The sequence below is a fragment of the Pogoniulus pusillus genome, chromosome 10 (genome assembly GCF_015220805.1).
Source record: "Pogoniulus pusillus isolate bPogPus1 chromosome 10, bPogPus1.pri, whole genome shotgun sequence".
Classification (NCBI taxonomy): Eukaryota; Metazoa; Chordata; class Aves; order Piciformes; family Lybiidae; genus Pogoniulus; species Pogoniulus pusillus.
The window spans coordinates 39,101,496-39,382,545 of record NC_087273.1 but is presented as its reverse complement, the minus strand read 5'-3'; the positions used below and the strand labels follow the sequence as shown (position 1 = coordinate 39,382,545).

General features: G+C 51.8%; 3 protein-coding genes and 3 long non-coding RNA genes across 11 annotated transcripts; 3 read left to right on the top strand and 3 right to left on the bottom strand.

Moving 5' to 3' along the window:
- Window positions 1-18,964: 18,964 nt before the first annotated feature.
- Window positions 18,965-42,775, bottom strand: SOCS6 (suppressor of cytokine signaling 6). 2 transcript variants are annotated; one of them, XM_064150430.1, is made up of 2 exons: window positions 42,712-42,775; window positions 18,965-21,005 (listed from the first exon to the last, which is right to left on the bottom strand). In XM_064150430.1, exon 2 carries the CDS (start codon window positions 20,878-20,880, stop codon window positions 19,276-19,278), a length of 1,605 nt encoding a protein of 534 aa, XP_064006500.1. In that variant the 5' UTR covers window positions 20,881-21,005; window positions 42,712-42,775; the 3' UTR covers window positions 18,965-19,275. The 2 variants fall into 2 exon arrangements, with proteins under 2 accessions (XP_064006500.1, XP_064006499.1); XM_064150429.1 differs by lacking the exon at window positions 42,712-42,775 and adding an exon at window positions 42,582-42,680.
- An 18,517-nt stretch (window positions 42,776-61,292) lies between these two features.
- RTTN (rotatin) lies at window positions 61,293-135,865 on the top strand. Its single transcript, XM_064150305.1, has 49 exons — window positions 61,293-61,333; window positions 62,776-62,963; window positions 64,783-64,966; window positions 66,556-66,645; window positions 67,181-67,259; window positions 69,003-69,117; window positions 70,999-71,149; window positions 73,566-73,731; window positions 74,561-74,742; window positions 76,071-76,186; window positions 77,018-77,188; window positions 79,085-79,297; window positions 80,897-81,009; window positions 81,903-82,029; window positions 82,820-82,945; window positions 84,039-84,155; window positions 85,553-85,692; window positions 86,407-86,578; window positions 87,030-87,129; window positions 87,794-87,882; window positions 89,066-89,183; window positions 90,107-90,203; window positions 92,293-92,361; window positions 92,750-92,938; window positions 93,825-94,064; window positions 94,927-95,071; window positions 95,921-96,075; window positions 97,000-97,219; window positions 98,850-98,978; window positions 99,856-99,963; window positions 100,284-100,442; window positions 101,459-101,530; window positions 102,312-102,504; window positions 103,765-103,847; window positions 108,833-108,944; window positions 109,760-109,958; window positions 110,809-110,899; window positions 120,908-121,061; window positions 121,873-122,010; window positions 122,737-122,945; window positions 123,717-123,822; window positions 125,371-125,465; window positions 126,265-126,342; window positions 127,940-128,066; window positions 128,511-128,710; window positions 130,171-130,435; window positions 133,868-133,971; window positions 134,733-134,802; window positions 135,393-135,865. Exons 1-49 carry the CDS (start codon window positions 61,303-61,305, stop codon window positions 135,473-135,475), a joined length of 6,678 nt encoding a protein of 2,225 aa, XP_064006375.1. The 5' UTR covers window positions 61,293-61,302; the 3' UTR covers window positions 135,476-135,865.
- Window positions 135,866-144,057: 8,192 nt separating this feature from the next.
- On the bottom strand, window positions 144,058-146,196 carry LOC135179049 (uncharacterized). The gene is made up of 2 exons (XR_010303889.1): window positions 144,311-146,196; window positions 144,058-144,232 (listed from the first exon to the last, which is right to left on the bottom strand). It is a non-coding gene; the product is annotated as an uncharacterized LOC135179049 (long non-coding RNA).
- Window positions 146,197-154,979: 8,783 nt separating this feature from the next.
- Window positions 154,980-272,809, bottom strand: DOK6 (docking protein 6). Of its 4 annotated transcripts, none has more exons than XM_064150303.1 (8): window positions 272,474-272,809; window positions 212,781-212,888; window positions 192,991-193,105; window positions 187,360-187,479; window positions 180,983-181,172; window positions 178,227-178,365; window positions 172,342-172,459; window positions 155,307-155,573 (listed from the first exon to the last, which is right to left on the bottom strand). In XM_064150303.1, exons 1-8 carry the CDS (start codon window positions 272,537-272,539, stop codon window positions 155,407-155,409), a joined length of 1,023 nt encoding a protein of 340 aa, XP_064006373.1. In that variant the 5' UTR covers window positions 272,540-272,809; the 3' UTR covers window positions 155,307-155,406. The 4 variants fall into 4 exon arrangements, with proteins under 4 accessions (XP_064006371.1, XP_064006372.1, XP_064006373.1 ...); XM_064150304.1 differs by having other exon boundaries at window positions 155,307-155,570; window positions 272,474-272,808; XM_064150301.1 differs by lacking the exon at window positions 172,342-172,459 and having other exon boundaries at window positions 154,980-155,573; window positions 272,474-272,806.
- On the top strand, window positions 167,449-170,984 carry LOC135178911 (uncharacterized). The gene is made up of 5 exons (XR_010303791.1): window positions 167,449-167,463; window positions 168,094-168,253; window positions 168,595-169,023; window positions 169,225-169,404; window positions 169,749-170,984. It is a non-coding gene; the product is annotated as an uncharacterized LOC135178911 (long non-coding RNA).
- On the top strand, window positions 202,399-204,696 carry LOC135178910 (uncharacterized). 2 transcript variants are annotated; one of them, XR_010303789.1, is made up of 3 exons: window positions 202,399-202,711; window positions 202,913-203,173; window positions 203,473-204,696. It is a non-coding gene; the product is annotated as an uncharacterized LOC135178910 (long non-coding RNA). The 2 variants fall into 2 exon arrangements; XR_010303790.1 differs by having other exon boundaries at window positions 202,436-202,711; window positions 203,075-203,173.
- Window positions 272,810-281,050: the final 8,241 nt, after the last annotated feature.

The window sequence follows — 281,050 nt, the reverse complement described above, 5'->3', positions numbered from 1 at the left end:
GGCTGGGCTGGGTGAGCTTGGAGCTCTCTGCCAGCCTGCTTGATTCTATAACATGTGAAGGGATCCTATGGAGAGGCTCCAGAAGGACTTTTCATCAGGGTGTTTATCAGCAGGACAGGTGGAATGGTTTGAATCTCAGAGAGACTGGAGCTGAGGAAGAGGTTCTTCAGGAGGAGGGTGGAACAGGCTGCTGTACCCTAAGAGCACAGGCTGGGAGAGTTGGGGCTCTGCAGCCTGGAGAAGAGAAGGCTTCCAGGAGACCTTGGAGTGGCTTTCCAGGATCTGAAGGGGGATACAGGAGAGCTAGGGAGGGACTATTGACAAGGTCTGGTAATGAGAGGATGAGGAGGAATGGGTTTGAAGTGGCAGAGGGGAGATTGCAACTGGATGTTAGGAAGAAGTTGCTTGCAGTGAGGGTGGTGAGAGACTGGCACAGGTTTGAGGGTGGTGAGAGACTGGCACAGACTTTGCAGGGTGGTTGTGGAGAACAGAAGCACAGAATGGGATCTTTGATCCCATTCTGTGCTTCTGTCCTCCACAACCTCCCTGGAGGTGTTCAGGACCAGGCTGGATGAGTCCTTGGGCAACCTGTTCTAGGGAGGTGTCCCTGCCTATGGCAAAGGGTTGGCACTGGCTGAGCTTTGAGCTCCCTTCCATCCTAACTCATTCCATGCTTCTGTGTTTCTGACCCTCTATAGTTCTGTGTTTCTCAGCTATTTGTACACTTAAAGATCCCCAAATCCTCATGGTTGTCCCCTCTGGGTGATCCTGCTCTGCACCTGGGGAGGGATGGAGCAGAGGCTCTTCGGAGGCCCCTTCCAGCTGCTTTGTCTCCATCTCTTAAAAGAGGAAGCTTGGAAGCTTCCCTGCAGACCTTGTGCTGGCTGCAGAGGATGTATTAAATGAGGAGAGGCCAAGTGAAACAAACCCAGCAGAGCCTGATTACTGCTTCATATTCCGTGCAATTGGAAGTGATGGTTCTGTGCAGTGGAGAAGGACACAGAGCTTCTGACCTTTGCTCTTAGGGCCATAAACCTCCTCTAGTTATCATGACAAATGCCCCAGAGGCTGTTCTGCCTGGGACAAACACTGCCTTCAAGGTGATTTGAGCCATCTCTTCCTGATGCCTGCTAGAGATGCCCTGCAGATGGGAACAGCATGATTAGGAAGCTCTCCCCTCAGCAGCAGGCAGGCTGGCAAAAATAAAAGTGCCTTAACAATAAGCCACTTAAGTTGCACCTCTGAGCCCATCAAACACCGCAGGGACCAGCCTCTGGGAAGGGTTTGCAGGGGAGAGAGAGAGGGGGAGAGGGAGGAGAGAGGAAGAGGGTTTCAATCCATCCTGACTGTTTAAAGCAGCTGCAGCAGCTTGGCAGCTTGGCAGAGAGCAATTCTTCCTCTGCTGCACTGAGTGCACTCGAACCTGTTGGAGCTGCTCTGGGTGAGGCAACTATCAAGCACAGTCGATGGAGCTGTCACCTTCCAGGGGTGGCTACAGAGATGTATTCCACAGCTTGGCTTTGTGATCCTTGCAGCAGCAAACCCACTTTGCCCTTGGCAGTTGAGCCATGCTCTTTTCACAGCACCAAGCCATACTTGCCGGGTGTCCCTGCAGAGCTCTGCTGCAGAGGTGGGCACAGGCCAAGCTCAGGAGCTTCAACAAGACCAAGGGCAAGGTCCTGCAGCTGGGTCGAGGCAATGCCAAGTACCAATCCAGGCTGGGCAGGGAGTGGCTGGAGAGCAGCCCTGAGGAGAGGAACACAGGTCACAGAGGAACAGTGGAAGATGTTGGGCCAGGGCAGGACAGTCTAGCTCAGGTCACAGAGGAAGGTGTGGAGCCAGGGCAGGATGATCTAGCTCAGGTCACAGAAGGAGATGTGGAGCCAGGGCAGGACAGTCTAGCTCAGGTCACAGAGGCAGATGTGGAGCCAGGGCAGGACAGTCTAGCTCAGGTCACAGAGGCAGATGTGGAGCCTCATGCCTGGAAATGCCGAGGGGCTTTGAGCAAGCTGACAGAGTGAGAAGCGTGGCTGGGAGGGAGGTTGGAACTGGGTGGTCTCTGAGCTTCTCTCCCAACCCAACCCATGCTATGATGCTGTGATCCTGATTGAGCCAGTGAAACCACAGTGGCAGTGTCAAACGTCTCTTCCTCCTGCACTGCAGAGGCAAACACTGCCCTGGAGCTCAGCAAGGGCTGTGCAGGGCAGCAGATACCATCCGAGGCAACTTTGGGCACACTGCTCCCAAAGCGGTGGAGGAGGACTGCAGGTGCCCTGAATGCTAAGGGCAGATTGCTTCCCCCCAGGCAGACAAAGGGCACCCACGAGGTTCTCCTCCTATTGCTGTGTCTGGGGGCACTTCAGCCCACGGCAAACACTCAGGCAGTGAGAGCAAACACCAATAGCAGTAAGCCCAGCCTTGTCTTCCCCCTCTCCTCCCAGGTCGATGGAGTCTGTCTGCCCTGATTTACTTGCCCACTTCAGCAGGTGAAACGCTCCCAGGGCTGGAACAGTTCTGTTTGCTGGGCACATTTCACAGCTGTTTCCCAGGCTGCCAGTGCCATCATCCATCTCCTGCCCTCACAAGTGTTGCCTTGCCCACGGCTGCTTGCCCAGCACACCTGGCCTGGCCGCACGGCAGCGCTCGGGGAGCTCCTCCGTGCCGGTGCTGCACAGGCTGCACGGTGGCTTGGGTGGCATCAGGAGCAGCCTTGCATGGCTGAGGTCAGCCCCCAGGGATGAACAACCTGCAAGCCTCATCTTCCCTGCACCACTGTTCTTGCCACTTACTCATCCCAGAGATGGTTTCTCCAGCTTAGCTGCATGCCACAGGATGCCACAGGATGGCAGGGGCTGGAAGGGACCTCCAAAGCTCAGCCAGTCCCAGCCCTGCCAGAGCAGCATCTCCTGCACCAGATCACACAGGAGCACAGCCAGGCAGGGGTTGAACATCTCCACAGAGGGAGGCTCCACAACCCCCCTGGGCAAATGATTAGCTAAATGTTCATAGAGTCATAGGATGGGTTGGCAGAGAGCTCCAAGCTCACCCAGCCCAGCCTAGCACCCTGCCCTGTCCACTCAACCAGACCATGGCACTCAGTGCCCCAGCCAGGCTTGGCTGCAACACCTCCAGCCACGGCCACTCCACCACCTCCCTGGGCAGCCCATTCCAATGGCATCACCCAGCCCTGCCCAATCAACCAGACCATGGCACTGAGTGCTTCATGCTTGGTGTTGAGCAGGGCACTGCACTAACTTCCACACAACCTGCATGTGCAGTGAGCCTCACAACCTCTCCTGCCAGGCAGCTGCAGCTGAATTCTTCACTGCCATTTAGCTGCAGCATTTAATAGACAGCTCCTGCCCTTTGCTGGTGTACCCACAACAGACTCCACGTGTGGGCAGGTCCTGCTTTCACCCTCTTCATGTCACAGCTGGGAACGAGCTGGTTGCAGTTCTCACTCCATCCTTGCTTGTAAGCTGCTCTGTAGGCTTTACTCCCTGTTTCCTGAAGCCCCAGAGGTTGGCAGACACCTTCCAAAGAGGCACACAAAGGATTGGACTGGAGCCTGCCTTCTGCCACAGTTCAGTGTTTGCTTCTCCTCTCCCCCTGCACTGGTTTCATAGTCTATTATAAATTGAAATGTCAATACCTTGTGTGACATTTACCTTGCTCCAGCAGGGGCTCAGGGACAAAACCATAGCAGGGCTCTCTCCCATTTCAGCCAGGCTCTGCTCGATTGAGCTTTTTTCTCTGCCCACCCCAAATCTGATCTTGCTTACTGTTTTCAAGTGCTCTGTTTGTGTAGCTTTTGCCACTGTCCCCTGGACCCAGAAGCAGCAGCTGCAGAGGCGTTGGTGCTGAGATACTTCTGGAAGCATCTGCAGCAATTCATCTGTGCTGCAAGGAAGGGCAGAGGGAGATGAGGCTGTTCAGCCTGGCTGACAGCAGGCTCAGAGGACACCTTATCCATGCACAGAAACACCTGAGGGGATGGTGTGCAGAGGGCCACAGGCTCACAGGATGCCAGGGCTTGGAAGGGACACAAAGAGCTCATCCAGTCCAAGCCCCTTGCCAGAGCAGCACCACACAACCCAGCTCAGGGCACACAGGAACACATCCAGACAGGCCTGGAAAGGCTCCACAGAAGGAGACTCCACAACCTCTCTGGGCAGCCTGTGCCAGGCTCTGGGACCCTTCCAGGCAAGAAATAGATAGGCATAGGTGTAGATATAGATTGGAGATAGATGTACATAGAGAGAGAGAAATAGATAGGCATAGGTATAGATTAGATACATAGAATCACAGAGTCAACCAGGTTGGCAGAGAGCTCCAAGCTCAGCCAGCCCAACCTAGCACCCAGCCCTGCCCAACCAACCAGACCATGGCACTCAGTGCCCCAGCCAGGCTTGGCAAGAACACCTCCAGCCACAGCCACTCCACCACCTCCCTGGGCAGCCCATTCCAGTGCCAATCACTCTCTCTGCCAGCAACTTCCTCCTCACATCCAGCCTAGACCTGCCCTGGCACAGCTCCAGGCTGTGTCCCCTTCTTCTGCTGCTGGCTGCCTGGCAGCAGAGCCCAACCCCACCTGGCTACAGCCTCCCTGCAGGCAGCTGCAGGCAGCAATGAGCTCTGCCCTGAGCCTCCTCTGCTGCAGGCTGCACCCCCCCAGCTCCCTCAGCCTCTCTTCATAGGGTTTGTGTTCCAGGCCCTTCACCAGCCTTCGTGCCCTGCTCTGGGCACCTTCCAGCACGTATAGAAAGAGAAATAGATATAGGTATAGATTATATATATATATATATATAGAGAGAGAGAGAGAGAGAGAGAAATAGATAGGTATAGATATAGATTTTATATATATATATATATATATAGAGAGAGAGAGAGAGAGAGAGAGATTAGATATATATATATAGAGAGAGATAGGTATAGATTAGATACATATGTATATATATAGAGAGAGAAATAGATAGGTATAGATTAGATAGATATATATATATAGAGAGAGAGAGAAATAGGTATAGGTATAGATTAGATATAGATATATATATATAGAGAGAGAAATAGATTGGTATAGGTATAGATTAGATATAGATAGATAGATAGATAGAGAGAGAGAGAGAGAGAAATAGATAGGTACAGATTAGATATATGTATATTTAGAGAGGGAAATAGGTATAGATTAGATACATACTTATATAGAGATAGATATATTTAGAGAGGGAAATAGATAGGTATAGATTAGATACATACTTATATAGAGATAGATATATATTTAGAGAGGGAAATAGATAGGTATAGATTAGATACATACTTATATAGAGAGAGGGAGGGAGGGAGGTGGGTATGTGGCAAACTGCTGCTAGTTGCAGTGTGAAGGCAGAGCAGCTTTGCAGGGCTGGATCCTCACCCAGCTTTCCGAGCTCCGAGTGTGTCAGTGTGCAGTGCCCTCTGCTGAGCTGCAGAGAAGCAATCCTCTCTTCCAGGCTGGGTGCTTCACAGCACCACAGGCTGTTAGGGCTTGGAAGGCACCTCTGGGGAGCTTCCAGGCCAACCCCCCTGCTACAGCAGGAGCAGAGAATCCAGCGCGGGTGGCACAGGAACACATCCAGGCAGGGATGGAAAGGCTCCAGAGAAGGAGGCTCCACAACCTCTCTGGGGAGCTGTGGCCACAGAGGCACCCACCCGAGGAGCAGGCAGCAGTGGGGTCCTGCCTGCCGCAGCCCTGGCAGCATATAATGGCACAGAGGCAGTGGGGCTCGGAGCCGTTGCAAGCACTGCAGCTTGATGGCCTTTGTCATCACCAGCTCATCAGGAACTCCAGCACACGACTGACCCTCCTCTGGCTGCCAGTGAGCCAAATGCCAGCCCTTCATCTGCCCCCAGAGCCACGACCTGCCTGCCCCTGGCACGCCAGCTGCTGCCAGCTGCTCGGAAGAAGCAGATGTGCAGTGCCCACTGAGCATCACCCTGTGGCCATTGCCATTCCTGCAGCACCCCTCCAGTGGCTGCTGAAGTGCCTGCTGGGTGATTGCAGGGGCCTGGTGCATGCAGACCAAGTATTGACTAAGGTAATTTTAAGCCTGGCTGGGGCACTGAGTGCCATGGTCTGGTTGGTTGGGCAGGGCTGGGTGCTAGGCTGGGCTGGGTGAGCTTGGAGCTCTCTGCCAACCTGCTTGGTTCTACGGTTCTATGAGAGTCCATCTCTGATGTCATGACTCCTGGGTGTGCTGTGGGAGCACAGATGTGGATGCAAAGCCTCACAGGGGCACCCAAACCCCAAAGCTGCTTCTGCAGCCCATTCCCTGCAGGCTTTCTATGAGAGTCCATCTCTGATGCCATGACTCCTGGGTGTGCTGTGGGAGCACAGATGTGGATGCAAAGCCTCACAGGAGCACCCAAACCCCAAAGCTGCTTCTGCAGCCCATTCCCTGCAAGCTTTCTATGAGAGTCCATCTCTGATGCCATGACTCCTGGGTGTGCTGTGGGAGCACAGATGTGGATGCAAAGCCTCACAGGAGCACCCAAACCCCAAAGCTGCTTCTGCAGCTCATTCCCTGCAAGCTTTCTATGAGAGTCCATCTCTGATGCCATGACTCCTGGGTGTGCTGTGGGAACACAGATGTGGATGCAAAGCCTCACAGGAGCACCCAAACCCCAAAGCTGCTTCTCCAGCCCATTCCCCACAGGCTTTTCTGCCCTGTGGCTAAGAGAGGAGGGCTGCAAGATCTGCAAGCACATCACTTGGCAGCAGCAGTTACCATCTAAAGCTCAGTTAAGGAGGAAGAAAAAGGCAGAATAAAGTTCTTCAGGGTTCTGAGAATTCCTTTTCAGCAGCTACTTCCTCGCTGAGATTTGCTGCTGCTTTGAAGTCTCACTGACCCTGGGAAAGGTCTTGGATTCAGCTCCTGATTATGAGGCAGCAAGCTCCTAGCATGCACTTCATCATTTAATTAGCAGAGGGTTTTTTTTCCTGCACACTGCCACTCTAAACACAAAAGGGAGGCTTCTGTTGCTGAGCTGTGAGCTAAGGGGGCAGGTGTCTATCCTGGCAGCTTAAAAGCATTTAGCAATTTGACTGCTCCTTCGCCCTGTGCATTCAAGATGTTGTTCCTAGGAGCCTGCTTTGACATCTACCACTGCTGAAACTGTTTAAAGAGGGAAACTAAACTTTGTGAAAGGTTTCATGGTGTATGGATTTGGGTTTTTTTTCCCCCCTTTTGCCTTTCATTAAGCTGATACCAAGAACCAGCCAGCTCAGGCCAGCCCTGACGAAAGTGCTTGTGATTGGAAGAGGAAGCAAGGAGCAAACCTAATTAACACTGTGCAGGTTGTGAGCTCACAATCAGAGTTTTAAAATGCATAGATGCATGGAATGGGTTGGGTTGGAAGGGACCCTGGAGGTCATCAGCCAGTTCCTACCATCGTGGCATTGCCAGGGACACCTCCTACCCAGCCCATCTTGCTCAAGGTCTCAGCCAACCTGGTCCTGAACACCTCCAGGGATCCCCTTCTGTGCTTCTGTCCTCCACAACCACCCTGGAAAGTCTGTGCCAGTGTCTCACCACCCTCAACCTGTGCCAGTCTCTCACCACACCCAACCTGTGCCAGTGTCTCAGCACCCTTAACCTGTGCCAGTGTCTCACCACCCTCAGCCTGTGCCAGAGTCTCACCACCCTCAACCTGTGCCAGTGTCTCACCACCCTCAACCTGTGCCAGTCTCTCACCACACCCAACCTGTGCCAGTGTCTCAGCACCCTTAACCTGTGCCAGTGTCTCACCACCCTCAGCCTGTGCCAGAGTCTCACCACCCTCAACCTGTGCCAGTGTCTCACCACCCTCAGCCTGTGCCAATGTCTCACCACCCTCACTGCCAAGTGGTTCCTCTCAGCCAGCAAGCTTTGGAATGCAGAGGAGTGTGGAGAGCAATTCTAGGTGGAAATATGACTGGAGGTATCTGCTCTGGTTCACTTTTGTAGTGCAGGGATCATGGGATCATGGAATCACAGGATCTTGGAAGCATGGGATCATGGAATCATAGGATCACAGGATCATGGAATCACAGGATCTTGGAAGCATGGGATTGTGGAATCACAAGATCATGGAATCATGGGATCACAGGAGCATGGAATCATGGAATCACAGGATCATGGAATCACAGGATCACATAGTATCATAGGATCACAGGAGCATGGAATCACAGGATCATGGAAGCATGGGATCATGGAATCACATGTTCAGGAAATCTTAGGATCACAGAATTACAGAATCATTGAGTCATTAGATTACAGAATCAGTCAGGGCTGGAAGGGAGCACAAGGATCAGCCAGTTCCAACCCCCCTGCCATACCCAGGGACACCCTACCCTAGAGCAGGCTGCACACAGCCTCAGCCAGCCTGGCCTCAAACACCTCCAGCCATGGGGCCTCAACCACCTCCCTGGGCAACCCATTCCAGCCTCTCACCACTCTCCTGCTCAACAACTTCTTCCTCACCTCCAGCTTTGCTCCATTCCCCCCACTCCTGCCACTCCCTTGCAGCCTCAGAAGTCCCTCCCCAGCTTCCCTGTATCCCTGTATCCCCCTTCAGATGCTGGAAGGCCACAGGGAGGTCAGCAAGCATCAGTAAGCTCATTGGGAGCTTTTTCTTTCCCCTTTTGGAGCAGGCATATTCCACTGCACCTCTTTTTAAGCCCCAGCAGGAGCTGTAGGGGACCTTGGCCAGGCAACCAGACCACACTAAGCTGACCCTGAGGACAGAGTCCCTTGTTCCCAGCCGTGCACGAAGCAGGCTGCCCAATTGCAGGGCTGTCCAATCATCCCTTGGGGTTTGCCTTTTCAGCCCAGCATGAGCTCGGAGCTGAGCCTCAGTTGAGTAAATAGCAGCCTGAAAGAGCAGCTGAGGGAGAAACCTTCATTAAAACTCCACTGCAGAGGCTCTGAGTGCTTGGGCCAGGAGGAGAAACAATCAAAAGCAGGAGGATGGGAAGGCAAATGAGGAGCTGAGACTAAGAGCTGCCTTTCATCTAGCCAATGGAGCACAAATCCTTTCTAGGGTGCGTTGGAAGATGTAAATTGGGCTCAAGTTGATGTCCACCTGTCTTGAGCCAGCAGGGGGTTCTTCCTCCCCCTATCAAAGCCTCTCTCTGCCAATTACTGCTGCCTCTGGCAGTTGGAGGCTTTTCATCTGCGTGCAGGCTCCTCACAAATACAAACTCATTAAAAGCAGCTCTTCTGCCTGCTGACCCCGGGAGAAGCCCCCAGGGATCGAGTGATCTGCGCTGCTCAGCTCTGGATCCTTAGCCGAGAGAAGTTTGCTGGTCTTGGCGAGGCTTTGTCTGTGTTTTCCTCCTTTGTTCATTACTGCTTTTAAGAGTAGAAACCATTCTGCTGCCCGGGCAAGGAGGGGGCTGGATGGTGGCAGGCAGAGAGTGGTCACCAAGGGCACAATGGCCACCTGCAGAGCAGTGCCAAGTGGCTCCCTCAGGGGTCAGAGCTGGCACCAGTGCTGTGGAACATCTTTGGCAGTGCCATGGGCAGAGCAATCAGTGCAGCCTCAGCAAGTGTGCAGATGGCACCAAGCTGTGTGGCACAGGAGACTTGCTAGAGGGCAGGGATCCACCCAGAGGGAGCTGGGCAGGCTGCAGAGGTGTGCCCAGGCCAACCTCATGGCATTGAACCAGGCCAAGTGGAAGGTCCTGCACCTGGCTGCCTGCTCTCAGCCACTCTGGCCCCAGCCTGCAGTGCTGCTTGGGGTTGTTGTGGCCAAAGTGCAGAACTTGCCCTTGGCCTTGTTCAGTCTCATCCCCTTGGCCTCTGCCCACCCATGCAGCCTGGCCAGGTCCCTCTGCAGGCCTCTGCTCCCCTCCAACAGCTCCACAGCTGCTCCTAGCTTGGTGTCATCTGCAAACTCACTGCTGCTGGACCCCATCCGCTGGTCCAGATGTGCTGTCCATAGCGTGAAGCACTCTGAAGCATCCTCAGTGCCTGCTGTTGACCCTTCTCTGTACTTACATGGATGGGATCTTTAACGGTGCAGGAGATGAGGCCCTGGAGAGCTCCACTTAATTAGAAGGTGTAAATGTGATTGAGTTGTGCTATCAGGGCTGTGTTAGGAGAAAGCTCCTCCTCCCCCCAGCTCGGAGCACCGCAGCAGCCTGCCTTAAACACAGCAGACAGCACTTCAGAACAGAGCCTTTCCTTGCTGCTGCTGAGGCTGCTGCTGGGCTCTGCTCACAGGGAGTTGGAGGCAGAAGAAGGGGGAATGGCCTCAAGCTGAGGCTGGGGAGGGTTAGATTGGATGTTAGGGAAAGGTTTTTTCCTGGAGAGAGTGGTCAGGGACTGGCATGAGCTGCCCAGGGATGTGCTGGAGTCCCCCAGCCTGGAGGTGTCCTTGGGATGTGGTGCTTAGGGAGATGGTTCAAGGTGAGTCTTGCAGAGCAGGGCTCTAGGTTGGGCTTGGTGCTCCTGAGGGGCTCTGCAGCCTGCATGGTGCTGTGGTTCTGTGACTTCTGGCTTTAGTGCTGAGCTCGTTTGGATGTGGTGCTTAGGGAGATGGTTCAAGGTGAATCTTGCAGAGCAGGGCTCTAGGTTGGGCTTGGTGCTCCTGAGGGGCTCTGCAGCCTGCATGGTGCTGTGGTTCTGTGACTTCTGGCTTTAGTGCTGAGCTCGTTTGGATGTGGTGCTTAGGGAGATGGTTTAAGGTGAATCTTGCAGAGCAGGGCTCTAGGTTGGGCTCTGCAGCCTGCGTGATGCTGTGGTTCTGGGATTCTTTCAGCTACCATCAATCACAAGAAGTCAAGGAGTGACAAGTGGCATATTTTGGAATGCCCTTCTCCCTTAGAATCTCTGTGTGCTGCCTCTGCCAGCGTGGCCCACTCCTGCCCAGCCACACCTGCCAGGGAGTTCTCTGTTCCTGGACAGTTTGGTGGTTTCATTTCTCTTGCTGGGCTACTGCAGCTCTGACACCTGAAGGCTGGGAGTGAGTCCCTGTGCTTTGCACCATCCAGAAGGGAAGTGGCTGTGGGAAATCCACTCCCTGTGGCAGCAGGTCCCAGAGTTTTCAGGCAGCTTGGGTGCAGTGGCTCAGCACATCTCATCCCACTTCTCCCCCCTTTTCCCCTATTTATCCCACTTCCCCTCCTTACCCCCCTTTCCCCCTCTTTTCTCCCCTTTTTTCCCCTCTCTTCTCCCCTTCCCCCCCTCTTTTTCCCCCTTCCTCCCCTTTTCTCCCCTTTCCTCCTATTTTTCCCCCTTCTCCCACCTTGTTTTCCCTTTCCCCGCCCCTTTTGCCCCCCTTTTCCCCCTATTTATCCTTTTTTCCTCCCTCTTTGCCCCCTTTTTCCCCCTTTCCCCCATCTTCCTCTCCTTATTCCCCCTTCCCCCCTTTTCCTCACTTCTCCCCCTTTTCCCCCTTTCACTTCTCCCCCTTTTCCCCCTTTGTCCCTCCTTATTTTCTCCCTTTTCCCACCCTTTTCCCCCTTTTCTCCCCTTCCCCCTTCTTTTCCCTTCCCCCCCTTTTGCCTCCTTTTTTCCCCTATTTATCCCCCCTTCCTCCCTCTTTCCCCCACCTTTTCCCCCCTTTCTCCCCCCTCCTTTTCCCCCTCTTCCCACCCATTTTTCCCCCTCCCTCTCCCTTTTTTTCCCCTCCCTCCCCCCCTTTTTTAACGCATCACCAAATCCTTGACCCTTTCCTGAGTCCGAGTCCATCTCCCCAACCCCCTCTGTGTGTCTGCTGAGGAGCCCTAAAGCATCACCACTAGAGGATGCTGAGAGCAAAGCAACAGAAGGGTCTTTACCTCCTGTCTCTCCTCTCTGCCTGACAGCTCCGGGAGGGTGTTCTGTGCGTGTCAAGACTTCAGCTTCAGCATCCAACTTACCCCCAGAAGACAGCAGGCCCAGGGGAACTGGGCCAAGCTCTGCCAGTGGAGTGCTGAAGACAAATGCTTCAGGGAAGCAGAGGAGGGAGGTTTGTGGTGAAGCAGAATGTGCTCAGCAGTGTGGCTCAGAGAGCCAAACTCCTATCTGGGAATGAACTAAACCCCTCAGCTGAAAGCCTTCTGCCAGCTCTGCATCGTGCAGGCTGCCCAGAGAGGTTGTGGAGTCTCCTTCCCTGCAGACTTTCCAACCCCCACATGGATGTGTTCCTGTTTGGACTCCCCTGAGGGATGCTGCTGTGGCAGGGAGGGGTTGGCTACTCCCTGGAGGGCCCTTCCAGCCTCTAACCTTCTGTGTTCCTGTGATGAGTGGAGCTCGTTCCCAGCAGCCAGGAGCAGGGAATATCAGCCCAAACCTTTTCTTCATCCTCTTGCTTGGTGCCTCTCTGCAGGGGCAAGCAGAAAGCACAGAGCTACCTCCAGTATGGCACAGAGCTTCCTTCTGTGAAGGCAGCTCCCCACAGCAGCTGATACCCTTGAACCTGCTCACTTAATTAAATGTATTTATTACTTTAATTTCCAGAGCAGAGGCTGGCAAGGGATGATTGCATTTATGCTCTCTGGGCTGCACACCCACGCACAGCTCTGCTGCAAGACGTTCAGATGCCGCAGCTGGAACCTGAGATCGTTTTGATTGCAGAGGGTCAGGAATATTCTCCCCCCCCCCCCCCCCCCCCCCCCCCCTCCCCCCGGTTTCAGCTGGCTCCTGCCGTCAGAGAAGCGCCGAGGGAAGCGGCTGGGGCTGGGAACCTCTCAGGAGAGGCAAAGCAGTGCTGAGGAGCTGCACTAAATGTACGACTCGGAGTGGTTCAGGGGTAAGAGAGACCTTGCCTAGGAAGCTGCATCCTCTCCAAGCTTGCACACAGAGAATGCTTTGGGCTTGGAAGGGACCTCTAAAGCTCATCCAGTCCCAACCCTCCTGCACTCAGCAGCGACATCCTGCCCTGGAGCAGGTTGCTCACAGCCTTGTCCAGCCTCACTTTCAGTAGCAGTGAGGAGAGGCTGAGGGAGCTGGGGGTGTGCAGCCTGCAGCAGAGGAGGCTCAGGGCTGAGCTCATTGCTGTCTGCAGCTGCCTGCAGGGAGGCTGTAGCCAGCTGGGGTTGGGCTCTGCTGCCAGGCAGCCAGCAATAGAAGAAGGGGACACAGCCTGAAGCTGTGCCAGGGCAGGTCTAGGCTGGATGTGAGGAGGAAGTTGTTGGCAGAGAGAGTGATTGGCACTGGAATGGGCTGCCCAGGGAGGTGGTGGAGTCCTGTCCCTTGAAGCCAAGCCTGGCTGGGGCACTTAGTGCCATGGTCTGGTTGACTGTCCAGGGCTGGATGAGCTTGGAGGCCACAGAATCCAGCAGGTTGGCAGAGAGCTCCAAGCTCACCCAGCCCAACCTAGCACCCAGCCCTGCCCAACCAACCAGACCATGGCACTAAGTGCCCCAGCCAGGCTTGGCAAGAACACCTCCAGCCACAGCCACTCCACCACCTCCCTGGGCAGCCCATTCCAGTGCCAATCACTCTCTCTGCCAACAACTTCCTCCTCACATCCAGCCTAGACCTGCCCTGGCACAGCTTCAGGCTGTGTCCCCTTCTTCTGCTGATGGCTGCCTGGCAGCAGAGCCCAACCCCACCTGGCTACAGCCTCCCTGCAGGCAGCTGCAGGCAGCAATGAGCTCTGCCCTGAGCCTCCTCTGCTGCAGGCTGCACCCCCCCAGCTCCCTCAGCCTCTCCTCACAGGGCTCTGCTCCAGGCCCCTCAGCTTTGTCGCCCTCTTGTGGACACCTTCCAGCACTTCAGTATCGCTCTTGAGGAGCCCAGAACTGGACACAGCACTCCAGGGGTGGCCTGAGCAGTGCTGAGCACAGGGGCACAAGAACCTCCCTTGTCCTGCTGCCCACACTGCTCCTGAGCCAGCCCAGGATGCCATTGGCTCTGCTGCCCACCTGGGCACTGCTGCCTCCTCTGCAGCTCCTCTCTGCCAGCACCCCAAGGGCCCTCCCTGCCTGCCTGCTCTCAGCCACTCTGGCCCCAGCCTGCAGTGCTGCTTGGGGTTGTTGTGGCCAAAGTGCAGGACCTGACACTTGGACTTGTTCAAACACCTGGCACTGGACTGTGCCCACCTGTGCAGCCTGCCCAGGTCCCTCTGCAGAGCCCTCCTGCCCTCTAACACATCCACACTTGCTCCCAGATCTGCAAACTCACTGATGGAGGACTCAGTCCCCTGGTGCAGATGATCAATGAACATATTCATCAGGACTCAAATGGTTTTAGAGATATATTTAAGACCTTCAAGCCAACCACACAATCCCTTTTCCCCCAGGCAGCCTGGGTTGTGCCACTGATGTGCCAGCAGGTACCACAGACAGAGGAGCTCCCAGAACCAACCAAGAGCCTAACTCTGAGGGTTAAGATCTGTTTGGGCTGGATTGAAACTGCGAAGGACAAAGAACTGAGCAGAGATTCAATCAGGATTAGCAGTGAGATGTGTGGAAGATCAAAGGGGCGTGGGAAGAGACTCAAGTGTCTGGGGACCACGAGGATGGCTTTCACTCCCAGTGTGCACTGAAAAGGAGCGAGGAGTCAGCTGAGAGCAAGGAAATAAATTCCCATCTTCTTATTGTTGCTGCATATTGGAGTGGGAATCAAGGAGGTAAGGCTGTCTCGACCCCCCCCACCCCCATTTTGTATCAGAGACAGAGGAATTAAAGGCTTGCCCTTGAATAAATCCCCTCCTCTGCAGGCACAGAAATGCTGCAGAGGTTTCTGCCTCTCTCATTATCTCTCCCAACCATTCTTCACCAGAGCCACAAATCCGTGGCTAAATGGTTGGTGCCCTCCACGAGTAATTAAGTTTAAGTGCCAGGGAAGCTACCATGCCCTGGAATCCAGTGTGTGCTGGGGTGACTCCTTCCACCTCACACTCAGATGGGGCTGCTAGAAAGGGCTGAGACCACAGCTGGCTTTTTTGGTTCAAGTGCCAAAGCCTTCCCTGTGCAGCAGCAGCAGGATGCTGAGCAGAAAGACATTATCCTTTATGAACTGTTTCACTGCCACACCATCAATCACCCTGCTAAAGGATTTCTCCCTGAAAGGCCCAACCTATCAATCCCTCCTGCTTTATGAGCCTCAGGACAGCAGAGAGGCCTCCAAGCTGCAGGAGGATGCATTAATCCTCCTGAAAAATCCAGACTCAGCTAATGCAAAGGAGCAGCTCTGCCTGACATGGGTGATTGGAACACCACAACGTGCACAAGGCACAGGAGGAGGAAGGAATCTGTGCTGCTTTGAGGCTCATGGGAGTATATTCATGAGAGAATCATGGAATCAAGCAGGTTGGAAGAGACCTCCAAGCTCATCCTTCCTTCATGCTGGAAGGTGTTGAGAGAAGGGCAGCAAGGCTGGGGAGGGGCCTGGAGCAGAGCCCTGTGAGGAGAGGCTGAGGGAGCTGGGGGGGTGCAGCCTGCAGCAGAGGAGGCTCAGGGCAGAGCTCATTGCTGCCTGCAGCTGCCTGCAGGGAGGCTGTAGCCAGGTGGGGTTGGGCTCTGCTGCCAGGCAGCCAGCAGCAGAAGAAGGGGACAGAGGCTGAAGCTGTGCCAGGGCAGGTCTAGGCTGGATGTTTTTAGGAAGTTGTTGGCAGAGAGAGTGATTGGCACTGGAATGGGCTGCCCAGGGAGGTGGTGGAGTGGCCGTGGCTGGAGGTGTTCTTGCCAAGCCTGGCTGGGGCACTGAGTGCCATGGTCTGGTTGGTTGGGCAGGGCTGGGTGCTAGGCTGGGCTGGCTGAGCTTGGAGCTCTCTGCCAACCTGCCTGATTCTCTGATCCTTCTCATACCCTGTTAGAGTTAGGAAATCAATTATTCTGTGCTCACTTCTTTTAATTACTTCCCAGCATTAAAATGGTCCAAATCTTTCCTGGTTTTCAGTTCCTCTCCTAGAGGAAAAAAACCCAGAAGCCCTTACAGTATCTGACATGCCCTTCAGCACCAGTGCTGCTGGAACAGAATACATCTTCCCTTTGCTCCTTACCAACATCTATTTATATATTTCCACTGGGAAATAGCTGAGGCTCATAAAGCAAGGAGGAATGGGGGGAAAAAAAGCACTAATCCATTCATTAGCTGAGTATTTGATCTCTTCCAAGACTATCCAGGACAGGAAAATGAGGCTTTGCTCTCTTTTCCTACAGCAATTTCATGTTTAAGGGAAAAGTAAGAGCAACAACACCACCACCACAACCAAAAAGTTGTTTTCTGCCTGATCTTTAGAAACAGAATCTCTGGACCATAGAATCAGAGGGAATTGGAAGGGACCTCAAAGCTCATTCCAGTTCCAGCACCATGGGATAGGTTATTGTGCCTTTGTGAGTCAAGTTAGTGATCCTCATTCAAGGGGGAGGAGGGGAGAGGGATGGAAGGGTTACAGAATGGCTTAGGTTGGAAGGGACCTCAAAGCTCAGCCAGCTCCAGTACCATAGGATAGGTTACTGTGCCTTTGTCAGTCATAGAACCAGAGAGTCAGAGAGACATAGAACCAGAGAGTCAGAGAGCCATAGAATCAGAGTCATAGAATCATAGAACCAGAGAGTCATAGAGTCACAGAATCATAGAACCATAGTCATAGAACTGCAGACAGAGAGTCATAGAATCAGGGTCAGAGAGTCACAGAATCAGGGTCAGAGAGTCACAGAACCATAGAGTCAGAGAGTCATAGAATCAGGGTCAGAGGGTCACAGAACCATAGAGTCAGAGAGTCATAGAATCAGGGTCAGAGAGTCATAGAATCAGGGTCAGAGGGTCACAGAATCACAGAAGCATAGAGTCAGAGAGTCATAGAATCACAGGACCACAGAGTCATAGAATCAGAGTCATAGAATCACAGAACCATAGAGTCATAGAACCATAGAAGCACAGAGTCACAGAATCATAGAACAATAGACTCAACCAGGTCAGAAGAGACCTCCAAGACCCTCCAGTATAACCAGCCCCTAAATGAAGGAGAAATTCCAAAGGGCATGAGTGTATTCCTCTGTTTCAGAACGAGAAGGCAAAACAGCAATGGAGGAAATGGAAAGCTTTAAATACCTACCTTGTAGAAATGGCCCCAGTAGAACTTTTACCCCACCCTTAAAACGGCTGATTTCTGTTCCCAGAATAACCATCCCTAAATTTTCCTACCAAGCCAGGAAATTCCCACCCCTCAAGTGGAAGGAGGAGGGGAAAGGATAGAAATAAAGGCCCTTGGTAGATTTTCATTGCCTAACTGGTGGCATGATTCGAAAAGGTAACATTTGACAAGCCCCCAGCAGCACAATTGCCTTGGAGGTGCCAGACATTGACTTGCCCAAACCTCTCCTTTGTTATCAAGGCCATTTTTGGAAGGGGAAAATAGAGAAGAAGAAGGCTGACCCCAACCTTCTCAAACACAAGGCAACAGGAAGCTTAGGAGAAAGGGGGATATTTCCCCCCCCCCCCCCCCCCCCCCCCCAAAGATACTCTGCATAACCACAACCTTATCACACAGCTCTGTCTAGAGGCTCTAGCTTAGAGCACCTCTCTATGGGAACTTCCTAGTTGGGACACTGGGAAATTGGTTTTAAACCAGATGTCAATTCCATCCTTTAGAATAGCAACAGGCTTTGGCCATGATCATTTCCTTCCAACAGGCTGCTTTAAAGAGGGAGGGGGGGAAGTAATAGCAATGATCCATTCAAGGAGTTTCATTTGACTTTTACTTATGGTTGAATACACATGAAATGTGCTTTCAATGCATAAAAATCACAGTGGATAGCAGCAAAAGGACTTGGGGGGCAGGGAGGGAGGGAAATTAAGGAGAATTTGATCATTCACATTGTGATTAATCTGCACATTGATGAAAGATAGCTAGTTCACACTTCCAGAAAAGAAACTTGAGATCATTCTTTCCAAGAAATAAAGCAAAAGTAAGGGAAAAAAAAAGAAAGGAAAAAAGAAAAAATAGACAAAAAGACAATAGAAAAGAATTTAGAAAGAAGAAAAAGAAAAAAAAAAGGAAAAAATAGAGAAAAAGACAATAAAAAAGAATTAAAAAATAAGAAAAACAGGAAAAAAGAAAATAAAAAAGAAAGAAGGAAAGGAAAAGAAAAAAGAAAGAAAAATGATAAATAAGAAAGGAGGAAAAGAGAAAAAAGTAAAAGAAAAAAGAAAAAAGAGGAAAAGAAAAAAGAAATAAAAACAAAAAATAAGAAAGGAGGAAAAGAGAAAATAAAAAAGAAGAAAGAGGGAAAAGAAAAAAGAAATAAGAAAGAAGAAAAAAGAAAGAAGAAATAAATAAGAATAAAAGAAGAAAGAACAAAGAAATAAAAGGAAGAAAGAAGAAAGAAATATAAAGAAAAAAGAAAGAAGAAGGAAATAGAAAGAAGAAGGAAATAAAAAGAAAAAAGAAAAATAAAAGGAAAGAAAAAGAAAAAAAAAAGAAAGATGAAAGAAATAAAAAGAAAGAAGAATAAATAAGAAAGCAAAGAAGGAAATAAAAAGAAAAAGAAGAAAGAATAAAAAGAAAAAAGAAGAAGAAATAAGAAAGAAGAAATAAAAAGAGAAGAAATAAAAAAAGAAGAAAGAAAGAAAAAGAAAAAGAAAAAAGAAGAAATTAAAAAAGAAAGAAATAAAAGGACGAAAGAAATAAAAGGAAGAAAGAAGAAATACAAAGAAAAAAGAAGAAAGAAATAAAAAGAAGAAGAAATAAAAAGAAAAAATAAGAAATAAGAAAGAAATAAAAAAGAGAAGAAATAAAAAGAAGAAAGAAATAAAAAGAAGAAGAAATAAAAAGAAGAAAGAATAAAAAGAAGAAAGAAGAAATAAAAAGAAATATGAAGAAAAAAGAAAGAATAAAAAGAAAAAAAGAAATAAAAAGAAAAAAGAAGAAATAAAAAGAAAAAAGAAGAAATAAAAAGAAAAAAGAAGAAATAAAAAGATAAAGAAGGTAAAATAAAAAGGAAAAATAAGAAATAAATAAATAAGAAAGATAAAAAAAAAGAAAGGAAAAAAAAAAGAAAAAAGGACAAAAAGAAAGAAGAAAAAAAGGGGAAAAAAAAAAAAAGACAAAGAAAAAAGAAACCAAAAAGCCCTCCCCAAATACACCGAGAAAAAAACCCCAACCCCCAACCAAAGAGAAAGGCAAATGCAGTACTTTTACACACACACACACACAAAAGAAAAGGAAAGGGAACCCAACTCAACCCCCAGAACTATTGTTATGGCAGCAAAAGGTTTCTGATGCTAAGGAGAAGTCTGTAAACTGTAATCCAATCTCTTCCGTCTCTTCCCTTCGGCGCCGTCGTCCCCAAAGTGCAAGATGCAAGGTTGCCGTGAGCTTTCAGTAGTGCTTTTCCTGTAGGTAATCCTTCATTTTGTTTGGCAAAGGCAGTTTCTGAATCAGGTCTATCCTGGTGTACTGGCGGATGACAAACCGGCAGAGGTACTGCAAGGAGCGCACCTGCATGAAGCGGGACACGGGGTTTGTCAGCCGCACCGGGTAGGTGGCGGAGCCGGGCAGCCGCGACCGCGAGTAGCAGAAGGCTCCGTTCTCAGAGTCCCTGATGGAGTGCTCGATTAAGTCGACTATGGAGGTGTGTCCCTCCACGTCCGGCTGTTCGTAAAAGCTAAACCTACCGTTCGAGTGCTCGATTCTCGTGTGGAGGGTCTTGCCGTGGGAGCGGAAACTCAAGCTCAGAAGGTAGCGGTCGTCGGAGCTGTCTCGGACGAGGAAGGAGCCGTCAGGCACGTTAGCTAATTTGCCCTCCGCCTCCCAGCGGGTGATGGGGCCCCAGTACCAGCCTTGCTTGGCAAGCTTTTTCAGTTCCTCCGTGAGACTCGTCACGACCATAGGACCACTGTTCTGTACGGAATCATAAACCCTCCCGACTCCAGGGGCACTGTTGGGATCGAAATTCAAATGGCAGCGCATGCTGTCGGCCACGTGGGCGTCGGTGCCGCTCAGGCCGCTGAAGTTCCTTTGGATTTGATTATTCTGCATCGGAGGTAGCAAAGGTGAGAGCGGAGGGACGTCGCCGTGGTTGACTCTTGGGCTCTGCAACATGACTCCCGTGGTACCAATCAACAAACCGTTCACCGTCTGGTCCACGAAGATGTCCGGCGCGACGACGACATCCTGGTCCACCTGGCTCTCTTCTTCGTGGAAAGCGCTGCCCCCCACTTGAGAAGAAACAGTTGATACCTCCATGGGGGAGGAACCGTCCAGACAGTAACTACGTGATCCTTCCAAAGGATACATTCCCTCATCTAAAGGCACAGTATACTGAATGTAGTCCTGAGGCATTAATCCAATAACTACAGGCACATGTTCATCGAGATGAAGATGCAAGTCCCCGTTCTGAGATTCCGTGGGCTTGAACGCGCTGCTCTGCTCCTGGAACACGCTGTCCGGCTGCAAGTCGTGGAAGTCCTTTCGAACGCCATTCAGTGCTGGGCTTGGGTTGGAGGAATGGACCAAGGCCTTGACTTTCACTTCCATTTTGATGCAAGTCTCCTCCGAATTTGTCGGTCGCAGGGGCCACGGCGTCGGACTGTAATGGTGGTTGCGGAGGGAAGTGGATCTCAGAGGTCTCTGGGCTCGCACATCCTTGAAGGTGATTGGCGCGGAGGAGGAAGAGAAGGTGTCCTCATCTGCAGAGCTCACCGAGGGCGTGCTGCCTTTGCCCTTCTGCTTCTGCTTCGCAGAAAGCCTCCTTTTCAGCGTACCCATTAAGCTCTCGCTTTTTGATCTGTTCTTGCCTCCTTTCTCATCTTCGCTGTTGACCTCGCAGCTCGCCAGATCTTTGCCGTAGCAGCTGCCGAACAAGGAGTCGTCTTTACCAAAATCACTCAGGGCTGGCTGCTGAACCACCACGAAGTCGCTCTCATCTTTGCTCTTATTCAAGTTAAAGGACTTGCGGATTGTTTTGAGACTGATTTTCTTCATTCTGACGAGTTCCCACGTCTGGCTGATCAGCAGTGCTCGCGGCGACGTAGCCCTAACACATGCAGAGCAGCTTCTGCTTCATTTATGCCTTTTAGCCAGCCTCATTTAACTTCAAGAGCCATTTCCTGGAAACAAACAGAAAAAACCCAATTAATATCACAGAAGGATTTAAATTTAACCATCGTGGTCGGGTAGGGAGGTGGATTGAGATGTCAGAGCTGTGGTCAGTGGGACGCAGTCAGGTTGGAGGCCTCTATCTAGTGGAGGCCCTCAGCGGTTGGTACTGGGCCCAGTGCTAATCAATGTACTCTTCAGCGACCTGGCCAAGGGCACAGAGGGCACTGTCAGCAAGTTTGGTGATGGCACAGAACTGGGAGCAGTGGGAGACACCCCCCCCAGGCTGTTCTACTGCTCAACCAGACCTGGACAGGCTGGAGAGGTGGGTGGGGAGAAATTGAATGCAATCCAGCAAGGACAAGGTTAGAGCCTTGAACAATCCCATGGGCACAGATAGAAAGGTTTAGGTTGGAAGGGGCCTCAAAGTTCATCCAGTTCCAACCCCCTGCAATAGGCAGGGACACCTCCCTCTAGAACAAGTCACTCAAAGAACAATCCCACGTTCATAGAATGGTTTAAGGTTGGAAGGGACCTCAAAGTTCATCCAGTTCCAACCCCATACCATAGGCAGAGACACCTCCCACTAGAACAGGTCAGTCAAAGAACAATGCCATGTTCATAGAATGGTTTAAGGTTGGAAGGAACCTCAAAGATCATCCAGTTCCAATCCCCTGCAATAGGCAGGGACACCTCCCACTACAACAGGTCACTCAAAGAACAATCCCACGTTCATAGAATGGTTTAAGGTTGGAAGGGACCTCAAAGTTCATCCAGTCCCAACCCCATGCCATAGGCAGAGACACCTCCCACTAGAACAGGTCAGTCAAAGAACAATGCCACGTTCATAGAATGGTTTAAGGTTGGAAAGAACCTCAAAGATCATCCAGTTCCAATCCCCTGCAATAGGCAGGGACACCTCCCACTACAACAGGTCACTCAAGGTCTCATCCAACCTGGCCTTGAACACCTCCAGGAAGGTGTCCTCCACAGCCTCCCTGGGCAACCTGCTGAGGGTAACCCTGCTTTGGCAGGGGGGGTGGATGATCTCCAGAAGTCACTTCCAACCCCTCCCATTCTGTGATTCTCCTAATATCAGCAATCCTACCTCGCATGCCAGCGTGTCCCAGAGCGCTGCAGGAGCAGCCCTCAGCACACAACGCGCTCACACGCTTGCAAGTGTCAAAGTTTCCACTGTCTTCTCGCCAGCAACAGGAAGAGCTGGAGCAGAAGTGCCCAGCATGCCACCCCTTCCTGATACACACTGAAGTGAGCTGCACAGCTCCTCACAGCCCTTGGCACTGCAACGGCTCTGCTACTACGAATGATGGCACTGCTGAAGCCTGCCACTGCTGTGCTCTCCCAGTGCCATCTGCTGTACAGGGAAGGCATCCATGAGATCCCTTCTCAGCCTTCTCTTCTCCAGACTCAACAGCCTCAGGTCTCTCAGTCTCTAGTCACAGCAGAGATGTTCCAAGTTCCTTCACCATCTTCACAGATCTCTGATGGATTCTCTCCAGCAGATCCCTGCCCCTCTTGAATTGGAGAGCCCAAAAGTGGACACAGTATTGCAGCTGTGGTCTCACCAGGGCAGAGCAGTGGGGGAAGAGATCCTCCCCAGACCTGTAACTTCAGAAATGCTGTTCCTCAACTTGAAGCACAGGCCAGGACAGAAACCATAACCCAGGGCACTTTCTCACGGTGGTTTTTGGGATCACCTTTTCATATTCATGACTAAAGAACATCATTGTGAGAAAGAGTTGTGCAGCCCTTCCCCAGAAAGGAAAGAAAACCCTTGGCAGGCTTGTGACAGCTGAATAGCACCACTTGAAACTGACCTCTACTGATGCTGGTTTCGTTTTCAGAGAGGAAGGAAGAAAACAGAGGAAAAGTATCAGAAGAGAAGCCTTGTGGCACATTTCTGCTGGAAATGACAGAAGTTGACACAAGATCTCCACATATGTCACTAATTCTTGTGACACAAACCCCTTTTGGATGCTGCTCTTCCCCCCAAGTGACAAGCTGCTAATTTGTTGTCATTACAAGGAGAGAGACTCTTCTCTTCAGGAGCAGAAATGGAAAACATAAGCAACACAGCAGGAGAGCTGTAAAGTCACATTCACAGGACAGAGAAAAAAGGAGTTAAACCTACCTGCTGCTTTAACCCCCTCACTAGCTACACCCCAGCCATCGGGAGGCTCTACCTGAGCAGCACCACCTAGAGCAGGTCACAGAGGAACTCATCCAGTGGCTTTGAAATGTCTCCAGGGAAGGAGACTCCACAACCTCTCTGGGCAGCCTGTGCCAGGGCTCTGGCACCCTCACACTGAGTTTTTCCTTCTGTTCCCATGGCACCTCCTCTGCTCCAGCTGGCACCCAGTGCCCCTTGTCCTGTCGCTGAACATCGCAGAGCAGAGCCTGGCTCTCTCTCCCTGACACTGCCCTGCACATCTCTATCAGCGTGAGTGAGGTCACTCCTCAGGCTCCTCTGCTCCAAGCTCCATCTTCCTCAGCCTCTCCTCACGGAGAGAGATGTTCCACTGCCTGCAGCAGCTTCATGGCTCTGTGCTGGACTCTTTCAAGCAGCTCCCTGAGCTCCTTCTTGAACTGAGGAGCCCAGACCTGGACACCGTATTCCAGATGTGGCCTCACTTCCATTGATGCTCGTCTGACAGACAACCAGCAATATGTCATTGGCTTCTGCCCCTAAAAAACCCAACATTCACCTGCTACCAAAGATGCCCAACCCCCCAAAAAGATCCAAGATCACATTCTGTACTTCTGCCCTCCACAACCTCCCTGGAGCTGTTCAAGGCCAGGCTGGATGAGGTCTTGAGCAACATGGGCTGGTGGAAGGCGTCCTTGCCCATGGCAGAGGGTAAGAAGCATCCTACCATCTACCTCCAACCATCAAGGTATGACCTACGTCTACTGAAGTCAATCTGGTTCATTACTGTGACTTGGTTGTAATTTGTGCTTTGGTTTTAATCTCTGGTTTGATTTTAATCTGATTGTTTTTTAGCTTGTGATTTGGTTTTAATCTCTGATTGGGTTTTAATTTGTGATTTGGTTTCAATTTCTGATTTGGTTTTATTTGTGATTTGTTTTTTATTTGAGTTGGTTTCAATTTGTGATTTGGTTTTAATTTGTGATTTGGTTTCAATTTGTGATTTGGTTTTTATTTGTGATTTGGTTTTAATCTCTGATTTGGTTTTAATTTGTGATTTGGTTTCAATTTGTGATTTGGTTTTTATTTGAGTTGGTTTTATTTGTGATTTGTTTTTTATTTGAGTTGGTTTCGATTTGTGATTTGGTTTTAATTTGTGATTTGGTTTCAATTAATTTGTGATTTGGTTTTTATTTGAGTTGGTTTCAATTTGTGATTTGGTTTTAATTTGTGATTTGGTTTCAATTTGTGATTTGGTTTTTACTTGAGTTGGTTTTAATTTGTGATTTGGTTTTAATTTGTGATTTGGATTCAATTTGTGATTTGGTTTTTATTTGAGTTGGGTTTAGTTTGTAATTTGGTTTCAATTTGTGCTTTGGTTTTAATCTCTGATTTGGTTTTAATCTCTGATTGAGTTTTAATCTCTGATTTGGTTTTAAGTTCTGACTAAGAATTAAAAAAAGAAAGGTTTAGGTGATACTTTTTTTTTAATCACTGTCTTAAGATATCACTGGCAAAAAAAAAACCCAAACCATAAGGCATCTCCTCTTTGTCTCCTACTAATTCACAGTTAGAGTCTTCATCTCAGAAATGCTCACGAAGTTCCAGCAGCAGCTTTGCTTTCTTGAACATGTAAAACATAACCTCCAAGATAATCACAGACAACTTCTTTCACTGAGCACAAAACCCTTTCTTTTCCCTCTTGGAGAACAACACGCTGAGAAAAATGATTTGATGACCTTTATCTGAACTATTTATATAGGAAACACAGTAGACAACTTTATGAAGGTTCAAAGTTCAAGAGCTCCAAAGTTGAGACAAGCCAGAAGAGCTGCCTGAGCAATTCTCTTCTCTTTCTTGCTTCACATATGGGACAGAAATGTTTACATTAATTCTGCTCTCCACTACCCATTAGAATGTATGGTCCCATCATTTCCTTACAGCACACTAATTAAACCACAAATTCCAGAGCTCACAGACAGAATTATTGGCTTCATTAAGGCTATTTTTTGCTGTCTGTACCTCTGACCCTGAAATGTTACTGCGCAGGCATTGGGCGCTTCTTATTCAACGCTTTGCCAGCTCAGCTCGGTGAGCTCAACTCTTCCTTAGCTGGGTTCATACACTAAATAAAAGGCACCACCAGGCCAAAGTGAGACCTGTTTGTTCTGAGCCCTCCAATCTGGATGTTCATGATGTGGATCTCAGGTTGGATGAGGCCTTGAGCAACCTGCTCTAGTGGGGGGTGTCCCTGTCTACAGCGGGAGGTTGGAGCTGGGTGATCCTTGAGGTCTCTTCCAACCTAGACTGGGTGCTAGGTTGGACTGGATGATCTTGGAGGTCTCTTCCAGCCTGGTTGATTCTATGATCTATGATTGTATGGACTGGTGGGAGGGCAGGGGTGTGACCCTTTGGGGTGTTGAGTAAATGCCTGCCTGCTTACACCCGACACAGCCTCAACTCTCCACCAAGGTGTAAGATGGCAATGAGGTGACTGCGACTGCAAATTGTCACCCACTGAAGGGATGGCCACAAATCAAAGCTTCTGGTCCCTTTCAGAGGTTTGCTGACAGTCACAGAATCATAGAATCAGTCAGAGTTGGAAGGGACCACAAGCATCAGCCAGTTCCAAGCCCCCTGCCATGGCCAGGGATACCCTACCCTAGAGCAGGCTGCACACAGCCTCAGCCAGCCTGGCCTCAAACACCTCCAGCCATGGGGCCTCAACCACCTCCCTGGGCAACCCATTCCAGCCTCTCACCACTCTCCTGCTCAACAACTTCCTCCTCACCTCCAGCCTCACTCTCCCCACCTCCAGCTTTGATCCATTCGCCCCAGTCCTGCCACTCCCTCACAGCCTCAAAAGTCCCTCCCCAGCTTTTTTGGAGCCCACTTCAGATGCTGGAAGGCCACAAGAAGGTCCCCTGGGAGCCTCCTCTGCTCCAGCCTGCACAGCCCCAACTCTTTCAGTAAAGGAATAAAGCAGAACAAACCCTTGGGTTTCACTGTCCTGCAAAGGCATCCCCAGGGGTTCAGGGTACCTTCTCCCACTGTTCTTCCTCATGACTCAGCTTTCTGAGTGCCTTTAAAGCGTTCCAATTCAGCAGGCATGTTGCAAAGCCTTTTCACTTCTCAAAGCAGTGAGACAATCAACCACCCTACAACACAAAGAACTACCAAGTAGCTGGATGAGAAGCAGAAGAACTCCACCTGAGTTAAAAAGACAGAGGAGGGAGAAGAGACCAAAATATGAGAAGGGTAATAAACCAAAACCAACTCCCACCCTCAAAACAGAAAAAAACCCAAACCCCAAAACCCCAAACTCACTGCAAGGTTGGTTCTAAACCACTAATGAAAGCACGAGATGCAAAGAGAGTCAACTCAGAGCAACAACCAGGCCAACACGACTTCTGCCCAGAGTTTGCCATACAAAACTAATCTCTGAGTCTGCTGAAGTGGTGCCTGTAGGGAGGCACAAAGTGTCCCCACAACCCCTACCACATTCTGCCTGCAACACAGCAGAGCTGAGGCTGATGGCCTGCTTTCCAAAAATACAATTCAAAGCAAAGCACACTCTGCCAGGCTGCAAAGGTCAGAAGTGCATCCAGCCTGACCTAAAATAGATAAAACATTTTGGTCTAACCTTTCCCCCCCCCCCCTCCAGTACCTAAGCACAAGCATCTCCTCTAAAAATTAACAGGAATCACAAGTACTTAGGACATACAGCAAGAGACAGGTCCCTAAGGACTCCTTTATGGAGAAATGAGGAGTTTAAACTCAGTGTTCATCAAAGCCTTCCTCCCTCTCATATTTTCAGGAGTGGTTTATCTGGAAACTCTCAATATTCAGCTCTTTTCTAAATGAAAACCTCCTCAGCAGGCCTTAGCCTTCTATTTTCACATTCAGAAGCAAAGGCATTCAGCATTAAAAGAGCATCAGTGCCTACCCCATGGCTATGCCTTCACCTGCCTCCTTAGGCACCTTCTAAAGCTCTCTGCCCACTGTCACAGCACAGAGCCATGCAGCAAGTGGCAACCACTTCTTTCTATCAACATCATGAGAAATGGAACAATCATCTAATCAAGCAGGCTGGCAGAGAGCTCCAAGCTCACCCAGCCCAACCTAGCACCCAGCCCTGCCCAACCAACCAGACCATGGCACTAAGTGCCCCAGCCAGGCTTGGCAAGAACACCTCCAGCCATGGCCACTCCACCACCTCCCTGGGCAGCCCATTCCAGTGCCAATCACTCTCTCTGCCAACAACTTCCTCCTCCTCACATCCAGCCTAGACCTGCCCTGGCACAGCTTGATGGACACATTTTATCCATCACAGAGACTGGCCAGGGCTGGGTGCTAGGTTGGACTGGATGAGCTGGGAGCTCTCTGCCAACCTGCCTGATTCTATGAAGTCAAGCCTGGCTGGGGCACTTAGTGCCATGGTCTGGTTGGTTGGCCAGGGCTGGGTGCTAAGCTGGGCTGGATGAGCTTGGAAGTCTCTTCCACCCTTCTTGATTCCGTGATTCCTACTGGAGAGCCCCAAATTTGACACAGTATTGCAGGTAAAGCAAACCTGCAACATCTGAAGTTCCACTACTGACTCTGAAATCCATTTCAGGACCTTCAGAATCAGAAAATGTGCCTCACACAAGAGTGCTGCAGAACAGTCAGGGACTATCAGGTTTCTTAGGAGCACAGCACACAAGAACAAGACTGAAGAAGCTTCACAGTTCTGTTATTTTTTTTCCACTCTTACAAACTCCAAATAATGTTTTATTGCAATCCTTATTTCAGGGTATTCTGCTTCCCTACCTCCAGCATTTTGTTTCCTCCCTTGGACTCTGTGTGATTCATAAGCTTGTCCATCAAAGGCTAAATAAAGTTAAGACAGTTTTAAAGCTTTCAGAGGGGATAAATCCTTAAGAATGAGGCACTTGGAAACAATCCTTCTGAACTGCTGTGGTTCTTGAAAGTGAATGTTCTTCACTTGGTTGCTGCATCAAACCAGGCAGGGGAAGATTCGGTTAGGATCCCTGTCAATCTCAAATCCAAGCATTTTATACATGGAATATCAATCAGCACTAACTGCAGATGAGTCTTTCATAGTCAGTAAACCAGATCCAATCAGTGAAACCAAAAGTAGCATTTATTTTACAACACAACAAAGAAAGAAAACCCAGACTTGCTGCCTCTCTGTTTAGAGACTGGAGGATCTTCAATCACATGCATGCCCAAGGGGAAATCCTCTTCTTCCTCACAGACTATCTCTTGTAATTAAGCATCCCCCCTGCCCAGGACACACTCCAGCAGCAGAACCTGGACCAGTGGAGCAGACATCACACCTGGAGCCCCGGGGACAAGAGGGTTGTGGAGATGCTGGAGAGTGTCCAGAGCAGGGCCAGGAGGATGCTGAGGCTGCAGCAGCTCTGCTGTGAGCACAGCCTGAAAGAGTTGGGGCTGTGCAGGCTGCAGCAGAGGAGGCTCCCAGGGGACCTTTTTGTGGCCTTCCAAGGTCTGAAGGAGGCTCCAAAAAAGCTGGGAAGGGACTCTTGAGGCTGCTAGGGAGTGCCAGGAGTGGGGGAATGGAGCAAAGGTGGAGGTGGGGAGAGTGAGGCTGGAGGTGAGGAGGAAGTTGTTGAGCAGGAGAGTGGTGAGAGGCTGGAATGGGTTGCCCAGGGAGGTGGTTGAGGCCCCATGGCTGGAGGTGTTTGAGGCCAGGCTGGCTGAGGCTGTGTGCAGCCTGCTCTAGGGTAAGGTGTCCCTGGGCATGGCAGGGGGCTTGGAACTGTCTGATCCTTGTGGTCCCTTCCAGCCCTGACTGATTCTATGATCCTGTGTGCTGCTGGTCCCCCATGCCTCGAGCCATGCATCTGAGCCCCCCATGCCTCTGAGCTCTTCGGATCCACTGCAGAGAGCAATCCGAGCTCTGCACTTGGGCAAATGAGAATGTAAAGCAGAGCTTATTTCAAATTCTTCCCCTTTCCACTGGCAAGAGGCCCAATAAGAATAGAGAGCAAATCAATTCTCCTCGTGGTACAGAGCCGACCCATATTTGGGAAAGAGGAGCCACGGCTGCGCTCAAAGCACTGTCAGATCCAGGGGGTAAACACACCTGGCCAGAGAGGACAAGCTCTGGCTCATCTCACCAGATGATGTTTCCCTTCAGACAGAGGGTGAAAGATCAAAAATAGGTTTTCCATGTTGCCAGTCCTTTGGAATCCAAGGGGTGCTTTAAAGAGGGTCCATATATTATCCCTGCACAGTTAGCAGTGTGCTGCCCCGAGTGGGAACAGCATTTTGACTGCATGGGCAAAGCTTCTCAATCATCTTTCTTATCAAGCCCAAAGCTCCCAGAATAAAACCTTGGTTGTACAGGACCACACCAGTGCTGACAAAGCTTACTCTGAATGCAAATTCATTAAGTTTTGGGTCAAAACTAGACAGACTCTTAATTATTCATGATTAAGATTGGGAAGTTCTTTCTTTTCCCCTCCTACACACACACTAATCACCTGCAGACAGAAATGTCTCAGTATCCCAACCTGCCAATCTGAGGGAGAATACCTGGATGTGAGGAGGAAGTTGTTGGCAGAGAGAGTGATTGGCACTGGAATGGGCTGCCCAGGGAGGTGGTGGAGTGGCTGTGGCTGGAGCTGTTCTTGCCAAGGCTGGCTGGGGCACTTAGTGCCATGGTCTGGTTGGTTGGGCAGGGCTGGGTGCTGGGTTGGGCTGGGTGAGCTTGGAGCTCTCTGCCAGCCTGCCTGATTCTATGATTCTATGGCATTAAAGTATTTAACCAAACACTGTTTTGTCCTGATGCACACTGGAAGGTCTTTGGTTTGGTGGTTTTTGTTGATTTTTTTTGGTAACATGGCACAGAAGCAGAAAATATTTTCCCATGCAGCCCTAAACAATCTCAATTTGCCAATATTCAGTCCACACCCAGCAAAGATCAATTAACTGTGAGCAGACATTTAAATGGATGGGACTGATCACTGTATATTAGGTGTAAGTAGAACAGGAAGGATTCATAGAATCAAATCACACAGTCTGTGTTTGAAACCTTTAATATCATAAAATCACAGAATCAGCCAGGTTGGCAGAGAGCTCCAAGCTCAGCCAGCCCAACCTAGCACCCAGCCCTGCCCAACCAACCAGACCATGGCACTAAGTGCCCCAGTCAGGCTTGGCAAGAACACCTCCAGCCACGGCCACTCCACCACCTCCCTGGGCAGCCCATTCCAGTGCCAATCACTCTCTCTGCCAACAACTTCCTCCTCACATCCAGCCTAGACCTGCCCTGGCACAGCTCCAGGCTGTGTCCCCTTGTTCTACTGCTGGCTGCCTGGCAGCAGAGCCCAACCCCATCTGGCTACAGCCTCCCTGCAGGCAGCTGCAGGCAGCAATGAGCTCTGCCCTGAGCCTCCTCTGCTGCAGGCTGCACACTCCCAGCTCCCCCTCCTCATAAATAAATGGTTTGGTTGGAAGAGACTTTGCACATCACCTAGATCCAGTCCCTCGCTGTCATGGGCAGGGGACACCTTCCACTAAACCAGGCTGCTCAAAAAGTCTCATCCAACCTAGCCCTAACCACCTCCAGGGAAGGAGTGTGTGGGGGGGATGTGCTTACACTGAGCAACTCCACATCAGTGTAGAAATTCTTACTTGCAGGATCAGAGATGAAATTTTCACTGTGTCTATGAAGTAATCTGCTTTATGAGATTCAACCAAACTCACAGCTCTTCAGATGGCTATCTCCAGAGCAAGGTGAGAGTTCTGCAGAGGCAGCAGCACAGAAGCTTAGCTGCAAAAGCTGTAACTAAGCTTCAAAGTTCAAGCATGAGTGACATAATAAAGAAAATATATATATCTATGCACACAAAGTGTTTTTTTCCTCCTGATCTCTCAGATAGACATTTAAATTTCCATGCTCTATAGATAAAATGAGTATTAGCCCCAGTTCAAAATAATGAAGAGGCAATTGACATCTTAAAAAAGAGGATGCATACTTTGTAATGCTGACACACAACATTTCTGTTCCTGTTTTCCCTGTCAAACAACATCTAAAGCACTGCAGGTTCCAAAAAGCACTTCTTTTTTAATATACAGGAGATGTGAGTCAGTGCTGATGTAACAACTTCCCCTCATGGTATTCTTCTGACCAGCCTGCAATTAGACCAGCACATGGGGCAGAGGAGGCTCCTTTACCCCTTCAGACTGCAAAACATTACCAGTCACAGGTAAGCATTAGCCCAGGTAACTGCATGCTTGGTACTAAATCATGCCAAAGACCTACAGGGAAGCAGGTGAGGCTCTGTCCCTAGAGGTGTTTCAGGCCAGGCTGGAGTAGGCTGTGGGCAGCCTGATCTAGGGTAGGGTGTCCCTGGGCATGGCAGGGGGGTTAGAACTGGCTGATCCTTGTGGTCCCTTCCAACCCTGACTGATTCCATGATACAGCTAATCCTTTATTACTTCTTTATTACAGCAGTGTGCCCAGGTGGGCAGCAGAGCCAGTGGCATCCTGGGCTGGCTCAGGAGCAGTGTGGGCAGCAGGACAAGGGAGGTTCTTGTGCCCCTGTGCTCAGCACTGCTCAGGACACCCCTGGAGTGCTGTGTCCAGTTGTGGGCTCCTGAATTGCAGAGAGCTGTTGAGGTGCTGGAAGGTGTTGAGAGCAGGGCAGCAAGGCTGGGGAGGGGCCTGGAGCACAGCCCTGTGAGGAGAGGCTGAGGGAGCTGGGGGGGTGCAGCCTGCAGCAGAGGAGGCTCAGGGCAGAGCTCATTGCTCTCTAGAATTACCTGCAGGGAGGCTGTAGCCAGGTGGGGATGGGCTCTGCTGCCAGGCACCCAGCAACAGAACAGCCTCAAGCTGTGCCAGGGCAGGTCTAGGCTGGATGTGAGGAGGAAGCTCCTGGCAGAGAGAGTGACTGGCACTGGAATGGGCTGCCCAGGGAGGTGGTGGAGTGGCCGTGGCTGGAGGTGTTCTTGCCAAGCCTGGCTGGGGCACTTAGTGCCATGGTCTGGTTGGTTGGTGAGGGCTGGGTGCTAGGCTGGGCTGGGTGAGCTTGGAGCTCTCTGCCAACCTGCTTGATTCATATTCTCAGCAATATTTACTACTAATCAACAGCTCTCCTCCTTGCAAAAGCCAAGAGAAGGGAGAAGTCAATGTTTTAGGGTGCTGGAGGGATCAGTGTTGGGTTTAGCCTCTGGTTTCCACTGAAGAAAGGACAAGGAGAGGAAGGAAAAAAGCAGCCACCAGGTATCTACCTTACACTAACTCAGACTCAGGATGCTACACATACCTTAGTGACTCGTACCTTTGAGCTCACAAACCATCTATTCTGCAATCAGCTGCCTTGGGGCTGACCACAATTCCAGTCCAGAAAACCTCTCCAGTGCTGGTTTCACTCAAACCAATATGCCTGCACAAACAGCTTCTGTTCAGTGCTTCCAGGGAAAATTCCTCACTTGCCCAGTTTCCACCAGCTCCTGAACAGAGTGGACCTGCAAAGTGCCTACCCTGCTTTTGGAGTAGCTCTTCTTAAAAGGCACACTTGAAATCAAACCCCCTTTGCCTTGATGCCATTCATCTCCATTTCATTAAAGCTCTTAATTGAACACCTGACTCCCAACCAAAACAAGTTGCAAGGGTACTAAAAAACAACCACTCCACATAGCTTGTAGCTGCCCAGTCTTGTAGCAGTGAGGCAAAGGCTGGAGAGATTAGATTCCTTAAATCAGAAGGCACAAGCAAGCTTACCCACTGCATCAGAGATCCTGGGATCAAAAAAACAGCCATGCTTTGGAAATGTTTGGAGTAGCCTACTAATTTGTTCTCAACTTATTTGAGGAATGCAGACTGCTTTGGAGAAGGAAAAACAGTCACCTACTCGAGACTCCTACCAACTGCTGCTTTAGCACATTTAGCAGAGAACGTCAGATTAATTAAGAGTAAGACTACTCACCCAGCCCAGAAATCACATGCTGGAAAAGCCAGGCCTGACTGAACCCCCTTGCCAACAATGTTACCAGCAAGAGTAGCACTCTCTGAGCTGTTTCAGCTAGCGTGGAATAACCTTGAGGAACAGTATCAAAGTGGAAGTCTTCAATCTCCAATCCTGGAATTAGTTCATCTCCAGCTGCATTCATCACTGTTACCTTGAATCGTAGAATCAGGCAGGTTGGCAGAGAGCTCCAAGCTCACCCAGCCCAACCTAGCACCCAGCCCTGCCCAACCAACCAGACCATGGCACTAAGTGCCCCAGCCAGGCTTGGCAAGAACACCTCCAGCCACAGCCACTCCACCACCTCCCTGGGCAGCCCATTCCAATGCCAACCCCACCTGGCTACCCTGAGCCTCCTCTGCTGCAGGCTGCACCCCCCAGCTCCCTCAGCCTCTCCTCACAGGGCTCTGCTCCAGGCCCCTCCCCAGCCTTGCTGCCCTTCTCTCAACACCTTCCAGCACCTCAACAGCTCTCTGCAATTCAGGAGCCCAGAACTGGACACAACACTCCAGGGGTGGCCTGAGCAGTGCTCAGCACAGGGGCACAAGAACCTCCCTTGTCCTGCTGCCCACACTGCTCCTGAGCCAGCCCAGGATGCCATTGGCTCTGCTGCCCACCTGGGCACACTGCTGGCTTATGTTCAGCTCCTCTCTACCAGCACCCCCAGGTCCGTCCCTCCCTTCCTTCCTTCCTTCCTTCCTTCCTTCCTTCCTTCCTTCCTTCCTTCCTTCCTTCCTTCCTTCCTTCCTTCCTTCCTTCCTTCCTTCCTTCCTTCCTTCCTTCCTTCCTTCCTTCCTTCCTTCCTTCCTTCTTTCCTTCCTTCCTTCCTCTTTATTTCTCTACCTTTCTCTTTCCCACCAAAGCCTTACACACCAAAGCCTCTTACAGATCAGCATCTCACACTATCCGAGTTAAATACCACAAGTAAGAGTGGCTGATGACACCAGCAGAAGAAAACCACAACACCACATGTCTGTGTGATTTACCTAACCATACAAACAGATTCATTTTCCTGCTTCAGGTTTTTCTAACTAGAGACCACTTAAGGGACTCTGAACAAGACTTCTGCTGTCGACTGTTTCTACCTTCCCTGCCAGAGAAAATGGCTCTCATCCAGAAGTGCTTTACAGCAGTTTACAGCAACGTTATTTTGTGTTTGTAACAAAAACCCTCCATACTTTACAAACATCAGAGGCTTTTAAAACTGCCAACACAGTGCCCTTGGCAGATTACAGAAGAAAAGAATGTTTCACAGAGGACAAGAAGCTTCTCGTGTTCCATGTGCCCTATATATAGAGGAAGAAAGGGTTGGAGAGCAGTGCCTGCACAGCAATGTGTCCTTCAGGCCAAGAGGGCAAAATGGGATCCTGGGGTGCACCAAAAGTGTGTTTTCAGCAGGTCAAGGTTCTCCTGCACCCCTGCTGAGACCATACCTGCAATACTGTATTCACTTTTGAGTCCCGCGGTTCAAGAGAGACGGGGATCAGAGAGTCCAATGGAGAGCTACAAGGATGCTGAAGGGACTGGAACATCTCTGCTGGGAAGAAAGGCTGAGAGCCCTGGGGCTGGTTAGTCTGGAGAGGAGAAGGCTGGGAGGGGATCTGAGCCATGGCTCTGAGTTCCTGAGGGGTGGGTGTCAAGACGAAGGTGCCAGGCTCTGTGTGGTGGTGCCCAGTGACAGGACAAAGAACAGGAACAAGCTGGAACTCAGAAAGTTTCACCTCAGCTTCAGGAGAAACTTCTTTTCTGTGTGGGTGCTGGAGGCCTGCAGCAGGCTGCCCAGAGAGGTTGTGGAATCTCCTCCTCTGGAGACTTTCCAACCCCGCCTGGATGTGTTCCTGTGTGGCCTGCCCTGGCTGATCCTGCTTTGGCAGGGGTTCTTGCACTGGATGATCTCTGGAGGTCCCTTCTAACCCCTAACATTCTGTGCTCCCATGCTGAACAAAGGAAAGCTTGCATTTAACTCGCATAGTTCTCTTGGTCATGCCACAAGCAAGGCAGGCAGGATTTTTTTAGGTAACATGTGGCTTACATCCTTGTCACAAACAGAGCTGAGCTCCTCGGAGGCCAAAGTGTTACACTTGTGGATGCAGAAAAGGACCAATGATTTCCAGAGGATTTTATCTCCATCTTTTCCAGAAGGAAATTTCGTGAGAGATAGGAGTTTAATTAATTCTCCTTAGTTAAAACTAAAAAAAAACAGTTACAGATAGGTCCTGAAATCCACGTTACAGACTCTAACCAAGAGCTCTGCAAAGCCACGCACCTGGCAAGGCGCTGAGCGCTCTGGAAATGCAGATGCTTGCTGTTTGCATGCCTGGACATGACAGAAGCAGGAGGCAGATCACAAAAACTGGGAGGAAAAAAAAACAATTGGAGCAACTTTTATGGCAGTAAGATTAAGAAATTAGAAAGCTACATTTCTAAGACTTTGATCTGAGAGGTTTAACGCTCCTAAGAAGCAGACTAAGTCAGATTCTGCTTCAAGCTGCCTGTGCACATGCAGCCTGTATAGACTAGCAAAGGCTGTGTAACCTTTCTACAGCTGAAGTAACCAGATAATATTTTACCTATGGCCAATTTCCACCTGCATCCAGGGCAATCATTGCTTTGCTTCTGGTTGTAACCCCCAGGAGAGGTTGAAGTAGGAGAGTCAGCAGTGTGCACTTGCAGCCCAGAGAGCCAAGCAGAGCCTGGGCTGCAGCAGCAGCAGTGTGGGCAGGAGGGCCAGGGAGGGGATTCTCCCCCTCTGCTCTGCTCTGCTGAGACCCCACCTGGAGTCCTGCATCCAGCTCTGGAGCCCCTGGGACAAGAGGGCTGTGGAGATGCTGGAGAGTGTCCAGAGCAGGGCCAGGAGGATGCTCAGAGGCTGCAGCAGCTCTGCTGGGAGCACAGACTGAAAGAGTTGGGGCTGTGCAGGCTGGAGCAGAGGAGGCTCCCAGGTGACCTTCTTGTGGCCTGCCAGCATCTGAAGGGGGCTCCAAAAAAGCTGGGGAGGGACTTTTGAGGCTGTGAGGGAGTGCCAGGAGTGGGGGGAATGGAGCAAAGCTGGAGATGGGGAGAGTGAGGCTGGAGGTGAGGAGGAAGTTGCTGAGCAGGAGAGTGGTGAGAGGCTGGAATGGGTTGCCCAGGGAGGTGGTTGAGGCCCCATGGCTGGAGGTGTTTGAGGCCAGGCTGGCTGAGTCTGTGTGCAGCCTCCTCTAGGGTAGGGTGTCCCTGGGCATGGCAGGGGGTTGGGACTGACTGATCCTTGTGGTCCCTTCCAACCCTGACTGGTTCTATGATTCTATGTTTTTTGCTTCAATAGCTTATGATCATTCAGCTACAGGGGGGCAAAAAGCACAACTGCAACAGAAAAGGCAAAGCTAGAGGGTCTTAAATATTTGTTTAAACCTACTGTAACTACTCTTAAGACATAAATCTGTGAAACATAAAACAGGGAGTTAACTCAGAAAACCTCCCTATGGCAGGGGCTTGGAACTGGATGATCCTTGAGGTCCCTCCCAACCTAAACCACTCTCTGATATCAATTATTTCTAGAGGAGAAAGAAAAAAATATGACTGAAAGAAGGAAACTACTCCTTGTTATAAATCTTTAACTCGTGCTGTTTCAGAAGCATATTTGAGTGGTATGAAGCAGCTTTTTAAACATGGACAATAAATATTCTATTACAACCACACTGCTATATGTAAGTTGCCATCTGCAACTGCCAAGGAAGAATTTCAGTACTGCTTTTTTTTGTCTTTTTTCCAAGTGTTACCTCCTTATCTACTACTACAAATGGGCTGGGAAGCACTGGGGCAGAGGCTGTCCCCTTGGCACCACATCTCCCCTCTTCTGTGCCAGAATGAGTGTACACTACAGTAGAGTGGAATTAAATCACAGAATCATAGAATCAAGCAGGCTGGCAGAGAGCTCCAAGCTCACCCAGCCCAACCTAGCACCCAGCCCTGCCCAACCAACCAGACCATGGCACTAAGTGCCCCAGCCAGGCTTGGCAAGAACACCTCCAGCCACAGCCACTCCACCACCTCCCTGGGCAGCCCATTCCAATGCCAATCACTCTCTCTGCCAACAACTTCCTCCTCACATCCAGCCTAGACCTGCCCTGGCACAGCTTGAGGCTGTGTCCCCTTCTTCTGCTGCAGGCTGAACCCCCCCAGCTCCCTCAGCCTTTCCTCACAGGGCTCTGCTCCAGGCCCCTCCCCAGCCTTGCTGCCCTTCTCTCAACACCTTCCAGCACCTCAGCAACTCTCTGCAATTCAGGAGCCCACAACTGGACACAGCACTCCAGGGGTGGCCTGAGCAGTGCTGAGCACAGGGGCACAAGAACCTCCCTTGTCCTGCTGCCCACACTGCTCCTGAGCCAGCCCAGGATGCCATTGGCCCTGCTGCCCTCCTGGGCACACTGCTCCCGAGCCAGCCCAGGATGCCACTGGCCCTGCTGCCCACTTGGGCACACTAACCTGGCCACCTTGCCACAAACATAAGAGAAAATCTGCAGATATTGTCCACTTTCTTTGAGCAAAAAGAAGTAACTCACAGTCCTGTGTTTCTTTTTAGCTTGCTACTTCATGTTACCAAGATACACTCTTGAACTGGGTAAGGAAGCACTATTCTGCTTTCCCATCCAAATCCTCTTCAGTTTGTTCTCAGTACCTAAATTAATTACACTTACTTTTACACTACTTTTGTACTCTATTTTCCTCCTCAGAGCATCTCAACCCTTGAACTACCCCCTCTAATTTGCCACTAAAAGAAGGATTAAAACACTGCCAAGAAAGCGCTGAGATACACAACAGAAAAGTCTCTTTTCTGTCTCATTTGTGTTATCACTACAACACATTGTACTACCCAAACACTACCAAAATAGTGCTGTGTAGGCCCAGGAAGGCTGTAAAGCATCAGCAAATAAGGCACTCGAGTGCACTTGATTACCCTGGACTGTGCCCTCAGTTTTGCCAGCAACAGTGAAGCAAAATGCAGTGAACTCAGGGACCTGGCCAGGCTGGATGGGTGGGCAGAGGCCAAGGGGGTGAGATTGAACATGGCTAAGTGCAGGGTTCTACACTTTGGCCACAACAACCCCAAGCAGCACTGCAGGCTGGGGCCAGAGTGGCTGAGAGCAGGCAGGCAGAGAGGGCCCTGGGGGTGCTGGAGGGGCCCAGGTGGGCAGCAGAGCCAATGGCATCCTGGGCTGGCTCAGGAGCAGTGTGGGCAGCAGGACAAGAGAGGTTCTTGTGCCCCTGTGCTCAGCACTGCTCAGGCCACCCCTGGAGTGCTGTGTCCAGTTCTGGGCTCCTGAATTGCAGAGAGCTGTTGAGGTGCTGGAAGGTGTTGAGAGAAGGGCAGCAAGGCTGGAGAGGGGCCTGGAACACAACCTCCTTAGGCAACCTGTGCCAGTGTCTCACCACCCTCAGTGCAAACAAATTCTTCCTAACATCCAGTTTCAATCTCCTCTCTGCCACTTTCAACCCATTCCTCCTCATCCTCTCAGTACAAGACCTTGTCCACAGTCCCTCCCCAGCCCTTCTGTAGCCCACTTCAGATCCTGGAAGGCCACTCCAAGGTCTCCTGGAAGCTTTCTCTTCTCCAGGTTGCAGAGCCCCAACTCTCTCAGCCTGTCCTCAGAGCAGAGCTGCTGCAGCCCTCTCAGCATCTTGGTGACCTCCTCTGGACTGGCTCCAGCAGTTCTACATCCTTCTTGTGTTGGATCCAAGAAGTTAACAGCATGGCAGAAATTAACACACATCTTTGTTACATTTCTGTTATGTCAACTTCCCAAGCAGTTTAAAACAACCCAGCACATCTTCTGAATTCACACACACACACACTCTGATGCTGCACACATGCAGCATGGCAAAGTGACACTCACAAAAGTTCTGGAAACCTCATAGTGGTTCTTCCTTTCTATTCCATAACCTTGCAGCTTCCTAGGGAGTTTGGAAATGCAGGCACTTCTGTGAAGCACTACACTGTCATCAGCCTTGCTTTTATTTAATAAGGCTTCATGTCATCAACCTGTAACTTACAGAACAAAATGATACAGGGAATCTCTGTCTCACTACAGGTGAAAGCTCAGCTCCAAACTCACAGGATCACAGGATGTCAGGGGTTGGAAGGTGTGATGGTTTGGGTGCTCCCTGCCCCACCACTCTTATGAAATCACCCAGCTGGCTGGAAGTTAAGGAATGAAGCTTTATATTCACAGCTTAGCACAGTATATGAGGAGGTAGTTCCAATATTTACAGCTCGATACAGAAATATCCAAGTTGAAAGTAATACAGAAACACAACAGCCCCCCCAGAAACCAGAGGCCCCACGAGAGGCTCCCAGCCACCCTTCCACTTTCTTTCCACCCCTCTACCTTATCCCAGAGTTTGCCTACATGCAAGGTGAGGTTGGAGAATGGGCAAGGGCAGCTAGAAAGCAGAAGGGTTAGTTACACAGAAGCAGCCCCAGGAGAAGAGCGCAGGCACCAAGTGAGACAGAGACCCACACACTCTGACTCTCCTGCTCTGGCTTATCTGTGCTTTGTGTTCTTGTTTTTACACACCTCAGCAAGCCCAGGAGTGAAGCAGACATCACCACTGCTTTCTCCCCACAGCCTATAATCTATTTTTTTTCTCACTAAAATATTCCAGTTAGCCTCAAAATAGCACAGCAGGGACCCAAAGATCACAGGATGATAAGGGTTGGAAGGGACCCAAAGAGATCACAGGCTTGCAGGATTTTAGGGGCTGGAAAGACCCACAGAGATCACAGGATGTTAGGGGCTGGAAGGGACCCACAGAGATCACAGGATGTTAGGGGCTGTAAGGGATCCAAAGGGATCACAGGATGTTAGGGGCTGGAAGGGACCCACAGAGATCACAGGATGTTAGGGGCTGTAAGGGATCCAAAGAGATCACAGGATGTTAGGGGCTGTAAGGGACCCACAGAGATCACAGGATGTTAGGGGCTGTAAGGGATCCAAAGGGATCACAGGATGTTAGGGGCTGTAAGGGATCCAAAGAGATCACAGGATGTTAGGGGCTGTAAGGGGACCCACAGAGATCACAGGATGTTAGGGGCTGTAAGGGATCCAAAGAGATCACAGGATGTTAGGGGCTGGAAGGGACCCACAGAGATCACAGGATGTTAGGGGCTGGAAGGGACCCACAGAGATCACAGGATGTTAGGGGCTGTAAGGGATCCAAAGAGGTGATCCAGTCCAACTCCCCTGCCAGAGCAGGACCACACAATCTAGCTCAGGGCACACAGGAGCACATCCAGACAGGCCTGGAAAGGCTCCAGAGAACTCCACAACCTCTCTGGGCAGCCTGTGCCAGGGCTCTGGGACCCTTCTAGGCAAGAAGTTCCCCCTTGTGTTTGTTGAGCTGGAAGCTCCTGTGCTGCAGCTTTCATACATCGCTGCTTGTCCTGTCCCAAGGAGCAAGTGCAGTGCCACCAAGCCAAGAAGCAGAGCACAGCAAAGGAAGACTCCGTTCCAGTACTGCTTAACACTTCATGAAAAGGAGCATTTTGAACCAGCTGAAATTTGCCTTTCATAAGACACACACAGAACCGTGGAGCTACAATTACTGCCTTACTGCAGAAGGCTCCAAAAATACCTACACATTCTCCAGTGGTTTGAAGTCTTCCAGCCAAGCTAAGTAATTTATTTCATCACTATCACAAAGCTTCCACATTTTCTACAACCCGAGGATGTGTTTATTAACATGAAACAAAAACTGTGGTTCTTTTTGTTGTTGTTGTTGTTGTTTCCCACCCAGAGCAGAAACGAAGCTGTGTTATTCGTCAAGCAGCTAAGGCAGGAGCCCCTGCAGCAGGCATTTTTGTAACTACAGGCTTGCCAAGAGGTTGGACATGGTGTAAAATGTCCCTGGCAGGTAGGATAGATGGGTTGGGACTCAACAGTGAAAGGACACAAGAACTGGAAGAGAAGTGGAATCACAGAATCACAGAATCAAGCAGGTTGGAAGAGACCTCGAAGATCATCCAGTCCAACCTAGCACCCAGCCCTGCCCAACCAACCAGACCATGGCACTAAGTGCCCCAGCCAGGCTTGGCAAGAACACCTCCAGCCACAGCCACTCCACCACCTCCCTGGGCAGCCCATTCCAATGGGAAATCACTCACTCTGGAACTAAGAACTAAGTTGAAGAGAAGCTTTCCCTGACTGAAATGTATCCTTCAACCAACATCTTTAACAGAGCAGCCTACTCCATCAAAAAACCTGTTCCAAACTAAGGTGATTCTGAGAACACAGCAAGACAAAGGAATAAAGGAGACAGAAAGACACAGCCAAAGGACCTCACATCACAGAAGCTTCATTCTCTTGCACCTTATAAAATCTCAGTGTTTTCCAAAGCCCTTTTTCTTCCTCAAGCAACTGGGGCTGGACCAGTTCTTCCCTGAGAAAGTAACTAACATCATCGTAGAACCACAGAAGCAGTCAGGGTTGGAAGGGACCACAAGGATCAGGCAGTTCCAACTCCCCTGCCATGCCCAGGGACACCTCACACTAGATCAGGCTGGTCACAGCCTCATCCAGCCTGGCCTGAAACACCTCCAGGGATGAGGCTTCCATCACCTCCCTGGACAACCCCTTCCAGGCTCTCGCCACCCTCATGCTGAACAACTTCTTCCTGACATCCAGCCTGGATCTGCCCATTTCTAACGCTGTTCCATCCCCCCAGCCCTGTCACTCCCTGACAGCCTGAACAGTCCCTCCACTCGGGAGAGAGAATTTCCGCGGCGGCCTGAAGCACGGTGAAAGCCGCTGAAGTTGGTGGGGCTGGCGCAGTGTTTTCGCTCCAGCGAAGTTTCGGAGCGCCGCCGGTCCCGAGCGCAGCCCCTCCGGGAGCCCTGGGCGCAGCCTCGCCTCGCTCCGCACCCGGCGCTCCGCCACCCAGATCGCCACCTCCGGACCCCCGCCCGGCTGGAGACGGGACACCCCCAAAGCCCCACACCGAGAGCGGCTTCCCGGGCGGGGTGCAGGGAAGATCAGCCCCAACGGGCTGCCCCGGGAGGAGCGGGGTGCCCTTGGGCAGCGGCCCAGGGGAGGTGCGGCACAGGCCAGCGGGCCCCGCTGCCGCGGCGGGCGGGGGCGAGAGGCCGGTCCCGGCCCCCTCCTGTCACAGTGTGGGGGCTGGGCAGCGCTCCGGGGCCCGGGCCCGGCGCTGCTACCCCGCCTGCCCGCCCGCCCGCCTCTGCAGGCCGCGCCGCGGCCCCGGTGGCTCGGCAGGGCCTGGAGCCAGGCTGGCGGAGCCGAGCGAACAAAGGGAGAGGAGGCCGGGGCCGCGGCGCGGAGCAGGGCGCCGAGCGAGCCGCAGATCGCGCCTTCCCTCCGCCCCGCCGGCCCTCCGCGGGCACCGTGCGGGGATGGGCCGCGGCCCCTTGCCCCGGGGACGCTCACCCAGCTGAGGCCGCCGTGTCCCGCTCCCGGCGCCGGCCTCTCCCCGGGCACCTCGGCAGCGCGGCCCGGCCTGCGCCGGCATCCAGGCTCGGCGACGAGCAGCCTCCCGGAACAGCGGAGCGGGACTCACCGAGGAGGAGGAGGAGCTGGCGCTGCTGTTGCTCTTGCGGGGCCCGGCCCGGCTTCGGCTCCAGCTCCCTCCCTCGCCGTGCCGCCGCCTCCCTGTTCCTGGCGCCGCCGCCGCTTCCTCCGCCTCCTCTGCCCCCACCCCTCCGTCCTCGGAGGGGCGCACGGGGGTGGCGAGCCCGCGATGGCCGCCGCCTGCCGCAGGCAGGGCTGCGGAGCCCGGCGGGGGCAGCAGGGCGCGGGGCACCCCCGCTCCGTCCGCTCGCCTCCCGTCCCGACCCGTCCCCGGCAGCCGTCACCAGCCCTCCGCGGCCCGCCTGGCCCGCAGCACCTAGGCGCAGTGATGGGGCTCCTTCCCCCGCTTAGATCGCGGCGTCTTGCCCCGGCTCGTCCCTGCTCCACGGCCGCGGGACACCCGGCAGCCGCGCCGGGAGGGACGGAGGTGGCCGGGCTTTGTTAGCCCAGACTCCTGCCTGCCTCCCTCCCTCACCCCGCTTCGGTTTTTGGCCGCTCCCCTTGGCATTCACAGGGACCTGCTTCCCTCCCCATTCCTTTCGGCGAAGGACATCGCCTCCCCGGTGTCGCCTTAGCGAGGGGCTCTCCCCGAGCCGCCCCCGCCGTGCCCCCTCGGGGGCTGCTCCCAGGGCCGGGGCTCCCTTCCACTCTCTGCGTCCTCTTCCTTCTTCCCCCTGAGCGAACTCGATGCGCCGGGGAAAAAAAAGAGAAATGTACGGTCCGAAGTAGGAGGATTTGGAGAGCCTGAGCAGAGCAGGCGAGGCATGATATTTGCGTTCGGCTTCGCTGCGCACTCCGCCGCGGACAGCACCGAAGCGCCGCTGAACTTGAGCTGCATCGGCTGTGCTGCGGCGCCTTCAGCCAGCCAGCCTGTTCGCTCCCTCCTTTGCCGGTCCCTATGCTTGTGTTTTCTCTTTCTTTCTTTTTTTAACAAGGGCGACGAAACAATTCTTCATTTAGAAGGTGCGAGACTGACTGGAAGCCACCTGCAGGGTGGTGAAGAATTAGGATCCGCGGACAATGTGGGTCTCGAAAGTTGCCACCGGGGCTCCTCATTGCCAGAGCTTTGATGCTCCCTTGGCTTTGAGGTGCAGAAGGGATGCACATCAAGAGCCTGATGTGAGCAGATAGGCATCGTTTGCTTACCTGTGTCGCGGCAAGGGAGTCGCTGAGATTCCGTCTGTGGCTTCATAGAACCAGGCAGGTTGGGAGAGAGCTCCAGGCTCATCCAGTCCAGCCTCGCACCCAGCCCTGGCCAGTCAACCAGACCACTTCAGTGGTTCCAAGGTTAAGGAGGGATGGGTGAAGCTCACGAGATGCGGGAGAGTGAGTGCTCATCAGCACTCTGCCTGAGCTCCTCTGCTGAGATCAAAGGGATCTGTGGGTTGAGGTCAGTGGATTGCTTAATTGGCAAAAAGTTCTTTGAGGTCACAATGTGTCCTGGCTGCAGTTACATTTTTATGTCTCGGGCATCTGTGGAGAGGGAAAGGATTTCCTTGAGGCTCATCCAAGGGTCGTAGGCTTTCTGTGCCTGGCTGAGCAACCTCACTTGCCAGCAAGCCAAGACCCTTTCAAGAGAGTCATAGATTCGAGGATGGCATCGGTTTGGAAGGGACCCTCCAAGGGCATCTTGGCCAACGCCCCTGCACTCAGCAGGGACACCTCCAGCTAGAGCAGGCTGCCCAGGGACACAGCAAGGCTGAGCTTGAATGTCTCCAGGGACATGGCCCTGGGCAGCCTGTGTCACCACTCTCATTGTGCAGAGCTTCCTCCTGATGTCCAACCTAAAACTCCCCTCCAGTTTCAAACCTTCACCCCTTGTCCTGTCACTCCAAGCCCTTCTAAACAGTCCTCCCCAGCCTGCCTGTAGGTCCCTTTCAGCTTTCTCCAGGCTCTCATGCTCTGCCCTGGTGAAACTACACCTGCAGTACTGTTCCTATTTTTGGGCTCCCCAGTTCAGGAGAGACAGAGATCTGCTGGAGAGAATCCAACCAAGATCTGCGAGGATGACTAAGGGACTTGGACATCTCTCCTGTGAAAAAAGGACTGAGAGCCTTGGGGCTGTTTAGTCTGGAGAGGAGAAGGCTGAGAGGGGATCTGATCAATGTCCATCAATATCTGAGGGGTGATGATCTCAGGAGGTCCCTTCCAAGAGAAGGCTGAAAGGGGATCTGGAGCCTTCTCCTCTCCAGGCTGCACACCCCAGCTCCCTCAGCCTGTCCTCACAGCAGCCTTTGGATCATCTGTGCCACTCCTCTTTGCTTTTTGTGTAGCAACTAACTGCTCCTCTTGGCTTGCAGCACCACAGAGCATTCCCTTGCGGAAAGGAAGGTCACACAGGTTCTTCTCAGCCTTCCTCTTCAGAACATACCTCTAATAACATGCATAAAAGCATTAAAACCCATTCAGTTTATGGGCAGAAGCATCTTAAAAATACCCTTCCCACACTGCTCCCTAAGATGGAGCTAAGGTTGCAGGATGTCAGCAGATTTCACAGTGCCAGCTGAGCAGTTCTTGCCCGGCCTTGATCGTCCTTTCCTTCCAGCTCACAGAGGAGACCCACGTTTACTTCAGCACTGTAAGGCTGTGCCTGGAATGCCACAAGCAATTTCTCTTGATTTCTGAACTCCCACTGACTCCAGCTAGATCCAGGCCTGCTCCAGGAGTTTAGTTTCTCTGGGGCTTAGAGTTATGCAATGTACTTGCAGCTAGATCAGCAGTCACCCAACGCTCTTGGCTCTCAAGAGGGTCCACCTCCAGCTGCTCGGTTTAATTGAACATGGTCTGTAAATAATTTAAACTCATTATCTCTAGAAAGCACAGATTTAGAAGTAGCAAACAACCCAAACCAAAAAAGGCACAGAATCACAGCATCTTTGTGGTTGGAGAAGACCTCTAAGGTCATTGAGTCCAACCATCCACCTCACACCACCGTGGCCCTTAAAGCATGTCCCCACCTGCCGTGGCCACGCTGCTTTTGAACACCTCCAGGCATGGGCACTCCACCACCACCACCTCCCTGGGCAGCCTGTGCCAATTCCCTGACCACTCTTGCAGCAAAGAAAGGTTTTCCTGCTCTCCAGCCTCACCCTCCCCTGGCACAATTGCAGAGCATTTCCTCTCACCCTAACGCCTGATGCCAGGGAGAAGAGACCAATCCTCACCTCACTGCAGCCTCTTTTCAGGCAGTCCTAGGGAGCAACCAGGTCTTTAGTCTCCTTTGCTCAAGGCTAAACAATGCCAGTTCCTTCAGCTGCTCCTCCCCAGCCCTGTTCTCCAGATCCTTCCCCAGCTTTGTTGCCCTCCTCTGGACAGGCTTCAGCCCCTCAGTGTCCTTGTAGTGAAGGGCACAACACAGAACCCACTAACTGAGGTGGAGCTGAGTGCAGGGGCAAGACCATCTCCCAACTCCTGCTGGCCACACTTACTGCTGATCCAGTCCAGGGTGCTGCTGACCTTCTTGGCCACCTGAGCACACTGCTGGCTCCTGTTCAGACAGCTGTCAACCAACACTCCCAGGTCCTTTTCTGGCAGGCAGGTTTTCAGCCACTCTGCCCCACACCTTCGGTGTTGCACAGGGTTGTTGTGACTCAAGTGCAGGACCTGGCACTCAGCTTCGTTAAACCTCGGCTCACTGACCCAGCCTGGCCAGACCTCTTTGCAGAGCCTTCCTAGCCTCAGTGGGACTGCATCAGTCCAGCTTTCTGCTATAAAATGTCCTGCTGTTGAAGAGACAGCATTTAAATCTAGCTGGCTCACAGGAGTACATATGGAGCAGCTCACATTCAGGTCACGAGTTCAAACGTGCTCCTTGTTACCTGCAAATGAGAGCTCCCAAGGACTGACTGCTGGTGCATGGCCAGCAGACAAGGATCAGCTCTCTCAAGTGGCTAGCACAGAGGATGCATCATGGAATGGTTCAGGTTGGCAGGGACCTCAAGGATCAGCCAGTTCCAACCCCCCTGCCATAGGCAGGGACACTTCTCACTAGAACAGGTTGCTCAAGGACTCTTCCAACTTGGCCTTGAACACCTCCAGGGAGGTTGTGGAGGACAGAAGCACAGAATGGGATCTTGGATCACTTTGTGTGCTCCACAGGCTCCCATGGCAACCTCTGCCAGTGGCTCAAGGACTCATCCAACCTGGTTTTGAACACCTCCATGGAGGTTGTGGAGGACAGAAGCACAGAATGTGATCTTTGATCTTTGAGCTATGAGATCCCTAAGATCCCTTCCAACCTGAGCCATTCTGTGATTCTATAACCCTGGAAGGGGTTGCCCAGGGAGGTGGTGGAAGCCTCATCCCTGGAGGTGTTTAAGGCCAGGCTGGATGAGGCTGTGTGCAGCCTGCTGTAGTGTGAGATGCCCCTGGGCATGGCAGTGGAGCTGGAACTGGCTGCTCCTTGTGGTCCCTTCCAACCCTGCCTGATTCTGTCATTCTGTGATGGAGTGATTCTGAGCTGTGTACTGTCTTGTTCCAAAGCTGGAAAGTATCAGTGCTGTAAAACAACACTGCAGCATCTTCTTCCCACTGCAAAGGCAGAGTGGATTTTGATGTGCTCCTCAAGGCACCCTTTGAACCTGCATCAGTAAAGGCAGGATAGAATCTTAAGGCCCAGGACTAAAGACTTTCAGCTGAAGCTGATGACTAAGGCTGTGCTTTTAGGGAAAGGAGAGGGTTAAGTTTGCCAAATGTGCTTATGTAGAGGATCCACAACCACAGTCCCTTTTGTGGGTAAAAATCAGTCTTGATCTGGATATCAAATTATGCTCCAGAAAAGAAAATGCTTCCTCTGCTGGAAGCAATGTCATCCCCTCAGGTGGCAGAAAGGACACTTCCAGACATCACTGATTCTATGGAGGTGCTGGAAGGTGTCCAGAGCAGGGCCAGGAGGATGCTCAGAGGGCTGGAGCTGCTCTGCTGTGAAGAGAGACTGAGGCAGTTGGGGCTGTGCAGTCTGGAGAGGAGAAGACTCCAGGAAAGGGCACCAAACAGCACTCCAGGGGTGGCCTGAGCAGTGCTGAGCACAGGGGCACAAGAACCTCCCTTGTCCTGCTGCCCACACTGCTCCTCAGCCAGCCCAGGATGCCATTGGCTCTGCTGCCCACCTGGGCACTGCTGCCTCCTCTGCAGCTCCTCTCTGCCAGCACCCCCAGGGCCCTCTCTGCCTGCCTGCTCTCAGCCACTCTGGCCCCAGCCTGCAGTGCTGCTTGGGGTTGTTGTGGCCAAAGTGCAGAACCTGCCCTTGGCCTTGTTCAGTCTCATCCCAAGTCTTTTTCTTGAGGGCTGCTCTCAACCCACTCTGCACCCAGCCTGGATTCGTGCCTGGGGCTGACCCGACCCAGAGGCAGGACCTTGCCCTGTGACTGGTCTGTGCATTAAACAGAGGAATGAGGGCAGTTATCAGTGTCTTGGGAGCCACCAGACTGCCCCACACCACCCTGTGACCATTTATCTGCAGACAGTTCCCACTGACTCTCCCAGGGCCTCCTTCCCATCACAGTTTAATTCGTGTCTGGTTAATTTGCTGTTAGCTTTCTGGGTGAGATTGCCCTGAGCAAACAGGGGAAGCATCTCAAAAGGGTCATTTCCCTCCAAGAATAAAACTTCACAGAGCATTACTTAGACTTCAGCCTTCATCTAATCATCTTCATTCTTCTTCCTTTTAGAGCTCACCAATCCACGGGGGAGAAAACTTCGCTGCCTTTCCACTCTGTGACGCTCTGATGCAGATTGCAGAGACAAAAGCTGGCTTGTCTGCTTCTAAGGAAGCACTGCTGGAGGCACTTCTTTTGTGTTTCTAATGAGCACCAGATGAAAACAGGCTCGGAACAACTATTTACCTACACACAGCTGCCTGCTAGGGTCTCACACACATCCTCTGCCGTGATGCTCAACATACTACCTTAGGCAGCCTCTTTGCAAGGCTCTTCCTTGCCTTCCTCTTTTGCAGTGCAACAAAGTCTGTGTTACTGTGACCTGAGCTTCTAATGCTGGTGCTCTGTGTGAGGGTGAAAAGGATGCTGAAGAGGAAGGCTGGATGGGTGGGCAGAGGCCAAGGGGATGAGGTTGAACAAGGCCAAGAGCAGAGTTCTGCACTTGGGCCACAACAACCCCAAGCAGCACTGCCGGCTGGGGCCAGAGTGGCTGAGAGCAGCCAGAAAGAAAGAGCCCTGGGGGTGCTGGCAGAGAGGAGCTGCAGAGGAGGCAGCAGTGCCCAGGTGGGCAGCAGAGCCAATGGCATCCTGGGCTGGCTCAGGAGCAGTGTGGGCAGCAGGACAAGGGAGGTTCTTGTGCCCCTGTGCTCAGCACTGCTCAGGCCACCCCTGGAGTGCTGTGTCCAGTTCTGGGCTCCCCTATTCAAGAGAGATGCTGAAGTGCTGGAAGGTGTCCACAAGAGGGCGACAAAGCTGAGGGGCCTGGAGCAGAGCCCTGTGAGGAGAGGCTGAGGGAGCTGGGGGGGTGCAGCCTGCAGCAGAGGAGGCTCAGGGCAGAGCTCATTGCTGCCTGCAGCTGCCTGCAGGGAGGCTGTAGCCAGGTGGGGTTGGGCTCTGCTGCCAGGCAGCCAGCAGCAGAAGAAGGGGGCACAGCCTCAAGCTGTGCCAGGGCAGGTCTAGGCTGGATGTGAGGAGGAAGTTGTTGGCAGAGAGAGTGATTGGCACTGGAATGGGCTGCCCAGGGAGGTGGTGGAGTGGCCGTGGCTGGAGGTGTTCTTGCCAAGCCTGGCTGGGGCACTGAGTGCCATGGTCTGGTTGGTTGGGCAGGGCTGGGTGCTAGGCTGGGCTGGCTGAGCTTGGAGCTCTCTGCCAGCCTGCTGCATTGTATGATTAACACCACAGCTTGCACAGCAGGAATTGCTGGAGGTTTCTTCCACTTAGCTAGAAACTGAGTTCCACACTGAATTTCTGTTGGGTATTAAGATTCACCTGGCACTGTGAGAGCAGAAACTCTGCTTGTGGTGTTGGGAGAGTATTGGCAGGAAAAACATTGCAGGAAGAGTTATTTTAAGTCTTGCTTCTCTTTCCTCACACCTATTCTGTCTCAGACTGTGACTAACAGGGTGACATCTGGCAACCACACTACCTCAGGCTGTGACCCTGTCAGTTCTTGGGAAACTGTGGGACAAGCTGAGCAGTGCAAGCATCACATTTGGATTTGTTTGAACTGTCTAGAAGCACAGAAACAGGTACAGGTAGCAGCTACTCAGCTGGTCTGTCTCTACATAGCTGAAGCTGCTTTCCTCACCACACCTTTCTTCCAAGGATTGCAGTTAAGGCTTCTGAAGGCAAAGCAATGAAGTGGTTGAGGGCTTTTGGTGGGGAGCTTTTGCTTCCTCGAGCTTCCAAGAAGTCTGTTTTATTTCCCCCATTATAAATGTCACCCAGCTCGAGGAAATGCACAGCAGAAGAAAGCTGAGGCTGCAGAATTGTGAAGCTTATTGCCAGGTAACCTTCTGCAAGGCCATGCCTCTTCGTGGGCTCTTTGAGAAGGCTGCTGGCTTCCCTGCAGGAGCCTGCAGTGGGAGTGCAGCCCAGACACAACCCTGTGCTGGGCTGCAGCAAGAGCAGTGTGGGCAGCAGGGCAAGGGAGGGGATTCTGCCCCTTGGCTCTGCTCTCCTCACACCCCACCTGCAGCCCTGGGGGCAGTTCTGGAGCCCCCAGCACAAGCAGCACATGGAAGTGTTGGAGGCAGTGCAGAGGAGGCCACCAAGATGCTGAGAGGGCTGCAGCAGCTCTGCTGTGAGCACAGGCTGAGAGGGTTGGGGCTGTGCAGCCTGGAGAGGAGAAGGCTTGGGGGAGACCTTGGAGTGGCCTTCCAGGATCTGAAGGGGACTCCAGGAGGGCTGGGGAGGGACTATTGACAAGGTCTTGCATGACAGGATGAGAAGTAATGGATTTAAAGTGGTGGAGAGGAGATTGAAACTGGATGTTAGCAAAGGGTTGTTTGCAGTGAGGGTGGTGAGAGACTGGCACAGGTTGCCCAGGGAGGTTGTGGAGGACAGAAGCACAGAATGGGATCACAAAAGTGACTCTCAGCCTGCTTTGGTGCTAACTAAGGTTAGCTTTATGGCACTTAGAAGTGACTCTCAGCCAGCTTTGGTGCTAACTACCTTATAGGTAGCTTTATGGCACTTAGAAGTGACTCTCAGCCAGCTTTGGTACTAGCTAAGGTTAGCTTTATGGCACTTAGAAGTGACTCTCAGACAGCTTTGGTGCTAACTAAGGTTAGCTTTATGGCACTTAGAAGTGACTCTGAGCCAGCTTTGGTGCTAACTACCTTATAGGTAGCTTTATGGCACTTAGAAGATTTGTCTTGTCCTCAGTCTTGATCCACTTTGCTAACTGTAGTTATTCCACTCTCCATAACACCCTCTGATGTCTAACCCCACGTTTTTATCAGCAGCAACCTTTGGTGATGCTTTGATTCCATGGTGGCCATTGCCATCTACATTCTGGACTCCTTTTAGCTTGTGAAGAAAGAAAAGATTCTGGCTCCTCTTTGTGTTATTGTTTTCCTCTGAGCAGAGCCAGAGCTTCCAAGTTAGCCCAGGTCTGGGCTGCAGTTTGCACCAACAGCAAGCATGTTTTGAGAGAAAAGCCTTGCAGAATAAACAAGGGAAGAAAGCCTCAAGTGTTCTGCATGCAGCTCTGCCCTGACAATAGTTTCACTTTCTGTGTGGAGCTTTTGTTTCTGGAGCTGGGAACAGCATATGGGCAATTCCCCCTCGCCTCAAAGGTCAGATTCCATTAGAGCTGACCTCCACGTTACAAATTAGCAAACAAAGCCATTTGTGAGCTTTCACTGCCTGCCATTGTTGGGCATGCAAATCTGCTGCCCTCTGCCCTTTGGGACAGTCCTTGTTGTGAGGCAGCTACATGACAATGGATGCAAATGCCCAGCAGGCTGGCATGGGAAAGAGAGAAACAACAACTTGGCTTCCACAGCTGTTGTCACTAAGGGCAGGGAGAGCCAACAATGAAGGAGCAGGTTTGAGGTGGAGGAAGAAGAGTCTTGCACCCAAGAAACAGTGGAGGGAAGCCTGTAGAGAAAAGGGAAGAGAGGAAAAGAGGAGAAAAGGGAAGAGAGGAAAAGAGGAGAAAAGGGAAGAGAGGAGAAGAGGAGAAAAGGGAAGAGAGGAAAAGAGGAGAAAAGGGAAGAGAGGAGAAGAGGAGAAAAGGGAAGAGAGAAAAAGAGAAGAAAAAAGGAAAGGGAAAGGAGAAGAAAAAAAGAACAAAAATGAAAAGAAAAAGAAGGCAGAAAATTGGGAAGAAATTCATGACAGTGAGGGTGCTGAGAGACTGGCACAGGTTGAGGGTGGTGAGAGACTGGCACAGGTTGAGGGTGGTGAGAGATTGGCACAGGTGGAGGGTGCTGAGAGACTGGCACAGGTTGAGGGTGCTGAGACACTGGCACAGGTTGAGGGTGGTGAGAGACTGGCACAGGTTGAGGGTGGTGAGAGATTGGCACAGGTGGAGGGTGCTGAGAGACTGGCACAGGTTGAGGGTGCTGAGACACTGGCACAGATTTCCCAGGGAGGTTGTGGAGGACAGAAGCACAGAATGGGATCAAAGATCCCATTCTGTGCTTCTGTCCTCCACAACCTCCCTGGAGGTGCTCAGGACCAGGCTGGATGAGTCCTTGAGCAACTTGTTCTAGTGGGAAGTGTCCCTGCCTATGGCAGGAGGTTGGAACTGGCTGAGCTTTGAGGTCCTTCCCAACCTCACCCACTCTATGATTCTATCTCTAGTTTCAATCTGCCTTCAATCCATTCCCTCTCATCCCATCACTACAAGCCCTTGTATAAAGTCCCTTCCTGGAGGGAAAGGTCTCTTTCAGGCACTGCAAGGCTGCTGTAAGGTCTCTCTGAAGTCAACCTGGAGAACATGGAGGTGGTGGGGCAGAAGTCCAGGAGTCAGCCCTGCTGACTGTGGGTTCAAGCAGAGTGCTGTGCATTTAGGGAAGCTCCAGGGACTCAGATTAGGAAGTAGCTGCATCTCCTGAGCTCTCAACAGCATGACACAGCTCTCTTGGTGTGTGAGGGAGTAGCAAGACTTCCTCTTTAGATAAAGCATCCCACACTGGGCAGAGCATTCAACAGACGAGCAGGTTGAGCTAGGATGTCAAATCAGGTATGCTAAACCCTGCCTTTGTAGCTCTCCAGGACACAAATGAAACTCATGCTTTACTCTCTCTGTTAGTTTGTTTGTTTAATCTGTAGCTTTCTCCTTGCTAAATTTGACTTGGAAGGGTTCTGAAGGAGGTTTGAAGTCGCAGGCTGCAGTTGCAGAGCTCTCTCAAGGCGACACTCATTCTTTTGATAAGAGATGAGTCAGGGAAGAATTGAAGGCAGAGGCTCCTTAGCCTGTAAACTTATATTAATAGAACTTCCTTGCTGGAGAGAATTGCTCCTAACTTCAAAAGAAGATGCTGGCCCAGCTGAGGTAAACACTTGTGAGTGCCCGGATACGACTGCTTTGGGGCAGAAAAGGCTTTAACATCAGAGAGCTCAGCTCAGCAGGGTGTCACAGCAGCTGCAGTGGAGGCTGCAGCATTCCAGGATGCTGAAGTGCACTTCAGTGCTGGCTCCTGGCACATAGAATCATGGAATGGGTTAGGTTAGGAGGGGACCTCCTACCCACCTGCCATAGGCAGGGCCATCTCCCACTAGAACAGGTTGCTCAAGGACTCATCCAGCCTGACCTTGAACACCTCCAGGGAGGTTGAGGAGGACAGAAGCACAGAATATGATCTTTGATCACATTCTGTGCTTCTATCCTCCACAACCACCCTGGAAAATCTGTGCCAGTGTCTCACCACCCTTAACCTCCCACTAGAACGAGTTTGCTCAAGGAAACTGAAAGGCCACTCCAAGGTCTCCTCCAAGCCTTCTCCAGGCTGCACAGCCCCAACTCTCTCAGCCTGTGCTCAGAGCAGAGCTGCTGCAGCCCTCTCAGCATCTTGGTGGCCTCCTCTGCACTGGCTCCAACACTTCCATGTGCTGCTTGTGCTGGAGGCTCCAGACCTGCAGGGGGTCTGAGGAGAGCAGAGATGAGGAAGAAATTCTTTGCAGTGAGGGTGGGGAGAGACTGGCACAGGTCGAGGGTGGTGAGACACTGGCACAGACTTTCCAGGGAGGTTGTGGAGGAGAGAAGCACAGAATGGGATCTTTGATCCCATTCTGTGCTTCTCTCCTCCACAACCTCCCTGGAGGTGTTCAAGGGCAGGCTGGATGAGTCCTTGAGCAACCTGTTCTAGCTGGGAACTGGCTGAGCTTTGGGGTCCCTTCCAACCTAAACCATTCTATGATTGACCCCCAGGCTGTTTTCCTTCACCAACTCAAGGCTTTGGGAACATTTAGCTACTGCTTGTAAGGAGAAGGACTTCTGGGTGCAAATACAGGAGAGTAAAATATCATTTTGTCACTTTTTGTCTTGAAATACTCAACATTTTGGATGAAATTTGCTACTAGTTAGATGAACACAAATGTGTGAACCGAGATGGTAAAGAATTCAGTGCCGAATAAACATATTTTTAGCCCAGCATCTTTCTGTATCTTTAGGAGGCTATTCATAGAGATTTCCTCTATGAAATCAGAAAGAGGCACTGGCAGGCATTGCCAAAATGTAAGCTTTCTTGTCATTTGCACTTTGAAAACCAATTAAAAGTGACTCACTGATAATGGCAGAAAGCTTTCCGTAGTTTCGTGCTTAGGAGTGCTTCAGGCTGGTAACAGCCCTTAAAGGGGAAAGGGAATCATCACATCATGCATGGCAGCAGGTAAGTCACTGCTTGCAATCATGGAATCAGAGAGTCAAGCAGGTTGGCAGAGAGCTTCAAGCTCACCCAGCCCTGCCCAACCAACCAGACCATGGCACTAAATGCCTCAGCCAGGCTTGGCAACAACACCTCCAGCCACAGCCACTCCACCACCTCCCTGGGCAGCCCATTCCAATGCCAATCACTCTCTCTGCCAGCAACTTCCTCCTCACATCCAGCCTAGACCTGCCCTGGTACAGCTCCAGGCTGTGTCCCCTTCTGCTGCTGGCTGCCTGGCAGCAGAGCCCAACCCCACCTGGCTACAGCCTCCCTGCAGGCAGCTGCAGACAGCAATGAGCTCTGCCCTGAGCCTCCTCTGCTGCAGGCTGCACCCCCCCAGCTCCCTCAGCCTCTCCTCACAGGGCTCTGCTCCAGGCCCCTCCCCAGCCTCGCTGCCCTTCTCCAAACACCTTCCAGCACCTCAACAGCTCTCTGCAATGGAGGAGCCCAGAACTGGACACAGCACTCCAGGGGTGGCCTGAGCAGTGCTGAGCACAGGGGCACAAGAACCTCCCTTGTCCTGCTGCCCACACTGCTCCTGAGCCAGCCCAGGATGCCAGTGGCTCTGCTGCCCACCTGGGCACTGCTGCCTCCTCTGCAGCTCCTCTCTGCCAGCACCCCCAGGGCCCTCTCTGCCTGCCTGCTCTCAGCCACTCTGGCCCCAGCCTGCAGTGCTGCTTGGGGTTGTTGTGGCCAAAGTGCAGAACCTGCCCTTGGCCTTGTTCAGTCTCATCCCCTTTGGCCTCTGCCCACCCATGCAGCCTGGCCAGGTCCCTCTGCAGGTCTCTGCTCCCCTCCAACAGCTCCACAGCTGCTCCTAGCTTGGTGTCCTCTGCAAACTCACTGCTGCTGGACTCAAGCTCCTGCTCTTGCTAATCGTCAGCCCTGTGGTGGATTCTGGAGGCAGAGTCTGGTCCATCCAGCTCGCTGCTTGGCAGCTTGCTCTGCCTGAGCAGGGTGACATTAGCTGGGGTTTATTTCTGTCAGCTCACTGGGGAGGATGCCTGGGTGAAGCATGCATATGGTTGCATTCTCAAGCTGACTTCTGAAAAAATGTTCTCTGGGTGTTTGGAGAAATGCCTGGGTTTGGGAGGCAGAGCTGAAGGCTTGGTCAGAAAATAGGCTTCCCTCATGCACAGCATCTCTGGCAAGTGCTACAGGTGGGCCTGAGCATGGTGCTCTCCACTAAACAAAGGCAAATGCTGCCATTCAGAACATGCTGGGTGGCAGCCTTCAATTTTTTGGGGGGTTTTAGTCTTTTTCTGGGGTGCTTTCAAGTCTATTTACTCTGTAGTGTTGTGACAAGGGGCAGTGGTTGGAAAGAGGAGCAGAGCAGATTGAGATTGGATGGAAGGAATAAGTTCTGCACCAGGAGGGTGCTGGAAGAGGTTGCTCAGGGAGGTTACTGAGGCCTCATCCCTGGAGATAGTCAAGGTCAGGCTAGGTTGGACAAGGCTCTGAGCACCCTGCTCTAGGGGAGGATGCCCTTGCTGAGCCCAGGGGTTTGGACTGGATGCCTTTTGGAGCTCCCTTCCAACACAAACCATTTAATGATTCTATGATTCTTTTAGACTGAGTTTAGCAATTGAGAGGGAGATAAGAAGCTGAGTAGGAAAACACAAAGAATCCATAGAGTGAGTATAAGGTAAAATAGTTTGGAGCAACTTACAGGTCAGAGCAGCAGGCCAACTTAGAACCATCAGTGCAAGAGAGGTGCTGAGGTGCTGGAAGGTGTTTGGAGAAGGGCAGCAAGGCTGGGGAGGGGCCTGGAGCAGAGCCCTGTGAGGAGAGGCTGAGGGAGCTGGGGGGGTGCAGCCTGCAGCAGAGGAGGCTCAGGGCAGAGCTCATTGCTGCCTGCAGCTGCCTGCAGGGAGGCTGCAGCCAGGTGGGGTTGGGCTCTGCTGCCAGGCAGCCAGCACCAGAAGAAGGGGACACAGCCTGGAGCTGTGCCAGGGCAGGTCTAGGCTGGATATGAGGAGGAAGTTGTTGGCAGAGAGAGTGATTGGCACTGGAATGGGCTGCCCAGGGAGGTGGTGGAGTGGCTGTGGCTGGAGGTGTTCTTGCCAAGCCTGGCTGGGGCACTTAGTGCCATGGTCTGGTTGGTTGGGCAGGGCTGGGTGCTAGGTTGGGCTGGGTGAGCTTGGAGCTCTCTGCCAACCTGCTTGATTCTATGACCTTTCTGTCCTGTTCTCTTTCCTTTCCTGGGCTGTAAATTCCCACATCAGAGAGAGTCAGAACTGCCTTAACAGAGTTAAGGCTTAACAGAGGCAGGGCAGGCTGCTGGAGCTGCCCCCAGATGATGACTGGAGACACTGATGGGGGAGAGCTGCTTTGCCCAGGCTGCCTGCCCCCAGCCTCTCTCTTGGGAGGTCAGTGGGCACCCCTCTGCCTGTGCCTCTGGTGCCTGTGGCCCATTCTCTGTGCATGCTACTGCCTCAACCTCCTGTGCCAGTGAATTCAGTTAAGTTCATTAAATCTGCTTTTGTGTTTTAAACTTCACAGAAGAAAGATTTCCTCTTAGGCTTTCCAGAAGTCCTTTCTTTTTGCCTGGCAGCTCCATGCTAGACATTTCTATTGCTATGGACTGACTCAGCCAACACAATAATCTGTACAAAATTCAATTGTCTGGCAGTTATGGAGATGCAAGAGGGATAGTTCCACCCCCCTCCCCTTGCACCACCCTAACTGAAGTACAGATCTGCACAAGCAATTTTGCATGAGAGGCTCAGATAAATGGAAACCAGGATGAAAAAAAAGGGAAAGAGAGGATTTAGAAAGTCTCACCAGAGGAAGGAAAGGTAAGCAAAGACATTAATAACATCATAAATGAGCTTCCAGATTTGCATCTCTGCACTGCTGCAGACACAAGCATTTGTAAGGTGTGCTCTGGTTGGGCATTTTTGCACCTGAGTTGGAAGCAGTAAAATGCAGGAGTTAGCATTAAAGCAGCTGCTGAGGTCTTGCAGCCAGCCCTTAAAGTAATACATCCTGAACGTGGTGCTGCTGGCTGCAGAGAGTGCAAAGGAAAGAGGCTGCAGACTGCTCCAGGGTGCTTCAAATTCCTTTCTTCTCCCCCCACTCCCCTGGGTTTGAAGGGGGAGAAGAAGGCATGAAAACTGCTTTCCCTCTCTCCACCCTGCAGGTTTGAAAGGGGAAGAGCAAAAGGCTCCTTTTTGCACCTGTGCTGACCTGTGTGCATGCCCACGCTGGAGTCAGGCTGCTGCTGGGGCACCCAGCTTGAGAGAGCTCCTGCCTTGAGAGAGCTCCTGCCTTGACAGGGCTCCCACCAGGACAGAGCTCCCACCAGGACAAGAGGTAATGGGTTTAAAGTGGCAGAGGGGAGATTGAAACTGGATGTTAGGAAAGGGTTCTTTGGAGTGAGGGTGGTGAGAGACTGGCACAGGTTGAGGGAGGTGAGAGACTGGCACAGGTTGAGGGAGGTGAGAGATTGACACAGGTTGAGGAAGGTGAGACACTGGCACAGGTTGAGGGTGGTGAGACACTGGCACAGGTTGAGGGTGGTGAGACACTGGCACAGGTTTCCCAGGGAGGTTGTGGAGGACAGAAGCACAGAATGGGATCAAAGATCCCATTCTGTGCTTCTGTCCTCCACAACCTCCCTGGAGGTGTTCAAGGCCAGGCTGGATGAGCCCTTGAGTGTGTCCCACTAGAACCCACTGAGGCTGGAACTGGCTGAGCTTCGAGGTTCCTTCCAACCTAAACCATTCCATGATTCTCTGATCAGCCTTGCTGTGCCCCTGGGCACCCTGCTCTAGTTGGAGGTGTCCCTGCTGAGTGCAGGGACACCTTCAGGGTCCCTTCCAGCCTGGTGCAATGTGTGAATGGTTACTGTTGGCACCGTGAGACAACCTGAGGAGGAGAAGATGAGGCTCTCCTTCCTGGGACTGCTGTGGCTGTCTCCTGCTCCCACTCTCACTCATGCCTTCAATTTCCCTGTGGCCTGCTCCTTCTCACTAGCTTGCAGGTTACTGCAACTGCTTCTGAAGCCAGTGTGACATTTTCCCTTCCCTTCATGGTCCCTTCTGCCATGTGTGTTCTTACTGCTCTGCAGTCAAACTGTGTGGGAGTTACACCACTGGGGAAATTAGTCACCGAATCTCATTTACATTGTCCCTTGTTGCTTCCTTGCTGCACTCTCTGCAAGATGCACTTTGAAGAGCTGCCTACTCCTGTCTCCTCACAAGCTTGGTTTCTTTAAGGCCAAGAACTTTGCTCTCTTCTGAATCACTTGGAGCTATCTAAATGGACAGGTAGTGGCCATGGCTGTGTGCCTGTGCCCATGAAGTGTAACTGCAGCTGCACAAATCATAGAATCAGGCAGGTTGGCAGAGAGCTCCAAGCTCACCCAGCCCAACCTAGCACCCAGCCCTGCCCAACCAACCAGACCATGGCACTAAGTGCCCCAGCCAGGCTTGGCAAGAACACCTCCAGCCACGGCCACTCCACCACCTCCCTGGGCAGCCCATTCCAGTGCCAATCACTCTCTCTGCCAGGAACTGTTTCCTTACAGGAGCATACTGTGCACAGCTAAAGGGAGTTTTCACTCAGCCAGTGATGCTGTAACTGCTCTTGAGAGGCACTGAGAGATCCGAGCGAGTTCAGCCTCTTGTGGAAACCTCCTCTCACTGCAGCAATCACAGCACATTGATAATGAGCTTAATAAAGTCCCTTTGGTTTATTGCTCCACAGATAGAAAGAGGAGCTAGCAAAAACGACAGCCAGTTCTGAGCTGCAGTTAAGGCCTGAGCACAACCTTGCTGCAGCAGAGGGGAGGACATCGGTGCTGGATTGCTGTGACAGAAGAGCAGAGTGATGGGGAAAGCAGGCTGGGAAAACAACGAGACCCAAACAAAGGGCAGGGACACAGCTCCTCCTGCAAGCCACCTGCGTGTGTGTCCTGCTGCACTTCTCCCACACTTGGGCTGGGTGCTGAGAAAAATGCAGCACATGGGAGGGATAAAAAGGATTATTCCATGGCTGTTTCCTTTGGGTGCACCTGCAGCTGTGTGTAGGAGCCTCATGAGCACAGACAGACAATATCCATCACTCAGCACAGAGCCACAGAATGGTTTGGGTGGGAAGGGACCTCAGAGATTAGCCAGTTCCAACCTCACCCCTGCCATAGGCAGGGACACCTCCCACTAGAACAGGTTGCTCAAGGGCTCATCCAGCCTGGCCTTGGACACCTCCAGGGAGGTTGTGGAGGACAGAAGCACAGAATGGGATCAAAGATCCCATTCTGTGCTTCTGTCCTCCACAACCACCCTGGAAAGTCTGTGCCAGTGTCTCACCACCCTCAACCTGTGCCAGTGTCTCACCACCCTCAACCTGTGCCAGTGTTCTAGGGAGTCCTGTGTCCAGTCCCCCAGCTCAAGAGGGACACAGAAGTGCTGCAGAGAGCCCAGCCCAGAGCCACAAAGCTGCTGGAGGGGATGGCACAGCTCTGTTAGGAGCAGAGCCTGAGGCAGCTGGGGCTGTGCTGCTGGCAGAGGAGGAGCTGAGAGGGGACCTCAGCAGTGGTGATCAATGTGTGCAGGTGAGTGGCAGCAGGCTGCAGCCAGGCTCTGCTGGGGGATGCCAGTGCCAGCACAAGGGGCACTGGGTGGCAGCTGAGGCAGAGGCAGTGCCATGGAAGCAGGAGGAGGAATTTTTCCCCTGTGAGGGTGCCAGAGCCCTGGCAGAGGCTGCCCAGGGGGGCTGTGGAGTCTCCCTCTGTGGAGATATTCAGCCCCTGCCTGGCTGTGCTCCTGTGGGATCTGGTGCAGGAGATGCTGCTCTGGCAGGGGTGGGACTGGCTGAGCTTTGGAGGTCCCTTCCAGCCCCTGGCATCCTGTGGCATCCTGTGGCATGCAGCTAAGCTGGAGAAACCATCTCTGGGATGAGTAAGTGGCAAGAACAGTGGTGCAGGGAAGATGAGGCTTGCAGGTTGTTCATGCCTGGGGGCTGACCTCAGCCATGCAAGGCTGCTCCTGATGCCACCCAAGCCACCGTGCAGCCTGTGCAGCACCGGCACGGAGGAGCTCCCCGAGCGCTGCCGTGCGGCCAGGCCAGGTGTGCTGGGCAAGCAGCCGTGGGCAAGGCAACACTTGTGAGGGCAGGAGATGGATGATGGCACTGGCAGCCTGGGAAACGGCTGTGAAATGTGCCCAGCAAACAGAACTGTTCCAGCAGGCTGTGCTCCTGTGTGGTCTGCTCAGGGTGCTCCTGCTCTGGCAAGGGGGGGACTGGCTGAGCTTTGGAGGTCCCCTCCAGCGCCTGGCACCCTGCGGGGCTGAGCCACAGGGCTGAGAGCAGCAGCACTGCAAACCCGAAAGCTGCCTGACGACAGCCGCCCGCGGGCCGCGACTGGCACCGAGCACAGCTCCCTGCGGGCCCCAGCGGCGTCCGCGCCCCGCCGGGCTCCCCTGCGCCCCGCCGGGCTCCCCTGCGCCCCGCCGGGCTCCCCTGCGCCCCGCCGGGCTCCCCTGCGCCCCGCCGGGCTCCCCTCCGCCCCGCCGGGCGGCTCCGCCGGGCTCCCGTGCGCGCTGCCGTGCCCGGCGGCTGCCGTACGGTGCGGCGGGCCCGGCGCGGGGCTCCATGGGGGCTGTAGTCCTGCCCGTGCGGGAGCGGCAGCGGCGGGCCGGGGCCGCCGGACTACGCTGCCCGGGGTGCACCGCGGGCGGGCGGGCGGCGCTGGCCGGGCGGGGCGCGGCGGCGGCGGCCCCGGCGCGGCGGTTGAATGCCGGCGGGGAAAGCGGCGCGATGGAGGTGTCGGCGCTCGTCAGGAAGCTGGGTAAGAGCTCAGCTCCCCTCTCCTTCCCCGGGCCGCGGCGGCCGTCCCCATCCCTCCGCGGGGCGGGGTGCGGGTGCGGGTCGCCGAGGGGTCTGTGCCCAGCCTGCGGGGGCTTTACTGCCGATGGGGCCCGGCGGTTCGTGCGGCGGAGAGGCTGCTGGCCGGGAAGCGAGGGAGGGAGCCGGGGATGCCTTGCTTGGCACTCCCGCAGCGCCGCTGCCCCTGCCCGGCCTCCAGCGTTCTGCCTTCTGGAGCCCCTGGGACAAGAGGGCTGTGGAGGTGCTGGAGAGTGTCCAGAGCAGGGCCAGGAGGGTGCTGAGAGGCTGCAGCAGCTCTGCTGTGAGCACAGCCTGAAAGAGTTGGGGCTGTGCAGGCTGGAGCAGAGGAGGCTCCCAGGTGACCTTCTTGTGGCCTTCCAGGATCTGCAGGGGGCTCCAAAAAAGCTGGGGAGGGACTCTTGAGGCTGTGAGGGAGTAGCAGGAGTGGGGGGAATGGAGCAAAGGTGGAGGTGGGGAGAGTGAGGCTGGAGGTGAGGAGGAAGTTGTTGAGCAGGAGAGTGGTGAGAGGCTGGAATGGGTTGCCCAGGGAGGTGGTTGAGGCCCCATGGCTGGAGGTGTTTGAGGCCAGGCTGGCTGAGGCTGTGGGCAGCCTGCTCTAGGGTAGGGTGTCCCTGGGCATGGCAGGGGGGTTGGAACTGGCTGATGCTTGTGGTCCCTTCCAACCCTGCCTGGTTCTGTGATTCTGCTTTCCTACACTTTTCTTGCTGCAGCCTTGGAGGGTACAGGGGCACAGGGTGGTGCTTTCCTCGGAAGGACCCAAAGTTTGCCCCTGACAACCAACCCAACCCCCCTGCCAGAGCAGGACCATACAGGGCACACATCCAGACAGGCCTGGAAAGGCTCCAAAGAAGGAGACTCCACAACCTCTCTGGGCAGCCTGTGCCAGGCTCTGGGACCCTTCCAGGCAAGAAGTTTCCCCTTGTGCTGAGCTGGAGCCTCCTGTGCTGCAGCTTCCATCCATTGCTGCTTGTCCTGTGCCAGGGAGCAGTGAGCAGAGCCTGTCCCCCACTCCTGACCCCCAGCCCTCAAATGTTTATAAACATTGATTCAATCCCCTCTCAGTCTTTTCTCCAGCCTAAGCAGCCCCAGGGCCCTCAGTCCAATGTAGTGTGTAGTATTTCACCACTTCAGAATCACAGAACCAAGCAGGTTGGCAGAGAGCTCCAAGCTCACCCAGTCCAACCTAGCACCCAGCCCTGGCCAGTTAACTGCACCACACAAACACAGCTCATTGTGGGAAGCAAAGTCAGGTTTGTTTTCCTGGTAAGCATAGCACTGACAGCATAAAAGCCAGTCCTGTTCCCAGGCCTTTGGCAGCATTCTGTTCATCCAAACAAGAAACAAGGAAATGTGATGGTTTGGTTTTTGGCTTCCATCTGGCAGGTCATGAGCTGGCAGAGATAAGAGAACGCTCTCTGAAGACTCTTCTGTTTAAGCTGGAGCACGACTTGATTTCCTATGCTGACCTGGTCCATGAGAAAATGCTCTGCTGCAGTCTCCTGGAGTGGTTCAATTTCCCAGTGGTGCCAATAAAAGAGGAGGTACTCAGTTTCGTGCACAGCCTGATCAAGGTATGGCATGCTGACATTTCTGTGTACTTGGATGTGTTCAGAATGCTGAGGCTGAATCACAGAAACACAGAAACACAGAATCACAGAATCATAGAATCAAGCATCACAGACCCACAGACTGCCAGGGGCTGGAAGGGACCTCCAAAGCTCAGCCAGTCCCACCCCTGCCAGAGCAGCATCTCCTACACCAGATCACACAGGAGCACAGCCAGGCAGGGGCTGAATATCTCCACAGAGGGAGACTCCACACCCCCCTGGGCAGCCTCTGCCAGGGCTCTGGCACCCTCACACGGGGAAAAATTCCTCCTCCTGTTTCCATGGCACTGCCTCTGCCTCAGCTGCCACCCAGTGCCCCTTGTGCTGGCACTGGCATCCCCCAGCAGAGCCTGGCTGCAGCCTGCTGCCACTCACCTGCACACATTGATCACCACTGCTGAGGTCCCCTCTCAGCTCCTCCTCTGCCAGCCGTACAGCCCCAGCTGCCTCAGGCTCTGCTCCTAACAGAGCTGTGCCATCCCCTCCAGCAGCTTTGTGGCTCTGGGCTGGGCTCTCTGCAGCACTTCTGTGTCCCTCTTGAGCTGGGGGCCCCAGCACTGGACACAGGACTGCAGCTGTGGCCTCAGCAGGGCAGAGCAGAGCAGAAGGGCAGGAGAACCTCTCTCCACCTACTCACCACAGCCCTTCTGCTGCACCCCAGATGGCATTGCCCCTCCTGGCCCCAGAGCACACTGCTGGCTCATGCTCACCCTCCCACCCACCAGCACCCCCAGAGCCTTTCCCCTTTGCTGCCTTCCAACAGCTCAGTCCCCAACCTCTCCTGCTCCCTGGGGTTGTTCTCTCCCAGGTGCCAGACTCTGCCCTTGCCCCTGTTGAACTTCATTGCATTTCTCCCTGCCCACCCCTCAGCCTGTGCCAGTCTGGCTGGATGGCAGCACAGCCTCCTGGGGTGGCAGCCACTGCACCCAGCTTGGTACCAGCAGAAAACCTGCTGCCAGTGCCCTCTGTGCCCTCGCCCAGGTCACTGCTGAATATACTGAACAGAGTTGGACAATGTTTGGTTTTGTAGCTTGCAGTAATGAGGTTTGAGAGTGTTGTACAAAAGGCAGGAGTGGTTTATGAAAGACAGGAGTAATAAAGCCACAGCTTGTAGAGAGCAATTAACATTGTTTGGGTGACTTGAACTGAGTTGCAGGGATAGCTGAAAGAGAATTGTCTTCTGAGCTTCTACTTCAGTTTCCTCTGCTTCAGCTTCTTGTTTAGTGCTTTAATTTCTACCCTGAGGCTTGATGTGCAGCCTGATGCTTGTGCTGCCCCTGCAAAGTGCAGATTTGAACTTCATTTTCAAGGCAGTTGAGAGAACACTGAAGAAATTTCAGCTCTCTCTGAATTGTTTGGGGTTTAATCACTGAACAGCAGCCATGCAGAGGAAAAACACCAAACAAATCCCATCCTTGATGCTGATGCCTGAAGAATTAAAGGCAAAATACAACTGAGGTTTAATTCCCAGACTGTTTAAGGTCCAAGTCCTCAGAATCTGTGGGACATGAATCACTTTCCTTGTGCTTTTAGACCTGTGCTCACAAGGGAGTGTAGCTGTGGCACCCCTTGGTGCAGGTACTCCAGGAGTTAGTGCCATGTGGGCAGATAGTGAGAGCCAAGTCTTTGGGCAAAGCAGTCTGAGATTAAGCTTCAGCTCTTACTGGTGAGGACAGAGGTTTAATTAACATTGTTTTCCTTCCCTTCCCTTGTGTCTCCTTCCCCACAAGAGACTCTGGAGGTTCTTCAGGCTAACTCTGTCAGCTCTCTGTCCCTGCTCTAGCATCCACCTGCTGCCCAGAGAATGGTTGAGATTGGTGCAGTGGAATTTTTCTCTCAGCTTCGCCCCAATGTGGACCCAAACTTGCAGGCCATCATCGATGGGATTGTGGATGGACTCTTCTACCTTCCTTCTGGACTTCCTTCTGACTCTCTGCCAGCAGGTTATCACACTCAGCCTTCAGCAGGTAAACCACAGAGTTTGGAGTGTGCCCTGTTCCAGTGGGAGGTGTCCCTGCCTGTGGCAGGGGGTTGGAAGTGGATGATCCTTGAGGGCTCTTCCAACCTAACCCATTCTGTGATTCCTTTAAAGTGATGGTCAAGTAAATGAAAAGCTTCTGGGCTGTGAAAAGGGCTTGTCCTCAGGCATGGAAGGTGAATCATTCCTGAGAGGTCAGTGGAGTTTGTGCTGAGCCTATTCGGAACCAGAATTCATCAGGTTGGAAAAGACCTTCAGGATCATTGAGTTTGTCTCCTGCCCCTCTGCTCTGTCCTGCTGAGACCTCATCTTGAGCACTGCCTTCGGTTTGGGGCTCCCCAGTTGCAGAGGGACAGGGATCTGCTGAAGGGGGTCCAAGGGAGGGCTGTGAGGATGATGAGGGGACTGGAGCAGTGCCTGGTGAGGAAAGGCTGAGGGCCCTGGGGCTGCTTAGTCTGGAGAAGAGAAGATTGAGAGGGGATTGAATCAATGTCTTTAACTGAGGGCTGGGGGTCAGGAGGGGGGGACAGGCTCTGCTCACTGCTCCCTGGCACAGGACAAGCAGCAGTGGATGGAAGCTGCAGCACAGGAGGTTCCAGCTCAGCACAAGGGGAACTTCTTGCCTGGAAGGGGGTCCCAGAGCCCTGGCACAGGCTGCCCAGAGAGGTTGTGGAGTCTCCTTCTGTGGAGCCTTTCCAGCCCTGTCTGGATATGTTCCTGTGTGCCCTGAGCTGGGTTGTGTGGTCCTGCTCTGGCAGGGAGGTTGGACTGGATGATCTCTTTGGGTCGCTTCCAACCCTTAGTATCCTGTGAGCCTGTGATCCTGTGTGATCCTGTGAGTCCAACCCATCACCTAACACCTTCTAATGAACTAAACCATGCACTAAGTCCCTCCTTTAGCCTCCTCTTTCAAACACCTCCAGGGATGGAGGCTCCAGCACTCTGCCTGAGCAAGTGTGGCCTTGTTTAAATCAGCTGGTGCCATTTCTGCAAGGGAATTCCCTGCACAAGAAATCATCCTGCCTGTAACCAGCCCTTCTGTGTCCATCTCTTCAGTGCAGCAGTGCTTCCTATAGTGTAAAATACTCTTTCATTTAATGCTTTGGTTTGGAAGGGACCTTAAAAGAGCATTTAGTTGCTGACCTGAGAAGACAGCAGGTTTAGTAGAGAAAGGTAAGCAGCAAATTAAAGAAGTTAATTAAGTTGCTAGATAGGTAGGTTAGAGGGAACTGTTTTGCTGCCAGTTCCCCATGAGGCAGCACATTTCTGGTAGCTGTTTTTGCTGTTGCTACAAGTGTGAGGCTGTGAGGTAGTGTTAGGAAATGGCCAAAACCCTTCACAGCTGCAGAATATGAGTATCAAAAACTAAACAGCAGCAGAGGCTTTTTATAACTCCACTTTCTTGGTCATCTGAGACTGCTTTAAATTGGTTTCCTTAATAGGTTTGTACTCGAGGGCAAAAGGAGAGCAGCTCAAGAAAGGCATGAGAATATTTTATTTTGCTTCCAGCTGTTTTGGTTTGGGGTTGGGTTGGTTTAGTTTGACATCTTTTTCAGCTTCCTCTTTATTTGTTTTCAGTTCTGCCTCAAGAGGAGTTACTCACTGGCTATTTTTATCAAGGTAGAAGTCAGCTGCCACAGTTAGAAGCACCTCCCAAAAGGACAGTTGGTATGTGTGGTCCTAAATGAAGAATATTGGAACTCCAGAAACTGCTTATTGATTGGTCTTTGTCCTGGTGTTATTCCCTAGAATCCAGTGTCACAGAAACTCCAGTTATAGAGCTTATAAACATAGAATCAAGCAGGTTGGCAGAGAGCTCCAAGCTCATCCAGCCCAACCTAACATAGAATCAAGCAGGTTGGAAGAGAGCTCCAAGCTCATCCAGTCCAACCTATCATAGAATCATAGAATCAAGCAGGTTGGCAGAGAGCTCCAAGCTCATGCAGCCCAACCTAGCACCCAGCCCTGGCCAATCAACCTGCTGTGGCAGGGAGGCTTGGACTGGATGAGCTTTGCAGGTCCCTTCCAGCCCCTGAGACTCTCTGACTTTAGTTTCTGCAGGTCTGTGTTTGCTAGAAGTATTTCTGTTTCTGGTGGTACAGAATTCAGAGGGTTTAGGCTTTGCCATGGAAATATCCAGGGAAATACTTGTATGAACTCAACTCAAAGAGTCCTTTTTTTTTCTCTTCTCTTTTTTTTACAGTGAAATGCTTGAAGTTTTCCACATTTCCTTGGCTAACTCTGACTTCAACAGACAGACATGTTCTTTCCTCAAATGAAAGGTACAGCAGCAGAAACGTTGCACTGAGCTCACAGCTTTCACCTAAGAGTGGTTCTAAAGTTCCACCCTTCTCTCTCATTAAACTCTTCCTGTGAATAGCCTAGAATCATAGAACCAGAGCACCACAGAACCATGGGGGGTGGGCAGAGGCCAAGGGGATGAGACTGAACAAGGCCAAGGGCAGGTTCTGCACTTTGGCCACAACAACCCCAAGCAGCACTGCAGGCTGGGGCCAGAGTGGCTGAGAGCAGGCAGGCAGAAAGGGCCCTGGGGGTGCTGGCAGAGAGGATCTGAGGAGGAGGCAGCAGTGCCCAGGTGGGCAGCAGAGCCAATGGCATCCTGGGCTGGCTCAGGAGCAGTGTGGGCAGCAGGACCAGGGAGGTTCTTGTGCCCCTGTGCTCAGCACTGCTCAGGCCACCCCTGGAGTGCTGTGTCCAGTTCTGGGCTCCTCTATTCAAGAGAGATGTTGCAGTGCTGGAAGGTGTCCACAAGAGGGCGACAAAGCTGAGGGGCCTGGAGCAGAGCCCTGTGAGGAGAGGCTGAGGGAGCTGGGGGGGTGCAGCCTGCAGCAGAGGAGGCTCAGGGCAGAGCTCATTGCTGCCTGCAGCTGCCTGCAGGGAGGCTGTAGCCAGGTGGGGTTGGGCTCTGCTGCCAGGCAGCCAGCAGCAGCAGAAGGGGACAGAGGCTGAAGCTGTGCCAGGGCAGGTCTAGGCTGGATGTGAGGAGGAAGCTGTTGGCAGAGAGAGAGTGATTGGCACTGGAATGGGCTGCCCAGGGAGGTGGTGGAGTGGCCGTGGCTGGAGGTGTTGGAGCCAAGCCTGGCTGGGGCACTTAGTGCCATGGTCTGGTTGGTTGGGCAGGGCTGGGTGCTAGGCTGGGCTGGATGAGCTTGGAGCTCTCTGCCAACCTGCTGGATTCCATGATTCATAAAACTACAGAACCTTAGAATCATAGAATCACAGAGCCACACAATCATAGAACAATAGAACCAGGTCTTGGTAACTTCAGTGTGCTGTGAAGTTTCTTCTGGCTTAGACACCACCGAATAATAGAACCATAGAACCTTGGAATAATTGAATCCTGGAACCTCAGAACCACAGAATCACAGAATCAGCCAGAGTCAGAAGGGACCACAAGGATCATCTAGTCCCAACCCCTCTGCCATGGGCAGGGACTCCTCACACTGGAGGTGTTTTCAAGCTGTTAATACTTAACAACTTAGTGAATACAAATAGAAGGGGAAGAGAAGGGAAGGGAAAGGGAACAGCCAAACCATTGTAATTATTAACTAATATCAGAGAATATCTACTGACTTTGTGGAACTTCTCACCCCTGTAATTCCCTTTTGTTTTAACCTATATATGAACTTTAGCAGTGAAAGAAACTCCTTTTTAACTGAGATTAGTTGCTGGCTGCCACTGAGATGCTCCCCAGCCTGACAGGGAATTGCCAGGCTTTCTTATCTTCATTTCAACTTCAGGATCAAGAGAGTGAATTTTGGTTTTGTTCTGAGAGCTGAATTTTTCCCTGTGGTTTGCTAACAGCTGGCATTGAGTTTGTGCTTCATTGTGAGCAGAGTTAGCATAGCTAAGGAATGATTCAAGCTGAAAAGTGGAATCACAGCATTCTTTTCTTTGTCCATGTGGTTCCTCAGTGGTGTGAGGGCTTGCAAAGACTTGTTGGACGTTTTAGGCTTTAATACATACTGAAATCTTAACTGCATGTTGGGCTTCTTTTCCCCCAGCTCTTTGAGAAGTAATAACCCAAGTCTAATCTGGAGCACATGTGAGCTTCTTCAGGATGTGATTATGCAAGATTTTCCTGCTGAGATCTTCCTCCAAAGACCAAAGATTGTACAGGCAAGGATAAGATGCATCATGTTGAAGGTTGTGGTTGTGCTGTGGTGCAAGTTGTGCTAAGCAAGACTTGGTGTAAAGGATAAAATGGGCTCTGAGCTCAAGAGAAGTGCTTTTATGTGCACCCTAGGGCTGCACAGAAGTGGGCATTAGCTACATGTTGTGTGTAGAAAGTCATCTGGCTGTGATGTTTTGGTGATGATGATTTGGTTCTCAGTGATATTTAGTCCTCAATGATATTTGGTCCTCAGTGATATTTGGTCATCAATGATTTTTGGTCCTCAGTAATATTTGGTCACCAATGATTTTTGGTCCTCAATGATATTTGGTCATCAATGATTTTTGGTCCTCAGTAATATTTGGTCACCAATGATTTTTGGTCCTCAATGATATTTGGTCACCAATGATTTTTGGTCCTCAGTGATATTTGGTCACCAATGATTTTTGGTCTTCAGTGATATTTGATCACCAATGATTTTTGGTCCTCAATGATATTTGGTCATCAATGATTTTTGGTCCTCAGTAATATTTGGTCACCAATGATTTTTGGTCCTCAATGATATTTGGTCATCAATGATTTTTGGTCCTCAGTAATATTTGGTCACCAATGATTTTTGGTCCTCAATGATATTTGGTCACCAATGATTTTTGGTCCTCAGTGATATTTGGTCACCAATGATTTTTGGTCTTCATTGATATTTGATCACCTATGATTTTTGGTCCTCAGTGATATTTGGTCATCAATGATTTTTGTTCCTCAGTGATATTTGGTCATCAATGATTTTTGGTCCTCAATGATATTTGGTCACCAATGATTTTTGGTCCTCAGTGATATTTGGTTGCAAAATGATTTTTGGTCCTCAATGATTTGGTCCTGAATGATTTTTGGTGCTCAAGGATTTTTGGTCCTCAGTGATGTGTATTTGATCCTCAATGGTTTGGTCCTCAGTGAATGGGTCCTGAATGATATTTGGTCCTTAATGATATTTGGACTTCAGTGATTTTTGGTACTGAATGATATTTGGTCCTCAGTGATATTTCATCCTCAGTGATATTTCATCCTCAGTGATATTTTGTCCTCAATGATTTTTGGTCCTCAGTGACTTGATCCTGAATGATTTTTGGTGCTCAATGATTCTTGATCCTCAATGGTGTTTTGGTCCTCAGTGATTTTTTGTCCTCAATGATTTTTGATTCTCAGTGATACTTAGTCCTCAATGATTTTTGGTGCTCAATGATTTTTGGTCCTCAGTGATTCTTGGTCCTCAGTGGTGTTTTGATCCTGGATGATTTTTGGTCCTCAGTGATTCTTGGTCCTCAATGGTGTTTTGATCCTGAATGATTTTTGGTCCTCAGTGATTTTTGGTCCTCAGTGATTCTTGGTCCTCAGTGATTTTTGATCCTCAGTGATATTTGGTCCTCAGTGATATTTGGTCCTCAGTGATTTTTGATCCTCAGTGATTTTTGATCCTCAGTGATTTTTGATCCTCAGTGATTTTTGATCCTCAGTGATTTTTGATCCTCAGTGATATTTGGTCCTCAGTGATATTTGGTCCTCAGTAATTTTTGGTCTTGATAACTTCAGGATGCTGTGAGCTTTCTTCTGGCTCAGACAAAACTGAGTCCCTGCCACATGCACACTCTCTAAGGGGCTCCCCCAGCCAAAGCAGTGACTGAGCTGGCACTGGACTGTAGAGCTCAGCTATTTTCAGGCTGTCTTGCAGCCAGTAAGAAATGAGTAGCTAAGCCTGTTTGTTCCTCCCTCTGATTCTCCAGCACTTAGAAACGTTTGTGTGCTGCATCTGGTGCGAGGCTGTTGCTGGCAGGGTTGCAGGTGAAGGTGCATTCATACTCAAGCAGTGGGGTGATGTTTTGTGTTGGCAGAGCCTCTTGTCCCTGCTGAGCCTGGCTTTCGGCGGAGGGGGGAGGCATCGATTGGCCTTGCAGGCTGTAGCCTGCCTGCAGCAGCTGTGCCTTTTCCTGAGGAGGAGACTCAACTTCCACAGGGATCCAAGTTTTAGTTCAGCAGAGCAAGGTGAGTGTTGGGAAATACTTGAAGTGCTGTTGTGGGGTTTTGCCACAGGCAGGATGGGCTGAAGTGGGGTTTAAAAAGGCCTTCCTAACAGATGTGATCTTTTGCTAAATGCTGCTGTTCAGCACAATTCCTCTCAGTAGATATTTCTGGAGTGCTTTTGGTTCATCTTCACAGTTTCTTGTGGTCCCCTGTTCTTTTCCTGCTATCAGGGAGTCAGAATGGTTTGGATTGGAGGAGACCTCCTAAGGGCATCCAGTCCAATCCCTCTACAGTCAGCAGGGACATCCTCCTGTGAGCAGGTTGCTCACAGCCTTGTCCAGCCTCACTTTGAATATTTCCAGGAATGGAGCCTCAGCTACCTCCTTGAGCAACCTTTTGCAGTGTTGCAACATCCTCCTGGTGCAGAACTTGTTCCTCACATCCAATATCAATCTGCTCTCATTCCAAACCATTGCCCCTGGTCCTGTCCCTGCAGGCCTTTGGGCACAGTCCCTCTGCAGCCTGCTTGGAGCCCCTTCGCCTACTGGCAGGCTGCTGCTAGGTCTGCCTGGAGCCTTCTCTTCTCCAGGCTGAACACCCCCAGCTCCCTCAGCCTGTCCTCACAGCAGAGCTGCTCCATTCCATGGCCGTTTTTGTGCCCCTCCTCTGGACCTGCTCCATCAGATCCAATTCCTTCTAGTGTTGATGACTCCAGAGCTGGGCACAGTGCTCCAGGTGAGGTCTCAGCAGAGCCAAGTAGCAGAATCAGCTCTCTCCATCTGCTGTCCAGGCTGCTTTTCACAGAATCACAGGTTGGCAGAGCTCCAAGCTCACCCAGCCCAACCTAGCACCCAGCCCTGCCCAACCAACCAGACCATGGCACTAAGTGCCCCAGCCAGGCTTGGCAAGAACACCTCCAGCCACAGCCACTCCACCACCTCCCTGGGCAGCCCATTCCAGTGCCAATCACTCTCTCTGCCAGGAACTTCCTCATCACACCCAGCCTAGACCTGCCCTGGCACAGCTCCAGGCTGTGTCCCCTTCTTCTGTTGCTGTTTTGCTGCAGCCTAGGCTGGGATTTACCTTCTAGGCTGCAAGCACTCACTGTTGGCTCATCCTTTGAGTGTCAGCAGAAGAGGTCTTTGTAACTACAGTGCAAATGAGTAGAGCTCCAGAACTTCAAGCTGTTAGTGCTGACCAATTGAGTTACTAATTCCATCAGCTATCTTCATGTGCTTTGTTTTCTTCTGATGGCTGCAAATAGTTGACTCATGGGTTTGGATTTCCCAACGTTCTTAATGCTTAGATTTTGTGGATTTAATAATGCAGATGAGTTGTTCTGAGCTTCCTGTTTCCTTTTGTCAGCTGGATTGTAATCAACTTTGCTCCTCTTAATTGGCAGTCTGCTTCTCCTCAGAAGATTGCCACTCCATTTGGTCTCCTAATACATCCTATTGGCTGTTTCTTTGCTAGTTCACTTGCAACATCAACAAAGCCAACAGCCAACAGCCTTAGCCATACAAATATGCATGTTTAGAGCTCCAGATTCAAGATTCAGCTGTAATTTTCACTGCTTTTGCCTTGGAATTCAGTCCAAACTCTGCTGCTTGGCCAGTGGTAGGTTGTCTAAGCTCACCAGTAGTTCCTTGGTGTTGATGGATCCATAGAATGGTTTGGATTGGAAGGGACCTTAAAGATCATCCAATTCCAAGCCCCTGCCATGGGCAGGGATACCTCCCTCTATCCCAGGTTGCTAAAGGCTTCATTCAGCCTGGCCTTGAGAACCTCCAGGGAGGTTGTGGAGGACAGAAGCACAGAATGTGATCTCTGATCACATTCTGTGCTTCTGTCCTCCACAACCACCCTGGAAAATCTGTGCCAGTGTCTCACCTCCCTTAACCTGTGCCAGTGTCTCACCTCCCTTAACCTGTGCCAGTGTCTCACCACCCTCACTGTCATGAATTTCTTCCTAATCTCCTGCCTAAATCAACCTCTCCAAGCTTCAGTCCATTCCCTCTCATCCTACCAGCACAAACCTTTGTCAGAAGTTCAACAGTACCTTCCCAGCTTTCTTGTAGCTCCCTTCAGGCACTGGAAAGCTTCTCTAAGGTCTCCTTGGAGCCTTCTCTAAGCTGTACATCCCCAACTCTCTCAGCCTGTCTCCATAGGGGAGGTTCTCCAGCCCTCTGAGCATCTTGGTGGCCTCTGGACTGGTTCCAGCAGTTCTGTGTCCTTCTGCTGGGGACACCAGAAGTGTAGGCAGTACTCCAGGTGGTTCTTCATCTCCTACCTTAGTTCCTTTTCTCTCTACTTCACTGTGTTGTACCTTTCAGGATCGTGGATTCCGCTAAGGGGAAGTGGCATTGAGTTTTGTTACAGGCAATAGAATGGGAATGATTTAGTTGTACATTAAGAGATGATTTTTGTCTACATGCAGCAGCAGCTTCCCAGAATTCATCTCTGACTTACTGCCAAGAAGCAAGAGGTCCTCCTCCTTCTCAGAACCCATCCCCTGGAAGCAGCAGCCCTCGGCCCTCGGTGATCGGGCGAACAGTTCAGCGACCTCGAGGGGATGGGCAAGACTGGGATGCAGCATCTTCCAGGTGAGGGGAATGGGGAAGGACTTCCCCTTCAGCTAAAATAGACTTAGTGCAGATTTTATCCTCAGCTCCTTGTCAGTGTGGGGGATGATCTGAGAGTTCTGCTAACCTAAGCTCGTAGAATGCGTTGGGTTGGAACGAACCTTCAAGATCGTTCAGCTCCAAACCCCTGCTTATGGGCAGGGACAGCTCTCAACTAGCCCAGGTTGCTCAAGGCCTCATCCAGCCTGGCCTTGAACACCTTTGGGGAGGTTGTGGAGGACAGAAGCACAGAATGTCATCTTGGAGGTCTCTTCCAGCCTGGTCGATTCTGTTCTATGCTATGTTATTCTATCCAGTTCCAACCCCCTGCCAGAGGCAGGGACACCTCCCACTAGAGCAGGTTGCTCAAGGACTGATCCAAGCTGGCCTTGAACACCTCCAGGGAGGTTGTGGAGGACAGAAGCACAGAATGGGATCTTTGATCACATTCTGTGCTTCTGTCCTCCACAACCACCCTGGAAAGTCTGTGCCAGTCTCTCACCACCCTCAACCTGTGCCAGTCTCTCACCACCCTCAACCTTTGCCAGTGTCTCCCTACCCTCCCTGCCAAGAATTTCTCCCTACTCTCAATTTGCCCTCCCCAAGCTTCAATCCATTCCCTCTCATCCTACCACTGCAAGCCCTTGTAAAATATCCCTCCCCAGCTTTTTTTAAGGCCCCCTTCAGGCTGCTCTGAGATCTTCCCAGAGCCTTCTCAAGCTGTCTGTAGGCATCAATACGTGCTTGAGTTTTCTCTTTGCCAGACTTAACTTTGCCTCTTTGTTCCTTGTGTTTTGCCTGTCGTTGCAAGTGGAAACAGCACTCAAGCAAATGCAAACTCCAGAGTCTCTCTGCACTCCCCACTTGATGTAGGACATTTGGACCTCTCAGCTCTTGAAAATGAGGACCCTTTGGAATTACAGATGAAGCAGCTTAGCCTGCCTCAGTTCTGTGTTGCCATCTTGGAGAGTGCAATACCTCTTCTAAGAACAGGTGAGAAAGCTCTGAATGAAGTCATTTCTCCCCTGCATCCTTCCCACCTTCAGCACAAAGCTCTGGAGAAGTTGGTAATGTCAAGTGAGTGCCTCAAATAAATCAGCTACAAATGATGCTTCCAACCTGGTTGATTCTATGCTGCTGTGGTCATTGTCACTACAGACACAGGCAGCTACACAGGCAGATATTTTTCTTCCACAGGGCTTCTAGAGCATGAAAAATCTGCCAAGGGATAGGAAAATGGCAAAGAAATTCCTGCCCAGACTTAAGTAGCAGCAGACTTTGCTTTTTCCAGACAGATTTCTGAGGGTGCAGAATTGTGATGCTAAAAAGCAAACTGGAAACTCAGCAGTGTTGTGTGAAATTCATCCCTGGTTGGAAATAGAAACAGAGCAGCAACAAGTAACTCAGCCAAGAGCTGCACTAAATGAAGTCTCTGGGGGGAAACTGTCACCATATGGTTCTCTGGCATGCCAGACAGCTTTGGCATTCTCTGTTGTATGAGGTTGGAAATATCTGGCTTGGCTCCAGGTGTTCTGCCTTGTTCAGTGTCTTTATTGATGATCTGGAGCAGGGCATTGAGTTCAGCACCAGTGAGTTTGCAGATGACTCCAAGCTAGGAGCAGCTGTGGAGCTGCTGGAGGGTAGGAGAGCCCTGCAGAGGGACCCATTCCTCCTCCTCCTCTCATTCCCAGACCTTGTCAGTAGTCCCTCCCCAGCCTTCCTCTAGCCCACTTCAGATCCTGGAAGGCCACTCCAAGGTCTCCCCCAAGCCTTCTCCCCTCCAGGCTGCACAGCCCCAACTCTCTCAGCCTGTGCTCAGAGCAGAGCTGCTGCAGCCCTCTCAGCATCTTGGTGACCTCCTCTGCACTGGCTCCAACACTTCCATGTGCTGCTTGTGCTGGGGGCTGCAGAACTGCCCCCAGGGCTGCAGGTGGGGTGTGAGGAGAGCAGAGCCAAGGGGCAGAATCCCCTCCCTTGCCCTGTGCCCACACTGCTCTTGCTGCAGCCCAGCACAGGGTTGTGTCTGGGCTGCACTCACAGTGCCAGCAGAGATGTTCAAATCCTTTAATGATCCCAGAATCACAGAACATGAGAGGCTGGAAGGGACCTCCAGAGATCATTGAGTCCTGGTAGCTCTCTTGGACTCTCTCTGTAGATCCCTGTCTGCCTGTTGGTTGTTGGGAGTCATTAGCCTGAGTTTGGTCAAAGCACTTCGAACAGCCCAGTTCAGAGCTGGACTAATCCTGTGTTCCAAATGATGTTTTCTGAATCTCACAATATTTTGGCTGCTTCTGATTTTCTGCTCTCATTTGTGTCCCCAGGCAGTAGGAGGGTGACAATGGAAGCTCTGGAGTTGCTGGTGGAAGACATGCTGCTTCTTGGGGATGCTGTTTCTGACAGTGTTTGGGAAGAGGAGAGCCTCTTTGCCTTGGAACTGGTGAGATTCTCCGGGCTTTGCCCAGCCATATTGGGCAGGCTGCTTTTGAGAGCCCCTGGCATGTTCTGCAGGGATTCATCTCCAGCTCTGCTCTTCTGCTGAGCCTACCCTTTGGGGAAGCTGCAAGTGTTGACTGCTGGCTCTAGCAGTGGCAGACCACTGGGAATTGCATTCTGGCAGATGATGTGGCCAGCAGGAGCAGGGCTATGGTGGTGAACCTCTGCTGGGCCCTGGGGAGGCCTCAGCTTGAGTGTTGCTCAAGAAGAACCTCCCTTGTCCTGCTGCCCACACTGCTCCTGAGCCAGCCCAGGATGCCACTGGCTCTGCTGCCCACCTGGGCACTGCTGCCTCCTCTGCAGCTCCTCTCTGCCAGCACCCCCAGGGCCCTCTCTGCCTGCCTGCTCTCAGCCACTCTGGCCCCAGCCTGCAGTGCTGCTTGGGGTTGTTGTGGCCAAAGTGCAGAACCTGCCCTTGGCCTTGTTCAGTCTCATCCCCTTGGCCTCTGCCCACCCATGCAGCCTGGCCAGGTCCCTCTGCAGGGCTCTGCTCCCCTCCCACAGCTCCACAGCTGCTCCTAGTTTGGTGTCATCTGCAAACTCACTGCTGCTGGTCTCAGTCCCCTCCTCCAGCTCATCAATATCAATAAGCATTGATGAGCTCCCCCTCAGCCTTCTGTTTTCCAGGCCAAAAAGAGCCATCCTGGGCATTCTGTGCCCTTCCTGCATTTGGGAGCTGTTTGGTGGTGTTGTCTGCTGCTCTGTCCAAGCCCTGTGGCCATGCAGTGAGCTTTCAGTGCTTGCCAATGGTTGTCCTCCTGATGTGTGTTTGCAGAAGGAGAAGCTGCTGCTGGTCTTGGGTCTGCTGGGAGAAACCATTCTGTATCACAGGAGCAACATGAGTGCAGAGCAGCCCGAGGTGATGTTGGTACACCACAGGATGGCATTTAACAGCATTTCACTCTTCACTGTCAGACTGCTGCAGACCCTGCTGCCTGTGGAAAAGGTAAGCCAGCACCAGTGGGAAGTGCTTTAGCTTGGGCTGGGCAGCTCTGATTAACAAAGGAGAACAGCCACCAGAGAGGGAAATTCGTCTGATGTACATGGGTGGGCTCACAGATTGCACTGGGTTAGAAGGGACCCCCCAAGGGCCTCTTGTCTACCCTCCCTGCAGGCAGCTGGGACACCTCCAACTCGAGCAGGCTGCCCAGGGGCACAGCAAGTCTCATCCTGAATGCCTCCAGGCACAGGGCCTCAAGCAGCTCCTGGGCAGCCTGTTCTGGTGTCTCACCACTCTCATTGTGCAGAACTTCCTCCTGATGTCCAGCTTGAGTCTCCCCTGTTCCAGTTCAAGCCATTGTCCCTTGTCCTGTCACCACAGGCCCTTCTAAGCAGTCCCTTCCTCAGCCTCTCTGGAGGTTCCCTTCAGATACTGAAATGCAGCCCTCAGGTCCCTCCAGAGCCTTCTCTCCCTCTGCAGGCTGCACAACCCCAGTTCTCTCAGCCTGTCCCCATAGCAGAAGTTCTCCAGCCCTCTGATCACCTTTGTGGCCCTCCTCTGGTCCCACTCCAGCAGATTTATGTCTCTCTTGTGTCCAACCATGGGAAGTCCTCTCTGTCCATCCTGCTAGCAGTGCATTCTGCAGACTCTGCTGCAGATTTCAAGTCTCATCCTCCTCCCTCTCAGCAGTTTTAATCCTTTCTCTTCAATCAGTGGTTGAAATTCAGTGTTCTCTTTGCCTCTTTAGTCTGTTTTCTGCTGTGCTGCCTGGTTTGCAAGGCTTTGCTGCCCCCTGCTCCTTCCCAGCATGTGTGCAAGGCAGACTGGAGTGATGTTTATGTTATATAATGCTTAAAAGCACCACTTTGAACCTGCTGGAACACAGGAAGCAATTCGTGTTTCATACATCCCTGTGACTGGAATTCTCCTGTCCTTAAAGAGCTCTTGGAAAGAACTTCTGGTAGAAGCTCTTGAGTTCAGAGACTCACAGAATGGTTTGGATTGGAAGGGAACTTCAAGGTCAACCAGTTCCAACCACCCTGCCATAGGCAGGGACACCTCCCACCAGCCCAGGTTGCTCATCCAGGCTGGCCTTGAACACCTCCAGGGAGACTGTGGAGGACAGAGGCACAGAATGGCCCTGAGCCTCCTCTGCTGCAGGCTGCACCCCCCCAGCTCCCTCAGCCTCTCCTCACAGGGCTCTGCTCCAGGCCCCTCCCCAGCCTTGCTGCCCTTCTCTCAACACCTTCCAGCACCTCAACATCTCTCTTGAATTGAGGGACCCAGAGCTGGACACAGCACTCCAGGGGTGGCCTGAGCAGAGCTGAGCACAGGGGCACAAGAACCTCCCTTGTCCTGCTGCCCACACTGCTCCTGAGCCAGCCCAGGATGCCATTGGCTCTGCTGCCCACCTGGGCACTGCTGCCTCCTCTGCAGCTCCTCTCTGCCAGCACCCCCAGGGCCCTCTCTGCCTGCCTGCTCTCAGCCACTCTGGCCCCAGCCTGCAGTGCTGCTTGGGGTTGTTGTGGCCAAAGTGCAGAACCTGCCCTTGGCCTTGTTCAGTCTCATCCCTTTGGCTCTGCCCACCCATGCAGCCTGGCCAGGTCCCTCTGCAGGGCTCTGCTACCCTCCAGCAGCTCCACAGCTGCTCCTAGCTTGGTGTCATCTGCAAACTCACTGCTGGTGGACTCAATGCCCTGCTCCAGATCATCAGTAAAGACACTGAACAGGACTGTGCCCAGCACTGGTCCCTGGGGCACACCACCAGTGCCAGCTGCCAGCTGGATGTGGCACCATTCACCACCACTCTCTGGGCCCATGTGTAAGGACATTGAAGAATGCTGCTGTTGGGTTTGTTGTGTTTTCAGGATGCTCTCCTCACAGCTCTTTTCTCTTCCCAAGGCAAGTAAAGTCCCACAGAAGAGTTTGCTGAGTGCTTTATTCCTTCTGTCCCTGGACCTGCCCTTCTCTGTGGAGTACCCAAGCGTTCAGGAGTCCGTCGCAGCCTACCTGGAGCAGATGAGCACTGAGGACTACAGGCTTTACAAGCAAGCCTCAGAAGCTGCCTGTTCAATGGAATGCACCTGCAGCTTCATGGCTGAAGTCCAGAAGAAGGTCTGTGGTGGGCTTATGTAAGATGTTTTCTGCTGGCAAATCGCATCCCTCCCTTTTCTCTGTGCTGCAACCTACGGTGTAGCGTAGCTGAAGAGAGTCCACACCTCTGAGTGCTCCACATGCTGCACGATGTGCTGCATTTGGATCTGCTCGTGCCAGTGCTGCTCATGAGGTTTGTGGGGGCAAAGTAAACCCCCATTTATCCTGAGTTGAAACAAAGAATTCAGCCTGGAGAAGGGAAGGCTTCAGGGAGACCTTAGAGCAGCCTTCCAGTACCTGAAGGGGGCTGCAAGAAAGCTGGGGTGGGATTGTTCAACTTTTAGCAAGGGCTTGTGGTGGTAGGATGAGAGGGAATGGATTGGAGCTTGGGGAGGTTGATTTGGGCAGGAGATTAGGAAGAAATTCTTGACAGTGAGGGTGGTGAGAGACTGGCACAGGTTGCCCAGGGAGTTTGTGGAGCACAGAAGCACAGAATGTGATCAAAGCACCTGGAGTGCTGTGTCCAGTTGTGGGCTCCTGAATTGCAGAGAGCTGTTGAGGTGCTGGAAGGTGTTGAGAGAAGGGCAGCAAGGCTGGGGAGGGGCCTGGAGCAGAGCCCTGTGAGGAGAGGCTGAGGGAGCTGGGGGTGTGCAGCCTGCAGCAGAGGAGGCTCAGGGCAGAGCTCATTGCTGCCTGCAGCTGCCTGCAGGGAGGCTGTAGCCAGGTGGGGTTGGGCTCTGCTGCCAGGCAGCCAGCATCAGAAGAAGGGGACACAGCCTCAAGCTGTGCCAGGGCAGGTCTAGGCTGGATGTGAGGAGGAAGTTCCTGGCAGAGAGAGTGATTGGCATTGGAATGGGCTGCCCAGGGAGGTGGTGGAGTGGCTGTGGCTGGAGGTGTTCTTGCCAAGCCTGGCTGGGGCACTTAGTGCCATGGTCTGGTTGGTTGGGCAGGGCTGGGTGCTAGGTTGGGCTGGATGAGCTTGGAGCTCTCTGCCAACCTGCTTGGTTCTGTGATTCACACCTTGAGTGCTGTGTCCAGTTCTAGGCCCTTCAGTTCAAGAGAGATGTTGAGATACTGAAAGGTGTCCAGAGAAGGGCAGCAAGGCTGAGAGGGATCTGATCAATGCCTGTAAATCTCTGAGGGGTGGGGGGCAAGGTGAAGGTGCCAGGCTCTGTGTGGTGCTGCCCAGGGTTAGGATGAGCAGCAATGGGCATAAATTGAAGCACAAAAGGCTCCACTCCACCATGAGAAGATGCTTCTTTGTCGTGAAGGTGCTGGAGGCCTGAAGCAGGCTGCCCAGAGAGGTTGTGGAGTCTCCTCTGGAGGCTTTTCCAGCCTACCTGGATGTGTTCTTAGAGTCATGGAACCAAGCAGGTTGGCAGAGAGCTCCAAGCTCAGCCAGCCCAACCTAGCACCCAGCCCTGCCCAACCAACCAGCCCATGGCACTCAGTGCCCCATCTAAGTTCCTGTGTGGCCTGCCCTGCATGATCCTGCTCTGGCAGGGGGATCGGGCTGAATACTCTCTAGAGGTTCCCTCTGACCCCCCACAGTCTCTGATTCTACTTTTAATAGCACTGATTAACATTGCTGGTTTCTTTTCCTTCATTTTTTCTTCTCAGGGGCAGAAGAATCTTTCTGAATTGGTGGAGTTGGCAGAGGAGGCTTTGAGCAGCCTCCCCTACCATCAGCACATGCCTTTGCTTCAGGAAAGCATCCACCTCTGCTCCAATCTGTGAGTCTCTTGCTATGCGGACCTGAAACTTGAGCAAATAGCATCTGTGTTGGGGGAGAAGCTTCTCCAGGTGAAGCATGAAGGTGTTTTTCCTTCATGCCTTTGAAATTATTTTGGGTCATCCTGTAGTGGATTTCTCCCAGATGGAATTTCAGCTGCTCAGACTCCTGGGGTGCAGCAAGAAAAGTGTGGCCAGCAGGTGTAGGGAGGTTCTCCTTCCCCTCTGCTCCTGCCCTGCTGAGACCACAGCTGCAATACTGTGTCCAGTTTGGGCTCCCCGGTTTAAGAGAGACAGGAACCTGCTGGAGAGAGTCCAAGAGAGCTATGAGGATGATGAAGGGGCTTGAACTGCTGTGAAGAAAGGCTGAGGGCCCTGGGGCTGTTCAGGCTGGAGAAGGGAAGGCTGAGAGGGGATGTGAATATCTGAGAGTTGGGTGTCAAGCTGAAGGAGCCAGGCTCTGTGTGCTGCTGCCCAAGAGCAGGACAAGGGCCAGCAGGGACAGGCTGGAGCAGAGCAGGTTCCACCTCAGCATGAGGAGAATCTTCTTTCTCGTGAGGCTGCAGGAGCAGGCTGCCAGAGAGGTTGTGGAGCCTCCTTCTCTGCAGACTTTGCAACCCCACCTGCCTGTGTTCCTGCATGACCTGTCCCAGCTGCTCCTGCTCTGGCAGGGAATTGGACTGAGTGCTCTCTGCAGCTCCCTCCCTACCCCTGCCTCCTGTCATTCTTAGTATGATTTGGGACAGTATGTTTTGACCTCTGGGCTTTGGTCTATCAGATAAGTATTCAGGATGTTTACCTTCTCAGGAAGTGCTTTCCAGAGATGATCCTAACATTTAGGAGGCAGATGTTTGTGGAACCACTAAACCCAAGATTTCTTTGCCTTGTTTTTCAGCTGGAGGTCTGCTGAGGCTAACTCATTGCTCCAGGCTGAAGGTCAGAAGCTGCTTCTCCATCTACTGTCTCATCCTTTGCCAAATATAAAAGCTGAAGCCTATAACTGCTGTTTGGAAGTGGTTAAGGTTAGAGCTGATGTTTACTGAACCCTTGGGGTGTTGCACTAAGGAATGCAGGAGCAGGTCCTGAGGGCTGCAGAACCTCCCCTGTGGGATCAGGCTGGGAGAGTTGGAGATGTTGAGCCTGGAGAAGGCACCAGGCAGACACTGCAGCAGCATTCCAGTACCTAAAGTGGGCTGCAAGAAAGCTGGGGGGGGGGGGACCTTTTACCAGAGCTTGTTGTGGTAGGATGAGAGGGAATGGATTGAAGCTTGGGGAGGGCAGAGTGAGACTGGAGATGAGGAAGAAGATCTTTGCAGTGATGGTGGTGAGACACTGGCAGAGGTTGAGGGTGGTGAGAGACTGGCACAGACTTTCCAGGGTGGTTGTGGAGGACAGAAGCACAGAATGTGATCAAAGATCCCATTCTGTGCTTCTGTCCTCCACAACCTCCCTGGAGGTGTTCAAGGCCAGGCTGGATAAGACCTTGAGCAACCTGTTTTAGTGAGAGGTGTCCCTGTCCATGACAGGAAGGTTGGAGTAGATGATCTTAAAGGTCCTTTCCAAGCCCACTCATTATTTGAACCTATGACTGTTTTCTCACCAAAGTCATTCTTGAAGCAAGTCTGGTTTTGACTGTGTCAAACTAAAGCAAGCTGCCTGGAGCCACCAGTCTGCCTGGCTGCATTTCTCTGTGACCTTGCTCTGGTAGGGGGTAGAGTGGAGTGGGTGATTTCTAGAGGTCCCTTCCAACCCTTAACATCCTCTCTTTCTGTGACCTGTGAAACTAAAGAGCTGCTTTGCTTTCTGCTGAAGGACTGTTTAGGTGTTCATAATGTTGCCAAGCCTGGGTGTTCAGCCTGCCACGGAGTGCATTTCCTTCTCCAGCCACAAGTGTTGTATGAGGTCTGTGCCTTTGGCCTTCAGGAAGAGAAGAATGAGGTACTGTGTCTCACAGCTTCGTTTATGAGTTGTTGTTGTGCAGATAAAGTAGGTGTTGATTGTTCTCCGTGGTGGTCTGAGCTTTACCTGGCTTCTTGTGCCTAGGAACCTGTGGAAAGAGTGAGGCTGTGGTCAGCTGAAAGGCTTTTAGAGAGGGGCTGAGGGAAAACAGTGTTCTCAGTGTTGGAGGCTGTTAAATGTAACAAAGAGCAATGCCAATGGGAGAGCCCTGCAGAGGGACCTGGCCAGGCTGGATGGGTGGGCAGAGGCCAATGGGATGAGACTGAACAAGGCCAAGGGCAGGTTCTGCACTTTGGCCACAACAACCCCAAGCAGCACTGCAGGCTGGGGCCAGAGTGGCTGAGAGCAGGCAGGCAGAGAGGGCCCTGGGGGTGCTGGCAGAGAGGAGCTGCAGAGGAGGCAGCAGTGCCCAGGTGGGCAGCAGAGCCACTGGCATCCTGGGCTGGCTCAGGAGCAGTGTGGGCAGCAGGACAAGGGAGGTTCTTGTGCCCCTGTGCTCAGCACTGCTCAGGCCACCCCTGGAGTGCTGTGTCCAGTTCTGGGCTCCTCTATTCAAGAGAGATGTTGCAGTACTGGAAGGTGTCCACAGGAGGGCGACAAAGCTGAGGGGCCTGGAGCAGAGCCCTGTGAGGAGAGGCTGAGGGAGCTGGGGGGGTGCAGCCTGCAGCAGAGGAGGCTCAGGGCAGAGCTCATTGCTGCCTGCAGCTGCCTGCAGGGAGGCTGTAGCCAGGTGGGGTTGGGCTCTGCTGCCAGGCAGCCAGGGACAGAAGAAGGGGACAGAGGCTGAAGCTGTGCCAGGGCAGGTCTAGGCTGGATGTGAGGAGGAAGTTCCTGGCAGAGAGAGTGATTGGCACTGGAATGGGCTGCCCAGGGAGGTGGTGATCTCTGAGGTCCCCTCTGCCCTGAGCCATTTGGTGCTTCTGTGCATTTCCAAGTGCCATGCTGCAGTGACAATACTGTGTCTGTAGATGCTGTCTGTTGGAGATGCTTTTGTCTAACCTGTCCAGTCAGAGCCCTGGCAAAGTGACCTGGACACAGCCATGGCTGCATTCATTTCTCTGGTTTTGGGCAGGTGAACTCCACAGCCAAGGCCATTCTGCTGCACCTGCTGCAGGGACGATTGGTGATGGAAGGGTTGACTTGGACCAAGTTTGTTGAGGCCCTCTGCCCTGTCCTGCCTGTTTTGCAGGTACTCCTAACTGCTTCAGTCTGAGTGTGATGGATGAAATGTAGGGAAGAGAGCAGTACCAGGAAACAAGGTCTTCATCTTCAGTGCCTGCATGGTTCACTCCACTGACTTACTGATTTCACAGTACTGGGAGCTTTCAGCACAGAGTCCTATTTCCTTCTCAGCTGCCTTAAAAACCTGCATTTTAGATTTTAGTGGAAGGTTCATAAAATGCAGGAAAAAGGAGGGACAGGCCCTGGGGGTCTGGGCTGATGCAAAGCTCCACAGGAGCCTGCAGTGGGAGTGCAGCCCAGACACAACCCTGTGCTGAGCTGCAGCAAGAGCAGTGTGGGCACAGGGCAAGGGAGGGGACTCTGCCCCTTGGCTCTGCTCTCCTCACACCCCACCTGCAGTCCTGGGGGCAGTTCTGCAGCCCCCAGTACAAGCAGCACATGGAAATGTTGGAGCCAGTGCAGAGGAGGCCACCAAGATGCTGAGAGGGCTGCAGCAGCTCTGCTGTGAGCACAGGCTGAGAGAGTTGGGGCTGTGCAGCCTGGAGAGGAGAAGGCTTTGAGGAGACCTTGGAGTGGCCTTGCAGGATCTGAAGGGAGCTAGAGGAAGGCTGGGGAGGGACTATTGAGAAGGTCTGGGAATGAGAGGATGAGGAGCAATGGGTTTAAAGTGGCAGAGGGGAGAGATTGAAAGTGGATGTTAGGAAGAAGTTGTTTGCAGTGAGGATGGTGAGAGACTGGCACAGGTTGAGGGTGCTGAGACACTGGCACAGATTTTCCAGGGTGGTTGTGGAAGACAGATCTTTGATCCCATTCTGTGCTTCTGTCCTCCACAACCTCCCTGGAGGTGTCCACGGCCAGCTTGGATGAGTCCTTGAGCAACCTGTTCTAGTGGGAGGTGTCCCTGCCTGTGGCAGAGGCTTGGAACTGGCTGATCCTCGAGGTCCTTTCCAACCTAACCCATTCTGTGCTGCTATGATTCTCTCTAGGAATATTTGGTTTAGTTTGATCTAGTAGAGAGGCTTCCAACTGCAATAATTTAAGGCACCTGGGCAGGGTGGATCTAGGTTGGACATCAGGAGGAAGTTCTGCACAGTGAGTGGTGAATGCAGCCACAGCTTGCCCAGGGCTGTGCTTAAGGTCCTGTCTCTGGAGGTATTCAAGTTGCTGGACCTAGAGGTCCAGCTTGCTGTGTCCTTGGGCAGCCTGCTCTAGCTGGGGGTGTCCCTGCTGCCTGCAGTGGTTTTGGGTAAGATGCCCTTAGAGAGTTCCTTCAAACCCACTGTGTCCTGTGTGAAACCCTGTAACAAAAGGGGCATTGATTCCTTTCTCTAATTAACTAACTCATTAATTAGAAGGTGTTTTTTTTTGCTGCTAGGGATTTATGTTTGTTGTCTTTTGTTTTAGGGCTATGCTGACACAAAAGATGTGCTGGGTAAATGCATCCTTACCCTGAGTGAAACAGCCTCTGCCACGGGGGAGGGCGTTCTGCCTGCAGCTGCCAGGCTCAGGGCTGCTCTGCGTCTTCTCTTCTCCAAGAAGCAGCAGTAAGTGACACCCTGCAGCCTTCTGGTGGCACAAACACCTTTGTCCTGCCCTTTAGGAGGGCTGGGCACAGATGTATTGGAGCTGCTTAAGATAACTAAGGGATTTGCTTAAGTAGTGCGGGAAGGTGGTTTTGCTTGTAGCAGGTATCTGGAGCAGCTTGAGGGAGCTGGGGGTTGTTTGGCTTGGAGAAGGCTGAGGGAAGACCTCATTGCTCTCAACAGCTCCCTCAAAGCAGGTTGGAGTTGGTCTCTTGTCCCCAGTTACTATTGATAGGATGAGAGGAAATGGCCTCAAGTTGCCCCAGGAGAGGTTGAGTTTGGATATGAGGAAAAGTTTCTTTCCTGCAAGAGTGGTGAGGAGTTGGAACAGGCTGCCTGGGGAGGTGGTGGAGACCCCAGCCCTGGAGCTGCTAAAAAAATGGCCAGACATGGCACTTTGGGACATGGCTTAGTGGAAGGCTGTGGTGGTGTTGGACTCAGTGATCTCAGAGGTCTGTTCCAACCAAAGCACTGCTGTGAGTCTGTGTTCTTGCAACCAGCAGCTGATGGTTCTGCAGTGGGTTGCTTTGCAAGGCAGAGTGATCAGTAAGGAGTAAATACTTCCCCTTTACACTGTATTCATTTCATAAACCAATTCATTCCTCACCCTCCAGACAAAGTTCTCCACTTCAGGCAGCTTCCTCTATTTGCTCTCTCCCCTGTTTACTCCCTTAGGGTTCGTTACTCAGCTCTCCAGCATTTAACATCCCATCTGCTGAGCGAGGAAGACGCAGACCTGAGGCACCCAGGGCTGCAGGGCAGCCTGCTCTCCTGCACTGCAGATCTCTTTGTCCTGGAGAAAGCTGTTGAGCTAAAGCTGGATGAGAAGACAGAGTCAGTAATTAAGGTGAGTGACCTCTGTCTGAAGATTGCCAAGGATTGGCTCTTCAAGACAAGCCTGGCTGAGGCACTTAGTGCCATGGTCTAGTTGACTGGATAGGGCTGGGGGATAGGTTGGAATGGCTGATCTTGGAGGTCTCTTCCAACCTGCTTGACTCTATGATTCTAATTGTACCTGATTGATTATATGATTCTGTGACTTGGGGGTGTTGATCAATGAGAGGCTCCCCAGGAGCCAGCAGTGCTCTCCTGTAGCCCAGCAGGCAGCTGTGTGCTGGGCTTCAGCCAGAGGAGTGTGGGCAGCAGGGCAGGAGAGGGGACTGGATGAGGCACTTAGTGCCATGGTCTAGTTGGTTGGATAGGGCTGGGTGATCATGGAATCATCAAATCTAGTAGGGCTGGTTCCCTTGTTTGCTCACCTCCTGCTGGCTGCAGAGCTGATGTAGTTTCCCTTGCAGGCAGAGACTGTTGAGAAGCTTTGTGCCATCCTGACTTCAGCTGCAGTGGACCCAGCCCTGCGCAGGTCTGCAGCTGCCCAGCTGGCTGTCATTGTGGAAGGTAAAAGACTTCAGCAGCAGCTTTGTGTTCCTGGGGAGATCCCTGTGAGAGCTTGCAGGGTGGGTGGGTTTCCTGTCTGCTTGGCTAAGGGCACTCTCTCATTTTTAGTCAGTTCTTGGGCTGGGATTTTAATGCTCCCCTGGGTGCATGAGAGGATTCTTTTGGTAGTGATGTAGTTCACCTGGGCAGAAGTGATGAGTTTGGGCAAAGAAGATCTGATTGAATTGAGATGCAGTGAAGCTATTTTCTACAGAGCATGGTTTGACTTACTGCAGGCAGGTTTTAAACCTCAAGCATAGAATCACAGAACCAAACAGGTTGGCAGAGAGCTCCAAGCTCACCCAGCCCAGCCTAGCACCCAGCCCTGCCCAACCGACCAGACCATGGCACCACTAAGTGCCCCAGCCAGGCTTGGCTTCAACACCTCCAGCCACAGCCACTCCACCACCTCCCTGGGCAGCCCATTCCAATGCCAATCACTCTCTCTGACAACAACTTCCTCATCACGTCCACTCTAGACCTGCCCTGTAACAGCTTGAGGCTGTGTCCCCTTGTTCTGCTGCTGGCTGCCTGGCAGCAGATCCCAGCCCCACCTACCATAAGAAATGTAGTCTCAGACTGGTGTGGAAGCAGTGTTTCTAACTGCCCTTTCTCCTTCCTACAGATCCCAAAATGCATGGCACTGTGAAAAAGTTGGGGGTGGTAGAGAAGGTTGTGGCTTACCTGAGGGAGTGCACAGACGTGGATGGCTCGGTAAGACTGAGACAACATCTCTGCTGTGGGGCCCTGGGGCTGGTTAGTCTGGAGAAGATAAGGCTAAGAGGAGATCTGAGCAATGTCTCTGAATACCTGAGGGGTGGGAGGGCAAGATGAAGGTGCCAGGCTCGGTGTGGTGGTGCCCAGGGATAGGACACACTGCAGTGAGTGTAACCTGGGACACAGAAGTTCCTCCTCAGCGTGAGGAGAAGCTTCTTTACTGTGAGGATGTTGGAGACCTGGAGCAGGCTGCTCAGAGAGATTGTGGAGTCTCCTTCTGGAGACTTTCCAAACCCACTTGGATGCATTCCTGTGTTACCTGCCCTGGGTGACCCTGCCTTGTCAGGGGGTTGGACTGGATGATCTCTTTGGGTCCCTTCCAACCCCTGACATCCTGATCCTGTCTGATCCTGTGATCTCTTGAGGGCTCTTCCAACCCCTAACATTCTGATTGTGTGTGTGTCCTGATGTTGCACTGCTGGTTTCATAGAACCATAGAATCACAGAACCAGGCAGGTTGGCAGAGAGCTCCAAGCTCACCCAGCCCAACCTAGCACCCAGCCCTGCCCAACCAACCAGACCATGGCACTAAGTGCCCCATCCAGGCTTGGCTTCAACACCTCCAGCCACAGCCACTCCACCACCTCCCTGGGCAGCCCATTCCAGTGCCAATCACTCTCTCTGCCAGGAACTTCCTCATCACATCCAGCCTAGACCTGCCCTGGCACAGCTTCAGGCTGTTCCCCCTTCTGCTGCTGGCTGCCTGGCAGCAGAGCCCAACCCCACCTGGCTACAGCCTCCCTGCAGGCAGCAATGAGCTCTGCCCTGAGCCTCCTCTGCTGCAGGCTGCACCCCCCCAGCTCCCTCAGCCTCTCCTCACAGGTCTGTGCTCCAGGCTCCTCCCCAGCCTTGCTGCCCCTCTCTGGACACCTTCCAGCACCTCAGCACCTCTGAGCTTTCTCTTAGTTCCCTGTGTGCTGAGCTTTGCCTGGTGAAAGTTGCAGAGCATTTCAGCGAGGAAGCCTCAAACTCCCATCCCGAAAAATGAGTGGTTTAGATCAAGGCAGCAGGATAAGCTGGCAGCTGTGTCTGAAATTCCTCATGACAGCTTGCAGTGCCCCCTTGGTGCCAGATTATTCCAGTGGTTGTCTGTTATCCCTTGTTTTCTGTGCTCCTGCAGCTCAGGGAAGCCATGGTGGTGCCCTGCCTGACTCTCCTACGCAAGCTGCTGTCTGCTGACCCGCTGCTTCGCCTGGCCCTGGCTCAGCACTCAGCTCTGCTGCTCTTACTCCTCAGAGGTAAGGAGTCTGTCTTGGCTTGAGTGCTTGCATCAACACAAAATCAGTGCAGTGTGGTTAGATGGATAACCAAAGGCCTTCAAAAGAACCTCAGATCACTTCAGAGGCTCTCATGGTTAGAAGAGAAGTCAGCCTGTGCTGCTGTTATCCAAGTGTCACCAGCAGGATGAGGGAGGGGATTCTGCCCCTCTGCTTGGCTCTAATGAGACCTCACCTAGAGTGCTGCATCCAGTCCTGGCACTGCCAGCTAGAGAAGGAGAAGGAACTGCTGAAGTGGGTCCAGAGGAGAGCCATAAAGGTTGTCAGAGGGCTGGAGAACCTCCCCTATGGGCAGAGGCAGAGAGAGTTGGGGCTGTTCAGCCTGGACACTCCATGGGAGACCTTAGAGTGACCTTCCAGTGCCTGAAAGGGGCCTGCAAGAAAGCCAGGAAGAGACTTTTGACAAGGGCTTGGAGTGCTAGGATGAGAGGGAATGGATTGAAGGGCAGATTGAGACTGGAGAGGAGGAAGAAGTTGTTTGCAGTGAGGGTGGTGAGACACTGGCAGAGGTTGAGGGTGGTGAGACACAAGCATAGATTTTCCAGGGTGGTTGTGGAGGACAGAAGCACAGAATGTGATCAAAGATCAAAGATCACATTCTGTGCTTCTGTCCTCCACAACCTCCCTGGAAGTGTTCAAGGTCAGGTTGGATGAAGCCTTGAGCAACCTGGGCTGGTTGGAGGTGTCCCTGCCCATGGCAGAGGGGTTGGAATTGTCTGATCTTTAAGGTCCCTTCCAACCTTGACACTAACCAATCTGTGTTGTGAGATCTGTGGAAGATGTTTGACAAGCTGCCTGTGGGAATGAGTTGGGTTTAGCCAGAGGCTTTCTCTGTGTGTGTCTTTTCCTAACACCCTTTCATGGCTCTCTGTTCCTCCATCCAGTTTCTCTGCTGCTCCAAAACGATGCTGCTGTTTTAACTGAAGCTGCGGTGCTGCTTTGCCTGCTGCTCTTTGATGAAGCAGCCAGAACAGAAACATGGTATGAGAAACCACTTCTTGAATGGTGTCATCTCTGGGGGGGGTAAAAGTGAAGCTTCTAATGACAGTCAGGTTAGATAGCCAAAGAAATCATAACTCTCAACCTTCATGGAGCTGAAATTGCATGTTTGTAGACCAGGGAAATGGTTCCAGTATTTGGGTTAACTGCTGTAGAGGCATAGATGTGGCCAGTTCTGGAGCCCCCAACACAAGCAGGACGTGGAACTGTTAGAGCCAGTCCAGAGGAGGCCACCAAGATGCTGAGAGGGCTGCAGCAGCTCTGCTCTGAGAGAGTTGAGGCTCTGCAGCCTGGAGAAGACTTCCAGGAGAGCTTGGAGTGGCCTTGTGGGATCTGAAGTGTGCTCCAGGAAGGCTGGGGAGGGACTATTGACAAGGTCTGGTGATGAGAGGATGAGGAGGAATGGGTTTAAAGTAGCAGAGGGGAGATTGAAACTGGGTGTTAGGAAGAAGTTGTTTGCAGTGAGGGTGGTGAGAGACTGGCACAGGTTGAGGGTGCTGAGACACTGGCACAGGTTGAGGGTGCTGAGACACTGGCACAGGCTGAGGGTGCTGAGACACTGGCACAGGTTGAGTTTGGTGAGACACTGGCACTGATTGAGTTTGGTGAGACACTGGCACAGTTTGAGGGTGGTGAGACACTGGCCCAGGTTGCCCAGGGAGGTTGTGGAGGGCAGAAGCACAGAATGGGATCAAAGATCATATATTATGTTACTTGCAAGCAGCACACACTTGAGACAAGAAAAATCTGCTTTCAGGAGGCACAGCTGTGGAGTGTGGAAAGAATTCTCTCATTACATTTGCACAGTAAATCCATTTATGAAATGAAATGAAATTTCAAGCAGTAATTATCATGGCTAGGAAACAAATACCTGCTGTGGGGTGTTCCTTTGCCTCCTTTTGATGTGCAGTGTAGCAGTGACAAATAGTCTCTGTGTGCCTGATCTAAAAGCTCTTCTTACTGCTGCACACTCATGAAGAAATGTTTATTGATCTCCATTAATCCTCAGTGGGTTACTGTGGAGCTAGCTGGGGGGGAAAGCTGCTGCTGTGTCTGAATGATAAAGAAATAATCAGTTAGAAGAAAAGGAAAGCTTGAGAGAGCTGCTTGCCACTTGGCTCTGCTGAGGCCTCACCTGCACTGCTCTGTCCAGCTCTGCAGCGCAGGAAGGATGTGGACCTGATGGTGCAGGTCCAGAGGAGAGTGGCAGAAATGATTCAAGGGTTGCAGCAGCTCTGCTGCCACAAGGACAGGCTGAGGAAGCTGAGGGTGTGCAGCCTGGAGGAGAGAAGGCTCCAGGCAGCTCTAATAGCAGCCTGCCACTACCTGCAGCCTGCCACTACCTGAAGGGGGCTACAAGCAGGCTGCTACAAGGACAGGCTGAGGAAGCTGAGGGTGTTCAGCCTGGGGAAGAGAAGGCTCCAGGCAGCCCTGATAGCAGCCTGCCAGGACCTGAAGGGGGCTACAAGAAGGCTGCACAGGAACTGCTTTCAAAGGGCTGCAGGGACAGGATGAGGGCAGTGGTTTGAAATGAGAGCAGAGCAGCTTGAGATTGGATGTAAGGAACAAGTTCTGCACCAGGAGGCTGCTGGAACACTGCAACAGGTTACCCAGGCAGTAGTTGAGGCCTCATCCTTGAAGCTATTCAAGGTCAGGTTGGACAAGGCTCTGAGCAGCCTGGAGAGGAGAAGATTCTGGGAGGATCTTGTTGCTGCCTACCAGTACCTGAAGGGGCTCCAAGAAGGCTGCAGAGGGGCTGCTTGCAAAGAGCTGCAGGGACAGGACAAGGACAATGGTTTGAAGTGAGAGCAGAGCAGACTGAGATTGGCTGTGAGGAACAATTCTGCAGCAGGAGGCTGCTGGAGCACTGCCACAGGTTGCCCAGGGAGGTGGTTGAGGCTTCATCCTTGTAGGTATTGAATCTCAGGCTGGACAGGGCTGTGAGCAACCTGCTCTAGTGGAGGATGTCCCTGATGAATGTGGTGGGGGTTGGACTGGATGCCCTTTGGAGGTCCTTTCCAACCCAGGCTGGTCTATGACTCTATAGTAACTCACAGTTAACCTCTTGCAGGGCTGCTGGCACAACCACTGCTGGTAGTGACCTCCCTGCCTTCAGCTTACCTCTTGCTGTTGTCAGAAGGTATGTGTGGGCAGCTTGGGGTTTGGGAGGTGTTTTGTTGGTTTTGAGCAGTTCACTTTTGTCCATTTGCTGTGTGGAGGTGGAAGAAGGAGAGGAAACCTTTGATATTAAATCCAAACCTGACTGCATGTTGAATCAGGGATTTTATTCTTTAACCCAAGGCTTTCTTTTTCTTCCCCATGCAAAACCTTGATTTGTTGAAACAGGGATTTTATTCTTTAACCCAAGGCTTTCTTTTTCTTCCCCCTACAAAACCTTGATTTGCACATTTAAAAGCTTTCATTTCATTCAAAAACCAAACCAACCTCAACGTGAAAGAAAACCACACCAAAAAAAAGCCCAAACCAAACTCTTTTTAGCTCATTTTCACCTGTGTTTCTCTTTTCAGATATCATCTCCCCATCAGGATCACTGCTCATCATGTTGTGAGCCCTAACACTGTTGTGGTGCCATTGTCTTCAGAGTCCTTGGCTATGAAACCTGTCTCAGATATGCTCAAGATGGCTTGGAATTTCTCCTGGTACCATGGGATTGAAAACCTACTGCAGCAGAGAAATTCTCAGGAGGAATCAGAAATGTGAGCCACTTTGTCATGAGTTTTAACCTCAGGGGTCTGAGCTGGCACCAGTGCTGTGGAACACCTTTGGCAGTGCCATGGGCAGAGCCATCAGTGCAGCCTCAGCAAGTGTGCAGATGGCACCAAGCTGTGAGGCACAGGAGACTTGGTAGAGGGCAGGGATCCATCCAGAGGGAGCTGGGCAGGCTGCAGAGCTGTGCCCAGGCCACCCTCATGGCATTGAACCAGGCCAAGTGGAAGGTCTTGCACCTAGGTGGGCACAATCCCAAGCACAGCTCCAAGCTGGATGGGGAACGGCTGAGAGCAGCCCTGAGGAACAGGCCCTGGGGGTCTGGGCTGATGCAAAGCTCCACAGGAGCCTGCAGTGGGAGTGCAGCCCAGACACAACCCTGTGCTGGGCTGCAGCCAGAGCAGTGTGGGCACAGGGCAAGGGAGGGGATTCTGCCCCTTGGCTCTGCTCTCCTCACACCCCACCTGCAGTCCTGGGGGCAGTTCTGCAGCCCCCAGCACAAGCAGCACATGGAAGTGTTGGAGCCAGTGCAGAGGAGGCCACCAAGATGCTGAGAGGGCTGCAGCAGCTCTGCTGTGAGCACAGGCTGAGAGAGTTGGGGCTGTGCAGCCTGGAGAGGAGAAGGCTTGGAGGAGAGCTTGGAGTGGCCTTGCAGGATCTGAAGGGAGCTAGAGGAGGTCTGGGGAGGGACTATTGAGAAGGTCTGGTGATGAGAGGATGAGGAGGAATGGGTTTGAAGTGGCAGAGGGGAGACTGGCACTGGATGTTAGGAAAGGGTTCTTTGCAGTGAGGGTGGTGAGAGACTGGCACAGGTTGCCCAGGGAGGCTGTGCAGGACAGAAGCACTGTTAATGGTTTTTCTTTTCTACCTTTTCAGATTTGTAGACTCACTGAGGCTATCCTCAGAAGATATTCTTCTCCTCAGAGTAACTCACACCAGCTCTGGACTGCAGGACTGTCTTCATTCCATCATTCAGGCAGCATCCCACAGGGATGTCCGAGCTGCGCTCACCAGGCTCAGCTTTTACGTGCTGAACGACAGACTTGCCCTCAAAGGCACTCCTGGGGCTTCTGGGCCCACTTGGAAGAGCTTTGCTTGGCAAAAAGCAATGAGCAGGTAAGCATGATGAGGGCAGGAATCCATCCCAGCTTATCAAGCTTTGGTTGTGGCTGTGTTCAGGATCCTGAGAGGAGGGCAGAAAACATGTTAGGGCTGTGAAGGTCTAGAGCATAGAATCACAGAATCATAGAATCAAGCAGGTTGGAAGAGACTTCCAAGATCATCCAGTCCAAACTGTGCCCCAGCCCTATCCAATCAACCAGACCATGGCACTAAGTGCCTCATCCAGTCTCCTCTTGAACACCTCCAGGGACAGTGACTCCACCACCTCCCTGGGCAGCCCATTCCAATGGCAGCTTTGGTTGTGACTCTGTGTGTGTGTGTGTGTGTGTGTGTTCAGGATCCTGAGAGGAGGGCAGAAAGCATGTTAGGGCTGAGAAGGTCTAAAGCAGCTTTGGTTGTGGCTGTGTTCAGGATCCTGAGAGGAGGGCAGAAAACATGTTAGGGCTGAGAAGGTCTAAAGCAGCTTTGGTTGTGGCTGTGTGTGTTCAGGATCCTGAGAGGAGGGCAAAAAGCCACAATCACAGTGCTGGATTTCAGCAGCTCAAACTTCAGCCACTTCATTGAGCTCATTGTTAGTGCCTGCTGGTGAGTTTCACAGAATCAAAGTAAGTCCATCTTTGTTGTGTGTAAATCTGAAGGGAATGGAGTCAGGATTTCATCTTCAAGTATTTAAATCTGTGTCATGTATGCAGTAAGTTGAATTTAATCCAAATGATTCCCCCTCTGTCACATATAAATACATGCGAGAGACAGATTTCTGCCAGTCCACATTTGCAAGTGGCTTCAGTCCTCATAAGCTGAGATCAGAAACTGCCTTTCCCCATGCTGCCAGTGCCTTTTTGTGTGTGCATTGCAGGTTTCTGCAAGTGCTTCCAGCTTCTGCAGAGGATGAGAAGCTTCTGGTAGATGTCTTAAGGTTTTTAAACAAGTTTCTTAGAGAGCAGAGATCAAATCTGGAGGCAGAACATCTGAAGTGGATTTTGAAGTCCTTGGTTAAAAAGGTAAGAATCAGCCTAAGAGGTCAGGTGTAAGAAGTGATGCAGCTGTGCAATGCTTGGCTTTGTTTCTGCTGAGTTCCTCAAGGAGAAGCACTCCTCAGAAACAGCAGATCCTGTGGGGTTGATGTCTGCTGCTTTCTGCTGAGTGCTTGGGGGAGCTGACTCTGAACAAGAGTAAATTTCCTTCTTAGCTCATTGCTTGGTGTATGAATAACCTCTCTAAATCCAAACATTCCCTTTGCCAGAAGCTAAGAACCTCCACCTGGCTGTGTTTTGCTGTGCTGTGGTTAACTGAAGGGGGCCTAGAGGAGGGCTGGGGAGGGACTACTGACGAGGTTCTTGTCATGAGAGGATGAGGAGGAATGGGTTTAAAGTGGCAGAGGGGAGATTGAAAGTGGATGTTAGGAAGAAGTTGTTTGCAGTGAGGGTGGTGAGAGACTGGCACAGGTTGAGGGTGGTGAGAGACTGGCACAGGTTGAGGGTGGTGAGAGACTGGCACAGGTTGAGGGTGGTGAGACACTAGGACAGACTTTCCAGGGTGGTTGTGGAGGACAGAAGCACAGAATGTGATCTTTGATCACATTCTGTGCTTCTGTCCTCCACAACCTCCCTGGAGGTGCTCAAAGCCAGCTTGGATGAGTCCTTGAGCAACCTGTTCTAGAGGGAGATGTCCCTGCCTGTGGTAGAGGGGTTGGAACTGGGCGATCTTCAAGGTGCCTTCCAACCCAGCCTGTTCTGTGAGCCTCTGTGTGTGTGATGTGCAAGCTCTCAGCATGGAGATGGTTTGCTTGTGGGGATTGAAACAGGATTCAAACAATCTGTTCTCTGACTTTCTTTCTTCATTCCTTTTAGAAGCCAAAATCCCTTTTAGACCTCCTGGTGCGACCGGAATCTCAAGCAGGGGATGAGGCAGATGAAATGCTGAGTGCTGTCAGGCAGCAGCTGGATAAAGAACTGATTCATCTGTTTAACACACTCTTGGTTTGTTCCATGGCAGTGACTGACAGGTAGAGTGGAAATGGACTTGCCTGTGTGTTTTCTGACAGGGCATCACTGCTGCTGTATCTCAGCCAGCGTTTGAATAGAGTTCCATCGTGGACTCTGTCCCTGGTTGCCCTGCCAGGACCTTGTAGAGGGCTACAAGCAGGCTGCAGAGGGACTGTGCCCAAAGGCTTTGCATGGGGAGGATGAGGGCAATGGTTTGAAATGAGAGCAGGGCAGATTGAGATTGGATGTGAGCAACAAGTTCTGCACCAGAAGGGTGCTGGAACAGTGCAGCAGGTTGCCAAGGGAGGTAGTTGAAGCTTCATCCCTGGAGATATTCAAGGTGAGGCTGGAGAAGGCTGCTCCAGTGCAGGATGTCTTTGGTGACTGCTAGGAAATGTCCAGTCTAATTCCCTGTTCCTCTGTGCATCAGCTAACAACAGCTGAGGTGCTGAGGCTCATACCCTAGGTGTAGGGAGGATGAGGCACTGACCTCTTGTGAAGCGATTCCTTACCACAGGACATCAGCGACTGGAAGGGGCCCGAGGAGATCATCCAGTCCAACCCCCTGCCAGAGCAGGACCATACAATCTAGCTCAGGGCACACAGCAACACATCCAGACAGGCCTTGAAAGGATCCAGGGAAGGAGACCCCACAGCCTCTCTGGGCAGCCTGTGCCAGGGCTCTGGGACCCTTCCAGGCAAGAAGTTGCCCCTTGTGCTGAGCTGGAGCCTCCTGTGCTGCAGCTTCCATCCATTGCTGCTTGTCCTGTGCCAGGGAGCAGTGAGCAGAGCCTGTCCCCCAGCCCTCAGAGATGTATAACCATTTATTAATGTTATTTATATTTCTAATCATTAATGAAATCCCCTCTCAGGCTTCTCTTGCCCAGAAGCTCCACGTTGGCAGCTGATCTTTGTCTGTCTTCCTCTGTTCACCATCCAAGCAGGGAGGCCTCGGAGCTCGCAGGCGCCTTCAGGACGGAGCTGGCTCTGACGCTGCTGCAGTGCTTGAGGCTGACAGATGCCCCCCATTTTTATGGGCTGCCTTCACTGGAGAGAACCTTAGGAGGAATGGTTCATGTCACTGCCCTTCCAGGCTGGAGCACCTACTCTGCTGCAGCTGAGCCTGCCACCATTTGTGAGAAATACTTAACAGCTCTTCTCGAGGTGAGTAGCTCAGAACTGAGCTCTTGCTTTGAGTGCTGGCAAAGAGCTGCCTGACTAATGGCACTGCCACTCTCAGCTTGGACTGGGAGGGAATCTCATCACTAGAAATAGGTGGAAAAGCCAGAGTTAAAATATGGAGTCTGCCTGTTGTAGTTGAGGATGTCCCTGTTTATTGTAGATGATCTCTGGAGGTGCCTTCCAACCCAGGCCACTGTATGAGTCTGTGTCTGTCTGTTGTGTGCTGTGTGAGGTCTTCATCCCCTATTTAAAAGGTGCTATCAAGTGGTTAGAATGTGAGCAAGATGACAAGTAAATGTGTTGGCTTTTTTGATGCTATTGGCTCTTGGTGCTGCCAAGCACAAGGAACAGCAGGGACAAGCTGGAACCCAGGAGATGCCACCTCAGCATGAGGAGAAACTCCTTTGTTGTCAGGGTGCTGGAGTCCTGGAGCAGGCTGCCCAGAGAGGCTGTGGAGTCTCCTTCTCTGGAGACTTTCCAACCCTACCTGGATGTGCTCCTGTGTGCCCTGCCCTGGGTGCTTCTGCTTTGGCAAGGGGCTTGGATTGGATGATCTCTGGAGGTCCAACCTCTCCCATTCTGTGACTCAGTGAAATGTAGAGAGGTTTAAATTGCCATGCTCTGGGGGGGAAAACACATCTGGAAGTGTAAGTTTTGAGCCCTCTTGTTGGGTCTGTCCTGTTGAATGCAGCATGCTTTTTATTTCCAGCTGTGTGGTTTGGTGTTTGGTCACAGACAGCTTAGTGAGGAGGAAGTTGTTGGCAGAGAGAGTGATTGGCATTGGAATGGGCTGCCCAGGGAGGTGGTGGAGTGGCCGTGGCTGGAGGTGTTCTTGCCAAGCCTGGCTGGGGCACTGAGTGCCATGGTCTGGTTGGTTGGGCAGGGCTGGGTGCTAGGTTGGGCTGGCTGAGCTTGGAGCTCTCTTCCAACCTGCTTGAGTCTATGACTCTGTGTTCCCATCCAGTGAGCTTTGCTCTCCTCCTCTGGATGCTTTCCAAACCCACCTGGACGTGTTGCTGTGTGGCCTGCCCTGAGTGATCCTGCTCTGGCAGGGGTGTGCTGGAGTGGATGATCTCTGGGGGTCCCTTCCAACCCAACCATTCTGTTCATTAGAATCTGATGTTTTGCATCTTGTGATTGAAGTCACTGTGAGAGATCTGAATTACTCTTCCTCTTGAGCAGAGAATTTTGACAGGTTGGTCTGGATGACCTCAGAGGTCTCTTCCAGCCTGGTTGATTCTGCAACTTTATGACACCAAATTGTACTTTTAATTCCAAACACAGCCTAAGGATGTGGTTAAAAGAAGTGGACTGTTTCCCCCAAGAGCAAACTTTCAGCTCTCTGTTGAATGTTTTTGCTCATTATTGAAGCTCCACTGCATTCTTCACTTGAAGGTGCAGGTAAAAACCACCAGCAGCTGAACTCCACAGAAGAAACCATCTCAGGAGTGAATGACTCAGAAAGAAATGCTTCAACTTCAGCTGAAACCCAGCAGCTTTGCATGAGTTGAAGTCATGCTTTAGATGTGTGTAGCACAGTTTGTGCTCTCCTCTTAGTCTGCTCACAGTAGCTTATTTCCTTCCACCATGAACTTGTTCCCTTCTCTTGTAGGTGATCTCATCCTTTTATGTGGAGTGGGGAGGAAATGCCATGTCCTTCATGGGGAAAGGAGTGACCAAGAGCACAGTGCTCTGCCTACTTCACTTATCCCACGAGATGATGGCTCAAGCCAAGGGCATGGTGAGTGCCTTGATGAACTTCATGAGGTTGGCTTGGGCCCACCTCTCAGACCAGGAGGTTGAACAAGCCCAAGTGCAAAGATCTACACTTTGGCCACAACAACCCCAAGCAGATATGAATAGAATCCAATTCAGTTGCTGATGTCAGATGCTTCAGTCCTCCACAACCTCCCTGGAGGTGCTCAAAGCCAGGTTGGATGAGGCCTTGAGTGGCCTGTTGAAGGGGGTGGTGTCCCTGCCCATGGCAGGGAGGTTGGAACTAGATGATCTTCGAGGTCCCTTCCAACTCATTCTATGATTTAGGTTGGACATCAGGAGGAAGTTCTGCACCATGAGAGTGGTGAAACATTCAACAGGTTGTCCCATCCCTGCAGATATCCAGCCCTGCTGTGGGATATAGACAAGGTCTTGTCATGGCAGGAGGAGGAGGAAGGGGTTTAAAGGGGCAGAGGGGAGATTGAAAGTGGATGTTAGGGAATGGTTCTTTGCAGTGAGGGTGGTGAGACACTGGCACAAATTGAGGGTGGTGAGACACTGGCACAGGTTGAGGGTGGTGAGACTTTGGCACAGACTTTCCAGGGTGGTTGTGGAGGACAGAAGCACAGAAGGGGATCTTTGATCCCCTTCTGTGCTTCTGTCCTCCACAACCTCCCTGGAGATGTTCAAGGCCAGGCTGGATCAAGCCTTGAACAACCTGTGCTGGTGAAAGCTGAGCCATGGCAGGAGATTGGAACTGGATGATCTTGAAGGTCCCTTCCAAGCCAAACCATTGTGTGAATCCATCACATAGGAGTGCTGTGTGTGCATGTGAAGTGCTGTGGTGTGGAAGTGCTGCTGAAAATAGCTGTCAATTCTTTTCTTATCTGTTTTCTACTCAGGAGTGGATATCCCTTTGGTCTCTGCCTTATGATAACAGTGAAGAACAAGCAGCTTCTCAGCTAGGTCTGGCATGGCTGGTTCCTTTGTGGGTAGATAGAGACCCTGAGGTTAGTTGATGCAAGTTGATGTCTTCTTCTGACTCTTAATTATCTGCAAACTTTTGGGTTCATTAGAATCATAGAATCAAGCAGGTTGGCAGAGAGCTCCAAGCTCACCCAGCTCAGCCTAGCACCCAGCCCTGCCCAACTAACCAGACCATGGCACTAAGTGCCCCAGCTAGGCTTGGTTCAACACCTCCAGCCACAGCATTCAGTGATTGTGTAAACACCTCCCTGAAGCTTGGCTGGGTCCAACTGAGCAGCTCCAACGCTGCCTTGCTGATTGCTGTAAGAAACCATCTCTGGCTGTTGTGTTTCTGGGTTGCTAGGTGAGGTTCACAGCACTTGGAATAGGATCAGCTCTCACCTCCCTTGAAGCAGGATGCCTTGCTTTAGCTGACAGCTGCCAGAACATCTCAGGAGGGCTGTGGGGCACAGTGCTGAACATCCTTCTGGACCAGGCTGAGTGCAGCATGGTGCGCAGGGAGGTGAGTTCCTTCTCTCCGAGTTCAGTGCTGCCTGATTGCAAAGTCTGACTTCTTCTGACATCATCTACCTGGGCCTGAGCAAGGCTTTGGCCTCTGTCCCAGATGGCATCCTGGGCACCAAGCTGACAAAAACACAGGCTGGATGTGTGGAGCACTGCTGGGTAAGAAATGGGCTGGATGGTGGCAGGCAGAGAGTGGTCACCAAGGGCACAGTGGCCACCTGCAGAGCAGTGCCAAGTGGCTCCCTCAGGAGTCAGAGCTGGCACCAGTGCTGTGGAACATCTCTGGCAGTGCCATGGGCAGAGCCATCAGTGCAGCCTCAGCAAGTGTGCAGCTGGCACCAAGCTGTGTGGCACAGGAGACTTGGTAGAGGGCAGGGATCCATCCAGAGGGAGCTGGGCAGGCTGCAGAGCTGTGCCCAGGCCACCCTCATGGCACTGAACCAGGCCAAGTGGAAGGTCCTGCAGCTGGGTGGGTGCAATGCCAAGCACAGCTCCAGGCTGGGTGGGGAATGGCTGAGAGCAGCCCTGAGGAACAGGCCCTGGGGGTCTGGGCTGATGCAAAGCTCCACAGGAGCCTGCAGTGGGAGTGCAGCCCAGACACAGCCCTGTGCTGGGCTGCAGCCAGAGCAGTGTGGGCACAGGGCAAGGGAGGGGATTCTGCCCCTTGGCTCTGCTCTCCTCACACCCCACCTGCAGTCCTGGGGGCAGTTCTGCAGCCCCCAGCACAAGCAGGACATGGAAGTGTTGGAGCCAGTGCAGAGGAGGCCACCAAGATGCTGAGAGGGCTGCAGCAGCTCTGCTGTGAGCACAGGCTGAGAGAGTTGGGGCTGTGCAGCCTGGAGAGGAGAAGGCTTGGAGGAGACCTTGGAGTGGCCTTGCAGGATCTGAAGGGAGCTAGAGGAGAGCTGGGGAGGGACTATTGACAAGGTGTGGTGATGAGAGGGGGAGGAGGAATGGGTCTGAACTGGGTTTTTGGCAGTGTGATGACAATCTTGCTGCTTTCTTTTCTTTCAGGCTGCTTTTATTCTGCAGAACCTCCTTGTGATTCCAATCCCTCCAGAGGACAGCAGAGAAGGTCTTTGGCAAGTGAGTGACTGCAGCTTGCATGGGAAAGGTCACAGTGCTACAGGGATATGTTATGTAGCACAGGATCATGGAATGGGGCTGGGTTGGAGGGGACCTCCAAAGGGCATCCAGTCCAACCCCCTGCACTCACAGGGACATCCTGCACTAGAGCAGGTTGCCTTCTCCAGCCTCACCTTGAATTGCTCCAGGTATGAGGCCTTAGCTGCCTCCCTGGGCAACCTGTTGCAGCAGCCTCCTGGTGCAGAACTTGTTCCTCACATCCAATCTCAATCTGCTCTGCTCTCATTCCAAACCATTGCTCCGTGTCCTGTCCCCGCAGACCTTTGGGCACAGTCCCTCTGCAGCCTGCTTGCAACCCACTTCAAGTACCTGGAGCCTTCTCCAGGCTGCACACCCTCAGCTCCCTCAGCCTGCCCTCACAGAGGAGGTTCTGCAGCACTTGGCTCATCTTCAAGGCCTCTTTTTGACCCTCTCCTGCAGTTCCATGTCCCTGTTATTCTGGGAGCACCAGAACTGGAGGCAGTGCTGCAGGTAGGGTCTGAGCAGAGCAGAGGGGCAGAATCCCCTCCCTGTGCTGCTGCTCTCCCTGCTCTGGCTGGGACCTGCCAGGAACCTGTGCTGGCTGCTGAGGAGTTTGTCACCAGCTGACACCCCCAAGCCTGGTGTCAGTTCCTTTCTGCAAAACATCAAGGTGGTGCTGAGAGACTTTTCTCCTCTTGGACTTGCTTTAGCACTAAGGATTGAATTCAAGCAGTGATGTTTGTCCCTTTCCCACCTGCAGGGGCCCTGTGTGCATGATGAAGAAACTGGCCTCTCCCAGACTGGCAAGCCTGCCCTAAAGGCCCTCTTGTACCACTGCCAGTTCTATGAACACATCCATCAGATGGTGAAGCACTGCTACCTGGGGTGTTGCATGTTTGATTTGAGTGCATCCAAGGAAGCCACCCTCACCACAGAGAAGGCTGCTGTAGCTGGTAAGTGATGTAAAGGGAAACTGGTAGGGTTGTAAACCTGCTTCAGTAACTTCTGGGTTTGCCTCAAGTGGTACTCAAAAGGAATATATAAACTAAATATATAAACTAGGAACTTAAATAGGGGACAGCTTGAAAGAGTCCAGCACAGAGCTCCAAAGCTGCTGGAAGCAGCAGGACATCTCTCTGTGAGGCAGAGCTGAGGAGCTTGGAGCAGAGGAGGCTGAGGGGTGACCTCAGCAATGTTGATAGAGATGGGCAGGGCAGAGCCAGGCTCTGCTCAGGGATGGCCAATGGCAGGACAAGGGGCACTGGGTGCCAGCTGGAGCAGAGGAGCTGCCATGGAAACGGAAAGAGAAAGTTCTCATTGAGAGGGTGCCAGAGCCCTGGAGCAGGCTGCCCTGAGAGGCTGTGGAGTCTCCTTCCCTGGAGACTTTCCAACCCCACATGCCTGTGTTCATAGAATCATAGAATCCAGCAGGTTGGCAGAGAGCTCCAAGCTCACCCAGCCCAGCCTAGCACCCAGCCCTGCCCAACCAACCAGACCATGGCACTAAGTGCCCCAGCCAGGCTTGGCAAGAACACCTCCAGCCACGGCCACTCCACCACCTCCCTGGGCAGCCCATTCCAGTGCCAATCACTCTCTCTGCCAGCAACTTCCTCCTCACATCCAGCCTAGACCTGCCCTGGCACAGCTTCAGGCTGTGTGCCCTTCTTCTGGTGCTGGCTGCCTGGCAGCAGAGCCCAACCTCCCCTGGCTACAGCCTCCCTGCAGGCATCTGCAGACAGCAATGAGCTCTGCCCTGAGCCTCCTCTGCTGCAGGCTGCACACCCCCAGCTCCCTCAGGCCCTTCCCCAGCCTTGCTGCCCTTCTCTCAACACTTTCCAGCACCTCAGCATCTCTCTGCAATTCAGGAGCCCAGAACTGGACCCAGCACTCCAGGGGTGGCCTGAGCAGTGCTGAGCACAGGGCTATTAGGTGTTCCTGGAGCCTTCTCCATGCTGACCACCTCTAGTTGTGTTTGTTCAAGGGACTTGCTGAGTTCAGAGGTACAGGGGCTGAAAACTTACATTCTGAGCTCATGAGGAGGGTTTGGCTACTTGAATATTTCACTGAAGCAATCCTCTTCATCTGCTGCCTGCATGAGATGAAGAAGAAAATGGGTTTCATTTTGGAGGTTTGTGGTTGGTTTTCATTTGTGTGTGGTTGTTTGGGGGTTGTCTTTTTGGTTCAATCTTTGTTCATTTCCTTTTCCCCTGCAGATTTGGATGATTCTCTCAATCTTTGGAAGGCTGCATCCAGTCAGAGCCTTTCTTCACATTCTCCATCAACAGCTGAAACTGTGGTGAGTTGGAGAGTCATCTCTTCCTTTTAAATGTAAAGCTGTTCATTACATGCTCTGGGTAAAATCATGGGGTGGGGTGGGGTGGGGTGGAAGGGACCTCCAAAGGTCATCCACTCCAACCCCACCCATCAGTGAGCAGGGACATCTCTGCATCTTTAGTCTGGAGAGGAGAAGGCTCCCAGGTGACCTTACTGTGCCCTTGCAGTGTCTTAAGGGAACCTACAAGAAAGCTGGGGAGGACCTTTTAGTCTTAGGTAGTGACAGGAGTGGGGGGAATTGAGCCAAGCTGGAAATGGGGAGTGTCAGACTGGATGTCAGGAAGAAGTTGTTGAGCATGAGGGTGGTGAGAGCATGGAAGGGGTTGTCCAGGGAGGTGGTAGAAGCCTCATCCCTGGAGGTAAGGCCAGGCTGGAGGAGGCTCTGGACAGGAGGTGTTTAAGGCCAGGCTGGATGGGGCTCTGGACAGGAGGTGTTTAAGGCCAGGCTGGATGGGGCTCTGGACAGGAGATGTTTAAGGCCAGGATGAATGGAGCTCTGGACAGGAGGTGTTTAAGGCCAGGCTGGATGAGGCTGTGGACAGGAGGTGTTTTAGGCCAGGCTGGAAGAGGCTGTGGACAGGAGGTGTTTTAGGCCAGGCTGGAAGAGGCTCTGGCCAGGAGGTGTTTAAGGCCAGGATGAATGGAGCTCTGGACAGGAGGTGTTTAAGGCCAGGCTGGATGGAGCTCTGGCCAGGAGGTGTTTTAGGCCAGGCTGGAAGAGGCTGTGGACAGGAGGTGTTTAAGGCCAGGCTGGACAAGGCTCTGGCCAGGAGGTGTTTAAGGCCAGGCTGGATGAGGCTGTGGCCAGCCTGATCTAGTGTGAGGTGTCCCTGCCCATGGCAGGGGGGTTGGAACTGGCTGATCCTTGTGGTCCCTTCTAGCCCTGACTGATTCTGTGACCCTCCACTAGATCAGGTTGCTCACAACCATTAATATCTCCATGGATGCAGCCTCAGCTACCTCCCTGCCTACAGCAGGGGGGGTGGAACTGGATGATCTGGAAGGTCCCTTCCAAGCCAAAGCATTCAGTGGCTCTGTGAATGAAGCCTTTGGCAGTAGCTTGTAGAAATGTGTCTGTGGTGTGGTGTCGCTGGCAGCAGGAAGATGCAGCTGTGCCCAGCCCACTAGATGGCAGGGTTCACCCAGCAGAGTGGCAGAGACCTTTCCCTTGTGCATGGCATGGGTTTGTTCACCCAGCACAGGTGGCAGAGACCTTTCCCTTGTGCATGGCATGGATTTGTTCACCCAGCACAGGTGGCAGAGACCTTTCCCTTGTGCATGGCATGGATTTGTTCACCCAGCACAGGTGGAAGGGACTCTGCAGGACTTGAAAGGAAAAACCTTTTCCTCATGTATGGGATGGATTTATTTTTCCATCACAGGTGGAAGGGACTCTGCAGGACTTGAAAGGAAAAACCTTTTCCTTGTGTATGGGATGGGTTTATTTACCCATCACAGGGCTCTGCAGGGCTTCCTGAAGGTAGTTGAGGGCACCATGCCATGAGATGTTCAAGGTGAGGCTGGACAAGCCTCTGAGCACCCTGCTGTGGTGGAGGATGCTGCTGCTGACTGGAGGGATGATGGAAACAGGTCCCTGCCAACCCAAGCCGTTCTCTGGTTCAGCAGGTGCTTGTTTTAAGCAGCATGTGGGGTGGTGTTTGCTGTGTGTGAGACTGAGAACATCACTCAGCACAGAGACCCTTCCCTCAGGCTGCTTAACTCCACCAGGGCTGTCCTGTGCCCAGGCCTGCTTAGCCCTCAGTGAGAAGCCTGAGCCAAGGGTGGTGCAGGTTTCAGATCTGCAGGCATTTCTCAGGCAGCTTCAAGTCAAGGCCATTCTTTCCCAGGCTGTCTCCTTGCTCTTTGATAGCAACGTGTGCTGGGGCTTTTTTGGAGCCTTGGTTACCAGAGAGTGCTGCAGAGTGAAGTGATTTACACCTTTGAAAAGGGAGCTGCATGGAATTAATCAGTGCAAGGCCATGAAAGCAATGCCAGAGGGATTCCTGTAGCAGAGGTTAAGAAAAGACCTTTCATTCCTTCCCAGCAGATAAACTGCAACCCCCTCACATTTATCCTGGTTCCACTCAGGCACTTTTTGTGCTCTTTTGTACTGCTTCTAATCTGCAGCTGTCATCTCCCTCCCTACACAACCCTTCTTTCCCTCCAATTAAACCTTTGTCCTGACTCTCCTGTTTCACTCCTAAGCAGCAGAAGGCTTCCTTGCTCCCAGGAAGGAGATGGTGGCTGTAGTGAAGATCCTTTTGCTAGGTACAGTGTCTCAGACCCCCACTTCATCCTTCCCAAAGGGCATTTGTGAAAGCAGGGATGTCTTTTCCTTGCTGGAAGGCAGAGAAGGGTTAGGCTGCATAGGGACTGCTTGCATCTATTCTACAAGGACAGGCTGAGGGAGTTGGACTTGTTCAGCCTGGGAAAGAGAAGGCTCTGGGGACACCTTACACGACCCTTCCAGTACCTGAAGGGGGCTACAAGCAGGCTGCAGAGGGCCTGATCATTACAGTTCTCATCTTGCTTACCCTAGCAAAGCTTTGATCACCTTACACTCATGGTTGGGCCCTAATTCCAACAGCTGTGGCATTGCCTTCCAGTACCTGAAGTGGGTTACCAGAAGGGGTACTACAAGCAGGCTGCCACAAGGACAGGCTGAGGGAGCTGAGGGTGTTCAGCCTGGGGAAGAGAAGGCTCCAGGCAGCCCTGATAGCAGCCTGCCAGGACCTGAAGGGGGCTACAAGCAGGGTGCAGAGGGACTTCCCAAAGGCCTGCAGGGACAGGAGCAGGGCAATGGTTTGGAATGAGAGCAGAGCAGATGGAGATTGGATGCGAGGAACAAGTTCTGCACCAGGAGGCTGCTGCAACACTGCCATAGGTTGCCCAGGGAGGTAGCTGAGGCTCCATGCCTGCAGATACTGAAGTCCAGGCTGGAGAAGGCTCTGAGCATCCTGATCCAGTGGAGGATGTCCCTGCAGGGGGGTTGGACTGGGTGCCCCTGGGAGGTCCCTTCCAGCCCAACCCATTCTGTGATCCTATGGGAACAGCTGCCTTGTGTTACTGTGTGTCTCTTCTGTTAAGGTCTGCCCTGCACCCATGTCCCTTTGTGAAGCCAATGCTCTGGGCTGGAAAGCTCCTCTGAAGGTCACAGACCCACAGGATGCCAGGGGCTGGGAGGGACCTCCAAACCTCTTCCAGTCCAACCTCCTGCCAGAGCAGATCACACAGGAGCACAGCCAGGCAGGGGTTGAATATCTCCAGAGAGGGGCAGCCTGTTCCAGGGCTCTGTCACCCTCACAGGGACAAAATTCCTCCTCATCTTTCCATGGAAATTCCTATGTCTCTGCTCCCAGCAGTGCCCCTTGTGCTGGCACTGGCATCCCCCAGCAGAGCCTGGCTGCAGCCTGCTGCCACTCACCTGCACACATTGATCACCACTGCTGAGGTCACCTCTCAGCTCCTCCTCTGCCAGCAGCACAGCCCCAGCTGCCTCAGGCTCTGCTCCTAACAGAGCTGTGCCATTCCCTCCAGCAGCTTTGTGGCTCTGGGCTGGGCTCTCTGCAGCAGTTCTGTGTCCCTCTTGAGCTGGGGGGGCCCAGCACTGGCTTCTAGTCCCATTTCCTCTGCAGTAAGCAGGGGCAACCTCAGCCAGATCATATAAATATCTTACATCTCCCCCAGGACATGCAAGGATCAGAGGGCTTGGGTTAAGAGAAGCACCCAGGAGTGGGAAGGCTCTGGAACTTCTCCTCTGGCTGGTGACTAATGCCCTTCTTATGCTGCTGTCTGTGAGTGTCCTGCTACAAATGGCCAAGTGCTGATGTTCTCATGGAGCAAATGGGCCATGCAAGAGCTGAGTTGAAATGCTCCAGCAGTGGCTTTCTATCTTAGTCCACATGGAGACTGAGTCAATTATCTGGATGAATAAGAAGGGTGAAGAAGAGGAATTTGCAGTAGCATGGGCAGTGATCAGGCTGGAACAGGAATGTTTCAGGCTCTTCATGTTGCACAACTTTGCAGCCCAGAAGGCAGCCATGGCCTGGGCTGCATCAAGGCAGTGTCACCAGCAGGATGAGGGAGGGGATTCTGCCCCTCTGCTTGGCTCTCATGAGACCTCACCTGGACTGCTGCATCCAGTCCTGGCACTGCCAGCTAGAGAAGGACAAGGAACTGCTGAAGTGGGTCCAGAGGAGAGCCATAAAGGTTGTCAGAGGGCTGGAGAACCTCCCCGATGGGCAGAAGCAGAGAGAGTTGGGGCTGTTCAGCCTGGACACTCCATGGGAGACCTTAGAGTGGCTTTCCAGTGCCTGAAAGGGGCCTGCAAGAAAGCCAGGAAGAGACTTTGGACAAGGGCTTGGAGTGCTAGGATGAGAGGGAATGGATTGAAGCATGAGGAGGGCAGGTTGAGACTGGAGAGGAGGAAGAAGTTGTTCGCAGTGAGGGTGGTGAGAGGCTGGCACAGGTTGAGGGTGCTGAGACACTGGCACAGACTTTCCAGGGTGGTTGTGGAGGACAGAAGCACAGAAGGGGATCAAAGATCACTTTCTGTGCTTTTGTCCTCCACAACCACCCTGGAGGTGTTCAGGGCCAGCTTGGATGAGTCCTTGAGCAATCTGGGCTGGTGGGAGGTGTCCCTGCCCATGACAGAGGGGTTGGAACTGGCTGCTCCTTGTGGTCCCTTCCAACCCTCACTCTCTGATTCTGAGTTTATACAAACTGCTTGACCTTCCATCCATAATAATTGGATGCTTTTACATCATCCACATGAATACATGCCCAGAAACCTGAGCACAGTGTAGTTCTGTTGGGTTTGAACAGGAGTTTCTGCATCACTTTGGGCTTTATGAGCCTGTTGGGTTTGGAGGTTGCTCCCTCCCAAGCCTTCGTGCAAGAAACAAAAGCTAAAAATGGCTTTTTTTTTCCCTTTCCATGTCTTTCCAGATCCAATCTGCATCAGCATCCCTGAGCAGTGTCTGTGACCTGCAGACAGCAGTGCCCAGAAACTCAGCCAGTTTTGTTCCTGACGCTGTCACCAACCGGCTGATGGCACAAGGTGAGTCCAGGATGGTTCACAGAGTCACTGACTGCAAGGATCAGTCCAAGATAGGTTGCTCAAGGACTCATCCAGCCTGGCCTTGGACACCTACACAACCACCCTGGAAAGTCTGTGCCAGTCTCTCACCACCCTCACTGCAAACAACTCCTTCCTAACATCCAGTTTCAGTCTCCCCTCTGCCACTCCAAACCCATTCCTCCTCCTCCTGTCATGACAAGACCTTGTCAGTAATCCCTCCCCAGCCCTCCTCTAGCTCCCTTCAGATCCTGCAAGGCCACTCCAAGGTCTCCTCCAAGCCTTCTCCTCTCCAGGCTGCACAGCCCCAACTCTCTCATCCTGTGCTCAGAGCAGAGCTGCTGCAGCCCTCTCAGCATCTTGGTGACCTCTGCACTGGCTCCAACACTTCCATGTCCTGCTTGTGCTGGGGGCTCCAGAACTGCCCCCAGGGCTGCAGGTGGGGTGTGAGGAGAGCAGAGCCAAGGGGCAGAATCCCCTCCCTGGCCCTGTGCCCACACTGCTCTTGCTGCACCCAGCACAGGGTTGTGTCTGGGCTGCACTTACCCTGCAGGCTCCTGTGGAGCTTTGCATCAGCCCAGACCCCCAGGGCCTGTTCCTCAGGGCTGCTCTCAGCCATTCCCCACCCAGCCTGGAGCTGTGCTTGGGATTGTGCCCACCCAGGTGCAGGACCTTCCACCTGGCCTTGCTGAATGCCATGAGGTATTTGATGAAGCATAAAAATCCATTTGTTTCCTGGCACCATTGTCATTAATCTCTGCTGCTTTGTGCTTTGTCTTTCTCTGACCACATTCTAGGTCAAAGCAGCACAAGCACAGTGGAATCTCCAAGCCAAGCTGCCTCTCCCATGTCTGCTGCTCCACCCAAGCACTGTGCTGCTGTCACTCCTGCCCTTTTGTCAGCTGCTTGCAGCCTTCTGCACAATCTGCTGCTCGTCACACCAGAAGATGCTGGGATTGCTCTGCGCCAGGCTCATTTGCTAACAGCTCTCAGCAGGTAGCAGATCAATAACTGCTGAACTACAAACGAGGTGGGAGCAGTAGAGGGGAGAAGTTTGAGATGAGCTTTAGCAGTGTTTGTTACCAAACCCAGTAAATATATTGATCACTGCTTGCTTCTGAAGACTGCAAACAGGCCCTTTGGAAAACATCAGGCAAAGCAGGGCAAGAAATTGGAGGCTTTCTTGTTTTTAACCTTGGCAAAGGCCAGCAGGGCAAGAGAGGAAATTCTGCCCCTTGGCTCTGCTCAGACCTCACCTGCCCTGCTGGCCAGTTCTGTCCCCAGCAGAAGGAGCACACAGAGCTGCTGCAGAGCCCAGAGGAGGCCACAAAGATGAGCCAAGGGCTGGAGCTGCTCTGCTATTAGGCTGAGGGAGTTGGGAGTATTCAGCCTAGAGAAGAGAAATCTCTAGGGGGACCTTAGAGCTGTCTTCTGGTCAGAGAACCAGAGAGAATCAGAGAATTATAGAATCATAGAGTCACAGAATCAGAGAATCAGAGAATCACAGAATCAGATAATTATAGAATCACAGAATCAAAGAATCACAGTCACAGAATCAGAGAATCAGAATCACAGAATCATAGAGTCATAGAATCAGTCACAGAATCAGAGAATCAGGATCACAGGATCAGAGAATCACAGAATCAAAGAATTACAGAATCACAGACTTAAAGAATCACAGAATCATAGAATCAGGGTCACAAAATCACAGAATCAGAGAATCAAAGACTCACAGACTCACAGACTCAACCACAGAGTCCATCACAGCCTCACAGAATGACAGGATTACAGACTCCCAGACTCACAGGGTCACAGATTAATTCTAACCAACTTTGTTTTGTTTCAGTCTTGTGAGTGCTAATCTGATCGAGAGATGTATCTTGGACCTGAAGGCTCCATTGGGTCATCCCTGGCATACAGAAGATGTAAAAGCTCAGGTTAGAGAAGCATTTGTTAATGCCTTTTCCCCCCTCTCAATTATAAAATGAATTATGTCTACAAAATGTGTATTTGCTGAGATGGCCCAGATCCTGCAGGCTGCTCTCTGCTTCTGACACCTTAGAGTCAGAGAATCAGTCAGGGTTGGAAGGGATCACAGGGATCATCTGGTTCCAACTCCCCTGCCATGGGCAGGGACACAGCTTACAGCAATTATATCTTACCTCTATTTAGCATCTCACCCCAAAATTTAGCATCTCACCCTGAAATTTAGCATCTCACCCCAAATTTCAGCATCTTGCACCCATTTAGCATCTTACCTCCATTTCCATCTTACCTTCATTTTACATCTCACCCTAAAATTTAGGATCTCACCCAAATTTAGCATCTTGAATGAATTTCACATCTTGCATCAATTCAGCATCTTACTCCAACATTTAGCATCTTACCCCAAAATTTAGCATCTCACCCCAATTTAGCATCTTGCATCAATTTAGCATCTTGTATCAATTCAGCATCTTGCTCCAACATTTAGCATCTCACCCCAAAATTTAGCATCTCACTCCAATTTAGCATCCTGTATCAGTTTAGCATCTTGCATCAATTTTGCATCTCACCCCAAATGTTAGCATCTCACCCCAAAATTTAGCATCTCACCCCAAAATTTAGGATCTCACCCCAAATTTTAGCATCGCACCCCAATTTTGCATCTTGTATCAATTTAGCATCTAGCATCAATTCAGCATCTCACCCCAACATTAGCATCTCACCCCAACATTTAGCATCTCACCCCACAATATAGCATCTAACCCAAATTTATCATCCTGCATCAATTTAGCATCTTACCCCAATTCAGCATCTCACCCCTAAATTTAGCATCTTGCACCCATTTAGCATCTTACCTTATTTTACATCTTACCTGCATTTTACATCTCACCCCACAATTTATCATCTCAACCCAATTTAGCATCTTGCATCAATTCAGCATCTTACCCCAAAATTTAGGATCTCACCCCACATTTTAGCATCTTTCACCCATTTAGCATCTTACCTCCATTTACATCTTACCTACATTTTAGCATCTCACCCCAAAATTTAGCATCTCACCCCAAAATTTATCATCTCACCCCAATTTAGCATCTTGCATCAATTTAGCATCTTGCATGGATTCAGCATCTTACCCTAAAATTTAGCATTTCACCCCACAATTTAGCATCTCACCCAAATTTATCATCCTGCATCAATTTAGCATCTTGCAGCAATTCAGCAGCTTGTCCAACATTTAGGATCTTACCCCAAAATTTATCATCTCACCCCAATTTAGCATCTTGCATCAACTTAGCATCTCACCCCAAAATTTAGGATCTCACCCCAATTTACCATCCTGTATCAATTTAGCATCTCACCCCAAAATTTGGAATCTCACCCCACAATTTAGCATCTCACCCGAATTTGGAATCCTGCAGCAATTTAGCATCTTACCCCAATTTAGCATCTTGCAGCAATTCAGCATCTTACCCCAAAATTTAGCATCTCACCCCAATTTAGCATCTTGCAGCAATTCAGCAGCTTGTCCAACAGTTAGCATTTTACCCCAAAATTTAGGATCTCACCCAATTTAGCATCTTGCATCAACTTAGCATCTCACCCCAAAATTTAGCATCTCACCCCAAAATTTGGGATCTCACTCCAAAGTTTAGCATCTTGCACCCATTTAGCATCTTACCTCCATTTCCATCTTACCCCAAAATTTAGCATCTCGCCCTAAAATTTAGCATCTCACCCCAATTTAGCATCTTGAATCAATTTCACATCTTGCATCGATTCAGCATCTTACTCCAACATTTAGCATCCCACCCCAACATTTAGCATCTCACCCCAACTTTGCATCCTGCATCAATTTAGCATCTTGCATCAATTCAGCATCTCACCCCAAAATTTAGCATCTTGCACCAATTTATCATCCAGCATCAATTCAGCATCGTACTGCAACATTTTACATCTCACCCCAACATTTAGCATCTCACCCCAAAATTTACCATCTCACCCCAATTTAGCATCCTGCAACAATTTAGCATCTCACATCAATTTAGCATCTTATCTCCATTTTACATCTTACACCAAAATTTGTCATCTGACCCAAATTTAGCATCTTGCATCAATTCAGCATCTCACCCCAAAATTTATCATCTCACCCTAAATTTTAGCATCTTGCACCCATTTACCATCTGACCTCCATTTACATCTTACCTGCATTTCACATCTCACCCCAAAATTTCGCATCTCTCTCCACGATTTAGCATCTCAGCCCAGTTTGGCATCTTGCATCAATTTAGCATCTTGCATCAATTCAGCATCTTGCTCCAACATTTATCATTTTACCCCAAAATTTAGCATCTCACCCCAATTTAGCATCTTGCATCAGTTTAGCATCTTACAGTAATTCAGCATCTTACACTAAAATTTATCATCTCATCCCAAAATTTATCACCTCACCCCAAATTTTAGGATCTTGCACCCATTTCGCATCTTACCTCCATTTACATCTTACCTGAATTTTACATCTCACCCCAAAATTTAGTATCTTGTATCAATTTAGCATCTTGCATCAATTCAGCATCTTGCTCCAACATTTATCATCTTACCGCAAAATTTAGCTTCTCACCCCAAATTAGCATCTTGCATCAGTTTAGCATCTCTCCCTACAATTTAGCATTTCACCCCAATTTAGCATCTTGCATCAATTCAGCATCTTGCGCCAACATTTAGCATCTTACCCCAAAATTTAGCATCTCACCCCAATTTAGCATCTTGCAGCAATTCAGCAGCTTGTCCACCATGTAGCATCTTACCCCAAAATTTATCATCTCACCTCAATTTAGCATCTTGCATCAATTTAGCATCTTGCTCCAACATTTAGCATCTCACCCCAAAATTTAGCATCTTGCATCAGTTTATCATCTCTCCCCACAATTTAGCATCTCACCCCAATTAAGCATCTCACCCCAAAATGTAGCATCTTACCCCAAAATTTAGCATCTCACTCTCAAATTTAGCATCTCACCCCAATTTAGTATCCTGTATCAGTTTAGCATCTTGCATCAATTTAGCATCTCACCCCAAAATTTAGCATCTCACCCCAATTTAGCATCTTGCATCAATTTAGCATCTTGCATGGATTCAGCATCTTACCCTAAAATTTAGCATTTCACCCCACAATTTAGCATCTCACCCCAAAATTTAGCATCTCACCCCAAAATTTAGCATCTCACCCTAATTTAGCATCTTGCACCAATTTAGCATCTTGCATTAATTTAGCATCTCACCCCAAAATATAGCATTCCACTCCAAGTTTTAGCATCTTGCACCCATTTAGCATCTTACCTCCATTTACATCTCACCCCAAAATTTAGCATCTCACCCCAAAATTTAGGATCTCACCCCAATTTATCATCTTGCATCATTTTAGCATCTTGCATCACTTCATCATCTTACCCCAAAATTCAGCATCTCACCCCACAATTTAGCGTCTCACCCCAATTTAGCATCTTGCATCAGTTTAGCATCTTGCAATAATTCAGCATCTTATCCTAAAATTTAGCATCTCACCCCAAAGTTTAGCATCTTGCACCCATTTAGCATCTTACCTCCATGTACATCTTACCTTCATTTCATGTCTCACCCCAAAATTTATCATCTCACCCCAAAATTTATCATCTCACTCCAAAATTTAGGATCTCTCTCCACATTTTAGCATCTTACACCCATTTAGCATCTTACCTCCATTTACATCTTACATCCATTTTCCATCTCTGCCCCAAAATTTAGCATTCCACCCCAATTTAGCATCTTGCATCATCTTAGCATCTTGCATGGATTCAATATCTTACCTGAAAATTTATCATCTCACCCCAGAATTTAGCATCTCACCCGAATTTGGAATCTTGCATCAATTTAGCATCTTGCAGCAATTTAGCATCTCACCCCAAATTTTAGCATCTTCCACCCATTTAGCGTCTTACCTCCATTTACATCTTACCTGCATTTTATATCTATCCCCAAAATTTAGCATCTCACCCCAAAATCTAGCATATCACCCCAATTTAGCATCTTGCATCAATTTAGCATCTTACAGTAATTTAGCATCTTATCCTAAATTTTAGCATCTCACCCCAAAATTTAGCATCTTGCATCAATTGAACATCTAGTTCCAACATTAAGCATCTCACCCCAAAATTTAGCATCTTACCCCAATTTAGCCTCTTGCATAATTTTAGCATCTTAGTTTAGCATCTTATCCTAAAATTTAGAATATCACCCCAAAATTTAGCATCTCACCCCAAATTTTATCATCTTCTACCCATTTACATCTTACCCGCATTTCACATCTCACCCCAAAATTTAGCATCTCACCCCAATTTAGCATCTTGCATCACTTTATCTTCTCTCCCCATAATTTAGCATTTCACCCCAATTTACCATCTTGCATCAGTTTAGCATCTTACAGCAATTCAGCATATGACCCTAAAATTTAGCATCTCACCCCAAATTTTACATCTTTCACCCATTTAGCATCGTACCTCCATTTACTTCTTACCTTCATTTCACATCTCAACCCAAAATTTAACATCTTGCATCAATTTAGCATCTTGCATCAATTCAGCATCTTGCTCCAAGATTTAGCTTCTCTCCCAAAATTTAGCACTTCACCCCCAAATTTAGGATCTCACCCCAATTTAGCATCCTGCATCAATTTAGCATCTCACCCCAAAATTTAGCATCTTGCGTAAATTTAGCATCTTGCGTTAATTTAGCATCTCACCCCAAAATTTAGCATCTCACCCCAAAATTTAGCATCTTGCATCAATTTACATCTCACCCCACAATTTATCATCTCACCCCAATTTAGCATCCTGTATCAATTTAGCATCTTACTCCAATTCATCATCTCACCACAAGATTTAGCATCTCACCCCACAATTTAGCATCTTACCCCAATTTAGCATCCTGTACCCATTTAGCATCTCACCCCAAGATTTGGCATCTCACCCCAATTTAGCATCTTGCTTCAATTTAGCATCATGCATCAATTTAGCATCTTGCATGGATTCAGCATCTTACCCTAAAATTTAGCATTTCACCCCAATTTAGAATCCTGCATCAATTTAGCATCTTACCCCAAAATTTAGCATCTTTCCCCAATTCAGCATCTCATCCCAAAATTTAGCATCTTACCCCAATTTAGCATCTTGCATCAATTTAGCATCTTGCTTCAATTCAGCATCTTACCCCAAAATTTAGCATCTCACCCCAAAATTTGGGATCTCACTCCACATTTTAGCATCTTACACCCATTTAGCATCTTACCTCCATTTACATCTTATATCAATTTTACATCTCTACCCCAAAATTTAGCATTCCACCCCAATGTAGCATTGTGCATCACTTTAGCATATCACCTCAACATTTAGCATCTCACCCCAATTTAGCATCTTGCATCAATTTAGCATCTTGCATCAATTTAGCATCTTGTACCAATTTAGCATCTTGCATGGATTCAGCATCTTACCCGAAAATTTAGCATCTCACCCCACAATTTAGCATCTCACCTGAATTTGGAATCCTGCATCAATTTAGCATCCTGCATCAATTTAGCATCTCACCCCAATTTAGCATCTTGCATCTATTTATCATCTCACCCCAAAATTTAGCATCTCACCCCACATTTTAGCAAGACCCATTTAGCATCTTCCCTCCATTTACATCTTACCTGCATTTTATATCTCACCCCAAAATTTAGCATCTCACCCCACAATTTAGCATCTTACCCCAAAATTTAGCATCTCACCCCACAATTTAGCATCTTACCCCAATTTAGCATCCTGTACCCATTCAGCATCTCACCCCAAGATTTAGCATCTCTCCCCAATTTAGCATCTTGCTTCAATTTAGCATCTTGCATGGATTCAGCATCTTACCCTAAAATTTAGCATTTCACCCCACAATTTAGCATCTCACCCCAATTTAGAATCCTGCATCAATTTAGCATCTTACCCCAAAATTTAGCATCTTACCCCAATTTAGCATCTTGCATCAATTTAGCATCTTGCTTCAATTCAGCATCTTACCCCAAAATTTAGCATCTCACCCCAAAATTTGGGATCTCACTCCACATTTTAGCATCTTTCACCCATTTAGCATCTTACCTCGATTTACATCTTACCTGCATTTTAGCATCTCTACCCCAAAATTTAGCATTCCACCCCAATTTAGCATCTTGCCTCAATTCAGCATCTTGCTCCAACATTTAGCATCTCACCCCAAAATTTAGCATCTCACCCCAATTTAGCATCCTGCATCAATTTAGCATCTTGCATCAATTCAGCATCTTGCTCCAACATTTAGCATCTCACCCCAAAATTTAGCATCTCACCCCAATTTAGCATCCTGCAGCAATTTAGCATCTCACCCCAATTTAGCATCCTGCATCAATTTAGCATCTTGCATCAATTCAGCATCTTGCTCCAACATTTAGCATCTCACCCCACAATTTATCATCTAACCCCAATTTAGCATCCTGCAGCAATTTAGCATCTCACCCCAAAATTTAGCATCTTGCATCAATTTAGCATCTTGCACCTGTTTATCGTCTCACCCCAAAATTTAGCATCTCACCCCAAAATTTTAGCATCTTGCACCCATTTAGCATCTTACCTCCATTTACATCTTACCTTCATTTCACATCTCACCCCAAAATTTCGCATCTAACCCCAATTAGGATCCTGCATCAATTCAGTGTCTTCATTCAATTTAGTATCTTGCATCAATTTGGCATCCTACACCAAAATTCAGCATCTCACCCCAAATTTTAGCATCTCACCCCAATGTAGCATCTTGCATCAATTCAACATCTCCCCCCAAAGTTTAGCATCTCACCCCACAATGTAGCATCTAACCCAAATTTATCATCCTGCATCAATGTAGCATCTTACCCCAAAATTTAGCATCTTGCAGCAATTTATCATCTTGCAGCAGTTCCGCAGCTTGTCCAACATTTAGCATCTTACCCCAAAATTTAGCATCTCACCTAATTTAGCATCTTGCATCGACTGAGCATCTCACCCAAAAATTTAGCATCTCACCCCAATTTAGCATCTTGCATCAATTTAGCATCTTGCATCAATTTAGCATCTTGCATCAATTTAGCATCTTGCATCAGTTTAGCATCTTACCCCAAAATTTAGCATCTCACCCCACAATTTAGCAGCTTGCATTAATTTAGCATCTCACCCCAAAATTTAGCATCTCACCCCACAATTTAGCAGCTTGCATTAATTTAACATCTCACCCCAAAATTTAGCATCTTGCAGCAATTTAGCATCTTGCAGCAATTCAGCAGCTTGTCCAACATTTAGCATCTTACGCCAAAATTTAGGATCTCACCCAATTTAGCATCTTGCATCACTTCAGCATCTCACCCCACAATTTATCATCTCACCCCAATTTAGCATCCTGCATCAATTTAGCATCACACCCCAAAATTTAGCATCTCACCCCAATTTGTCATCTTGCATCTGTTTATCATCTCACCCCAAAATTTAGCATCTCACCTCAATTTAGCATCCTGTATCAGTATAGCATCTTGCATCAATTTTGCATCTTACCCCAAAATTTAGCATCTCACCCCAAAATTTTAGCATCTTGCACCCATTTAGCATCTTACCTCCATTTACATCTTACCTTCATTTCACATCTCACCCCAAAATTTAGCATCTAACCCCAATTAGGATCCTGCATCAATTTAGCATCTTCAATCAATTTAGTATCTTGCATCAATTTGGCATCCTACACCAAAATTTAGCATCTCACCCCAAATTTTAGCATCTCACCCCAATTTAGCATCTTGCATCAATTTAGCATCTCACCCCACAATTAAGCATCTCACCCCAAAGTTTAGCATCTCACCCCAAAATTTAGCATCTTGCATCAATTTGGCATCTTGCATGGATTCAGCATCTCACCCTAAAATTTAGCATTTCACCCCGCAATTTAGCATCTCACCCCAATTTAGCATCTTGCATCAATTTAGCTTCTTGCCCCAACATTTAGCATCTCACCCCAATTCAGCGTTTTGCATCAATTTAGCATCCCACACCAATTCAGCATCTTGCATTAATTCAGCATCTTGCCCCAATTTACATCTTACCCAAACATATAACATCTTGCATCAATTTAGCACCTTGCATCAATTCAGCATCTCACCCCAATTTGGCACCCTGCATCAATTTGGCACCCTGCATCAATTTGGCACCCTGCATCAATTTAGCATCCTGCACCAATGCAGCATCTTGCCCCAATTTACATCTTACCCAACATTTAGCATCTTAATCAGCCATGTTCTGTCCAACCTGGAACCATTTGCTGCTGCTAGAACTCTACCTAGAACCACCAAACTGTGCTTTAAAGCCACCCAAAGCCTGCCAGAGAGGTTCTCCGTGCATCTGGGGGTGCTCACAGTGAGCTTGGGGAGAGCCTGGAGCAGGTTGCCCAGGGAGAGGAGACTTAGACTGGGTCTTGGGAAGTTCTTTGGTAGGAGAGTGGCAGGAGTCTGGCACAGGCTGCACAGGGAGGCTGTGGATGCCTCCTCCCTGGAGGGGTTCAAGGCCAGGCTGGATGAGACCTTGAGCAGTCTTCTCAGTGGAAGATGTCCTTGCCCATTGCAGAGGGTCAGGACTAGATGAGCTTTGAGGTCTCTTCCAACCCAAAACCATTCCATCAATCTGTGAATTTCGTTGTCCACTGAAGTCTGAGCCAGACACAGTTCCTGACACGTTTCCTGCAGCCACTGACAGAGCTCTCAGCCAGTTTTGGTCTGTGCCAGCCACAAAGGTTACTGCCAGAGAAATGCTTTGGTATCAACTTTATCTCTGGACATATCTTTATGGTCATGGCTCAGCACCAGTTGAAAGCTTCTGGTGCTCTCCACTGAGGTTCACACAGAGTCACAGATTGCAGTGGGTTGGAAGGGACCCTCCAAGGGCATCTTGGCCAACCTCTGCACTCAGCAGGGACACCTCCAGCTAGAGCAGGCTGCACAGGGACACAGCAAGGCTGATCTTGGCTGGCTGTAGGGACCCTCCAAAGGCATCTTGGCCAGCCTCTGCACTCAGCAGGGACATCTCCAGCTAGAGCAGGCTGCACAGGGACACAGCAAGGCTGAGCTTGGATGGCTGCAGGGACAGGGACTCAAGCACAGCCCTGGCCAACCCGTTGGAGTATTTCACCACTCCCTGTGCTGATGCCCAGCCTGCTTTTGGAGGTGTTTCCTTTGTTGAGAGATCCCTGTGCTGTTAAGGAGCTGTGTTGCTGCAGGCATATGGCAGAAAGACTTTTTTCCCTGGTTGCTTGGTTGTGAAAGCTTCAAGCTGAGCTTCTGTTTTCAGGAAGTAAACATAGGTTTGAAATTAGAGCAGAGCAGGTTCCAGTTGGATGTTAGGAACAAGTTCTGCACCATGAGGGAGGTGAAGCACTAGAACAGGTTGCCCAGGGAGGTAGTCCAGGTCTGGTTCCTGGAGCTATCCAAGGTCAGGCTTAATTAGGCTATGAGCAACCTGCTCTGGAGGAGCATGTCCCTGCTGATTGCAAAGTGGGGGTGGGACCAGAGGACCTTAGGAGGTCCCTTCCAACCCAAGCCATGCTGTGATTCCATACATTGCTCACTGTTACTGACCACTGTGCCTATAACCAGAGCCAGGACTCCCTGCTGAGGATCTCCACTCCTTTGGCACAAGCAAACTGATCTCACAGATGTGTTTCCAGAGTAGCAATTCTCTGCCATATTCCACAAGGAAAAGGAGGAAAAGACTTTTCAGTTCATGTTCTGTTATTTCTTTGAAGTGCTGGATATGAATTCCACATGCTAGGAAGCAGTGAGGTAGTGTCAGTGTTGAAAAGGTGGAAGGAACCAACCCATGGCTTCAGTTCATGTCTTTTAAGCATTGTTACAGGTGGTGGCACTGCTTCAGTACCTCTCAGCTGTGGCCAGGCTGCTGGCATGCTGTTTACTGGTGGACACTCAGCTGGTGCTCCAGGATGAGCTGCTGAAGCCTCTCTTGGGAAACACCTTTGGCATCCTCAGCAGTCGCTCCAAAGATGGCTTAGGTAATGACCTGGATGGAGTCTGCCTGGACTGCAGCAAAGCCTTTGGCACCTCTGCCACAAGCAGCTCCTGGCCCAGCTGGCAGCTCCTGGCTGGGACAGAGTCACTCTGGTATGGGTCAAGAACTGGCTGCAGGGCTGGGAACAGAGAGTGGTGGTGAATGGTGCTGTGTCCAGTTCTGGGCTCCTCAAGACAGATGTTGAAGTGCTCGAAGGTGACCACAGGAGGGCGACAAAGCTGAGGGGCCTGGAGCAGAGCCCTGTGAGGAGAGGCTGAGGGAGCTGGGGGGGTGCAGCCTGCAGCAGAGGAGGCTCAGGGCAGAGCTCATTGCTGCCTGCAGCTGCCTGCAGGGAGGCTGTAGCCAGGTGGGGTTGGGCTCTGCTGCCAGGCTGCCAGCAGCAGAAGGGGGAACAGCCTGAGGCTGTGCCAGGGCAGGTCTAGGCTGGATGTGAGGAGGAAGTTGTTGGCAGAGAGAGTGATTGGCACTGGAATGGGCTGCCCAGGGAGGTGGTGGAGTGGCTGTGGCTGGAGGTGTTCTTGCCAAGCCTGGCTGGGGCACTGAGTGCCATGGTCTGGTTGGTTGGGCAGGGCTGGGTGCTAGGCTGGGCTGGGTGAGCTTGGAGCTCTCTGCCAACCTGCTTGGTTGTATAATTCCATGAAGTGCTTTGTTTCCAGCAGAGCCAGGCAGAGGCAGCTCTTCATTTCTGTACCAGCTTCATTTCAGGTGGCAGCTGGTGCCAGCTTACTGCTTTACTACCCAGCAGTGTGCAGAGCTCTGAGTGGTTTGGTGCTTTCCCTGTGTTCTCTTTGCAGATGCTGAGTTAACATCTGTGCTTCATCAAACATGGGTGGACTTCTTCAACCTTCTGGCTACCTTGTTGTGGCAGGGTGGCCAAACAGCTCTGCCAGCTGTGACAGCAACCTTTGCAAACCATTGCACAGCTATAATTGGTAAGGTCTCCCCTTGGATGGGTTTTAACCTGGCAACTAATAAAACCAACAAGGAAAGAAGAGGAACATTCCTGCTTAGATTCCAGTCATTACCAAGTCTGTATTCCTAGATCCATAGAGTGGGTTAGGTTGGAAGGGACCCCAAAGATCATCCAGGTCCAGGGAGGTTGTGTATTTTTTACAGTGAGGGTGCTGAGACACTGGCACAGGTTGAGGGTGCTGAGACACTGGCACAGATTTTCCAGGGTGGTTGTGGAGGACAGAAGCACAGAATGGGATCAAAGATGCCCTTCTGTGCTTCTGTCCTCCACAACCACCCTGGAGATGTACAAAGCCAGCTTGGATGAGTCCTTGAGCAACCTGTTCCAGTTGGAGATGTCCCTTCCTGTGGCAACTGGCTGAGCTTTGAGCTTCCTCCCAGCTTAAACCATTCTGTGATGGAATAAAGTGTGAGCAGAGTCCAGCCAAGTGGCCAGCAGATGAGTGAGGAGGAAATGAAACTGGTTTGATTTGTTTTCTTGGTGTGCAGAGCAGTGAATGAGTTCAGCCCTATCAAAGCCAAGCTGATCAAATGCATCCACTTTGTGGAATTCCTATTTCAGTGCTTCTTGGCTGCTGCTTGGCTCACCCACGTTGCTTTGCTGAGGCTTTGAAGAGTTCTGAGGCACCTAAGCTCTGCTCAGGAGGAAGTCTGATGGTTTTGTTGTGCTCCATTTAACCTTTCAGATACCATTTGTGACTGCATTCGTCTGTCAGCCACGAATCCTTCTCTGTACACAGCAAGTTTGCAGTTCCTCTCTGCCCTTCTGAATGAGGAAGGGAGAAGGCAGCTCCAAGAGAAGCAGAGCATCCAGAACCCAACTCTCAGCTTCCTGCTGGATCACGTTGAAGGATGCCAGGCCTCAGTAACTCAGCTCACAGCGTTGATTATTCAGGTATGCAACCTTTGACAGTGTGATTGCAGGGCACAGTTCTGCAGCTTGGGGGTTTGATGAGGAGGAGTGGAGTTAGCTGAGGAATCACAGAACCCAGCAGTTTGGGGGAGAGCTCCAAGCTCACCCAGCCCAACCTAGCACTTCAATATCTGCAATGGAGGAGCCCACAACTGGACACAGCACTCCAGGGGTGGCCTGAGCACTGCTGAGCACAGGGGCACAAGAACCTCCCTTGTCCTGCTGCCCACACTGCTCCTGAGCCAGCCCAGGATGCCATTGGCTCTGCTGCCCACCTGGGCACACTGCTGCCTCCTCTGCAGCTGCTCTCTCACAGCACCCCCAGGGCCCTCTCTGCCTGCCTGCTCTCAGCCACTCTGGCCCCAGCCTGCAGTGCTGCTTGGGGCTGTTGTGGCCAAAGTGCAGAACCTGCCCTTGGCCTTGTTCAGTCTCATCCCCTTGGCCTCTGCCCACCCATCCAGCCTGGCCAGTTCCCTCTGCAGGGCTCTGCTCCCCTCCAACAGCTCCACAGCTGCTCCTAAAAGATGTTTTCTTTCTGCATGTCAATTGGAAGAGTTTCTGCAGTAACTGCAGAGCAGGCAGACTGAGCAGGAGTGGAGAGGACAGGAATACAGAGAGGAAGAGGTCTGCATAGGAACAGTGCTAGGAGTCACCCCAGTGAAAATACAGACTATGCCACCATGGCTCTGAGTCTGAACCCTGCTTTTCATCTGGTCACTTTGCCCTTGTGCTAATGGAATTGCATCATTGTAGGTCTGTGAAAGAAAATCATCCAAGGATGTGCTGAAGGAAGTTGGTACCAAGGCACTGCTGTCTTTGTTGGCTGTCAGCAGAACTGCTCAGCAGTGTGCTCTGGAAGGTGAGCACAGTCGAGGTGGTGGAAAATGAGTTAGGCAGCAAAAGCTTGCAGCTGTTTGCCATGGTTTTATTCTGAACCATAGAATCAAGCAGGGTGGGAGAGAGCTCCAAGCTCATCCAGTCCAACCAAGCATAGAATCAAGCAGGTTGGCAGAGAGCTCCAAGCTCATCCAGCCCAACCAAGCATAGAATCAAGCAGGTTGAAGAGAGCTCCAAGCTCATCCAGTCCAACCAAGCATAGAATCAAGCAGGTTGAAGAGAGCTCCAAGCTCATCCAGCCCAACCTAGCACCCAGCCCTAGCATGGCTCTAGGCTTTGGGGTTTTATTGGCAGAGTTTGGTACAGAGAGAGCTTATCAATAATTAAAAGTGTTCAGTTGCAGATGAAATATTAAGGTTGCAGTCAGGCTCAGAAGTTTGCAGCCAATTCCCAGCTCTGTGTTAGTGAGCTGTGAGTTTTCCTTGCTGCTGGTGTGTTCACCTGGCTCTGCAGGCTGGAGAAGAGAAGACTTCCAGGAGACCTTGGAGTGGCCTTCCAGGATCTGAAGGGGGATACAGGAAGGCTGGGGAGGGACTATTGACAAGGGCTTGTCATGACAGGAGGAGGAGGAATGGGTTTAAAGTGGCAAAGGTAGATTGAAAGTTTATGTGTGGAAGAAGTTGTTTGCAGTAAGAGTAGTGAGACACTGGCACAGGTTGAGAGTGGTGAGACATTAGCACAGGTTGCCCAGGGAGGTTGTGGAGGACAGAAGCACAGAATGGGATCAAAGATCACATTCTGTGTTTCTGTCCTCCACAACCTCCCTGGAGGTGTTCAGGACCAGTTTGGATGAGTCCTTGAGTGACCTGTTCTGGTGTGATGTGTCCCTGCCTATGGCAGGGGATTGAGACTGGCTGAGCTTTGAAGTCCCTTCCAGCCTAAACCATTCTCTGATCCTACCCATTTGGAACTGGAGGTTTTGCACTGCCAGCACCTTCCAGTTGTTGTTTTGTGCTGTGCTCATGCAGGTTTGTAGGTGAAAGAACACCCTGGGGTCTCAATTCTGGCTTTGCCCAGGCAAGAAAAGACCTGGGGCTGTTTAGTCTGGAGAGGAGAAGGCTGAGTGGGATCTTAGTAATGTCTCTAAGTATCTGAGGGGTGGGGAGGGGGCAGGCCAGGCTGTGTGTGGTGGTGCCCAGTGACAGGGCAAGGAACAAGAGGTAGAGCTGGAATGCAGGAGGTGCCACCTGAGCATGAGGAGAAACTCCTTTGCTCTGAGGGTACTGAAGTCCTAGAGCAGATTGCTCAGAGAGGTTGTGGAGTCTCCTTCTGGGCAGACTTTCCAACCCCACCTGAATGTGTTCCTGGGTGACCCTGCTCTGGCAGGGGGTTTGGATGATCTCTGGAGGTGCCTTTCCAACCCCTACCACTGGTAGATAACAAACTATTGTGAGCTCTCAGCATTTGGACATCTGAAGCCTTAAATCTCAGCCCCGGGAGGGGAACAGCAATCAAGAAGATCATTGCCATAAAATGCACTTGTTAAGTGTCAGCTTTTTGTGTCTTCCAGCTGACCTGATAGACAGCTGCATAGAAAACATGAAACACCTCCATGCACAGCTGAATTTGGATGCCCTAAAGGCTGGCAAAGCACAGAAGAAAAAGGTACCTCTCAAACCCAAAAGGCTGATGGGACAAGGAGCTTAGCAGCTCTCTGCTGTCCTTGCTTTGGTGGGGTTTGCTGCTTGCTTGGGTTGTCTTTTCCTTGAGGCAGATGCTGTTGGTGTCTGTCACAGCTGGGACAGGGATAAGTGGCAACTGCTGCTGGATCTGGATTCATCCTGGTACTCACCCCTTAGATATTCAGAGGCATTGATCAGATCTCCTCTCAGCCTCCTCTGTAGGCTGAAGGCTCTCAGCCTTCCTTCCCAGCAGAGATGTTCCAGTCCCTTCAGCACCCTCATAGCTCTCTGCTGGGCTTTCTCCAGCAGGTCCCTGTCTCTGGAATTTGGGAGCCCCAAACTGGACACAGTATTGCTGGTGTGGTCTCAGCAGGGCAGAGCAGAGGGGCAGGAGAACCTCCCAGAGCTGCTGGCCACAGCATGCTGCTCAGCAGAGTTAGTCTGAGAACCAGCAAGCTCCTTCCACGTGAGGGAGGCTGAGACACTGCTTTCAGGCTGAGATTTGCCTGGTCACTGAGAGAACTGCCAGTGCCTTCCAGTCTCACCACCCTCCTGCTGAAGATCTTCCTCCTCAGGTCCAGTCTGACCCTCCTCTCCTTCACCTTAGCACCATTCCCCCTTGTCCTGTCTTTAGACATCCTTATGGAGAGTCCTTCTGCAGCCTCTCTGGAGGATCCCAGCTACTAGAAGGCAGCTCTAAGGTCCCCCTGGTGTCTTCTCTTCTGCAGGCTGCAGAATTCTTATGCTATTCATCTTCAAATGTTTTTTTCCCTTCTGGCTAGGAGGATAACCTCATCAAGCAGCTGAGGTGTTCTATGCAGCTGCTCAGAAACTGCCTCTTCCAAAATGAAGGCTGCAAGGTAGGTGGTTTGAAGCTGAACCCATGGCAGCACATCCAGGTGCTCCAGCAATATATTTCTCTGGTGCTCTTTCCTACTTGGAAACTATCTGCAAGGAGGCTAAACTGAGCCTTGATACTCATGGCAAGAAGTAAATCCAATTTCATTCTTTCATTCTGGACCTGAGCAAGGCTTTGGCCTCTGTCCCAGATGGCATCCTGGGCACCCAGCTGGAAACACACAGGCTGGATGTGTGGAGCACTGCTGGGTAAGGAATGGGCTGGATGGTGGCAGGCAGAGAGTGGTCACCAAGGGCACAATGGCCACCTGCAGAGCAGTGCCAAGTGGCTCCCTCAGGGGTCAGAGCTGGCACCAGTGCTGTGGAACATCTTTGGCAGTGCCATGGGCAGAGCCATCAGTGCAGCCTCAGCAAGTGTGCAGATGGCACCAAGCTGTGTGGCACAGGAGACTTGGTAGAGGGCAGGGATCCATCCAGAGGGAGCTGGGCAGGCTGCAGAGCTGTGCCCAGGCTACCCCCATGGCATTCAACAGGGCAAAGTGGAAGGTCCTGCAGCTGGGTGGGTGCAATGCCAAGCACAGCTCCAGGCTGGGTGGGGAATGGCTGAGAGCAGCCCTGAGGAACAGGCCCTGGGGGTCTGGGCTGATGCAAAGCTCCACAGGAGCCTGCAGGGTGAGTGCAGCCCAGACACAACCCTGTGCTGGGCAAGAGCAGGAGCAGCCATCTGCTTGTCTCTCCTCTCAGCACTTGACTGTGCCATAACCTCAGATGAGGGGACTGGGGAAGGTGTTTGTTGCTGGGTGCTGGGTTGGACTGGATGATCTTGGAGATCTCTTCCAACCTGGTTGATTCTATGATTCTGCTGTTGTGATCTGGACCTTCAGGGACAGTTTCCTGGAGGAGACAGGGAGGTTGCTTCTGGTGACTGATGTTTGTGTCATTTCCTCTCTAGGACTGCACCCTTCTAGTCCTATGCTTTTGGAGCTCAAATAATGAGTTGCTGTCTCTGCCACTACCTGCAGGGAGGCTGTAGCCAGGTGGGGTTGGGCTCTGCTGCCAGGCAGCCAGCAGCAGAAGAAGGGGACACAGCCTGAAGCTGTGCCAGGGCAGGTCTAGGCTGGATGTTAGGAGGAAGTTCCTGGCAGAGAGAGTGATTGGCACTGGAATGGGCTGCCCAGGGAGGTGGTGGAGTGGCTGTGGCTGGAGGTGTTCTTGCCAAGCCTGGCTGGGGCACTGAGTGCCATGGTCTGGTTAGTTGGCCAGGGCTGTGTTGGGCTGGGTGAGCTTGGAGCTCCCTGCCAACCTGCTTGGGTCTATGATTCTGTGAGTTGGAGCAGGATAAACCTGTACCCCAGGGAGCTCTCGTGCAGTCCCAGCTGGATGGAGTCAGTCTTCTGCTTGCATGTGTCTGAGCCTGTCTGCTGGCTTGCACTGGGGTGGTGTTGGTTGCATTCCTGTTGACCTGCTGCTGGCTCTTCACTGCTACAATCTTCTAAAGCAAATCCAATGGGATGAAAATGTGCATTTCTCACTCTTATTTGTTCTTCCTTGTCCAAGTATTTTGTGACCTGGTTCAAATTCCTCCTCACCTTCTTGTAGGTGGCAGCACTCAAAGCTCATCTGGTTCCTGTTGTGCAGTCTCTGTGGCCCTGGTTCCTAACAGATGACTCCTCCATGCAAACTGCTCTGCATTTGCTTTGTGTCTACACTGCAAACTGTCCTGCAGGTATGAGAGCCACAGCTAGAGCTGTGTTGCTGCACAGGGATTGGAGCAGGCTGCCTGGGGAGGTGGTAGAGTCTCCATCCCTGGAGGTGTTCAAGAAGCTGGAGCTGTGGTGCTGCAGGATCTAGTTTAGTGATTGTGGTAGTGGGGTTAGGGTTGGACTCCATGAGCTTAAAGGTCTCTTCTGACCTTAATGGTTCTGTGACTGTGGTTTTGCAGGCAGAGCAATGTCTTTATCAGCAGAATCACCTCTTAGATTGCAGAAGAGCAGAGCAGCAAAGTGCCATTTGCAGGCACATTCAGAGCAGGTCTCACTGGCTCTGCTGTGATACCAAGAACCAACCCAAGCCTTTCCAAAGCCCCACCTCAGGCTGTGGGCTGCAGAGCTCTGTTTCTGGGGGTGAATGCCTCTCTGATGCATGTGTGGTTTGTTTCTCTCTCCTCAAGGCTGTGCTTCACTTTGTTGGGCCAGTGGTGGGCAATCCTCACTTCCCTCTGCGCGAGGAGCAGCTGGCAGCTCCTTAATGCATGGCCTCTTGAAACTGGCTGCACAAGAGGCAACTGACAGCAGCCCAGTCCAGCAGGTGCTCTTTGCTCTTCTTTCTAACCTGGCAGTGTCTCATGACTGCAGAGGCATCATTCAGAAGGTAAGAAGGAAAGATATCCTGGGATCAGGGCTGTGGAACTGGTGTCCTGAGATCAGGGCTGTGGCAAAGGTGTCCTGAGATCAGGGCTGTGGAGAAAGTGTCCTGAGATCAGAGCTGTGGAAAGGATGTCCTGGGATCAGAGCTGTGGAAAAGGTGTCCTGAGATCAGAGCTGTGGAAAAGGTGTCCTGAGATAAGAACTGTGTAAAAGGTGTCCTGAGATCAGAGCTGTGGAAAAGGTGTCCTGAGATCAGAGCTGTGGAAAAGGTGTCCTGGGATCAGAGCTGTGGAAAAGGTGTCCTGGGATCAGAGCTGTGGAAAAGGTGCCCTGGGATCAGAGCTGTGGAAAAGGTGCCCTGGGATCAGAGCTGTGGAAAAGGTGCCCTGGGATCAGAGCTGTGGAAAAGGTGCCCTGGGATCAGAGCTGTGGAAAAGGTGCCCTGGGATCAGAGCTGTGGAAAAGGTGCCCTGAGATAAGAGCTGTGGAGAAGGTGCCCTGGGATCAGAGCTGTGGAGAAGGTGCCCTGGGATCAGAGCTGTGGAGCAGGTGTCCTGCATGCCTGTAGCTGGCTGGGAGGTAGAACTGTGTTCTCACTGTGTGTGTCTGTAGCTGCTGTCTTTTCCCTGTTTAATTTGTGCAGTGAATGACCTTCATTTGTGTGGGGTCAGCTTCTGTGCATCTAGACTGCATCAGTTAGCACAGAGACAACCTGAGCCTCACCCTCCTGACTCTTCAACCAAGAAGTGATTCTTTCTCTGCTGTAATTATCATTTTCTTCTTTCCTTCTCTCTTTTTCTTCTCTGTCATTTTCTTCTTCTCTTTTTCTTCTGTATTTGTCATTTTCTTCTTCTCTTTTTCTTCTGTATTTGTCATTTCCTTCTTTCCTTCTCTCTTTTTCTTCTGTCATTTTGTTCTCTTTATCCTCTGTAATTGTCATTCTCTTCTGTTCTTCTCTCTTTTTCTTCTGTAGTTGTCATTTTCTTCTCTTTTTCTTCTCTAATTGACATTTTCTTCTTTTCTTCTCTTTTTCTTCTCCAGGTCTCATTTTCATCTTCTCTTTTTCTCTTCCAATTGTCATTCTCTTCTCTCTTTTTCTTCTCCAGTTGTCATTTTCATCTCTTTTTATTCTCTAATTGTCATTCTCTTCTCTCTTTTTCTTCTCCAGTTGTCACTCTCTTCTCTCTTTTTCTTCTCCAATTGTCATTCTCTTCTTTTCTTCTCTTTTTCTCCTCTGATTTTCATTTTCACCTTCTTTTTCTCTTCTGTAATTATCATTTCCTTCTCTTTTTCTTCTCCAATTGCCACTCTCTTCTGTTCTTCTCTTTCTTCTGTGATCCTGCAGTCCCTGGCTAACAATGAAATATGAGGCATTGGTGAAGTGTGCAGCTGAAAAGGTCACAGAGCAACAAAGAAGCCAGAGAATGCTATCAATTCTAAGGCCTTTTTTCTTCCTCCTGGCAGAGCAACTTCCTGCAGAACTTTTCTTCTTCCTTACCAAAAGGAAGTCACAAAGGTCCCAGTACTGTGTCTACTCTTTGGCTGAAGCTGCTGCTGAGCCTCTCTGCTGCAGATGATGGGCAGCAAATGCTGATGAAGGTAAATGGCTTCCTGGAGCAGATCGTGGAGCTGTGCAAGCACAAGCACAGGAGCAGCCAGCAGCTGGCACTTCTGATTCTGCACAACGTCTGCTTCAGTCCACCCAACAAGCCAAAGATCCTGGCCAGTGGTGAGTATCTCTGGGCCCTGCCAGCTGCTGTAGTCTGAGAGTACTGTGGCTTCCAGAGGATCACATTTTCATCTAGCCCAGGTCACTCAAGGCCTCATTCAGCCTGGGAGGAGCCTGGAGAAGAGCCCTGTGAGGAGAGGCTGAGGGAGCTGGGGGTGTGCAGCCTGCAGCAGAGGAGGTTCAGGGCAGAGCTCATTGCTGCCTGCAGCTGCCTGCAGGGAGGCTGTAGCCAGGTGGGGTTGGGCTCTGCTGCCAGGCAGCCAGCAGCAGAAGAAGGGGACACAGCCCCAAGCTGTGCCAGGGCAGGTCTAGGCTGGATGTTGTTAGGAAGTTGTTGCCAGAGAGAGTGATTGGCACTGGAATGGGCTGCCCAGGGAGGTGGTGGAGTGGCTGTGGCTGGAGGTGTTCTTGCCAAGCCTGGCTGGGGCACTTAGTGCCATGGTCTGGTTGGTTGGGCAGGGCTGGGTGCTAGGTTGGGCTGGAGGAGCTTGGAGCTCTCTGCCAACCTGCCTGGTTGTGTTGTTCTAAGATTTCAGTGCAGCAGCACATCAGGGGTGAGAGGAGTTTGTCACTCCCATACAGCTGAGCTGAAGGGTTCTTTGTGGCAGGCTGAAAGAACTGAAGTTCCTGTCCTCCAGCTGGACAAATCCTTAATGCTCCTGCACATCAGGGCTGCTGAGGCAGACTTTACATAGATTCACAGCTCTCTTTGGGTTGGAGAAGAGCCCAAGCTCATCCAGTCCAACCATCAACCCAGCACCACCGTGACCATCAAACCATGGCCACAGGTGTCTTGAACTCCTCCAGGGATGGGGACTCCAGCACCTCCCTGGGCAGCCTGTGCCAATCTCTGACCACTCTTGTAGGAAATTGTTCCTCTTGTCCAACCTAACCCCTCTCTGGCACAGTTTCAGGCCATTTCCTCTCCTTCTATCAGCTGAGCCCAACCCCCAGCATGTATGTTCTGTCAGGGGCAGAGGATGCTGATGGTGATGCTGCAGTCGTGGCCATGGCAGATACATTTAGAGCAGCAGCATGCACAGAGCTCCTCTTTTAGCTGTTTGTAAAAGGCAGGTTTCCTTCCCCCAGTTAATTGCCTTTGTTGTGAGCCCTCAGCAGGTTTCCCACAGCCTCCACGCTTCTCCCTCCTTCCTGAGGTGCTGATTTGCTGCCTTAATTAAGGATAAATTATTCAGTTACATAATCTGTGACTTGTTTATTCCAAATTAAACAAGCCAGCTTGAACAGGCTGGCTCCAGAGCCAGGCTGGGAAATGAAGGCAGCTACAGTGGGGTGGCAAATCTTGCTCATTGCTTACAAACCATCACACAGAAGAAGTACTGAGGAAAAGAGAAACATTTTCATTTCCCTCCTGATGTGGCTCTAATTGTGGCTACTGGGAGGTGTAAAACAGCTTCAAGGCTTGCTCAGTCCCTCTGCATAGTGAATCACAGGATGCCAGGTTGGAAGGGACCCTAAGCATCATCTGCTCCAACCTTTCTAGGTGGTGGTGTAGATGAGAGGAGATGGCTCAGCAGCCTGCCAAGCTGAGGCTTATTAATGATGTGCTTCTTGATGCCTGAGGGCTTCATCTTTTACCAGTGCTTGTCTTTGTTCTGCTACATTAACACTTATGCAGTGGAGGCTGCTGATTGGGTGAGCATCCTTCTGTCTGATATGGTGAGCATCCTTCTGTCTGATATGGTGAGCATCTTTCTGTCTGATATGGTGAGCATCCTTCTGTCTGATATGGTGAGCATCCTTCTGTCTGATTGGTGAGCATCCTTCTGTCTGATATGGTGAGCATCCTTCTGTCTGATTGGTGAGCATCTTTCTGTCTGATATGGTGAGCATCTTTCTGTCTGATATGGTGAGCATCCTTCTGTCTGATATGGTGAGCATCCTTCTGTCTGATATGGTGAGCATCCTTCTGTCTGATATGGTGAGCATCTTTCTGTCTGATTGGGTGAGCATCTTTCTGTCTGATTGGTGAGCATCTTTCTGTCTGATATGGTGAGCATCTTTCTGTCTGATATGGTGAGCATCCTTCTGTCTGATATGGTGAGCATCCTTCTGTCTGATATGGTGAGCATCCTTCTGTCTGATTGGGTGAGCATCCTTCTGTCTGGTGAGCATCTTTCTGTCTGATATGGTGAGCATCCTTCTGTCTGATTGGTGAGCATCCTTCTGTCTGATATGGTGAGCATCCTTCTGTCTGATTGGGTGAGCATCCTTCTGTCTGATTGGGTGAGCATCCTTCTGTCTGATTGGGTGAGCATCTTTCTGTCTGATTGGGTGAGCATCTTTCTGTCTGATTGGGTGAGCATCTTTCTGTCTGATTGGTGAGCATCCTTCTGTCTGATATGGTGAGCATCCTTCTGTCTGATTGGTGAGCATCTTTCTGCTTAATTGCTCTGATAATAAAGTTCCTGTCATTCCTCTGCCATACCAATACTTGTTCATCCAGCCTGGCCTTGGACACCTCCAAGGAGGTTGTGGAGGACAGAAGCACAGAAGGGGATCAAAGATCCCCTTCTGTGCTTCTGTCCTCCACAACCACCCTGGAAAATCTGCCCCAGTGTCTCACCACCCTCAACTTGTGCCAGTGTCTCACCTCCCTCAACCTGTGCCAGTCTCTCACCACCCTCACTGCAAACAACTTCTTCCTAACATCCAGTTTCAATCTCCCCTCTGCCACTTTCATCCCATCCCTCCTCCTCCTCTCATCACCAGACCTTGCCAATAGTCCCTCCCCAGCCTTCCTCTAGCCCCTTTCAGATCCTGGAAGGCCACTCCAAGGTCTCCTCAAAGCCTTCTCTTCTCCAGGCTGCACAGCCCCAACTCTCTCAGCCTGTGCTCAGAGCAGAGCTGCTGCAGCCCTCTCAGCATCTTGGTGGCCTGCTCTGCACTGGCTTCAACACTTCCACGTCCTTGTAGCCATGTCCCAGCTCTTGTAGCCTGTCCTCATAGCAAAGGAATGGTTGGAAGGGACCTCTGGAGATCATCTTGCTGTTGGAGTAAGTCCAGAGGAGGCCACAAAGGTGATCCAAGGGCTGAAGCAGCTCTGCTGTGAGCACAGGCTGAGGGAGCTGGGGTTGCTCAGCCTGGAGAGCAGGAGGCTCCGGGGGCACCTTAGAGCTGGCTGCCAGTGCCTGAAGGGATCCTGCAGGAAGGCTGGAGGGGAACACTGCATAAGGGTGTCTAGGGGCAGGCCAAGGGGGAAGGGTTTGGAGCAGAGGGAGAGTAGGCTTGAACTGGAGCTGAGAAAGTTCTTCACTATGAGGGTGGTGAGAGTGCAATAGGTTGCTCCTGTCCCCTAATCTTCTGTGTAGCCCTAACTAAGTGCACTCCAAGCACCAAAACATGTGAGACCTGTGAATGTCTGTCTGTGTTTGCTCCTCCCTACATGCTTCTTGTGCTTTCTCTCCTTAGATGAAGCAGTTTCAGTGCTGGTTGCCTGTCTGGAAGGTGAGAGTCCTGCTGTTCAGAGGATAGGAGCAGCTTCCCTTTGGGCTCTGCTTCACAACTGTCAGAAGGTTGGTTGGTGCTCAGAGACTGCACTGGGCTGGGAGGGACCCTCAGGGCTCATCTTGTCCAGCAAGGGAATGACAGATGGAGACCCTGCTCTTATTTCTCTGAAACATGCTTGATGAGGCTTCCTTATAGCATCCTGGAACCAAGCAGGTTGGAAGAGTCCTCCAAGCTCATCCAGCCACTACAACAGATTGCTCAAGGACTCATCCAACCTGGCCTTGAACACCTCCAGGGAGGTTGTGGAGGACAGAAGCACAGAAGGGGATCTTTGATCCCCTTCTGTGCTTCTGTCCTCCACAACCACCCTGGAAAATCTGCCCCAGTGTCTCACCTCCCTCAACCTGTGCCAGTGTCTCACCTCCCTCAACCTGTGCCAGTGTCTCACCACCCTCACTGCAAAGAATTTCTTCCTCATCTCCAGTCTCTATCTGCCCTCCTCAAGCTTCAATCCATTCCCTCTCATCCTAGCACTACAAACCCTTGTCTAAAGTCCCTGCCTGGATTTCCTGTAGGCCACTTTCAGGTGCTGGAAGGGCTGCTCTAAGGTGGCCTCACCTTTCAGGTGCTGGAAGGGCTGCTCTAAGGTGGCCTCACCTTTCAGGTGCTGGAAGGGCTGCTCTAAGGTGGCCTCATGATCTGCTGATGCTATAATTCTTGTATCTCAGGTTCTGCTGAACAACTTCTCATTTCCAAAGCTTGCCTGTTACAGTGTGAACGGGTAGGAAAGGAAATCACTTGGTACCTGTGTTTGTGTGTGCTACAGGCAAAGGTGACTTTGAAGAACCCATCCATAAGGAGAAGAATAGATGAAGCCTATTTCTCAGTGAAGAAATGTAAGTCTCACTTCCAGTTCTGTGTCCTTCCATCAGGCAAATGACCACCAACACCTTTCCATTTGTACCAGCACGGGCAGAGGTTTTTGACAGGATACTTCTGCCTCTAAGACCATGGGTAGCAGGGTGGGTTACAAGCACAGATACAGAGAAGTGCCTCCTGGTGACCAAATGACCTCAGGTAGCTGCTGTGGCTGCTCTCTAAGGAGCCCTCAAAGCAGGCTGTGTCCAGCAGGTCGAGGGAGGTGGTTCTGTGCCCTCACTCTGATGAGACCTCATCACCTGGAGGTCTGCAGCCTACCCTGGATCCCTAGCATCACTGAAAGGCAGCCTGCACTGGGGTATTTTTTCTGTCATACCTGGGTGGGGGGCTTGGGAAGCTGTAAGCTTCTTGCTTTTGAAGAAGCAAAACACAGCCCAGGCTTTGCACCAGGAGGTATTAGGACTCGATGTGCTGCTCCTAATAGAGAGAGGTTAAGGAGGTAAAGCAGTGTGAGCTGTAGCAAGGCAGCTGATGCAATCCCAGAGGCAATTCTCTATGAAGAGCTCTTTACAAGTTCAACTCTTGGGTCTTTTTTTCACCCCTGTAGCTACTCCACAGCCTGAAGAAGATGAGCTACAGAACTACTACTTAAAATGCCTGGAGAACGTTGTACAGCTTCTTGATTCTTAACCATCAGCAGATGGCTTCTCAGGTTGGGACTGGACAGCTCCCAGCGGCAGCCTGAGCCTTCGAGAAAGCACTTGTGATTCCTGGGGCAGTGGCAGCAGCATTTGGGCTGTGGCAGAAGTTTCTGAAGCCTTTCAGGAGTAAGTTCAGCACTTGGAACCAAAGCAACAGCACTAAACGTGGTGCAGGCTATGCACACTGTAATCCCAGTGGGAAATGGTAATGCTGCTGCTATGTGAAGTAAGTACACAGAGGGAGGAATGTGCAGGGGGAGAGGATGTGCAGAAGCAGGAGTGTGCCTTAGTTGTGCATGGAAATCGTTGCTGTGAGGTACTGGAATTGCTGGTGGGGATTGGTGTTAATAAAGGGGCTGTGAAGTGAGCTGAGCCCCCACCGCGGGTGGGCTGTGCTTTGTCCTGCCACAGGTGTGCCCTCTGGGCACTTAGCTCCAAGAGCTGGCAGTGCTGGCAGTCACCAGGGGCTGTGCCTCTTAGGTTGCCACCTTCAGAAAGCAGAGCCCAGTGTTTGCCTGGCTCAGAGCCCAGCACTCCTGCTGCAGCTGTTTGGCAGTATTGCTCTGAGGCCTGAATGCTGCCTCCAGAGCTGCTGTCCCCAGCTCCAGAAGGACACAGAGCAGGGGGAGCAGCCCCAGAGGAGGCCTTCAAAGGTGATCCAAGGGCTGCAGCACCTCTGCTAGGAGGACAGGCTGAAGGAGCTGGAGGTGTTCAGTTCTGTTCTATTCTGCCCTATTCTGTTCTGTTCTGCTCTATTCTGTTCTGTTCTATTCTGCTTTATTCTATTCTCTTCTATTCTGTTCTATTCTGTTCCTATCTGCTCTATTCTGTTCTGTTCTATTCTGCTCTATTCTGCTCTGTTCTATTCTGCTTTATTCTATTCTCTTCTATTCTGTTCTATTCTGTTCCTATCTGCTCTATTCTGTTCTGTTCTATTCTGCTCTATTCTGTTCTGTTCTATTCTGCTTTATTCTATTCTCTTCTATTCTGTTCTATTCTGTTCCTATCTGCTCTATTCTGTTCTGTTCTATTCTGCTCTATTCTGCTCTGTTCTATTCTGCTTTATTCTATTCTATTCTCTTCTATTCTGTTCTATTCTGTTCCTATCTGCTCTGTTCTGTTCTATTCTGCTCTGTTCTGTTCTGTTCTGCTCTGTTCTATTCTGCTTTATTCTATTCTCTTCTATTCTGTTCCTATCTGCTCTGTTCTGTTCTATTCTGCTCTATTCTGTTCTGTTCTGCTCTGTTCTATTCTGCTTTATTCTATTCTCTTCTATTCTGTTCCTATCTGCTCTGTTCTGTTCTATTCTGCTCTATTCTGTTCTGTTCTGCTCTGTTCTATTCTGATTTATTCTATTCTCTTCTATTCTGTTCTATTCTGTTCCTATCTGCTCTGTTCTGTTCTGCTCTATTCTATTATTCTATTCTGTTCTGTTCTATTCCATTCTATTCTGTTCTATTCTATTCTAGCCTATTTGATTCTGTTCTCTTCTATTCTGTTCTATTCTATTCTAGTCTATTTGATTCTGTTCTCTTCTGTTCTGTTCTATTCTATGTAGGCAGAGCCCAAGGTGTTCAGCAGTGAAGGATGCTATGGTACAGGAACTGTTCAGGCCATAAGAGGCCTTTGGTTTATGTTGAGTCCCTCGGGTTTGTGCTGCCTGTAGTCCCTTGCCTCTCAGACCCCCTGCAATCCATATTTAGAGCCTTCTGCCTGCTCCCTTAGCAGCTGGTTTCACTGAGGTGCTAAAGCAGTGCTATTTTGGCTGAGAAATCCCCATGTGTGCTCTGGGGAGAGTGGGGAACATTTGGCTGTTCCTTTTACACCTTGGATGTGAATGACACAGAGCTGCAGAGCTGCTTGGGTTGGGGTTATTTTGGTTTGGGTGGGGATTTTTTGGTGTTCAGTGACTGGAAATGGTTACTGTTTACTTCTTTATGCTTTTAATGAATGAGTAGATTCCTGCTTCTGTCAAGCAGTTTGCTCAGGGGTGGGGGGGGGCTCTGTTTTGCTCACAGCCCTGAGTCAGAGTGGCACTGCATGACTGGAAGAGTGAGCTGCCAGCTGCACCATGAAGCACTGCCATGGTTTAAATGGAGTGATGAGGCTCTCGTGTGAGAGCAGAGGCAGAGCTCTGCTATTCTTAGCTGCTGTGATGATCTCCATGCCACTCAGCACTTGACTCCTAGATGAATGCTCCCCTGCCTGCCAAAAGCAGCACGCTGCATGGGCTCTTTGCTTCCCCCAGCCACCTGAAATAGCTTTGCTGCCTATATATCTCTGCCTCCACTTGGAATGTGACAAATCAGCAGCCCCTGCAAGCACGTGGAAGTGAGGGCTGATCCTGAGGGATCTGGGCTTGGAGACTGTGAGCTCCCTAGAGCAAGAGCTGTCTCCGTGTCTCACACACCGGCACCGAGGCTGGCAGCGCTAATTAGGAAGCAGGAGGCTGGAGGGAGGGAAGCTGCCTGCTCCCACCCCTCTGCTGTCCTTGTGGACCTGCTAAATGCTGCTTTTCTTACTCCTGCTCTTCTGGGAGGAGCTCAAGGCTTGGATGCCCCTTGGGTGTGAAAGCCAAAGGGGAAAAAGCCCAAACCAGTCCTGCTGGGAGCAGAGCAGATATCTCCTCCTCCTCCTCCCAAGCCTGGCTGGGGCACTTAGTGCCATGGTCTGGTTGGTTGGGCCTGCCTGATTCTGTGATTCTATGGTTCTGTGAATCCATGATTCTGTGATGCTATGAGTCCATGATTCTCTGATTCCATGAATCTATGATTCTCTGATTCTCTGATTCTGAGACTCTGATTCTGTGATTCTGAGACTCTGATTCTGCGACTGTGGCACGTTTGGGTTGGAGGAGACATTGCCAACTCCTCTCAGAATCCCAGAATGAGCCAGGTTGGAAAAGACCTCTGAGATCATGGAGTCCAACCTGTCACCTAACACCTTCTAATGAACTAAGTGCCTCATGCAGCCTGCTCTCAAACACCTCCGGGATGGGGACTCCACCACCTCCCCGCAGCCCATCCCACTGCCAGTCACTCTTTCTCCACCTTCTCTGTGTTCTGAGGTTCATCAGCCCTGATCAATTCCCATCCTGGAAGTGCACACATGATCCTCTGGTGGAGCCACTCCAGCCCTTCCCTACTGTACCCAGCCCAGAGTTCTCTTGCTCAAGAGTGACTTCATTCACCAGAGACCTTCCTCTGCAAAGCAAAGCAGGCTCTCACCTCCCAGCCTTCCCTGCCCACCCCGTGCTAAGCAGAGTCCTTTTGACTTCCCCTTCATGATCCTGAGTTTCATCCTTCTTGTCTCCAGCAGAACTGTCTGCAGTTTGTAGAGAAGCTCATGAAAATCAGGTACCTAGGATGAAACACAATGTTCCAGCTGAGGCCTCACCACTGCTAAATGGAACAGAGAAATGCCTCCTTTGTCTTGTTTATGGCTCTCTGTTGACACACCTGAGGAGATTTGTCTTTTGGAAGCAGGCACTGTGCTAACATTTTCTCTCCCCTGTTTGGCTAGCAATCAGAGCAGCCAGATCCTTCCACTCAGCACTGGGGAATTTAGGACATTTCCTTCCCCCCCTTTCTCTTCTTCTGACCATTTTGCACACTGAGTCAGTTGCTAAGAATAATGATGCTGTAATGGTTGCTTTGTTTGCATCAGAATATGCTCTCTTAAGGAGGGGAAAAAGGTAACTCCTGAGGCCTGCAGTGCTTTTACCAGAGCAAGGGGGAATCAGAAGGCTTGCTTCAGATGTCAGCTGCAGAGCACAGACTTGCTGCTGTGTGATGCTTTGAGGGTGCCCCAGTTCTCACCTGCTCTCTGGGACTAACAGGGCAGGTGAACCTGGGTGCTGTGGAGTTGGGGCTCTGCTGCAGGCTGCCTGATAAGGGTTTGAGATAGGGGAAGGCTCCATCAGACAGCTGGGAGAAGCTTCACCTCCTGGGGTCCTCGTGGGAGAACTCAACCAGTTGGTGTCTGTGCAGAAGAAACCCAGCAGGGCACCATCAGCCTGGTAGGCTGCTGGAGGACACTGATGGTGGCTTCCTCACTCAGGTGATTAGGTAGCTGCAGAGAGGAAGTTGTCTGCTCAGTCAGACATAGAGATCAGGAAGAGCTTGCTGTGGAGACCAGGGGGAGCCTGGCTGCAGGGCACAATTCATGATCCCAAGAGAAGGGGATAAAAGCACAAGGGAAAAAGCAGGATCACGAATCTGGGCTTTAGAAGAGCAGAGTCAGCCCCTTCAGAGAGCTCTGAAGCATCCCCTGGGTGACAGAGACCCCTGAGCCTCCTCCAGGCTGCACTCCCCAAGCTCCCTCAGATGAAGTGAGGTATGAGATTATCTCTAGCATCAACCTGGAGCCTGCAGCAGAGGAGGCTCAGGGCAGAGCTCATTGCTGCCTGCAGGGAGGCTGTAGCCAGCTGGGGTTGGGCTCTGCTGCCAGGCAGTCAGCAGCAGCAGAAGAGGACACAGCCTGAAGCTGTGCCAGGGCAGGTCTGGGCTGGATGTGAGGAGGAAGTTGTTGTCAGAGAGAGTGATTGGCACTGGAATGGGCTGCCCAGGGAGGTGGTGGAGTGGCCGTGGCTGGAGGTGTTCTTGCCAAGCCTGGCTGGGGCACTTAGTGCCATGGTCTGGTTGGTTGGGCAGGGCTGGGTGCTAGGCTGGGCTGGGTGAGCTTGGAGCTCTCTGCCAACCTGCCTGATTCTCTGAGCCACAACTGCTTCTGTGTCCCCAGGAGTCAAGCTCAGGTTGCAGACTGCTGTGACCTGGGGGTTTGTTTCTCAGGGGCAGTTGTGCTGTTTTCAGAGAGTGCAGTCTGGAAGCCCTCACAGGATGCAGTTGCAGGGGGGAAATGGGAAGTGCACAGGGACAGCTTAAAAGCATTGAGACTTAAGGAATTGGAATGGATTTACCTGGCACTGAGTGGTGTTTTATTTGGGGGAGCACAGGCAGGGTTAGGGAATGAGCAGGGGGAGCTGACAGAGGAGGGTAAAAGCAATGACAGCTGCAGGCAGTGGAACTTGCACATGGTCCAAAGGCAATCACGAGGAGCTGATGAATACCTGAAGCTCTGAAATTTGCCCATCTGCAGATCTCTCTGCTGCCTGGATTGGTAATGATGAAGCTTTCTCTCAGCTGGCCTGTCAGGCTGGAGTGGGATTTATACCTTAATAAGGACAAAAAGACATAGAAAAGAAACTGTGAGTAACACATTCTGGTGATGTATTGATTTAGTCTCTTCTCTTACCTGAGAGCAACCTGCAGAATGAGCTCCTTAGGAAAGGTTCTGTAGCTTCCTTTCTGCTCCAGCCTGCAGAGGAGAAGGCTCTGGAGAGACCTTAGAGCAGCCCTCCAGTACCTAAAGGGGGCTACAAGAAAGCCATAAAAGGACTTTGGACAAGGGCTGGGAGTGATGAGAGGGAATGGATTGAAGCTTGAGGAGAGCAGATTGAGACTGGAGATGAGGAAGAAGTTGTTTGCAGTGAGAGACTGGCACAGGTTGAGGGTGGTGAGAGACTGGCACAGGCTGAGGGTGGTGAGAGACTGGCACAGACTTTCCAGGGTGGTTGTGGAGGACAGAAGCACAGAATGTGATCAAAGATCACATTCTGTGCTTCTGTCCTCCACAACCTCCCTGGAGGTGTTCAGGACCAGGCTGGATGAGTCCTTGAGTGACCTGTTCTAGTGAGAGGTGTCTCTGCCTATGGCAGGGAGGTTGGAACTGGCTGATCCTTGAGGTCCTTTCCAACCTAAACCATTCTGTGCTCCTATGAAACATCATCAGCATGGGGCAGCCTTAGCACACCTCCTAAGCTAGAGGCAGGAGCATCTCATGGGGGCAAGTGTATTACCCTAAACATAGAAAGAGATTCCCAGAGGTGGTGGCAGGATGGAGAGTTCTGTGACTTCTAGACCTAGAATCACAGAACCAAGCAGGTTGGCAGAGAGCTCCAAGCTCATCCAGCCCAACCTATCACCCAGCCCTGCCCAAACGACCAGATCATGGCACTGAGTGCCTCAGGCTCTGTGAAACCCTGACTGAAGAGCAGTCCAGGCTGCAATTTGTTATCACAAAATCATAGACTCAGTCAGGGTTGGAAGGGACCACAAGGAGCAGCCAGTTCCAACCCCCCTGCCATGCCCAGGGACACCCTACCCTAGAGCAGGCTGCACACAGCCTCAGCCAGCCTGGCCTCAAACACCTCCAGCCATGGGGCCTCAACCACCTCCCTGGGCAACCCATTCCAGCCTCTCACCACTCTCCTGCTCAACAACTTCCTCCTCACTTCAAATCTTCCTCCGTTATCAATGGAAGGCAGCAGAGAAAAAAAATGCTATCCCCCCTGCCCTGGGAGAGCAAAGTGTGACTAAAACACTGAGCTGCTGAAAGGCTTTAGGAGCTGTCTCTAATGAGTTTAACTTAACCCCCCCCCAGCTATGACCCTGAAGAACTTGAAGATCCATGTGGAATGCAGTCAAGGAGACTGGAAGTTAATGACAGACAAGGACAGGAGAGAGATAAATGCACTGAGCTAAGCAGAAGGTAGAGCAGAGTGAAGCTAATTGACTGCTTAGACAGCTTGCCAAAGACAGCTAAATTTCTCTTGCTGAAGACAACTGCCAGGGCTGCAGGCACCACCCTAGCTCCACAGGATCTGACTCTGAAACTCTTCAGTGTTCTTCAGGTTAGACTAAATGCTAACAGGGGACTCCAAAGCTGCCCTCTCTGGACACCTTCCAGCACTTCAGCATCTCTCTTGAATAGAGGAGCCCAGAACTGGACACAGCACTCCAGGGGTGGCCTGAGCAGTGCTGAGCACAGGGGCACAAGAACCTCCCTTGTCCTGCTGCCCACACTGCTCCTGAGCCAGCCCAGGATGCCATTGGCTCTGCTGCCCACCTGGGCACTGCTGCCTCCTCTGCAGCTCCTCTCTGCCAGCACCCCCAGGGCCCTCTCTGCCTGCCTGCTCTCAGCCACTCTGGCCCCAGCCTGCAGCACAGATGCAGATCTGCCCCCTCCTTACACTGGGACATGCTGCACAGCTGGAACGGTGCTGCATGGTGCAGTGCAGACTCTGCCCTACCTAGTTCCCACTAAAGCTCCCAGGCTTTGCTTGTGAGCAGCTGCCCCATTTTATCCTGACAGCAGCAGCAGCAGCAAGGTTCTTTCATCCTCCCTCTCCTCTCTTCCCTCACTTGCTTTATTTAGCACCTTCCTGAACAGTTTCTCTGCTGTCAGGCAGCTGTGCCTGGGATGAGAACCTCCCACTCTGAGCAGTGCTTCCATGGGAGCAAAGCTCTCCCACACACCTTCACCCCCACAGCCACGCAGCTCCCTGGGCACCCTGTGCCAGCCATGCAGGAAGGCTGCCCAAAAGGTCATCTCTATGGGGGACAGGCTGAGAGGGTTGGGGCTGTGCAGCCTGGAGAAGGCTTCAGGGAAAACTTTGAGCAGCCTTCCAGTGCCTGAAGGGGGTTGCTAGAAAGCCAGGAAGGGACTTTTGACAAGGGCTGGTAGGGATGAGATGAGAGGGAATGGATTGAAGCTGGAGGAGGGCAGATGGGAGGTTAGGATCTCACTTGGACTACTGCATCCAGTTCTGGCACTGCCAGCTAAAGAAGGACAAGGAACTGCTGAAGTGGGTCCAGAGGAGAGCCATAAAGGTGATCAGAGGTCTGGAGAACCTCCCCTATGGGCAGAGGCAGAGAGACTTGGGGCTGTTCAACCTGGAGACTCCATGGGAGACCTTAGAGTGACCTTCCAGTGCCTGAAAAGGATCTGCAGGAAAGCCAGGAAGGGACTTTTGACAAGGGCTTGGAGTGCTAGGATGAGAGGGAATGGATTGAAGCATGAGGAGGACAGGTTGAGACTGGAGATGAGGGAGAAATTCATGCCAGTAAGGGTGGTGAGACACTGGCAGAGGTTGCCCAGGGAGGCTGTGGAGGACAGAAGCACAGAATGTGGTCTTTGATCATGTATGATCATGCTGCACATGAACCTATCCCGTGGGAGATTGTTTGTACTTCTGCAGTCAAAGCCTTTTGCCCAGGAGCTGCATCCTGCAGTGAGGACCTTCCAGCAGCTCTGCCCTGCAGAATGGAGCTGCCTACGTTTACATGAAGTTAGCCTGGGCTGAGGAATGTGTCTGAGAAGCCTCTGTGGCTGAGAAAGGAAAGGTGCTTGGTCTTGGCAACGTCTAGGAGCTGAGAGCTCTCAACATGCCAAGTCGAGAGCTCTGTGGAATAGTAACCATCCCTGACTTCCCGCCCAGGAGCTGCTGTGCCCCTGCTGGGCGAGCAGCACAATTCAGCTGACAAAGGCAAAGGGAGCAGGGGGTTACAGATTCCTCACCACATGTCACATCCCAGAATGGTAGGGGCTGAAAGGGACCTCTGGAGATCATCTACTCCAACCCCCTGCCAAAGCAGGGTCACTTAGGGCATTCACCTCAGTGCCTGCTCCCTGCCGATGCAACGCAAGCGGAGCCCCTTTGCTCCCCACCTCCTCCTTCCCCCTCCCCACACCCAGGAGGAAACAAACCAGGAAGACTCTGCCACGGTTGGGTTCTATTTCATAATAATTTATTCTCAGGTTCAGCTGCACAAAAAGTTCAGTGAGGACATGAGAGAGAGATGCAGAAACGAGGCCAAGCAGCAGAAAGCCTGGTGGAGAACACCTCCAACCCACGACGCGCACAGGTGGAGCCGCTCGCATGCGTGGGGAGAGGTCCTGCTGAAACCTACAGAAGAAACCACACACAAGCTGGACAGACAACAAATGAAAATGGCCTTCAACGAAGAGGAGTAGAAGGGCAGACCTGAGAAGTAGGATCTACACAACTTTTGGTGTTTTGTGACTCTGCTGTACCAGCAAGGACAGCATCCCAGCAGGTGAAGGTGTTCCCATCGCAGCTGCTCAGCCTCTGCCTCTGCACACCGCAGTGGACCTGGCTCTCCTCTTCCCTGGAAGTGTCAGCAGGAGTGCTGCTGAGTCTGGGGTGGGGGTAGGAAAGGGGCTGGGAGGGAGGCATCATGAGTCTGCCTACAGAGCTGCTTCTGCTTGGCTGACTAGGGAGGAGCAGCCGCAGCCCAACAATGAAAAGCTTGGTGTGCAGAGGGAACGAGGAGGCTGGGTTCTTCTGAGAGTGACGTGGCCAGAAGGCTTCTCTGAACCATCTGAGCAGCAGCAGCATGGTGTGGCTGTGCTAGAGTTGAGCTGAAGAGCTTGAGTCCTAGTCCAAAGTGTCCTTCAGCTGGTCAGTGAAGACCTCAACTGCTCCCAGGGCCCTGGCCCGTGGGAGAACGTTGCAGGTGCGCTCTGCGCGCTCCCGAACAAAGACACATACAAGGGGGAGGCAGTTTTCACCTCCTGCAGGGTTCCAGGTTTCTATATGCCTGTGAGTGAAGCTGATGAGGAGACACTGAGCTGTGATGAGGAGACACTGAGCTGTGATGAGGAAGTTGGTTTGTTTCCTGAGTTCTCAAATGCCAAGCCTGAGCCGGGCGCAGCGTCAGAAGCGCAGCCCTGGATGCTCCTCTGATCGTCTCCTTCACCTTCAGCTGCCCACACACAATGCATTGGTTGACACTGAAGGTCTCAGTTGGAGCCCTGGAGCAGAAATATTCCTCAGCTGAGAAGTTGGTAATTGTTGCACTGCTTATGAGGGCAGGTAAGGAAGACCCTTACTTGCCTGAGGGTGTAAAATGGGAGAGGCTGAGGTTAAGACCCAGGAGCAGCAGGCTGGTTGGATTGTTTCTGCTCATGCCCCTTAGTTCTTGTAGCTTTAGCTTGGCTGTTCAGAAAGGAATTGCTTGGGTTTGAGCTTTGAGAAGGCAAAATAATGCCAGCAGTAGAGGGGGGAAAAAAGCACCTCTGGTGCACATCTTGGCAGGTATTTAATCTGTTTTAATTCACATCCCATTGACACCTTACTTCTGCTGGGACAATCCACAGGGGAGGGGAGGAAAAAAATCACATCTCACAGAGAATCATCAGATCCATGTGTTGTTATTTCTGTTGTCTGTCAAAGAGCAGAGCCAAACCCACAGCTTCATGGTTTGGGGTTTATTTGGTAGCAGGGCAGCATCAGTGAACAGCAGCTGAACAGGAGAGTGGTGGAAATGAAAAGCAGAGAAAGCAACCCCAAATTTATCAGTGTCCTCACTGGCTGCAGAGAAGAGAACCTGCCCAGAATGTGGCTTCAAATAGCATCTTGGGAAGCCTTTAAGTATTTCATGAGTGTGGCAGGAGAGGGACTCAGGCAGAGCCTGTTTGCTGTGACAGCCTGGATTATGTAAATAGGCTTTCATGGCACAGACCTCTTCATTGCTCCTTAGTTTCCATACATTTGCCTTTTTTCTTCTGTAGGGAACTTTGGCTTCCTTTGCAGTCAACTTCAGCTGCTGTACCTTGGGAGTTTGCTCTTTGCTTCAGCACTGTCTGCCACAAGCAGCTGCTGGCCCAGCTGGCAGCTCCTGGCTGGGACAGAGTCACTCTGGTATGGGTCAAGAACTGGCTGCAAGGCTGGGAACAGAGAGTGGTGGTGAATGGTGCCACATCCAGCTGGCAGCTGGCACTGGTGGTGTGCCCTAGGGAGCAGTGCTGGGCACAGTCCTGTTCAATATCTTTACTGATGATCTGGAGCAGGGCATTGAGTCCAGCAGCAGTGAGTTTGCAGATGACACCAAGCTAGGAGCAGCTGTGCAGCTGTTGGAGGGTAGAAGAGCCCTGCAGAGGGACCTGGCCAGCCTGGATGGGTGGGCAGAGGCCAAGGGGATGAGACTGAACAAGGCCAAGGGCAGGTTCTGCACTTTGGCCACAACAACCCCAAGCAGCACTGCAGGCTGGGGCCAGAGTGGCTGAGAGCAGGCAGGCAGAGAGGGCCCTGGGGGTGCTGGCAGAGAGGAGCTGCAGAGGAGGCAGCAGTGCCCAGGTGGGCAGCAGAGCCACTGGCATCCTGGGCTGGCTCAGGAGCAGTGTGGGCAGCAGGACAAGGGAGGTTCTTGTGCCCCTGTGCTCAGCACTGCTCAGGCCACCTCTGCAGTGCTGTGTCCAGTTCTGGGCTCCTCAGTTCAAGACAGATGTTGCAGTACTGGAAGGTGTCCACAGGAGGGCGACAAAGCTGAGGGTCCTGGAGCAGAGCCCTGTGAGGAGAGGCTGAGGGAGCTGGGGGGGTGCAGCCTGCAGCAGAGGAGGCTCAGGGCAGAGCTCATTGCTGCCTGCAGCTGCCTGCAGGGAGGCTGTAGCCAGGTGAGGTTGGGCTCTGCTGCCAGGCAGCCAGCACCAGAACAAGGGGACACAGCCTGGAGCTGTGCCAGGGCAGGTCTAGGCTGGGTGTGAGGAGGAAGTTCCTGGCAGAGAGAGTGATTGGCACTGGAATGGGCTGCCCAGGGAGGTGGTGGAGTGGCTGTGGCTGGAGGAGTTCTTGCCAAGCCTGGCTGGGGCACTTAGTGCCATGGTCTGGTTGGTTGGGCAGGGCTGGGTGCTGGGTTTGAGCTTGGAGCTCTCTTCCAACCTGCTTGATTCTGATTCTAACTACTCTGCTTCTTTGTGCTCTCCCCCTTGCCCCAGTAGATAATAAGGAGGTAAAACAGAAAGACTCAAGGAATGAACACAACCCAGCTCTGAACAGCAGCTGCCCCAGCACACTGCCTAAACTTCAGATAATTCTGCCTTTGGTTGGTTGCTTGGTGTTGTTTTAAGGCCTTAGAAACTGTCCTGAAAGGAAACAGACATCACATAGCATTAAATAAAAGCAGTCCTAGAATCATAGAATCAATTAGGTTGGAAGGGATCTTGGAGACCATCTAGTTCCAACCTCCCTGTCATGGGCAGGGACACCTCACACCAGATCAGGCAGTCCAGAGCCTCATCCAGCCTGGTGTTGAGTACCTCCAGGGAGGTTGTGGAGCACAGAAGCACAGAATGTGATCAAAGATCACATTCTGTGCTTCTGTGCTCCACAACCTCCCTGGGCAACCTGTGCCAGTGTCTCACCACCCTCACTGTCAAGAATCTGTGAGCAGCCTTTGCTGGGACCTCAGCAGGGGGAATCTCAAAGACAGTGAAAGGAGGTGTGGGTTAGTACAGTAAACTACATCACCTCTTGGTATGTTCTTCATTCCTCTCAAATATATTCCTTTACCTTAGAGACCTTCCCTGATGCTCTAATCCTGCTCATTCTGCTTGGCTTCTGCTCTCCCTTGGCAGTGCACCTTGGCACAGAACCATGTTTCTTTGAGGGAAGAGCCTGCTTTAAAGGCTGGACCCATCCAGGAACACAAGAAGCTGGACTCCTCCAAAGCTCAGCATTAGGCAGGGCATTCCAGCACTTAACCCTCTTCCTAATCTCTACCTGCCCTAAATTCCCAGGCACCTTCTCTGTTAGGAGCCTACATTTGCTCCAGAGCACCCAGGAACAGCTTGTTCTAACTATGCTGTGCAGCTCCATCCCCTGCCTCCTGGCCAGGTCTTATGGCAGGATTTAGGGGACAGGTGGAGAGGATTAAGCCACCAAAGCAGGCAGCACAGTTAAAACACTTCCAGGGGAAAGGTCCTCAAGACAGGAGTAGTTGCTGTGCAGGAGCTCAGTTCCAAGGGGGAATGTCCTCAAGACAGGAGATGTTGCTGTGCAGGAGCCCAGCTCCAAGGGGGAATGTCCTCAAGACAGGAGTAGTTGCTGTGCTGGACCCAGCTCCAGGGGGAATATCCTCAAGACAGGAGATGTTGCTGTGCAGGAGCCCAGCTCCAAGGGGGAATATCCTCAAGACAGGAGATGTTGCTGTGCAGGAGCCCAGCTCCAGGGGGAATGTCCTCAAGATAGGAGTTGTTGCTGTGCTGGACCCAGCTCCAGGGGGAAGGCTGCAAAGGGGGTGCATGTCTGATGTAAGCTGGGGGAGAACTTCCATCTCCTGGCTGATTTGGCAGGTAGAATGCTACAGTAATGTGGCAGCAGCAGCAGCAGCCAACACTTCACGTGGTGGTGAAAAGCCTGGTCCTGAAGACCTCTAGGTGGAACCTTTTGCACTGGGTGTCAAGGACAGAGGCCACCCAGAGCCCACCCACACCCTGGCACCACGTCCCAGCAAGGCATGGCCATGGAGGCCCTAAACTGCTCCCCAGGAAGATGTGAGTGTTGGGAATGCCTTTTGAGCTGCCTTCCTTACACCTTCAGTGAGGCAGTCTGAGAACTTGGGATCTGCTTTCTATTCCTAGAGCCCACAGCCTACGTTTTAGCACCCATCCTGTAGGCAGACAGTGGTGGGTTTGGATCCGACCCTTGGTGTCAGACTCCGAAAGCTGCTTAGGGGATTAACTGCTACTGAGCGAGCATCAGAGCTTGAAAGGAGCTCAGCCTCTGCCTTGCACTGGGGAGTGCTCACTGAGGCAGAGCTTCAGCTCCTGTAAATAAACACCACTGCTTTCAGGCAGCTCAATAGTGCAGAGGCTTTAGAGGAGCAAGCTGCAGATAAGCTTTAGGAAGTAGAACTTAACCACTCAGAGCTTTGCTTCCCCAGATAGCTTTGTCATCACCCAGAAAAATAACTCAAAACCCACCCACCCAACCCCCAGAAAGCAAAATCCCACTAAAGGTGCAGTCAGTCCTCTCAGGCCTTGGCTTCTTTCTGAAGCAAGGTTGTTTGGCCATCTCAGGAGCAAGCTTTCATCAAACTTAGCAATCACAGCTCACAGGATGGCAGGGGTTGGAAGGGACCCAAGGAGATCATCCAGTCCCACCCCCCTGCCAGAGCAGGACAATCCTATCTAACACAGAGCACACAGGAACACATCCAGACAGGCCTGGAAAGGCTCCACAGAAGGAGACTCCACAACCTCTCTGGGCAGCCTGTGCCAGGCTCTGGGACCCTTCCAGGCAAGAAATTCACCTTTGTGTTGAGGCAGAACCTCTTTTGCTGCAGCTTACACCCATTGCTGCTTGTCCTATCCCAGGGAGCAGTGAGCAGAGCCTGTCCCCCCCTCCTGATCCCCAGCCCTCAGAGATTTACAAACATTTATCAAATCCCCTCTAGGTCTTCTTTACTCAAGACTAAGCAGCCCCAGGTCCCTCAGCCTCTCCTTATAAGCCATGAGCTTGGAGGTCTCTCCCAACCTGCTTGATTCTATGCTAGGTTGGACTGGATGAGCTTGGAGCTCTCTTCCAACCTGCTTGATTCTATGATTCTATGACAGGTTGGACTGGATGAGCTTGGAGCTCTCTTCAACCTGCTTGGTTCTAAGATAGTTTGGACTGGATGAGCTTGGAGCTCCCTCCCAACCTGCTTGGTTCTATGATTCTCTGCAGGGAAGCCTCCCCTTGCTGCTGGAGCTGTCCCTGTGGTCACAGAGCAGCTTTCCACACCTCCTCCACAGTCTACTCACTCTCTTCCCTGGCTAAAAGGCACCGCAGTTGTTTCCTTGGAGCACTGAACCACACCAGTTAAGCACTAAAGGAAGAGATGAATTGAACACCTTCCTCACTCTTTTTTTGGGGGAAGAAACAGTTGCAAATGACTCTCTGTTGGCTGCTAAAAAGCAGAGCCATTCAGGAGGCTTGTGTTTGCTCCTGCAAAGCCACCCTGCAGTTTCCAGGGTACCAGATGAAAACTGAATGTAGCTGTGGCTGAGCTGAGTGTGAGTAGAGGTTTATCTACTACAGGCTGGGGACCTCTGCCAGTTCCTAGAGATGAAACATCTCCAAGCCACTCTTCCTCACAGTGTTGCCTGTTAGCTGAAGAGGCATCAAGTTCACTCCTTTTCGGCTGAATGCCACCCAGAGGGCTGATTAATGCTCTTCTATTTCCTCTCTCTGCCAGGAGCAGGGAAGGGTCTTCACAGGCTGCCTGCACTTAGCACCTCCTACATCAATGGGTGCCTGAAGGCTGTAGATTGAACTTAAAAACGATTGCTAGAGAGAGCACTTTAGAAGACTTTTGACCTCAGCTATTCAATTTCAACCTCTCCTCCGGCAAAGTCTTATTAAGCTTAGAACAAGATTTGATTAAAAATGTTTGCTGCTGCTCAATTACTGAGGCTGGAGTAGACCTCTGAGCTCATCAAGTCCAGCCTATGACCTGACACCACCACCATTTCTAGGGACACCTTCTGAAATGAACTCTTTTACCCCATTTTCCAACTCTTCCTTGCTTCTCCTTTACACAGGCAGGCAAAACAAGGAGTGCACTGACAGAGAACTTACACTGCCACCAGGGATTTGCAGCTGTTGACTTGGGGCTGCTTAAGCACCTCAGCATCATTCCCTGATTTCTTGTCAGCTTCCTTCAGCTTCACCTTTCCTGCACCAAGTGATTTGAAAAGCCAAGAGCAGGAGCATGCATCAGCCTGGGACACATCAGAGAGTGCAGGTAGTGCTGCTGTGTGTCACCTGAGCACGGGGCTGCATTTGTTGTCACCCAGAGCCACTATAAAAAGCATCAGTTGGTTTTCAGTTGGAGCTCTTCAGAAGCAAACTGCAAGTGGTAGCCTCCGCATAGTGCCAGCTGTACCAGCTGCACCTGGGTACCACTGGAGACGTTTGGGTGCCCTCCATCTAGTCACAGCTCAGTAGCTGCAAACAGAGAGCTCCTCTCAGGGCAAGAGTAGACATTATTTGTGTGCCTTGCACATGGAGAAAGCTGGGACTGGAACAGGGACCCTGTTTAAAGGCCCTCCTTAGCCTCTAGGCAGCTCTACCACGTGTGCCAAAGGGGAGTTTTCCTCCTGGCAGTCACCAGGAGCTGTGCAAAGCAGTCTCAGTGGGGAGCTGCTTAGAGTACCGGCAGGCACAGGCCAGGAATGGAGGCAACGCCATGCAGGCAGAATCAGCTGGCAAACTGCTGGCACAGTGCTTGCCTGGTTTTGGTTCCATGCAGGCAGAATCAGCTGGCAGGCTGCTGGCACAGTGCCTGCCTGGTTTTGGTTCCATGCAGGCAGAATCAGCTGGCAGGCTGCTGGCACAGTGCCTGCCTGGTTTTGGTTCCATGCAGGCAGAATCAGCTGGCAGGCTGCTGGCACAGTGCCTGCCTGGTTTTCTGGTGGAGCTTTCCTGAGGGAGCTGTGCAAATGCACCAATGCTACAGTGCCAGCATCTCCTCTTCTGGAGTGGCAGCAGTGGCAACAGCCGCTGGCTGCTGGGCGTCTTCGCGCCTCGGTGCCCAGGTCACAGCCTGTGCTACAGCACCTTGTGAAGCTGCATCTTGCTTCCAGCTTCCAGTGTGGTCTGTGCACCTCCTGGCAGGAAGAGATTCCTAGCAGGCAGGTTCCTGTTTGTTGGTTGCATTCTCCAGCTGTGTGCTGGAGTTCAGTGTCTGCCTGGGACTTGAGAGGTGTTTATAAATGCCAGAGCTGAGAGAGAAGCTGCAAGGCTCTAATGAAAGGGAAATATTTACACAGCTCCTAAACACGGCCAGTCCCCCTCCTCCCCTTTGTTTGATTGCATTCTTTGGTCTGTTTTCTCTGGAAATGGCATCTGTGTTTTCATTAACTAGACAACAGTCACCTACGGCAAGGGAAGACAGAACTGTCTGTGGCAGGCAGCAACTGTTCCCAAGGAAGTGCACTCTCTAGGTCTGATGGGTTTTAGCACAGCTAAAGCAGAGGCTTTAGGACTTAGGTTCTCAAAGGGCAGTGCTGATAACTCTTCCTGGTTGCCTTTTGGCCACTTTTGGACTATGGAGAATATGTAAATATTCAATGAGTAAAGCATTCAAGTCACAGAGGCAAACTGTTCCACAGCCACAGGATGGAGACCTGCAGAACATACTGGAACCAATCTGAGGACATCTTAAAGAGGTTTGGTTATTTAAGGGCAGCTGGAAGAATCCCAGCAGCATAGGAATGAAGCTACCTGGCTGGGCTCTAAAGCTTTCTACCTGGCAAAGCTGCACTGCGTAGCAGAGTGACACCATCTGAGTATCCAATCCTTCTGCATCTGGCAGGGGTTGGACTCGATGATCTCTTTGGGTCCCTTCCAACCCCTGACATGCTGTGAGCCTGGGATCTCTCATTTTATCAGAGAGTCACAGAAGGAATCAGGCAGGTTGGCAGAGAGCTCCAAGCTCACCCAGCCCAACCTAGCACCCAGCCCTGCCCAACCAACCAGACCATGGCACTCAGTGCCCCAGCCAGGCTTGGCAAGAACCCCTCCAGCCACAGCCACTCCACCACCTCCCTGGGCAGCCCATTCCAGTGCCAATCACTCTCTCTGCCAGCAACTTCCTCCTCACATCCAGCCTAGACCTGCCCTGGCACAGCTTCAGGCTGTGTCCCCTTCTTCTGTCCCTGGCTGCCTGGCAGCAGAGCCCAACCCCACCTGGCTACAGCCTCCCTGCAGGCAGCTGCAGGCAGCAATGAGCTCTGCCCTGAGCCTCCTCTGCTGCAGGCTGCACCCCCCCAGCTCCCTCAGCCTCTCCTCACAGGGCTCTGCTCCAGGCCCCTCCCCAGCCTTGCTGCCCTGCTCTGGGCACCTTCCAGCACCTCAACAGCTCTCTGCAATGGAGGACCCCAGAACTGGACACAGTACTCAAGATGTATAGAATCACAGAATCATAGCTTTACATGCAACAACTGCAAGCAAAATGTCAATCAGTTTGTTTAGTTATTTATTTGGCTTTTTTTTTTCTTCCTTAAAAGAAAGTTTGTTTCATATTTTTATCAGTGATCTGGACAAGGGATTCTTCTGGTGGGACTCTTCTCTGTCCTTCCCACTGGAAAGCCAGGCTGTGCAGTCAGAAACCTGCTGTCCAGCCTCCTTCAAGGACATACCATTGTTGTTTTGATGCTCACTGTTTTCATTCACCATGGTTTAATTCACCATTATTTCAATGATTGTTTTAATGATCAATGTTTTAATTCACCATGAGAGTGGTGAGAGGCTGGAATGGGTTGCCCAGGGAGGTGGTTGAGGCCCCATGGCTGGAAGTGTTTGAGGCCAGGCTGGCTGAGGCTGTGTGCAGCCTGCTCTAGGGTAGGGTGTCCCTGGGCATGGCAGGGGGGTTGGCACTGGCTGCTCCCTGTGGTCCCTTCCAGCCCTGACTGATGCTATCATTCTGTAAAGTGTGAATGAAGGTTCCTTGATGGCTACAGCTCAGACAGCACCACAGGTACAGCTCCCTGACAGCGTGGGGTAGCAGCTTTTCATTTCAGCTCATCAAAACACCCTCTGTAGGGAGCTGTTCTATTTTTGGGCAGCGCAGCAATGTGAGAAGGAGAAGAGGTAGTGAAAGAGACAGGGGGGAAAGGCTGGGGGAGGGAATAAACACAGCTGACTGTGGTGGGGGTAGAAGCCTTTCATTCCAGCTTGGGGCTGGTTTGTTTGTTGTTCAGCAGCTGTTCACTGAGGCGTGCAAAGCTTTGTCTGCAAGGTGTCTTAGCCTGGGAAAGGGGCGGGGGGGGAAGCTGGACATGCTGTGTAAGGGTCTAACCAAAAGCAGAAGTTTCTCCTGTACTTTTAAACACGGACACCCGTGTGTGTGTGGGTGTAGCTAAAGCAACCCGACAGCACTTTCCCAGTTTGTGCCGTGGTCTGGTTGACTGGATGGGGCTGGGGGATAGGTTGGACTGGATGAGCTTGGAGGTCTCTTCCAACCTGCTTGATTCTATGATTCTGTGAATTCTGGTACAGAAACCAAACCGTTTCATTGGAAAAGAGCTCGTGTGGGTCCTCTCCTTGGTAGGCTTCCTCTGTCTGCCCCGAGGGCACAGCTGCAGGGACAAGTGGCCGTCGGGGCGGTCGCTTCGCAGGCGCCGCCGCGCCAGGCTGCTCACAGCCACAGGCATTTCAGCCGTTCCAGGGCATCACCAGGAGCGGAGAAGTAGTTGATAGTCACTGTTACAAAGACCGAAGCGCTCAGGAGAGGCAAAACTTGCTCCCCACCTACAGGTAATGCCTTCCGAGCTGCGCTTCTCACGGCAGAGACGAGAAGGGTTCCCTCCTTGTGAGCGTAAAGGCAGGGCTGACACACGGCGGTACGAGAGAACGGTGTGCACCGACAGCGGGAATCCCGGCAGGGGACAGAAGGAACCAGAGGTGAAGCTGGGCAGAAGGACGAGGCCAGAGCTGAGCTCTGCCGCACGGCGGCACGGACGACTGCCAGCCCGCTTGGGTGCGCCCCAAGGACGCCTCTCCTGCTGCTCCAGGTTCGGCTTGCAGGCGGCTGCCTAAACGAGCTGCAAAGGAGGAGGCTTCGCAGCCGCTCTCAGGGCAAGACTGTGCTGCCGATGTGGGCACTCGCAGCTCTGGGGGGCGTCGTGAGAAGGGATTTGTGCCCCGGGGTGAGAGCCGCACGGGGCCGTAACCTCCTGCCCTCATCGCCTCCAGCTCTCCCCCCAACAGACCCCCCCAGCCTGTCCCGGCTCCAAACCGCGCTCCGGGGCCGTGAGCAAGCTCAGCTGGGCCTGGAGGTGTCAGCACTGAGCCGCTCCTGTGCCTGCAGCAAGGGCCTGAAGCCCCGGGGGGTGCCAGAGGGCCCCGGGGGGTGCCGAGGGCCCCGGGGGGTGCCGAGGGCCCCGGGGGGTGCCGCCGCCCAGCGCCTCGCCCAGCGCCGCGGCGCTCCGGAGCCGCTCTCCTCCGCTCCGGGCACGCACAAACTCTTTCACACCGACACAGCTTTCTCTTGTTTTCCACCACTTTTCTCACAACACCAAGGTGCCCCCTTCCCACCCCCTCCCCCCCGCGCCCCCTTCCTTTCTGAACGCATCGACATAAAAAAAGAGAGAAGAAAAGGAACGGCAAAATAAATAACCCAAGACTCAGCCTCTGCCTCGGGGAAGCCTCCTCCCGCAGGTGCCCCCGCCCGGGGCTGCCCGGCGTGTCGCTTTCCACAGCGCAACGGGCCGCCAAGGGGCCCTGCGGCTCCCCGGCCCCGCGGGGAGGCTCCAGGCTCCACTGTCCCTCTCTCGGCCGCCCGCCCCCGGCGGTCACTGCACCGGCCCCGACCCCGACCCGTAGCTGAAGCTGTAGCTGCTGGCCAAGGACAGCGACGGCTGCGGCGGCGGCGGCTGCGGCTGCTCCTCGCCCTGCGCCGACGAGTAGCTGGGGAACGTCTGCGCCCGGGACACCTTCGCCGAGACCAGGTTGTGACCTGCTGGGGAGGGGAAACAGAATCGGTCAGGGTTGGAAGGGAACACAAGGGTCGTAGACTCGGTCAGCGCTGGGAGAGACCACACAGGGGTCACACAATCAGCACTGGAAGAGACCACAAGGATCGTAGAATCAGACTGCAAGGGAGATGTTGAGGTGCTGGAAGGTGTTGAGAGAAGGGCAGCAAGGCTGGGGAGGGGCCAAGGGGATGAGACTGAACAAGGCCAAGGGCAGGTTCTGCACTTTGGCCACAACAACCCCAAGCAGCACTGCAGGCTGGGGCCAGAGTGGCTGAGAGCAGGCAGGCAGAGAGGGCCCTGGGGGTGCTGGCAGAGAGGAGCTGCAGAGGAGGCAGCAGTGCCCAGGTGGGCAGCAGAGCCAATGGCATCCTGGGCTGGCTCAGGAGCAGTGTGGGCAGCAGGACAAGGGAGGTTCTTGTGCCCCTGTGCTCAGCACTGCTCAGGCCACCCCTGGAGTGCTGTGTCCAGTTCTGGGCTCCTCCATTGCAGATGTTGCAGTACTGGAAGGTGTCCACAGGAGGGCGACAAAGCTGAGGGGCCTGGAGCAGAGCCCTGTGAGGAGAGGCTGAGGGAGCTGGGGGGGTGCAGCCTGCAGCAGAGGAGGCTCAGGGCAGAGCTCATTGCTGCCTGCAGCTGCCTGCAGGGAGGCTGTAGCCAGGTGGGGTTGGGCTCTGCTGCCAGGCAGCCAGCAGCAGAAGAAGGGGACACAGCCTGGAGCTGTGCCAGGGCAGGTCTAGGCTGGATGTTGTTAGGAAGTTGCTGGCAGAGAGAGTGATTGGCACTGGAATGGGCTGCCCAGGGAGGTGGTGGAGTGGCCGTGGCTGGAGGTGTTCTTGCCAAGCCTGGCTGGGGCACTGAGTGCCATGGTCTGGTTGGTTGGGCAGGGCTGGGTGCTAGGCTGGGCTGGCTGAGCTTGGAGCTCTCTGCCAGCCTGCTTGAGTCTGTGATTCTATGACTTAGAATCCTAGAATCAGTCAGGGTTGGAAGGGACCACAGGGATCATCCAGTTGCAATCCTCCTGCCATGGGCAGGGACACTTCACACCGGATCAGGCTGCCAGAGCAGGACCGCCCAGGGCAGGTCGCACAGGAACACATCCAACTGTGGTGGGAAAGCCTCCAGGGAAGGAGACTCCACAACCTCTCTGGGCAGCCTGCGCCTGTCCTCCAGCACCCCGAAACACCAAGGGAGCTTCTCCTTAGGCTGGAGGGGACCTCCGAGATCATTTCTAGGTACTGCTGCATCCCCACAGGTATGTTTTGTGCCAGCAGTAACCAAAGATACAGAAGAAATTGTTTTGCATTAAGGAATGAAGTAAAGATTGAGGGAAAAAAGAATCTGCAGTAAAGAATTAACTAAAAATAGAGAAAAAAAATTTGCAGTAAAGAATTAACTAAAAAAAGAGAAAAAAATTTGCAGTAAAGAAATAACTAAAAATAGAGAAAAAATATTTGCAGTAAAGAAATAACTAAAAATAGAGAAAAAAAATGCAGTAAAGAATTAACTAAAAATAGAGGAAAAAAAATTGCAGTAAAGAATTAACTAAAAATAGAGAAAAAAATTTGCAGTAAAGAATTAACTAAAAATAGAGATAAATTTGCAGTAAAGAATTAACTAAAAATAGAGGAAAAAATTGCAGTGAAGAATTAACTAAAAATAGAGAAAAATCTGCAGTAAAGAAATAAAAATAGAGAAAAAAAATTGCAGTAAAGAATTAACTAAAAATAGAGAAAAAATATTTGCAGTAAAGAATTAACTAAAGATAGAGAAAAAAAATGCAGTAAAGAATTAACTAAAAATAGAGGAAAAAAAATTGCAGTAAAGAATTAACTAAAAATAGAGAAAAAAATTTGCAGTAAAGAATTAACTAAAAATAGAGATAAATTTGCAGTAAAGAATTAACTAAAAATAGAGAAAAAAAATTTGCAGTAAAGAATTAACTAAAAATAGAGATAAATTTGCAGTAAAGAATTAACTAAAAATAGAGGAAAAAATTGCAGTGAAGAATTAACTAAAAATAGAGAAAAATCTGCAGTAAAGAAATAAAAATAGAGAAAAAAAATTGCAGTAAAGAATTAACTAAAAATAGAGAAAAAATATTTGCAGTAAAGAATTAACTAAAGATAGAGAAAAAAAATGCAGTAAAGAATTAACTAAAAATAGAGGAAAAAAAATTGCAGTAAAGAATTAACTAAAAATAGAGAAAAAAATTTGCAGTAAAGAATTAACTAAAAATAGAGATAAATTTGCAGTAAAGAATTAACTAAAAATAGAGAAAAAAAATTTGCAGTAAAGAATTAACTAAAAATAGAGAAAAAAAATTGCAGAAAAAATTAACTAAAAATAGAGGCAAAAAATGCAGTAAAGAATTAACTAAAAATAGAGGAAAAAATTGCAGTGAAGAATTAACTAAAAATAGAGAAAAATCTGCAGTAAAGAAATAAAAATAGAGAAAAAAAATTGCAGTAAAGAATTAACTAAAAATAGAGAAAAAAAAATTGCAGTAAAGAATTAACTAAAGATAGAGAAAAAAAATTGCAGTAAAGAATTAACTAAAAATAGAGAAAAAAAATTGCAGTGAAGAATTAACTAAAAATAGAGAAAATTTTGCAGTAAAGAAATAAAAATAGAGAAAAAAAATTGCAGTAAAGAGTTAACTAAAAATAGAGAAAAAATATTTGCAGTAAAGAATTAACTAAAAATAGAGGAAAAAAATTTGCAGTAAAGAATTAACTAAAAATAGAGAAAAAAATTTGCAGAAAAAAATTAACTAAAAATAGAGGCAAAGAATGCAGTAAAGAATTAACTAAAGAGACAGGAAAAAAATTATCTTGCAATAAAGAATGAAGTAAAGATAGAGCAAAAATTAGTTTGCAGTAAAGAATGAACTAAAAATAGAGGGAAAAAAATATGTTGCAGTAGAGAATTTTGGTTCCACAGCTTTCTGAGCTTCCTGCTTCAGTGCTATTTTTTGTGTCACATCTGAGCCTGCAGAGGTTAAGAGAGCAGAAGGAGGCTGAGTGTGGATCTTGCAGCTCTCTGGGAGTGCAGCTGCCTCCAAGAACACAGAGAGCAAACTCTGCTCTGCAGTTCTGAAGTCAGCAGTGGATGGATTGAGGCTTCACTTCCCAGCCTGAAGCCACCAGCAGAAAGGTGTCCTGCCCTGCACAGGAAACGTTGGCTGGTTTGGTTTCTCTCCTCTAGGACAGGACCTTGGAAAGGCAAAGCATTACCCAGCCTGCTCCATCCTTTATTCAAATGGACTCTGAGGATGGTTGAATGCAATGAAGCTGTAGTCCAATGCAATGAAGCTGTAGTCCAAAGCAATTAAGCATGAATGATTCATCAAGATAATTTAATGTAACCTGGCAAATTAGACCAAAATGAGATTTTTTTTTCCCCCTGATCTTAATGATGTTGGAAGCAGAGACAGTATACAAAGGATCTTATTTCATGGCATGGTGCTTATTTATAACAGCTCTTTAGAGGAAAAGCCCAATGGTTTCCTAGTAACAGCAGTGCTGATGTACATGGAAGGAGATTGAGCACCAAACTTGCAGTACTCAGCTGAATGAAGAGAAAAAAGCCCCAAGCTGAGAAGAGATGCAGGGATAAGCTGGACCAGCTCCCTCACTGCTGCTTGCTGGGAGATGCTCCTCTCTGTTCCAAAGCCTTAAGCAGATGGCAGGTACCAAAACCTTTTTGCAGCACAAGAATTCAGGTGGCTCTCTCACCTGATGTTGTTTGGTTAGAGTATTCAGAGAAACAGAAGCATTCAGGTTGGCAAAGGGTCTGGTGATCCTGATCCCAGCTCAGAACCCTACTCTGCAAGGTGCACCCTAAACCATCTCCCTAAGTGCCACACCCAAACCGCCCTTAAACACAGCCAGGCTGGGGGACTCCAGCACCTCCCTGGGCAGCTCACTCCACTCCCTGAACACTCTCTCCAGGAAAAACCTTTTCCTAATGTCCACTCTAGTGTTTACTGCACTTGGGAGGGCTTCTGAGGCTTGCTGAGGGCAATGTCACTGCCAGAGATGGTTCTGGGAATGCTACAGAAAACTAGGATGGCTCCAAAGGTCATAGAACCACAGAATCAGTCAGGGCTGGAAGGGACCACAAGGAGCAGCCAGTTCCAACCCCCCTGCCATGACCAGGGACACCCTACCCTAGAGCAGGCTGCACACAGCCTCAGCCAGCCTGGCCTCAAACACCTCCAGCCATGGGGCCTCAACCACCTCCCTGGGCAACCCATTCCGGCCTCTCACCACTCTCCTGCTCAACAACTTCCTCCTCACCTCCAGCCTCACTCTCCCCACCTCCAGCTTTGCTCCATTCCCCCCAACTCCTGGCACTCCCTCACAGCCTCAGAAGTCCCTCCCCAGCTTTTTTGTAGCGCCCTTCAGCTCCTGGAAGGCCACAAGATCACCTGGGAGCCTCCTCTGCTCCAGCCTGCACAGCCCCAACTCTTTCAGTCTATGCTCACAGCAGAGCTGCTGCAGCCTCTGAGCATCCTCCTGGCCCTGCTCTGGACACTCTCCAGCATCTTCACAGCCCTCTTGTCCCAGGGGCTCCAGAGCTGGATGCAGGACTCCAGGTGGGGTCTCAGCAGAGCACAGCAGAGGGGCAGAATCCCCTCCCTGGCCCTGCTGGCCACACTGCTGCTGCTGCAGCCCAGGCTCTGCTCGCCCCCTGGCTGGATGGCTGTGTCTGTCCATGGGTGAGTGCGAGCCCAGACCAGACAAAGTGACTCACTCAGTGCAAAGTCATCTTTGCTTTTTCACTTGGTTCACACCAAACACAGCGGTCTGGAAAGCAGTGGAACAGAGCCAGTGAGCTCTGATCCACCCAGGGTGGTGCAAGGAGGTGGAAAAGAATCCAATTAGCTAACAGATGTTTCAGGAGTGAGGCGTTAGGAAGAATGAGTTTGTTGGATGCTGCTTGCTTGCAGAACAGTCACTGGGCAATAAATGCAGCCCTGAGGCCAGACAAGTGCACAGAACCAGTGCCAGCCTTTAGCCTGGATTTACATCCTCTGAGGACTTACCCAACCCCAGCAGAACCTCCTGTCCTTGCCAGAGGAGGTGCACAGTCTGCACTGAAGGTAAGGTTTGATAGGGAAGGGTGTTCTGAGGTGCTTCAGCCTTTGATGTCCTCTGCAGCGTTTTGGGTGACCCCTGCCCTGAGCCTGCCAGACGACATCACAGAATCACTGAATGGCTGAGCCTGGAAGGGACCTCAGAGGTCATCTCCTCCAACCTCCCTGCCACAGGCAGGGCCACCTCTCAACTAGCCCAGGTGGCTCAAGGCCTCATGCAACCTGGCCTTGAACACCTCCAGGGAGGAAGCAGCCACAGCCTCCCTGGGCAGCCTAGTCCAGAGTCTCACCACACTCATCCTGAAGAACTTCTTCCTAAGATCCAGTCTAGCCCTGCTCTCCCTTACTTTAAAACCATCCCCCCTTGGCCTATTTCTAGGCATCCTTAGGAAAAGTCTCTGCAGCCCTGTGAGGAGAGGCTGAGGGAGCTGGGGGGGTGCAGCCTGCAGCAGAGGAGGCTCAGGGCAGAGCTCATTGCTGCCTGCAGCTGCCTGCAGGGAGGCTGTAGCCAGCTGGGGTTGGGCTCTGCTGCCAAGCAGCCAGCAGCAGAAGAAGGGGACACAGCCTGGAGCTGTGCCAGGGCAGGTCTAGGCTGGATGTGAGGAGGAAGCTCCTGGCAGAGAGAGTGATTGGCACTGGAATGGGCTGCCCAGGGAGGTGGTGGAGTGGCCGTGGCTGGAGGTGTTGCAGCCAAGCCTGGCTGGGGCACTTAGTGCCATGGTCTGGTTGGTTGGGCAGGGCTGGGTGCTAGGTTGGGCTGGATGAGCTTGGAGCTCTCTGCCAACCTGCCTGATTCTATATTGTATGATTCTATTCTATGATTCTATGATCAGGAAGAGAACTCTTTTGACTCCATGAAATCCAGACTCACTTAGAGAAGACAGAACTTGGAGCCCAGCTGTGCTCCTTGGAGTTTCATTTCCAAGTGTGGTTTCTCCTCGAGGGGAAAGTTGTGTTTCTGTCTTTGGAAGCTGAAGCAGGCCCTGAGTTTTCCCTTGCACTGGAAGTGGCTGGAAACCCAAGTGCTGCCATGGAGTTTAAGCTATTTTTTCACTTTCCATCTGCTCCCTTCCTGTGCATCTTCTTTGTTTTCCCCTTGGTGAGTGGCAGGATAATAACTGCTGCACCAATTAATGCCCTTCCAATTCAACTGGCAGTGTCCTTACTGCAAAACAAATGTGTTTGCTCTGCAGAGGTTTGTCCTGCAGTGAAACTTTGCTTCAGTCATTCCAATCATCTCCCAGCAGCAAAGGGAAAGCTGCTTGGTCATCAGCAGCTGAATGGAAGGGGCTGTCTGTTCAGGCTGGAGAGCTGGCAGCACTCTAACCAGCAGGAAGTTATAAATAGGAGAAGAGCAATCATTTAGTTGCTGCCTTAATGCAAGGATCCCTTCTGATGTGGTAACAGCCACCTCCCAGAGCTGAGATGGGAGTTGGGATGGGCTTTTGAGGGGGACCTTTTCTTCAGCCAGAACAAACTGTGGAGTCTCTTTCTTTGCAACAAAAGCTCCTGGGGGGTGGAAGCTTCCAGCTGAACTAAACAGTCCTGATAATTTGGGTGCTAGGTTGGGCTGGATGAGCCTGGAGGTCTCTTCCAACCTGCTTGATTCTAGGATTCTATGAGTTCTTGCACTGTTCATCATGCAGTTCAGAAGGCAAATTGTATCCTGGGCTGCATCAAGACCAGTGTGGGCAGCAGGGCAGCAAAGCAGGCTGCAGAGGAACTGTGCCTAAAGACCTGCAAGGACAGCACCAGGGCAGTGGTTTGGAATGGGAGCAGAGCAGGTTGAGATTGGCTGTGAGGAACAAGTTCTGCACCAGGAGGCTGCTGGAGCACTGCCACAGGTTGCCCAGGGAGGTAGCTGAGGTCCCATCCCTGGAGCAGTTCAAGGTGAGGCTGGAGAAGGCTGTGAGCAACCTGCTCTAGTGGAGGATGTCCCTGCTGAGTGCAGGGGGCTTGGATTGGATGCCCTTTGGAGCTCCCTTCCAACCTAACCCATTCTGTGACTGCACAGTGGAAACTCTCCTGCTGAGCAGCTCCAATCTCGCTGGATCTGCCTAGATCTAGCTGGATGGATCCCTAAGGATTCATCCAACTTCTGTTTCCACTTTTCCATCCCTTGGGTTCTGTTTTTAACTTACTCAGCAGTGTCATGCACAAACATTTCCCACTGAGCTCTGTGTCAGACTGCACAGGACAAATCCTAAACCCATCCTGGTGGATGTTGAATACTTTTAGTGTCTCACAGATTTTTTGTCTCCTAGGATTTATTTCTCTCTCCATACACCCAGACAAAAACCTCTGTTATATGTTCCTCAAGTGTCTGTGCATTTAAAGGGGGACTTGATAAAACACTGCTGCTTTATAGGGCAGACACTAAATATTATTGAGGGAAATGAAGAGAAATATATGGAAGTGTAGTAAGCTGTGACACAGCATTAACCATTTTATCACCCGTAATGTGCCCTGCTGGACTCCTTCAGCTGTTTACCTGTCTTAGGAGCTCTAAATAAATCCCCTATTTTAAAGCTGGGGCTTTATCAGCTGGAATACCATTGCTGCTTAAAGGATTTCAGTGGCTTAGAGCTCCACTCTGTGATTCTTCCCAGCTGCTGCCCTGCCAGACAGCGCTGAGCAGAACGTCCTGCTCTCCTATCATGCCTGCTGAAAGGGGGAGTCTTAATTAGCTGCTTTATAGTGCAACCTGCTTTCCAGGCAGCAAAAAAACATCTGGCTGAGAATCACAGGATCATAGGCCCATGGAATCTTAGGATCATAGGCTCATAGGCCCATGGAATCTTAAGATCATAGGCTCATAGAATCACAGGATGATAGAATCATAGGATCATAGGCCCATGGAATCATAGGATCATAGGATCACAGGATCATAGAATCACAGGATGATAGGATCATAGGCTCATAGAATCATAGGATCATAGAATCACAGGCTCATAGAATCACAGGCTCATAGGAAGATAAAATCATAGGCTCCCAGGGGCATAGAATCAGAATCACAGGATCATACATCATAGTATCACAGAATCAACCAGGTTGGAAGAGATCTTTGATCACATTCTGTGCTTCTGTCCTCCACAACCTCCCTGGAGGTGTCCAAGGCCAAGTTAGATGAGACCTTCTGCAACTTGTTCTAGTGGGAGGTGTCCCTGCCTGTGGCAGGGGGTTGGCACTGGCTGAGCTTTGAGCTCCCTTCCAACCTAACCCATTCTCTCATTCTGTGCTTCTCCATCTCTGCCAGCCAGCTGTGGTGAGGTCCTGCAAAGCTCACCAGCCAAACTGCACCAAAGATGGCAGCTAACTTACTGCCTACTGAAACAAACTGATCTCAGAGCAAAAGCAGAGAGCAGTGGGAGATGCCTTTGAGGTTGAAAGCAGCACAGCAGCATTCCAAGCCTTTATTGCCTTTATTGCTGCAGATAGCTGCAAGAACAGATGGTTTCAGGAAGATGTGTTTCCATTTAGGCTTCTGCTCGACTGTATTTCTGAGAGGCTGTAGTCACAAGACAGATGCCACCTGGCTGGCAGCTCTGATTCAGTCAGCTGCAGAAGCCTAACAGGTGAAAAGCTTTCTGCAGCCTTGCAGAAGGTGCTGGAATTTTGTAGGAATGAAACTCCTGTGGTTTGAAGCACACTACCCTGGTTCAGCAGGGGTAACTACACCTGATATTCCCTCCAGGAAAAAGGCAAGGGGGGAAAGAAGCAGGAGTTAATGGTTCTGGTAGAATGGAATGGAATGGAATAGAACAGAACAGAATAGAATAGAACAGAATAAAGCAGAATAGAACAAAATAGAGTAGAACAGAATAGAATAGAGCAGAATAGAACAGAACAGAACAGAACAGAACAGAACAGAATAGAACAGAACATAATAGAGTAGAACAGAATAGAATAGAGCAGAACAGACAAGAACAGAATGGAATAGAATAAAATAGAATCAACCAGGTTGGCAGAGAGTTCCAAGCTCATCCAGCCCAACCTAGCACCCAGCCCTGCCCAACCAACCAGACCATGGCACTCAGTGCCCCAGCCAGGCTTGGCAAGAACACCTCCAGCCATGGCCACTCCACCACCTCCCTGGGCAGCCCATTCCAGTGCCAATCACTCTCTCTGCCAGGAACTTCCACCTCACATCCAGCCTAGACCTGCCCTGGCACAGCTTGAGGCTGTGTCCCCTTGTTCTGGTGCTGGCTGCCTGGCAGCAGAGCCCAACCCCACCTGGCTACAGCCTCCCTGTGTCCAGTTCTGGGCCCCTCAAAGAACTGCTTGAACGAGTCCAGAACCACAAAGAGGCTCAAAAGGAGTGGAGCAGTGACCATTTCATGACCTGGTGGATGTGAACATGTCCATCCTCCCTCCAGCTCAACAGACACAGCATCACAGAAACATGCAGCAGGCTGGAAAGGACCTTCAGGATCTGTTCCAACCCTACTCCAGAAGATGGGCACAGAGCAGTGCTTGGCTGCCAGGGGAGAGATGCCACAATCCTTGCTGGGTTTCAACCACTCTTCCCCAGGCAGGTGGAACCTGCAAGTGCTGTGCAGGCAGACAGAGAGCCAGACTCCCTCTGAGAGCAAGGGTAAGGTCATTTACTCCTCTGAGGTCAGCAAAAACAGGGTTCAAAACTAATTCTATCAGTGCTGCATGAAAAAAGAAAGCCATCCTTTGAAGCAGCAGCTGACAGAGTTTGGCTTTGGAGCTGCCAGTGAAGAAGGGCTGGCTGCAAGGAGATAAGGGCATCATCACTGCTCTGCTCTTCAGGCTGGATATTGCTTTAGTGGCAGCCTAATGGGATGGAGCCATCCTCAAGGTATTAACTTACACTGCAGTGCTCTGCCTGGTGGGAGAATTTCCTGCTGGGTGAGGGTGCTGAGAGGGCTTTATGAAACCATTGCCACAGGCACACAAAACTCTGAGGTTTGGTGCAGGTTGTTTTGGTTTTGTTATGTTTTCCTCTAATCACATCAAATAGATAAATCAAATCAAATATAAAACTAAGACAAACCTTTCCCACATTGATGACTTCTAAGCCTGAAGCTTAAAGCAGAGGGGCAGCTCTGCAGGTATTTGAGCCTGTAAAGTGCAGATGGATTCATATATATCAAAACCCAGCAGAGAGCCCATGGCTGTTAGAAGAAAGATTTAATTCCCCTCACAAAGGCTCTACATAATTACACAGAACCACTGTGGGGAGGTTGCCCAGGGAGGTGGTGGAGTCACCACCCCTGGAGGTGCTCAAGCAGTGTGTGGAAGTGGCACTTGGGGAGGTGGTTTTAATTATGGGCTCATAGGATGTTAGGGGTTGGAAGGGACCCAAGGACATCATCCAGTCCAACCCCCTGCCAGAGCAGCACCACACAGCCCAGCACACAGGAACACATCCAGACAGGCCTGGAAAGGTTCCAGGGAAGGACACTCCACAACCTCTCTGGGCAGCCTGTGCCAGGATCTCGGACCCCCTTCCAGGCAAGAAGTTCCCCTTGTGCTGAGCTGGAACCTCCTGTGCTGCAGCTTCCATCCACTGCTGCTTGTCCTGTGCCAGGGAGCAGTGAGCAGAGCCTGTCCCCCCCTCCTGACCCCCAGCCCTCAGATAGTTACAGATATTGATTCAATCCCCTCTCAGTCTTCTCTTCTCCAGACTGAGCAGCCCCAGGGCCCTCAGCCTCTCCTCACCAGGCACTGCTCCAGTCCCCTCAGCATCCTCACAGCTCTTTGCTGGACCCTCTTCAGCAGATCCCTGTCCCTCTGCAACTGGGGAGCCCAAAACTGAAGGCAGTGCTCAAGATGAGGTCTCACCAGGGCAGAGCAGAGGGGGACCTGGCACCACTGAGCACCACTCTTTGAACTCTGCCTTGTAACCAGTTCCTAATGCACCTCACTGCCTGCTTTGCCATCCCACAATTCCGGAGTTGCACTCACTGGAGCACAGCAGCTGGCACACACTGGAGCACAGCAGCTGGCACACACTGGTTTGCAGCCCAACCTCTCTCCCAGCCTTATCCAACCAACCAGACCATGGCACTAATTGCCCCATCCAGGCTTTGCTTGGAATGGGCTGCCCAGGGAGGTGGTGGAGTGGCTGTGGCTGGAGGTGTTCTTGCCAAGCCTGGCTGGGGCACTTAGTGCCATGGTCTGGTTGGTTGGGCAGGGCTGGGTGCTAGGTTGGGCTGGCTGAGCTTGGAGCTCTCTGCCAACCTGCTTGATCCTCTGATTCCATGACAAAGAAGCAGCCAGCAGCTAAACAGCAAATTCATTCTGATGTTCAAACGTGGCACTGAAGGATTTGGCAAACCTCACTTGGAAAAGGGGTGGGGGGGAAAGAACCCAAAAGCAGCTTTTCATTTGGGTGAAATTCTGCTAACTCTGCAGTGGGAGAAATTTCTCATTGCTATTCACAGCTCTCCTGTGAAATTTATCTTGGGTTGTTTTTTTTCCTTTCTTTCTTTCTAATGTATCAGTTTGATCAAATAAAAAGTTGGCAGGGTGTGAGGACCCACTGAGATGAAAAAGCTTTTCTGAACAAACAGAGCCTGAGAGATGTTCTAAGATTTCTGGAGTAGTTTTTTTTCCCCTCCTCTCTTCTCTCTTTCTTTCCACTGAATAATGCTATGATTTTTTAATCAGTTCTGCAGAGCACAAATTCACTCCTGGAGCTGTTAAACAACACAGACTTGGGGCTGGATGAAGCTGAGCGTTGTGCTGCAGTGTGCCTCACCTTGCCAGTGAGTAGGTCTGTCCTGACTGTATGGCATCTGCCACAGGTATTGGCACCAGGATAGTGCTGTGCATTAGTAAAGTCAGGCACAGCTGGAGGGCAATCTTAGAGGCACTGCATCCAGCTCTGGAGCCCCTGGGACAAGAGGGCTGTGGAGATGCTGGAGAGTGTCCAGAGCAGGGCCAGGAGGATGCTCAGAGGCTGCAGCAGCTCTGCTGTGAGCACAGCCTGAAAGAGTTGGGGCTGTGCAGGCTGGAGCAGAGGAGGCTCCCAGGTGACCTTCTTGTGGCCTTCCAGGATCTGAAGGGGGCTCCAAAAAAGCTGGGGAGGGACTTTTGAGGCTGTCAGGGAGTGCCAGGACGGGGGGAAAAGGGCTGCAGAGGGTCTGTTCCCAAAGGCCTGCAGGGACAGGAGCAGGGGCAATGGTTTGGAATGAGAGCAGAGCAGGTTGTGAGGAACAAGTTCTGCACCAGGAGGCTGCTGGAACACTGCAGCAGGCTGCCCAGGGAGATGGTTGAGGCTCCATCCCTGTTGAAGCCAAGCCTGGCTGGGGCACTTAGTGCCATGGTCTGGTTGATTGGCCAGGGCTGGGTGCTAGGTTGGGCTGGGTGAGCTTGGAGCTCTCTGCCAACCTGCCTGATTCTATGATTCTAAAACTGAGCTGCTTCTTGACCAGTGTTGGAGCAAGACACTCCCAGTATGCCACTGAAATCCCAGTCTGGTGCTGCAGGACCTGCGCAGAGAGTTTCAGAGCTGAGGAGGATCAGATGTACTGCAGGAGCCTGGAGGAGCCACACAGCACAGTCGTTTTGTCCCCCTGATGTAGCTCCCACTCAGTGAGTATTTTGTTCCTGCTGTCCTTTATTCACACTTCCCATTTTATAGGCTTCATTTGCTAATGTGAAAGCCCTGATGAGATTCAGCAGAAGAAATGGGAAGGTGGCAGGGCAATAAAGCATCCCAGCTCTAGCTGCTGGGAGACACTTGGTGGAACATTACTGAGTGATCAGGTTTATGTAATGGATATTTCCTAACGTTTTATGCCATTCACATTATCCTGGCACCAAAATGAGATGAGGAAATGGATTCTGTACTCTCTTGCTGGGCATATGAACAAACAATGGGGATGCCAGGAAGATGAATGTCCTCCACTCACTTCACATCCTTTCCTCTGCAGAGAGCTGCACAAGTGCACACTGGAAATCCCTGCAGGAGGTGTTCAAGCTGGCAGAGCTTGGAGCTCTCTGCCAGCCTGCCTGATTCCATGATTCTAAGGAGATCTCCCATGTCCCACCCTAGCTGGAAAGCTTCTCCCATGTGCCAGGCTGGTTGGATGCTCTCTCCATGAGGTTTTGGGGTTCGATTGGTTTTGTTTCCCACCTGGCTGTTAGCCAAAGCTCTCCCTGCCCAGACCTGGTGGCGTTTGTTTGCCTTTCCCTCCTCCTGCCCCCACCCCCGCAGCACCTGAGGCCAATTGCAGTCTCCTCCCCCCCCGGGTGTGGCCACTTTGCCCTCCCTGCTCCCTGCCCCATATAAGCAGAGCAGGAGGAGCCCAGCCCCAAGCTGGGCCCATTGCGGGCCAAGGGATCCTCCGCCGGCATCCCAGGTGAGTGCGCACGGGCGAGCACCGGGGTGTGGTGGAGGGTTTCAAAGGCCGGGGGGCCTCGCTGGCCCCCCGGCTAGCTAGGGCCACCTTAGGGCTAGGCTGCTGACATCCACCTTTAGCTCACGGGTGAGAAGTTTCTGCTTGTTGTGATTGAGGCTGAGCTTTGTCTGGGAGTTTGCAGCCTCGAAGGGTTTGCTTTAGGTTCTGCGGTGGATGCAGACATGGAGCAGGAGCAGAACTGGAGCTGGGAACGGAGCAGGAGCCTCGAAAGTTTTGTTCTAGGTTCTGCGGTGGATGCAGACATGGAGCAGGAGCAGAACTGGAGCTGGGAACCGACCAGGAGCAGCAGCTGGGAATGGAACTGGTAACGGAGCAGAAGCGGTAAGGTAGAGTGGGGAGGAGGAGGAAAGCAGCAGAGGCTGCCCGGGGGCAGGGGCAGAGCGGCGGCAGGAGGGCAGAGGCTGCCCGGGGGCAGGGGCAGAGCGGCGGCAGGAGGGCAGAGGCTGCCCGGGGCAGGCAGGGGCAGAGCGGTGGCAGGACGGCAGAGGCTGCCCGGGGGCAGGGGCAGGACGGCAGAGGCTGCCCGGGGGCAGGGGCAGAGCGGCGGCAGGACGGCAGAGGCTGCCCGGGGGCAGGGGCAGAGCGGCGGCAGGACGGCAGAGGCTGCCCGGGGCAGGCAGCAGGGGTTTGTCTGCTCGCTCTAACAGGAGGTTTGTGTTTTGCAGGGCTGGCTGGAGGAGCACAGGGGCCGGAGCTGCATTCAGCTGCCCGGGGGCAGGCAGCGCTGCCAGGACCCTGGCGCACACCCGCACAGGCTGTGCCGTGCCCCGGCAGGAGCTTTTGCAGCAGCTGCTCTCCGCTGCGGGTTCAGTGTCCTGCTGCAAGGAGGCTCTGCCTGCAGCTCAGAGCTGCCTTGCACCGTCTCAAGGGGCTCTCCAGGAAGGAGTCCCTCAGCCTGCTCTCAGCTCTCCTTCAGCTGCTGAAACGTAGCTCGAAGGTCTCCCTGGAGCCTTCTCCTCTCCAGGCTGAGCAGCCACAGCTCTCCCAGGCTGCCTTCACAGCAGAGCTTCTCCCACCCTCTGCTCATGTTTGTGGCCTGCTCTGGAAGCCCTCCAGCAGCTCCCTGGCTCCCTTGTGTTGGGGGTGCCCCAGAGCTGGCCACAGCAGTCCAGGCTGAGCTCTCCCCAAAGCAGAGGGGCAGATGGTTCACAAGCACAGACCCCACAGGCTGCCCAACGACCTTCCCACACTGCAGCTGCAGGTTTCAGTCACATCCTTTTAGTGTCAAAGCTGAGAGACTTGAGGGCTAAGGCACCAGCAGCACTGTGCTTCAAGCCAGAGAAACACCAAATCAAAGGAGACCTCTCTTAACTGCAGTTTAATTGCCCAAGCCAAGCACTAAGACAAGGAACATGCAGATGAATTGGGTGACTTGCAGAGCCTAAACAGCTTTATGAGGCTGCTCCAACACAGTGCCCAGTTACAAACTGCTTCCCTGTAGAAGCATTTTCACTTCCAGTGTTCTCCAAGCACCTGATTTTTCACACAGACCCTTTCCTCTGTGGCCCCAAAGGTCTTCATTAGTTAAAGGAAGATTTTCTTTGCTTTCCAGTAAGAACAATAAGAGAAATGCTTTGGTCTGAAAAATCCTTGAAGCTTTCCTCTTGGTTTGTTGAAATGAGCTGTAATGAATGCCAAGTTTCTGGCCAGGTGAGCTGAGTTCAAGGCAAGTGTTGATGAACACAGCCAAAGGACAAAGCCTGCTCACACAATGTGCCTCAGCTGAAAGCACAAAGTGATGCCTACATCTGTTTGTTCCCTCCTTACCTGCTGCCCATGTCCCTAGCTACAAACCCTCTGCCTGCACTGCCTAACAGGCTCAGCAGTGTCAGAGCAGAGAGGCAGCCACAGGCTCTCAATGCACACCAATGGCTTGGGCTGCAGCTCTGTTGAGCCCTGGGTTCATTCCTCCCTTCCTAGCCTGTTCTGCCTGTGAAAGCCTTCAGCTTAGCCTGCAGCTCCTTCTGGTCACATCTCCAAAGCAGAGGGAAGCCTCAGGTTAAGAAGTGCTGGCAGCACTCGGGCAGAAAGCAACCTGAGTGAGAGGCATCTCCTGATGCAGCTTTAAAGCACCTCTCAGATGCTAGAGAGCCACAGAACAATCAGGAGCTATGGAACTTCTTTACTGTGAGGGTCACAGAGCACTGGAGTAGGCTCCCCAGAGAGGTTGTGAGGTCATCTCCTATGGAGACTTTCAAGGCCTGTCTGGGTGTGATCTGTGTTAGGATTGTCCTGCTCTGGCAGGGGGATTGGACTCGATCATCTCCTTGGGTCCCTTCCAACCCCTGACATCCTGTGAGGCTGTGATTACATGAGGTTGGGAAAAGAGAAAGGAGAAAGGACATGATCATGGAATTAACCAGGCTGGCATAGAGCTCCAAGCTCAGCCAGCCCAACCTAGCACCCAGCCCTGTCCAACCAACCAGACCATGGCACTAAGTGCCCCAGCCAGGCTTGGCAAGAACACCTCCAGCCACGGCCACTTCACCACCTCCCTGGGCAGCCCATTCCAGTGCCAATCACTCTCTCTGCCAGGAGCTTCCTCCTCACATCCAGCCTAGACCTGCCCTGGCACAGCTCCAGGCTGTGTCCCCTTCTTCTGCTGCTGGCTGCCTGGCAGCAGAGCCCAACCCCACCTGGCTACAGCCTCCCTGCAGGCAGCTGCAGGCAGCAATGAGCTCTGCCCTGAGCCTCCTCTGCTGCAGGCTGCACCCCCCCAGCTCCCTCAGCCTCTCCTCACAGGGCTCTGGAGGTCACAGAAGCACAGAATGGTAGGGTCTGAGGAGGAGCTTTAGGGATGACAGAAGCACAGATGGTAGAGCCTATAAAGTCCCTCCCCAGCTTTCTTGTATCCCTTAAGATACTAAAAGGCCACAATGAGGTCACCTCAGAGCCTTCTCCTCTCCAGACTGAACACACTCAAGCTCGCTGGAAGGAAATCCCAACCTCCCCTGCCAGTCACTCGCTGCTGAGCAGCCACCCTGAGCCAAATGCTCTGCTCAGCTCTCCGTGGTGATTCTAGGAATGAATTCCACCTTTAGTTCCCAAAGTGACTCCAAGGAACCTGCTCTGTGGCCCCTTGGGAATGCTGCTGAGCTCCCCGAGAGCCGATGAAGCCAAAGGAGGGCGAACGAGCGGTGCAGATAAGAGGCACTCTGGATAGGTGCTGGTGCCACGGCAAGAAGCTGGTGGCCATGGCCAGCAGTGGGCTCAACCTGAGATGGATTCTGTGGCATTAATGCAGAAGAAGGCACTTGCCTTGTAAACTGTAGATCTCTCCCACGCTGCTCTGCCGGGTGATGTGATGCCAGTAGGCGCTGCGAGGGAGGGAGATGGACTTGGCCAGCGTCATCGGCTCAGACAGGCTGGTCTGGAGCTAGGAGACCAAAGCAAACAGAGATGGAGCTTCACACAGCCACAGGCAACCTGCCAGCTGAAGCAAACTGGAACACACAGGCTGGATGTGTGGAGCACTGCTGGGTGAGGAATGGGCTGGATGGTGGCACCCAGAGAGTGGTCACCAAGGGCACAATGGACACCTGCAGAGCAGTGCCAAGTGGCTCCCTCAGGGGTCAGAGCTGGCACCAGTGCTGTGGAACACCTTTGGCAGTGCCATGGGCAGAGCAATCAGTGCAGGTGGCACCAAGCTGTGTGGCACAGGAGACTTGGTAGAGGGCAGGGATCCATCCAGAGGGAGCTGGGCAGGCTGCAGAGCTGTGCCCAGGCCACCCTCATGGCATTCAACAGGGCAAAGTGGAAGGTCCTGTACCTGGGTGGGTGCAATCCCAAGCACAGCTCCAGGCTGGGTGGGGAATGGCTGAGAGCAGCCCTGAGGAACAGGCCCTGGGGGTCTGGGCTGATGCAAAGCTCCACAGGAGCCTGCAGGGTGAGTGCAGCCCAGACACAACCCTGTGCTGGGCTGCAGCCAGAGCAGTGTGGGCACAGGGCAAGGGAGGGGACTCTGCCCCTTGGCTCTGCTCTCCTCACACCCCACCTGCAGTCCTGTGGGCAGTTCTGCAGCCCCCAGCACAAGCAGGACATGGAAGTGTTGGAGCCAGGCAGAGGAGGCCACCAAGATGCTGAGAGGGCTGCAGCAGCTCTGCTGTGAGCACAGGCTGAGAGAGTTGGGGCTGTGCAGCCTGGAGAGGAGAAGGCTTGGAGGAGACCTTGGAATGGCCTTGCAGGATCTGAAGAGGGCTCCAGGAAGGCTGGGGAGGGATTAGTGACAAGGTCTTGTAATGACAGGATGAGGAGGAATTGGTCTAACGTGGCAGAGGGGAGACTGACACTGGATGTTAGGAAGAAGTTGTTTGCAGTGAGGGTGCTGAGACACTGGCACAGGTTGCCCAGGGAGGTTGTGGAGGACAGAATCACAGAATGTGATCTTTGATCTTTGATCCCATTCTGTGCTTCTGTCCTCCACAACCTCCCTGGAGGTGTTCAAGGCCAGGTTGGATGAGGCTTTGAGCAACCTGTTCCCTTCAGATCCTGCAAGGCCACTCCAAGGCCTCCTCCAAGCCTTCTCTTCTTCATGCTGCAGAGCCCCAACTCTCTCAGCCTGGCCTCGGAGGGCAGGGACACCTCACACTACATCAGGCTGGCCACAGCCTCATCCAGCCTGGCCTTAAATCCCTCCAGGGATGAGGCTTCTACCACCTGCCTGGGCAACCCCTGCCAGGCTCTCACCACCCTCCTGCTGAACAACTTCTCCCTAACCTGCAGTCTGAATCTCCCCATTCCAGCTTTGTTCCAGTCCCCCCAGTCCTGCCATTACCTGACAGCCTAACAAGTCCCTCCCCAGCTTTCTTGTAGCCCCCTTCAGATACTGAGAGGTCACACTAAGGTCATCTCAGAGGAGAAGGTCTCTTCCAAGCTGCTTGATTCTATGATTCAAGGCTCTGGATCTCCATCAGTGCCACTGAGCAGAACCATCCTTTGCTTCCCTGCTGGCAGAGCTACACCTCAGCAAACAAAGGACAGAGAAGGATCCCTGTTGCCATGGCAATCTGCAACTCCATCACTTCTCTCCTTGCAGCACAGACCTGTGGCCAGGTGATGGCTGAGCAGTATGGGGGAAGCACCACAGCAGTGACATCACTCTACAAACGCTTTGACAGACCCTCTCAGCTAGGAGAAGTGCAGCCCTTGCCACTGCCCCCTACATGGGGGACTGAGCAATGAAGAAGGTACAAATCTGTTCAGCTCATGAGCTTCTACCCCTGCTGCTTTGTCACTGGGAGAGTGCAGAGACACACATTCAGCAGGCAGCTGCATGAACCCATCTGCATCCTGCCCAGCAGCTGCCTTTATGGAAATGGCCTCTGACAGGCTGAATTTGAGAGCAGAGGAGCAGCTTTTACCCTGACACTGTCACAAGCCACAGAGTGATAGGCTAGAATAGAGTAGAAAAGAATCCAGCAGGTTGGCAGAGAGCTCCAAGCTCAGCCAGCCCAACCTAGCACCCAGCCCTGCCCAACCAACCAGACCATGGCACTAAGTGCCCCAGCCAGGCTTGGCAAGAACACCTCCAGCCACAGCCACTCCACCACCTCCCTGGGCAGCCCATTCCAGTGCCAATCACTCTCTCTGCCAACAACTCCTCACATCCAGCCTAGACCTGTCCTGGCACAGCTTCAGGCTGTGTCCCCTTCTGGTGCTTGTAGCCCAACCCCACCTGGCTACAGCCTCCCTTCAGGGAGGCAAAATGAGCTCTGCCTTGAGCCTCCTCTTCTGCAGGCTGCACTCCCCCAGCTCCCTCAGCCTGTCCTCGTAGCAGAGCTGCTCCAAACCCCCTCAGCATTTTCCTGGCCTCCTCTGGAGCCTCTCCATCAGGTCCAGGTCCTTCCTGCACTGATGGCTCCAACGTTGGATGCAGCACTCTGACACTGGATTGTCTGCACACCTGAAGCAGTGCTGGGCTCCGGACCTGGATGCAAGTGCTGCAGGTGAGGTCTCATCAGAGCAGGGTAAAGTGGGAACACAAAGAAAACCCCATCCAGAAAGAGGCTTTGATTAATCCCCATCAAAAGACAGCCTGGCCATGGACAAGTGCCCATCTCTCAGAGGTGGGTTAGTTCTCAGGTGCTAAAGATCTCTTGTCTTCAGCCTCAGCATCATCAGAGAGGCTCTTAGGAATCATTTCCATGATAAAGAGTGGGCCACCTTTAGAAAAAGGCATAGAAGCAGTGAGGAGGCAGGAAAATGAAGACAAAAGGTGAATTTCATCCAATTTCTGTCCTACCAACAGCTACCTGATGAGCCAAAGCACTGAAAGCACAGGAGGGACTTGGAGAGGAACTTTAGGACCATTATGAGAGCTTTTGATGCCCTCTCAGATGATCACTTTTTGGTAGTCTCTTCCCTTCAGGATCACAGGGTGGTGCCCTCCCTGTGCCAGCACTGATGGAGAAGTTTCTTCCTGATCAGAGCCAGAGACTTAACTGTTCCCTCAGGGGGATGGAGAAAGAACTCCTGAGTAAAGGTGCTGGAAAAAGGGGAAGGTTTTGCTTGCCAAGAGGCAGGGAATGATCATAGAGTCAGAGAATCAGTCAGGGTGGGAAGGGACCACAAGGAGCAGTTCCAACCCCCCTGCCATGCCCAGGGACACCCTACCCTAGAGCAGGCTGCACACAGCCTCAGCCAGCCTGGCCTCAAACACCTCCAGCCATGGGGCCTCAACCACCTCCCTGGGCAATCCCTGCCAGCCTCTCACCACTCTCCTGCTCAACAACTTCCTCCTCACCTCCAGCCTCACTCTCCCCACCTCCAGCTTTGCTCCATTCCCCCCACTCCTGCCACTCCCTCACAGCCTCAAAAGTCCCTCCCCAGCTTTTCTGGAGCCCCCTTCAGATGCTGGAAGGCCACAAGAAGGTCCCCTGGGAGCCTCCTCTGCTCCAGCCTGCACAGCCCCAACTCTTTCAGTCTGTGCTCACAGCAGAGCTGCTGCAGCCTCTCAGCATCCTCCTGGCCCTGCTCTGGACACTCTCTAGCACCTCCACAGCCCTCTTGCCCCAGGGGCTCCAGAGCTGGATGCAGGACTCCAGGTGGGGTCTCAGCAGAGCAGAGCAGAGGGGGAGAATCCCCTCCCTGGCCCTGCTGGCCACACTGCTGCTGCTGCAGCCCAGGCTCTGCTTGGCTCTCTGGGCTGCAAGTGCACACTGCTGGCTCCTGCTGAGCTTCTCCTCCAGCAGCACCCCCAAGTCCCTCTGCTCAGGGCTGCTCTCCAGCCAGGCACTGCCCAGCCTGGATTGGTGCTTGGCATTGCCTCGACCCAGCTGCAGGACCTTGCCCTTGGTCTTGTTGAGCCTCCTGAGCTTGGCCTGTGCCCACCTCTCCTCATGTCTCTGTGCTAGTGCAGTTCAAAGGCTGATGGACAACAACTTCTTTCAGAGCTGAGTTTCTCTGTGCATCTGTAATGCACTCTGCTTCAGGATTCATTTCTCTGGTTGTTTTGTTGCCTTCCCATTCCCAGGGTGTAGCTGATCACTCTGTGACCTTGGGCAACTCAAACAGAGCTGGATTTGTCCTTCATCTTTCTGTGCCTCACTTTCCTCATTAGTGTAATTATTATAATCATAGCTGTCTCCTGAGAGCATCAGGTGGATCCAGCAGCTCTTCCTTTTGCTCTGTAATAATAAGAGGAGCTCTGGAAAGCTGCTGGGGCTTATTTGACAGCAATGAGTTTGCTCAGCATAGCAGAGATGAGATGAGTAAGAAATTAAGGTCACTGCAGAGCTGCCTTCAGAATTCTTTTGCTAGCAATGGTTGGGTCAAACCCAGCAGCAGAGCTCCTCAAGCAGCTCAGCAGTACAGCCTAGGGGGTGAGCTACTGCAGAGCAGCTCTGGGGACAGGGACCTGGGGAGGTCCTGGTGGACAGAGTCATAGAATCAGGCAGGTTGGCAGAGAGCTCCAAGCTCAGCCAGCCCAACCTAGCACCCAGCCCTTCCCAACCAGCCAGACCATGGCACTAAGTGCCCCAGCCAGGCTTGGCAAGAACACCTCCAGCCACGGCCACTCCACCACCTCCCTGGGCAGCCCATTCCAGTGCCAATCACTCTCTCTGACAACAACTTCCTCCTAACATCCAACCTGCCCTGGCACAGCCTGAGACTGTGTCCCCTTCTTCTGGTGCTGGCTGCCTGGCAGCAGAGCCCAACCCCACCTGGCTACAGTCTCTCTCTGCCAGCACCCCCAGGGCCCTCTCTGCCTGCCTACTCTCAGCCACTCTGGCCCCAGCCTGCAGTGCTGCTTGGGGTTGTTGTGGCCAAAGTGCAGAACCTGCCCTTGGCCTTGTTCAATCTCATCCCCTTGGCCTCTGCCCACCCATGCAGCCTGGCCAGGTCCCTCTGCAGGGCTCTGCTCCCCTCCAACAGCTCCACAGCTGCTCCTAGCTTGGTGTCATCTGCAAACTCATTGCTGCTGGACTCAATCTCTTGCCCCAGATCATCAGTAAAGAGAGTGCACAGGACTGTGCCCAGCACTGCTTCCTGGGGCACACCACTGGTGCCAGCTGCCAGCTGGATGTGGCACCATTCACCACCACTCTCTGTTCCCAGCCCTGCAGACAGTTCTTGACCCACACCAGAGTGACTCTGCCCAAGCCAGGAGCTGCCAGCTGGGCCAGGAGCTGCTTGTGGCAGAGGTGCCAAAGGCTTTGCTGCAGTCCAGGCAGACTCCATGCACAGCCTGCCCCCCACTCAGCAGGCAGGAACCTGATCCCAAAAGGAGCTCAGGAGCTGAGATGCAGAAGCCTGGTGGGAGTTGAGTGGATGTTTGCTGCTGCTGGTGGGCTCTGTGCATGTGCTGCAGTTCCATTTGCTGTTGTGCTGCTCCTGCCATCCAGCCCTGCACCATTCCTTGTGTCTGTCACACTCACCAGGTAGTAACCTGATCCTAAAAGGAGCTCAGCTTGGTCAGGCAGGACCTAAACCCCTGCTGACTGGGCCTGAGCCCTTGGCCAGCCTGTAGGAGCTCACATTTAATGGTGTCTGCCATTGCAGGGAGACTTCAGCAGCAGGCAGCCCACACTGAACCCCCCTGAGCACAGAGCTCAGGGCCTCTGTTGTCTCATGCCACCACTCCAGCCTGCCTTTGCTCAGTCCCAGCTCTCCTAAGTGTAAAGAGGTTGGTGAAAGGGCCTTACCCTTGCCTTCTGCTCCATCTCCATCATCAGCCTCTCGTGTTGCTCTGCTATGGCCAGTGTGGCAGAGTGGACTTTCTGATAGATCATTTCTCCTTCTCTTGTCTGGAAGGTGAAGAGCCCTTCTCCTGTGTCACACATCCTGCAGGGAGATGCAAAGCAGAGTGGAAGGAAAGAAGTAACAAAGGCAAAGGAGTGCTGGGTGATTTTTCTCTCACTGTTAAACAAAGTGCAGAGCCTTGCAGGAGGAAATGCCAACGTGTGGAGTTAAACCTCTGAGATTCTGACCCCCTGGAGTGATTTTTACCCTTGAAGGGAGCTGTACTCCAAGGGATGTGCAGAACAGAATGGGTTAGGTTGGAAGGGAGCTCCAAGCTCAGCCAGTTCCAACCCCCCTGCCATAACCAGGGACACCTCCCACTAGAATTGGCTGCTCATAAACTTCATGAACATAACCTTTGTGTTTCAGTTTCATCTTCATCTAGGTAGTGAAACAGAAGTTCTCTCATCACAGAATGAGGACCTGAGCTAACCCAGCCAGCTGCTGCCAGCATTCTGCACTGCTAAGTGGCAGCTCAATTGAAGTCTCTTCACCAGCCGATGCCAGGAGGAGGAAGTTGTTTGGTGTGAGGGTGCTGAAGGCCTGGAGCAGGCTGCTCAGAGAGGTTGTGGAGTCTTTTTTCTCTGGAGACTTTGCAAACCCACTTGGATGTGCTCTTGTGTGGCCTGCCCTGGGTGCTCCTGCTCTGGCAGGGGGGGTTGGACTGGATGATTTAGAGGGCTCACTGATCCAGCCTCCCTGCAGAGCTTCCCTGCCCTCCAGCAGGGCAAGACTCCCACCTAACTTGCTGCCATCTGCAGGTTTGCCAGTGGTGCACTCTGATCCCATTCTGTGCTTCTGGCCTCCACAACCTCCCTGGGCAACCTCTGCCAGTGTCTCACCACCCTCACTGCAAAGAATTCTTTCTGCTCTCCAGTCTCAAGCTGCCCTCCTAAAGCTTCAATCCAGTCCCTCTCATCCTATCACTCCTAAAGCTTCAATCCAGTCCCTCTCATCCTATCACTCCTAAAGCTTCAATCCAGTCCCTCTCATCCCATCACTCCTAAAGCTTCAATCCAGTCCCTCTCATCCTATCACTCCTAAAGCTTCAATCTATTCCCTCTCATCCTATCACTCCTAAAGCTTCAGTCCACTCCTTCTCATCCTATCACTCCTAAAGCTTCAATCCAGTCCCTCTCATCCTATCACTCCTAAAGCTTCAATCCAGTCCCTCTCATCCTATCACTCCTAAAGCTTCAATCCAGTCCCTCTCATCCCATCACTCCTAAAGCTTCAATCCAGTCCCTCTCATCCTATCACTCCTAAAGCTTCAATCTATTCCCTCTCATCCTATCACTCCTAAAGCTTCAGTCCACTCCTTCTCATCCTATCACTCCTAAAGCTTCAATCCAGTCCCTCTCATCCCATCACTCCTAAAGCTTCAGTCCACTCCTTCTCATCCTATCACTCCTAAAGCTTCAATCCAGTCCCTCTCATCCCATCACTCCTAAAGCATCAATCTATTCCCTCTCATCCTAACACTACAAGCCCTTGGCAAAAGTCCCTTCCTGGCTTTCTTGCAGGTCCCTTTCAGGTCCTTGAAGGCTGCTCTAAAGTCTCCCCAGATGCTGCTCTTCTCCAGGCTGCACATCCCCAGCTCTCCCAGCCTGTCCCCACGGGGGAGATGCTGCAGCCCTCATTGCTCATTGGACTTTCACTTGGATGAACTTGGGCTGCTGAGAAGCTTTGACACTCTTGCAGGGATGCTGCTCAGAGCACACCTTGAGTATTGTGCTCAGCTCTGGGACACTGAGAAGCTTTGACACTTGCAGGGATGCTGCTCAGAGCACACCTTGAGTACTGTGTTCAGCTCTGGGACACTGAGCAGCTCTGACACTCTTGCAGGGATGCTGCTCAGAGCACACCTTGAGTATTGTGCTCAGCTCTGGGACACTGAGCAGCTCTGACACTCTTGCAGAGATGCTGCTCAGAGCACACCTTGAGTATTGTGCTCAGCTCTGGGACACTGAGCAGCTCTGACACTTGCAGGGATGCTGCTCAGAGCACACCTTGAGTATTGTGCTCAGCTCTGGGACACTGAGCAGCTCTGACACTCTTGCAGGGATGCTGCTCAGAGCACACCTTGAGTATTGTGCTCAGCTCTGGGACACTGAGCAGCTCTGACACTTGCAGGGATGCTGCTCAGAGCACACCTTGAGTATTGTGCTCAGCTCTGGGACACTGAGAAGCTTTGACACTTGCAGAGATGCTGCTCAGAGCACACCTTGAGTATTGTGCTCAGCTCTGGGACACTGAGCAGCTCTGACACACTTGCAGGGATGCTGCTCAGAGCACACCTTGAGTATTGTGCTCAGCTCTGGGACACTGAGCAGCTCTGACACACTTGCAGGGATGCTGCTCAGAGCACACCTTGAGTATTGTGCTCAGCTCTGGGACACTGAGCAGCTCTGACACACTTGCAGGGATGCTGCTCAGAGCACACCTTGAGTATTGTGCTCAGCTCAGGGACACTCACTCCAAGAAGGACACTAAGTTGCTGGAGCGTGTCCAGAGAAGGGCTGGCAAGGGGCTTAGAGCATAAGTCCTGTGAGGGGGGGCTGAGGGAGCTGAGACTGTTCAGCCAGGAGAAGAGGAGGCTGAGGGCAGACCTCACAGCTCTGCACAGCTCCCTGGAGGGCAGTTGGAGCTTTGCTCTTACCTTCCAGACTCAAATGTGAACCAGGTGGAGTCCCGGCCGTATCTCCTCAGCGAGCTCAGGGGCCACATCACCAGCTTGACCTTGGCATTGTGGATGTCCCAGAGATAGATGTTCTCATGGGTGATCTGCATTGTGCACTCTCCATAGATGTCTAAGTTTGGGGTGGGCATGAGGTACACATTGAACCGCTCTGGGAGACGAAGAACAGAACAAGCAAGCGGTGCCAGTTAGAGCAAGCAGTGATGCTGGGAAACAAAACCTAGCACAACCCAGGCTGGCTTTTCTGATGGCTTAGAAAGCAAGGAGGAACTTCTAGCCCTGAAGAGAGGTGAGGAGCCACTGCTGGCCAAAAAGCTTGGCTGCTTACATGAGGAGCTCAGGAGGAGAATCTTCTGTGTCTCATTTCCTTTTCTTTTTAAACAGGGCAGCAACATCCTTCACAGATGATCTGCACAGCCTCTGACTTCTCTCCCCAGCAACTTCACTCAAGTCTCACAACCACAGGACAGGCTGAGCTGGAAGGGACCAACCCCCTCTGCAGCCAGATCAGGCTGAGCAGAACCCTGTGGATTGAGTCCAGCAGCAGTGAGTTTGCAGATGACGCCCAGCTAGGAGCAGCTGTGGAGCTGCTGGAGGGGAGCAGAGCCCTGCAGAGGGACCTGGCCAGGCTGCATGGGTGGGCAGAGGCCAAGGGGATGAGACTGAACAAGGCCAAGGGCAGGTTCTGCACTTTGGCCACAACAACCCCAAGCAGCACTGCAGGCTGGGGCCAGAGTGGCTGAGAGCAGGCAGGCAGAGAGGGCCCTTGGGGGTGCTGGCAGAGAGGAGCTGCAGAGGAGGGGACAGGTCTAGGCTGGATGTGAGGAGGAAGTTGTTGGCAGAGAGAGTGATTGGCACTGGAATGGGCTGCCCAGGGAGGTGATGGAGTGGCCGTGGCTGGAGGTGTTCTTGCCAAGCCTGGCTGGGGCACTTAGTGCCATGGTCTGGTTGGTTGGGCAAGGCTGGGTGCTAGGTTGGGCTGGCTGAGCTTGGAGCTCTCTGCCAGCCTGGTTAATTCTGTGATTCTCTTCTATGAACCTCAACAGTTCTACAATGCTAAAAAATTCACAGTGGCTTGAACCCTACCATAAAACTTCTCTCTCAAGGAGCAGAGCTGTAGGCATTTGGCAGAAGATGTCTGGACAAGCATTGCCACCTAGAATGCTGGCCTAGAAACTGCAAAGGCAGGTTTGCTTCTTGAAGCTGCCTAATAATTACATTCTTTGTGTCCAGCTCCTATTTATCAGCCTGTCATTACCTGCTGTCAAATTAAGGCACTTTTAATCACCAAGACAATCTGATTCAACAGGATATGTGATTACAGTCATGACACCACTTGCAGCTCTCAACTCTCAGCTGCACTTACACTGCCAAGGGCACTCATTGCAGGCAGAGGTCAAGGGCATGAAAGGTTTTCTGATGTGTGATGTGATTTAGTAAGCAGCACAGTAACATGGAATAAAATACAGCACAGCACAGCCAGGCAGTGCTGCAGGCTGGGGCCAGAGTGGCTGAGAGCAGCCAGGAAAAAAAGGGCCCTGGGGGTGCTGGCAGAGAGGAGCTGCAGAGGAGGCAGCAGTGCCCAGGTGGGCAGCAGAGCCAATGGCATCCTGGGCTGGCTCAGGAGCAGTGTGGGCAGCAGGACAGGGGAGGTTCTTGTGCCCCTGTGCTCAGCACTGCTCAGGCCACCCCTGGAGTGCTGTGTCCAGCTCTGGGCTCCTCCATTGCAGATGTTGCAGTGCTGGAAGGTGTCCACAGGAGGGCGACAAAGCTGAGGGGCCTGGAGCACAGCCCTGTGAGGAGAGGCTGAGGGAGCTGGGGGGGGTGCAGCCTGCAGCAGAGGAGGCTCAGGGCAGAGCTCATTGCTGCCTGCAGCTGCCTGCAGGGAGGCTGTAGCCAGCTGGGGTTGGGCTCTGGTGCCAGGCAGCCAGCAACAGAAGAAGGGGACACAGCCTCAAGCTGTGCCAGGGCAGGTCTAGGCTGGATGTTAGGAGGAAGTTCCTGGCAGAGAGAGTGATTGGCATTGGAATGGGCTGCCCAGGGAGGTGGTGGAGTGGCTGTGGCTGGAGGTGTTCTTGCCAAGCCTTAAACTCCTTCAGGGATGAGGCTTCCACCACCTCCCTGGGCAATCCATTCCAGCCTCTCACCACCCTCATGCATGAACAACTTCTTCCTAACATGCACTCTGACTCTCCCTACCTCCAGCTTCACTCCATTCCCCCCAGTCCTGTCATTCCCTGATAGCCTAAGAAGTCCCTCCCCAGCTTTCTTGTAGCCCCCTTCAGATGCTGACAGGCCACAAGCAGCTCACCTGGGAGCCTCCTCTGCTCCAGCCTGTCATGCAAATATGCCCAGGAGCTCTGCTGCTCTGCTTTTATCATATGCTAGCCCCCAGTTGTGCACTGTGTTGCTGTGCCTCACTGTTCCCTCCTCTCTTTGAAAGCAGGATGCAGATGATGGATGTATCAGTTCTGTTTTACATTACACAACATCAGACAGGCTGCCTCTGGGGAAAGGAGGCTCTATATGAGAATGGAAATCCTTCCCTTTCCTTGTCTTCACTGACAGAGTGCCTCAGACAGCAGGGAAGATTGAAAGGTGCAGTGGCTGTCTGAAGCAAACATCCAACTGTCACACTGAAGGCACAGGACATCTCCTGTAGCTGGGTCCTGCAGCTGGGTCCTGCAGCTGGGTGGAGGCAATGCCAAGCACCAATCCAGGCTGGAGAGCAGCCCTGAGGAGAGGGACTTGGGGGTGCTGCTGGAGGAGAAGCTCAGCAGGAGCCAGCAGTGTGCACTTGCAGCCCAGAAAGCCAAGCAGAGCCTGGGCTGCAGCAGCAGCAGTGTGGCCAGCAGGGCCAGGGAGGGGATTCTCCCCCTCTGCTTTGCTCTGCTGAGACCCCACCTGGAGTCCTGCATCCAGCTTCTGCCCCTGTGCTCAGCACTGCTCAGCCACCTCTTGAGTGCTGTGTCCAGCTCTGGGCTCTGCAGTCAGGGTTCCACTCAACTGATTGAACTGAAGGTTATCTGCTACAGAAACCTGAGTGCAGCTGCAGGTTCTGACAGCACAGGCAAGCAGACAGAAATGCCACAAGTAAGGTTCCTTCCTCCCTCCCTCTCCTTCCTCCCTCCCTCCCTTCCCTTCCTTCTTTCTTTCTTTCTTTCTTTCCCTTCCTTCCTTCCTTCCTTCCTTCCTTCCTTCCTTCCTTCCTTCCTTCCTTCCTTCCTTCCTTCCTCCCTCCCTCCCTCCCTCCATTCCTTCCTCCCTCCCTTCCTCCCTCCCTTCCTCCTTCCCTTCCCTTCCCTTCCCTTCCCTTCCCTTCCCTTCCCTTCCCTTCCCTTCCCTTCCCTTCCCTTCCCTTCCCTTCCCAATTACAAAACCCCCAAAGCAGACCCTGCCTTACTTCCGAGGAGGCCAAGTGTGACTTTGGCAGCTGCTGCTTGCAGTGCAGCGCTGTGCAGCAGGGGGAGGAGGGGAGGCAGGGGCTGGGTATGAGAATCACTTGCCTGAGACTCTGTAGCCAACGCCAGAGCAGAGCATGCCTGCCAGACACTGGATTGCACAGGTTCAGCCCCTTGCTGCAAACAACCAGGGCTAATAACAGCCTCCATGCACCCTTCTCCGTGGGATTTGTACAACAAACCCATGCTCTGCCTCTTTGTTTCCTTTCCCTTATTTGCTCAGAACAATCAAGATGCTAATTGTGTTCATCCATGCTGCCTGCTCAGCACTGCAATTCCATTCCAGACTCAGGCAATTCAGTCAGGCTCTCAGAGCTGCTGTGGGCAGGCTGAGCTGGAGGGAGGTGTCCCTGCTGACTGCAGGGGGGTTGGACCCCTTTGAGGGTCCCTTCCAACCCAATGTGAGGATCAAGATTGCTTCACCAACAGAACTCATCTGTGGCTTTTGGAGGTTATGATGAAGGAAGTTGAACATCTTCCTTAGGAGCAGAGCCTGAGGGAGCTGGGGCTGGGAGCATGAGAGAAGGAGCTGAGAGGTGACCTCAGCAGTGGTGATCAATGTGTGCAGGTGAGTGGCAGCAGGCTGCAGCCAGGCTCTGCTGGGGGATGCCAGTGCCAGCACAAGGGGCACTGGGTGGCAGCTGAGGCAGAGGAAGTGTCATTTAAACTGCTGTGAGGGTGACAGAGCCCTGGAACAGGCTGCCCAGGGGGGTGGTGGAGTCTGATGGCACCAAGCTGGGAGCAGTGGCTGACACCCAGGAGGCTGTGCTGCCATCCAGCCAGACTGGCACAGGCTGAGGGGTGGGCAGGGAGAAGTGGAATGAAATTCAACAAGGACAAGAGGAGAGTCTGGCACCTGGGAGAGAACAACCCCAGAGATCATCATAGGATGGGGACTGAGCTGTTGGAAGGCAGAGAAGGGGAGAAGGATCTGGGGGTGCTGGTGGATGGAAGGGTGAGCGTGAGCCAGCAGTGTGCTCATGTGATCAAAGATCCCATTCTGTGCCTCTGTGCTCCACAACCTGTCTGGGCAGCCTGTGCCAGTGTCTCACCATCCTCCTCCTTGGGCAACCTGTGCCAGTGTCCCACCATCCTCTTCCTTGGGCAACCTGTGCCAGTGTCTCACCATACTCCTCCTTGGGCAACCTGTGCCAGTGTCTCACCATCCTCTTCCTTGGGCAACCTGTGCCAGTGTCCCACCATCCTCACTGCAAACAACTTCCTAACATCCAGGTTCAATCTCCTCTCTGCCACTTCAAACCCATTCCTCCTCCTCCACTCATTACAAGGCCTTGCCAGTAGTCCCTCCCCAGCCTTCCTGTAGCCCCCTTCAGATCCTGCAAGGCCACTCCAAGGTCTCCTGGAAGCCTTCTCCTCTCCAGGCTGCAGAGCCCCAACTCTCTCAGCCTGTGCTCACAGCAGAGCTGCTGCAGCCCTCTCAGCATCTAAAGCAAATGTGTTTTGCAGTCCAAAGTGGTGTTGCTAAGTTCTGTGCTGTGTTTGAGAGGCTGTGGAACAACAGCTCTGCAGAGAGCCAGAGGAGAAGGGTCACAGCCATCATCTCCCAGGACAGGAAGGAACAGGGAAGGCAGAGCAGACATGAAGTCACTCTGCGTGTGCACCTGGCATGGAATTTAATCACAGGCTCAGAGAGTCACTCAGTGTTAGGAAGGGACCTCCAGGGATCATCCAGTTCAACCTTCCCTGCCAAAGCAGGCTGTAGGAAAGCATCCACCTGGGCTTGGAAACTCTCCAGATAAGGAGACTCCACAACCTCTCTGAGCAGCCTATTCCAGGGCTCTGGCACCTTCACACCAACAAAGCTTCTCCTGATGTAGAGGTGGCACTTCCTTTGTTCCATTTGGTACCTGTTGGGCTTTGTCTTATGATTGGGCATCACCACACAGAGCCTGTGGCACCACCATGCTAAACCTGGCACCTTCATCTTGCAGCCCAGAAAGCCAAGCAGAGCCTGGGCTGCAGCAGCAGCAGTGTGGGCAGCAGGGCCAGGGAGGGGATTCTCCCCCTCTGCTCTGCTCTGCTGAGACCCCACCTGGAGTCCTGCATCCAGCTCTGGAGCCCCTGGGACAAGAGGGATGTGGAGATGCTGGAGAGTGTCCAGAGCAGGGCCAGGAGGATGCTCAGAGGCTGCAGCAGCTCTGCTGTGAGCACAGCCTGAAAGAGTTGGGGCTGTGCAGGCTGGAGCAGAGGAGGCTCCCAGGTGACCTTCTTGTGGCCTGCCTGGGTCTGAAGGGGGCTCCAGAAAAGCTGGGGAGGGACTTTTGAGGCTGTCAGGGAGTGCCAGGAGTGGGGGGAATGGAGCAAAGGTGGAGGTGGGGAGAGTGAGGCTGGAGGTGAGGAAGAAGTTGTTGAGCAGGAGAGTGGTGAGAGGCTGGAATGGGTTGCCCAGGGAGGTGGTTGAGGCCCCATGGCTGGAGGTGTTTGAGGCCAGGCTGGCTGAGGCTGTGTGCAGCCTGCTCTAGGGTAGGGTGTCCCTGGGCATGGCAGGGGGTTGGAACTGGCTGCTCCTTGTGGTCCCTTCCAGCCCTGACTGATTCTGTGATTCTGATTCTATGATCTTTCCCCCCACCCCCCAGGTATTCAGACACACTGCTTAGGTCCCCTCTCAACCCTCTCCTCTCCAGACTAAACATCCCCAGGGCCCTCAGTCTCCCCAGGAGAGAAGATTCCCCAAATCACCTTCACTTGTAAGAAACACAGACTCAGAACCACATCTGAAAGCTCAGTTCTTAATGCCATGGCTCCAGTGAGCAGTAAAGCTCCTCAGTGGCAGCAGCAGCAGCAGCAGCAGCCAGGTGCCATGGGGCCAGCACCCCAGGAGGGGCCCAGGAGCAGTCCCAGAGGCACTTCACTCACCGTTCTGCTCCCTCTGGACGCCGGCAGCGAGCAAATCTGGCTCCCCGAGGCTGATGTCATTGAGCCTGGTTCCCAGGCACTCCATGCACAGATGTTTGCACCACTCCTCTGCCTCCAGCTCTGGAAGAGAACATTCCAAAAGTGGACTTTCATTAAGATTTGGCTCACTGGGTCAGTGCCTGCTTGCTGGTCAGCTGCGTTGTGAGGTGCTCCAAACCCAGTTAGGAGCAGGCAGCTCCATGGGGAGTTCCTTGCCCAAGGTTCATGACCTTCTGAAAGGCTTCGAGGGATCAGGAATGCATCTTCTGGCCAGGCTGGGTGAGGCTCTGGCCAGCCTGATCTAGGTTGGAGTAGATGACCTCTGAGGTCCTTTGCAGTGTGACCCATTCTGTGCTGGTGAATACTGCAGAGGTGCTTTGTAATGTCCTTCTACACTGTGGTCTTCTGCCCACCAAGACCTGCTACTAGAAACACACTGCCTTAGAACTCATCCCCCCTCTCTCTATGTTAACTCCACCTCCTGGCACAAGGTCTGAGATCAGAAGCATCAGAGAATCAGTCAGGCTTGGAAGGGACCACAAGGAGCAGCCAGTTCCAACCCCCCTGCCATGCCCAGGGACACCCTACCCTAGAGCAGGCTGCACACAGCCTCAGCCAGCCTGGCCTCAAACACCTCCAGCCATGGGGCCTCAACCACCTCCCTGGGCAACCCATTCCAGCCTCTCACCACTCTCCTGCTCAACAACTTCCTCCTCACCTCCAGCCTCACTCTCCCCACCTCCAGCTTTGCTCCATTCCCCCCCACTCCTGCCACTCCCTGACAGCCTCAGAAGTCCCTCCCCAGCTTTTTTGGAGCCCCCTTCAGATGCTGGAAGGCCACAAGAAGGTCCCCTGGGAGCCTCCTCTGCTCCAGCCTGCACAGCCCCAACTCTTTCAGGCTGTGCTCACAGCAGAGCTGCTGCAGCCTCTGAGCATCCTCCTGGCCCTGCTCTGGACACTCTCCAGCATCTCCACATCCCTCTTGTCCCAGGGGCTCCAGAACTGGATGCAGGACTCCAGGTGGGGTCTCAGCAGAGCAGAGCAGAGGGGGAGAATCCCCTCCCTGGCCCTGCTGGCCACACTGCTGCTGCTGCAGCCCAGGCTCTGCTTGGCTTTCTGGGCTGCAAGTGCACACTGCTGGCTCCTGCTGAGCTTCTCCTCAGTAGCACCCCCAAGTCCCTCTGCTCAGGGCTGCTCTCCAGCCAGGCACTGTCCAGCCTGGATTGGTGCTTGGCATTGCCTCCAGGACTTTCTCCAACATCTCTGTGTCCTCTTTCTGCTGGGGACAGCAGCTCTGGATGCAGTATGGGAGGTGAGGTCTCAGCAGAGCAGAGTCCAGGGGCAGAATCCCCTCTCTTGCCCTGCTGCCCACACTCCTCTGCATGCAGCCCAGTCCACAGCTGTCTCCTGGGCTGCAGGAGGGTGAGCTCCTGGTGAGCATCTCAGCAGTTCTTTGGATCCCCTTGAACTACTGAAGTGCTTTTTTGCTTCTAGAGGTTCTAGAACGTTTTTCTAGGAGCAGAGCACAAGAAAAACCCCAGCAGCCACCAGGAACAAGAAGGGCTTAAAATGCAATCCTGCTTTCTCTGCTGCACTGCATGGCCATGCCTGCCAAGTCACTCTGAATAATTAATTCCTCCCGTTGTGTTTACCTCCTTTTTGGTCCCAGAGCAATCTGGGCATTAGTTGGAACGTTTGTATCAATATTTAAAGCCTCCCAGGCCTTTGAGTCCTCCACTGCACGCAACCTGTGCACATCTGAGGGCTCCTGTCTGCCACTCTAGCCCAGGCATCAATTCCCCCAGGCACAGCCTCCCCCACCCCAGGACAGCACAACCACCACCTCCCAGGCTTAACTTGAAGCCATCTGTGGCGTGGCTCAAACAAACAGCATCTCATGTTGGTGGCCACACAGTGTGAGACCACAGGCAACAGAAGTTGTGTGGCAGGCAGAGTGCTTCCTATGCTGCTGTGTGCAGTGGGCAGGCAGAGTGCTTCCTATTCTACTGTGTCCAGTTGTGGGCTCCTCAACTCAACAGAGCTGTTGAGGTGCTGGAAGGTGTTGAGAGAAGGGCAGCAAGGCTGGGGAGGGGCCTGGGGCACAGCCCTGTGAGGAGAGGCTGAGGGAGCTGGGGGGGTGCAGCCTGCAGCAGAGGAGGCTCAGGGCAGAGCTCATTGCTGCCTGCAGCTGCCTGCAGGGAGGCTGTAGCCAGCTGGGGTTGGGCTCTGCTGCCAGGCAGCCAGCAGCAGAAGAAGGGGACACAGCCTGGAGCTGTGCCAGGGCAGGTCTAGGCTGGATGTGAGGAGGAAGTTCCTGGCAGAGAGAGTGATTGGCACTGGAATGGGCTGCCCAGGGAGGTGGTGCAGTCCCCATCCCTGGAGGTGGCTCAGAGGAGGCCTGGATGAGGCACTCAGTGGCATGGGTTAGTTAACTAGAAGGTGTTAGGTGATAGGTTGGACTGGATGGTCCTAGAGCTCTCTTCCAACCTGCTTCACTCTGTGCTAGACTTCACCTAAAGGAAAGCTTCAGGAGAGCAGACTTGGCACCAGGCACACACTGAGCATCCAGAAGGCTGCAAAGGGACTGTCTGGAGTGACAGGACAAGGGGCAGTGGTTTGAAATTAGAGGAGACAGAGATGGGATGTGAGGAACAAGTTCTGCACCAGGAAGGTGCTGGAACACTGCAACAGGCTGCCCAGGGAGGTAGCTGAGGATCCATCCCTGAAGACTTTTCAGGTCAGGCTTGACCAGGCTCTGGGCAACCTGCTCTAAGGTAGGATGTGCCTGGTGAGTGCAGGGGGGTTGGACTGAGTGACCATTGGAGGTCCCTTCCCAGCCAACCCATTCAGTGATTCTCACAGTCAGTCTACAGCTGATCACCTTTAGGCCTGGGTGACTCCAGGCAGCTTGAAATGTCTCTATTTAACTGCCACAGTTTTTACATGTCTATTTTTGGGGACAGTTGGAAAGTACTTTAGTGACAATTCCTCCAGTGTAGAGAGAAATTCAGAGAGAGAGAGAAAAACACTGCATGCAAGCCCCAAAGCATCCACTCCTGGTGACTCACTGCAATTAGGGAACATTTGTAGCCAAGAATAATCTTTGCCATGCCTGATTGGTACAATCCTGAAGTCCTTATCATAGAACCAGGCAGGCTGGCAGAGAGCTCCAAGCTCACCCAGCCCAGCCTAGCACCCAGCCCTGCCCAACCAACCAGACCATGGCACTCAGTGCCCCAGCCAGGCTTGGCAAGAACACCTCCAGCCACAGCCACTCCACCACCTCCCTGGGCAGCCCATTCCAGTGCCAATCACTCTCTCTGCCAGGAACTTCCTCCTCACATCCAGCCCAGACCTGCCCTGGCACAGCTTCAGGCTGTGTCCCCTTCTTCTGCTGCTGGCTGCCTGGCAGCAGAGCCCAACCCCACCTGGCTACAGCCTCCCTGCAGGCAGCTGCAGGCAGCAATGAGCTCTGCCCTGAGCCTCCTCTGCTGCAGGCTGCACCCCCCCAGCTCCCTCAGCCTCTCCTCACAGGGCTCTGCTCCAGGCCCCTCAGCTTTGTCGCCCTCCTGTGGACACCTTCCAGCACCTCAACATCTGCCTTGAGGAGCCCAGAGCTGGACACAGCACTCCAGGGGTGGCCTGAGCAGTGCTGAGCACAGGGGCACAAGAACCTCCCTTGTCCTGCTGCCCACACTGCTCCTGAGCCAGCCCAGGATGCCATTGGCTCTGCTGCCCACCTGGGCACTGCTGCCTCCTCTGCAGCTCCTCTCTGCCAGCACCCCCAGGGCCCTCTCTGCCTGGCTGCTCTCAGCCACTCTGGCCCCAGCCTGCAGTGCTGCTTGGGGTTGCAGAACCTGCCTTTGGCCTCGTCCAGTCTCATCCCCTTGGCCTCTGCCCACCCATGCAGCCTGGCCAGGTCCCTCTGCAGGGCTCTGCTCCCCTCCAGCAGCTCCACAGCTGCTCCTAGCTTGGTGCCATCTGCAAACTCACTGCTGCTGGACTCAATCCCCTGCTCCAGATCCTCAGTAAAGATATTCCTTAGGTGTGCCTCCAGCCTGTGCATTCTGCTTCTCAGAGGTGATTGTCATTGTACCAGGGGTGCTTGTCAAGCATTAGCATAGCCAACAGATCACAGCCAGCCAGCAGAGCATCCCTGCTCAAACACATCCCTGGCAACCTTCACTCTCAATTCAAACTTCCTCTCAGATGCAAAGCAAGCATCATGAAAACCTGCCTGAACACAGAAGAAAGAGCCACGTTTTGGTTGAAGCTAATGAGCCAGACAGCAGGGGCTGCTGTGGGGATCAGCCCTTCCTCCAGCACTGCCAACCAATCCATACCTGCTCCCACACTTATCAGTGGTAAATGGCAGTGGCAGGCAAGCAAAACAACCTCAGGCAGCTCCTCTGGAGTGGGAATGACATCTACACCAGCAGCCAGGTGCCCAGGAAAGGTCTGTCATGAGCAACAGAACACACAGATGATGCTATCACATCAATTTAGGCAGCTGCCTCATGATGGGCAGCCAGCCACAGCTTGCCAAGCTGGGCAAGTTTGGCACACTTGAAATTGAAGAGCTTGTAGTGTCTCAGCTTCAACTGGCTGCAGGAGCTCAGACTGAGCCTTACCCCTGCAGCCCTCCTCTTCCTCTTGGAAAAGTACAATCACAGAAGCAGTCAGGGCTGGAAGGGACCACAAGGAGCAGCCAGTTCCAACCCCCCTGTCATGCCCAGGGACACCTCACACTAGATCAGGCTGGTCAGAGCCACATCCAGCCTGGACTTAAACAACCCCTTCCAGGCTCTCACCCCTCTCATGCTCAACAACTTCCTCCTGACATCCAGTCTGAATCTAACCATTTCTAGCTTTGCTTTGTTCCCCCAGTCCCAGACCTTGATAGGCCACTGGCAGCCTGGGCTGCATCCAAAGCAGCAAGGCCAGAGACAGGGAGAGGGGATCCTGTCCCTCTGCTGTGCTGAGACCTCACTTGCAGTGCTGTGACCTGCTCTGGAGTCCCTAGAACAGGCAGGACATGGATCTGACAGTGTGGGTCCAGAGGAGGACCATGAAGGTGGTCAGAGAGCTAGAGCAGAAAGAATTCTCTTCTCCAGGCTGAAAGCATTGTGGCTGTTCAGCCTGGAGAAGAGAAGGCTCTGGGGAGAGCCTACAGCTGTGTGACCTCCAGGCAGGCTGGGGAGGGACTGCTTAGCAGGGCTTGGAGTGATAGGATGAGAGGCAAGAGTTTGAAACTGGAGCAGGGAAGGTTCAGGCTGGACATCAGGAGGAAGCTCTGCCCAATGAGAGTGGTGAAACACCAGAACAGGCTGCCCAGGGAGGCTGCAGACATTCAAGAGCAGCCTTGCTGTGTCCCTGGGCAGCCTGATGTAGTCAGAGGTGTCCCTGTTGCCTGCAGGAGGGGGTTGGCCAAGAAGCCCTTTGAGGGGTCCCTTCCAACCCAATGCCATCTGTGACTCTGTAACTCCAAACCAACAAATTCCTCTAAGCTCAGGTCTCCTAGGAGGTGATTTACATTAACTTTGCTCTGCCACTTGCTCTCTTGGAGGCAGGGAGGCAGTGCCCAGTGCTTACCTGACTCACAGGCAAAGGTCTTTGATGTCTCATCGTGGAAGATGATGGCCACTGCATGCTTCTTTGTCTCCCGAGGCAGTCGAGTGATGTTTTTGATGTTGTGCAGCTCAGTTACCTTAAAATGAAGAAGTGCTTTAGGTCAGGCTAGGAAGAGCACACAACAGAAATGCCACTCCTCACAGCTCAGACTTTGCTATGCTTTCTCCCCCCCCCCCCCCCCATTTGCCTCTGTCCATGGCACCCACAGAGATGTTGAATAAGACTGGTCCCAGGACTGCTCCCTGAGGGACTCTGCTTGTCCCTGGCCTGCACTTGGCCATGGAGCCATTGACAGCCACTCTTTGGGTGCAGCCATCAAGCCAGCTCTGTATCCATCAGTGCTCCACCCATGCAAGCCCTGTGTCAGCAGCCTGCAGAGCAGGATGACCAGACAAAGAAAGGAACTCTTAAAGGTGCAAAATTTCACCTCAACATGAGGAGAAACTTCTTTAGAGTGAAGGTGGCAGAGCCCTGGAGCAAGCTGCCCAGAGAGGTTGTGGAGTCTCCCTCTGTGGAGCCTTCCCAAACCTGCCTGGATGCATTCCTGTGCAAAAACTGCCTTGGAGCACCCTGCCTTGGCAGGGAGATTGGCCTCGATGATCTCTGGAGGTTGGGCTCAACGACCTCTGGAGGCTCCTCCCAACCTCTAAAGTTCTCTGACACAGCCCATGAGATGTGCTGCATCACAGAGTGAAGCTTCTGCTTGCCTGAAGTTCCACCTGCAAGCAGAGCCAGATAGCCTTGGGACCACCCTGCCCCGTGGGGTTCCCTCCCTCCCCCCATTTCTCTGTGTGTACCACTTTGATCCGTTTCAGACTCTGCCTCAGCCCCACAAACCTGAAGGAGACTCAGCAGGCTTGGATCAGTGCAAGGAAGCAATTCAGTTCTCATGCCAATGAGTGCAGCCACACTTGCAGGGGGAGATGCTCGACTCCCTCTGAAGTGCAGCTCAGAGGAGCTCACAGCTTTGCTTTGTCCTCCAAATATTAGGAAAGCTTAGCAGCACAACAGCACCCTGGTGGCCACACGCAGGGCACAGGCAACTCTATCTAGTTCCATTCCCCTCTGATGCAAGGAGAGAGCTCCAGTTCAAACAGATGGAAGGAAAAGATCTCATACCACCAGAGCTGGCAGCAGAGCTTATAGGAAAGTGCCTAACACTTCAAGTGATGGAATGAGACAATCAGTAAAGCTTGGGAAAGACCTTTAAGATCAGTGAGTCCAACCCTAACCCAGCTACCACGACTGTTAAACCAGATCCTGAAGCACCACAGCTACAGCTGCTTGAGCCACTTGCAGGGATGGAGACTCCACCACCTCCCTGGGTGGTTCCATCCCCTCACCACTCAGCAGCAAAGGAAGTTTTACTCATCTCCAACACAACCCTCCCCTGGCACAGCTCCAGCACACTGCCTCTCACCCTGGCAATCTGGGAGAAGAGACCAACCCCAGCCTCACTCCAACCTCCTTTCGGGGAGCTGCAGAGAGCAGTGAGCCTTTAAACACTCCCCTCAGCCTTTGATCACTCCCAGCTCTCTCAGCCACTCCTTGGATGAAGACTCCCAACCCCTCATCAGCCTCATTCCTCTTCTCTGCACACCCTCCAGCCCCTCAATGTCTTTCCTGCTCTGTGGCACCCAGAACTAAATCCAGCACTCAACCTATGGCCTCACCCCACAGTGGAGGTTGTCCCTGCTGACTGTAGTGACATTGGACCCTCTGGAGGTGCCTTCCAACCTAATTCTGTGCCCTCTTGAAGTGCTACTGCATGCTTCCCTCCACAGCCAGAGCAGAAAGACAGAGGCAAGCCCCACATCACTGAGCCAAGGCTGAGAGCAGCCCTGAGGAACAGGCCCTGGGGGTCTGGGCTGATGCAAAGCTCCACAGGAGCCTGCAGGGTGAGTGCAGCCCAGACACAGCCCTGTGCTGGGCTGCAGCAAGAGCAGTGTGGGCACAGGGCAAGGGAGGGGATTCTGCCCCTTGGCTCTGCTCTCCTCACACCCCACCTGCAGTCCTGGGGACAGTTCTGGAGCCCCCAGCACAAGAAGGACATGGAAGTGTTGGAGCCAGTGCAGAAGAGGCCACCAAGATGCTGAGAGGGCTGCAGCAGCTCTGCTGTGAGCACAGGCTGAGAGAGTTGGGGCTGTGCAGCCTGGAGAGGAGAAGGCTTGGAGGAGAGCTTGGAGTGGCCTTGCAGGATCTGAAGAGGACCTACAGGAGGGCTGGGAAGGGACTATTGACAAGGTCTGGTGATGACAAGAGGAAGAGAAGGAATGGGCTTAAAAGTGTCAGGGGAGAGATTGAAAGTGGATGTTAGGAAGAAGTTGTTTGCAGTGAGGGAGGTGAGACATTGGCACAGGTTGAGGGTGGTGAGACATTGGCACAGGTTGAGGGTGGTGAGACACTGGCACAGATTTTCCAGGGTGGTTGTGGAGGACAGAAGCACAGAATGGGATCTTTGATCCCATTCTGTGCTTCTGTCCTCCACAACCTCCCTGAAGGTGTTCAAGGCCAGGCTGGATGAGTCCTTGAGCAACCTGTTCTAGTGGAAGGTGTCCCTGACTGTGGCAGAGGGTTGGAACTGGATAGAATAGAATAGCATAGAATAGAATAGCATAGCATAAAACAGAATCAAACAGGTTGGAAGTGACCTCCAAGCTCAGCCAGCCCAACCTAGCACCCAGCCCATGGCACTAAGTGCCCCATCCAGACTTAGCTTCAACACCTGCAGGACAGGGACTCCACCACCCCCCTGGTTGAACAGATCCTCTTACAGTAAGCCCTGAGGCTGCAGTTCTCTCTGTTCCCACTCAAGTTAGCATCTCAACTTAGACTTCCTTTCCTGTCCCAGCCATTGGTGCCATCATTTAGTGCTTCCCTCCACCATATGGTGCTCAGCAGGGCACAGTGTTAGCCACTCCTAGCACCTGGCCCATTTCTCAGTCCTCCTACTCCTCATCAATAATTCCTGCCTGTTCTGTCCATCACTCAGCAGCCCACACAGACATTTCCCTCTATCCAGCTCTAAAACCATTTTACTTGCTTCCAGAATGACAACTCAACATTGAGGGGGGGGGCAATGATGACATTGATAAGGGCACAGAGTGTCTGCTCAGCGAGGTTGCTGATGACACCAAGCTGGGAGGCTTGGCTGATAGAGCTGAAGGCTGTGTGGCCATCCAGAGAGCCCTGGGCACAGAGCTGGGCACAGAGGAACCAGATGAAGTTCAACAAGGCCAAGTGCAGAGTCCTGCACCTGGGGAGGGATAATAAACTGCACCAGTCCAAGCTGGCAGGTGACTGCTGGAGAGCAGCCCCAAGGAGAGGGAGCTGGGGGTGCTGGTGGCTAACAAGTTCCCCATGGCACAGCAATGTGCCCTGCTGGCCAGGAAGGCCAATGGGGTCCTGGGGTGTATGAGGAGGAGTGTGTCCAGCAGAGCCAGGGAGGTTCTCCTGCCCCTCTGCTCTGCCCTGCTGAGACCTCATCTTGAGTGCTGTGTTCAGCTTGGGGCTCCCCAGTTGCAGAGGGACAGGAACTGCTGGAGAGGGTCCAGTGGAGGGCTGTGAGGATGATGAGGGGACAGGAGGGCATGGCTGATGGGGAGAGGCTGAGGCACCTGGGGCTGCTCAGTCTGCAGAAGAGAAGACTGAGAGGGGATTCAATCAATGTTTATAACTCTCTGAGGGCTGCCAGGAGGGGGGGACAGGCTCTGCTCACTGCCCCCTGGGACAGGACAGGGAGCAATGGGTGTAAGCTGCAGCAAAAGAGGTTCTGCCTCAACACGAGGGGGAACTTCTTGCCTGGAAGGGTCCCAGAGCCTGGCACAGGCTGCCCAAGAGAGGTTGTGGAGTCTCCTTCTGTGGAGCCTTTCCAGGCCTGTCTGGATGTGTTCCTGTGTGCTCTGTGTCAGATAGGATTGTCCTGCTCTGGCAGGGGCTTGGACTGGATGATCTCCCTGGGTCCCCTCCAACCCCTGACATCCTGTGAGCTGTGATGGGAATGGTTAATTAACTTCTATGTAACAAACTTCTCTTTGCCAAGCTTATTTCATTCCACTTTTTTTTTTTTTTCATGCTTAAAGATGAATTTTCTTCCTCCAAGATTCCAGCTCAGCACAGCTGATCTGCACACAGCCTCTGGAGGTGAGCCTCAGACTGCTCACCCCAGTGTGGAAGTGCCTTACAGAGCAGCATCAAGCACTGAGCAAGAAAGCCAAATCCTCTCCAGGCAGTTTTCTGCTTGCTTAGGGTACCTAAGGACCAAACACTGCTTCCAGGAATGAAATCCACCTCCTTGTGGTTTTCTTGCTTCTTGGCCTGCAGAGGCACCCCAAACTAAGCTGTGTGCTGTAACATCTCACCTAAAAAGCTCTCTGCTCCCAGAGCTGCTGCCTGCTTCCTTAGCTAAGTGCCACAGAGCAAGGACAGAAACAGTAAGCACCAACAGCTTTAAATGCTGTCTGCCCACATCTGCTGGGGCAGGGCAAATGGAGAGAGGTGAAGCAGAAGGGGAGAAGGCCAAGGGAAAAGGGGCGGGGGGGGGACAAGGGCAAAGGGGGGCCAAGGGGAAAGGGGCAGAGGGCAGGGCAGGGCCAAAGGCAAAGGGGCAGAGGGAGAGGCAGAGCAAAGGGGCAGAAGGGGGCCAAGGGCAAAGGAGGGCCAAGGGGAAAGGGGCAGAGGGAGAGGCAAGATCAAGGGCAAAGGGGCAGATGGAGAGGCAAGGCAAAGGGGAAAGGGGCAGAGGGAGAGACAAGGCAAAGGGGCAGATGGAGAGGCAAGGCAAAGGGAAAAGGGGCAGAGGGAGAGGCAGGGCCAAGGGCAAAGGGGCAGATGGAGAGGCAAGGCAAAGGGGAAAGGGGCAGAGGGAGAGGCAAGGCAAAGGGAAAAGGGGCAGAGGGAGAGGCAGGGCCAAGAGCAAAGGGGCAGAGGGAGAGGCAGGGCCAAGGAGTAAGGGGAAGAGGAGACTCTTCATTTCCTTGAAGACTTTCCCCCTCCTGTGCCTTCTGACAACCATTTGCACTCTGCAGGGCTCACGCCAACTTGAGGTCACCTTTCTGCATGGGGAACCTAAGTCTGGTGTTAACAGCAAATCACTGCAGTTGCCTCCTGCCTGTCAGAGTGCCCAGCTATTGCCTGGCACCAGGGAACTGTGGTACAAGGAACACTCAAGGCTTGGTCTCAGGGCACTGCTGTGGCAAAAAGCCTTGGAGAAAGCATGCTGCTGGGTGACCCACGTCCAGCTCCACTCCTCCTCAGCTCAAGCACACCTCACTTCAGTGGTGTCATGCTGCAGGTGCCTCGTAAGCAATTCAAGCACGGGGGAATGACTGAGCTGCAGTGGGGAGCAGCAGGGGACGTAGCCAGGGGTTGCAGGCACTGCTGGGCAGCAGGGCAGTTCATAGAGGGCTGGGACCAGCGTCTGTGCCCTCTGAACACGCTTTAGCCCTGCCCGGGCACTGCACACCGCTCCCCTCCCAGCTGGGTCTGCCACAGCGCCCTGCAGCAACAGGCTACAGGTACTCATCCCCTGCCCCACACCTCACCACCCCCTCCTCTCTCTACACACCCCCCCCCATATGTCCCACCCCCTCCTCTCTCCCCACACCCCCCCTATGTCCCACCCCCTCCTCTCTCCCCTCCCCCCCCTCCACACCCCCCATATGTCCCACCTCCTCCTCTCTCTCCACCCCCCCATATGTCCCACCCCCTTCTCTCACTCCACACCCCCACATGTCCCACCCCCTTCTCTCACTCCACACCCCCACATGTCCCACCCCCTCCTCTCACTCCACACCCCCACATGTCCCACCCCCTCCTCTCTCTCCACACCCCCTCATATGTCCCACCCCCTCCTCTCTCTCCACACCCCCCCATATGTCCCACCCCCTCCTCTCTCTCCACACCCCCCCATATGTCCCACCCCCTCCTCTCTCTTTCCCCACCCCCCCATATGTCCCACCCCCTCCTCTCTCTTTCCCCACCCCCCCATATGTCCCACCCCCTCCTCTCTCTCTCCACACCCCCCCATATGTCCCACACCCTCCTCTCTCTCCACACGCCCCCATATGTCCCACCCCCCCTCTCTCTCCATACCCCCCCATATGTCCCACCCCCCCCTATGTCCCACCCCCTCCTCTCTCTCCACACCCCCCCGTATGTCCCACCCCCTCCTCTCTCTCCACACCCCCCCGTATGTCCCACCCCCTCCTCTCTCTCCACGCCCCCATATGTCCCACCCCCCCGTATGTCCCACGCCCTCCTCTCTCTCTTTCCCCCCCCATGTCCCACCCCCTCCTCTCTTTCCCCCCCCATGTCCCACCCCCTCCTCTCTTTCCCCCCCCATGTCCCACCCCCTCCTCTCTTTCCCCCCCCATGTCCCACCCCCTCCTCTCTTTCCCCCCCCATGTCCCACCCCCTCCTCTCTTTCCCCCCCCATGTCCCACCCCCTCCTCTCTTTCCCCCCCCCATGTCCCACCCCCTCCTCTCTTTCCCCCCCCCATGTCCCACCCCCTCCTCTCTTTCCCCCCCCCATGTCCCACCCCCTCCTCTCTTTCCCCCCCCCATGTCCCACCCCCTCCTCTCTTTCCCCCCCCCATGTCCCACCCCCTCCTCTCTTTCCCCCCCCCCATGTCCCACCCCCTCCTCTCTTTTCCCCCCCCCCATGTCCCACCCCCTCCTCTCTTTCCCCCCCCCCATGTCCCACCCCCTCCTCTCTTTCCCCCCCCCCATGTCCCACCCCCTCCTCTCTCCCCCCCCCCCATGTCCCACCCCCTCCTCTCTCCCCCCCCCCCAAGTCCCACCCCCTCCTCTCTCCCCCCCCCCAATAACGAGGTCCACACCAGGAGCCAGAGAGCAAAGGGCACAGCAGCCACAGCGACGCCGCAGTCACTCTCAGCGCTGCTGCCAGGCTGCACCAGGAGGAAGGGAGATGCTGGCCCCGAGCAGCTGCCAGGACTCCAGAGAGGAGCAGCTCCAAGCCAGGGAGCATCTCCTCAGCTCCTGCACTCACTGCAGCCTGCTCTTAGGTGGCCAAACCCAATCACCACAGAGCAGCTGCTGCAGCTCCAAGCAGAGCTGCAAATCATTTTGGCTCTGACAAAAGGAGCCTGAAAAGCAAAGAAAGCCTCTGGGGGCCTGGGGAAATGGCTGCACTGCCAGCAGCACAGCCAGGAGAGCTTCTCTGCTGCACACACAGGCCTCTGAGACACTGTGCCCAGCTCCAGGACCTCCCTGCAGGCAGCAATCAGCTCTGCCCTGAGCCTCCTCTGCTGCAGGCTGCACCCCCCCAGCTCCCTCAGCCTCTCCTCGCAGGGCTCTGCTCCAGGACCCTCCCTTGTCCTGCTGGACAGTTCAAGTGCTCAGACAGAAGATAACTCAGTGGCTTCAGCACCTTCTGCACCAGAGCAGGAGGTTACAGCCAGCACCAGGCCACAGGGGTGCAAGAGCCTGAAAAACAGGAGAGGAGCAGGGCAGGAGGCAGAAAAGCAAACCTGGGTCATGGGGGAGCAGCAGAGCTGCAGGCACAGGTTCAGCACAGCCTGGGGAGGAGGGAGAGAAATCCCAAGCAGAGGAAAGGGCAAGAGTGGCTTAGAGAAAGGCAAAACCACCCCACAGAGGGGACAGCCAAAACACCACCCCACAGAGGGAACACCCAAAACACCACCCCACAGAGGGGACACCCAAAACACTCCCCCACAGAGGGGACAGCCAAAACACCACCCCACAGAGGGGACACCCAAAACACCACCCCACAGAGGGGACAGCCAAAACACCACCCCACAGAGGAGACAGCCAAAACACCACCCCACAGAGGAGACAGCCAAAACACCACCCCACAGAGGGGACACCCAAAACACCACCCCACAGAGGGGACACCCAAAACCACCACCCCACAGAGGGGACACCCAAAACCACCACCCCACAGAGGGAACAGCCAAAAACACCACCCCACAGAGAGGACACCCAAAACACCACCCCACAGAGGGGACAGCCAAAACCACCACCCCACAGAGGGGACAGCCAAAAACACCACCCCACAGAGGGGACACCCAAAACACCACTCCACAGAGGGGACAGCCAAAACACCACCCCACAGAGGGGACAGCCAAAACCACCACCCCACAGAGGGGACAGCCAAAAACACCACCCCACAGAGGGGACACCCAAAACCACCACCCCACAGAGGGGACACCCAAAACCACCACCCCACAGAGGGGACACCCAAAACCACCACCCCACAGAGGGAACAGCCAAAAACACCACCCCACAGAGAGGACACCCAAAACACCACCCCACAGAGGGGACAGCCAAAACCACCACCCCACAGAGGGGACAGCCAAAAACACCACCCCACAGAGGGGACACCCAAAACACCACTCCACAGAGGGGACAGCCAAAACACCACCCCACAGAGGGGACAGCCAAAACCACCACCCCACAGAGGGGACAGCCAAAACCACCACCCCACAGAGGGGACAGCCAAAAACACCACCCCACAGAGGGGACACCCAAAACACCACTCCACAGAGGAGACAGCCAAAAACACCACCCCACAGAGGGGACAGCAAAACACCACCCCAAGGGGATCAGCCAAAGGCTTCTGCCCATCCTGGGGCAGCTTAAAAAGGGGAGTGGGCAGGGCTGGCAAAGTGGCCCCAGCTGGGCTGGGAGGAGACTCCAACAGAGCCCAGGTGCTGTGGGGTTAGGGGGGAGAGGGGGAACATGGTGCACGTGGGCTGGAGAAGGAGAGGTGATGGTGACAGCAGGGATGTGCAGAGGACAATGCCGGGGGTGTGTCTGGCACGGTGACATCTGCCAGATGTGGAGCTGCATTTCACACCAGTGCCCATGGGCAGTGCCCACTGTGCAAGCACTCACACGGGGGCTGCTTTCCCCTCCCCCCCTCTTTGCCTTGCCCTAACCTATGCCCACACAGCACTCAGGCACTCAGTCTGCAGATCCCAAGGGAAGATCAGGCTGGAGAAGCTATTCCAGAGGTTCAGTGGGACACTGAGGAGAGGGCACTGGGGAGAGCTGGGACTGATTTTACAGCTGCCTGCCTGGAAAACATCCTCTGAAGAGTGAAGGACTGGAACAAGGGGACACAGCCCCGAGCTGTGCCAGGGCAGGTCTAGGCTGGATGTGATGGGGAAGCTGTTGGCAGAGAGAGTGATTGGCACTGGAATGGGCTGCCCAGGGAGGTGGTGGAGTGGCTGTGGCTGGAGGTGTTCTTGCCAAGCCTGGCTGGGGCACTGAGTGCCATGGTCTGGTTGGTTGGGCAGGGCTGGGTGCTAGGTTGGGCTGGCTGAGCTTGGAGATCTCCTCTAACCTGCCTGATTCCATGATTCTAAGGAGATCTCCCATGTCCCACCCTAGCTGGAAAGCTTCTCCCATGTGCCAGGCTGGTTGGATGCTCTCTCCATGAGGTTTTGGGGTTCGATTGGTTTTGTTTCCCACCTGGCTGTTAGCCAAAGCTCTCCCTGCCCAGACCTGGTGGCGTTTGTTTGCCTTTCCCTCCTCCTGCCCCCACCCCCGCAGCACCTGAGGCCAATTGCAGTCTCCTCCCCCCCCGGGTGTGGCCACTTTGCCCTCCCTGCTCCCTGCCCCATATAAGCAGAGCAGGAGGAGCCCAGCCCCAAGCTGGGCCCATTGCGGGCCAAGGGATCCTCCGCCGGCATCCCAGGTGAGTGCGCACGGGCGAGCACCGGGGTGTGGTGGAGGGTTTCAAAGGCCGGGGGGCCTCGCTGGCCCCCCGGCTAGCTAGGGCCACCTTAGGGCTAGGCTGCTGACATCCACCTTTAGCTCACGGGTGAGAAGTTTCTGCTTGTTGTGACTGAGGCTGAGCTTTGTCTGGGAGTTTGCAGCCTCGAAGGGTTTGCTTTAGGTTCTGCGGTGGATGCAGACATGGAGCAGGAGCAGAACTGGAGCTGGGAACGGAGCAGGAGCCTCGAAAGTTTTGTTCTAGGTTCTGCGGTAGATGCAGACATGGAGCAGGAGCAGAACTGGAGCTGGGAACGGAGCAGGAGCCTCGAAAGTTTTGTTCTAGGTTCTGCGGTGGATGCAGACATGGAGCAGGAGCAGAGCTGGAGCTGGGAACCGACCAGGAGCAGCAGCTGGGAATGGAACTGGTAACGGAGCAGAAGCGGTAAGGTAGAGTGGGGAGGAGGAGGAAAGCAGCAGAGGCTGCCCGGGGGCAGGGGCAGAGCGGCGGCAGGAGGGCAGAGGCTGCCCGGGGGCAGGGGCAGAGCGGCGGCAGGAGGGCAGAGGCTGCCCGGGGGCAGGGGCAGAGCGGCGGCAGGAGGGCAGAGGCTGCCCGGGGGCAGGGGCAGAGCGGCGGCAGGACGGCAGAGGCTGCCCGGGGGCAGGGGCAGGACGGCAGAGGCTGCCCGGGGCAGGCAGCAGGGGTTTGTCTGCTCGCTCTAACAGGAGGTTTGTGTTTTGCAGGGCTGGCTGGAGGAGCACAGGGGCCGGAGCTGCATTCAGCTGCCCGGGGGCAGGCAGCGCTGCCAGGACCCTGGCGCACACCCGCACAGGCTGTGCCGTGCCCCGGCAGGAGCTTTTGCAGCAGCTGCTCTCCGCTGCGGGTTCAGTGTCCTGCTGCAAGGAGGCTCTGCCTGCAGCTCAGAGCTGCCTTGCACCGTCTCAAGGGGCTCTCCAGGAAGGAGTCCCTCAGCCTGCTCTCAGCTCTCCTTCAGCTGCTGAAACGTAGCTCGAAGGTCTCCCTGGAGCCTTCTCCTCTCCAGGCTGAGCAGCCACAGCTCTCTCAGGCTGCCTTCACAGCAGAGCTTCTCCCACCCTCTGCTCATGTTTGTGGCCTGCTCTGGAAGCCCTCCAGCAGCTCCCTGGCTCCCTTGTGTTGGGGGTGCCCCAGAGCTGGCCACAGCAGTCCAGGCTGAGCTCTCCCCAAAGCAGAGGGGCAGATGGTTCACAAGCACAGACCCCACAGGCTGCCCAACGACCTTCCCACACTGCAGCTCCAGGTTTCAGTCACATCCTTTTAGTGTCAAAGCTGAGAGACTTGAGGGCTAAGGCACCAGCAGCACTGTGCTTCAAGCCAGAGAAACACCAAATAAAAGGAGACCTCTCTTAATTGCAGTTTAATTGCCCAAGCCAAGCACTAAGACAAGGAACATGCAGATGAATTGGGTGACTTGCAGAGCCTAAACAGCTTTATGAGGCTTCTCCAACACAGTGCCCAGTTACAAACTGCTTCCCTGTGGAAGCATTTTCACTTCCAGTGTTCTCCAAGCACCTGATTTTTCACACAGACCCTTTCCTCTGTGGCCCCAAAGGTCTTCATTAGTTAAAGGAAGATTTTCTTTGCTTTCCAGTAAGAACAATAAGAGAAATGCTTTGGTCTAAAAAATCCTTGAAGCTTTCCTCTTGGTTTGTTGAAATGAGCTGTAATGAGTGCCAAGTTTCTGGCCAGGTGAGCTGAGTTCAAGGCAAGTGTTGATGAACACAGACGAAGGACAAAGCCTGCTCACACAATGTGCCTCAGCTGAAAGCACAAAGTGATGCCTACATCTGTTTGTTCCCTCCTTACCTGCTGGCCATGACCCTAACTACAAACCCTCTGCCTGCACTGCCTAACAGGCTCAGCAGTGTCAGAGCAGAGAGGCAGCCACAGGCTCTCAATGCACACCAATGGCTTGGGCTGCAGCTCTGTTGAGCCCTGGGTTCAATCCTCCCTTCCTAGCCTGTTCTGCCTGTGAAAGCCTTCAGCTTAGCCTGCAGCTCCTTCTGGTCACATCTCCAAAGCAGAGGGAAGCCTCAGGTTAAGAAATGCTGGCAGCACTCGGGCAGAAAGCAACCTGAGTGAGAGGCATCTCCTGGTGCAGCTTTAAAGCACCTCTCAGATGCTAGAGAGCCACAGAACAATCAGGAGCTATGGAACTTCTTTACTGTGAGGGTCACAGAGCCCTGGAATAGGCTCCCCAGAGAGGTTGTGAGGTCATCTCCTATGGAGACTTTAAAGGCCTGTGTGGATGTGATCTGTGTTAGGATTGTCCTGCTCTGGCAGGGGGATTGGACTCGATCATCTCCTTGGGTCCCTTCCAACCCCTGACATCCTGTGAGGCTGTGATTACATGAGGTTGGGAAAAGAGAAAGGAGAAAGGACATGAGCATGGAATTAACCAGGTTGGCAGAGAGCTCCAAGCTCAGCCAGCCCAACCTAGCACCCAGCCCTGCCCAAACAACCAGACCATGGCACTAAGTGCCCCAGCCAGGCTTGGCTGCAACACCTCCAGCCACAGCCACTCCACCACCTCCCTGGGCAGCCCATTCCAGTGCCAATCACTCTCTCTGCCAACAACTTCCTCCTCACATCCAGCCTAGACCTGCCCTGGCTGCACATCCCCAGCTCCCTCAGCCTCTCCTCACAGGGCTCTGCTCCAGGTCCCTCCCCAGCCTTGCTGCCCTTCTCTCAACACCTTCCAGCACCTCAGCATCTCTCTGCAATTCAGGAGCCCAGAACTGGATACAGCACTCCAGGGGTGGCCTGAGCAGTGCTGAGCACAGGAGCAGAAGAACCTCCCTTGTCCTGCAGGCCTCCCTTGCCTTGGGGTAGGCTCTCCCCCTCCACATTCAGACTGCTTTCCCTTTATTTACTCCCCCAAATTCACTGCCACCTGTTCAGCTGATCATCTGAACATTCCTGTTGGAGCTGAATTGTCGTTGGGGATAAATTAATGTTGACTGTGTATTCTGACAATTACACACTGCTCCATTTTCAACTCTAATGCCTTTTTAATAACCTTCATCAGGCAGAGATTTGCATTTCAGATCTGCTCCCGTGAAGAAGTAATAAATTGGAGCAGCTTTGTGGCAGTTCTCAGAATAAATTGCTCTCTGTTTACCTGGCAGAAGCCTCCCTCACTATAAGCAAATCAAAGCCTTAAGTGAAACAGTGCTCATCAGGCAGACTTTGTTTCATCTCCCTTGATTGAGAGACAATAAAGGAGGGTGACAATTCTGCCTCCCCTCCCTGCCACGCCACAACAGGAGGTTTGGAGCTGTCTGCTTCCCTTGGGAGCTCCTGCAGGAGGGACCCACATCCCCTCCCACTGCCACGTCAAAGTAGGAACTGCTCCTCCAGCAAGTCAAAGCAGCTTCAGCTCTGCAGGTGACACCAAGCTAGGAGCAGCTGTGGAGCTGTTGGAGGGGAGCAGAGCCCTGCAGAGGGACCTGGCCAGGCTGCATGGGTGGGCAGAGGCCAAGGGGATGAGACTGAACAAGGCCAAGGGCAGGTTCTGCACTTTGGCCACAACAACCCCAAGCAGCACTGCAGGCTGGGGCCAGAGGGGCTGAGAGCAGGCAGGCAGAGAGGGCCCTGGGGGTGCTGGCAGAGAGGAGCTGCAGAGGAGGCAGCAGTGCCCAGGTGGGCAGCAGAGCCAATGGCATCCTGGGCTGGCTTAGGAGAAGTGTGGGCAGCAGGACAAGGGAGGTTCTTGTGCCCCTGTGCTCAGCACTGCTCAGGCCACCTCTGGAGTGCTGTGTCCAGTTCTGGGCTCCTGAATTGCAGAGAGAGGTTGAGGTGCTGGAAGGTGTTGAGAGAAGGGCAGCAAGGCTGGGGAGGGGCCTGGAGCAGAGCCCTGTGAGGAGAGGCTAAGGGAGCTGGGGGGGTGCAGCCAGGGCAGGTCTAGGCTGGATGTGAGGAGGAAGTTCCTGGCAGAGAGAGTGATTGGCACTGGAATGGGCTGCCCAGGGAGGTGGTGGAGTGGCCGTGGCTGGAGGTGTTCTTGCCAAGCCTGGCTGGGGCACTTAGTGCCATGGTCTGGTTGGTTGGGCAGGGCTGGGTGCTAGGCTGGGCTGGGTGAGCTTGGAGCTCTCTGCCAGCCTGCTGGATTCTATGATTAGGGAGCAGGCTGCTCTGCTGCACAGGTCTGAACCATCCCCATTGCCTCTCTGGGCTTCGTGGCTCTGTCCTGCTGCACTACTCTCTCTGCCCCAGATGTAACCTGGAGGGGGGAAGAGGTAAACTGTCCACATCCTGCTTCCTTGTCCACCTCCCCCTCACTGCCAGATCTTTATTTCTATTCCAGTCTCCTTTGCTCTCCTTCCAAGTCAATTAAAATGGATTTCAGTTTACCCTTAATAATAAGCACTTCTTTCACCACCTTCCCATCCCTTTAGCACTTCTTCTGTCAGCTCGTGGAGCAGGCAGCTTGCCATCTGCCACAAGCCCTTGCTGCTCCTCCCAAATAGCTACTACAGGCATTTCACCAAGTGCTGCAGCATTGATTCCTTTCTTTCTCTCCCACATTCTAACATTTGCTCTGTTTCTTCTCTCAGTCTTTATTTTGGAGTTTTTTCTTTCCCTGTTAATTAGGTGTCAAAGGAGAAACACAGAGGGAATGGCTCCATGAGCTCATCTCCAACACCTGACTTGCTGCTTGGCTTCAAAAATGGCAGGAATGGTTTGCAATGGAATGGTTTAGGCTGGAAGGGACCTCAAAGCTCACTCAGTTCCAACTCCCTGCTGTAGGCAGGGACAACCATGGTCTGGTTGGCTGGGCAGGGCTGGGTGCTAGGTTGGGCTGGCTGAGCTTGGAGCTCTCTGCCAACCTGCTTGGTTCTATGATTCTATGAAACAGAGAGAAGAAGAAACCAAACCTCCTCCCTTCTCTTTGTTTGCCTTCCACACAGAGGGCCACGCTCCCCTCCGCTGTTCAACGTGCAGCTGTGTCTCTCTCTGTATCAGTGGCACTTTGATAGCTCCTCAAGCACTTTTTATCTAGCACAGGGGTTTTCTACAAAGATGACAGCTGACAGGCAACTTGCAGAGAGTGTCTGAGCCCTTTCACATGTAAAGTATGCTATAGGCAGTAACAGAGAGTCACAGAAGCAGAGAAATATAGAAGAGGAGAATCACAGAAGCACAGGAACATGGAAAAGAGAATCATAAAATCATGGAAAACAGAAGCATAGAAACTAGAATCACACAAGCATAGAAAATGGGATCACAGAAGCACAGGAACAGAACAATAGAATCACAGAACAATAGAAAATGGAATCACAGAAGCATAGGAACAGAAATGGAATCACAGAAGCATAGGAAGATAAATGGAATCACAGAAGCATAGGAACAGAAATGGAATCACAGAAGCATAGGAAGAGAAAATGGAATCACAGAAGCATAGGAAGATAAATGGAATCACAGAAGCATAGGAAGAGAAATGGAATCACAGAAGCATAGGAACAGAAATGGAATCACAGAAGCATAGGAACAGAAATGGAATCACAGAAGCATAGAAAATGGAATCACAGAAGCATAGGAAGAGAAAATGGAATCACAGAAGCATAGGAAGATAAATGGAATCACAGAAGCATAGGAACAGAAATGGAATCACAGAAGCATAGGAACAGAAATGGAATCACAGAAGCATAGGAACAGAAAATGGAAGCACAGAAGCATAGGAAGAGAAATGGAATAACAGAAGCATAGGAAGAGAAATGGAATCACAGAAGCATAGGAACAGAAATGGAATCTCAGAAGCATAGGAACAGAAAATTGAATCACAGAAGCATTGGAACAGAAATGGAATCTCAGAAGCATAGGAACAGAAATGGAATCTCAGAAGCATAGGAAAAAAAATGGAATCACAGAAGCATAGGAACAGAAATGGAATCACAGAAGCATAGGAACAGAAATGGAATCACAGAAGCATAGGAACAGAAATGGAATCTCAGAAGCATAGGAACAGAAAATGGAATCACAGAAGCACTGGAACAGAAATGGAATCTCAGAAGCATAGGAACAGAAATGGAATCTCAGAAGCATAGGAACAGAAATGGAATCTCAGAAGCATAGGAAGAGAAATGGAATCACAGAAGCACAGAAATGGAATCTCAGAAGCATAGGAAGAGAAATGGAATAACAGAAGCATAGAAACAGAAATGGAATCACAGAAGCATAGGAACAGAAATGGAATCACAGAAGCATAGAAATGGAATCACAGAAGCATTGGAACAGAAATGGAATCACAGAATCATAGGAACAGAAATGGAATCTCAGAAGCATAGAAATGGAATCACAGAAGCATAGGAACAGAAATGGAATCACAGAAGCATAGGAACAGAAATGGAATCACAGAAGCATAGGAACAGAAAATGGAAGCACAGAAGCATAGGAAGAGAAATGGAATAACAGAAGCATAGGAAGAGAAATGGAATCACAGAAGCATAGGAACAGAAATGGAATCTCAGAAGCATAGGAACAGAAAATTGAATCACAGAAGCATTGGAACAGAAATGGAATCTCAGAAGCATAGGAACAGAAATGGAATCTCAGAAGCATAGGAACAGAAATGGAATCTCAGAAGCATAGGAAAAAAAATGGAATCACAGAAGCATAGGAACAGAAATGGAATCACAGAAGCATAGGAACAGAAATGGAATCACAGAAGCATAGGAACAGAAATGGAATCTCAGAAGCATAGGAACAGAAAATGGAATCACAGAAGCACTGGAACAGAAATGGAATCTCAGAAGCATAGGAACAGAAATGGAATCTCAGAAGCATAGGAACAGAAATGGAATCTCAGAAGCATAGGAAGAGAAATGGAATCACAGAAGCACAGAAATGGAATCTCAGAAGCATAGGAAGAGAAATGGAATAACAGAAGCATAGAAACAGAAATGGAATCACAGAAGCATAGGAACAGAAATGGAATCACAGAAGCATAGAAATGGAATCACAGAAGCATTGGAACAGAAATGGAATCACAGAATCATAGGAACAGAAATGGAATCTCAGAAGCATAGGAACAGAAATGGAATCTCAGAAGCATAGGAACGGAAATGGAATCTCAGAAGCATAGAAATGGAATCACAGAAGCATAGGAAGAGAAATGGAATCACAGAAGCATAGGAAGAGAAAATGGAATCACAGAAGCATAGGAACAGAAATGGAGTCACAGAAGCATTGGAACAGAAATGGAATCTCAGAAGCATAGAAATGGAATCACAGAAGCATAGGAAGGGAAATGGAATCACAGAAGCATAGGAACAGAAATGGAATCTCAGAAGCATAGGAACAGAAATGGAGTCACAGAAGCATAGGAACAGAAATGGAATCACAGAAGCATAGGAACAGAAAATGGAATCACAGAAGCATAGGAAGAGAAATGGAATCACAGAAGCATAGGAACAGAAATGGAATCACAGAAGCATAGGAACAGAAATGGAATCACAGAAGCATAGGAACAGAAATGGAATCACAGAAGCATAGGAAAAAAAATGGAATCACAGAAGCATAGGAACAGAAATGGAATCTCAGAAGCATAGGAACAGAAAATTGAATCACAGAAGCATTGGAACAGAAATGGAATCTCAGAAGCATAGGAACAGAAATGGAATCTCAGAAGCATAGGAACAGAAATGAAATCTGAGAAGCATAGGAACAGAAATGGAATCTCAGAACCATAGGAAGAGAAATGGAATCTCAGAAGCACAGAAATGGAATCTCAGAAGCATAGGAAGAGAAATGGAATAACAGAAGCATAGGAACAGAAATGGAATCACAGAAGCATAGGAAAAAAAATGGAATCACATAAGCATAGGAACAGAAATGGAATCACAGAAGCATAGGAACAGAAATGGAATCTCAGAAGCATAGGAACAGAAATGGAATCTCAGAAGCATAGAAATGGAATCACAGAAGCATAGGAAGAGAAATGGAATCACAGAAGCATAGGAAGAGAAAATGGAATCACAGAAGCATAGGAAGAGAAATGGAATCACAGAAGCATAGGAAGAGAAAATGGAATCACAGAAGCATAGGAACAGAAATGGAATCACAGAAGCATAGGAACAGAAATGGAATCACAGAAGCATAGGAACAGAAATGGAATCTCAGAAGCATAGGAACAGAAATGGAATCTCAGAAGCATAGGAACAGAAATGGAATCTCAGAAGCATAGAAATGGAATCACAGAAGCATAGGAAGAGAAATGGAATCACAGAAGCATAGGAACAGAAATGGAATCACAGAAGCATAGGAACAGAAATGGAATCACAGAAGGATAGGAACAGAAATGGAATCACAGAAGCATAGGAACAGAAATGGAATCACAGAAGGATAGAAAGAGAAAATGGAATCACAGAATCATAGGAACAGAAATGGAATCTCAGAAGCATAGGAACAGAAATGGAATCTCAGAAGCATAGAAATGGAATCACAGAAGCATAGGAAGAGAAAATGGAATCACAGAAGCATAGGAAGAGAAATGGAATCACAGAAGCATAGGAACAGAAAATGGAATCACAGAAGCATAGAAATGGAATCACAGAAGCATAGGAACAGAAATGGAATCACAGAAGCATAGGAACAGAAATGGAATCTCAGAAGCATAGAAATGGAATCACAGAAGCATAGGAAGAGAAATGGAATCACAGAAGCATAGGAACAGAAATGGAATCTCAGAAGCATAGGAACAGAAATGGAGTTACAGAAGCATAGGAACAGAAATGGAATCACAGAAGCATAGGAACAGAAATGGAATCACAGAAGCATAGGAACAGAAAATGTAATCACAGAAGCATAGGAAGAGAAATGGAATCACAGAAGCATAGGAACATAGAAAATGGAATCACAGAAGCATAGGAACAGAAAATGGAATCACAAAAGCATAGGAACATAGAAAATGGAATCACAGAAGCATAGGAAGAGAAATGGAATCACAGAAGCATAGAAACATAGAAAATGGAATCACAGAAGCATATGAACAGAATAATAGAACCACAGAATCATGGAAACACAGACAATAGAATCACAGGATCATAGAAACACAGACAATAGAATCACAGGATCCTAGAAAATGGAATCACAGAAGCATAGGAATGTACAAATCAGAATCACAGGATGATAAAACCAGAAGATGGAACCACAGAATCACAGGATCACAGAAAATAGAATCACAGCATCATAGGAGCATCAAATAAGAGAATCACAGACTGATATCATCACAGCATTACAGACTCATAGTCCTTGGAGCTGAATTCAAGGTGGAGCAGATATTCACTTGCAGCCCATGGAGAACTCCCCAGTGGAACATGTGGATGCCCATAGGAGGTGGTGATCCTGTGGGAATACCACTCTGGAGCTGGCTCCTGGCTGAAGCTGTGGGCAGCCTGATCTAGTGTGAGGTGTCCCTGGGCATGGCAGGGGGGTTGGAACTGGATGATCCTTGCAGTCCCTTCCAACCCTGACTGATTCTATGGTTCTGTGATTCTATGGTTCTGTGATTTTGTGGTTCTATGTTTCTGTGGTTCTATGACTCTGTGTTTCTATGGTTCTATGGTTCTGTGTTTCTATGGTTCTATGACTCTGTGGTTCTGTGTTTCAATGGTTCTATGACTCTGTGGTTCTGTGTTTCAATGGTTCTATGACTCTGTGGTTCTGTGTTTCAATGGTTCTATGACTCTGTGGTTCTATAGTTCCATCATTCTATGACTCTCTGAGTCTCTGGTTCTATATCTCTATAACTCTATGACTCTAAGCTGTGATACCAGAAAGCAGACTGGAATAACAACATTACCCCATCCTGGGACACCCAGGTCCATGCCCTGGGATGGAACTTGGTCTCTTTGGTTTTCTTAAGGCAATCCAGACCCCCCCCAAACTACCCCAGGCTTGCATCGCAGCTCTCGCCGCACTCTCAGCACAGCAGCCAGCCCAGCAGCTCCCCTTCCCCGGTGAGGAGAGGCAAGCAGGCAGTGCCTCAGTCCAGACAAAAGCCATGCCTCACCTTGTGGAAGTTCCTGAAGTAGGCTGCCTTTTCATCTGGGAACTTCTCCAGCCTCCTGGGCCCCTTGCTGGAAGCCTTCTTGAAAACCAACCAGCAGCGTCTGAATATCTGCAACCAAAATTAAGGCATTGCATGAGCTTTCCTTGGGAGAGCCTCTCCAGTGCACCCCTGGCTTGGGAAGAGCCTTTCAGAAGGACAGCACTTGACTGTGAAGGGCTGGAAAATTCTGGGAACATCAGTTATCTCTACACAAGTAATCCCAGCCCATCCCTTCATGCACATCCTTAGTGCCTCGCAGCCTTCTTCTCCTCTTGGTTTCTTTCATTCATGCCAAGGTGGACAACTCCTGAGATGCAGGCACAAGCCATGGGCTTTGAATGTGAGAAAGGACTTGAAGGCTGTGGTTAGAAAATGGGCTGTCAGAGGTCACTGAAGGCATTTCTGGCTCTCACATTCCTGCCTCATCTCCTAAGAGAGAGTTGCTACAGCTCAGAATCGTTTTCAGAAGCACAGAATGTGAGGGGTTGGAAGGGAACTCCAGAGATCAGCCAGACCCACCCCCCTGCCAGGCCAGGAGCACCTAGGGCAGGCCACACAGGAACACAGCCAGGTGGGTCCTGAAAGTCTCTACTGAAGGAGACTCCACAACCTCTCTGGGCAGCCTGCTCCAGGGCTCCAGCACCCTCACACCAAAGAGGTTTCATATGTTGAGGCAGAAGGTCCTGGGTCCCAGCTTGTAACTGTTGCTTCTTATCACAGAATAGAACCAAGCAGGATGGAAGAGAGACCCAAGCTCATCCAGGCCAACCTAGCACCCAGCCCTGCCCAACCAACCAGACCATGGCACTGAGTGATAGGCATTGGAATGGGCTGCCCAGGGAGGTGGTGGAGTGGCTGTGGCTGGAGGTGTTCTTGCCAAGCCTGGCTGGGGCACTTAGTGCCATGGTCTGGTTGGTTGGGCAGGGCTGGGTGCTAGGCTGGGTTGAGTGAGCTTGGAGCTCTCTTCCAGCCTGCCTGATTCTGTGATTCTAAGAGTTAACTCCCTGGAGTTTGCTTCCCCTGCCTTTCACAGCAAGAAGGGCACTCATGAGCCTATGCACCAAGCATTCTGACCTTGCCACATCCAGGAGTTTAAAGTCAGAGCTGAATAATCAAACAGGAAGGATAAGGCTGCAGACTGCACTGTGCAAGTAAGGGATTAGACATTAATCTACTTCTGTAATCCATGGGCAATAGTTTGTTCCACTGTCCCCTCAGGTACTTGCACAGCTCTCTAAACAATGCCATGTGCAATGTGATGCTCTTGTAGCAAGGTTACCTTGAAAACCAAGCAAAGAGGAGTGAATGGTTCCAGTGGCTGCAGATGGAGGAGAGCCTTGGTTCTGCAGGCACTGCACAGAACACAGCAGGTACAGGACAGACAGCACCAAACAGCTCTCATGACAGAGTTAAAAAGAACCAAAGACTTGTGAGCAGAGGGAGCTCAAGTAAGCTTTCCCCTCAGTGTCCTGCTGTCTGAGCTCAGGCTGAGCTGTCTGAGCCCAAGCTGCTCAGCTTGGAGAAGAGAAGGCTCCAGGCAGACCTAACAGCAGCCTGCTAGTACCTGAAGGGGGCTACAAGCAGGCTGCAGAGGGACTGTGCCCAAAGGCCTGCAAGGACAGGACAAGAGGCAATGGTTTGAAATGAGAGCAGATTGAGATTGGATGTAAGGAACAAGTTCTGCACCAGGAGGCTGCTGGGACACTGCCACAGGCTGCCCAGGGAGGTGGCTGAGGCTTCATCCCTGGTGATAGTCAAGGTGCAGCTGGAGAAGGCTGTGAGCAACCTGCTCCAGTGGAGGACGTCCCTGCTGAGTGCAGGGGGGTTGGATTGGATGCCCTTTGGTGGTCCCTTCCAACCCAAATCACTCTGCCCTGAGCCTCCTCTGCTGCAGGCTGCACACCCCCAGCTCCCTCAGCCTCTGCTCATAGACTTTGTCTTCCAGGCCCCTCCCCAGCCTTGCTGCCCTTCTCTGGACACCTTCCAGCACCTCAACATCTCTCTGCAATTGAGGAGCCCAGAACTGGACACAGCACTCCAGGGGTGGCCTGAACAGTGCTGAGCACAGGGGCACAAGAACCTCCCTTGTCCTGCTGCCCACACTGCTCCTGAGCCAGCCCAGGATGCCATTTGCCTTCTGGGGCAGCCAGTGCCCATTGCTGGCTGCTGCCCAGAGCTGGTAACAGAAGTGTGGCTTTTAATAACACTCCTGGCTCTTCTGAGACCTGCTGGCTTTTCTTTTTTCATCTAGAAACATTTTCAGTTCATCTCTCTTCCCCAGAGGAAAAAATCTTTCTCTTAGAAAGGAAAGAAACCTTTGCCTTAAATTCAAATCTTTATTGACTTCCTGATTTTCACCATCTGCCCTTAACCATTTAGAGTCATGGAATCATGGAATCAGGCAGGTGGGAAGAGACCTCCAAGGGAGCTGGGGGTGTGCAGCCTGCAGCAGAGGAGGCTCAGGGCAGAGTCTGGCTGGGGCACTTAGTGCCATGGTCTGGTTGGTTGGGCAGGGCTGGGTGCTAGGCTGGGCTGGCTGAGCTTGGAGCTCTCTGCCAACCTGCTTGAGTCTATGACTCTATGGGGCACTTAGTGCCATGGTCTGGCTGATTGGCCAGGGCTGGGTGCTAGGTTGGGCTGGATGTGCTTGGAACTCTGTTCCAAGCTGCTTGGTTCTATGATTCTATGCTTCTAAGAGGAGGGAGCCCTCAAGCTCCCCTTTATAGACTGTTCCAGGTCCAATTGATTGCCCTCTGTTTCCTTCACACCTTTAGGGAGAGATCTGAAGAGTGCAGTGGCTCAAAGGGGACTTCTGCTCCAGCACACCGAGGAGCATCCTTGCACCCAGATGCGATTCTTTTGCAACCTACTTCCAAAGCTGGCACAAGCAGCACAGCTCTGCTGCCTTTCAGCAGCCCTTTACCTTGCAGCAGCAGCAGCAGCCCCTTTTGAGTCCCAGCCTGTGAAAGAGCATTAGCATATGAATTTACCTATAAATATGAATAAATAGGTGCAGATGTGAGCACACAGCAAACAAACATTTGCCTTTCATGAGGCGCCTCATTGTTGCACGGAAGCCTGCTCAATTATTCACCCAGTGTGAGATCCTCTTTTCATCCTGCCCTACTTTGGGATGCCATTGGCTGCAATCAAAAGTTCTGCAACCACTTCTGAAGTCCCTCAGATCATTGAGGCAGCCATTGTGGGAGAAAGGCAGCATCAGCCCTTGCCCAACAGAGGGAAGAAGAGCCACTGAAGAGTGTTGTCTCCACAAGATCCAAGCCTTTCTCCTGGGAGATTTAAGGATCTCTTCAGCACACAAGGCACAGCTGAAGGGATGCCAAATATTTGATCACCTAATCAGTCTTAGAGCATTCTTGGATGAGCACTCCCCCTGCTCAGAGAGTATGAGCTAAGAGAGCTGTGCTGAGGGTAAGCAACACAAAGCTAAAGCCTGAGCCATTGCCTTTCTTTCTGGGAGCATCCAGCACAGCAGTGCTGAGTTCCTGCTGTGCTTGCCTTGTCCTCTAGTAAACAACCACAGAATCAAGCTTGGCAGAGACCTCCAGGCTCATCCAGCCCAACCTAGCACCCAGCCCTAGCCAATCAGCCAGACCATGGCACTAAGTGCCCCAGCCAGGCTTGGCTTCCACACCTCCAGGGATGGCAACACCAAAATGTGTCCAGCACAAGGTGAGAAGGAGTCTGTTAAGTTACCTGCTGAGCCCATGCCATGGCAGGACCTCTTCAAACACTTTTCCTCCCTCGGCTGGGCCAAGAAAGGGGGAAAAAACCCAAGAGAATATTCCTCTAGACTCACAGATCCATAGAATGGTTTAGATTGGAAGGGATCTTTAAGACCATCCAGTTCTAACCCCCTGCCTTGGGCAGGGACACCTCCTGCCAGCCCAGCTTGCTCAAGGCTTCATCCAACCTGGCCTTGAGGGGGACATCACAATCTCCCTGAGCAACCTGTGCCAGTGTCTCACCACTCTCACTGGCAATAGCTGCTTTCTAATCTCCAGTCTCAACTTGCCCTCCTCAAGTTTCAGTCTATTCCCTCTCATCCTATCACTCCCAGCCCTCGTAAAAAGTCCCTTCCCAGCTCTCCTGTAGCCCCTTTCAGGTCCTGGAAGGCTGCTGTAAGGATTGGAATTGAGATTTTCACAGCCCCCAGGGAAACAACACAGGGGAAAAGCCAAGCAGATGAAATCCAAACCCGGACTTCCTAAGTCCAAAAGACCACTCTGAATTCATTGCCTGCTCTGTACCTGTGGTGGGTGTCAAAGCACTTGGAAATGACCTTTCAGATCATCAAGTCCACCCCTAACTCAACTACCCTCACCACTAAACTGTACCCTGAAGCACCACATCTGCACACTTCCAGTCCCTCACCACCCTCACTCCCCACTCTCAACCTGCCCTCCCAAAGCTTCAATCCATTCCCTCTCATCCTGTCACTCCCAGCCCTTGTAAAAGTCCCTTCCCAGCTCTCCTGTAGCCCCTTTCAGGTCCTGGAAGGCTGCAGCAGCTGGAAAGGGCAATTGCCAGAGCAGTCATATTAACCACTGTTTTGCCATGCCCCCCTTGGGATTGTCCTGTGGATATTTTGGCACAGGGGGCAGAGGGCAGGGCTGGCATTGAGCACTTCGGCAGGACTCTTATCACACTGCTGCTCCAGCAGCACTTCAGAGCAATGAAGCAGTTAGCATCTGTAAAAAGGCCCAAGAGGAAATGCAGAAGCCAAACCCATTCGTTGCCTCAGCTGAAGAACAAGCTGCAGGATAGAAGCTACTGCTGAGGCCAGTCAATACCAAAGGACTTGGGGGTGCTGCTAGATGAGAAGATGGATATGAGCTAACAGTGTGAGCCTGCAGCTCAGAACGCCAGTGGCAGCCTGGGCTGCAGCCAAAGCAGTGTGGCCAGAGGTGGAGAGAGGAGATCCTGCCCCTCTGCTCTGCTCTGCTCTGGGGAGACCTCACCTGCAGGGCTGCATCCAGCTCCACACAGGAGATATCACAGAATCATGGAATCAGGCAGGCTGGAAGAGAGCTCCAAGCTCAGCCAGCCCAGCCTAGCACCCAGCCCTGCCCAACCAACCAGACCATGGCACTAAGTGCCCCAGCCAGGCTTGGCTGCAACACCTCCAGCCACGGCCACTCCACCACCTCCCTGGGCAGCCCATTCCAGTGCCAATCACTCTCTCTGACAACAGCTTCCTCCAAACATCCAGCCTAGACCTGCCCTGGCACAGCTTGAGGCTGTGGATCTAGAGGAGTGGGTCCAAAAGGGGGGCCACAAAGGTGTCCAGAGGGCTGGATCCTCACCAAGACAGGCTGAGAGATCTGAGGCTGCTCAGACTGGAGAGCAGAAGGCTGCAGGGAGACCTTGCAGCTGCATTTCAGCATCTGAAGGGGAATCAGAGAATCAATCACACTGGAAGAGACCTCCAAGCTCATCCAGTCCAACCTATCCTTAAAGAGTTTGGCTTCAGCACTACAAGGACTCAACCAGCTGACTTCAAAGCATTTCACATGCTGACTTGTAATGCAAATGTGAGTTCTAGCCATAAACTCTTCCTATGTCTCCCCATTTGCCTTCCTCTGAGCTTTTGGGGTTTACTCTGCCTTCTCTTTGGCTGTACAAAGAGCTCTTGTGGAGGTGGAGCAGGAGCTGCTTTCAGTTTCATCCAGTGGCTGCTATTTGCATTAATTGTGGAGTCATTTTTCACTGAGACAATTAATTACCTCCCTTCTTTAAATATAGCATCTGACAGCAGAATGAAATGTCTTTTGGGTTAGTTGTTTCAGTGCCAGGAACTATTACAGGATCAAGCAGGTTGGCAGAGATCTCCAAGCTCATCCAGTACAACCTAGCACCCAGCCCTGCCCAACCAACCAGACCATGGCACTAAGTGCCCCAGCCAGGCTTTAGAATGATAGAATCATAGACTTAAGTAGGTTGGGAGAGAGCTCCAAGCTCATCCAGCCCAACCTAGCACCCAGCCCTGCCCAACCAACCAGACCATGGCTCTAAGTGCCCCAGCCAGGCTTGGCAAGAACACCTCCAGGGATGGCCACTCACAGTACCACCTCCCTGGGCACAGGGATCCTTTAGAAGGGCCTAGAGTGACAGGACAAGGGACAATGGCTTGAGTGGATTCAGGGTGGACATCAAGAGGAAGTTCTGCACAGTGAGAGTGTTAAAGTACTGGAACAGTACTTTAACTGTGGGAAAGGAGGTTGGAGCCAGGTGGGGTTGGTCTCTTCTCCCAGGCACCCAGTTAGAGGACAAGAAACAGAGCCTCAAGCTGTGCCAGGGCAGGTTTAGGCTGGATGTTAGGAAGAAAGTCTTCATGGAGAGAGTGATTGGCATTGGAATGGGCTGCCCAGGGAGATGGTGGAGTCCCCATCCCTGGAGGTGTTTGATAGGAGGCTGGGTGAGACACTTAGTGCCATGGGTTAGTTAACCAGAAGGGTTAGGTGATAAGTTGGACTGGGTGATCCTAAAGGTCTCTTCCAACCTGGCTAATGCTGTGACTCTGAATTCAGGAGAGATGTTGCAGTGCTGGAAGGTGTCCACAGGAGGGCGACAAAGCTGAGGGGCCTGGAGCAGAGCCCTGTGAGGAGAGGCTGAGGGAGCTGGGGGGGTGCAGCCTGCAGCAGAGGAGGCTCAGGGCAGAGCTCATTGCTGCCTGCAGCTGCCTGCAGGGAGGCTGTAGCCAGCTGGGGTTGGGCTCTGCTGCCAGGCAATCTGCTACAAACACTGTGCCCAAAACAGGCCAAAGCAAACCCTGCTGGAGGCCAACAGGCACTGACCGGGCTGCCTCCTGTCCTGAGCTGCAGACTCCATTGCCCTCAGTGGGCAAGTTTGGATCTGCACCAAGAAGCATCGGAGGTGGAACACTCCTGCACAGCACTGAGCTCCCTAATTAGCACAGAGGCTATGGAGCAGCAGGGAATTGAGGCCAGCTCCTGCTCCTTTACCACACCTCTGGGAACTGAGAGTGCTCCCAGAGATCCTCCACAGCCAACTGACACCCAACCCCCTAACAGGAGGAGAGGTAAAAATAGCCCAGAGCCCTGCTCAGAAGCAGGAGATGCTTCAGTCAGCAGCTCTGGGACGTGGGGCCATGGCTTTACCACGAGGAACAGAAAGCCCTGGGAGCTTTGCTTCTTTCTATTGATCCCAATTCTCCACCCACTCTTGCCTATTTCAACATCTTCTCTTCAAACATTACCCAAGCACCTGCCCCAGAAAAGCAAAGCACTTGAAACTGCAAAGCCAGGGCTGCAGAGGGGAAAAGAAACCCCAAAGCAACCCACACCTATAACCCAACCAGATCAGCAGTGATGGCTTGAATAAAAACTGCTCTCTGGAGGTGCTGTGCAAGGTGGAAACACTCCTCAAGGCATGAGAACCTTGCACATACCCCTTGGGCTTCTTTTTGTCATCCTACTTAGCCAGCAAGGTTAAACCTCTGCTTTGTTAACCTTGGAATGTGACACCAAAGGGCCTTGCATTAATAGTTGGGAGTCAGAGGTCAGATGCTAAAGCTTCTGATTGCCTTTGGTTGTTATTATTATTGTTATTACCTTGCATTAATAGTTGGGAGTCAGAGGTCAGATGCTAAAGCTTCTGATTGCCTTTGGTTGTTATTATCATTGTTATTACCTTGCATTAATAGTTGGGAGTCAGAGGTCAGATGCTAAAGCTCCAGATTGCCTTTGGTTGTTGTTCTTCTTGTTGTTGTTATTTGATGGACTGCAAATGTGCTGCCTTTTAAAGCTAGGAAGAGCTGAAATACAGAACCTGCCCTTGGTCTTGTTCAGTCTCATCCCCTTGGCCTCTGCCCACCCATGCAGCCTGGCCAGGTCCCTCTGCAGGGCTCTGCTCCCCTCCAACAGCTCCACAGCTGCTCCTAGCTTGGTGTCATCTGCACACTCACTGTGCTGGACTCAATGCCCTGCTCCAGATCATCACTAAAGGTGCATACAGATGCTTCTGAACTCCTAGGGTCCCTTCCAACCCCTACCATCCTGTCAGCCTGTGTAAGCTGGATGTGTAGCAGCTATTTATGTATATCTCCATGGCCAGTCTGAAGCAGGGCACTGCCACTCCACATGGGATCATGGCACCTGTCTGCAGGCAGCCTTTAATATTTCATGTTAGGAAGGCAGGGATTTGTCAAGATAAGGGTTGCAGAATCAAACCCTGGCAACAGAACACCTTAAAATGAAGCAGAGCTGCTGAGCAGAGCAGTAATCACAAACATCTGTTCTCTGCTACTGAGGGACAAGAACTCAAATCACTTTTAAAGCTCCAATTCAGAGGGTTACAAGCTCAAGCTCAGCTTCAGAATACAAAACTCTTCCTTAGGTTTCCATCAGTGAGTATTTGGCTGCTTCCAGCCTTGCTTCTCTCAACGTTAGCACACAGAAACCTCTCTGAGCAGAGCTATCACAGTCCTCAACATCACAGAATCACAGAATGGCTTAGGTTGGAAGTACCTTAGAGATCATAGAATCAGAGAATCTGCCAGGTTAGAAGAGAGCTCCAAGCTCAGCCAGCCCAACCTAGCACCCAGCCCTGCCCAACCAACCAGACCATGGCACTCAGTGCCCCAGCCAGGCTTGGCAAGAACACCTCCAGCCACGGCCACTCCACCACCTCCCTGGGCAGCCCATTCCAGTGCCAACCACTCTCTCTGCCAGGAACTTCCTCATCACATCCAGCCTAGACCTGCCCTGGCACAGCTCCAGGCTGTGTCCCCTTCTTCTGCTGCTGGCTGCCTGGCAGCAGAGCCCAACCCCACCTGGCTACAGCCTCCCTGCTGCAGACAGCAATGAGCTCTGCCCTGAGCCTCCTCTGCTGCAGGCTGCACACCCCCAGCTCCCTCAGCCTCTCCTCACAGGGCTGAGCTTTGGAGGTCCCTTCCAGCCCCTGACACTCTGTGATTGTTTCCTAGGGTAGGAGGAATGGTCCCAGGCTGAAAGAGTGTGGAGCTCTGAGCCATCTCATTGCACCGTAAGTCTCTGGCCAAGGCTGTAGGAGGTTCATCCCTCTGAATTCATGCTGCCTGTGCCCTGCCTATGGAGACTGCTGGCTGGCTGCAGAGTTCTTATGCTGCCAACATGAGCACACACTGAATACCACCTTCACTTCTGCCAGCAGGCACAGTAACAGGCAACTCTCCCTCACTGTGCTCCAGAGATGCAATACTATGTCGCTCTTGTTTACTAGTAGGTGGCACCAAAGACGCAGCAGAGCCATTAACATTAGCCCATCCATCCAACCTACCCCAGCCCCTCTTCAGAGCCTCCCTGCCCTCCTGGCAGTCAACACTGCCACCTAAATGCTGACACAAACCACTCCTCACTCGTGTGCTAAGGTTTTCCTCGCCGCTCGCCCAGCCCTAAGCCTCTGCCGCCGGTTGCGACTCCACCGCCGTGAATTATGGCTGGAACAGAAGAGAATTTGCTTGCAAGCATCCCAGAAAACTCATTTCCTGCATGTCAGCTGCAATTAATGGTAGCTGGATGAATAAGGCAAGAAAAGCAACCCCAAAGCCCTGCGTGTGAAGACACCCAGGATGAATGGCTGGGCTCTGGCTCCTTCATTCCTCAGCCGCGCAGAGCCGAGCCGAGCGGACGGCTGAGCGCTCCAGGATGCCTCCAGTTATTGACTTGCCTGTCAGCAGCAGTGATAAAGAAGCTGGGAAATATCTTCCCAGCCTCAATTCCTGATAGTGGATTCCATTAAGAAATTCTGACAGTGCTAAATCTGTAAACAAAGAGGGATTGGCTCCGCTCCTGGTCGTGTTGCCTTCCTGCTCGCGCCCACGGAAGCGTCCCCCGATGCTCCCGCCAGCTGCGTGCCAACTGGGCAAGCTGATTTCTGCTCTGAGGATGGGAAGGAAGAATTGAATTGTTCTCTTCTCTCACTGAAGAGTATTTCTTCAGATGAAATGAACTGTGTGAAGCTCTGGAGCCCCCAGCACAAGCAGGACATGGAAGTGTTGGAGCAAATCCAGGGGAGGGCCACGAAGATGCTCGGAAGGCTGCAGCGGCTCTGCTCTGAAGGCAGGCTACAGGAGCTGGGGCTGTGCAGGCTGGAGGAGAGAAGGCTTCCAGGAGACCTTATTGTGGGCTTCAGTGTCTGAAGGGGACTACAGGAAGGCTGAGAAGGGACTATTGACAAGGTCTGGTCATGAGAGGATGAGGAGGAATGGGTTTAAAGTGGCAGAGGGGAGATTGAAAGTGGATGTTAGGCAGAAGTTGTTTGCAGTGAGGGTGGTGAGAGACTGGCACAGGTTGCCCAGGGAGGTTGTGGAGGGCAGAAGCACAGAATGGGATCAAAGATCACACTGTAGACAGCACTGAAGTCTGCCCTGAGCCTCCTCTGCTGCAGGCTGCACACCCCCAGCTCCCTCAGCCTCTCCTCACAGGGCTGTGCTCCAGGCCCCTCCCCAGCCTTGCTGCCCTTCTCTCAACACCTTCCAGCACCTCAACAGCTCTCTGCAATTCAGGAGCCCACAGCTGGACACAGCACTCCAGAACCTGCCCTTGGCCTTGTTCAGTCTCATCCCCTTGGCCTCTGCCCACCCATGCAGCCTGGCCAGGTCCCTCTGCAGGGCTCTGCTACCCTCCAACAGCTCCACAGCTGCTCCTAGCTTGGTGTCATCTGCACACTTAGTGATGCTGGACTCAGTGCCCTGCTCCAGCTCATCAATAAAGCTGTTGACCAGGCTGTGTCCCCTTGTTCTGGTGCTGGGTGCCTGGCAGAAGAGCCCAACCCCACCTGGCTGCAGCATCCTTTCAAGTAGTTGTAGACAGCAGTGAGGTCACCTATGCTCACAGCTGACTGAAGCACAACCACCCTGTGCCATGGCAACTGAAAAGGCAGGACAGGAAGGTATTGAAGTGAGCTCTGCTGTGAAGTGGCATCCCTGTTGAGTGCCCTAATGCCCAGGCTGTGCCAGTTTTGTCTCTGCTCACTTTTAACTGGGCAGGGAGGCCTGACACCCCCAAAATTGATTAGTTAATCACCTATAAAAAAAGTCTGAACGTCCTCAGGTATGAAAAACATCTCCAAGGAGCTCATCACTGATATCCAGGTTTGGTGCAGCTGCCTGGAGATTTGCCCCCTCATTTGTCTGCTGGCACCAGGGCTGGTGGCGAAGCAGAGCAGAAGCCGAACCGGTGACACCACAGCCATTGCCATAGCAACACATCCCTCTCCCAACCACCCTCGTGGCTCTGTCTTGCTGCAAGCTGAAAGCAAAAGCAGGGCTGAGGGAATGGCTGTCAAACCTTTGAGCACACTGCTGGCTTCCAGACCCCCTCCTGAAGCAAACCAAGCTCCGCACCTGCAGCTGGATGCGCTGCTGCTGAAGACCACCGGCATGAAAAGATGACCCCAACCACACCCTTGGGCTTCTCTTGGTGTTCTCTGGTTTGGGTTTTCTTTTGTTTCATTCTTTTCTCCTAAGTCAGTCTTGAAACAGAAGGTGGATGCTAGGAGGAAGTTCCTGGCAGAGAGAGTGATTGGCACTGGAATGGGCTGCCCAGGGAGGTGGTGGAGTGGCCGTGCCTGGAGGTGTTCTTGCCAAGCCTGGCTGGGGCACTTAGTGCCATGGTCTGGTTGGTTGGGCAGGGCTGGGTGCTAGGTTGGGCTGGATGAGTTTGGAGCTCTCTCCCAACCTGCTTGATTCCATGATTCTCAGAAACCTGAGCACAATGCAGTTCTGTTGGGTTCGAACAGGAGTTTCTGCATCACTTTGGGCTTTATGAGTCTGTTGGGTTTGGAGGTTGCTCCCTCCCATGCCTTCAAGCAAGAAACAAAAGCTAAAAATGGCTTTTTTTTCCCCTTTCCATGTCTTTCCAGATCCAATCTGCATCAGCATCCCTGAGCAGTGTCTGTGACCTGCAGACAGCAGTGCCCAGAAACTCAGCCAGTTTTGTTCCTGACGCTGTCACCAACCGGCTGATGGCACAAGGTGAGTCCAGGATGGTTCACAGAGCCACTGACTGCAAGGATCAGTCCAAGATAGGTTGCTCAAGGACTCATCCAGCCTGGCCTTGGACACCTCCAGGGAGGTTGTGGAGGACAGAAGCACAGAATGGGATCTTTGATCCCATTCTGTGCTTCTGTCCTCCACAACCACCCTGGAAAATCTGTGCCAGTGTCTCACCACCCTCAACCTGTGCCAGTCTCTCACCACCCTCAACCTGTGCCAGTCTCTCACCATCCTCACTGCAAACAACTTCTTCCTAACATCCACTTTCAATCTCCCTTCTGCCAGTTCACACTGGGGTTGGATAAGCTTTGAGGTCCCTTCCAAGCTAAACCATTCTATGACCTGCCACACATTGCAGCACCGAAGACCTCCCCAACCATGCCCCCCAGCTCTGCCTGTCCACTCAGCTCCTGAGCCTGGCAAGCAGCTCCTTGCAGAGCAGAGCTGTCAGGTACCTCCTCCTGCCCTTCACCTCTTGCCTTCACTCTCAGGAGTGCAATTGCATTTGCTCTGCTTCCTATTTTATCCTCCCTCTCTATGGGATACACAGGATGAGGCTTGCTCGGATCTACTCTTCCCCAGGTTTGGTGTTGCTATAGCACTGATTTCATTTTCTATTTCAGACCCTGCAGGCTGGGAACTATAAATATCAACAAAAAACTCAGCAGCTAAACCCTCACACTTTTGGTTTTGCCTCCAAGAAAACAAAAAGGCTCAGATACTGCAATTAAGAAGAGCAACTTCAGGAGGTACAGATGCAACTGCAAGTATTTGTGCTGCTCCCTTTTTTCTTTCTCCCTTCCAGTCTAAGACTGCAAGTTTCAGTCCCTGACAGCTGCGAAGGAAGTGAGGAACACTGCTGTGAGAGAGCAACATAATCACTCTGTGCAGAGTGATCCTCACTGTCCTTTGCTTTTTCTTCTGTTCTAAAGCCCTGTTCAGTGTCTTTATTGATGAGCTGGAGCAGGGCATTGAGTCCAGCAGCAGTGAGTTTGCAGATGGCACCAAGCTAGGAGCAGCTGTGGAGCTGTTGGAGGGGAGCAGAGCCCTGCAGAGGGACCTGGCCAGGCTGCATGGGTGGGCAGAGGCCAAGGGGATGAGACTGAACAAGGCCAAGGGCAGGTTCTGCACTTTGGCCACAACAACCCCAAGCAGCACTGCAGGCTGGGGCCAGAGTGGCTGAGAGCAGGCAGGCAGAGAGGGCCCTGGGGGTGCTGTGAGAGAGGAGCTGCAGAGGAGGCAGCAGTGCCCAGGTGGGCAGCAGAGCCAATGGCATCCTGGGCTGGCTCAGGAGCAGTGTGGGCAGCAGGACAAGGGAGGTTCTTGTGCCCCTGTGCTCAGCACTGCTCAGGCCACCCCTGGAGTGCTGTGTCCAGTTCTGGGCTCCTCAAGACAGATGTTGCAGTACTGGAAGGTGTCCACAGGAGGGCGACAAAGCTGTGAGGGGCCTGGAGCAGAGCCCTGTGAGGAGAGGCTGAGGGAGCTGGGGGGGTGCAGCCTGCAGCAGAGGAGGCTCAGGGCAGAGCTCATTGCTGCCTGCAGCTGCCTGCAGGGAGGCTGTAGCCAGGTGGGGTTGGGCTCTGCTGCCAGGCAGCCAGCAGCAGAAGAAGGGGACACAGCCTCAAGCTGTGCCAGGGCAGGTTCAGGCTAGATGTAAGGAGGAAGTTCCTGGCAGAGAGAGTGATTGGCACTGGAATGGGCTGCCCAGGGAGGTGGTGGAGTCCCTGCAAAGGGACTTTTCATGAGGCTGTTTAGGGACAGGACAAGGGGGAATGGTTTTAAAGTGAGGGAGAGTAGGGTTAGGCTGGAGCTGAGGAAGGTGTTCTTCAGTACAAGGAGAGCACAGGCTGCCCAAGGAGGCTGTGGCTGCCTCCTGCCTGGGGCTGTTGAAGGCCAGTATGGAGGAAGCCTTGAGCAGCCAAGTCCAGCTGAGAGACACCCTTGCCCACTGCAGGGAGGTTGGAGTGGGGGACATCTGAGGTCCTGTCCATCCTGGGCCAGCCTATGGGTGCATGATTTAAATCTAACCACTTCAGTTAGTGCTGCTGCACTCCCTGAGCCTCACAGGAACATGTCCAGGGCATGGAACGAATTACCACAGCTCCTGTGACCCCTAGAGGAGCTGTGCAGGCAACCACTGCATGCAGGAGGAGAGGAAGGAAGAGAATTACGGATTAAATTATCCAGATGCCTCATTGTTAACCTTGAGGTGGCCAGGCCTGTCTCCTCTGCTCATCTCAGTCACCCTAGGTGCAGCTCTGGTTCATGGGAGAAGCACTAACTCACAGAGCCAGCAGACCACCCCCTTGGCAGAACAATCCCTCTGTAAGAGCTCTGTGCTGCTGGAACAATCCTTCTGTAACAGCTCTGTGCTGCTGCTGGAACAATCCTTCTGTAACAGCTCTGTGCTGCTGGAACAATCCTTCTGTAACAGCTCTGTGCTGCTGGAACAATCCCTCTGTAACAGCTCTGTGCTGCTGGAACAATCCTTCTGTAACAGCTCTGTGCTGCTGGAACAATCCCTCTGTAACAGCTCTGTGCTGCTGGAACAATCCCTCTGTAACAGCTCTGTGCTGCTGGAACAATCCTTCTGTAAGAGCTCTGTGCTGCTGCTGGAACAATCCTTCTGTAACAGCTCTGTGCTGCTGGAACAATCCCTCTGTAACAGCTCTGTGCTGCTGGAACAATCCTTCTGTAAGAGCTCTGTGCTGCTGCTGGAACAATCCTTCTGTAACAGCTCTGTGCTGCTGGAACAATCCTTCTGTAACAGCTCTGTGCTGCTGGAACAATCCCTCTGTAACAGCTCTGTGCTGCTGGAACAATCCCTCTGTAACAGCTCTGTGCTGCTGGAACAATCCTTCTGTAACAGCTCTGTGCTGCTGGAACAATCCCTCTGTAACAGCTCTGTGCTGCTGGAACAATCCTTCTGTAACAGCTCTGTGCTGCTGGAACAATCCTTCTGTAACAGCTCTGTGCTGCTGGAACAATCCCTCTGTAACAGCTCTGTGCTGCTGGAACAATCCTTCTGTAAGAGCTCTGTGCTGCTGGAACAATCCCTCTGTAAGAGCTCTGTGCTGCTGGAACAATCCCTCTGTAACAGCTCTGTGCTGCTGGAACAATCCCTCTGTAACAGCTCTGTGCTGCTGGAACAATCCTTCTGTAACAGCTCTGTGCTGCTGCTGGAACAATCCCTCTGTAAGAGCTCTGTGCTGCTGGAACAATCCTTCTGTAACAGCTCTGTGCTGCTGCTGGAACAATCCCTCTGTAACAGCTCTGTGCTGCTGGAACAATCCTTCTGTAACAGCTCTGTGCTGCTGGAACAATCCCTCTGTAACAGCTCTGTGCTGCTGCTGGAACAATCCTTCTGTAACAGCTTTGTGCTGCTGGAACAATCCCTCTGTAACAGCTCTGTGCTGCTGCTGGAACAATCCCTCTGTAAGAGCTCTGTGCTGCTGGAACAATCCCTCTGTAAGAGCTCTGTGCTGCTGGAACAATCCTTCTGTAACAGCTCTGTGCTGCTGGAACAATCCTTCTGTAACAGCTCTGTGCTGCTGCTGGAACAATCCCTCTGTAAGAGCTCTGTGCTGCTGGAACAATCCCTCTGTAACAGCTCTGTGCTGCTGGAACAATCCTTCTGTAACAGCTCTGTGCTGCTGCTGGAACAATCCCTCTGTAACAGCTCTGTGCTGCTGGAACAATCCCTCTGTAACAGCTCTGTGCTGCTGGAACAATCCTTCTGTAACAGCTCTGTGCTGCTGGAACAATCCCTCTGTAACAGCTCTGTGCTGCTGGAACAATCCTTCTGTAACAGCTCTGTGCTGCTGGAACAATCCTTCTGTAACAGCTCTGTGCTGCTGGAACAATCCTTCTGTAACAGCTCTGTGCTGCTGCTGGAACAATCCCTCTGTAACAGCTCTGTGCTGCTGGAACAATCCTTCTGTAACAGCTCTGTGCTGCTGGAACAATCCCTCTGTAACAGCTCTGTGCTGCTGCTGGAACAATCCTTCTGTAACAGCTCTGTGCTGCTGGAACAATCCTTCTGTAACAGCTCTGTGCTGCTGCTGGAACAATCCCTCTGTAACAGCTCTGTGCTGCTGGAACAATCCCTCTGTAAGAGCTCTGTGCTGCTGCTGGAACAATCCTTCTGTAAGAGCTCTGTGCTGCTGGAACAATCCCTCTGTAACAGCTCTGTGCTGCTGGAACAATCCCTCTGTAACAGCTCTGTGCTGCTGATGCTGTCTCTGTTGCAATAATGTTCACACATAGCCCCAACTCTTTCAGGCTGTGCTCACAGCAGAGCTGCTGCAGCCTCTCAGCATCCTCCTGGCCCTGCTCTGGACACTCTCCAGCATCTCCACAGCCCTCTTGTCCCAGGGGCTCCAGAACTGGATGCAGGACTCCAGGTGGGGTCTCAGCAGAGCAGAGCAGAGGGGGAGAATCCCCTCCCTGGCCCTGCTGGCCACACTGCTGCTGCTGCAGCCCAGGCTCTGCTTGGCTTTCTGGGCTGCAAGCGCACACTGCTGGCTCCTGCTGAGCTTCTCCTCCAGCAGCACCCCCAAGTCCTTCTCCTCAGGGCTGCTCTCCAGCTTTGTGCAACTCAAGAAGGCAAAGTTCTATTTGCCAGATACTCTATTAGAGATTGAACTGCATCAGAGAATGCTTAATTATATATCTGCTTAAAATCTGATCATCCTGTTAAGATGTTGCTACTAACAGAGAGCATTTGGATGATTAAGGACAAAGAAATTAGCTGTCAGTTGGCAAATATTCAGACGTTGCTGCTAGTGTGGTGGTTGGAAATGAAGATGGAGAAGAAAAGAGTCTCTGATGTGGCTGTTGTGAGGCAAAGGATTGGCTGAGACCTTCCAACTGTCTTCACCCTTCAAATCATAGAATGGTTTGGGTTGGAAGGGACATTGAAGATCATCCAATTCCAGCCCCACAGCCATGGGGACACTTTCCACCAGCCCATCTTGCTTAAGACCTCATCCAACCTGAACTTGAACACCTCCCTGGGCAACCTGTGCCAGTGTCTCACCACCCTCAACCTGTGCCAGTCTCTCACCATCCTCAACCTCTGCCAATGTCTCACCACCCTCAACCTCTGCCAGTGTCTCACAACCCTCACTGCAAACAACTTCTTCCTAACATCCACTTTCAATCTCCCCTCTGCCACTCCAAACCCATTCCTCCTCCTCCTCCTCTCCCTCCCAGACCTTGTCAATAGTCCCTCCCCAGCCCTCCTGCAGCCCCCTTCAGATCCTGGAAGGCCACTCCAAGGTTTCCTCCAAGCCTTCTCCTCTCCAGGCTGCACAGCCCCAACTCTCTCAGCCTGTGCTCACAGCAGAGCTGCTGCAGCCCTCTCAGCATCTTGGTGGCCTCCTCTGCACTGGCTCCAACACTTCCATGTGCTGCTTGTGCTGGGCACTGCAGAACTGCACCCAGGACCCCAGCTGGGGTCTCACCACCTGTATCTTTGCTGGCACTGTTTGGAGGTGTGCCCCAACTCACATCTGCAGCCCAAGCAGCAGGCTGGAAGAGCTTCCTCAGCTTTCTCTTACAGCAATTGAGTTTGGCTTGTGCAAAACAGGTCTGAAAAGAGTAAAATTCCAACAGGGGCTTGCTGCTTGCTCTGTGATGCAGTGGCCCAGGCAGCCCTGTAATGAGGCAGTCCATCACAGCCTGCTGCCTGCCCCTTCACGCTGCCCCAGCCGGTGTGAGTGAAGGCATCTCCAGCTCTCATTAAGCCCTGTGCTGCTGTGCATGCACAAACACAAAGGCAATTATTGCACAGGCACACAGCTGGCTGGCTCTGGCCTCTGGCTTTTTTAAGGCTTTCTGTCTTTCTTGGGAGTATTGCTGCTGCTGCTGCTGCTGCTGCTGCTGCTGCTGCTGCTGCTTCACCCAGCAGCACAAAGAGCAGCAGAACTCCCCTCCCCTGCAGGCAGTTTGGTAACGATTCTGCTGGTTGAGTCAGAGAATCACAGAGTCAAGCAGGGTGGCAGAGAGCTCCAAGCTCAGCCAGCCCAACCTAGCACCCAGCCCTGCCCAACCAACCAGACCATGGCACTCAGTGCCCCAGCCAGGCTTGGCAAGAACACCTCATGGGACCACAACTCCACCACCTCCCTGGGCAGCCCATTCCAATGCCAATCACTCTCTCTGCCAACATCCAGCCTCACATCCAGCCTAGACCTGCCCTGGCACAGCTTCAGCCTCTGTCCCCTTGTTCTGCTGCTGGCTGCCTGGCAGCAGAGCCCAACCCCACCTGGCTACAGCCTCCCTGCAGGCAGCTGCAGGCAGCAATGAGCTCTGCCCTGAGCCTCCTCTGCTGCAGGCTGCACCCCCCCAGCTCCCTCAGCCTCTCCTCACAGGGCTCAGCTCCAGGACCCTCCCCAGCCTTGCTGCCCTTCTCTCAACACCTTCCAGCACCTCAACAGCTCTCTGCAATGGAGGAGCCCAGAACTGGACACAGCACTCCAGGGGTGGCCTGAGCAGTGCTGAGCACAGGGCCACAAGAACCTCCCTTGTCCTTCTGGCCCCACTTGATGATCTTAAAGCTGTTTTCCAACCTTGCTGATTCTCCAGCCTGATCTGTTCCATGATTCTATGACTCTAGAACAGGTTGCCCTGGGAGATTGTGGCTGCCTCTTCCCTGGAGGTGTTCAAGGCCAAGCTGGATGAGGCCTTGAGCAACCAAGCTTAGTTGAGAGATGTCCCTGCCCATGGCAGAGAGGTTGGAGCAGATGACCTCTGTGGTCCCTTCCAACCTGAGCCACTCTAAGGTTCTATAAAAGACAACAAGTTAGAAACTGAAAGTCTGGCCAAAGAATAGTTAGAGGCATAAAATGCTTAAGAGAAAGAATATCCAGTGCCAGGGAGCCTGCAGGAGGAAAAAAAAACACTGGTGTGTGAAATAAATGTGCAAAGAACATAAGGCTCTAAGAGAAAGAAAACATCAAATCAGGACTGAAATTGATTCTCTGCATCACTCTGCCACGGAGCTGGAGCCACATCCAAACCCCTGCTTTGGTTCTGCTCCAGCAGTTTGTCTCAGTGAAAGCATTAGGGAAAGAGGCTTTGGAAAACAATCAATCAAATGAATGATGCAAGATTAGTCCTGCCCAAGAGTGCTTTGGACAAGAGCTGAGCAACTCCAGTGCTAAAAAGCTGCCCCAAGAAATGTGCCAAGGAAGTGTCCCTGCCGCTGCTCTGCGGAGCAGGGGAGCAGAGCATGGGCTGGGAGGGAGCTCAAAGCTCAGCCAGCTCCAAGCCCCTGCCATAGGCAGGGACACCTCCCACCAGGACAGGCTGCTCAAGGACTCACCCAGCCTGGCCTTGAACACCTCTGGGGAGGTGATAGAATCAACCACATCCAAACCACCCTCAAACACAGCCAGGCTGGGGGACTCCAGCAGCTCCCTGGGCAGCTCATTCCACTCCCTGACCACTCACTCCAGGAAAAAACTTTTCCTGATGTCCAATCTAAACCTCCCCAGCCTCAGCTCGAGGCCATTCCCCCTTGTTCTGTCTCCAGTTCCCTGTGAGCAGAGCCCAGCAGCAGCCTCTGCACAATATCCCTTCAGGTAGCAGTAGGCAGCAATGAGGTCTGCCCTCAGACTCCTCTTCTCACACTACCCATCCCCAGCTCTCTCAGTCTCTCCTCGTAAGATTTATTCTCCAGGACCATCCCCAGCTTCGTTGTCCTCCTCTGGACCTGCCTGAGGCCATTCCCCCTTGCACTGTCTGCAGTTCCCTGTGAGCAGAGCCCAGCAGCAGCCTCTGCACAGTGTCCCTTCAGGCAGCTGTAGGCAGAACTGACTGAGAAAGTTTTCATTGCAAACAGCTAAAGTTAAGATATGAGCACAGGTCACCAGGGAGGGGAATCACAGAATCATGGAATCAGGCAGGCTGGCAGAGAGCTCCAAGCTCCTCCAGCCCAACCTAGCACCCAGCTCCTTGTGGTCCCTTCCACCCCTGGCTGATTCTATGATTTGAAGCAGTTCTGTCACTTGCTCTTCCTTCACAGACCTCACAGGACCTGTGACTCAAGGAGCAGCCAGTTCCAACCCCCTGCCATGCCCAGGGACACCTCACACTGCATCAGGCTGGCCACAGCCTCATCCAGCCTGGCCTTGAACTCCTCCAGGGATGAGGCTTCCACCACCACCTCCCTGGGCAACCCCTTCCAGCCTCTCACCACTCTCCTGCTCAACAACTTCCTCCTCACCTCCAGTCTGACTCTCCTCTCCTCCAGCTTTGTTCCATTCCCCCCACTCCTGCCACTCCCTGACAGCCTAAGAAGTCCCTCCCCAGCTCTCCTGTACCCCACTTAAGACACTGAAAGCATTGGATCCTTCTGTCTTGCTGGCCTGGAGTGGGGATGGGTAGCATCAGCTGGAGCTGCGTTCAAGACCAGCCTGAAGCTCAGGCAGCTCTAAAGGCTGTTTGAGAGCAGTTGGGCCCCAAGCAAAGAGCAGCCCTTCACAGAGCAGCTCCCCCACAGGGCACTAACAAGGTGTGATGACAAGGGACACAGTAAAACACCACTCCCTGGCAATTTTCTCTCCTGACAAAGCCTCCTGCCATGAGTCAGAGCCACATGAGTAAGGCTGTTAGCCTCAGCCCACTCCCACCTGCAGCAGCCAGCTGAGACAAACCTCAGATGCTCTTGTGTGGCTGTAAAGGTCTCTGCTCTGCTGCTCTGGGCCACTTGTGCTCTCCTGGGCCCATCTTTCTGCAGAGCCACCAAAAGGCAGCAGCAAGGCCATGGAGGAGCAGTGAAGGGGAAAAGGCTCTGGGGGTGCTGGTGGGTGGGAGGGTGAGCAGGAGCCAGCAGTGTGCTCTGGGGGCCAGGAGGGGCAATGCCAGTTTGGGGTGCAGCAGAAGGGCTGTGGTGAGTAGGTGGAGAGAGGTTCTCCTGCCCCTCTGCTCTGCCCTGCTGAGGCCACAGCTGGAGTCCTGTGTCCAGTTCTGGGCCCCCCCCAGTTCAAGAGGGACACAGAAGTGCTGCAGAGAGCCCAGCCCAGAGCCACAAAGCTGCTGGAGGGGATGGCACAGCTCTGTTAGGAGCAGAGCCTGAGGCAGCTGGGGCTGTGCTGCTGGCAGAGGAGGAGCTGAGAGGGGACCTCAGCAGTGGTGATCAATGTGTGCAGGTGAGTGGCAGCAGGCTGCAGCCAGGCTCTGCTGGGGGATGCCAGTGCCAGCACAAGGGGCACTGGGTGGCAGCTGAGGCAGAGGAAGCTTCATTCAAACAGGAAGAGGACTTTTTCTCCTGTGAGGGTGCCAGAGCCCTGGCAGAGGCTGCCCAGGGGAGTGTGGAGTCTCCCTCTGTGGAGATATTCAGCCCCTGCCTGGCTGTGCTCCTGTGTGATCTGGTGCAGGAGATGCTGCTGTGGCAGGGGTGGGACTGGCTGAGCTTTGGAGGTCCCTTCCAGCCCCTGCCATCCTGCCAAGCCAAAGCCCCACATTTCCACCCACCAGACCAAGGCTTTCTCTTGCCTTGCTGGGTTTTTTTTTTGTGTTGTCGTCATTTTTATGGCCTTTATTTTGTCTCTGACTGTTAGAAGACAACAAAACCTGATTAGCTGGGCCTGCATTAACTCCTCTGGGAGGCCTGGGATTTGCAGTAGCAGCAGAGCTGCCAGTTCTCTCCTCTGTCTCTTGGGTAATTAGGCAGTAACTGCCTCCCAGATGTGCTGGCGCTAGGCACCGCCTGATGGAAGCTGTGTCCCTCAAGCCTCTGACTTCTAGGCTGAAAAGGAAGCATTATGTGTTTAGAAATGATAAAAAATCACCCCCCCACACTCCCAGCTTTGGTCTGGTTACTGAAAAGTAATTAAAGCAGAGAGGTTCCTGTGGCACAGAGAAGTCAGGATGCTGCTGCCTGTGGACCGCGCACCAAGGCCAGGCGGAGAAGATGCTCTTGCAGGCAGGACGGCAGGGTCAGAGCAGAAGTGCTCAGGGACAGCTCCACTTGGGCTGCAGCAACTCAGAATTCATCTCAGACCCCAGGCCCACCCCATTTCAGCTCACTGGGTGCAAAGTCTTCTTAAGCACAGGCTGCATCCCCAAAAATTCCAGAGGGGATGACAGGATCCTCTCCAGGACAGCTGCCCTGCTCTGCCCAGGGAGGTGCTGGAGTGGCCGTGCCTGGAGGTGTTGAAGCCAAGCCTGGATGAGGCACTTAGTGCCATGGGCTAGATGACTGGACAGGGCTGGGTGCTAGGTTGGGCTGGCTGAGCTTGGAGCTCTCTGCCAGCCTGCTTCATTCTATGACTTCCAGCTGCTCTGCCAGCCCTTGTGTTCTGCCAGCCCAGGTAGGAAGATCTTTGCTGAGCACCCAAATTCGTGGACTTAGGGACCAAAATCAGTTCAATGAAGTCTCCCAACCCATTTCAGCAAGAAGCTGTTTCATGACCTTTGCCTCTCCTCACAGGGCTGTGCTCCAGGCCCCTCCCCAGCCTTGCTGCCCTTCTCTCAACACCTTCCAGCACCTCAACAGCTCTCTGCAATTCAGGGGCCCAGAACTGGACACAGCACTCCAGGGGTGGCCTGAGCAGTGCTGGGCACAGGGGCAGAAGAACCTCCCTTGTCCTGCTGCCCACACTGCTCCTGAGCCAGCCCAGGATGCCATTGGCTCTGCTGCCCACCTGGGCACTGCTGCCTCCTCTGCATCTCCTCTCTGCCAGCACCCCCAGGGCCCTCTCTGCCTGCCTGCTCTCAGCCACTCTGGCCCCAGCCTGAAGTGCTGCTTGGGGTTGTTGTGGCCAAAGTGCAGAACCTGCCCTTGGCCTTGTTCAGTCTCATCCCATTCCAAGTGACCTAAAGGTTGTTCTTTCCCAGGTGCCAGACTCTACACTTGTGCTTGTTCAACTCCACTAACCTATGGAGATCTCTTCCAGCCCCTGTGATCCTGTGGTTATCCACAACCTTAGCTATAAACTGTGATGTGATCAACTGAGATATTCCCAACTCAAATGTATGAACCTCCACTCATTAATAAAGATTAATTATTAAGTCATAGAATCAGGCAGGTTGGCAGAGAGCTCCAAGCTCATCCAGCCCATCCTAGCACCCATCCCTGTCCAACCAACCAGACCATGGCAGCATTAACAAACACTGATGGTGGTGGAGGGGGAGGGAAGGTCACTCCTCCAGACACCCTCATGCTTTGCACCTCTGTGCCCCTGCAGCAGCAAGCAGTGCTGAATTTCCCTGCCCAAGTGTAACTTTCCAGAACACAATCAATTAATGGAAGGTTTCTTCACACCTCAGCACCTCTCCTGCTGCCTTTCTTGGCCTGTCCAATTTCATTTCAAAAAGCCATTTTATTTCACTCCCCCTCCATTAATCCTGACAGAGCAGCTGATGAGCAGAGCACACCAAATTAACCTGGAGCCTGATAGCAAGGCTGCCTTGGCCTCCAGGAGATAAAACAACACAGCTAATGAAAGAGTGTCTCACAGCCTCAGCCCTGCAGAATCACTGCCTTAGGAAGGATAACAGGGACTGTGCTCAAGGAACAGCTCTCTGCTGCCTGCTTCTCACCTCTTTACTCAGGAGATGCTGTGGGCTGAGAGGTGTCACAGAACTCTTCCTCTAGAATCACAGAATCAGTCAGGGCTGGAAGGGACCACAAGGAGCAGCCACTTCCAACCCCCCTGCCATGCCCAGGGACACCCTACCCTAGAGCAGGCTGCACACAGCCTCAGCCAGCCTGGCCTCAAACACCTCCAGCCATGGGGCCTCAACCACCTCCCTGGGCAACCCCTGCACAGCCCCAACTCTTTCAGGCTGTGCTCACAGCAGAGCTGCAGCAGCCTCTCAGCATCCTCCTGGCCCTGCTCTGGACACTCTCCAGCATCTCCACAGCCCTCTTGTCGCAGGGGCTCCAGAGCTGGATGCAGGACTCCAGGTGGGGTCTCAGCAGAGCAGAGCAGAGGGGGAGAATCCCCTCCCTGGCCCTGCTGGCCACACTGCTGCTGCTGCAGCCCAGGCTCTGCTTGGCTTTCTGGGCTGCAAGTGCACACTGCTGGCTCCTGCTGAGCTTCTCCTCCAGCAGCACCCCCAAGTCCCTCTTCTTGCCCAGAGAGAACCAGAACCAGAACCAGAACCTGGGCTGTGGGCAGCAGGGTGAGGGAGGGGATTCTGCCCCCCTGCACTGCTCTGATGAGACCCCACTTGAAGAGCTGTGCCCAGTTCTGGAGCTTGTGGGACAGGAAAGGTCTGAAGGTGCTGAAGGTGTCTAGAGCAGGGCCAGGAGGATGCTCAGAGGGCTGGAGCTGCTCTGCTGTGAGGAGAGACTGAGGCAGTTGGGGCTGTGCAGGCTGGAGAGGAGAAGGCTCCCAGGAGACCTTCTTGTGGCCTTCAGTATCTGAAGAGGGCTACAAGAAAGCTGGGGAGGGACTTTTAAGGCTGTCAGGGAGTGACAGGACTGGGGGGAATGGAACAAAGACAGAGGAGGGCAGACTGAGGTTAGACATCAGGAAGTTCTTCAGCATGAGGGTTGTGAGACAATGGCACTGGTTGCCCAGGGAGCTGCTGGTGGAAGCCTCATCCCTGGAGGAGTTCAAGGCCAGGCTGGATGAGGCTGTGGGCAGCCTGATCTAGTGTGAGGTGTCCCTGGGCATGGCAGGGGGGTTGGCACTGGCTGATCCTAGTGGTCCCTTCCAACCCTGACTGCTTCTATGTTTCTATATGATTCTATCATAGAATCAACCATGTTGGAAGAGACCTCCAAGATCATCCAGTCAAGCCCTGGGGAGAGACCTCCAAGATCATCCAGTCAAGCCCTGGGGAGAGACCTCAAGCTTCCTGCTCAAAGCCCCAGCTCCCTCAGCCTGGCCTCACAGGAGATGTTCACTGCCTGCAGCAGCTCTGGGGCTCTGGGCTGGACTCTCTCAAGTCTCTGAGGTCCTTCTTGAATGGCAGAGCCCAGAACTGGACACAGTACTCCAGACGTGGCTTCACCAGAGCAGAGCAGAGGAGAATCTCACTTGACCTAAACCCCAGGCCAACAGAAAGAGAATTTACTACCTTGGTAAGCAGAAAAAGCTGTGGTCAAAACCATCCTCTGCAGTGGTTCTCTAGTTATAAACATGACATTTGCCCACTGAGGCATCCTAAGGACTCAGCTTAGTCATTGTCAGGTAAATCAAATGATTCTGTCTTCCACTTGGGTGTCTGAAATAGCTTGGCCATAACACAGAGTACCTCACTACCTCCTGAGACTGAGCAGATGCAGAAGTAATGAATGATGGAGACATGAGTCACCATCATTTCCCACCAATTAACTGATTGGATTGGGATTTAATGTCTTTTCCCCCTGTTCACTCTCATCTTTCACTTCCCAGGTCGAGATCTCCATCATCAAATGCCTTAGGTTGGAAGGGACTTGAGAGATTATCTACTCCAACCACCCCACCACACCCAGGGATACCTCTCAGCTAGCCCAGGTGGCTCAAGGATTCATGGAATCAGCTCCTCGACATTCCCAGGCAGGAGGTATCCACAGCCATGGGCAGGGAACACTTCTCAAGGAGATTTGGTTGCTGAAGGCTTCATCCAAGCTGGCCTTGGACAACTCCAGGGAGGTTGTGGAGGACAGAAGCACAGAATGGGATCAAAGATCTGCCCTCCACAACCTCCCTGGGCAACCTGTGCCAGTGTCTCACCAGCCTCAACCTGTGCCAGTCTCTCACCACCCTCACTGCAAAAAACTTCTTCCTAACATCCAGTTTCCATCTCCCCTCTGCCACTTTAAACCCATTCCTCCTCATCCTCTCACTACAAGCCCTTGTCAATAGTCCCTCCCCAGCCTTCCTCTAGCTCCCTTCAGATCCTGCAAGGCCACTCCAAGGTCTCCTCCAAGCCTTCTCCTCTCCAGGCTGCAGAGCCCCAACTCTCTCAGCCTGTGCTCACAGCAGAGCTGCTGCAGCCCTCTCAGCATCTTGGTGGCCTCCTCTGCACTGGCTCCAACACTTCCATGTGCTGCTTGTGCTGGGGGCTCCAGAACTGCCCGCAGGGCTGCAGGTGGGGTGTGAGGAGAGCAGAGCCAAGGGGCAGAATCCCCTCCCTTGCCCTGTGCCCACACTGCTCTTGCTGCACCCAGCACAGGGTTGTGTCTGGGCTGCACTCCCACTGCAGGCTCCTGTGGAGCTTTGCATCAGCCCAGACCCCCAGGGCCTGTTCCTCAGGGCTGCTCTCAGCCATTCCCCACCCAGCCTGGAGCTGTGCTTGGCATTGCACCCACCCAGCTGCAGGACCTTATACTTGGCCTTGTTGAATGCCATGAGAGTGGCCTGGGCACAGCTCTGCAGCCTGCCCAGCTCCCTCTGGATGGATCCCTGCCCTCTACCAAGTCTCCTGTGCCACACAGCTTGGTGCCACAAGCAACTCAAGCACTGCTGAAAGACACTGCCCTGCTGAACAGCAATACCTGGCCGAGAGCAACTTGGGATAAGGGTCACAGGCTTGAATCTGGCAAAGGAAGAGACCTTGAGGAGCTTCATCTGTGACATCAGCTCCTTGGTTTCAGCAGTGTCTGTAAACTGGCTGGCAGAGCTCAGAGGGTTGGACTGCTCCTGGCCTGGGGCTGCTGATCTATGATGGTTTATATTCCACGTGAGGAATGTGTTCTGAGATCTGCAGCTGGCCCAGACAGTCCACTTCAACCCAGCAGCTCACAGATCAACCACTGCCAATACATTTTTTCCTGCCTCCTGGCTTCAGCAGAGCCTGGGCAGGAAGCCACCACCCCCCAGGAACATGCAGCATCTGCACAGGGCAGCAAGGAGCACATCCAGAAACAGAGGTGCCTACACTGCCTGCTCACAGAGACAAAGCTCTTTATTCTCCTCTGCCAGCTGCAAACTGGTCCAGGAGACCAAGGACTAGGGACCTGGCCAGGCTGGATGGGTGGGCAGAGGCCAAGGGGATGAGACTGAACAAGGCCAAGGGCAGGTTCTGCACTTTGGCCACAACAACCCCAAGCAGCACTGCAGGCTGGGGCCAGAGTGGCTGAGAGCAGGCAGGCAGAGAGGGCCCTGGGGGTGCTGGCAGAGAGCAGCTGCAGAGGAGCCAGCAGTGTGCCCAGGTGGGCAGCAGAGCCAATGGCATCCTGGGCTGGCTGAGGAGCAGTGTGGGCAGCAGGACAAGGGAGGTTCTTGTGCCCCTGTGCTCAGCACTGCTCAGGCCACCCCTGGAGTGCTGTGTCCAGTTCTGGGCTCCTGAATTGCAGAGAGATGTTGAGGTGCTGGAAGGTGTCCACAAGAGGGCGACAAAGCTGAGGGGCCTGGAGCAGAGCCCTGTGAGGAGAGGCTGAGGGAGCTGGGGGGGTGCAGCCTGCAGCAGAGGAGGCTCAGGGCAGAGCTCATTGCTGCCTGCAGCTGCCTGCAGGGAGGCTGTAGCCAGGTGGGGTTGGGCTCTGCTGCCAGGCAGCCAGCAGCAGAAGAAGGGGACACAGCCTCAAGCTGTGCCAGGGCAGGTCTAGGCTGGATGTGGGGAGGAAGTTCCTGGCAGAGAGAGTGATTGGCACTGGAATGGGCTGCCCAGGGAGGTGGTGGAGTGGCCGTGGCTGGAGGTGTTCTTGCCAAGCCTGGCTGGGGCACTTAGTGCCATGGTCTGGTTGGTTGGGCAGGGCTGGGTGCTAGGCTGGGCTGGGTGATCTCAAAGGTCTCCTCCAACCTGGTTGATTCTGTGACTGTGGTTCTGAGAGCAGCAGGTGCTCAGGGTGCCAGCAGGGTGGGAGGCAGTGCCAGTGGGAGAATGAGGAATCTAATGCAGAGCTTTATCTTGTGCAAGTAATTGCAACCACTCATGCAGCTCTGGGTATAGCTGTGCCTAGTAGACATCTCTGGATCAATACCTGCCTGCTCCTTACCCTCTGGTAAATGAGAGGCAACCTGCTCCTATTGATTTTAAGGCAATTGATGTAGATAATCATATTGTCTGAAAGCAAATCAGCTGGAGCAGTGCCTTGCATGCTGACTCCAGGCTCCTGGCAGCCATGGCAATACCTTTGTTCTCCATACAAGATGGCAAATAAGGCTCTGCAGTGGTGGGCTTGGAAGCACTTGGACCCTTGTAGTGCAAATGTCACTTAAGAAGTGTAGCTTCACCCCAGAGAGGCAGTGACAAGGTGCCAGGTTGGCTGTCTTTAAGGAAAAGATGCTGGCAGACCTGCAGGTTGTGTCCTAGGCAACTGTTCCAGTTGGCAGAGAGCTTCAAGCTCATCCAGTCCAACCTAGCACCCAGCCCTGGCCAGCCAACCAGGCCATGGCACTCTGTGCCTCATCCAGGCTCTGCTTGACCAGCTCCAGGGAGGTAGTAGTCTGGAGGGTAAGGCTGTGAGGTGCACTGGGAAGTGGCTGGAGGCGAGAAGCCAGGGAGCTGTGGTCAGTGGGATGGAGTCCAGGTGGAGGCCTGTGTCTAGTGAGGTCCCACAGGGATGAGTACTGAGACCATTCAGCAGTGACCTGGGTGAGGGCACAGAGGGCACTGGCAGCAGGTTTGCTGATGGCACCATGCTGGGTGCAGTGGCTGCCACCCCAGGAGGCTGTGCTGCCATCCAGCCAGACTGGCACAGGCTGAGGGGTGAGCAGGGAGAAATGCAATGAAGTTCAACAGGGGCAAGGGCAGAGTCTGGCACCTGGGAGAGAACAACCCCAGGGAGCAGGAGAGGTTGGGGACTGAGCTGTTGGAAGGCAGCAAAGGGGAAAGGCTCTGGGGGTGCTGGTGGGTGGGAGGGTGAGCAGGAGCCAGCAGTGTGCTCTGGGGCCAGGAGGGGCAATGCCATCTGGGGTGCAGCAGAAGGGCTGTGGTGAGTAGGTGGAGAGAGGTTCTCCTGCCCTTCTGCTCTGCTCTGCTGAGGTCACAGCTGCAGTCCTGTGTCCAGTGCTGGCCCCCCCAGCTCAAGAGGGACACAGAAGTGCTGCAGAGAGCCCAGCCCAGAGCCACAAAGCTGCTGGAGGGAATGGCACAGCTCTGTTAGGAGCAGAGCCTGAGGCAGCTGGGGCTGTGCTGCTGGCAGAGGAGGAGCTGAGAGGTGACCTCAGCAGTGGTGATCAATGTGTGCAGTGAGTGGCAGCAGGCTGCAGCCAGGCTCTGCTGGGGGATGCCAGTGCCAGCACAAGGGGCACTGGGTGGCAGCTGAGGCAGAGGCAGTGCCATGGAAACAGGAGGAGGAATTTTTCCCCTGTGAGGGTGCCAGAGCCCTGGCAGAGGCTGCCCAGGGGGGTGTGGAGTCTCCCTCTGTGGAGATATTCAGTCCCTGCCTGGCTGTGCTCCTGTGTGATCTGGTGCAGGAGATGCTGCTCTGGCAGGAGTTGGACTGGCTGAGCTTTGGAGGTCCCTTCCAGCCCCTGGCAGTCTGTGGCTCTGTACTGGTTCTGGATTTAAAAGTGACACAAGAACAGAAAGAGCTCTTTGAAACCTGAATTCTGCCTAGGAGCTAAATGGTTCTGGATGAAATAGTGACACAAGAGCAGAAGAGTCCTTTGCACCCCCAAATCCTGCTGATGTGCCAAGAGTTTCCTGGATCAAAGGCGGTGGCAGCAGCAAGCTGGACAAGAAGGCAGTTTGTGAGGACAGTGCAGCCTGGGATGCAGTAATACAGAGCTCAACTCTGTGTTTCTCCCCCCTTTTGTTGCACAAGGCAACCCTCTGCTCTCCACTCCCTGCCTTCTTTGTTCCTTTGCTGTGTGTTTTGATCTGCCTTTGTATGCTCAACAATGAAGAGTTCCAGCAGGACAAAAGTTGCATTTTCAAGAGCTTAAGCAGGAACTGCAGGAAAAGGCCACCTCAAGCCAGGGGCTTTCAGCCTTGCTCAGTGCGGGCTTAAAGCAAGGCTCTGCTGACTAACAGCCTGCAAGGTCAGCACGATCTAATGGCTGACTGTGCTGAGGGAGAAGTGAAACCATCCATTGTGAGCTGCCACCTCCAAAGCACAGCAAATGCACCACAGGGAGATGGTGGTGAAGGCTGCAGGGGCAGCAAAGCTCTCCTCAGGAGCAAAGCAGAGCTGCAGCTCCTTCAGCCACCCCTCACCAACATCACTTCTGCCTTGGGAATGCCTCTGTTGGTATCTCAGGCATCACTCACTGCCTCCTCCTGTAACTCCTCTTAATGTTAGACAGGCTTCTAGAAGGGCTGCCTGATATTCCAGACCTAAGTGATGCTTGCAAGGTGTCCTTCATCCAGCTGGGATGAAGCTGCTTTGCTGGTTGCTCTGCAACCCATTCCAGCCTCTCACCACTCTCATGGTGAGGAACTTCTTCATAACCTCCAGTCTGAATCTTCCTATCTGCAGCTCTGCTCCATTCCCCCCACTCCTGCCACTCCCTGACAGCCTCAAAAGTCCCTCCCCAGCTTTTTTGTAGCCCACTTCACTCCTGGAAGGCCACAAGAAGGTCACCTGGGAGCCTCCTCATTCAGCCTCCTCTTAAACCCCTCCAGGCATGAGGATTCCACCAGCCGAGCTCCCCTCCACCCTGAGCCATCCGAGGGTTGGAGGAGTTGTCTTTTACTTTACAACTCAATTTCTCAGCTCTTTCCCCACGTTGTGACAGGGCTGCTCACAGCTGAGCCCTGGACATTCCCCCAGTGCAATGCTTGCCAATTACTGCCCTCTGCATTTAATTGCAATGGCATCTACTATGTTAATTACCAGCTGAATCCACTGGGGGGGGGGGGGGGGAGGGGAGGGGAATGCAAATCTGTGAGTCAGCAGCTTGTGGAAGAGCTTCAGGAAACCACTTTAAAATGGACAGTTGAGGAGGTAGAGAAGCTAATGAACAGGCATCTTGGCCTGGGTCAGGAATGGTGTGGCCAGGAGGACAAGGGAGGTTATCCTTTCCTTGGGCTCAACACTGGCAGGGAGGTTGGAGGAGATGAACTTATGGATGGTCTGGATGAGGAGATTGAGTCCAGCAGCAGTAAGTCTGCAGATGGCACCAAGCTAGGAGCAGCTGTGGAGCTGTTGGAGGGGAGCAGAGCCCTGCAGAGGGACCTGGCCAGGCTGCATGGGTGGGCAGAGGCCAAGGGGATGAGACTGAACAAGGCCAAGGGCAGGTTCTGCACTTTGGCCACAGCAACCCCAAGCAGCACTGCAGGCTGGGGCCAGAGTGGCTGAGAGCAGGCAGGCAGAGAGGGCCCTGGGGGTGCTGGCAGAGAGCAGCTGCAGAGGAGGCAGCAGTGCCCAGGTGGGCAGCAGAGCCAATGGCATCCTGGGCTGGCTCAGGAGCAGTGTGGGCAGCAGGACAAGGGAGGTTCTTGTGCTCCTGTGCTCAGCACTGCTCAGGCCACCCCTGGAGTGCTGTGTCCAGTTCTGGGCTCCTCCATTGCAGATGTTGCAGTACTGGAAGGTGTCCACAGGAGGGCGACAAAGCTGAGGGGCCTGGAGCAGAGCCCTGTGAGGAGAGGCTGAGGGAGCTGGGGGGGTGCAGCCTGCAGCAGAGGAGGCTCAGGGCAGAGCTCATTGCTGCCTGCAGCTGCCTGCAGGGAGGCTGTAGCCAGCTGGGGTTGGGCTCTGCTGCCAGGCAGCCAGCACCAGAAGAAGGGGACACAGCCTCAAGCTGTGCCAGGGCAGGTCTAGGCTGGATGTGATGAGGAAGTTGCTGGCAGAGAGAGTGATTGGCACTGGAATGGGCTGCCCAGGGAGGTGGTGGAGTGGCCGTGGCTGGAGGTGTTCTTGCCAAGCCTGGCTGGGGCACTCAGTGCCATGGTCTGGTTGGTTGGGCAGGGCTGGGTGCTAGGTTGGGCTGGGTGAGCTTGGAGCTCTCTGCCAGCCTGCTGGATTCTATGACACTATGAAATGAGAAAGAGGCAAGTGTCACCAGCCCTCTGGGTTCAGAGGACTCCAGGCACAGGATGATTCTTCATAAACCCAAGCCAACAGCACAGCCTGAAGGAACTGTTGAAGCCTCCAGGAGCTCCATAGCTCTCAGTGCTTAAAAGCTTTTTAATCTGGCTTTGTTGAATTAGAGGCAGATTTGAGGAGTTGCTAATCTTCAAGCAGGAGGATTAATCAGTTAATACCTAGCAGAAGATGTTCCAGGGATCCACTGAATCACAAGCAGCACAGCTCGGGGAGAAACAAGGCTGAACAGAACCGTGGGGAGGAAATGCTTGAAGAGAAGTGAGGAGGAAAGGCTGAGGAAGAAATGCCTGAACAAAACTGTGAGAAGGAAAAGGCTGCTGTGATTCTATAGCAAACTAGCAGGTTATGATGTCAAGTGGGATACATTCCCTGCCTGAAAGCTGCCTGATGGATGGCATGAACACAGGGAGGAAGAGCTGCACAGTCACTGAAGGTGCTTGAAAAGAGAAGGGATTTCTCCAGGTGCAAAGTTATGACACAAGAGAAGGCCAATTATGGTGGATAAAACACTAACAGCAGTGGTTCCTGGGGAGTTAAGAGCAATCTGTATCAGTCTGACATGGAATGTGCAGCCTTGGCCCCAGGGGTGAGCAATCTCTTTAACCCCACTAAAGGAAGAACAATTCCACTTCACTTCCAAATGAGAAGGAACTGTTTTCACCTGTCAGCCTGCTGCTTCCCTAATGTTGCCAGCTTGCTGCCTCCCTGGCCACTTACACAGCCCTGAGTGAGGTGGACATCACAGAACCATAGACTCAAGCAGGTTGGCAGAGAGCTTCAAGCTTACCCAGCCCAACCTGGCACCCAGCCCTGCCCAACCAACCAGACCATGGCACTCAGTGCCCCAGCCAGGCTTGGCAAGAACACCTCCAGCCACAGCCACTCCACCACCTCCCTGGGCAGCCCATTCCAGTGCCAATCACTCTCTCTGCCAGGAACTTCCTCATCACATCCAGCCTAGACCTGCCCTGGCACAGCTTGAGGCTGTGTCCCCTTGTTCTGTCTCTGGCTGCCTGGCAGCAGAGCCCAACCCCACCTGGCTACAGCCTCCCTGCAGGCAGCTGCAGGCAGCAATGAGCTCTGCCCTGAGGCTCAGAACTGAAGATCCTCATCAGCACAGAGGAGGGCTGAGGGATGCAACCACTCACCCCTGACTCAGTGCTGATGCTGAAAGAGGAGCAGTGGTGGTGCCTTTCTCAAGAACATGCTAACAGCTGAAGGGCACATAAGGACTGGGCCACTCTATCTAAGAAATGCCATTTAAGTCCTTCACCAAGTGAAAGAAGCTGCTGCCCTTATGAGCATGTCCAGAGCAGGGCCAGGAGGATGCTCAGAGGGCTGGAGCTGCTCTGCTGTGAAGGCAGGCTGAGAGAGTTGGGGCTGTGCAGTCTGGAGAGGAAAAAGCTCCCAGAAGACCTTACTGTGCCCTTCCAGGATCTGAAGGGAGCTACAAGAAAGCTAGGGAGGGACTTTTCAGGGTGTTAGGTAGTGACAGGATTGGAGATATTCAAGGTCAGGCTGAACAAAGCTCTGAGCAACCTGCTCTAGTGGAACATGTCCCTGCTGACTGCAGGGGGGCTGGACTGGATGCCCTTTGGAGGCCCTTTTGGAGGTCTGGTTGACTGGCTAGGGCTGGGTGCTAGGTTGGGCTGGATGAGCTTGGAGCTCTCTGCCAACCTGCCTGATTCTATGATTCTAAAGCATAATTGATGCAATTAATTTGATATTCAATAGCATTCCAATAAATTGGATCTGGAAAGAGCTGGATTGGCTCCTTTTCTGCTCTCAGCATCTCAGAGAGGTTGTGGGGTCTCAACACAAGGGGGAACTTCTTTACTGTAAGGGTCACAGAGCAGTGGCACAGGCTGCCCAGAGAGGTTGTGGAGTCTCCTTCTGTGAAGCCTTTCCAGGCCTGTCTGGATGTGTTCCTGTGTGCTCTGTGTTAGATAGGATTGTCCTGCTCTGGCAGGGGGGTGGGACTGGATGATCTCCTTGGGTCCCTACCAACCCCTAACATCCTGTGAGCCTCCCCATCCATGCTTCAAATCAAAAACAAAGGCTCAGTCTCTTGGGAATGCATCAAAGGAAAATGACTCTCATTTAGAATCATAGAATCAAGCAGGTTGGAAGAGAGCTCCAAACTCACCCAGCCCAACCTAGCACCCAGCCCTGCCCAATCACTTTATGCAGGACAAAAATCACCTGGACTAATGTGGGTGTTATCAGGGTTGATCCTGCCCTCCCACCTTCAAAGCACACCTTGGTGACACGAATCCAGCACTGTTTCATCTGCAGCTAGGGATAAAGCCTTGCACACCAGAGCCAGGTGGATGAAAGGAGCCCCAGGAATGCAAAAGCAGGCTAAAAATAGGTGCTGAATTACTTTAATCTAGTTACTGAATGGAAACAAAGCATCACAAAATGAAAGCAATTTATATTACACAAATTGGCTCCTCTAAAAGATCAGAAGAAATGGCAAGGGCTTTTTTTTTTGTTGTTTGTTTGATGGGGGTGCTGGGGTGGAGGAAAAGAGATGCAGCATTTGAAGGTCTGCTTGCTGGAGCTGTGCAATTCAGAGCAAGAGAGGTGTTGGAAGGTGCTGGAGTGGGGAAGAGGTGCAGCATTTTAGGGTCTGCTTGATGGAGCTGTGCATTTCAGAGCAAGAGAGGTGTTGGAAGGTGCTGGGGTGGAGGAAAAGAGATGCAGCATTTTAGGGTCTGCTTGATGGAGCTGTGCATTTCAGAGCAAGAGAGGTGTTGGAAGGTGCTGGGGTGGAGGAAAAGAGATGCAGCATTTCAGGGGCTGCTTGATGGAGCTGTGCAATTCAGAGCAAGAGAGGTGTTGGAAGGTGCTGGGGAGGAAAAGAGATGCAGCATTTGAAGGTCTGTTTGATGGAGCTGTGCAATTCAGAGCAACAGAGGTGTTGGAAGGTGCTGGGGAGGAAAAGAGATGCAGCATCTGAGGGTCTGCTTGCTGGAGCTGTGCATTTCAGAGCAAGAGGTGTTGGAAGGTGCTGGGGAGGGGAAGAGATGCAGCATTTGAGGGTCTATTTGCTGGAGCTGTGCATTTCAGAGCAAGAGGTGTTGGAAGGTGCTGGGGTGGGTGGAGGAAGAGATGCAGCATTGGAAGGTCTGCTTGCTGGAGCTGTGCATTTCAGAGCAAGAGAGGTGTTGGAAGGTGCTGGGGAGGGGAAGAGATGCAGCATTTGAGGGTCTATTTGCTGGAGCTGTGCATTTCAGAGCAAGAGAGGTGTTGGAAGGTGCTGGGGAGGGGAAGACATGCAGCATTGGAGGGTCTGCTTGCTGGAGCTGTGCATTTCAGAGCAAGAGAGGTGTTGGAAGGTGCTGGGGAGGGGAAGAGATGCAGCATTTGAAGGTCTGCTTGATGGAGCTGTGCATTTCAGAGCATGAGGTGTTAGAAAGTGCTGTGCAAACACAGCCTATGGGTTTTAAAGCTGGGGTGGGAGCAGATCCTCTTTGAAACACCTGAAGAACAGATTGAATCCCAGTAAAACATAGAATCAGAGAATGATTGGAATCACAGAAACACAGAACCACAGAAACAGAGAATCATAGAACCAAAGAGTCATAGAAGCAGAGAACCACAGAATCATAGAAACAGAGAATCAAAGAATCAGAACCACAGAAACATAGAATCAGAGAACCACAAAGTCAAAGAGTCACAGAGTCATAGAACCAAGCAGGTTGGCAGAGAGCTCCAAGCTCACCCAGCCCAACCTAGCACCCAGCCCTGCCCAACCAACCAGACCATGTCACTAAGTGCCCCAGCCAGGCTTGGCAAGAACACCTCCAGCCACGGCCACTCCACCACCTCCCTGGGCAGGGGGATTGGAACTGGCTGATCCTTGTGGTCCCTGCCAACCCTGCCTGATTCTGTGATCTATGATCCATGATTCCATGATTCTATGATCTATAATTCTATTATCTATGATTCTGTCATTCTATATCTAGGATTCCATGATTCTATGATGCTATAATTCTATGATGCTATAATTCTATGATTCTGTCATCTATGGTCCCTGATTCTATGATCTATGATTTCATGATTCTGTGATGCTATAATTCTATGATTCTGTGATCTATGGTCCCTGATTCTATGACTCTATGGCCTATGATTCTGTGATGCTATAATTCTATGATTCTGTGATCTATGGTCCATGATTCTATGATCTATGATTCTATATCTATGATTCTATGACTCTATGATCTGTGATTCTATGAATATATGATCTGTGATTCTATGACTCTATGGTCTATGATTCTGTGACTCTATGATCTGTGATTCTATGACTCTATGGTTTATGATTCTGTGTCTATGATTCTGTGACTCTATGATCTGTGATTCTATGACTCTATGGTCTATGATTCTGTGTCTATGATTCTGTGACTCTATGATCTGTGATTCTGTGACTCTATGATCTCTGATTCTGTATCTATGATTCTATGACTCTGTGATCTGTGATTCTATGACTCTGTGATCTGTGATTCTATGACTCTATGATTCTATGAGCTATGATTCTATATCTGCTTGTATATTTGTACCACACTGCAAAGGTACCTTCAGTCCTTTACCTTGCAGCCAGCTGAGCTAGACTGGTGAATTCCAGCCAGGGCAGGAAACTCCCAAACTACCACACCAAATTCCCCCACAATGGCTTGTTTGTGGAGATGGAAGCAAAAGAAGCTGCTGTTTTCCAGGCCTCCAGTAGAGAAGGTATTAGCCAAGAGAAAAGCTTCAAGAGTGAGCTGGCACTCACCCAGCTCCCAGGAAAAGCATCCTGCTGCCAAATGCAATGTCACCAGCTGCCAGCAAGGCTGGGTGAGTCCAGAGTCCTCTGACCTTGGGCAGAGTTAAGTCCTTGCAGACACAAGGGTAGATTTCCACCAGGGAAAAGGGTGCAGAGCAGAGGCAAAGGAGAAGGCTGTGATGGCGACAGAAGCTGCTTTTGTGGGGCAAACAAAAGCTGGAAGTAGCTTCTCAAGAGTTTTGATTACTGGAGTTGAAACAAGCTGCTGACTCAACAGCACTGGCAGCAGATGGGGAAGGCAGGGAAAAAGGTTCAGAGAGCTGGAGGGAGCAAAACACAAAATGTAGCTGCTTAGTTGCTGTTCTCCAGCACAGAGAGCAGTTGGAGTGTCTCAGTGTAGAGAGTAAAGGGCCAACCAAACTCTGAAGGTGAAGTCTGGGCTTAGCATCTCTGCTTTGTTCCTTCTGGATCCACCCTGACTTGCATGGCTGAGCTGGGTGATGCCAGGCTTGCTTTGCCTCCTTGGGAAACAGCAAGTGACACAAAATCATAGAACCAAGCAGGTTCAAAGAGACCTCCAAGCTCACCCAGCCCAACCTAGCACCCAGCCCTGCCCACTCAGTGCCCCAGCCAGGCTTGGCAAGAACACCTCCAGGGACAGCAACTCCACCACCTCCCTGGGCAGCCCATTCCAATGCCAATCACTCTCTCTGCCAACAACTTCCTCCTCACATCCAGCCTAGACCTGCCCTGGCACAGCTTGAGGCTGTGTCCCATTGTTCTGCTGCTGGCTGCCTGGCAGCAGAGCCCAACCCCACCTGGCTACAGCCTCCCTGCAGGGAGCTGCAGACAGCAATGTGTCCAGTTCTGGGCTGCTCAGTTCAAGATAGCTGTTGAGGTGCTGGAAGGTGTTGAGAGAAGGGCAGCAAGGCTGGGGAGGGGCCTGGAGCAGAGCCCTGTGAGGAGAGGCTGAGGGAGCTGGGGGGGTGCAGCCTGCAGCAGAGGAGGCTCAGGGCAGAGCTCATTGCTGCCTGCAGCTGCCTGCAGGGAGGCTGTAGCCAGGTGGGGTTGGGCTCTGCTGCCAGGCAGCCAGCGGCAGAAGAAGGGGACACAGCCTGGAGCTGTGCCAGGGCAGGTCTAGGCTGGATGTTGTTAGGAAGTTCCTGGCAGAGAGAGTGATTGGCACTGGAATGGGCTGCCCAGGGAGGTGGTGGAGTGGCCGTGGCTGGAGGTGTTCTTGCCAAGCCTGGCTGGGGCACTGAGTGCCATGGTCTGGTTGGTTGGGCAGGGCTGGGTGCTGGGTTGGGCTGGCTGAGCCTGGAGCTCTCTGCCAGCCTGCTTGGCTCCATGATTCTGTGATACCCTCTGGCACCAGCTCTCCAGCTCCCTTCTGGAAGGGCTCCACATTCTCCCTAGTCCTTTCCTCACTGATACACCTGAAGAAGTTCTTCCTGTTCCCCTCAGTGTCCCTAGGCAGGTGTAACTCTAGCTGCTCTGCTGCTGGGAGGAAGGCATTTCAGCAGCCTGAGAGGGGACACCCAAGGATGCCACACATGGAACCCTTCACCTCGCGCGGCACCTCGGGGACGCTGCTTGCCCTCGCCACCGCCGCTGCTTCTCCCTGCCTAACAAATCTGAGCCTGCACTAAACCTTAGCAGGAAACATGGCAGGACTGCAAACTCAGCAATTAGGGCCTCAATAGCTTCCTCCAGTTAGAGCTGCTGTGTGCCAAGAGCTACAGCAGAGACAGCTTGGGCGCCGGCTTTATGAGCTCGCTCCCGTAGCGGCGGAGCAGCCAAGTGACTCTTTCTGGCCACCTTAAAGGAGATGTTGTTGTTTTGCAGTGACAGACACCCCTGCCTTAAAAAAACCACCACAGCAACAAAGAAAGCAAAGCCTCCAGCAGGCTGGGCATCTCTCATTAGGGAGCTGTGACACCCATAGCAGAGCGACTGCTGCCTCGCTGCGCTGCTGCACCTGCTGCTACGCAGGCAGCCCTTCTCTTCACACGGCTTGGAAGGCACCTCCAAAGGGCAGCCAGGCCAACCCTCTCTGCACTCAACCACAGCAGGGTGCCCAGAGCCCTCTCAAGCTTCACCTTGAATATCTCCAGGCATGGAGTTCACTTTTGAAGCAGCATAACCAAATTGTTTGTCCACCTCTCTCGATATCCTCATCCTCTCCCAGTGCCTTCCCTCATCCCCTCCCAGTGCCTTCCCTCACCCCCTCCCAGTGCCTTCCCTCATCCCCTCTCAGTGCCTTCCCTCATCCCCTCTCAGTGCCTTCCCTCATCCCCTCCCAGTGCCTTCCCTCATCCCCTCCCAGTGCCTTCCCTCATCCCCTCTCAGTGCCTTCCCTCATCCCCTCCCAGTGCCTTCCCTCATCCCCTCTCAGTGCCTTCCCTCATCCCCTCTCAGTGCCTTCCCTCATCCCCTCCCAGTGCCTTCCCTCATCCCCTCTCAGTGCCTTCCCTCATCCCCTCTCAGTGCCTTCCCTCATCCCCTTCCAGTGCCTTCCCTCATCCCCTCCCAGTGCCTTCCCTCATCCCAGCACGACTGTTTTATGCAGGGGGCATTATTCACCTCAACAACCATTTCTTCATCTTTTCTTCAGCTTTGGAGGAGAGTCACAGAATTCTTGAGGCTGGCACAGACCTCTGAGATCACTGAGTCCAGCCCATGACCGACACCTCTCAGTGTCTTCCCTCTGGACACAGCACTCCAGGGGTGGCCTGAGCAGTGCTGAGCACAGGGGCACAAGAACCTCCCTTGTCCTGCTGCCCACACTGCTCCTCAGCCAGCCCAGGATGCCATTGGCTCTGCTGCCCACCTGGGCACTGCTGCCTCCTCTGCAGCTGCTCTCTGCCAGCACCCCCAGGGCCCTCTCTGCCTGCCTGCTCTCAGCCACTCTGGCCCCAGTCTGTAGTGCTGCTTGGGGTTGCTGTGGCCAAAGTGCAGAACCCTGCCCTTGGCCTTGTTCAGTCTCATCCCCTTGGCCTCTGCCCACCCATGCAGCCTGGCCAGGTCCCTCTGCAGGGCTCTGCTCCCCTCCATCAGCTCCACAGCTGCTCCTAGCTTGGTGCCATCTGCAAACTTACTGCTGCTGGACTCAATCCCCTGCTCCAGACCATCAGTAAAGATACTGAACAGGACTGGACCCAGCACTGATCCATGGGGAACAAGGACTCAGTTATGGCAGTCAGCCTTCCTCCAGCAAGGGGATCCTCACTGGAGCCTAAAATGCTAGGAAATGTCCTTCCCTGCATCTGTCAAGATCAACCAGGAGGCAGCATCAACAGCAACTCACACACCCAGAGAGCATTTAATTTCATCATGAATATTTCAGGCTGGTTTTCAAACAGAAGGGGAAAGAAAAAAAGAGGCAGGAACCAAGAGGCCTATGTCATAAAATCTATATTTCATGAGCCTTAATTGCTCTAAGTAGGGCAGAGGGATTAAAGGCCTGTGCCTAAGGCATCTGATCCTGAGGACAAAATAATACACAGCCATTGCAGTTCTTTGGTTTGAAGAAGTGAGGTTCTGTTAACCCTCCTGCTTCTGGGGAAAGGCTGGAACAGAAGATCTGAACAAACCTCCCAGAGCTACCAATCTGCCCAGATAAGGCAAGGGACGAGGGGAAGGCAGCTGACATCATCTGCCTGGGCCTCAGCAAGGCATTGGACTCTGTCCCACATGGCAGCCTGGGCACCAAGCTGGAAAAACACAGACTGGACGGGTGCAGCAGGAACCTTCTTCTTCAATAAAAGCCTGGCTGGGGCACTCAGTGCCATGGTCTGGTTGGTTGGGCAGGGCTGGGTGCTAGGTTGGGCTGGTTGAGCTTGGAGCTCTCTGCCAACCTGGATGATTCTGTGATAAGGAATGGGCTGGATGGTGGCACCCAGAGAGTGGTCACCAAGGGCACAATGGCCACCTGCAGAGCAGTGCCAAGTGGCTCCCTCAGGGGTCAGAGCTGGCACCAGTGCTGTGGAACACCTTTGGCAGTGCCATGGGCAGAGCAATCAGTGCAGCCTCAGCAAGTGTGCAGATGGCACCAAGCTGTGTGGCACAGGAGACTTGCTAGAGGGCAGGGATCCACCCAGAGGGAGCTGGGCAGGCTGCAGAGCTGTGCCCAGGCCACCCTCATGGCATTCACCAGGGCCAAGTGTAAAGTCCTGCAGCTGGGTGGGTGCAATGCCAAGCACAGCTCCAGGCTGGGTGGGGAATGGCTGAGAGCAGCCCTGAGGAACAGGCCCTGGGGGTCTGGGCTGATGCAAAGCTCCACAGGAGCCTGCAGTGGGAGTGCAGCCCAGACACAACCCTGTGCTGGGCTGCAGCAAGAGCAGTGTGGGCAGCAGGGCAAGGAAGGGGATTCTGCCCCTTGGCTCTGCTCTCCTCACACCCCACCTGCAGCCCTGGGGGCAGTTCTGCAGCCCCCAGCACAAGCAGCACATGGAACTGTTATGGTCATTATGGCTATGCCTGTGCCAGGCAGGCAGTTATGTGTTGCTCTCTAAAGCTGGCTGCAGAGGGTAGGAAGCAGCACTCCCCCCTTCCATATCCCCTGCTTTCACTCAGCTCATCTACTGCACACAGCCAGCTCAGCCAGGGGCATCAGCTCCAGCACAGCTGTGGCACTGCTGTGGCTTAGCTCAGATCAGCAAACACTCCATGGCATTTACAGCTCCTCTGCATCTTCCCAGACTGGAAAGCTTGCCAGGCCCTGAGGCAAGGTTGCTTTCTTTACATGCCTCTCTGCCAGCAAACAGATCTTCTTTTGCCCTCTAAGCTCAACCCCCTTTTTAATTAGTCCAATATCAATTAAGGATTAGTCCACTATCACAGGGGGCTGCAGTACCCTATGGTCCAGTATCACCTGGGTGCTGGGTTGGACTGGATGAGCTTGGAGCTCTCTTCCAACCTGCTTGATTCTGTGATTCTGTGCTCTACAGGGAGGACACATCCACAGCCTCCCTGGGCAACCTGTGCCAGTGTCTCACCACCTTCACTCTACAGAATTTCTTCCTTATCTCCAGTCTCAATCTGCCCTCCTCAAGCTTCAATCAATTCCCTCTCATCCTATCACTCTAAGCCCTTGCAAAAAGCCCTTCCCAGCTTTCTTGTAGTCCCATTCAGGCACTGGAAGGCAGCTCTAAGGATTCATAGCATCATAGAAGCAAGCAGGGTGGCAGAGAGCTCCAAGCTCACCCAGCCCAACCTAGCACCCAGCCCTGCCCAACCAACCAGACCATGGCACTAAGTGCCCCAGCCAGGCTTGGCAAGAACACCTCCAGCCACGGCCACTCCACCACCTCCCTGGGCAGCCCATTCCAGTGCCAATCACTCTCTCTGCCAGGAACTTCCTCCTCACATCCAGCCTAGACCTGCCCTGGCACAGCTCCAGGCTGTGTCCCCTTCTTCTGTCCCTGGCTGCCTGGCAGCAGAGCCCAACCCCACCTGGCTACAGCCTCCCTGCAGGCAGCTGCAGGCAGCAATGAGCTCTGCCCTGAGCCTCCTCTGCTGCAGGCTGCACCCCCCCAGCTCCCTCAGCCTCTCCTCACAGGGCTGTGCCCCAGGTCTCTCCCCAGCCTTGCTGCCCTTCTCTGGGTACAGTCTTCTCCAGGACTTCCTGGAGCCTTCTCTTCTCCAGGCTGAACATCTCCAACTCTCTTCCCTGTCCCCATCAGGGAATTGCTCCAACTCTGATCATCCTCATGAACTCCTGTGGCCTTTCTCCAGCAGTTGCATGTCCTCCTTCCTCAGCAGGAGGCACCAGAGCTGGGCACAGCACTCCAGGTGGAGTCTCAGCAGAGCAGAGCAGTGAAGCAGAGTCACCTCCCTCACCCTGCTGGTCACACACTGCTTTGGATGCAGCCCAGGGCACAGCTGCCTTCAGAGTAGCAAGCTCCACTTACATCCCTGCTCTGCCTTTAAAAGAGCTGCAGTCTCCTGCTTTGCTAAGCCTCTAGGAGCCATAAAAAACCACTTCCATTGCTGTTTTTCTGCAGTGACACCAGAACAGAGCAGTCTGCTGCCCTTCTCTTGCTCCTTATTCCTTCTCTGTGTTTTTAGTGTTGCTCTATTAAAGCTATCTCATGCCATGACAGTCAGAGATGCTGCTCCAGTAGGAGAAGGTAGATCTTAAGAACTGTTTTGCTCTGCTTGTTGTAAATCTCACCTTGAGGAATTCACACCAGCCCAAATCTGCATGCAGAGCTGTAGAATCACTGCTGAGAAACTTTTCTGCCTGTTGCACAGCTTTGCCTGCAAAAAAGGTCTGAGCTCACAAGTTGCCAGAAGCAACTAAAGATGCAGCTACAGTGAGATCATCATGAAAGCAATGATTATGTACACCAGAAAGAGCAGATCTGGTTCCTCTCCATGTCCTCATTTACAGCCTCAAGTAGGGTCCTTGCCCGTCTTGAACATGAAAAGTGTTCTCCAACTACCTGCAGTAGTCTTCATACAGCATTAAACATAGAATCATAGAATGTCAGGGGCTGGAAGGGACCTCCAAAGCCCATCTGGTCCAGCCCCACTCCTGCCACAGCAGCATCACCCAGAGCAGATCACACAGGAGCACAGCCAGGCAGGGGCTGAATATCTCCACATAGGGAGACTCAGCAACCCCCCTGGGCAGCCTCTGCCAGGGCTCTGGCACCCTCACAGGGGAAAAATTCCTCCTCCTGTTTGAATGAAGCTTCCTCTGCCTCAGCTGCCACCCAGTGCCCCTTGTGCTGGCGCTGGCATTCCCCAGCAGAGCCTGGCTGCAGCCTGCTGCCACTCACCTGCACACATTGATCACCACTGCTGAGGTCACCTCTCAGCTCCTCCTCTGCCAGCAGCACAGCCCCAGCTGCCTCAGGCTCTGCTCCTAACAGAGCTGTGCCATCCCCTCCAGCAGCTTTGTGGCTCTGGGCTGGGCTCTCTGCAGCACTTCTGTGTCCCTCTTGAGCTGGGGGGTCCAGCACTGGACACAGGACTCCAGCTGTGACCTCAGCAGGGCAGAGCAGAGGGGCAGGAGAACCTCTCTCCACCTACTCACCACAGCCCTTCTGCTGCACCCCAGATGGCATTGCCCCTCCTGGCCCCAGAGCACACTGCTGGCTCATGCTCACCCTCCCACCCACCAGCACCCCCAGAGCCTTTTCCCCTTTGCTGCCTTCCAACAGCTCAGTCCCCAACCTCTCCTGCTCCCTGGGGTTGTTGTTTCCCATGTCCCAGACTCAATACTTGCCCCTGTTGAGCTTCATTCACTCTCAGTCTATGTCTGGCTGGATGGCAGCACAGCCTCCTGGGGTGGCAGCCACTGCACCCAGCTTGGTGCCATCAGCAACCCTGCTGCCAGTGCCCTCTGTGCCCTCACCCAGGTCATTAATGACTACACTGAATTATGCTGTTTGAATGATGCTAGAGGTCTCCTCCAACCTGGTTATCTCTATGGCTCTGGCAAAGTGTCCCTGCCTGAGCAGAGGGGCTGGACAAGGTCACCTCCAAGCTCAGCCATTGAGTGACTCAAACCCCTCAGAAGTGGCTTCTGAACTCTCTCAATGTTCTCTACCAAGCAGCAGCACTTAGCAGCCTTGGGCACGCTCAGCGGCAGCCGACTCGGGCGGCAAAGGATGAGAGCTGATCAAGAGTGTCGAGTCAAAAGCAGGCAAAAGAAAGAAGTGGTGGATGAAAAGACATTATCCTCCTTTTACAGGCAGAACAGCTAAGCTCAGAAATCCTGTTGCCCATTTACACTAACAGCATTCTTCACTCTGCTGCCAGCCTAAGGCCCCCTAATGCAGCTTTAAATCCAATTCACGTCGCGTACAGTGAGCTTAGTGTAATTGAGAGTAAGGCTGAGAGGAATCAAAGTGCTCAAGACTGCAAATTACATCTCTGGAAATTAAAAAAAAAAAAAAAAAAAAAAAAAGAAAAAAAAAAGAAGGGGGAAAAAAATGAAAAAAAAAAAAGAAAAACAACCCTAAAATTTAATTCTTTTCATCTATATCCCAACAGGTAAGCACAAAGATTTCTGCCTTCTGAAAAGAGAAGATGTCGTTAAGAGTGTGAAAAGCTCCAAACACCTTACTCCAGTTGAAAGATATAAAGAGGAGGGAGAGGAAAAAAATACAATCCAAAACCTTACTCCAGTTTAAAGATGTAAGGAGCAGAGAGAGGAAAAAATACAATCCAGAAACCTTACTCCAGTTGAAAGATGTAAGGAGAAGAGAGAGGAAAAAAGTACAGTCAAAAAACTTTAGTTTAAAGATGTGAGGAGAGATAGGAAATAAACACAATCCAAACACCTTACTCCAGTTTAAAGATAGAAGGAGGAGAGAGAGGGAAAAAATGCAATCCAAACACCTTACTCCAGTTTAAAGATATAAGGAGGAGAGAGAGGAAGAAAAATACAATCCAAATACCTTACTCCAGTTTAAAGATAGAAGGAGGAGAGAGAGGGAAAAAATGCAATCTAAAAACCTTACTCTAGATGAAAGATATGAGGAGAGGAAAAAATACAATCCAAACACCTTACTCCAGTTGAAAGATGTAAGGAGGAGAGAGAGGAAGAAAAATACAATCCAAACACCTTACTCCAGTTGAAAGATGTAAGGAGGAGAGAGGAAGAAAAATACAATCCAAACACCTTACTCCAGTTTAAAGATAAAAGGAGGAGAAAGGGGAAGAAAAATACAATCTAAAAACCTTACTCCAGTTTAAAGATGTAAGGAGGAGAGAGAGGAAGAAAAATACAATCAAAAAACCTTACTCTAGTTGAAAGATATAAGGAGGAGAGAGAGGAAAAAAGTACAGTCCAGAAACTTTACTCCAGTTTAAAGATATAAGGAGCAGAGAGAGGAAATAAATACAATCCAAACACCTCACTCCAGTTTAAAGATACAAAGAGGAGAGAGAGGAAAAAGATACAGGGCTAGAGAGAAAAAAATAATTACAATCCAAAAACCTTACTCTAGATGAAAGATATAAGGAGAGAGAGGAAAAAATACAATCCAAACACCTTACTCTGATTTAAAGAAAAGGGAGGTGAGAGAGGAAGAAAAATACAATCCAAAAACCTTACTCTAGTTGAAAGGTATAAGGAGAGAGAGGAAAAAAGTACAATCCAAAACCCTTACTCCAGTTTAAAGATATAAGGAGGAGAGAGAGGAAGAAAAATAGAATCCAAACACCTTACTCTAGTTGAAAGGTATAAGGAGAGAGAGGATAAAAGTACAATCCAAAACCTTACTCCAATTTAAAGATACAAGGAGGAGAGAGAGGAAGGAAAATACAACCCAAAAACCTTACTCTAGTTGAAAGGTATAAGGAGAGAGAGGATAAAAGTACAATCCAAAACCTTAGTCCAGCTTAAAGATGTAAGGAGGAGAGAGAGGAAAAATACAATCCAAAAACCTTATTCTGGTTTAGAGATATAAGGACTAGAGAGAGAAAAAAAATGTTGTAAACTCTTGCCCTTGTCACAGAATCATAGAGGAGACCTCCAAGCTCATCCAGGCCCAGCTCTATCCAATCCACCAGACCCTGGCACTAAGTGCCCCATGCAGTCAGTGTGAAAAGCTGCAAACACTTTACTCTAGATTTAAGATACCAGGACTAGGAGAGAACAAAACCACAACCCCTGAAATAGCTTTTAATTGGCTATGGAAAAACTAACCTTCTGGCTTTGTTGTTAAGAGGCTGTCACTTCTTTTATCTGCAAAGTGTGATGCATGTTGGTTGCCTGTATTTAAACTCACCCAGTGTGACCACACTTCAGGGATGAAATGCAGTTCCTTTAACATGTTGCAGCTAACAGGCATCATGGATATAGATATTGATCATGGATTAAGATGTATATGTATCATATATATATTTATAAATATATTTAACATAGAATTTATCATAGAATCAACCAGGTGGGAAGAGACATCCAAGATCATCCAGTCCAACCCACCACACAGCCCCATCCAGTCTTCATATATATAGATATATACACACATACAGCTTTGAGTGATCTGCTCTGATGGGAGGTGTCCCTGCCTATGGCAGGGGGTTGGAACTGGAAGAGCTTTGAGGTCTTTTCTAACCTAAACCAATCTATGATTCTATGATTCTGTAATATATATTGGTCATGGATGAATATATTGTATATATATAAATATATATGTATACACATACACACACACATATATATTAATATATATTGGTCATGGATTAATATATTGTATTTATATATATATATAAAAATATATATGTATACACATACACACACATATATATTAATATATATTGGACATGGATGAATATATTGTATTTATATATTTATATATAAATATATATGTATACACATACACACATATATATATTAATATATATTGGTCATGGATTAATATATTGTATAATATATATATATATGTATATATTCATATATGTGTACACATGCATACACATATATATATATATTAATATATACTGGTCATGGATTAATATATTGTATAATATATATATGAATACATTCATATATGTATACACACACACACATACACACATATATATATTAATATATATTGGTCATAGATGAATATATTGTATAATACATATATATATGAATATATTCATATATGTATACACATACACACACATATATACATATTAATATACATTGGTCATGAATGAATATATTGTATTTTTTATATATGTGAATATATTCATATATATGTGAATATATTCACACATATATGAATATATTCATATATATAGACACACACATATATATATTAACATATATTGGTAATGAATAAAGATATTGTACTTTATATATATATATGTATGAATATATTCATATATATAGACACACACATATATATATTAACATATATTGGTCATGAATGAAGATATTGTATTTCATATATATCTGAATATATTCATATATATAGACACACACATATATATATATTAACATATATTGGTCATGAATGAAGATATTGTATTTTAGATTTATATATATTCATATATTAATATATATACACACATGTATATATAGATATATTAATATATATTGGTCATGAATGAAGATATTGTATTTTAGATATATATATGAATATATTCATATATATAGACACACACATATATATATTAACATATATTGGTCATGAATGAAGATATTGTATTTTAGATTTATATATATTCATATATTAATATATATACACACATGTATATATAGATATATTAATATATATTGGTCATGAATGAAGATATTGTATTTTAGACATATATCTGAATATATTCATATATATAGACACACACATATATATATATTAACATATATTGGTCATGAATGAAGATATTGTGTTATATATATATATATATATGAATATATTCATATACATAGACACACACACACATATATATATATAAAATATATATTGGTGATGAATGAAGATATTGTATTTTATATATATGAATATGTTCATACATATATATACACACACACACATACACACATACACACACATATATACTTATATACTAATATATGTGGGTCATGGATGAATACACTGATCAATACCAAAGACCAGTCTCTAAAGGTGGCCTGATAATAAGACCCAGCAATCCAAGCCATGCTAACAGGGATAGTTTAGACTCATCACAATGATGCCCCAAGGCCAAGTGCAAGAGGTCTCTTCTTTCTAGGCACTGCACACAAAGAGTATTTTTGCCTGCCCTTCCAGAAAAGCCTTTCATATCAGAAAATAGACCAATACACTCTGAGAGGAGGAGAGCTTAGAATCATAGAATCATAGAATCAACCAGGTTGGAAGAGACCTCCAAGATCATCCAGTCCAACTTAGCACCCAGCCCTAGCCAGTCAGCTAGAGCTTGGAGCATCACTCTCTTAAAAAAGCATTTCAGGGTCAGGGCATTACAAGTTGCTTAGCCTGCAGCAGAGGAGGCTCAGGGCAGAGCTCATTGCTGTCTGCAGCTGCCTGCAGGGAGGCTGTAGCCAGGTGGGGTTGGGCTCTGCTGCCAGGCAGCCAGCAGCAGAAGAAGGGGACACAGCCTCAAGTTGTGCCAGAGGAGGTCCAGGTGGGATGTTAGGAGGAAGTTCCTGGCAGAGAGAGTGATTGGCACTGGAATGGGCTGCCCAGGGAGGTGGTAACTGAGGGGTCAGAGGACCATGCCCGTGGAGCCTCAGAGGGATTGCTTTGCACTTGAGTCGCACATAAATTAGGAAGACAATTAATGGAAGTGTATAAATCCTGTAAAAAGATTGATCTCCTTTCACTCTGCTGTTCTGCCAGACTGGCCCTCATCATCTCCAGCTCATCTGGGCTGCACTTTGGGAAGGTTGTGTTCATTCATGTCTCAGCAAGGAAGGGGAAACACACAGCATCGATTAGACCTGGGGGGAAAAGGGTTAGGTGCTGTCTGCTTGCTGGAGTTACAAAGCTCCTCAGCATGTTTCCCCTACCTGCTCCAAAGAACTAATAGCAGTGTTTAATATCAGAAGCTTTTCACTACTGTGGAACCCAATTAAGGACATTTTTGAGGAGGGAGCTCATGGTATTTTGAATTACAGAATCAAACAGGTTGGAAGAGACCTCCAAGCTCATCCAGTCCAACCTAGCACCCAGCCCTAGCCTCCTGCTTGGAGAGCAGGGTTCTAGGTTCCCTGCTTGGAGTTCTAGGGGGTTCTAGGTTGCCCTCCCTCATCTTTTCAGTGTAAGGTTGCATTTCTGCCCTACTGCATCCAAACTTTGCCCTTCCTTAAGCCATCCTGCTTTGCAGGGTGGTCACAAGACTGGATCTCTGGAGGTCCCTTCCCACCTTTACCTTTGTGGACTTCCTGAAGGAACATCAGAGTGTTTAGATTTGAACTCTGCATCTCATCCAGAAAAGATTTTTCAGCTGAACCATTATGAATTAAAATAATACATCACCCTCTGCTTGCAGCTCAGAGCTGTGCTGCAAGTGGAAGAGAGGGGGGGAAAAAGCAGAGAATGCAGCAGCAGCTCTCCAGTTATTATTTTTAACCTAACAGATGTGAAAGGCTGCAGCACACAGTCAAAAAACAACACCTCCCCACCCCCAGGTTTTAATTCAGCAGCACTTTGCTCACTTAGGGAACAATGAGGGATTTAATTCAGCAGCCACCCAGATTGTTTTTCACCTTCAGAGAGAGTGTTTTACACTGCTTGCATACATCAGCTGCATCAGGGCCTCTGTAGTGATGACATCTTCGTTGGTGACCTTGATTCAGGCACAGAGAGTGTCAGCAGTGAGTTTGCAGATGATGCCAAGTTAGAATCGTAGAATCAAGCAGGTTGGAAGAGAGCTCCAAGCTCATCCAGTCCAACCTAGCATAGAATCAAGAAGGTTGGAAGAGAGCTCCAAGCTCATCCAGTCCAACCTAGCATAGAATCAAATAGGTTGGAAGAGCCCTCCAAGCTCATCCGGCCCAAACTAGGCTGGGGAGATTTAGATTGGGCTTTAAGGAAAGGTTTTTCATGAAGAGAGTGGTCAGGGACTGGAATGAGCTGCCCAGGGAAGGGGGGGAGTCACCCAGCCTGGATGTGCTTAAGGGTGGTTTGGATGTGGCGCTTAGCGAGATGGTTTAGGGTGAATCTGGTAGAGTAGGGTTCTAGGTTGGACTTGGTGACCCCGAGGGGCTCTGCCAACCTGCATGGTGCTGTGATTCTCTGTAAAGCTCTTCAACTGGCAGATCTTAGAATCATCATAGACTCAAGCAGGTTGGCAGAGAGCTCCAAGCTCAGCCAGCCCAACCTAGCACCCAGCCCTGCCCAACCAACCAGACCATGGCACTAAGTGCCCCAGCCAGGCTTGGCAAGAACACCTCCAGCCACGGCCACTCCACCACCTCCCTGGGCAGCCCATTCCAGTGCCAATCACTCTCTCTGCCAACAACTTCCTAACAACATCCAGCCTAGACCTGCCCTGGCACAGCTCCAGGCTGTGTCCCCTTCTTCTGCTGCTGGCTGCCTGGCAGCAGAGCCCAACCCCACCTGGCTACAGCCTCCCTGCAGGCAGCTGCAGACAGCAATGAGCTCTGCCCTGAGCCTCCTCTGCTGCAGGCTGCACACCCCCAGCTCCCTCAGCCTCTCCTCACAGGGCTCTGCTCCAGGCCCCTCCCCAGCCTTGCTGCCCTGCTCCAAACACCTTCCAGCACCTCAACAGCTCTCTGCAATTCAGGAGCCCACAACTGGACACAGCACTCCAGGGGTGCCCTGAGCCTTCTCTTCTCCAGGCTAAACCTCAAAGAGAAGATGAACTTTCCAGGGTTAACACAGGCTCAACCCCTTTTATTTAGCTCAGAACTAAGAACTGTTATTCTTTTATTTAGCTTGTTAATATATTCATATATATTAGATTATTATTATATTTAGCTTTAGCCTTTTATTTAACTTTTCTCCTCTTATTTAGCTTTATTCTTTTCTTTAGCTTATTAAAATACTTTTCTATGTTAGATGATGATTATTATATTTAGCTTTATCCTTTTATTTAGCTTTATTATTTTATTTAGCTTTTATCCTTTTATTTACCTTATTAATACATTTATATCTACATTAGATGATTATTATTATTATATTTAGTTTTATTCTTTATTTAAATTTTTTCCTTTTATTTAGCTTTATCCTTTTATTTAGCTTTTATCCTTTTATTTACCTTATTAATACACTTATATCTACATTAGATGATTATTATATTTAGTTTTATTCTTTATTTAACTTTTTTCTTTTCTTTAGCTTTACCCTTTTATTTAACTTTATCCTTTTATTTAGCTTTTATTATTTTATTTAGCTTTTATCCTTTTATTTGCCTTATTAATACATTTATATCTACATTAGATAATTATTATTATATTTAGTTTTATTCTTTATTTAACTTTTTTCTTTTCTTTAGCTTTACCCTTTTATTTAACTTTATCCTTTTATTTAGCTTTTATTATTTTATTTAGCTTTTATCCTTTTATTTGCCTTATTAATACATTTATATCTACATTAGATAATTATTATTATATTTAGTTTTATTCTTTATTTAACTTTTTTCCTTTTATTTAGCTTTACCCTTTTATTTAGCTTTTATTCTTTTATTTAGCTTTATCCTTTTATTTACCTTATTAATACACTTATATCTATATTAGATTATTATTATTATATTTAGCTTTATTCTTTAACTTTTTTCCTTTTATTTAGCTTTATCCTTTTATTTAGCTTTTATCCTTTTATTTACCTTATTAATAAACTTGTATCTGTATATGATGATGATTATTATATTTAGCTTTATTCTTTATTTAACTTTTTTCCTTTTATTTAGCTTTTATTCTTTTATTTAGCTTTTATCCTTTTATTTACCTTATTAATACATTTATATCTACATTAGATGATTGTTATTATATTTAGCTTTATTCTTTATTTAACTTTTTTCCTTTTATTTAGCTTTATTCTTTTATTTAGCTTTATCCTTTTATTTAGCTTTTATTCTTTTATTTAGCTTTTATCCTTTTATTTATCTTATTAATACATTTATATCTACATTAGATAATTATTATATTTAGTTTTATTCTTTATTTAACTTTTTTCCTTTTATTTAGCTTTATTCTTTTATTTAGCTTTTATCCTTTTATTTAGCTTTACTCTTTTATTTACCTTATTAATACATTTATATCTATATTAGATGATTGTTATTTTATTTAGCTTTATTCTTTAACTTTTTCCCTTTTATTTAGCTTTATCCTTTTATTTAGCTTTTATCCTTTTCTTTAGCTTTACTCTTTTATTTACCTTATTAATACACTTATATCTATATTAGATGATGATTATTATATTTAGCTTTATTCTTTATTTAACTTTTTTCCTTTTACTTAGCTTTACTCTTTTATTTAGCTTCATTATTTTATTTAGCTTCATTCTTTCATTTAGCTTCATTCTTTCACTTAGCTTCACTCTTCCATTTAGCTTTTCTCCTTCTGCTTAGCTTTACTCTTTCATTTAGGTTTCATCCTTTCGTTTAGCTTAGAACTAAGAATGTTTCCTGGTGTGCTTTTTTTTGGGGGGGGGCTGGGGGTGGCATTTCTCCTTAGCACCTCCCTACAATGCATTCTCTTCTCCAGAGTCCATACCTCAACCACACACAACTCACCACTGATTCACATATGCTATTGCCTGAATATGTTGTTGCCTGGCAACAGCTCCGAAGCATTTTGCAGCGCTTGCAAAACTCTGAATGAATGATTCCAAGTGAGATTGCTTCTAAAAGACCAAGGCAGAGAGAGAGAAAAAGAAACCCCTCACTGTTGGAATGACATGAATAATTCCTTGTGTATTTCAAGGATTCAGGGAGAATGTTCCTTCCATAATTACCCATTTCAGAAAGGATAACTCCTTGGAGCAGGAGTTTGAAGGAGGAAATTCATGTTCGCTGCATGCGGGTAATGATCCTGCCCAGGCTCTCCACCAAAGCCACTGTGGTTAATGGGGTGCTTGAAATCGAGCTCAGGGCCTTTGCATCGATTCTGGGATGTCCAATGTTGGACAAAAATGGCAGAGTCCTAAATGAAATCATGGAGTGGGTTAGGTGGGAAGGGACCTCAAAGCTCAGCCAGTTCCAACCACCCGCCATAGGCAGGGACACCTCTCACTAGAGCAGGTTGCTCAAGGACTCATCCAAGCTGGCCTTGAGCACCTCCAGGGAGGTTGTGGAGCACAGAACCACAGAATGTGCTTGCTCAAGGTCTCATGCAGCCTGGCCTGGAACACCTCCAGGAAGGTTGTGGAGGACAGAAGCACAGAATGGGATCCAAGATCCCATTCTGTGCTTCTGTCCTCCACAACCACCCTGGAAAGTCTGTGCCAGTGTCTCACCACCCTCAACCTGTGCCAGTGTCTCACCACCCTCACTCTTTCCTAACATCCAGTTTCAATCTCCCCTCTGACACTTTAAACCCATTACTCCTCATCCTGTCATTCCCAGACCTTGTCAATAGTTCCTCCCCAGACCTCCTCTAGCCCACTTCAGATCCTGCAAGGCCACTCCAAGGTCTCCTCCAAGCCTTCTCCTCTCCAGGCTGCACAGCCCCAACTCTCTCAGCCTGTGCTCACAGCAGAGCTGCTGCAGCCCTCTCAGCATCTTGGTGGCCTCCTCTGCACTGGCTCCAACACTTCCATGTGCTGCTTGTGCTGGGGGCTGCAGAACTGCCCCCAGGACTGCAGGTGGGGTGTGAGGAGAGCAGAGCCAAGGGGCAGAATCCCCTCCCTTGCCCTGTGCCCACACTGCTCCTGCTGCAGCCCAGCAAGCCTCTCAAAATGCCACAACACTCATTTTTAATTAGACTTCCTAACCTGACATCAAATTGCTTTTCCTCTTTAAAAAGCAAACACGAACCCACCACTTCCACAAGGCATGAAATCCTCCCAGCTCAGTTTATCAGGAGGCAACAAAGGGCTTTCCAATCTGCCACAACAAAGTTTCAGCCCATGAACACAGCCAGCCCAGCACAGAATGGTGCCCTATGAATTTCAATGTGACACAAGTATGAAAGATCCCAAAAGAACAAAGGCAGCACAGTCCTGCTCCACGCTGCACAAATGACCTATTCTGATCTGAACAGCACACCACATCACAATCAAATTGGTTTCAAAGCAGGGTGGCACAGGTCAAATGTAATGGCTGCAAGAATGAGCTGTTTCCTTTGGGCAGCATCAGAGGGAAGCAAAATATCAAACAGAGCAGGCATGCCAAAGCACTGAGAAGAAAGGCACATGCAGGGAAACACTCTGAAATGTGGCTTAATTACAGTTATCCTCACTGGCTACAGCTTCTAAGTTGGAAAGATGTCAGAGAAGATGTCCTGCGTGCATGTGAGATGGTGCAGCAGCTAATGGACCAACCTGTAGGCATGTGAGAGGGTGCAGCAGCTAATGGACCAACCTGTAGGCATGTGAGATGATGCAGTAGCTAATACAGCACCCTGTATGCATGTGAGATGATGCAGTAGCTAATACAGCACCCTGTAGGTATGTGAGGTGGTGCAGTAGCTGATGCACCACCCTGTAGGCATGTGAGGTGGTGCAGCAGCTAATACAGCACCCTGTAGGCATGTGAGCTGGTGTAGTAGCTAATACAGCACCCTGTAGGCATGTGAGGTGGTGCAGTAGCTGATGCACCACCCTGTAGGCATGTGAGCTGGTGTAGTAGCTAATACAGCACCCTGTAGGCATGTGAGCTGGTGCAGTAGCTAATACAGCACCCTGTAGGCATGTGAGCTGGTGTAGTAGCTAATACAGCACCCTGTAGGCATGTGAGCTGGTGTAGCAGCTAATACAGCACCCTGTAGGCATGTGAGCTGGTGTAGTAGCTAATACAGCACCCTGTAGGCATGTGAGGTGGTGCAGTAGCTGATACAGCACCCTGTAGGCATGTGAGCTGGTGTAGCAGCTAATACAGCACCCTGTAGGCATGTGAGCTGGTGTAGTAGCTAATACAGCACCCTGTAGGCATGTGAGGTGGTGCACTGCCTGATATACTACCCCAATGGCTATTTATTGTCTCTCTCTATATATATTTATTACATTTTAACAGTTGAAGGCACTACAGAAATGGTTTATGTGCAGCTTAAAAACAGCAAGGGGCTCTCAGCCTAGCAGTCTAGCTGGCTGGATGTTTCTTCATGGTCTGGTACCTCCATGGCACAAACCATGCTACTCCCCGTGGAGGTAGATGTCAGATGGCAACAGCAACAGCAACAGGCAGGCTGGCCAAGCTCCTCCTTTTGGCAAGCTATCTGACCCTACGTGAACCCTCAGGCAGCACAACAGTGAGGTCTGCCTGAAAATACTGGACTGTCAGAAGATCTGCAGAAGTCCATTCAGATGTAAATGCAGTGGATAGACAAGCATTGGGTTATCACAGAATCATAGAATCAAACAGGTTGGAAAAGACCTCCAATATCATCCAGTCCATTCTATCATGGTGAATAGAGGGCAAAAAGTCTTGGAGATAAGGGATCATGAAACAAAAAGTGAAGGCAAATTTTCTCACTACCTCTCACTGCCTTTTTCCCTCAAGACCTGGAGCATCCCTTCAGGCAGCTGCAGGCAGCAATGAGCTCTGCCCTGAGCCTCCTCTGCTGCAGGCTGCACCCCCCCAGCTCCCCCAGCCTCTCCTCACAGGGCTCTGCTCCAGGCCCCTCCCCAGTATGTTATATACCTCATACTAAAAAAAAAGCTTTTATTTTCCTAAGTAAATACAAATCAATCACTGAAAGAAGGCAACCAGAAAGAGTCACCACTTGGGGTTCTGCAAAGGAAATTCTTCACAATCTAAATCCTAAATCAGAAAGTTCATCCCAAGGCAAAGGCAGTTGCTGGGAGAGAGGTGGAGGGGGGATGGAGTTAATAAAATGAAGCAGGATGTTTGATTTTGCTCTGGATATCACGTCCCTCAATTCCACCTGAACCTTCTGAGGCTTCATTATATTGAAGTATCTTCCATTTGATTCCCAGCCAGGGCTCCTCCACTCACCAATAAAAGCTGCTCTGGAAGAATTTCCGTAATGAGTTGGCTACCAGCCCAAAGGTTAGAATTAGTTTTATTGCCCAAGCCTAGCACCAAAGCTGGTGGTAGCTCCCTCAGCTCTCCAAGTTCTCATCAATCTGCTTTTCAGGAGACAGTAAAAGACTGAAAAGAATGTAGATTATTATGACCAAAAGAGGATAAATAACTAAAACGTGTAGTGTGTAAGAATGTAATATAACCAGCGAGAGCTGACTGTATCTGCATGCTTCAACATCACAGAGTCAGTCAGGGCTGGAAGGGAGCACAAGGAGCAGCCAGTTCCAAGCCCCTGCCATGCCCAGGGACACCCTACCCTAGAGGAGGCTGCACACAGCCTCAGCCAGCCTGGCCTCAAACACCTCCAGCCATGGGGCCTCAACCACCTCCCTGGGCAACCCATTCCAGCCTCTCACCACTCTCCTGCTCAACAACTTCCTCCTCACCTCCAGCCTCACTCTCCCCACCTCCACCTTTGCTCCATTCCCCCCACTCCTGGCACTCCCTCGCAGACTCAAAAGTCCCTCCCCAGATTTTTTGGAGCCCCCTTTCAGATGCTGGAAGGCCACAAGAAGGTCCCCTGGGAGCCTCCTCTGCTCCAGCCTGCACAGCCCCAACTCTTTCAGGCTGTGCTCACAGCAGAGCTGCTGCAGCCTCTCAGCATCCTCCTGGCCCTGCTCTGGACACTCTCCAGCATCTCCACAGCCCTCTTGTCCCAGGGGCTCCAGAGCTGGATGCAGGACTCCAGGTGGGGTCTCAGCAGAGCAGAGCAGAGGGGGAGAATCCCCTCCCTGGCCCTGCTGGCCACACTGCTGCTGCTGCAGCCCAGGCTCTGCTTGGCTTTCTGGGCTGCAAGTGCACACTGCTGGCTCCTGCTGAGCTTCTCCTCCAGCAGCACCCCCAAGTCCCTCTCCTCAGGGCCGCTCTCCAGCCTTAGTTTCCAGCACCCTTAGCTCTCTCCTCTCCCTATTTTTGGAGACTAAATATACTCTCCTGTCAACAGACACTTATATCCCTGAATACTGATGTATTCATCTACATTTTGACAGCTCCAGTGCAATTCATTAAGGTTTGGACTTGGAGATAGCCATCAGGGGTGAAAAACAAACAAACAAACAAACAAACAAACAAACTACCCAAACCTTGAATCGTTCACTCGGTGAATAAAACTGGCATTCATTCAGAAACCCAGTCAGAGGAATCCAGAGAGCTATGGATACAGACAGACATATTCCTACCTTTCAACCATCATGCTGGTGTGAATTTGGATGCTCTTTGCATTTTTACATCCTACTTCAGAGGTTTATTCAGGTGTGCATCCCCACAGGTCATATTTAAGCTTATACTACCACCTGCCTGAGGCTGTGTAGCCTGGATTGTCATCCCCATCCCCTACACACCTCTCCACAGGCACTCTGTGAACTGCTTGGCTTCTGCTCGGGCGGAGAAGCACAAGAATCCTTCCTTGCAACACCCATGAACAATAGACACTGAAAGAAAATGCACTTAAATGTTCCTCCTTCCAAAAGAACCGACTCATACAGGCCTCCAATGGAAATATCCAAGCAACCTGAGGTGAAGTATCACTGTCTTCATCTTGCTCTCACAAGTCAGCCAGCATCACTCAAGATCACCGCGACGCAAACTCCACATTTGCTGCCTCCATGCTATGCACAGAGCTGTGTGAAAGCAGTCACATAGGTATGCCACAGCCTTCATCTCACACTGGGAGGACTCTGAGACACCTTCCCCTGCACGTTTGGACTAACTTTGCTTCCCACTGCTAGCACCGAGGTGATGCGATGCCATCGTCCCGCTGCTTTCTGTTGGGCCCTTCTAATAACACAGCTGAGCGGGGGGAGACTGCCAGAGGTTAAAGAGAGGACTGCCAGTAACAAACTGAGGCTTAGAAATTGGGCTTTTTTTTCCAAGCAGGCTGATGCTTGACTGGTGCACAGAGTGATCCTGGGCTTGCAGAGCGAGGAAGAGCATCCGTTTGCTTTGGATCTGCACCACCCTTCAAACATTTGGTGCTACTAAGGATTTGGACCAAACTCTTCCCGTGCTATTAGCCTGATGAGGCAGCACAAGTGCTCCAAAGGTCAGTTTATGGTGCCTCCCACCATCCTGTACACTGTGCCTGCAAGCAAAACACAGCCTCGGGGGGGCGGGGGAAGGGAGGAGGAGGTAAATATTAGCACTGTGATAAGCTCCCAGAGCACAGCCTGGAGGAAGGGCTGATTGCACAAGAGGGCTCTGCTAGGTTTTGGAGGAAACAGGGAGAGGCAGAGCACCTTCCCGGAGCAGAGGGCAGGGAGGGACCCTGCACTGTCCTCCACACCTCGAGGAAAACACAAAGGTGAACCCCACAGAAGCATCCCAAAGCTCGTTCTTGCCCCGGCCAGGTTTAATCTCAAACCCAGAAGGACCCCAGTCTTTTGGGGCTCCTTACACCAGCCAGAGCTGTGCAAGCCAGCAGAGGCCTCGAGGCTTCCAGCTCTCCTAAGCCTTCTCACTCTCACACACACACAATGGGTAAGAGAAAGCCCAAACCCTTGGTCCCGCCGTCGCCCGAAGTTTAGGCAATGCTGACCCTCGCATGCACTGCGCTCCAACTTCGCTGCCTGCTGCAGGCTCCCACCGGCGCGGAGCCCGCGGCCAGCCTGCCGGCGCGGCGCTTCCCGCTGCCTTCCCGAGCATCCCGGGGGCTCCCGCACGCCAGCCACCCTCTGCGAAGACGTTGCCTCTAGTTTCGATCGCTGCCAGCCTCTGCAGCCGCCTTTCGATCCGTTCCTCCCTGCAGGATGCCCTTGGCCAGCCGCCTCCCCGAGCCCCCGGCACCAGCGCCTTGTCTTGTCTCGGTTATTAGAGGGCTGCTCTGGTACCAGGCTCCAGGATTTTCCGAACGTGCCCATTCCCAAAACGGGAGAAGGAGGGAGGGAGGATCCGTGCACAAAGTTTCCACACAGACCCTGCTTATGCCTCTCTGCCCCCAGCGAAGCCTCCCCGCCGGAGGCAGCAAGGAGGAGGGGTAGACGGGCGGAGGGATGCCCAGGCAAGGGCTGTCTGCCCCGGCTCGGGCTGTGCCGCTCGAGGAGAACGGAGGGACGCGGCCGAGCCTTCCGCGGACAGCGACCCTGGAAGACGCCGGCTGATAAAGAAGGTAGGTGCGGCGCCTGGCAGAGAGGGAAAAGCCGGCTCTCCCCGGCGGCAACGGCAGCGCATCTCCACCGATCCCGACGGAGAAAGGAGCAAAGTCCGAGCGGCGGCGGCGGCGGAGGCGGCGGCGGTGATAGCAGCAGCAGCAGGTCGCCGCGCCCCCGCTGGCGGCTCCGGCCCGGGGCATCGCCGACCCCCAGGCCGATGAGGTGACCACCAGCGCCTCGCCCCCGCCCCGGGAAGCGACTGCGAAGGAAAAGCTCACTCACCCCCAGTTTCCTGCTGCGAATTTTCACGTAGCCCTGCTTGACTATGTCGTTAAAGTTGGAGGCCATGGCCAGCGCTGCTTGCTTCCTCTCCTCAGCGCCCGGAGTCCGCCGCCGCCGCCGCCGCCTCCTCCTCTTCCCCCGGGCCCTCCCGGGTGCCGCCGGCCTCCGATTCCCAAAACGCCTCTTGCATCCAGGCAGCGGCTTACGCTCCGCTCCGCGCCGCGCCGCCCCGGCGGGCGGGTGGTGGCCGCTCCGCTCTTCCGCCGGCCCCGTTCCGCTCCGCCCGGCGGCGGCTCCGCGGCTCCCCGCGCCCACAGCCGGGGGGGAGGCGGGCTGGGCGACGGGCGGAGCGGAGCGGGGACACCGCCCCCGGCGCCGCGGCCCTGGAGCCCGCCTCTAGCGCCAGCCCCGCTCGCTGCCGCGGCCCGCGGCGTGCCCGGCTTGGCGCCTCGGGCAGCCGACGCGGGTCCCCTAGGCCCGGCCGGAGGATTAACCCCCTCGTCCCTCCGCCGCCCGCGGTCACGGCGCAGGACTGAGGCCAGATGCTGTCGGCGGCCTTGGCGGCTGTGCCCACTCCTCTCCAAGCTGTCAGATCGCTGTGCCCGCGGGCACCGCCGCCCCGGTGGCGAGAGCGCTTCGGAAGCGCGGCCCAGGAGGGCATCTTTCTGCGTGCGGATCGGGGCTGCTGCGGAGGCGCCCAGCGCCCAGCGCTGCAGCCTTGCCTCAGCGCCAGGAACTCGGTGAGGCAAACAACTGGCCAAGGGGGGCCCCAAGTCCACCCGAACGTGAAAGATGAGGTGGCACACCTGGGCGTTCCGTGCCCCTGCGAGGCCATGACCCTGCCTTAAACTGCTTTCGCTGCTCACTAGCTACCAAGATTTCCTTCTGAGAGAACCAGGGCATGTGTAGAAGAAGTTAGGAAGGTCAGGATGGAAGAAATGTCAGTGGCTGCTGTGTGCTTCATAGTACAACTCCCTGAAAGGAGGCTGGAGTGGGGCTGGTGTTGAGCTCTTCTCCCAGGTAACCAGCGGTAGGAGGGGAGGCAAATAGGGGCTTGAGTTGTGCCAGGGGAGGTTTAGGCTGGAGATGAGGAGAATTTCTTTGCTGCAAGAGTGGTGAGGGGTTGGGAACAGGCTGCTCCCCTAGGAAGCTGGTGGTGGAATCCCCATCCCTGGAGGCGTTCTGTGCTGCAGGATCTGGTGTAGCAGCCGTGGCAGGTGGATTGGACTTGCTGATCCTGAAAGTCCTTTCCAACCTTAGTGATTGTGTGATTTGATGATAAGCAAAGCAGGCATGAACAGGAGTGGACCTCAGCTGAGACACAAAATAAACCCACAAGCGTGTGGGATCGACAAGGGAGTGTGTTGCTGTTGCTCTAGAATATTATCCTTCATCAGTGTTTTCAGCCAAAAGAAGGTTTTGTTTGTCTGATGAGCTTAATGAAAGCTTCATGAGCCCTTTGCCTTGGTGTCTGCTTTCTGTTGCCCTGAAGTTTGATGCATCACAGTATCACAGTATCATCAGGGTTGGAAGAGACCTCACAGATCATCAAGTCCAACCCTTTACCACAGAGCTCAAGGCTAGACCATGGCACCAAGTGCCACATCCAACCTTGCCTTGAAGTGCCCCAGGGACGGCAACTCCACCACCTCCCCGGGCAGCCCATTGCAGCCCACAGTGTGCTACAGGCTGGCAGAGTGGAATCTATTTTTCCATAGCCTGAAGTTTGGCAGCTTGACTTCAGCTTTTCAAAATCAATAGGCAATATTCTTAGCCAAATGGATTGTGAAGTTGCTTCTAGCCTGGCAGGTCTTGTGTCACCAAATCAACCTTCTGAACTTGCACCTGGAGATTAATCTCGAAGCAAATAGGAAAGATGCAATCTAGAAATTTGATTATGGTGCTTGGGTGATGGAATTGTGGATGAAAAGCTTTGTAGCTTAGCTCTTTATAGCTACTTGGAGTGTTGTGGTCAGCTCTGGAGCCTTTCAGCACAGGAAAGATGTGGACATATTGGTGTGGGTCCAGAGGAGGATCATAAATTGATCAGATTTCAGCCCTGGAGCCTTCAACACAGGAAAAGATGTGGACATATTGGTGTGGGTCCAGAGGAAGGTCATAAGAATGGTCAGAGGCCATCTCTGGAGTAAAGCCTGGATGGGGCGCTTGATGCCATGGTCTGGTTCATAGAATCAAGCAGGTTGGAAGAGACCTCCAAGCTCATCCAGCCCAACCTAGCACCCAGCCCTGAATTGGCCTTGTTTATTGGATAGGTCTGTGATCTTTGATCACATTCTGTGCTTCTGTCCTCCACAGCCTCCCTGGGCAACCTGTGCCAGTCTCTCACCACCCTCACTGCAAACAACTTCTTCCTAACATCCAGTTTCCATCTCCCCTCTACTGCTTTAAACGCACTCCTCCTCACCCTGTCATTACCAGACCTTGTCAGTAGTCCCTCCCCAGCCCTCCTGTAGCCCCCTTCAGATCCTGCAAGGCCACTCCAAGGTTTCCTGGAAGCCTTCTCTTCTCCAGGCTGCAGAGCCCCAGCTCTTGTAGCCTGCCCTCACAGCACAGGCTCACAGGATGTTAGAGTTTGGAAGGGACCCAAGGAGATCATCGAGTCCCACCCCCCTGCCAGAGCAGGACAATGCTATCTAACATTAATAGCAGAGCTGCTGCAGCCTTCTACAACAAGTTTATTCTCGGGGGAGGCATCTGCTGCAGCCCATATCAGTGTTTGAGGTGTCCAGCCAGGATGGGGTTTTCCCATTGAAGAGCACTGAGAGCTCCCTCTCAGGTTTTAGCAAAGCAGAACCCTTGCTCCCACTTCATTCCTGACCAACCACCAGCTGAGTCTAAAGCAAAAGCTCTGGTTAAAAGCCTATCAGGGAACAGGCAGTTGGTGTTTTAATCAAGACATCTGATAAAACCCCACAGCTCTCACCTAAAGCTGTTTCCAATCTAAAATAAACAGCAATTTTTAGGATGATAATAGCAATTTGCATAGAGGATGCCAAGAAGGAAGCATGAGCTCATGTATTATTAATGTGCTGCAAGCCTACCTTCAGCTAGGCTTCAGACAATTGTTTTTTGCTCCAGCAGATAAATCACATCCAAACTGGAGCCCTTTGTGAATGAGCATGAAGCATAAATCACCTGGATAGACAATATTAAGTCCCTCTTGTTTTCCATGGGCACTGGGAAATGCAAAGCCATTAGTTCCTGCAGGCAACCTCATGCATATTTAGTACTGGCTTCCTAGCCAGACTCCTGCTGCATATTGCTCCCTCTCCAAATATAGGGGAGGCAGACAGGCTAATATCTTACCCTCTTCTGACCCAGGTCAGATTCTGTGACTCTGATTCCCTGATCCTAGGATTCTATCATAGAGCCATAGCATCAAGCAGGTTGGAAGAGAGTTCCAAGCTCATCCAGTCCAACGTATCAGAGAATCAAGCAGGTTGGCAGAGAGCTCCAAGCTCACCCAGCCCAACCTAGCACCCAGCCCTGCCCAACCAACCAGACCATGGCACTCAGTGCCCCAGCCAGGCTTGGCTGCAACACCTCCAGCCACGGCCACTCCACCACCTCCCTGGGCAGCCCATTCCAGTGCCAATCACTCTCTCTGCCAACAACTTCCTCCTCACATCCAGCCTAGACCTGCCCTGGCACAGCTTGAGGCTGTGTCCCCTTCTTCTGGGGCTGGTAGCTGCAGGCAGCAATGAGCTCTGCCCTGAGCCTCCTCTGCTGCAGGCTGCACCCCCCCAGCTCCCTCAGCCTCTCCTCACAGGGCTCTGCTCCAGGCCCCTCAGCTTTGTCGCCCTCTTGTGGACACCTTCCAGCACTTCAATATCTGTCTTGAGGAGCCCAGAACTGGACACAGCACTCCAGGGGTGGCCTGAGCAGTGCTGAGCACAGGGGCACAAGAACCTCCCTTGTCCTGCTGCCCACTCTGCTCCTGAGCCAGCCCAGGATGCCATTGGCTCTGCTGCCCACATGGGCACTGCTGCCTCCTCTGCAGCTCCCCTCTGCCAGCACCCCCAGGGCCCTCTCTGCATGCCTGCTCTCAGCCACTCTGGCCCCAGCCTGCAGTGCTGCTCAGGGCTGTTGTGGCCAGTGGGATAATCCTATGCTAAAAAAATTTAGTGGGTCATTCATTCACTTTCTTCCTCTTTTCTCTGGCTTCTGCTGTATCAATTGTCAGTTAGCCTCTTTTAATGAAAAGCTGTGCCATGGAACAAAGGCTTAGCAAATTCATTCTGAGCATATTCCATTCCTACAATTCCCTTCCCTCCCACAGGGAAATGATGATATTTGATTGACCTCTTTGCTCACCAATTCTGTGCTCTCAGCTAACCTTTGAAGTCTGGTCTTGTGATGGTCTCCAAAGAAATCAGGGAGAAGAAAACGTGCTTACAAACTGCACCGTGTTATGCTGAGAAAGAGAATGGACATGGGGAAGAGGATCCTTCCTTTTATGTTTCCTGTGATATAAAGAATAAGAATTTAGGAATTCATCTCCAGAAATATGCACAGGCCAAAAAAAAAAGGAACAAAAAAACCCAGCCCAGCCTAAACCTAAGAATGTAAGCATGGGAATGTCGACTGAGGAAGCTTAAGAAGGTGGAGCAAAGGGACTGAGTGTAACACAATGAAGTGCTTCAGTGCTGGAACTCACAAATTAGGAGGTGAAGTGTTCCAAAGCATCACTGAAACCTGGGCCAGTCGAGCTTAGCTGGCTTGTATTGTAGTTTTTCCCATCCTTTCCCTTTCTTACCCATTTTCCTGAGGGGAGGAAGACAGCAAGGACCTGAAACAGAGAAGAGGAAGAGAGATCTGACTTCAATATGAAAGAGATTCCAGCTTGACCTAACAGAAAGAGAAGTGAAATCCAGCTGGGATGCTGAGGAACAAAACGTAGCCTTCAGCACACATTTTGTTGCCTTCTTTATTTATCTTTCCCTGCCTTTTTTTTTTGGTGGTACTGTTGCAGTTCTGTGTTTTAAGGCAGTTGTAATCTTCTACCCTTGTCACAGAATCACAGAAGAGACCTCCAAGCTCATCCAGTCCCAGCTCTATCCAATTCACCAGACCCTGGCACTAAGTGCCCCATGCAGTCAGTGTGAAAAGCTGCAAACACCTTACTCTAGTTTTAAGATGCAAGGATTAGGAGAGAATAAAATCACAACCCCTGAAATGGCTTTTAATTGACTATGGTAAAATTAACCTTCTGGCTTTGTTGTTAAGATGTTGTCACTTCAGCTTTGGAGGAGGATCACAGAATTCTTGAGACCTCTGAGATCATCTCTCTTATATACAATGTGTGATGCATTAACAGTGTGAAAAGCTCCAAACCCCTTACTCTAGTTTAAAGATATGAGGACTAGAGAGAGAAAAAGAGCTACAATCAATAAAATAGCTTTTAATTGACTATGGAAAATTAACCTCCTGGCTTTGTTATTAGGATGCTGTCACTTCTTTTATGTGGAAAGTGTGATGCACTAACATAGAACCATTGAATCAAGCAGGATGGAAGAGAGCTCCAAGCTGATTCAATCCAACCTAGCACCCAGCCCTAGCCAAGCAACCAGACCATGGCACTAAGTGCCCCAGCCAGGCTTGGCAAGAACACCTCCAGCCACAGCCACTCCACCACCTCCCTGGGCAGCCCATATAAATACATATATATATATATATATATGTGTGTGTGTGTGTGTGTGTGTATATACACAAATAGATATTTATATGTAATTGATACAATTAAAATACAATTTATAGATCTATAATCTCTATATTGTAATCTGGAGATGTATTTGTATAGATGCACAGATATATTAATATATATTCATATATACACACACATATTGGACTTGATGATCTGTGAGGTCTCTTCCAACCCTGATGATACTGTGATATATATACAAATATATTTACATATAACTGATATACTTAAAATACAATTTATAGCTAAATAATGTCTGTATTTTAATCTAGAGATCTGTTTTTACAGATGCATACATATATTCATATGTATTAATATATGCACATATATACATAGATATTTCTGTATAATTGATATACTTAAAATACAATTTATAGATCTATAATGTCTATATTATAATATAGAGATGTATTTGTATAGATGCACAGATATATTCATATATATTAATATACACACACATATATACAAATATATATAATTGATATACTTAAAATACAATTTATAGGTCTATAATGTCTGTATTATAATATAGAGATGTATTTGTATAGATGCACAGATATATTTATATACATTAATATACACACACATATATACAAATATATATAATTGATATACTTAAAATACAATTTATAGGTCTATAATGTCTATATTATAATATAGAGATGTATTTGTATAGATGCACAGATATATTCATATATATTAATATACACACACATATATACAAATATATATAATTGATATACTTAAAATACAATTTATAGATCTATAATGTCTATATTTTAATATGGAGTTGTGTTTTTATAGATGCACACATAAATTCATATATATTCATATATACACCCACATATATGCATATTTATAGACTTATAATACAATTTATAGATCTATAATGTCTATGCTTTAATATGGAGATGTAGTTTTATAGATGCACACAGATATTCCTATATATTCATATAGACACACAGATATATGCAAATATATTTCTATATAATTGATATATTTAAAATTCAATTTATAGATCTATAATGTCCATGCTTTAATATGGAGATGTAGTTTATCAGTAGTATAACTGATAGGGCACTCAGTGCCATGGTCTGGTTGGTTGGGCAGGGCTGGGTGCTAGGTTGAGCTGGCTGAGCTTGGAGCTCTCTGCTAACCTGCTTGATTCTATGATTCTAAAAGCCTGGCTGGGGCATTCAGTGCCATGGTCTGGTTGCTTGGCCAGGGCTGGGTGCTAGGTTGGGCTGGAGGAGCCTGGAGCTCTCTTCCAACCTGGCTGATTCTCTGATTCTCAAAGTATCTTTGTAATACAAATTTGTTTCACCTTTAAACATGCAAGGGGGAAAAAAAATTCCCGTAACCTAAAGGGCAATTTTGTGAGGTAAAATTCCTCAGCAGCTCCCTGCTAGGGACACAGATGAGAGACTGCAAAGTTTTCAGCAAGTAAGTGGCATAATCATTCTGCAAGCTCTCCATTAGAGCCATTCGAACCCCCAGTGCATGCAGACACAGACCCTGGTGAGAGCTGAGCTGGCATCCAGCTGCACAGCTTTGATAGAAGGAGAGATGCTAAGTGCACTGCAGGGCTGGGGAAAGAGATATTTCACCTGCTGCTGCACAGCTCAGCTCTGCTAAGGCATGATCATCAGGCAGGTATTAATATATAGGAGTGTATGCAGATGTATAAATGCACAGTTAAGTGCACAGGTCATTTAAAACACATCAGCAGAGTGACTGCAAAAGCATTGCCTAAGCGGGAAAGGGAAGGGAAACGTCGAAGGAACCTTCAAAGCCATCACAATGGGAAGAGATAAATGAGCTCACACACAGAGAACCAGTCAGGGTTGAGAGGGACCACAAGGAGCAGCCAGTTCCAAGCCCCCTGCCATGCCCAGGGACACCCTACCCTAGAGCAGGCTGCACACAGCCTCAGCCAGCCTGGCCTCAAACACCTCCAGCCATGGGGCCTCAACCACCTCCCTGGGCAACCCAGTCCAGCCTCTCACCACTCTCCTGCTCACCTCCCGCCTCACTCTCCCCACCTCCAGCTTTGCTCCATTCCTCCCACTCCTGCCACTCCCTGACAGCCTCAAAAGTCCCTCCCCAGCTTTTTTGTAGCCCCCTTCAGATGCTGGAAGGCCACAAGAAGGTCCCCTGGGAGCCTCCTCTGCTCCAGCCTGCACAGCCCCAACTCTTTCAGGCTGTGCTCACAGCAGAGCTGCTGCAGCCTCTCAGCATCCTCCTGGCCCTGCTCTGGACACACTCCAGCACCCCCACATACATTTATATACCCCATACATAAATCAGCTGAACTCCACCACACAAGGGCAGAGAAAAACTAATGGAATGGTGGCTGATGTGTGCAACCTGCTCATTCAGTCCTTCACCTGCCTGATTCTATGATTGTGTGCTGGCAAGGCAAAGCATCTGGCTGATGAAGTGGCTTAATGCATTCTGTGTGGACACTGACCTATGGAGACCATACACACAGAGGTGAAAGAACAGCAGACATGCTGCATACTGAGCCCTCACAGCAGCCTGGAATAAGCTCTGTAATGAATTCTGCCTTCACATTAAGGAGCAGTGGAGAAAAAAAAGAAAGACAAGAAGTTAAAAGGGACTAAAAAAACACTACCACATTTTGCCTGGCTTGGTTTGTTATTTGCTTAGGGCTTCTTTAATGCAGAGATTAAACTGGAGAGCAGAAGGCTCCAAGGTGACCTTAGTGTGGACTTTCAGTATCTTGAGAATGATGAGGAGGGACTTTTTAGGCTATCAGGTAGTGATAGGGGTAGTGATGGAACAACACTGGAAATGGGGAGATTCAGAGTGGATGTCAGGAAGAAGTTGTTCAG

What these genes read in the sequence shown, in the direction of transcription:
- RTTN (XM_064150305.1), top strand. Translation starts at nt 61,303, where the DNA reads ATGGAGGTGTCGGCGCTCGTCAGGAAGCTGG. An exon ending in CTCTTCTCCAAGAAGCAGCA is followed by an intron (nt 85,693 to 86,406) that starts GTAAGTGACACC and finishes TTACTCCCTTAG; the next exon opens with GGTTCGTTACTCAGCTCTCC. An exon ending in GCACAGACGTGGATGGCTCG is followed by an intron (nt 87,883 to 89,065) that starts GTAAGACTGAGA and finishes GTGCTCCTGCAG; the next exon opens with CTCAGGGAAGCCATGGTGGT.
- SOCS6 (XM_064150430.1), bottom strand. Translation starts at nt 20,880, where the DNA reads ATGAAGAAAATCAGTCTCAAAACAATCCGCAAGTCCTTTAACTTGAAT.
- DOK6 (XM_064150301.1), bottom strand. Translation starts at nt 272,539, where the DNA reads ATGGCCTCCAACTTTAACGACATAGTCAAGCAGGGCTACGTGAAAATT. An exon ending in TTCGCAGCAGGAAACTGGGG is followed by an intron (nt 212,889 to 272,473) that starts GTGAGTGAGCTT and finishes TTTTGGTTGCAG; the next exon opens with ATATTCAGACGCTGCTGGTT. An exon ending in CGTCCAGAGGGAGCAGAACG is followed by an intron (nt 181,173 to 187,359) that starts GTGAGTGAAGTG and finishes TTCGTCTCCCAG; the next exon opens with AGCGGTTCAATGTGTACCTC.